The sequence below is a fragment of the Mobula birostris genome, chromosome 22 (assembly GCF_030028105.1).
Source record: "Mobula birostris isolate sMobBir1 chromosome 22, sMobBir1.hap1, whole genome shotgun sequence".
In the NCBI taxonomy this organism is placed as follows: Eukaryota; Metazoa; Chordata; class Chondrichthyes; order Myliobatiformes; family Myliobatidae; genus Mobula; species Mobula birostris.
In genome coordinates, this window is record NC_092391.1 from 1,203,045 (window position 1) to 1,491,402 (window position 288,358).

General features: G+C 44.6%; 2 protein-coding genes and 2 long non-coding RNA genes across 6 annotated transcripts; 2 read left to right on the forward strand and 2 right to left on the reverse strand.

The window, feature by feature from the left end:
• Positions 1 to 11,048: 11,048 nt before the first annotated feature.
• On the reverse strand, positions 11,049 to 204,117 carry whrna (whirlin a). 3 transcript variants are annotated; one of them, XM_072239953.1, is made up of 13 exons: positions 203,692 to 204,117; positions 180,506 to 180,817; positions 120,113 to 120,331; positions 98,915 to 99,040; positions 95,113 to 95,309; positions 68,322 to 68,358; positions 60,850 to 61,062; positions 47,150 to 47,356; positions 32,889 to 32,960; positions 31,174 to 31,714; positions 30,268 to 30,440; positions 28,460 to 28,582; positions 11,049 to 13,831 (listed from the first exon to the last, which is right to left on the reverse strand). In XM_072239953.1, exons 1-13 carry the CDS (start codon positions 204,040 to 204,042, stop codon positions 13,649 to 13,651), a joined length of 2,754 nt encoding a protein of 917 aa, XP_072096054.1. In that variant the 5' UTR covers positions 204,043 to 204,117; the 3' UTR covers positions 11,049 to 13,648. The 3 variants fall into 3 exon arrangements, with proteins under 3 accessions (XP_072096054.1, XP_072096053.1, XP_072096055.1); XM_072239952.1 differs by having other exon boundaries at positions 30,268 to 30,443; XM_072239954.1 differs by lacking the exon at positions 203,692 to 204,117 and adding an exon at positions 199,386 to 199,452 and having other exon boundaries at positions 30,268 to 30,443.
• On the forward strand, positions 203,704 to 206,436 carry LOC140186087 (uncharacterized). The gene is made up of 3 exons (XR_011882779.1): positions 203,704 to 203,865; positions 204,238 to 204,310; positions 205,279 to 206,436. It is a non-coding gene; the product is annotated as an uncharacterized lncRNA (long non-coding RNA).
• Positions 206,437 to 224,956: 18,520 nt separating this feature from the next.
• On the forward strand, positions 224,957 to 233,698 carry atp6v1g1 (ATPase H+ transporting V1 subunit G1). The gene is made up of 3 exons (XM_072240004.1): positions 224,957 to 225,073; positions 231,372 to 231,472; positions 233,408 to 233,698. The coding sequence occupies exons 1-3, from the start codon at positions 224,992 to 224,994 to the stop codon at positions 233,579 to 233,581; spliced, it is 357 nt and encodes a 118-aa protein (XP_072096105.1). The 5' UTR covers positions 224,957 to 224,991; the 3' UTR covers positions 233,582 to 233,698.
• Positions 233,699 to 252,487: 18,789 nt separating this feature from the next.
• Positions 252,488 to 262,529, reverse strand: LOC140186237 (uncharacterized). The gene is made up of 3 exons (XR_011882817.1): positions 262,454 to 262,529; positions 254,733 to 254,834; positions 252,488 to 252,846 (listed from the first exon to the last, which is right to left on the reverse strand). It is a non-coding gene; the product is annotated as an uncharacterized lncRNA (long non-coding RNA).
• Between the last annotated feature and the right edge of the window lie 25,829 nt (positions 262,530 to 288,358).

Genomic DNA, 288,358 nt, shown 5'->3' on the forward strand with positions numbered 1-288,358 from the left:
CATCTGCAGATTTCCTCGTGTCTCACGACAACTTGTATGGCAGGGGGAGGGGAAGGGAAAGAGAGCCGGCTGGCAGGAAGGGAAGAGAAGGGGGTGGGGGAGAAAGGGGAAGTGGGTGTGTCATGGGCATACAGGACTGTCAGTTCCAGAGGAGGGATGGGTCAGTCATAAAACAGAGGAGCAGAATTAGGTCACTCATCCTGTTGAGTCTGATCCACCATTCTATCATGGCTGACCTATTATCCCTCAACCCCATTCTCTGGCCTTTTCCCCGTAACCTTTAACGCCCTGACTAATCAACAACCAATCAACCTCTACTTTAAATATTCCCAATGGCTTGGTTTTCACAGCCATCTGTGACAATGAATTCCACAGATTCACCAGCCTCTAGCTAAAGAAAGTACCTCATATCTATCCTATCCCTGTATCCCTCTTATCCCTGTATTCTGAGGCTGTGCCCTCTGGTCCTAGATTCCCTCACTATCAGAAACATCCTGTCCACATCCACTCTGTCCAGACCTTTCAATATTCGATAGATTTCAATGAGATTCACCCCCCTCCTCATCCTCATTCTTCTAAATTCCGGTGAGTATCGCCCGGAACCATCAAACACTCCTTATACATTAACCCTTTCATTCCCAGAGTCATTCTCGTGAACCTCTTCTGAACCCTCTTTACTTAGATAAGGGGCTCAAAACAGCTCACAATACTTCAAATGTGGTCTGACTAAAGGCTTTTAAAGCCTTGGCATCACATGCTTGCTCTTGTCCTCTCAAAATGAATGCTAACATTTGCCTTCATCACCACCAACTCAGCCTCCAAGTTACCCTTTGGGGAATCTTGCACAAGGACTCCCATGACCCTTTATGCCTCTGGTTTTTGAATTTCCTCCTTGTTCGGAAAATAGTCTATTTCTTTATTCCTTCTACCAAAGACCATGACCAAACACTTCCCTACAATATCCCTACACCTGCCACTTCTTTGTGTGTTCTCCCCATCTGACAAAGCCCTTCTGCAGACTCTCCACTTTCTCAACATTACCTGCCCTTTGATCTATCTTTGTATTGTCTGCAAACATCAATTCCGGGAGTGGGTATGGGGAGTGATTGGAGGGTTTGTGCTGGTGGGAGTGGGTGTGGGGAGTGATTGGAGGGTTTGTGATGGTGGGGGTGGGTGTGGGGAGTGATTGGAGGGTTTGTGACGGTGGGAGTGGGTGTAGGGAGTGATTGGAGGGTTTGTGACGGTGGGAGTGGGTGTGGGGAGTGATTGGAGGGTTTGTGACAGTGGGGGTGGGTGTGGGGAGTGATTGGAGGGTTTGTGACAGTGGGGGTGGGTGTGGGGAGTGATTGGAGGGTTTGTAACGATGGGGGTGGGTGTGGAGAGTGATTGGAGGGTTTGTGACGGTGGGAGTGGGTGTAGGGAGTGATTGGAGGGTTTGTGACAGTGGGGGTGGGTGTGGGGAGTGATTGGAGGGTTTGTGACAGTGGGGGTGGGTGTGGGGAGTGATTGGAGGGTTTGTAACGATGGGGGTGGGTGTGGGGAGTGATTGGAGGGTTTGTGATGGTGGGAGTGGGTGTGGGGAGTGATTGGAGGGTTTGTGACGGTGGGGATGGGTGTGGGGAGTGATTGGAGGGTTTGTGATGGTGGGAGTGGGTGTGGGGAGTGATTGGAGGGTTTGTGATGGTGGGAGAGGGTGTGGGGAGTGATTGGAGTGTTTGTGACAGTGGGGGTGGGTGTGGGGAGTGATTGGAGGGTTTGTAACGATGGGGGTGGGTGTGGGGAGTGATTGGAGGGTTTGTGACGGTGGGGGTGGGTGTGGGGAGTGATTGGAGGGTTTGTGATGGTGGGAGTGGGTGTGGGGAGTGATTGGAGGGTTTGTGACAGTGGGGGTGGGTGTGGGGAGTGATTGGAGGGTTTGTGATGGTGGGAGTCGGTGTGGGGAGTGATTGGAGGGTTTGTGATGGTGGGAGAGGGTGTGGGGAGTGATTGGAGTGTTTGTGACAGTGGGGGTGGGTGTGGGGAGTGATTGGAGGGTTTGTGACGGTGGGGGTGGGTGTGGGGAGTGATTGGAGGGTTTGTGATGGTGGGAGTGGGTGTGGGGAGTCATTGGAGGGTTTGTGACAGTGGGGGTGGGTGTGGGGAGTGATTGGAGGGTTTGTGATGGTGGGAGTGGGTGTGGGGAGTGATTGGAGGGTTTGTAACGATGGGGGTGGGTGTGGGGAGTGATTGGAGGGTTTGTGATGGTGGGAGTGGGTGTGGGGAGTGATTGGAGGGTTTGTGACAGTGGGGATGGGTGTGGGGAGTGATTGGAGGGTTTGTGACGGTGGGGATGGGTGTGGGGAGTGATTGGAGGGTTTGTGATGGTGGGAGTGGGTGTGGGGAGTAATGTGGTGGGTTTGTGATGGTGGGGGTGGGTGTGGGGAGTGATTGGAGGGTTTGTGATGGTGGGAGAGGGTGTGGGGAGTGATTGGAGGGTTTGTAACGATGGGGGTGGGTGTGGGGAGTGATTGGAGGGTTTGTGACGGTGGGAGTGGGTGTAGGGAGTGATTGGAGGGTTTGTGACGGTGGGGATGGGTGTGGGGAGTGATTGGAGGGGTTGTGATGGTGGGGGTGGGTGTGTGGAGTGATGTGGTGGGTTTGGGATGGTGGGGGTGGGTGTGGGGAGTGATTGGAGAGTTTGTGATGGTGGGAGTGGGTGTGGGGAGTGATTGGAGGGTTTGTGATGGTGGGAGTCGGTGTGGGGAGTGATGTGGTGGGTTTGTGATGGTGGGGGTGGGTGTGGGGAGTGATTGGAGGGTTTGTGACAGTGGGGGTGGGTGTGGGGAGTGATTGGAGGGTTTGTGATGGTGGGAGTGGGTGTGGGGAGTGATTGGAGGGTTTGTGACAGTGGGGGTGGGTGTGGGGAGTGATTGGAGGGTTTGTGATGGTGGGAGTCGGTGTGGGGAGTGATTGGAGGGTTTGTGATGGTGGGAGTGGGTGTGGGGAGTGATTGGAGGGTTTGTGACGGTGGGGATGGGTGTGGGGAGTGATTGGAGGGTTTGTGATGGTGGGAGTGGGTGTGGGGAGTAATGTGGTGGGTTTGTGATGGTGGGGGTGGGGAGTGATTGGAGGGTTTGTGATGGTGGGGTTGGGTGTGGGGAGTGATTGGAGGGTTTGTGATGGTGGGAGAGGGTGTGGGGAGTGATTGGAGTGTTTGTGACAGTGGGGGTGGGTGTGGGGAGTGATTGGAGGGTTTGTAACGATGGGGGTGGGTGTGGGGAGTGATTGGAGGGTTTGTGACGGTGGGGGTGGGTGTGGGGAGTGATTGGAGGGTTTGTGATGGTGGGAGTGGGTGTGGGGAGTGATTGGAGGGTTTGTGACAGTGGGGGTGGGTGTGGGGAGTGATTGGAGGGTTTGTGATGGTGGGAGTGGGTGTGGGGAGTGATTGGAGGGTTTGTAACGATGGGGGTGGGTGTGGGGAGTGATTGGAGGGTTTGTGATGGTGGGAGTGGGTGTGGGGAGTGATTGGAGGGTTTGTGACAGTGGGGATGGGTGTGGGGAGTGATTGGAGGGTTTGTGACGGTGGGGATGGGTGTGGGGAGTGATGTGGTGGGTTTGGGTGTGGGGAGTGATTGGAGAGTTTGTGATGGTGGGAGTGGGTGTGGGGGAGTGATTGGAGGGTTTGTGACAGTGGGGGTGGGTGTGGGGAGTGATTGGAGGGTTTGTGATGGTGGGAGTCGGTGTGGGGAGTGATTGGAGGGTTTGTGACAGTGGGGGTGGGTGTGGGGAGTGATGTGGTGGGTTTGTGCTGGTGGGAGTGGGTGTGGGGAGTGATTGGAGGGTTTGTGCTGGTGGGAGTGGGTGTGGGGAGTGATTGGAGGGTTTGTGATGGTGGGAGTGGGTGTGGGGAGTGATGTAGTGGGTTTGTGATGGTGGGGGTGGGGGTGGGTGTGGGGAGTGATTGGAGGGTTTGTGATGGTGGGGGTGGGTGTGGGGAGTGATGTGGTGGGTTTGTGATGGTGGGGGTGGGTGTGGGGAGTGATTGGAGAGTTTGTGATGGTGGGAGTGGGTGTGGGGAGTGATTGGAGGGTTTGTGATGGTGGGAGTCGGTGTGGGGAGTGATGTGGTGGGTTTGTGATGGTGGGGGTGGGTGTGGGGAGTGATTGGAGGGTTTGTGACAGTGGGGGTGGGTGTGGGGAGTGATTGGAGGGTTTGTGGTGGTGGGAGTGGGTGTGGGGAGTGATTGGAGGGTTTGTGACAGTGGGGGTGGGTGTGGGGAGTGATTGGAGGGTTTGTGACAGTGGGGGTGGGTGTGGGGAGTGTGGAGGGTTTGTGGTGGTGGGAGTGGGTGTGGGGAGTGATTGGAGGGTTTGTGACGGTGGGGATGGGTGTGGGGAGTGATTGGAGGGCTTGTAATGGTGGGAGTGGGTGTGGGGAGTGATTGGAGGGTTTGTGATGGTGGGGCTGGGTGTGGGGAGTGATTGGAGGGTTTGTGATGGTGGGAGTGGGTGTGGGGAGTGATTGGAGGGTTTGTAGTGTGGGAGTGGGTGTGGGGAGTGTGGAGGGTTTGTGACGGTGGGAGTGGGTGTGGGGAGTGTGGAGGGTTTGTGACAGTGGGGTGGGTGTGGGGAGTGATTGGAGGGTTTGTGACCGTGGGAGTGGGTGTGGGGAGTGATTGGAGGGTTTGTGACGGTGGGGGTGGGTGTGGGGAGTGATTGGAGGGTTTGTGACGGTGGGGGTGGGTGTGGGGAGTGATTGGAGGGTTTGTGACGGTGGGAGTGGGTGTGGGGAGTGATTGGAGGGTTTGTGACAGTGGGGGAGGGTGTGGGGAGTGATTGGAGGGTTTGTGACGGTGGGGGTGGGTGTGGGGAGTGATTGGAGGGTTTGTGACAGTGGGGGTGGGTGTGGGGAGTGATTGGAGGGTTTGTGACGGTGGGGGTGGGTGTTGGGAGTGATCGGAGGGTTTGTGACAGTGGGGGTGGGTGTGGGGAGTGATCGGAGGGTTTGTGACAGTGGGGGTGGGTGTGGGGAGTGATTGGAGGGTTTGTGACGGTGGGAGTGGGTCTGGGGAGTGATTGGAGGGTTTGTGACAGTGGGGGTGGGTGTGGGGAGTGATTGGAGGGTTTGTGACATTGTGGGTGGGTGTGGGGAGTGATTGGAGGGTTTGTGATGGTGGGAGTGGGTGTGGGGAGTGATTGGAGTGTTTGTGGTGTGGGAGTGGGTGTGGGGAGTGATTGGAGGGTTTGTGGTGTGGGAGTGGGTGTGGGGAGTGATTGGAGGGTTTGTGATGGTGGGAGTGGGTGTGGGGAGTGATGTGGTGGGTTTGTGATGGTGGGAGTGGGTGTGGGGAGTGATTGGAGGGTTTGTGATGGTGGAGCTGGGTGTGGGGAGTTATGGTGGAGGGTGGGGAAGGATGTGATGGGTTTGTGATGGTGGGTAATGGTTTGGTTTTGTTGGGAGTGGGGGTGTGTGGAGGTTGATGTGTGGGGTTTGTGGGGTGGGTTACAGAATGGTGAGAGGGGTTTGTGCTGTTGGGAGTGAGACAACATAGAGGTAGACATTCAGATGATGAGAAGAGGATGCTGTAGATCAGTTGGTTCTCTTGGCTATTTCAGCTTCTCACTTACCTGCCATCATTGCCACCTATTGAGCAGGTGCACAGGAAGATCCTACTGGTGGAATCCTTGCTCTGTTGTAAATGAAACAAGTCTCAGTATCATACATTATGTCCAATTGCCAGTAGATTGTGTTTTCGCCACAGCCATTGCTTGTATTGCAGAATGGTGTGGTGTCAGGTACCAAACAGTTCCCGGATTGGCGGGGGTTAGTGCCGGTCAGCAACAGAAGGGTGGGATGGATAGGGGTGAAAGAGGTGACGGTGTTGCGTGCAGACACACCACACCCTGAGATGTCCACCGAGATCTGATCCAAAATGTCCATTTGGCCAGCAGACACAGCTAGAAAATGTGGCTAGGACTCAGAGAGCAGTCCTGTGTGTCTCTGATCTGAGCACTGCAGAGTGATCTGTCCTATGCGGGACCCACAACAAGGATTTGATCTATCAGTCACATTGAACTCTTGCAGGTCGTGGAGCAGGAGGTTGAGAGCAGTGATCACAGCCATTACACAGGGCTTGACTTTTGATTTCCAATTTTGGGTGAGAGAGACAAATATTTCTTTAAATTTGTGCTTATAAAACATTATTTAGCGACTGAACGCTTCCCCTTGTAATTTTCGTTTTCAGGGCTAAAGTGGCTGTTCAGCGTAATTATGACAGAAAAATTAGGCTCATAGATGTTATAAAAATGGAAGGCCATGTGGGAGGGAAGGGTTAGATTAGCTTTAGATTAGGTTAAAGGGTCAGCACAAATTCATGGGCCGAAGGGCCTGTACTGTGCTGTAATGTTCCACGTTGAATATTTTAAAAACACTTAGGTTCCTCACATAAAGAGCTTCCATCAAGTACAGAGTAAAACCATTCAGTATCAGACTACTGAACTCCCTTCCATCACCCAGGTCTCATCACGTTTGAAGGGCCAGCAGTGTTATACTGTTTATTTTTTAACTTGTGTCGTAAATGCACCTTATTATTTGTTAACTTATTTTGGTAGTACTACCTTATGCATTATGTGCGTGAGTGAAATGTACTGTGTTGTCCACCTTACTCTGGTGAAACATTGTTTCATTTGGCAGCATAGATCTGTCCGGTTGAATGAATATAAACTAAATTTAAATTTGAACTCTTCTCTGCGTTAGTACAGCCTCTGGAGGGTTACGGTGAGGGAGTCTTCGGGCAGCAGCTTTGAATTTCCAAGTTTAACCCCATATGTCCAGGTAGGAGAAGCCATGCTGGAGGAACTCAGCAGGTCAGGCAGCATCTATGGAAATTAATAAACAGTTGATGTTTTGGGCAGGGGCCTTTCATCGGGACTCATGACTCTTTAGCTGGGATGTACAGTGGCCAGTGTATTATCATTGACTGACTGGTACACTTCAGGTACACACACACTTGTGGCCAAACACATGATGGACAAGTGTTGAGGCTGTTGTCTGTGACATTTCTAGAGTAATTTGTACCAATGAGAAGAGAGCCAACCCCTGATCCAAATAAACACTCGTCAGTTAAGTTTCTGGGGATAGGTTTAATACTGACAGGAACAACAGCTGCAATTTAGGACTTTGTCTCACTAATACTGTATAATGGAGAATATAGTGGCTTCTGCCTGTACATTCATTATTCCTACCTCTGTACTCACCATGGCTTTCCATTCTGTGACCTGCTTTTAACCTGTGACCGTAGAAAGCATTCTTCTGGGGCGCATCACAACCTGGTATGGAAGTTGTCCTGTCCAAGATCAGAAGAAGCTGCAGAAGATCATGAACACGGCGCAGCACATCACACAAACCAATCTTCCGTCCTTGGACTCACTTTACACCGCACGCTGTCGGAGCAGTGCTGCCAGGATAATCAAGGACACGACCCACCCAGCCAACACACTTTTAGTCCCTCTTCCCTCCGGGAGAAGGCTCAGGAGCTTGAAGACTTGTACGGCCAGATTTGGGAACAGCTTCTTTCCAACTGTGATAAGACTGCTGAACGGATCCTGACCCGGATCTGGGCCGTACCCTCGAAATATCCGGACCTGCCTCTCGGTTTTTTTTGCACTACCTTACTTTCCCTTTTCTATTTTCTATTTATGATTTATAATTTAAATTTTTAATATTTACTATTGATTTGTACTCCAGGGAGCACGAAGAGCAGAATCAAATATCACTGTGATGATTGTATGCTTTAGTATCAATTGTTTGGCGACAATAAAGTATAAAGTAAAGTAAGTTGCATACCTTCTATTCCGTTTTCTGAAGCAAGAGATGTAAGCAGACCACATTGAATGATGAAGGATTTTGACTGTTTATTCCCCGTCATAGATTTTGACTGACTTGCTCAGTTCATTTAACATTTTAAGAGCATAAAACCATAAGATGTAGGAGCAGAATTAGGCCATTTGGCCCATCTCTGATCTGCTCTGCCATTTGACTAATTCATTATTCCTCTCAGCCCCAATTTCTTGCCTTCTCCCCATATCCTTCCATGCCCTGCCCAATCAAGAATGTATCAACCTCTGCCTTAAATATACATACAGACTTGGCCTCCACAGCTGCCTGTGGCAAAGAATTCCACAGAGTCACCACTCGCTGGCTAAAAAAATTCCTCCTCATCTCCATTTTAAAAGGAAGGCCTTCTGTTCTGTGGTCTTAGACTCTCGCACTATAGGAAACATCCTCTCCACATCCACTGCATCAAGGGCTTTCAACATTGGACAGATTTCAATCAGGTCACCCCTTATTCTTCTGAATTCTTGTCAATATTGGCCCAGAACCATCAGACGTTCTTCATATGACAAGCCATTCAATCCTGAAATCACTTTCGTGAATTTCATTTGAACTCTCCCCAGTTTCAGTGCATCCTTTGTCAGGGTAAGGGGATGCACACTGCTCACAATACTCCAAGTGAGGCCTCACCAGTGTTTTTTAAAGACTCAACATTACATCCATGCTTTTATATTCTAGTCCTCTTGAAATGACTGCTAACATTGCATTTGCCTTTCTCACCACAGACTCAACCTGCAAATTAACCTTCAGGGTCTCCTGCAGAGGGATTCCAAATTCCTTTTGCACCTCAGATTTTTGGATTTTCTCTCCTATCTCCTAATCTACCTAAGTCCTTCTGTAGCCTCTCTACTTCCTCAAAACTACCTGACTCTCCACCTACTGTATTGTCTACAAACTTTGCAACAAAGCTATCAATTCTATCATCCAAATCATTTACATATAAGGTAAAGAGAATCGGTCCCATCACAGACCCCTGTGGATCCAACTAGTGAGTTGCTGGATAGCAGTGGAGTTGGACTTGTTATGTACCGTTGTGTGGATGCAGTACATAATCCAAAAAAAATGCAAATGATGTTCTTGGATGATCTACTTGTGATCACAAGACACTGTTGGACATTGGTAATGTAAAATACTGTAAGTCCAGTTCACTGGTTCATTGGTGAGACCAACGGCGGGGAGCTGCATGGCCTCAGTTGTTGGTAGACTTGGCCCCTATGCCACGGTGTCGCCTGTTGCAGTCGCCACGGAGAAGAGATACCAGAGCTAGAATGAGAAAGAGGCTAAAGTCTATGCTGGGTTAGGGGTTAGGAGTTAGGAGTTAGCCCCAGCCACCATTCCTGCTCTCCTGACTTCGCTTGGCGGAAGACAAGTTGGACTGCGTTCATCTGTGGCTGAATTAGCGTGCGATGAGGAACTGCTATGGGCTTGTTCTTGCAGGAACATAGCTCTAAAACAACATCTCATGTATCATCAATCTATAGGCCATGCCACTCAGTGACTTGGCTATATATTTTGTTGTGATTGTATGTTTTTCTGCTGTCATAATTGTATGTGCGATGTGTTGAGTGTTATATGTGACTGTTGGTTCTGTGTTTTGTACCTTGGCCCCAAAGGAATGATTTCATTTGGCGGTATTCATGTACATAGTTGAATGATAATTAAACCTGATTTACTGTCCTCACTGGCAGATATGCAGTGCACCTCACAGCAAGCAGATAATCAAACCTTTTACTTAGTGAAATAGATAGCTGAAATGTAGACTGCTTACTGTTTTCCATAGATGCTGCCTGGCCTGCTGTGTTCCTCTAGCAGTTTGTGTGTGTGCTTAGATTTCCAGTATCAGCAGATTTTCTCTTGTTTGTGATTAAACTCCCCTGATCTTTGTCTCCAGACAGGTAGGAACGTTGGTTTGGGAATGGCCCATGTTGTTCATCCATCATTCAGCGCTAACTATCAAACAGTTTAACCTCAACTGGAGTCAGGTTGTAGCCAGTGTAAAGTCTACATTATTCATTAATATGTAACGACTGTACCCAAAACCTCCTCAGAAGGGGGCTACGGCTAACAGTCAGCTCATCAACTGCCGAAACAGACTGACATTGGCGATATGCTTAGAGCTGAGGCTGGGGAACCTGTGATGACCGTCCAGGGCCTTTCCACCTTTCACACACACAAGACAGGAGTGTAACAGGACAGAAGGCCTGTTCCACACGGAATCCCTCAATAAAGTAAATAGATAAATGCCCCACGGATCAGAGCAGTTCCAACTGCTTTCAGGAGCAGCCCTTGACACGGGCACACCATCCACCCCACCCCCCCAAACACTTCCTACCTCATCCAGCAGTGCACAGTGGCTGTAGTGCACACCATCTACAAAATGCACCCCAGTTACCTGCCCAGGTTACTCTGATAGACCCTCTCACCAAGGAGAACAAGTGCTTCAGGCACAGGGCAGCATCAGTACCTGTCGGTTCACCTCCACATCATGCATCACCCTGACTTGGAAATATATCAGTCTGTCTATTCACTGGATCTAAATGCTGGAACTCCCTCCCCAACAGCAGTGTAGGGCTTGTTCACAGGCAGGGCTGCAGTAGCCCCTATCTCGTTCAGTGCCTTGGGGAGGTATAATAGACATGGCCCTGCTCAGCGATGTACAGATCCAAACCAGTATTATTAAAGTGGACCCATCACAAACAAGGGAAAATATGCAGATGCCGGAAATCCAAGCAACACACACAAAATGCTGGACGAACTCAGCAGGCCAGGCAGCATCCATGGAAATGAATAAATAGTCGGTGTTTCAGGCTGAGACCCTTCATCAGGACTGAAGAGAAAAAGACGAAGAGTCAGTTAGGTTTAGGGAGGGGAAGAAGAAACACAAGGTAATAGGTGAAATCGGAGGCTGGGGGTTGGGGAGTGGTGAAGAAAAGAGCTGGGAAATTGATTGGTGAAAAAGGCTGGAATAGAGGGAATCTAATAGGAGTGCCTGACAGTTGTTGCTGGGCCTCTGCAAAGTAGAGGTCAGTCCACCTTCCTTATTAAAGTGGAGATTATTCCCTGACTGTGTGAATCCTCACCTCACTGGAACCTGCATTCTGACTGGACACTCTCAGGAGTCAAAGGATTTAGTCCTTCTGCCTGAACTAGACACAAAGATCCCCAGAGTCATCAGAATAAATGGTCAGTTCACTACCACTCTGTGGTCAGTCCACAACATTGGAACTTGAGGGTGTTTGTCAGATTTATTGGAAAATGTAAAGCACAAATCTGGTACAAATACTGTAATGAGGTTGAAAGCAATTTACAAGGTTAGGTAATAAACTGTACAGGTATCACGGACATAGACTCACGTTGTTCAGAAGCCATAAGAGATCATCAGACTCTAAACACAAGGATACCAGTGCTGCATTAGAGGCAATGATGACGGTCAGCCAACGGCAGAGAACTCACTGCACGATCCAGCTACCAAAACAATGGGGAGAAAAATAGAAGCAACAAGCAGAGAGCTCAGGCAGGGAAATGCTGGTTCACTTTCTCAGCCATGCGGAATTTGTTAAGCAGTCATCATTTGCCATTTTATTTCACAAGAGATAATTCCAGGACCCACTCCTCTAAAACCCCACCATAGTCCTCTCCCATCAGGAATTTGCGTGGAATGAAATAGCTGTTTGGACCGGGGTATGCTGAACTACTGTGGGATGGCACTGGAAACAGTATTCCTCGAATAGGACAAAGGGTGGAAATCTCAAGAATCTAGTGACCATTGTTGTAGTGAGACCACTGTGCTCAACAGCCTGTGGGCTTTGCACTGATGGGGAAGGAAGCTGTACAATTCCAGCCAGTCAGATCTCTGGGAGAAGCATCTCCAGCCCCAACCCAGGACAAATCAAAGAGTGCAGAGCCAAAGCCCAGGTAAATATCTAGGGAAACATTTGAACACGAGTCTACGAGTCTCATCATGGAACCAGGGCTATTCTGTGAGGAGTCATACAGAAGGTATTTATAAGGTCAAATCTCAACTCAAGAGGCAGCCTGTGTCACAACACTACTCTCCAGGTTAACAAAATAAAACACACAATAAATAAAGAGACAGAATTCATCACAACAGATTGCAAACTGGGGATTTTTTGTTATCACAACGGCATCCAATGAACTATCCCGGGTGATGTAACAACTACTTTTACGCTGTTACACCGGTTTGATTCTGAACAATATGTGGAACCGCTGTAAAACATGTTGGACTGGACCTGCTCATGAAGGGTTAACAAGGCATGGGGTCAGACCCAGCAGTCTGACACACTGAGGCTTCACAGATGGGCTGGGCAAGAGTCAGGTGCTGGTGTGTGCATTGCAGGCACGAGACAGAAGTTACCTGCCTCTGGGGAGAGGGCAGGGAACGGCCACTTATCCAGCTTTCCCATCGTGTTTACTCGATGGATTCAGCTGCCGACCCTTACTGACACCCTTATCCCCACTTAATAAAATAAACTGCAACTCATCCACCTGCCACTAGGTGGAAGCAGGTCTCCACATAAATACCTGGCACCACATGAACCGCTGAGGGAGTTCAGCAGGTCAGGCAACATCTGTTGGGGGAGATGGATAATTACATTGTGGATCAAAATGCTTCACCTGGACAGAATGACAGAGAGAAGATGGTGTCAAGCATTGGGGGAAGGACCTGGCAGAGGATGGGTGGATCCAGGTGAGGCAGAGGGAGAGTGCAAATGATGTAAGAAGCTGAGAGGTGATAGGTGGACATGTCAGGGGGCTGAAAAAGGTGGAATCCCATTGGAGAGGTGTGAAGGGGGAATGGAACCAATGGGAAAAGAGTGAGTGATGGGGGACAGTTGGATCAGAGGGGGAGAAAAAGAAAGAAGAGAGGGATTGGTTACGGATAGTTTGAGAATTCAGTGTTCACACTGCTAGGTTGAAGACGGCCCAGGCAGAGACAGACAAACAGGTCAGGGATAAGGGTGGATCAGAAACCATCTGCCTTCTACTTCCCAGAGAAACAACACACAGCCACTCTGCAGATACACACTGATGTGAGTGTGGGGAGGGTTAGCCTGAAACTTCCTCCCACCGTTCATAGCTATCAGCATCTTGAGACAATCAATCTGATCTTGGAGTGGTCCTCGCAATGATGGGGTAATCCCCAGCAATCTGGCCGTAGCTTGAACTATTCTCTTCTGCTGTGCTACTGATGCGAAGCTCAAGCTGTTATAGAATGCGGCAAGTTCTTCCAATGCTCCGACAACATTCGTACAGGAAATTCATCTTTAATTGCCAGCATTCCTGGTGTTTGGGTAAATCCTGTGGCAACAATAAATCTCTGATGGACAGCACACCCACTCTGACAATGACAGTGGTACAGCATAGCTACTCGTCAGCTCTCTGACACAGCATGGACGCATTCTCACAAATATTTGTCCCGTTCTGCCAGAAACCCCTCTCCCAGGCCAAATGGGAATTACTCTGGAACATTAACTCACTTAGGTTAATATGCAGAATTAGGTTACATCAGTGACCACAATACTTCTTCAATAAATAAAGATATTCAGCTGTTGTATCTGGACATCACTTTCAAAAGTGAGATCTAAGTGCCAAGCCATAAAGAGGATTTTGCTGACAGGCAGAGTTGGGATCATCTGTTAACTCTGGTGAGCAGACTGGATGGACTGGGGGACAGATGTTGTATTGTTGCTGACATTAGGTACTTTTTCACAGTTGTAGAACTTGGGGCCATAGTGAGGGGTAGCGGCAGGAGTTCCTAAAGGGCAACATTAAACTCAGTTACCAGGAGATCAATCCAGTTCCTGTCCTTGGTTTTAAATGCTTCTGCAATACGTCTTGCTGCTTCTTTATGTTCCTTTCCTTGAAGTGGCAGTCCGTTAACCTCCAAAATCACGTGGCCAACTTTCAGCTTTCCGCAGTTATGTGCTGATCCTCCCCTCTGAAAAAATGACAGAGGTCACATACAGACAACCCAGATGTAAAAGTCCTGTCTAATCTTAAAATACAAACTAACCCTGAACTGAGAAATGTCTCCTTAGAATACCGACAGAAGTAAACTCACAGGATGTTCACTTTAAAGTTGGTGAACGCAGCAGGCCAGGCAGCATCTCTAGGAAGAGGTACAGTCAATGCTTCGGGCCAAGACCCTTCGTCAGGACTAACTGAAAGAAGAGCTAGTAAGAGATTTGAAAGTGAGAGGGGGAGGGGGAGATCCGAAATGATAGGAGAAGACAGGAACGTCTCGACTTCACCACATCTTGTTCCCATCCCAACCTCACTCCTTCCGAACGCTCTGCTCTCCACTCCCTCCGCACTAATCCTAACCTTACTATAAAACCCATCGATAAGAGGGGTGCTGTTGTAGTCTGGCGTACTGACCTCTACCTTGCTGAGGTACAGCGACAACTCGCGGATACCTCTTCTTATTTACCCCTCGATCGTCACCCCACTAAGGAGCACCAGGCCATTGTCTCCTGCACCATCACCAACTTTATCCGCTCAGAGGATCTCCCATCCACTGCTACCAACCTTATAGTTCCCACACCCCACATTTCCCGTTTCTACCTCCTACCCAAGATCCACAAACCTGCCTGTCCTGGTAGACCTATTGTCTCAGCTTGCTCCTGCCCCACTGAACTCGTTTCTGCATACCTCAACACGGTCTTATCCTCCCTTCTTCAATCCCTTCCTACCTATGTTCGTGACACTTCTCACGCTCTGAAACTTTTTGATGATTTTAAGTTTCCTGGCCCCCACCGCTTTATTTTCACCATGGATGTCCAGTCCCTATATACTTCCATCCCCATCAGGAAGGTCTCAAATCTCTCCGCTTCTTTGTGGATTCCAGACCTGACCAGTTCCCTTCTACCACCACTCTGCTCCGTCTAGCGGAATTAATCCTTACTCTTAATAATTTCTCCTTTGCCTCCTCCCGCTTCCTCCAAACTAAAGGTGTAGCCATGGGCACCTGTATGGGTCCTGGCTATGCCTGCCTTTTTGTTGGCTTTGTGGAACAATCTATGTTCCAAACCTATTCTGGTATCTGTCCCCCACTTTTCCTTCGCTACATCGACGACTGCATTGGCGCTGCTTCCTGCACGCATGCTGAGCTCGTTGACTTCATTAACTTTGCCTCCAACTTTCACCCCGCCCTCGAGTTTACCTGGTCCATTTCCGACACCTCCCTTCCCTTTCTAGATCTTTCTGTTTCTGTCTCTGGAGACAGCTTATCCACTGATGTCTACTATAAGCCTACTGACTTTCACAGCTATCTGGAATATTCCTCTTCTCACTCTGTCTCTTGCAAAAATGCCATCCCCTTCTCGCAATTCTTCCGTCTCCACCACATCTGCTCTCAGGATGAGGCTTTTCATTCCAGGACGAAGGAGATGTCCTTCCTTTTTAAAGAAAAGGGCTTCCCTTCCTCCACCATCAACTCTGCTCTCAAACGCATCTCCCCCATTTCACGCACATCTGCTCTCACTCCATCCTCCCGCCACCCCACTAGGAATAGGGTTCCCCTGGTCCTCACCTACCACCCCACCAGCCTCCGGGTTCAACATATAATTCTCCGTAACTTCCGCCACCTCCAACAGGATCCCACCACTAAGCACATCTTTCCCTCCCCCCCCTCTGCTTTTTGCAGGGATCGCTCCCTACGCAACTCCCTTGTCCATTTGTTCCCCCCATCCCTCCCCACCAATCTCCCTCCTGGCACTTATCCTGTAAGTGGAACAAGTGCTACACATGCCCTTACACTTCCTCCCTCACTACCATTCAAGGCCCCAGACAGTCCTTCCAGGTGAGGCGACACTTCACCTGTGAGTCGGCTGGGGTGATGTACCGCGTCCGGTGCTCCCGATGTGGCCTTCTGTATATTGGCGAGACCTGATGCAGACTGGGAGATCGTTTCGCTGAACACCTACGCTCTGTCCGCCAGAGAAAGCAGGATCTCCCAGTGGCCACACATTTTAATTCCACATCCCATTCTGATATGTCAGTCCACGGCCTCCTGTACTGTAAAGATGAAGCCACACTCAGGTTGGAGGAACATCACCTTATATTCCGTCTGGGTATCCTCCAACCTGAAGGCATGAACATTGACTTCTCAAACTTCTGCTAATGCTCCACCTCCCCCTCGTACCCCATCCGTTATTTATTTATATACACACGTTCTTTTTCTCTCTCTCCTTTTCCCCCTCTGTCCCTCTGACTATACCCCTTGCCCATCCTCTGGTTTTCCCCCTCCCCCTTTTCTTTCTCTCTAGGCCTCCTGTCCCATGATCCTCTCATATCCCCTTTGCCAATCACCTGTCCAGCTCTTGGCTCCATCCCTCCCCCTCCTGTCTTCCCCTATCATTTCCGATCTCCCCCTCCCCCTTTCAGATCTCTCACTAGCTCTTCCTTCAGTTAGTCCTGATGAAGGGTCTCAGCCCGAAGTGTTGACTGTACCTCTTCCTAGAGATGCTACCTGGCCTGCTGCGTTCACCAGCAACTTTTATGTGTATTGCTTGAAATTCCAGCATCTGCAGGTTTCCTCGTGTTTGGATGTTCTCTTTGTAGAGTTACATACATCTGAGTTCCATCAGATTCATGTATTCTATAAACTTTCTATTAGGCCATAACATTGACAATGAGGTTCAGGACACTCCTATTCCCAAATGTGGTGAGAAGCAAATCACTTTATTTCCTCCTGACCTTTATGGTAAAAGGCCTGAAGGAATGGTATCTGTTCAATGCCTTAATCTCAAGCATTTGCAGGATAGGCAGATACTGGGCAGCATGGAGACTCAAGTGACTACAGACACTGAAATCTGCAGGAGGAACTCAGTGGGGTGGGGTCAGTAGGGTGAGGCAGGGATTGAGACCCTTGACATTGACCAATAGAGGACTGACCTGCTGTGTTCCTTACTTTTGTTTTAGAAACTGGGAAAAATTTCCTCCTGTCCATCCGAAACCAACCTCAGAACCACACCAGTTACAGAAATACTTGGCAAGTGCTATCTGGCACAGAAATAAGCAGCTGATATTTAAATGTCAACTAGCATGGGCTGTCAGCCAGCAGCACATGCATGACCAGAGGAGCTAGATGATGCTCGAAGCACCTTTTACACCCCAGAGGGTTATTTGATGGAACAATAGCAACAATACTTAATCTTGAAATGGCGAGACCCTTCCTGTGAGGTGATTGGTGTGTAAGGAATGAAGTTTGAGCTGACGTCCCTGAGATTAGCCCTTTTTCAGGAATCAATGTGATACCATAAGACCATGAAATATAGGAGCAGAATAACGTCATTTGACCCATATAGTCTGCTCCACCATTTCATCATGGCCGACCAAATTTTCCTCTCAGCCCCAATCTCCTGCATTCTCCCCATATCCCTTCATGCCCTGACCGATAAAGAATCTATCAACCTCTGCTTTAAATATAAAGGCTTGGCCTCCACAGCTGCCTGCAGCAAAGAATTCCATGGATTCACGACTCTCTGGCTAACAAAATTCCTCATCATCTCCATTCTAAAATGACGACCTGAGTTTTTTTTTGTACTTTCTCTGCATTTAGAGAACCATCAACCCTTTCATTTCTTCTACCAAAGTGCATTTTCCAATACAACTTCCCAACACTGTATTCCATATGCCATTTCTTTGCTCATTCTCCTAATCTAAGTCCTTCTGTAGTCTCTCTACTTCATCAAAACTACCTGTCCCTCCACCTATCTTCATATTGTCTGCAAACTTTACAACAAAGCCATCAATTCCATCATCCAAATCATTGACATATAATGTAAAAAGAATAGGTCCCAACACAGACCTCTGTGGAACACCACTAGTCACTGGCAGCCAACCAGAAAAGGCTCCCTTTATCCCACTCTTTGCTGCCCCAATCAGCTACTGCTTTATCCACACTATAACCTTTCCTGTAACACCATGGGCTTGTAGCTTGTTAAGCAGCCTCATTGGTGGCGCTTTGACAAATGACTTCTGCAAGTCTAAGTACACAACATCAACAGATTCTCCTTTATTTATCCTGCTTGTTATTTCTTCAAAGAATTCCAACATTCACTTCATGACCTTGACACCTGGAACTTCCACAATATTGCTAGAGTCTTCCACAGTGAAGACTGGTGCAAAATACTTATTCAGTTAATTCGCCATTTCCTTGTCAATTACAATCGCCAGCATCGCTTTCCAGCAGTCCGATATCCACTATTGCCTCTGTCATTCACTTTATGTGTCTGAAGGAAGATTTAGTATCCTCTTTAATATTATTGGCTCGCTTACTTTCATATTCCATCTTTACCTTCTTAATGGCTTTTTTAGTTGCTACCTGTTGATTTTTAAAAGCTTCCCAATCCTCTAACTTCCCACTATTTTTTGCTCTACTATATGCCCTCTCTTTGGCTTTTATGTTGGCTTTGACTTCTCCTGTTAGCTACAGTTGTATCATCTTTCCTTTTGAATACTTCTTTCTTTTTGGGATGTATATATCCTATGTCTTCTAAATTGCTTCCAGAAATTCCAGCCACTGCTGCTCTGCTGTCATCCCTGCCAGTGCTTTTTTTTCCAATCAATTCTAGCCAACTCCTCTCTCATGCCTCTGTAATTCCGCCTACTCCACAGTAATACTGATACATCTGGCTTTAGCTTCTCCTTCTGAAATTTCAGGGTGAATTCGGCCCACAATGACCACTTTTCCCTATGGGTTCTTTTACCTTAAGCTTGCTAATCAATTCTGGATCATTGCACAACACACAATGGGCTCTTCAACGATCTGCTTTGAAAAGACATCTTGTAGGCACTCTAGAAATTCTGCCTCCTGGTATCCAGCACCGACCTGATTTCCCCAATCTACCAGCATATTGAAATCCCCCATGACCATTGTAACATTGCACATTTGGCACGCATTTTCCATCTCCTGTTGTAATTTGTAGACCACATCCTTACTACTGTTTGGAGTCTGTATACAACTCCCATCAGGGTCTTTTTAACTTTGCAGTTTCTTAGCTCAATCTACAATGATTCAACACCTTCCAACCCTGTGACACTTTCTAAAGATTTGAGATCATGTTTTACCAACAGTCATGTTGCTCCTTCTGCCTTCCTGCCTGTCCTTTCGATACAATGTATATCCTTGGACATTAAGCTCCCTGTGGTAATCCTCTTTCAGCCATAATTCAGTGATGCCTACAACATCATACGTATCAATCTGCAACTATGTTGCAAGTTCATCTACCTTATTCCATACTGTATGCATACAACACTGTCATTCCTGTATTAATCTCTTTTGATTTTGTCCGTCTTTTATGTTGCAACTCATTTTGTGGACTGCAATGTTGCCCGATCATCAGCCTTTTCTCACTATGTATTGCCTCTGTTTGTAAACTACTTCACCTTCAGTACTATCATCTGCCTTTCCTACGATACTTCTTGCATTGAAATATACACAGCTCAGGACACTAGCCGCACCATGCTCAACCTTTTGATTCCTGACTTTGTCTGAGGTCTTACTAACACCTGCTTTCACAACCTCTCCACTAACTGTTCTGGCACTCTGGTTCCTATCCCCCTGCAACTTTAGTCTGAACCCCATCATGCAGCATTAACAAACCTCCACATTAAAATATTAGTCCCCCTCCAGTTCAAGTGCAAACTGTCCCTTCTGTACAGGTCCCACCTTCCCTGGAAGAGAGCCTAATGATCCAAAAATCTTAGGCCCTCCCTTCTACACCAACTCCTTAGCCATGTGTTAAACTGTATAATGATCATAGTTCTGACCTCACTAGCATGTGGCATGGATAGCAACCCTGAGATCACAACCCTGGCGGTCCTGCCCTTTAACTTAACACCTAACTCCATGAACTCCCTATGTAGAACCTCATCACTCATCCTACCCAGGTCATTAGTAACTATATGGCCCATGATTTCAAACAATTCACCCTTGCACTTAAGAATGCTGAGGTATCCCGGGCCCTGGCACCTGGGAGGCAACATACCATCCGGGAATCTTGTTCTCACCCATAGAACCCCTTGTCTGTTCACCTAATGAATACAGGGAGGTTGTCTCCTTGGGCTGGATTCTGGAACTGGGTGGACATTTTGATGTGGTGAATTATGAGCATCAGCCTTCATCAAACTGAATGGTTCAGCGTTTCACACCCTTACTGCTTCGAGTTCAATCAATTGTTTACGGGACAGCGTGTGCACTAGGCCAGTCATATCTTCCACCCGAGTTACTTGCTGGGCAGATTCAGGTCAATACACCAGCAACTAGCAGCTGTCATTTCCAGAATTCTTCCATGTGGTTCAAACGTGCGTCCCTGCATCAATAACCTGAACACCAGTTCTAAAACTTTGTGTTTTTGAACCCAATTGGACTTTTGTGCATTTATCAGTGTATGGCTCCTCGATGCGGACCCTACTTGTTACAAATAGTACCTACCCGTATGATGGGACAGAGTAGTACCAACCTGTAAGGTAATGATGCAGGAGGACCCTACACGTATATGGACCCTACCTATTAGAGATGTTTGTCAGGGGGATGGGGACCAGAGTGATAGTGCCGAGGATGAGGTAGTTGGATTACAAACAGAGGCAATGTGTACTGAGACTCCTAGCAAAGAGAAGCTGATGATAGGGCAAAATAACAGTCAACAGGAAGAGTTGCAATGTAAAAGGCAGACAAAATCAAAAAGGACTGGAGGTGTTATATTTGAATGTGCGCAATATATAGAATAAGGTAGATGAACTTGAAGCACAGTTACAGTTTGCCATGTATGATGTTGTAGGCATCACTGAATCAAGGCTGAAAGAAAATTATAGCTGGGAGCTTAATGTCCAAGGATACACATTGTATCAAAAGGACAGGCAGGTAAGCAGAGGGAGTAGTGTGGCTCTGTTGGTAAAAAATGAAATGAAATCATTAGAAAGAGGTGACATTGGGTTGGAAAATATTGAATCGTTGTGGGTAGAGCTAAAGGACCTCAAGGGTAAAAAGACACTGATGAGAGTTATATACAGACCCCCAAACAGTAGTAAGGATGTGGTCTATAAATGACAACATGAAATAGAAAAGGCATGTTAAAAGGGCATTAGGTGCTGGGTGTTGTGCAATAAACTGGAATTGATTAGAGAGCTTAAGGTAAAAGAGCCCTTAGGGAAAGTGATCATAATATGATCAAATTCACCCTGAAGTTTGAGAAGGAGAAGCTAAAGCAACAATATTATAGTGGAGTAAAGGGAATTACAGAGGCATGGAGAGAGGAGTTGGCCAGAATTGATTGAAAAAACACACCAGCAGGGACGACAGCAGAGCAGCAATGGCTGAGATTTCTGGAAGCAATTCAGAAGGTACAGGATATATACATCCAGAAAGGAAGAAGCATTCGAAAGGCAAAATGACACAACCAAGACTAACAAGGGAAGTCAAAGCCAACATAAAAGCCACAGAGAGGGCATATAATAGAGCAAAAATCAGTGGGAAGTTAGAGGATTGGCAAGCTTTTAAACACCAAGAGAAGGCAATGAAAAAGTCGTTAAGGTAATGATGGAATATAAATGTAATCTAACCAATAATATCAAACGGATACTAAAAGTTTCTTCAGATACATAAAGTGTAAAAGAGAGGCAAGAATGGGTATCAGACTACTGGAAAACGATTCTGGAGAGGTAGTAATGGGGGACAAGAAAATGGCGAATGAACTGAATAAGTATTTTGCGTCATTCTTCACTGTGGAAGACACTAGCAGTATGGTAGGGAAAAGGTTCCTGGGAAACTGAAAGGTCTGAAGGTAGATAAATCACCAAGACCAGATGGTGTACACTCTAGGGTTATGAAAGAGGTAGCTGAAGAGATTGTTGGGATATTAGTAATGATCTTTCAAGAATCAGTAGATTCTGGAATAGTTCCAGAAGACTGGAAAATTGCAAATGTCACTCCACTCTTCAAGAGGGAAGGGAGGCAGAAGAAAGGAAATTATAGGCCAGTTAGTCTGACCTCAGTGCTTGGCATGATGTTGGAAATGATTGTTAAGGATGTGGTTTCGGGGTACTTGGAGGAACACGATAAAACAGGCCAAGGAGAGCATGGTTTCCTCAAGGGAAAATCTTGCCTGACAAATCTGTTGGATTTCTTTGAATAAATTACAAGCAGGATACTCAAAGGAGAATTGGTTGATGTTGTGCACTTAGATTTTCAGAAGGCCTTTGACAAGGTGCCACACATGAGGCTGCTTAACAAGTTAAGAGCTCGTGGAATTGTAGGAAAGATTCTAGCATGGATAAAGCAGTGGCTAATTGGCAAGAGGCAAAGAGTGGGAATAAAGGGAGCCTTTTCTAGTTGGCTGCCAGTGACTAGTGGTGTTCCACAGGGCTCTGTGTTGGCACCGCTTCCTTTTTATGTTATATGTCAATGACTTGGATGATGGACTCCTTATTTTAGAAAGGATATACTGACATTGGAGAGGGTTCAGAGAAGATTCATGAGAATGACTCCAGGAATGAAAGGGTTACCATATGAAGATCGTCTGGCAGCTCTTGGGCTGTATTCCCTGGAGTTCAGGAAAATGAGGGGGGATCTCATAGCGGTTGTTCTCTGGCAAGGATGTGATTGGTAAGTGGGAAGCCTTCAAAGGAGAAATTTTGAGAGTGTAGAGTTTGCATGTTCCTGTCAGGATTAAAGGTAAAGTGAATAAGAATAAGGAACCTTGGTTCTCAAGGGATATTGGAACTCTGATAAAGAAGAAGAGAGAGATGTATGACATGTATAGGAAACAGGGAGCAAATAAGGTGCTTGAGGAGTATAAAAAGTGCAAAAAAAAACTTAAGAAATAAATCAGGAGGGCAAAAAGAAGACATGAGGTTGCTTTGGCAGTCAAGGTGACGGATAATCCAAAGAGCTTCTACAGGTATATTAAGAGCAAAAGGATAGTAAGGGATAAAATTGGTCCTCTTGAGGATCAGAGTGGTTGGCTATGTATGGAACCAAAAGAAATAGGGGAGATCTTAAATAGTTTTTTTTTGCGTCTGTATTTACTAAGGAAACTGGCATGGAGTCAATGGAAATAGGCAAACAAGTAGTGAGGTCATGGAACCAGATTGAAGAGGACGAGGTGCTTGCTATCTTGAGGCAAATCAGAGTAGATAAATCCCCAGGACCTGACAGGGTATTCTCTTAGACCTCGAAGGAGACTAGTGTTGAAATTGCAGGGGCCCTGGCAGATATACTTAAAATGTCGGTATCTACGGGTGAGCTGTCGGAGGACTGGAGGATAGTTCATGTTGTTCCATTGTTTAAAAAAGGCTCTAAAAGTAATCTGGAAAATTATAGGCCAGTAAATTTGACGTCGGTAGTAGGTAAATTATTGGAAGGAGTACTAAAAGATAGGATCTACAAGTATTTGGACAGACAGGGACTTATTAGGGAGAGTCATCATGGCTTTGTGCGTGGTAGGTCATGTTTAACAAATCTATTGGAGTTTTTCGAGGAGGTTACCAGGAAAGTGGATGAAGGGAAGGCAGTGGATGTTGTCTACATGGACCTCAGTAAGGCCTTTGACAAGGTCCCGCATGGGAGGTTTGTTAGGAAAATTCAGTCGCTAAGTATACATGGAGAGGTGGTAAATTGGATTAGACATTGGCTCAATGGAAGAAGCCAGAGAGTGGTAGGGGAGGATTGTTGGAATAAAATTTTCACTTGGTTAACCAACTCATCTAGTTGTGCCCGTCATTCCTTGATACAGTTCAAGGCAGTGCATCGGGCTCATATGTCAAAGGATAAACTAGCGCGTATTTTCTCCAATATTAATCCTATTTGTGACAGATGTAACACTGAGTTGGCCACTTTAACTCACATGAATTGGTCTTGTATAAAGCTAGATAACTTTTGGAGAGATGTTTTTAAAATACTATCAAAAGTTTTGGATCTCGATCTACAATCCCACTTGCTTATGGCAATTTTTGGGATTATCCCATTGGAAGCAGGAAACGTTCCTGTTTCCGCTCAACGTATAATAGCCTTTTCGACTTTACTAGCTAGGAGAACCATTTTATTGAAATGGAAGGAATCTAATCCACCTACGGTCTTTTATTGGCTCTCCTCCATCATGTCCTGTTTAAGTTTAGAGAAAATAAGAAGTCGGATATTTGATACATTCTTTAAAATTGAGCAAATCTGGCGACCTTTTATCCAATATTTTCATTTAATTTGATTTATTACTCTTTCAATCTTTTTTTTGAAGTTTTAGATATGATCAGAAAGTCTTTCTTTCTTTTTTTTTGGTCGTATCCTCAAAATGGACTGCCCAGTCCCTTTTTTTTGTTTTTTTATACAAAGTTTGTATATAGTGTCGTGGTTTTTTTTTTCTCTTCACTTAAAACTCAATATTTTTTCTTTTCTCTTCATAAACTGATAAGAGGAGAATTGCTATTTTCATTTTTGCTTATATATTTTAGACTAGTTTAACAATTTCTATGATTTTGATAATGTCTATCTTAATCTTGGTTTATATTGTTACTGATATATATATTTGAGATAATTCTCATCTTGATTGTATTTATGCTCCTTTTAAATCAATGAAAAGATTAATAAAGAAAGAAAGGTAGTACAGAATTGCTTCTCAGGATGGAGGCCTATGACTAGTGATATGCCACAGGGATCAGTGCTGGGTCCATTGTTATTTGTCATCTATATCAATGATCTGGATGATAATGTGGTAAATTGGATCAGCAAATTTGTTGATGAATACAAAGATTGGAGGTGTAGTGGACAGTGAGGGAGGTTTTCAAAGCTCGCAGAGGGCTTTTGACCAGCTGGAAAAATGGGGCTGAAAAATGGCAGATGGAGTTTAATACAGACAAGTGTGAGGTATTGCACTTTGGAAGGACAAACCAAGGTAGAACACACAAGGTAAATGGTAGGACACTGAGGAGCGCAGTAGAACAGAGGGATCTGGGAATACAGATACAAAATTCCCTAAAAGTAGCGTCACAGGTAGATAGGGTCATAAAGAGAGTTTTTGGTACATTGGCCTTTATAAATCAAAGTATTGAGTATAAGAGTTGGAATGTTATGGTGAGGTTGCATAAGGCATTGGTGAGGCTGAATTTGGAGAATTGTGTGCAGATTTGGTCACAAAATTACAGGAAGGATATTAATAAGGTTGAAAGAGTGCAGAGAAGGTTTACAAGGATGTTGCCGGGACTTGAGAAACTGAGTTACAGAGAAAGGTTGAATAGGTTAGGACTTTATTCCCTGGAGCGTAGAAGAATTTGGGGAGATTTGATAGAGGTATATAAAATTATGATGGGTATAGATAGAGTGAATGCAAGCAGGCTTTTTCCACTGAGGCTAGGGGAGAAAAGAACCAGAGGACATGGGTTAAGGGTGAGGGGGGAAAAGTTTAAAGGGAACATTAGAGGGGGCTTCTTCAAACAGAGAGTGGTGGGAGTATGGAATTAGCTAACAGACGAGGTGGTAAATGCAGGCTCACTTTTAACATTTAAGAAAAACTTGGACAGGTACATGGATGAGAGGCGTATGGAAGGATATGATCCAGGTGCAGGTCAGCGGGACTAGGCAGAAAAATAGTTCGGCACAGCCAAGAAGGGCCAAAAGGCCTGTTTCTGTGCTGTAATGTTCTATGGTTTTATGGTTCTAAACATTCTGAATGTTAAAAGGCCTGAACAGATTAGATATAGCAAAGTTATTTCACATGGTAGGCGAGTCTAAGACAAGAGGGCACAACTTCAGGATTGAAAGACGTCCATTTAGAACAGAGGTGCAGAGAAATTGCTTTAGTCAGAAGGTGGTAAATCCGTGGAATTTGGTGCCATGACAGGCTGTGGAGGCCAAGTCATTGGGTGTATTTAAGGTAGAGATAGATAGGTTCTTGATTAGCCAGGGTATCAAAGGGTATGAGGTAAAAGCAGGGGAGTGGGGATGACTGGAAGAATTGGATCAGCCCATGTTTGAATGGCATAGCAGACTTGATGGGCCGAATGGCCTACTTCTGTATTATATCTTATAGTCTTAATTGCAATTTTCACATTCATTTCAATTGGAAACAATATAAATGCAAGAATGTAATGTTGAGACTTTATAAAGCACTGGTGAGGCCTCATGGAGTATTGTGACCAATTTAGGATCCCTTATTCAAGAAAGGATATGTTGACATTGGGGAGGGTTCAAAGGAAGTTCATGAAGATGATTTCCGGATTGAATGGCTTGTCATATGAAGAGTGTTTGATGGCTCTGGGTTTGTATTCAAGTCAAAGTACATTTATTATCAAAGGATGTATACTTTATACAACCTTGAGATTTGTTTTCTTACAGGCAGCTACAAAACAAAGAAACCCAATAGAACCCATTGAAATAAAAGAAGACTGTCAAACTCCCAACATGCAGAGAAAAAAAGGAGAAAAAAGCCATGCAAACAATAAAAGTAAGGAAATAGTATTCAGAACTGAAGTTCACAAAAGTGAGTTCATACTGTGATAGTTGCAGGCCACAGCCACAGTTCGCTGCAGAGATGAGTAAACAACAGACAATAGACAATAGGTGCAGGAGTAGGCCATTCGGCCCTTCGAGCCAGCTCTGCCATTCACTGTGATCATGGCTGATCATCCATAATCAGTATCCAGTTCCTGCCTTATCCCCATAACCTTTGATTCCACTATCTTTAAGAGCTCTATCCATCTCTTTCTTGAAAGCATTCAGAGACTTGGCCTCCACTGCCTTCTGGGGCAGAGCATTCCACATATCCACCACTCTCTGGGTGAGAAAGTTTTTCCTCAGCTCCATTCTAAATGGCCTACCCCCTATTCTTAAACTGTGGCCTCTGGTTCTGGACTCACCCATCAGCGGGAGCATGCTTCCTGCCTCCAGCGTGTCCAATCCCTTAATAATCTTATATGTTTCAATAAGATCCTCTCTCATCCTTCTAAATTCCAGTGTATACAAGCCCAGTCGCTCCAATCTTTTGACATATGACAGTCCCGCCATCCCAGGAATTAACCTTGTGAACCTACGCTGCACTCCCTCAATAGCAAGAATGCCCTTCCTCAAATTTGGAGACCAAAACTGCACACAATACTCCAGGTATGGTCTCACCAGGGCCCTGTACAGCTGCAGAAGGACCCCTTTGCTCTTATATGCAATACCCCTTGTTATGAAGGCCAACATCTCATTAGCTTTCTTCACTGCCTGCTGTACCTGCATGTTTGCTTTCAGTGACTGATGTACAAGAACACCTAGATCTTGTTGTGCTTCCCCTTTTGCTAACTTGACTCCATTTAGATAATAATCTGCCTTCCTGTTCTTACCACCAAAGTGGATAACCTCACATTTATCCACATTAAACTGCATCTGCCATGCATCCGCCCACTCACCCAGCCTGTCCAAGTCACCTTGCATTCTCATAACATCCTCCTCACAACCTTGCTGTATAACGAGTTGAAGATCAGTGGGGGGAGTAGTAAATCTCGCAGAGCAGCAACTTGAACCGGCCCGTGCCTCGCCTCTGGCTCCAACCCCCTGTCCTTTTCTATCTGGCCCAACACTTAAATTGTCTTGACCTTGCTCCTGGACTTGGACCCTGCCGCTTTGATACACTCTCAAGCTGATGCCTCATCACCTCAGTTTAGTCCATACCCAACTTTTCCAATTCAGCTTGGCACTTAAATGTATCAAACCTCGGGTCATTCCTCACTCACAGGCCTGGGTCCGGGCCCCCCCCCCCCCCTTGACTCTGCATTGCCTCTGTTAGCCTTGCCTCAGTTCTGCCAAATCAAATTGCCTCCAAGTTTGTTCCAGGAATGGTCAAACATTGGCTCATTCCCCACTCTCCAGCCCGGACTCAATCTGCCTTTATTCAGCCCGTACACACCACACCACAGCTGTCCTGCACCTTCCACGCTTCAAAAATACCAGGTTGTACAGGTGGTTCAAAAGCTCAACTCCAAAAGGAAAGCTTTATTTGCAGTTTATTGTTTGCAGTGATCGTTTGGTGGAACAAGTGTAATTAATGAAGTATTTAGTTGTTTTCTTTGTTTTATTTGCCACCAACAAGCAGTTGCTGAGCTTCACTAGTGCCAACTTAAACTGGAAATTCACTAGAATTCAGAAGAATGAGGGGTGACCTCATTGAAATCTATCAAATGCTTGAAAGACCTTGATAGAGTGGATGTGGAGAGGATGTTCCCTATGGATGAAGAGGCTAAGACCAGAGGGCACAGCCTCAGAATAGAGGGGCACCCTTTTAGAATGGAGATGAGGAGGAATTTCTTTAGCCAGTGAGTGGTGAATCTGTGGAATTCTTTGCCACAGGCAGCTATGGCGGCCAAGTCTTTATGAATATTTAAGACAGAGGTTGATAGATTCTTGATTGGTCAAGGCATGAAGGGATATGGGGACACAGCAGGAGATAGGGGCTGACAGGAATAATGGATCAGCCATGATGAAATGGCAGAGCAGACTAGATTGGGCAAATGGCCTAATTCTGCTCCTATACCTTACAGTCTTATTATGAATAGTACCTACCTGATTGGTAATGATATGGCAAAGAGTACCCACCTGAATGGTAACAATGCGGGGCAGAGGCTGCCGTGTGTTTGCCCCTCCTTCAATGGCAATGCCCAGGGTGGGTGCACTCTTGGGGACCCTCACTAGGACCGAGGTTGGCTCTAGGAGGCCAGGCTGCAGGAGGAACAAATCTAACAGTTAGTTCAGGCACTGATCACAACTCCTGGTCATCTGCCTGTTACCACTGGGGACAGACCAGTATTTCTGAAAACACTTCTTATAAATGTCCTTCCCTTCTCTGCCATGGGTTCTGATTCCTATGTCCAGCACTTGTGGTAACAGGTCAGTCAGTTGGAGAGACAGCTCCAGTGAGAGATACACAACATCTCCACGTAGGGAACACAGACCAGTACAACACAGGAAAAGGCCCTTCGGCGCACAGTGTTGTGCCAAACTTAATCAAACAGCCAACTAAACTAATTCCCTCTGCCTACACAATAACCGTATCCTTCCATTTTTCTCATTCATGTGCCTATCTAATAATCTCTAGAGTATCTGCCTCTACCACCACCCCAGGCAGAGCATTCCAGACACCCACCATTCTGTGTGTAAAAACATTTGTCCCTCACATCTCGTAGAACATAGAACATAGAATAGTACAGCACAGTACAGGCCCATCGGCCCACAACGTTGTGCCGACCCTCAAACCCTGCCTCCCATATAAGTCCCCACCTTAAATTCCTCCATATACCTGTCTAGTAGTCTCTTAAACTTCACTAGTGTATCTGCCTCCACCACTGACTCAGGCAGTGCATTCCACGCACCAACCACTCTCTGAGTAAAAAACCTTCCTCTAATATCCCCCTTGAACTTCCCACCCCTTATCTTAAAGCCATGTCCTCTTGTATTGAGCAGTGGTGCCCTGGGGAAGAGGCGCTGGCTATCCACTCTATCTATTCCTCTTATTATCTTGTACAGCTCTATCATGTCTCCTCTCATCCTCCTTCTCTCCAAAGAGTAAAGCCCTAGCTCCCTTAATCTCTGATCATAATGCATACTCTCTAAACCAGGCAGCATTCTGGTAAATCTCCTCTGTACCCTTTCCAATGCTTCCACATCCTTCCTATAGTGAGGTGACCAGAACTGGATACAGTACTCCAAGTGTGGCCTAACCAGAGTTTTATAGAGCTGCATCATCACATCGCGACTCTTAAACTCTATCCCTCGACTTATGAAAGCTAACACCCCATAAGCTCTCTTAACTACCCTATCTACCTGTGAGGCAACTTTCAGGGATCTGTGGACATGTACCCCTAGATCCCTCTGCTCCTCCACACTACCAAGTATCCTGCCATTTACTTTGTACTCTGCCTTGGAGTTTGTCCTTCCAAAGTGTACCACCTCACACTTCTCCGGGTTGAACTCCATCAGCCACTTCTCAGCCCACTTCTGCATCCTACCAATGTCTCCCTGCAATCTTCGACAATCCTCTACACTATCTACAACACCACCAACCTTTGTGTCGTCTGCAAACTTGCCAATCCACCCTTCTACCCCCCTCCTTTGTACTTACCCCTTTTCACTTCAAATGGATTCCCTTTGGTATTAAAGATTTCAACCTTAGGAAAATGACATTGCCTGTCTGCTCTATCTATGTCTCTCATAATCTTATAAACCTCTATCAGATGTTCTCTCACCCTCCGGAGCTCCAGAGAAGATAACCCAAGTTTGTCCAATCTTTCATTACAGCACATGCCCTCTAATCCAGGCAGCATCTTGGTGAAGCTCTTCTGTACTCTCGTTAAGCTAATGTCATGCTTTTCCCAGGAAGGCACAGAGCAGTATCAGCCCTTACTTACTGGTTTGGAGAGGCCCTCTGCGTCGCTCCTGTTCCTCGCCAGGTCACTGGTGACTTTGCTGCTTGCAGCAACCAGACTTGCGTCTTTACCATTGCCTGTCACTTCAGCAACATCGACCCCACTGTCCTCGCTGAGGGTCTGTCCAGTGTCAGATAACTGGCACAAGGCAGCGGCTGCTGGGAACAGGGGCAAAGGCTGTCAGTAACGGAAATGAACTCTAAAAGGCCGAGTACCAGCAGCTACCTTCAAAAACAGCTGCCCCACCCCCCACGCTTTGCAATGCAGTGATTCTTGTACTGAGAATCTCGGACAACAGAATCATACAGCATGGAAACAGGCCCTTCAGCCCAACTACAGCATACCCCTGCTAGCGCACATTCACCCCATCACCCTCCAAGCCCCTCCCCCATGTACTTATCAGAGTTCCTCAAACGCAGCAAATGTACCCGCAGTGAGCACTTCCTCTGCAGCTGTACATTAACTAGAATAGCACAGAAAAGGGCCCTTCAGCTCATCTGTCCATGTGGAGTAACACACAAAATGCTAGAGAAACTCAGTGGACCAGGCAGCATCTAAGGAGAGGAAGAAACAGTTAATGTTTCAGGGTAAGACTCTAGCATTTTGGGTGTGTTACTCTGGATTTCCAGCATCTGCAGAATCTTTGTGTTGATGATAGTCCACATTGAACTGTTATTCTAGCTCGACTATCAATCTGCATCTGGACCATAGCCCTCTAAACCACTCCCATCTATGTACCTAGCCAAACTTCTCTTAAATGTTGCAATTGTAACCCCTCAACTACTTCTAGGTTCTATGGTTTAACTGGAATATCACATCTTGAAGAATAAGGGCTGAAAACCAGGACAGATAAAAGGAGAGCAGAAGGGGAGTGAAACCGGAGCCTACCTCGGGAGTGGGGTAACGTTCGAACTTCATTGACATCAGGTTCACTGTTGGCTTGATGCACCTCCACCATGACAAAGTGCTGATTGGTTGCTGCTAACTGTGATTCTGACTTGTCTGTTGAGCCGGGACGAGACATAGGAGGTGGCGATGCAGACCCTGAAAGTGATGGCAGCTGGGCCGGAGACCTGACTCTGGGGAAGGGCCCAATGAGGTGCTGGGTGACGTGAGCAAGTTGTGGCAGCATATCATTCCCCGGGCTCGGTGTTTTCACGTCTTTAGGTTGGGTCACACAAATAGACTCATCCAATGAAATGACAGAGGATGAGGTGAGGGATGTACGGTCACTTGTAGCATCGCTGTCAATATTTGTAGTGGTTAATGAAGGGCTTCGAGGAGCTACGAAGAAGAGGCCAGAATGCGACGACTCTGAGGAGCTCCAGTTTGCTGCGTCCCTGATCGTCTGTGGAAAGGCAGGGTTGGGAGACTCTGGTGGAGCAGATATCAAGTCAGATGAATTCTCAGTAAATAACTGCACATTGTCCTAAAAAGCAAACAGAGTTACAAATGTGACTTTATTCAGAATTGTGAAGCTACTCTTCTGTATAGGAGAAAGTAACTAATACCACAGTGGGGCAAATGGACTGATTATATTTGGCCTTGCTCACAGAGCAGAACAACCTGTAGAATCACCCTGCAACTGATAAAACTGGCATAAAAAGGATAATTTTACCATAGTTATATTTAATCGGCTGGAGGAACTCTTCGGGCTAGTCAGCAATTGTGGAGGAACTGCGATGTGTATGTTTTGGATCCAGACCCTGTCTCTATGTTTATTTGTTCTCAGTGGTGAATAATATTACAGGCTGGAATTTGTACACCAGCTATAAGTGACTTTAAATCATACAGCTTGGCTGTATCTGTTGAGAGTGCAACAACATGTTTGTTTTTGAATGAGATACAAGACATATTGGCCAAAGGGCAGCAGAGACAGTGAACCAATGGGTCTTTAACCACAATCCCATCGTGTGGTAGCATTACGCAGCCCCTTATCTCATCTCTTAAGAGCTGCTACAAACTTCTCACAACATTTGGCACAGAGCCTACTCACTGCCCCTCTCCTGCTCTGTACAGTTACCTGTGCAGGACCACCACAAACTGAGATCAAAGAATGAAGGTAAACTCTGAAGGGCTGAATCCGTACTGTGTGAGGGAGCCGATACTGAGTGAGGATTAACCTCTGTCCTTGCTTTCCCTTTACCTCTTGGTGTACAGCTACTACCTGTATTCTATACTAACAAAAAGCATACAAACCTCAGTGGGAGAGAACGATTAGATTGATCTCAAGGCAGATTAAAAGGTCAGAACATCATGGGCTGAAGGGCCTGAACTGTTCTCCAAATTTGTGGAATCTTTATAGAGTTTTATAGTTGAAAACAGAGTACGGAGCCAAATACTGAAGGGAGAGAGAGGTGATTAAACAGAGAAGTTCATTCTGAAGCTGAGTGAGTGATTTGCTAATGGGATAATATTTCACAGCATTCAATATTCTCTGTTGGTGCTGAATTATTTTTATACATATTTCCATCGAGCTGACAGAAACAAAAATGCAAAAATGAATAAATGTGTTTTCTGTTGCTGTAAAAGCAAACACCAAATCATGTTCGGAAAAGGAAATTATGCGGCAGGTGACAATGTGGTACAAGTGCAAGACTCACCAGAGAGATATCAGGCAAACTTCCAGCATCTCCCTGCAGCTGGGTGCCGGTCGCCATGAGATCTGTGTCATTCTGTGTGTGAGAACAGACAATTTACTAACAGGACAGATTCCTTTCATGAACAGTCTCTGGGGCTTGGTGCCTCAACTCTGTGCAGACAACTCTAACTCTGTGTGGAGTTGAAAAAGGAGGAATATTGATTGCACTGCTCATTATAAACCTCAGGGACTCCCATTCATTAAAGACAATGGAAGAGAGCCCTGGCCAAGCTGTGTATGGGACACCCCGACTATACCTACTCCAGAAGTTCACTCTGGTGAGTATTAGAATGACTGATGATGAGTGAAAAGTTGATGCACTGTAACCCAATCTGTAACCAGAATTATGTTCCTCACACTGATAACAACCCAGCTTGTATATTACAAGGGAAATACAGATGCTGCAATCTGGAACAACAAGCAATCTGCTGGAGGAACTCGGGATGCGGGGGTGGGGGGTGGGGAGAGGTAGGTCAAATAAAGATTAAAGATTAGCATTATTTGTCACATGTACATCGAAACAACCCGTGAAATGCGTCCTTTGCATGGAATCAAATTAGTGATGATTGTGCGGAGGGCAGCCCAGAAGTGCTGCCACACTTCTAGCACCAGCATGGCATGCCCACAAGGGACTTACCCTAACTGTATATTCTGACTCCTTTGTTTTCATGGGTGGTTACGAAGGAAAAGAATTTCAGGATGTATATTGTATACATTTCTCTGACATCACAAATACACTTGAAACCTTTGAAACCATGTCTCCTGGCTGCTCACCAGCAACGTTACATATTGGTACCAGTGACATATGTAGAAAAAGGGAGGAGATCCTTGAAACAGAATACAGGGAGTTAGGAAGGAAGCTGGGAAGCAGGACCTCAAGGGTAGTAATCTCAGGATTGCTGCCTGTGCCACATGACAGTGTAAATAAGAATAGAATGAGGTGGCAGATAGATGAGTGGCTGAAGAATCGGGACAGGGAGCAGGGTTTCAGATTTCTGGATCATTGGGACCTCTTCTGGGATAGATGTGACCTAAACAAAAGGGAGAGGTTGCAGTTGAATCCGAGGGGGGTCAATACTCTTGCAGGTTTACTAGAGCTGTTGGGTGTGGATTAAACTAATATGGCAAGGGGATGGGAACCGACGGAGCTGAGGATCAGCCAGCGGGTTTACAAGTAGATGATGGGAGTAACATGAATGTAAGGAAGGACAAGCCAATGATTGGGTACAAATGCAGACAGAGCAAAGAGTTAAATTGTATCACAGAGGCAAAATTCAAAAGGGCAAAGAATACAGAACTGAAACTGCTGTATGTAAATGCATGTAGCATTCGGAATAAGGTGGACAAGCTCATGGTGCAATTAAGAGACTGGTCGGTATGACATTGTGGGCATCACTGAGTTGTGGCTGAAAGGCCATATTTGGGAGCTTAACATCAAAGGATATACTTTGCAATGAAAGGATAGGCAGGAAGGCATAGGCGGTGGTGTGGCTCTGTTGGTACAAGATAAAATTACATCTTTAGAAAGAGGTGAGATAGGGTCAGAGAACGTTGATTCTTTGTGGGTGGAGTTAAGAAATTGCAAGGGTAAAGACACCATTATGGGAATCATATGTAGGCCTCCAAGTAGTAGCCAAGATGTGGGGTTGAGATTGCACCGAAAATGAAAAAGGCATGTAATAAGGATAATGTCACAATTATAATGGGAGACTTCAATGTGCAAGGGGATTGGGAAAATCAGGTTGGTGTCGGATGGCAAGAGAGGGAATTTGTTCAATGCCGACAAGGTAGCTTTTTACAGCAGCTTGTGCTTGAGCGCACTAGGGGCAAGGCTATTTTAGATTGAGTGTTATGTAATAACCCAGATATTATTAGTCAGCTTAATGTAAAGGAACCCTTTGGAGACAGTGATCATAATATGATTGAATTCACACTGCAATTTGAGAGGAAGAAGCATAACTCACATACGTCAGTATTGCAATTAAAAAGGCATAAGAGAGGAGCTTGCCCAGGTGGATTGGAGGAGGATGCTGGCAGGGATGACGGCAGAGCAGAGGTGGCTGAAGTCTTTTGGAATAGTTCACAAGGCACAGGATAGGTATGTCCCACAGAAGAAGTTCTCAAATGGCAGGGCTAGGCAACCACGGCTGACAAGGGAAGTTAAGGACTTTATAAACACCAAGGAAAGGGCATGTAAGGTAGCAAAAGTGAGTGGGAAGTTGGGTGATTGGGAAGCTTTTAAAATCCAACAAAAGGTAACTACAAAAGCTATAAGAAGGAAAAAGATGAAATATGGGGGAAAACGAGCTAATAATATAAAGCAGGATTCTAAAAGTTTTTTCAGTTATATAAAAAATAAAAGGGAGGTGAGAGTTGATATTGAATCACTGGAAAATGATGCTGGTGAGGTAGTAATAAGGGACAAAGAGATGGCACATGAACTTAGTGAGTTCTTTGCATCAGTCTTCACTGTGCCAGAGCTCCGTGAATGTCAAGGAGCAGGAGTGAGTGCCATTGCTATTACGAAGGAAAAAGTGTAAGGCAAGCTCAAAGGTCTTGAGGTGGTTACGTCACCTGGACCAGATGGACCACATCCCAGGGTCCTGAGAGAAGTCGCTGAAGAGATACCAGATGCATTGATCACGTTTTCAAGAATCACTGGAGGACTGGAAAATTGCAAATGTCACTCTACTCTTTAACAAGGGAGGAAGGCAAAAGAGAGGAAGTTATAGACCAGTTAGCCTAACCTCAGTGGTTGGGGAAGTGTTGCAGTCTATTATTAAGGATGAGGTTTCAGGGTATCAAGAGACTAATAATAAAATAAGTCAAAGTCAGTATGGTTTCTGCGAAGGGAAACCTTGGCTGACAAATCTGTTAGAGTTCTTTGAGGAAGTAGTCAGCAGGGTGGACAAAGGAGAGACAGTGGATGTCATTTACTTGGATTTTCAGAAGGCATTTGAGAAGGTGCCACACATGAGACTGCTTAACAAGATAAAATCCTTTGGTGTCACAGGAATGATACTGGCATGGATAGAGGAATGGCTGACAGGCAGGAGACAGTAAGTCGAAATAAAGAGGGCCTTTTCTGGTCAGCTGCCAGCAACTAATAGTGCTCCCCAGGGGTCAGTGTTGAGACTGCTTTTCACATTGTTTGTCAATGATTTGGATAATGGAATTGATGGCTTTGTGGCAAAGTTCGCGGATGATATCAAGATAGGTGGAGGGATAGGTAGTGCTGAGGAAGCAATGCGATTGCAGCAGGGCTTAGATAAATTGGAAGAATGGGCAGAAAAGTGGCAGATGGAATACAGTGTTGGGAAATGTATGATAATGCATTTTGGTAAAAGGAACGATAGTGCAGACGGTTGTCTAGTATCAGAGGTGCAGAGGGACTTAGGAGACATAGGTGCAAGACTCCCAGAAGGTTAATTTACAAGTTGAGTCTGTGGAAAAGAAGACAAATGCAATGTTGGCATTTATTTCAAGTGGAATAGAATATAAACGCAAAGAGATAATGCTGCGGCTTAATAAGACACTAGGCAGACTGCACTTGGAGTATTATCAACAGTTTTGGGCCCCATATCTAAGAAAGTATGTGTTGTCATTGGAGAGAGTCCAGAGGAGGTTCACGAGGATGATTCCTGGGATGAAGGTGTTAACATAAGATGTGTTTGGCAGATTTGGACCTGTACTCACTGGAATTTAGTAGAATACAGGGGGATCTCATTGAATCCTACCAAATGTCGAAAGGACTAGATAAAGTGAATGTGGAGAAAATGCTTCCAATGATGGGGGTGTCCAGAACTAGAGGGCACTGTCTCAATATTCACCAGGGGTAAAGAGGAATTTTTTTTAGCCAGAGAGTAGGGAATCTGTAGAATGCTCTGCCACAGATTGTGGTGGAGGCCAAGTCTGTGGGTATATTTAAAATGGATGTTGATAATTTCCTGATTGGTCAGGGCATCAAAGGATATGGCGAGAAGGCAGCTGTATGAGGTTGAGTGGGATCTGGGATCAGCCACAACGGAGCAGACTTGATGGGCTAAATGGCCTAATTTTGACACCAGCTAACCCAATGATCAGTCAACCGAAATAATCTTGATCAAGCCCAAAATATCAACTGTTTATTCCTCTGCATAGATGCTGCCTGACTTGTGGAGTTCCTCCAGCATTTTGTGTGTGTTGGTCTGGATTTCCAGTTTCTGCAGAATCTGTAGTGTGGCCATCCTGCTGTCCACAAGCCTGACCATGCAGTCTGTACGCATTCACTGAATCGAAGAGACTGTGAGTTCTGTGGCTGACTGATTGCCCTCAACGCTGGTGTAATGACTCAGGGATCATTTAATTAACTCATTAATTTAGGGATGACCTTCCTGCAACCAAAGCTGCATTGGATGCATTAGTGTCCCCTTATTTAATTGACTTTGGCCGCAGCCCTCCTAAACTTGCTGAACAGAGAGGATGGATTTCTTTATCTGATTTCCCAAGATTAGACTGACTTTACTCTGGCCTCAGTTGTTGATACATGTTGATATAGCCCTTGTGGCCGAGGGGTAACTGTACATTTCATAGGGCACTGGTCCCACATCGCTAGAATCTGATAGCCAATTTGATTCATCCACAAGTTACTCACTACCTTGGCCATTTCTTCTGGTTAGACTGTGAAATGGAGGATCTGAGGTAAGCACTTCAGCAGAGCTTGGTGTAAACTGGACATAGAGAGGGGTCACAGCTTGAGAGAGCCTGCCTTGATGATCTCAGATTGTTTGCTGGCAAATCTCATGGAGTGGATACGGCCCAGTACAGGTATTCTATGGCACTTCCTAGGGTTGGGAGATAGCAAGCTGACTTCCTGGCATAGTCCATGAATGTCCAAAGATGAAAAAGCACTGACTGAAAGACTGGAGTTCAATTGCTGTTGCTGTCTATAGAAGTTTGTACGTTCTCCCTGCGGCTGCGTGTGTTTCCTTCGGGCACTCCAGCTTCCTCCCACATCCCACAGATGTATGGATCAGGCTTAGTAAAGTTGTGGGCATGCTATGTTGGTGCTAGAAGCACAGCGACACTTGCACATCCGCAAACTGTGTAAGTAATTGACGCAAGCAACACATTTCACTGTATGTTTTGATGTACATGTGACAAATAAAACATCTTTATAAATGGGTGAATGATTGCTCAGAAACTTGCCCACAATATCTCTTCCCCACTGGTTAGGTGATAGATGTCTGTGGAATTGAGTTCCATCGTAAAGTGCCGGATCCCCACTCACTCCAAAATGGGAGTCTCAGCTCTTTCAGGAGCAGCTGTTTTTGAAGGTGCAGTGATGGTCAAAGCCGGGCAGTGTTTTGATTTGCGATTATGTCTTAATGACACATGCAAGGTGATTAGTGAGACAAATTAAACCGTGGGTTTAACGTGTAATTCGGAATCTGCTCCATGACTCTGCTGTCAGCATACTGCATATTCGCATTTAGACTGTTCTGAGAGGTCAGACCTCCAGTGCCTTTCCTCTGTACAAACTCAAAGAGATTCTGCACACACTGGAATTCTTGAGCAACGCCGAAAGACTATAGCTGGGAGTTTAATGTCCAGGAATACACATTGTATCGAAAGGACAGGCAGGAAGGCAGAGGAGGCAGCATGGCTCTGTTGGAAAAAATGAAATCATAGAAAGAGGTGATATAGGATCGGAAGGTGTTGAATCATTGTGGGCAGAGCTAAGGGAATGCAAGGGTAAAAAGACCCTGATGGGAGTTGTGTACAGATCCCCAAACAGTAGTAAGGATGTGGTCTACAAGTTACAATGGGAGATAAAAATGCATGCCAAAAGTGCAACAGTCATGGGGTTTTCAAAATGCAGGTTGCGAAAATCAGGTTGGTGTTGGATCCAAAGAGGGGGAGTTTCTAGAATGCCTACAAGATGGCTTTCTGGAACCCTGAGGGGCAAGTGATCATAATATAATTGAATTCACCCTGAAATTTGAGGAGTAGCAGCTAAAGTTACAGACATCCCACCCTGCAAAAACTCAAACTCATTTCAGGGAGGTAGCACGCCCGCGCCCCCCCCCCCCACAACCCCATATCCCTCTCCCCCCCGGGTTAACCTTCAAGGGTGCATGTATACAGCACATTTGATTATGAAAGAACACAACAATTTATTTGATCACATATTGAAACTATTTACACACACACATATATATCACATGTTTTACTTTGGACAGCTTCCCCCAAAACTCATCAACTGGCAAACATTTGTAGTTGGCACCAGTCCTTTAAGGTTAGCTGAGACATACTCCAGGACCTCCAAATGGAGCTGTTCTCTTGCATCTGCCTTGATCACATTTGGAAATCTCTCTGCCAAAGGCAATATCTGCTCTGGATTCACCTCATCTTGGCTCTCTGTATTGACCACTGACAGATTTTTCAAGATTTAGTCTCTCATTGGGAACTTCTCCAAGATTTTTTGAAAGCATCTGACATAGAATGCTCTGGCATCTTTGAAGAACTGATTTGTCTCATAAGGGGGAGATCTCTTGTGCTTCCTCGCTTAGCAACTGCCTCCTTGCCAGGTACCCAGTAAAAAGCTCTTCATCTGGGCGGTGAATTTCAGGGTTGCTCACATCTATCTGCTGAATGTTCTGTTCTCTCAATACCTTTGGCTCAATAAATCTGCTTACTATGTCATGCAGGAGGTCTTCTACACTCTAATCCAGCTCGAAGAGGATAGAGGCCTTGTTTTGGAAAGTCAAATTGAATTTGTCAAAACATTGTGTGACATTATGGAGAAAGCATGTGTATATTTTCATTTGGGGCTCTTTCAGCCTCTTCTGAATATGAGATGACTTCTGATTCTCACTCTTTGACTCAAAATATGAAATAAAGGCCGGCCATTGGTGGAGCAGATGGTCCAAACCTTTTCCTAAAGAAAGCCAGTGTGTAGGACAATGCTTTTGTACCCTCTGCTGGGCAACATTGCAGAACTCCTGAAACTGTTTTAGGTCTTCTCTTCGTTTGGAACTTTTCTCAAAATAATGGTAGATGTCAATGAGCAGTTCTTCAGGTGACATTGAGAGCTCCTTAGCAGCAGTTTTGGCACAAACGTTGACCAGGTGACTTGGACAGCCAACGCTGTAAATATGTTGGGCCTGTGCTTTCACTCTTGACAAGACAGAGTTGTTTTTGCCAATCATCACATTGCAGTTGTCACTGCTAACTCCTACACAATTAGACCATTCAAGGCCTTTGTCATGCATGGATGATGCAATGCAGTTGAATATGTTTTCAGCTTTGGCATCATTGCACACTGGCTTGTCTACAAATCCAACTGTTACCTAATCCTGTGTTTCATTCTAGTACCTGGCTAAAATAGCACATTCCTTCTCACACATGATATCGTTGCTTTCATCAACCAAAGTACTGTATGGCCTTCTTTCTGTCCGGATGAACCTGTACAGATCCTCTGAACATTCAGCTTCCAGTGCCATGCTCACAATTGCTGCTGTCTTGGTTGATGAGCAGGCATAGTTTTTTGCTATTTCTGTACTTATATTATATTATATTATATTATCAATAGACAATAGATGCAGGAGCAGGCCATTCAGCCCTTCGAGCCAGCACCGCCATTCACTGTGATCATGGCTGATCATCCACAATCAGTACCCCGTTCCTGCCTTCTCCCCATATCCCTTGACTGTGCTATCATTATCATGGAATCGTTTTTTTATTCTATTACAACTTTTAAGCACATCTACAGGGAGTTTGGCCTCATCACGTAGGACATCAATAGAGTAGTTCCTTAGCAGCTAGCCAGCTAGTTTAAATAACGTTAGCTATGCTAATGAACGAATGACACCTGTTAAACTCACCTCAACGTGTCTTTTACAGCAGTCTGGGCAATAGAAAAGTCACTGTTGCAAACAGTGCAGCGAGCAACACTGTCATTATTTTTGCCCCCTCTTAGGCAGGGGTACACTTTAGTGTAGTCTGGGGTGAAGTGAGTTTTATATATTTTTTTGAAACGCACTGCCACGGCGGTGCAGGACGCGAAACTGAACTGACGGAGAGACAGAGGTCGACTGTAAAGCCCGCCCGCAGAGAAAACTGATAAGTCTACTTAGCATAAAGAGAGACCAATCAGGATGCTCGCTCTTGATCCCGCTCCCGATCTCAAAAAAATCAATTTCCGGGATATTGTATATAATTTGCAGGTGTCAGGGAGCTGCCATCAATATGCGGGAGACTCCCAGAACTTCCGGGCGAGGTAGGATGTCTGAAGTTAGATGTACTGGTATTACAATGGAGTAAAGGGAATTACAGAGGCATGAGAGGCTTTAGGGAATCCTGCACAAAGTCCCTTTGTGTCTCTGTTTTTTGGATTTCCTCTCCATTTAGAAAATAGTCTACGCTTGCATTTTTTCTACCAAAATGCATGATCAAACACTTCCCTACATTGTATTCCATCTGCCACTTCTTTGCCCATTCTCCTAATCTGTCTAAGTCCTGGTGTAGACTATCTACTTCTTCAAAACTACCTGCTCCTCCCCCTATTTTCATATCGTCTGCAAACTTTGCATCAAAGTCATCAATTTTATTATCCAAATCATTGACATATAATGTAAAAAGAATCAGTCGCTACACAGACCCCTGCGGAACGCCACTAGTCACTGGCAGCCAACCAGAAAAGGCTCTCTTTATTCCCACTCTTTGCTGCCTACCAGTCAGCTACTGCTTTATCCATGCTAGAATCCTTCCTGTACTACCATGGGCTCATAGCCTCGTGTGGCACCTTGTCAAAGGCCCTCTGAAATCCAAGTACACTACATCAACCGATTCTCCTTTGTCTATCCTGCTTGTTGTTTCTTTCAAAGAATTACAACAGACTTGTCAAGCAAGATTTTCCCTTGAGGAAACCATGATCACTACCCCGGAGGTCCTGCCCCTTAACTCCCTGAATTCCCTATGCAGAACCTCGTCACTCATCCTACTCATGTCATTGGTGGCTACAAAGACCACGACCCCTGGCTGCTTGCCCTCCCAATTTATAATGCTGAGGACTCAATCCGAGATGTCCTGGTACCTGGGACCTGGGAGGCAACATACCATCCGGGAATCTCGTTCTTGCCCACAATACCTTCTGTTTGTTCCTCTAAGTAATAAGTCCCCCACCACCACAGTGTGCCTCCTCTGAGTCACAGAGGGAGACTCATCAGGGATCTGAGCACCGTGACTTTCCTCTGTTAGATCAACCCCTCCCCAAAGTGATAATCCTGTTGTTGAGGGGATGGGCACAGGGGCATCTCTGCACTGGCTCCTTAGCCCCTTTCTCCTTCCTAACTGTTATCCCATCTTCTGCGTCCTGCACCTTGGGTGTAACTACCTCTCTGTATGTCCTACCTTTCACCCCTTCAGCCTTCTGAACGATCCAGAGTTCATCCAGTTCCAGCTCTAATTCCTTAATGCAGATTGTTAGAGGCTGCAGATGTGGGGAGAAGGCAGGAGATTGAGGCTGAGAGGGAAAATGGATCAGCCATGATGAAATAGTGCAGCAGACTCGATGGGCCACATGCCTAATTTTTCTTTTATATCTTATGGTCTAAAATGCTGGAGGATCGCAGACAACATCCACCGAGCGGAAAAAGCAGTCAACATATCAGCCCGCTTGGACCCTTGATCAGGACTGGATACCGGTTTCAATATAAAAACCCTCATCTCCCATTCAATACTGCTACCAATCAACTTAAAGCTGTTGGTAGCTCATCGATTGCCTTGCCAGGGCACTTGATTATTTTATCAGATGGTTCTGTGAAGAGACTGGAGATGAAGGGAATATTTTCCTGAGAGCACAGAAAGCTCAGGGAGGAGCTCACAACAAGGGAGGTTTTGCACAGCATAATAAAGAACCCGTATTTTTATATAACATGGTAATTCCATGTGTTAAATCAATGGGAATTTAAAATAAAGGGGTCAACAGAATTTATGATGTGAGATTTAGGATTAGAATGAGTTATTTTCACCTTTATCAAAAGCAATAAAAACTGGGCAGTTTCTACAAGTGGTGAAGGATCAAATTGTGTCCAATCCAGTACAATACTATTAACATCACAAATGCAGAGTACAAGCATAGATTGTTGGAAAGAACGTGCCATTGCCATGGAGGCTGTGTAACACTACTTCATTATACACCAAGTATTGATGTTGATGTCGACTCTCCATGGTAATGGAGTATTACCCTCCATTAATAAATGCCATTTTTGCAGTTTCGTGGAGAGCTTTTGAAATCCCGAATCCTTTAACTTCCAGGTGTGCAGGCAGTTGGCACTGGGGAGACACCCACTTCTATTCTGCCTCCCAACTTTCCCCTGTTGCACAGAAATTATTCAAAATGTGTGGGGTCTTTTACAAGTATGGTCCCCTTATGAACAAACTTCTTCTGGTTACAAATGTCTGTTTCTACTTCTGGGTACTGTATCCAGGTGAGAGAAGACAAATCGATATAGTAGGCAAAGGAAAGTGAACGGCAAAGTGGAGAGAAACATAAATCTGATGTGTTGGTATTTCAGTGAAGTAAAAGAAATTACAGTGGCATGAGAGAGGAACTGGCCAAAGTTGACTGGAAAGAGACACTGGCAGGAAAGACAGCAGAGCAGCAGTGGCTGGAGTTTATGCGAGAAATGAGGAATGTGCAAGACAGGTATATTTCAAAAAAGAAGAAATTTTCAAGTGGAAAAAGGATGCAACCGTGGTTGACAAGAGAAGTCAAAGCCAAAGTTAAAGCAAAGGAGAGGGCATACAAGGAAGCAAAAATTAGTGGGAAGAGAGAGGATTGGGAAGTTTTTAAAACCTTACAAAAGGAAACCAAGAAGGTCACTAAGAGAGAAAAGATTAACTATGAAAGGAAGCTAGCAAATAATATCGAAGAGGATACTAAAAGCTTTTTCAAGTATATAAAGAGTAAAAGACAGGTGAGAGTAGATATAGGACCGATAGAAAATGATGCTGGAGAAATTGTAATGGGAGATGAGGAGATGGCAGAGGAACTGAACAAGTATTTTGCATCAGTCTTCACTGAGGAAGACAGCAGTATACCGGACACACAAGGGTGGCAGGGAAGAGAAGTGTGCGCAGTCACAATTACGACAGAGAAAGTACTCAGGAAGCTGAATAGGTAAAGGTAGATAAATCTCCTGGACCAGCTGAATAGGTAAAGGTAGATAAATCTCCTGGACCAGATGGAATGCACCCTCGTATTCTGAAGGAAGTAGCTGTGGAGATTGTGGAGGCGTTAGTGATGATCTTTCAAAAGTCGATAAATTCTGGCATGGTTCTGGAGGACTGGAAGATTGCAAATGTCACTCCGCTATTTAAGAAAGGGGCAAGGAAGCAAAAAGGAAATTATAGACATCGGTGGTTGGTAAGTTGTTGGAGTCGATTGTCAAGGATGAGGTTACAGAGTACCTGGAGGCATATGACAAGATAGGCAGAACTCAGCATGGATTTCTTAGAGGAAAATCCTGCCTGACAAACCTATTACAATTTTTTGAGGAAATTACCAGTAGGCTAGACAAGGGAGATGCAGTGGATGTTGTATATTTGGATTTTCAGAAGGCCTTTGACAAGGTGCCACACATGAGGCTACTTAACAAGAGAAGAGCCCATGGAATTACGGGAAAGTTACATACGTGGATAGAGCGTTGGCTGATTGGCAGGAAACAGAGAGTGGGAATAAAGGGATCCTATTCTGGTTGGCTGCCGGTTACCAGTGGTGTTCTGCAGGGAGCAGTGCTGGGGCCACTTCTTTTTACGTTGTACATCAACGATTTAGATTATGGAATAGATGGCTTTGTGGCTAAGTTTGCTGACGATACGAAGATAGGTGGAGGGGCCGGTAGTGCTGAGGAAATGGAGAGTCTGCAGAGAGACTTGGATAGATTGGAAGAATGGGCAGAGAAGTGGCAAATGAAGTACAATGTTGGAAAGTGTATGGTTATGCATTTTGGCAGAAAAAATAAACAGGCAGACTACTTTTTAAATGGGGAAAGAATTCAAAGTTCTGAGATGCAACGGGACTTGGGAGTCCTCATACAGGATACCCTTAAAGTTAACCTCCAGGTTGAGTTAGTAGTGAAGAAGGCGAATGCAATGTTGGCATTCATTTCTAGAGGAATAGAGTATAGGAGCAGGGATGTGATGTTGAGGCTCTATAAGGCACTGGTGAGACCTCACTTGGAGTACTGTGGGCAGTTTTGGTCTCCTTATTTAAGAAAGGATGTGCTGACGTTGGAGAGGGTACAGAGAAGATTCACTAGAATGATTCCGGGAATGAGAGCGTTAACATATGAGGAACGTTTGTCCGCTCTTGGACTGTATTCCTTGGCGTTTAGAAGAATGAGGGGAGACCTCATAGAAACATTTCGGATGTTAAAAGGCATGGACAGAGTGGATGTGGCAAAGTTGTTTCCCATAATGGGGAAGTCTAGTACGAGAGGGCATGACTTAAGGATTGAGGGCGCCCTTTCAGAACAGAAATGCGAAGAAATTTTTTTAGTCAGAGGGTGGTGAATCTATGGAATTTGTTGCCACAGGCGGCAGTGGAGGCCAAGTCATTGGGTGTATTTAAGGCAGAGATTGATAGGTATCTGAGTAGCCAGGGCATCAAAGGTTATGGTGAGAAGGCGGGGGAGTGGGACTAAATGGGAGAATGGATCAGCTCATGATAAATGGCGGAGCAGACTCGATGGGCCGAATGGCCTACTTCTGCTCCTTTGTCTTATGGTCTTATGATAAATGACTCTAAAGGTTACTGCACTGTGACAAGTATGGAAAGTTTGCCATTGATGTAGAGTGAAGCTGTGTCACTGTATTCAGTGGTTACCACTTCGGAAGTTGCCACATAGAGGCAACTTATTCTGAGAGAATAGTGTTAAAACTTAAAACATAACATAACACAAAGCATAGCACATACAAAATGCTGGAGAAACTCGGCAGTTCAGGTAGGAGACACAGTCCATGTTTCAGCTTGGAATGCACAGCCACAGTAACAAAATTCATGGGATTGCTTATCTGCTGCACCCTTTCAACCATGAACTTGTCTGATGGGCTAAGAGATCTAAGGAACTTGTTAAAAACTCAGGCCTGAGGAATGTCTAAGGCAGACATCGTACTACAGTGGAGAGGTTCTCTGAAATTATGATATGACTAAAATCATCAACAGTAGGTGCCACACAGAACCAAACTACAGGTATTCACTGTTCAAACACCAGTGAATCTGAACTTCTACAGCTAATGTTTCCTTCACTGAACCATTACTGTGCGTTTATAATCATGTGAAGCATTCTGACACAGAAAAAGTAAAAGAAGAACCAAGGAACATGCAGCATTCACAAAATACACGAGACAAACAGCATGCAGAGCCCATCAGAGGTGCACACACTGGGGAGACATGGCACTCGGCTGGCTGAACACTGGGGCAGCAAACATACTGAGCCCTGGTCACTCCGCAAACCACAGCACTCATATCACAGGGTGGAAAGCTGTACCTCCATAAGATCAATTAACCACAACAGACGTTCCTGCAAACATTTCGTATCAAAAGAATTAGCACAGAGATATGCGAGATGACCAACGGTAGCAAAGTTCACAATACTGCTGCAAGACCATGGTACTGAAGGGCTGCTGATTCACCACAGGGTGATACTCACATTTGTACACGACTGTGTGTGTGTGTGTGTGTGTGTGTGTGTGTGTGTAGGGAGGGGTATCTGACCATGCCTTCCCCACACTTTCTGCAGGATTGGTTTCAAACGAGGTGGGACCATCTAGTTTTCCATGGTGAATATTCTAATTTTCTGTGAAGCAAAATGTTTGTAGATTGAAAACATTATTAGCCAGATGGTTCTGGTAATAAGTGGAAAGGAGTTAAAACATAGTTGGGTGAGAGACAAGCATTGCAGTGACCATCCCATAATGTAGTGAGTGACCAGTAGTATCGGTGAAGTTGGAACAGAGCTCGGATTGAATAAACTGTTTCCACAACTCATTCACTATAGCTTGGTGGATTTTATTTGCTTTTTAAAGGCAAATTCCAAACTCTATTTTCCATTGTGCAGATTTCAGACAGTCCCAAACTGGACTGATTATGGCAGGGAATTACCCATAGGCTTGATAAAATGTTCATCTCTGGATCACAAGCAGATGGAGCATGAAACAGTAACTTCAAACACTTACCCTGGCAGAACTGAGGGTGGTAGATGTATAGTAACTGCTGGAAGATGAAGCTGTCTCTCCATAGGACATGGCAGAGTAGGAATCTGTTCCGATGCTGGAGTTCTGTCGAGTTTTCATCGACTCAATCTCACGCCTCAGTACCATGCTATCAAATCTATCCAAGTCCTGAGGAGTAATTATACTTCGGACTTCTGACAGCAGGGAGAACTAACAAACAATAAAGAACACAACAACATTACGGTGTTAAACACAGAAATTCTGAAGGTGCTGGAAATCTTGAGCAACACACACAAATGCTGTAGGAACTCAGTAGGTCAGACAGCACCTATGGAGGGAAATAAACAGTTCACATTTTGGGCCCAGACCCTTCATCAGGATGGGAAGGGAAGGAGGAAGAAGCCAGAATAAGAAGGTAGGGGGAGGGGGAGTGGAAGGAATACAAACTAGAAGGCGAGACCACGTGAGGGGGAAGGTGGGTGGGTAGTTGAGGGGAATGAAGTAAGAAGCTGGAAATAAAAGGGCTGAAGAAGGAGGAACTTGATAGGAGAGGACAAGAAACCATGGGAGAAAGGAAACCAGAGGGTAGTGATAGGCAGGTGAGGAGAAGAGAAGGGGTGAGAGAGGAAATGAGAATAGAAAAAGAGAGGAGGAAGGGGGATGAAATTTCTGGAAGTTAAAGAAATTGACTGACATTCATGCCATTGAATTGGAGACTACCCAGATGGACAGAAGGACCAATTTTACATGTGCCTTTGGTGTACCCACAAGGTGAAACCTACAACATTCAAATTCTCATTACCTGTGTTACATTTTATCTTGTGTAGCCCGAGACATTGAGATTGAATGGATGACCAGCCATTTTATCATTCTGGGACAAATCTCAGGATTGACACCCTTGACTTTGTTTCCCCCAACCCATCTCTGTGAATTTCCACAGCAACCCACCCACATGTGCTAATATCCATGTTTTTAGCAACTCTCTCCCAATGGCTTGGGTGGGTAGTTGGGTGTCCTGCCTTAACCATGGCCTCTAATAGTCTGATCCATCTGGAACCAAGCACAGAGCATCAAAATGCTGTGGCACAAATCTTCAAAGCAACAAATTCTTTACTTCGCCTCTTCAGACTTTTTATTGCAGTCATAAGATTTGCAACAACTACTTTTTTCTAATCAATACAGACCTTGGGCCAGGGGGAGGGTATGGTTCAGATATCCTGCCTGGTTTGCAGCTGTGTTCACCAGAAACGTGTGAATTTGCATCTGACAATTTACTGGAAATACTCAGTGCGTCAGGCAGCATCAGCAGGGAGAAGAGACTTTATATTTTTGGTCAATAGACTGTTAGTTTTCTAATGAAGGGTGTGGTGCTCTCTCCACCGACTGAGTATGTCACGTTCCACTTTCGTTCAGATTTCTCTCTTCACTGATGCAATCACCCGCTGAGTATGCCCATAAAAACATAAGACATAGTAGCAGAATTAGGCCATTCAGTTCACTGAGTCTGGTCTGCCATTCCCAGATCCCATTCAACTCCATACACCTGCCTTCTCGCCATATCCTCTGATTCCCTGACCGATCAGGAAATGATCAACATCCGCTTTAAATATATCCACAGAGAGGGCCTCCATTGCAGTCTATGGCAGATCATTCCACAGATTCACTACTCTCTGGCTAAAAAATTCCTCCTTACCTTTGTTCTGAAAGCTCACCCCTCAATTTTGAGGCTGTGCCCTCTAATTTAGATATCCCCATCATAGGAAACATCCTCTCCCCATCCACCTTATCTAGACCTTTCAATATTAGATAGGTCTCACATTCTTCTGTTCCAGTGAGTACAAGCCCAAGGCTGCCAAATGCTCATCATAGGTGAACCCCTTCCTTCCTGCAATCACAGCCTTTCTAGGATATGGGGCCAAAAACTGCTGACCATACTCCAAGTGTGGCTTGAATAGTGTATTATAAAGCCTCAGCAGTATGTCCTTGCTTTCATATCCTATTCCCCTTGAAATAAATGACAACATTGCATTTACCTTCTTTACCACAGACTCAACCTGTAAACTAACCTTTTGGGAGTCTTACACAACGACTCCCTGCACCTCTGATGTTTAAATTTTCTCCTAATTAGATAATAGTCTGCACTATTACTCCTTATAGCAAAATGCACCATACATTTCCCAACACTGTATTCCACCTGCCACTTTCTTGCCCATTCTTCCAATCTGTCGAAGTCCTGCTGCAATCACATTGTTTCCACAGCACTACCTACCCCTCCACATATCTTCGTATCATCCCCAAACTTTGCCACAAAGACATCAACTTCATTATCTAAATTATTGACAAACAATGTGAAAAGTATTGGTCCCAATACTGACCCCTGAGGAACACCACTAGTCACTGGCAGCCAACCAGAAAAGGCCCCTTTTTGCCTCCTGCCTGTCAGCCATTCCTCTATCCATGCCAGTATCTTATCTGTAATACCATAGAATTTTATCTTGTTAAGCAGCCTTATGTGTCGCACCTTATCAAATGCCTTTTGAAAATCCAAGTAAATGTCATCTACTGCCTCTCCTTTGTCCACCCTGCTTGTTACTTCCTTGAAGAAGTCTAACAGATTTGTCAGGCAAGATTTTCCTTCATAGGAACCACGCTGACTTTGACTTATTTTATCATCAGTCTTCAAGTACTCCAAAACCTCATCATTAATCATAGACTCCAACACTTTCCCAACCACTGAGGTTAGGCTAACTGGTCTATAATTTACTTTTGTTTGTCTTCCTCCCTTCTTAAAGAGTGGAGTGACATTTGCAATCTTCCATTCATGCCAGAATCAAGTGATTCTTGAAAAATTCATGACTAATGCCTCCGTTGTTTCTTTAGCAACCTCTCTCAGGACTCTGGGATGTAGTCCATCTGGTCCAGGTGACTTATTCACCTTAAGACCTTTGAGTTGCCTTGCACTTTTTCCTTTGTAATTGAAGCACCTTCAATTACTCCAAAAGACTGAGGTTTGGTAAAATACTGAAAGGCTTTTATTCGCTGTACGATACGACCTCCACAGTGAGTGTCTGCCCCCGGACTGAGGGGGAGGGGCAAGGCGAACACCTTTATACAGGACTCTGTGGGAGGAGCCACAGGGGCAGTCAGCAGAGGGGTGTGTCCAGACAGGAAACCCAGTTACAACATATATACATGGTTTACCACATTAACCCCTCCTTTTTTTTTTTAAAAAGAGTCCCGCGGGGTGAAGTGACTGACAATATTTACAAGAAGTATATTTACAGGTTAAGTCTATCAGGCGGTTGAGTCCGTCGCTGTGATCTACGTAGCACCGGCGGTGATTGCACCGGCGATGGCGGTTGCGCTGGCTCCAGCCTGACTTCAGGTGCCAGCACGTTAGGTGTCGGTAATCCCTCGTGCGTGTGCGTTGCGCCTGGTATGGGAGTGTCGTGTGGTGTCTGTATAGGGTTTGGGGTGCACGGTGTCTTGTAGGTACATACATTGGTGGGTTCGGGGTCAATAGTCACCACGGAGTGTTCAGGGTGGGGGCCTGGAGCTCCTGCGGGCGCCAGGTCGTGGATGGAGACCGTGTCCTCCTGCCCACCAGGTAAAACCACGTAGGCATACTGGGGGTTCGCATGAAGTAAGTGAACCCTCTCGACTATCGGGGAGTATTTATTGCTCCTCGCATGTTTCCGGAGCAGCACTGGCCCCGGGGACATCAGCCAAGATGGTAGGGTGGTTCCAGTGGTCGATTTTCTGGGAAAAGAGCCGCTCATGAGGGGTGGCGTTGGTGGCTGTGCATAACAGGGAGCGGATGGAGTGGAGTGCCTTGGGAAGGACCTCCTGCCAGCGGGAGACCGGCAGTCCCTTTGACCTGAGGGCTAAGAGTGTGGCTTTCCACACTGTGCCATTCTCCTTCTCTACCTGTCCATTCCCCCGGGGATTATAGCTTGTGGTCCTACTGGTTGCAATTCCCCTAGCCAGTAGATATTGGCGCAGCTCGTCACTCATAAACGAGGACCCTCTGTCACTGTGGATATAGCATGGGTATCCGAACAGAGTGCAGAGCTTGCGCAGGGCTTTTATAACTGACGTGGTAGTGGTGTCGGGGCAGGGAATGGCGAAGGGGAACCGCGAGTACTCGTCAAATACGTTAAGAAAGTACACATTGCGGTCGGTGGAGGGAAGGGGGCCCTTAAAGTCAACACTCAGTCGCTCAAAGGGGCGGGTGGCCTTGATGAGTGGTGCCTTTTCGGGTCGGTAGAAGTGCGGTTTGCACTCTGCGCAGACTTGGCAGTCCCTGGTCATCGTCCTGATCTCCTCAATGGAGTAAGGCAGGTTCCGGGCTTTCACGAAGTGGAAAAGCCGGGTGACTCCCGGGTGGCAAAGGTCTACATGTAGGGCGTATAGCCAGTCGATCTGCGCGCTGGCGCATGTTCCCCGGGATAGGGCATCGGAGAGCTCGTTGAGCTTCCCAGGCCTGTACATGATGTCATAGTTGTAGGTGGAGAGTTCAATTCTCCACCTCAGAATTTTATCATTTTTGATTTTGCTCCGCTGCTGATTATTAAATATGAATGCGACTGAGTGCTGTTCAGTTAGCAGGGTGAACCTTTTGCCGGCAAGATAGTGCCTCCAGTGCCTTATAGCTTCCACTATGGCCTGGGCCTCTTTCTCTACCGCAGAGTGCCGAATTTCAGGGCCTTGAAGGGTACGGGAGAAGAACACCACCGGTCTTCCCGCCTGGTTGAGGGTAGCAGCCAGCGCAAAGTCGGAGGCTTCACTCTCTACTTGGAAGGGAATGGCCTCATCCACCACATGCATTGCTGCTTTGGCAATGTCCCCTTTTATGCGGTAGAAGACCGCGTGGGCCTCGGCTGACAGGGGGAATGTGGTGGACTTGACCAGGGGTGGGCCTTGTCTGCATAGTTAGAGACCCATTGGGCGTAATATGAAAAGAAGCCCAGGCACCTTTTGAGGGCTCTGAGGGTATTGGGAAGAGGGAGTTCCAACAAGGGGCGCATACGGTCGGGGTCAGGGCCAATGACTCCATTCTCCACGACACACCCAAGGATAGCAAGTCGGGTGGTCCCAAATACACACTTGCCCTTGTTATAGGTGAGGTTGAAAGATTTGGCCGCTTGGAGAAATTTTTGGAGGTTGTTGTCGTGATCCTGCTGGTCGTGACCGCAGATGGTGATGTTATCCAGATATGGGAAAGTGGCCTTCAGTTGGCACTGGTCCACCATCTGGTCCATTGCCCTCTGGAAGACAGATACACCATTTGTGACACCAAAGGGGACGCGCAGGAATTGATAAAGCCTGCCGTCCGCCTCGAAGGCAGTGTAAGGGCGGTCCTCCCGGCGGATGGGGAGCTGATGGTAAGCGGATTTTAGGTCTATGGTCGAGTACACCTTGTACTGTGCTATCTGATTGACCATATCCGCGATGCGGGGTAGAGGGTACGCGTCGAGCTGCGTGAACCTATTGATGGTCTGGCTATAGTCCACGACCATCCTATTCTTCTCCCTGTTCCGAACAACCACCACCTGCGCCCTCCAAGGACTTGTGCTTGCCTCAATGACCCCCTCCCTAAGCAGCCGCTGCACCTCCGACTTAATGAAAGCTCTGTCCCCCGCGCTGTACCTCCTGCTTTTAGTTGCCACAGGTTTACAGTCAGGGGTCAGGTTGGCGAACAGCGGTGGGGGAGGGATCCTGAGGGTGGAGAGGCCGCAAGTGATGTCGGTAGTGTGGCAGTTGGCATGATGTTGGGTAGGATGCGCGGGTCGGTGTGTGTGTGTGGTCAGTAGCGGGGTACGTGACATATCTCTACCAAACAGGGGATTTATGACAGTAATTGGCGGGAGGGGCCCATCATACTTCATTGTCACGCTTTTCAGGTGGCTCTGGAAGTCCAACCCCAACAGCACAGGGGCACACAGTCGAGGCAAGACCAGTGACGTAAAGTCCCGATATTCTGTGCCCTGCACCACTAGTGTCACTACACAACCCCCCCAGATGTCTGTTGTATGCGACCTGGAGGCCATGGTGACCCTCTGACTTACCGGCCGTATCATGAGTCCACAATGCTGCACCGTGGCCGGGTGGATAAAACTCTCCGTGCTGCCTGTGTCAAACAGGCAGCTTGTCCTGTGCCCCTCCACCAGGATGTCCATCATTGACCTTGCGAGCTGGTGGGGAGCGCTTTGGTTGAGGGTCACGGAAGCCAGGGTGGGGTCGCTGTCTTGGTCCGGCGCAGTGGGGTGGCCCGTGAGCACCCGTCGGTCGTAGGCGGTGGGAGGTGGCGCCGACCAAGATGTCTCGCACGTGGTGGCGGCAGGGAAGATGGCGACCCCCACGTCTCGCACGCGGCGCTGCTTGATCCCGCTCGCGGTTTTGACTTACAGACCTTGGCGAAGTGGCCCTTCTTTCCGCAGCTGGAACAGGTAGCTTGTTGGGCCGCGCAGCATTTCCAGGGGTGCTTCTCCAGTCCGCAGAAGTAGCACTTCGCGGACTCATGACTGGCTGCAGCCGAGGTCGATTCGCTGGCAGGTTGCGGGGTCTGCGGCGCCCATGAGGCCATCGGGGGATCGCGTGCCTGGAGAGCCTCGGAGTTATGCAGAGCGGCCTCCAACGTATCAGCCAGCTCGATCGCTGAACTTAGGGTAAGATCGGCTTTTTCCAGCAGCCGCTGGTGCACATACACTGACCTGGTCCCCGTAACAAAGGCGTCTCTCACTAGGAGTTCTGCATGCTGCGCTGCCGTCAGCTCCTGGCAATTGCAGGCCCGCACGAGTGTCTGTAGGGCCCGGACAAACTCAGCATTCGATTTCCCGGACCGTTGTTGCCGTGTCGCTAAGCGATGCCAAGCATAGACGCTGTTTATCGGCCGCAGGTATTGACCTTTGAGTGCGTTCATCGCGCCGTCGTAGTTCGGCTGGTCTCTGATCAGCAAATAAACCCGTGGACTGACCCTGGAGAGTAGAACTCTGCGATTCGCTACGGGGTCAGTCGCTTTAATCTCCTCTAGATACGCTTCGAAGCAGGCCAGCCAGAGTTCGAAAGCATTTCCAGCGTCAGGCATTTGCGGATCGAGGTCTAATTTTTCTGGTCTCAGGGCCTGTTCCATGTTTTAAAACGTACAGCGAATAAAATTGAAGCACCTTCAATTACTCCAAAAGACTGAGGTTTGGTAAAATACTGAAAGGCTTTTATTCGCTGTACAATACGACCTCCACAGTGAGTGTCTGCCCCCGGACTGAGGGGGAGGGGCAAGGCGAACACCTTTATACAGGATTCTGTGGGAGGAGCCACAGGGGCAGTCAGCAGAGGGGTGTGTCTAGACAGGTAACCGAGTTACAACATATGTACATGGTTTACCACAGTAATAGCAATGGTACTCATGCCTGCTCCCTAACCTCGCGGACCCCTGGCACACTGCTAGTGTCTTCCACAGTGAAGACAGATACATAGTATTCATTAAGTTCATCTACCATTGATTTGTCCCCCATTACTATCTCACTAGCGTCATTTTCCAGTGGTCCAATATCATCCAATGTCATGTTCACTTCTTTCAAATTTTCCAGATTCTCAGCATGTGATTCGGAATTCTGGACCATAAGATCATAAGATTTAGGAACACAATTAGGCCATCTGGCCCATCGAATTTGCTCTGCCATTTCATATGGCTAATCCAATTTTCCTCTCAGCCCCAATCTCCTGCCTTCTCCCCATATCCCTTCACGCCCAGACCAATCAAGAACCCATCAACTTCTGCCTTAAATATACATACAGCCAGCCTCCACAGCTGCCTCTGACAAAGAATTCCACAGATTCACCACTCTCTGGCTGAAGAAATTCCACCTTATGTCTGTTCTAAAAGGATACCACTCTATTCTGAGGCTGTGTCCTCTGTTCTTAGACTCTCCATCATAGGAAGCATCCTCTCCACATCCATTTTATCAAGGCCTTTCACCATTCAATAGGTTTCAATGAGGTCACCACTCATTCTTCTGAATTCCAGTGAATATAGGCCCAGAGCCATCAAACACTCTTCATATGACAAGCCATCAATCCTGCAGTCATTTTCGTGAACCTCCTTTGAATAGTCTCCAGTTTCAGTACATCCTTTTGAATATAAGGGGCACAAATTGCTCACAATACTCCAAGGAAGCCTCACCAGTGCTTTATAAAGTCTCAACATTACATCCTTGCCTTTAAATTCTAACGCTCTTGAAATGAATGCTAACATTGCATTTGCTTTCCTCACCACAGACCCAAACTATAAATTAACATTTAGAAATCCTGCACAAGGAGTCCCAAGTCCTTTGCACCTCTGTCCATTTAGAAAATAGCCAATCCTTTCATTTTTCTACCAAAGTGCATGACCATTCACTTCCTGACACCGTATTCCATCTGCCATTGCTTTGCCCATTCTCCTAATCAGTCCAAGTCCTTCAGTAACTTTACCACTTCGTTAAAACCACCTGTCCGTCCACCTATCTTCATATCGTCTGCAAACTTTACAACAAGACCATCAATTCCATCATCCAAATCATTGACATATAATGTAAAAAGAATCAGTCATAACACAGACTCCTGTGGAACACCACTAGTCACCAGCAGCCAACCAGAAGATGCTCCCTTTGTTCCCACTCTTTGCCTCCTGGCATCAGCCACTGCTTTATCCATGCTAGAAACTATTATATACCTTTGCTTTGACTTTTACGCTGGCTTCTCTTGTTAGCCTCTTGTTTCTTCTGTTAACTTTAACACTGGAAAATTACAAGAAGCAAACATCTAATTTGCCAAACATGCTAATGAGGAGCATCAGTGCTGGGAACTTTGTAATAGGTTCATATAGAATTGATATCTTTACAGGGCTTAGCTGTTGATGTAGGATGGAGAGTAGCTGTGGGCGCAGATTGCTGTGGGATGGAGTGTAGTTGGGGGTGCAGATTGCTGTGGGATGGAGTAAGGCTGGGGGTGCAGATTGCTGTGAGATGGAGTGTAGCTGGGGTGCAGATTGCTGTGGGATGGAGAGTAACTGGGGGTGCAGATTGCTGTGAAATGGAGTGTAGCTGGGGGTGCAGATTGCTGTGGGATGGAGAGTAACTGGGGATGCAGATTGCTGTGAAGGAGTGTAGCTGGGGGTGCAGATTGCTGTGGGATGGAGTAAAGCTGGGGGTGCAGATTGCTGTGGGATGAAGTGTAACTGGGGGTGCAGATTGCTGTGGGATTGAGTAAAGCTGGGGGTGCAGATTGCTGTGAAATGGAGTGTAGCTGGGGGCGCAGATTGCTGTGGGATGGAGTAAAGCTGGGGGTACAGATTGCTGTGAAATGGAGTGTAGCTGGGGGCGCAGATTGCTGTGGGATGGAGTAAAGCTGGGGATGCAGATTGCTGTGGGATGGAGTAAAGCTGGGGGTGCAGATTGCTGTGAAATGGAGTGTAGCTGGGGGCGCAGATTGCTGTGGGATGGAGTAAAGCTGGGGGTACAGATTTCTGTGGGATGGAGTAAAGCTGGGTGTGCAGATTGCTGTGGGATGGAGTAAAGCTGGGGATGCAGATTGCTGTGGGATGGAGTAAAGCTGGGGGTGCAGATTGCTGTGAAATGGAGTGTAGCTGGGGGCGCAGATTGCTGTGGGATGGAGTAAAGCTGGGGGTACAGATTTCTGTGGGATGGAGTAAAGCTGGGTGTGCAGATTGCTGTGGGATGGAGTAAAGCTGGGGGTACGGATTGCTGTGGGATGGAGTAAAGCTGGGTGTGCAGATTGCTGTGAAATGGAGTGTAGCTAAGGGTGCAGATTTCTGTGGGATGGAGTAAAGCTGGGTGTGTAGATTGCTGTGAAATGGAGTGTAGCTGGGGGCGCAGATTGCTGTGGGATGGAGTAAAGCTGGGGGTGCAGATTGCTGTGAGATGGAGTGTAGCTGGGGGGCGCAGATTGCTGTGGGATGGAGTAAAGCTGGGGGTGCAGATTGCTGTGAATTGGAGTGTAGCTGGGGGTGCAGATTGCTGTGGAATGGAGAGTAGCTCGGGGTACAGATTGCTGTGGAATGGAGAGTAGCTCGGGGTACAGATTGCTGTGGGATGGAGTGTAGCTCGGGGTACAGATTGCTGTGGAATGGAGAGTAGCTCGGGGTACAGATTGCTGTGGGATGGAGTGTAGCTCGGGGTACAGATTGCTGTGGAATGGAGAGTAGCTCGGGGTACAGATTGCTGTGGGATGGAGTGTAGCTCGGGGTACAGATTGCTGTGGGATGGAGTGTAGCTGGGGTGCAGATTTCTGTAGGATGGAGAGTAACTGGGGGTGCAGATTTCTGTGGGATGGGGAGTAGTTGGGGGCATAGTTCCCTCTAAGCTGTGAGCGTGTGTGCGCGCACACGTTTTTCAACCAGCGCACAAAGGAAATTAATGTGCGCACAAAAAGTTAATTACCTAAAATAGTGTAATAGTTAATAATTATACATTGAAAATAATCTTTTAGCTGACTGTTTCTGTTAACTAGTTAGTCGGTTTTTCAAATACCACAATGCACGTCACTAATTTACATCACCTCACCTTTCCTTTCCTGTTCCGGTTTGTACAGCTGCATCAGGGCGGCACCCATCCTTGCCGGACGGTATTCATATTGTAAAGTTTACAAAGATCTGTTTCAAATCCTCTAGATAGCTTACTAAGTTTTTATTGGAGATGGAGTGTAGCTGGGGGTGCAGATTGCTGTGGGATGGAGTGTAGCTGGGGGTACAGATTGCTGTGGGATGGAGTGTAGCTGGGGGTACAGATTTCTGTGGGATGGAGAGTAACTGGGGCTACAGATTGCTGTGGGATGGAGTAAAGCTGGGGGTACAGATTGCTGTGGGATGGAGTGTAGCTGGGGGTACAGATTTCTGTGGGATGGAGTGTAGCTGGGGGTACAGATTTCTGTGGGATGGAGAGTAACTGGGGCTACAGATTGCTGTGGGATGGAGTAAAGCTGGGGGTACAGATTGCTGTGGGATGGAGTGTAGCTGGGGGTACAGATTGCTGTGGGATGGAGTGTAGCTGGGGGTACAGATTGCTGTGGGATGGAGTGTAGCTGGGGGTACAGATTTCTGTGGGGTGGAGAGTAACTGGGGCTACAGATTGCTGTGGGATGGAGTAAAGCTGGGGGTACAGATTGCTGTGGGATGGAGTGTAGCTGCGGGTACAGATTTCTGTGGGATGGAGAGTAACTGGGGCTACAGATTGCTGTGGGATGGAGTAAAGCTGGGGGTACAGATTGCTGTGGGATGGAGTGTAGCTGGGGGTACAGATTGCTGTGGGATGGAGGAAAGCTGGGGGTGCAGGTTTCTGTGGGATGGAGAGTAGTTGGGGGCATAGTTCCCTCTAAGCTGTGAGCGTGTGCGCGTGCACACGTTTTTCAACCAGCGCACAAAGGAAGTTAATGTGTGCACAAAAAGTTAATTACCTAAAATAATGAAGTAGTTAATAATTATACTTATTGAAAATAATCTTTTAGCTAACTGTTTCTGTTAACTAGTTAGTTGGTTTTTCAAATACCACAATGCATGTCACTAATTTACATCACCTCACCTTTCCTTTCCTGTTCCGGTTTGTACAGCTGCATCACGGCGGCAGCCATCTTTGCCGGACGGTATTCATATCGTAAAGTTTACAAAGATCTGTTTCAAATCCTCTAGATAGCTTACTAAGTTTTTATTGGAGATGGAGAGTAACTAGGGGTGCAAATTGCTGTGAAATGGAGTGTAGCTGGACGTGCAGATTGCTGTGGATGGAGAGTAGCTGGGGTTGGAGATTGTTGTAGGACGGAGAGTATATGGGGTGCAGTTTGCTGTGGGCTGGAGAGTAGCTGGGTTGAAGTTTATCTCAAAGGTACAAAAAGTTCAAAGATGCAATTATTATCAAAGCATATATCCATATAAAACTCTGAGATTTGTGTTCTCCAGATAGCCATGAAACAAAGAAGAACATGAAAGTCATTCAGAGAGAAACATCAAACCCACTCTGCACAATGAATGGAATCCCGTTCACCAACCTCCAAACCCCTCTCCTCCCATACAAAAACAGAACAAGAACATTGACTCCAAACATCTCTCCCCCACATAAAAATTAACTAACGGAATACAACAAGAACATCAAACCCCAAATCCCTTTTCCTTGCACAACTAAACAGAAAAGGAATGTGCAAAAAAACATAAAAAACATAAGTCTGAAAAAGTCTGTAGTCCATAAATGTAATAGTCCGATCCATAAATTCAGAATCACGATAGCATCTTCCAACATCACCGACAGTCATCGAAAAGATGGACACCACACGAGCCATAGGCCTACCCGCCTACACAGCTAGCCACACAGAGATAGGCCGCTCACAGACAAGACAGGCAGTCAGTGCTGAACCTTCGCTCGCCTTCCACACTCTTTTCAATATCTCAATCTTCCTCGACTGTTTAATCAGCAGTTAATGGATTGTTTTATCGGCGAAATGCAGTTGAACATTGGCTCGCATCCTGTCTCTAAGTTTCTTCCCATCGAGGCTATCTGAGTATACGCTCACTTCCCAGAATCTTCTTGGGAGACAGCAAAGTGCTGGATCACTCAACCAATCTCCAAACTGTAAATTGCAAGCTCTAACTGTCTCAGAAACACATTTAAGATGAAAACCAGACATAAAAGAAGTAAAATTAACATTTTTGTAGGCTATCTGGAAGACATCAACTGAGGGGGCATTGTACACTGGCGCCATCTTGATCGGAACTTTTACTTTGGCAGAGTATTCACATTTAGTGCATTCAGTGTTTGTGCGGATTGTATGATTCGGCACGGAGGGTGTATGATTCCTCGTGTTCCATTATCTCTGTACAAAGCCACTTCAACCCACACTGCACTGACTGAACTTTCAAGAGAATTAACTTTTTATTGCATTTTGGGTGATGCTAATCTGGGATTTGTTACTGAGTGCTCGCTCTGAGCTCCCACGGGAAAGTACGCCCCTAATCTGGTTCAGAGGCTGGCACTGACACACACTAGATGATAATTTTCACAGTGTACACGAGTTTCTCCACGTGAACATGGGAAAGCCCTTCTGATTAAAATTGTTAACATAACCCACTGTCTCCAGTGGATTCTCTCATTATATCCACTTCAAAAATCTTTCTGGAGTGAATAGAGATTATGTCAGCTGCACTGAAGAACCGTACCTTCTCTCACCTTCAGATAAGTCCAATGTAACTTGGCAAAGTACTTTAAAACATTTCTATTATAGAAAATAAGTGATGGTACATTTGATACTAAACCAGTCCCATGAAAGGTGTATTTAAAAAGCCATATGCCATCCTACTTTACTTAATAGCTGCCTCATCTGAAGACCTTGTCAATTCGCAAATATGACTGTTCAGATATCAATCATTATGTATTACAATTTTTCATGGTCTGTCATGAGGATTTGGCTTCAGTTATTATTTATTTGTTTGATATTAAAACCTGTAGAAGGCCATTTTAATATGTATGAGAAAACACTATCCAAACGTTGAAAATTCAGCCAATGATGCAGTAATAAATCTTCCAAATGAATGTCCATTTTGGTTGACCTCAAAGCTCTCAGTTGAAGCAGTAATTGGAGGGAATGATGAGAGAAAATAGGTGAGTCGTGTTTGGAATCTATTTCACAGGAGAGGGTGTGCTAAATAACAGAGCGGTTACCTTTGCGTGGGTATTCAGAAGCTCAAAGAGGGCCATTACCAATGCCTGTACACTTATGTTGCTCTCGGTGTATTCATTAAGATAATAGGCCATCGTGGCTTGCTCCTGCTCATTCAGTAGATGGCGAGCCTGTTCATCCAGCATGGCCCGGGCTTGGTTCACCAAGCTGCTCAGCATGACCTGCGACCCCGCCAAACTCTTGTAAAATATTGGCTGCCATCAAGGAGAAAAACAGCAATTTAGTTCAACAACGAAAATCACTTTCATTTGGCAATTCATCCCATCTGTCCCTTTGTGAAAAGCTCCCTTCAGTGCCACTCACTTTGATGCGCCAGGATTCAAGCAACTTTTTGAGACTTTAAGTATTTTTGAGACGTTGTGTTTTATGAAGTTCATTTGACACTTGCTCTTTAACACCTACAGCGGGAAGCTTACCAAACCATTCATTATACCACAGGTACTATACTTTACACTATAGAACAAATGGCTCTGTGAACTATGTGAAGACTACCAAAACATGGAAAATGCACGGTCATGCACTTTGGTAGTAGAAATAAATGTGTGGACTATTTTCTAAACGGGGAGAAAATCCAGGAATCTGAGATGCAGAGGGACTTGGGAGTCCTTGTGCAGAACACCCTGAAGGTTAACTTGCATGTTGAGTCGGTGGTGAGGAAGGCAAATGCAATGTTAGAATTCATTTCAAGAGGTTTAGAATACAGGAGCAAGGATGTGATGCTGAGGCTTTAAAAGGCACTGGTGAGGCCTCATCTTGAGTATTGTGAACAGTTTTGGGCCTCTCACCTTAGAAAAGATGTGCTGGCATTGGAGAGGGTCCAGAGGGGGTATGCAAGGATGATTCCAGGAATGAAAGGGTTATCGTATGAGGTACATTTGATGGCTCTGGGTTGCTGGAATTCAGAAGGATGAGGGGGATCTCATTGAAACCTTTTTAATGTTGAAAGGCCTAGACAGCATAAATGTGGAAAGGATGTTTCCCATGGTGGGAGAGTCTAGGACAAAGGGGCACTGCCTCAGAATAGAGGGGCGCCCTTTTAAAACAGAGATGTGGAGATTTTTTTTTAGCCAAAGGGTGGTGAATTTGTGAAAATTTTTGCCACATGCAGCTGTGGAGGCCAGGTTGTTGGGTGTATTTAAGGCAGAGATTGATAAGTTCTTGATTCGACATGGCATCAAAGGCTACGGGGAGAAGGCCAGTAACTGGGATTAAGAAGGAGATAAAAAAAAGGATCAGACATGACTGAATGGCGGAGCAGACATGATGGGGCAGATGTCCTAATTCTGCTCCTATGTCTTATGGTCTTATTGCCTGAAGCACTAAGAACTCTTGCAAATCTCTGCAGATGTTACAGCTATATAGGACCCTGGTCAGACCCCACTTGGAGTACTATGCTCAATTCTGGTCACCTCATTATAGGAAGGATGTGGAAACCATAGAAAGGGTGAAGAGGAGATTTACAAGGATATTGCCTGGATTGGTGAGCATGCCTTATGAGAATAGGTTGAGTGAACTCGGCCTTTTCTCCTTGGAGCAACGGAGGATGAAAAGTGACTTGATAGCGATGTACACGATAATGAGAGGCATTGATCGTGTGGATAGCCAGAGGCTTTTCCCCAGGGCTGAATTGGCTAGCACAAGAGGGCATAGTTTTAAGGTGCTTGGAAGTAGGTACAGAGGAGATGTCAGGGGTAAGTTTTTTACGCAGAGAGTAGTGAGTGCATGGAATGGGCTGCTGGCGGCGGTGGTGGAGGCGGAAACGATAGGGTCTTTTAAGAGACTTCTGGATGGCTACATGGAGCTTAGAAAGATGGAGGGCTATGGGTAAAGCCAAGGTAGTTCTAAGCAACACACATCAAAGTTGCTGGTGAACGCAGCAGGCCAGGCAGCATCTGTAGGAAGAGGTGCAGTCGACGTTTCAGGCCGAGACCCTTCGTCAGGACTAACTGAAGGAAGAGTGAAGGAAGGTAGTTCTAAGGTAGGGACATGTTCAGCACAGCTTTGTGGGCCGAAGGGCCTGTATTGTGCCGCATGTTTTCTATGTTTATATGTACCGTGGAGAGTATTCTAACAAGTTGCATCACTATCTGGTATGGAGGGGCCACTGCAAAGGACCAGAAAAAGCTGTAGAAGGTTGTAAACTCAGCCAGCTCCCAATATGGGAACCAGCCTCTCCAGCATTCCGAATATCTTCAAAAGGCAATGCCCCAGGAAGGTGGAATCTATTATTAAGGACCCCATCACTCAGGACATATCCCCTTGCTATCATTAAGGAGATGATACAGGAGCCTGAAGATACATACCCAATATTTTACTAACAGCTTCCGTGCCTCTGCCTTCATATTTCTGAATGATAAACCCATGTACACTACCTTACTGTCTCATTTTGCTCTCTTTTTGCATTACGTATTTAATTTTTTAATATATATTTCTTATTGTAATTTATAGTATTTTTTATTATAACTGCACTGTACTGCTGCCACAAAACAACAAATTTCACAACATATGCCAGTAATATTAAAGCTAATTTTGATTTGGATTCATATTAGGCCTGTAAAAACTGGAGTTTACAAGAATGGGAGATGATTTATTGCAACACAAGATTCTGAGATATGTAAGAGCTGGTCCAGAAGGTTCAATTGCTTGGCATAATCATTTAGATTCAATATTGACTTAGCGGGAGAAGTCAGAACGTGGTAATAGATGGTTGTCTCTCTCACTAGAGACTTGTGGCTAGTGGTGTACCACAGGGATCAGTACTGGTCCCCTTGTTGTTTAAAATCTATATTAATGAATTAGATATAATATGGTAAACTGGATCAGCAAATTTGTAGATGACACCATGATTGGGGGTGTAGTGGACAATGAGGAAGGCTATTAAAGCTTGCAAAGTGACCTTACACAACACTTAAACAATAAATGGTTGGACACTGAGGAATGTGGTAGAACAGAGGGATCTGGGAATACAGATCTATAATTCCTTGAAAGTGGCAATACAGGTAGATAGGGTCGTAAAGAGAGTTTTTGGAATATTGGCCTTCATAAATCAACGTATTGAGTACAGAAGATGTTGAAGTTGTATAAGATGTTAGTGAGGCCCAGCTTGGAGTATTGAGTGTATTTCTGGTCAGCAACCTACAGGAAGGATATTAATAAGCTTGAAAGAGTACAGAGAAAATTGACAAAGATGTTGCTGAGACTTGAGGATCTAATTTATAGGGAAAGGTTAAATAGGTTAGGACTTTATTCTCTAGAGCCCAGGAGAAAGGGAAGATTTGATAGAGGTATACAAAAATTATGAGGAGTATAAAAGGAAAGGTACCTCGCATCTGGAGTTTCTCCGGTTAGTGGACGATTTCCCTCCACGCCTCTCTGACGTAGTGGGGAACCGCATACGAGGCAAGTTACAGCAGTGGTTTGCCATTGCCTTCTGCCGGGTGAGTTTCCAAAGAGATCACCAGCTCGTAACCCAGCACGGATGGAAAGCATGCAGGAGAGCCAGCTGGCTGGATTCGAACCAGGGCCATTTTGAACCAAAGTCCGACGCTGATGCCACTATGCCACCAACCGGGTCATGAGGGGTATAGATAGGATAAATGCAAGCAGGCTTTTTCCACTAATGTTGGGAGAGACTAGAACTCAAGGTAATGGGTTAAGGATGAATATGAAATGTTTAAGGAGAACATGAGGGGGAACATCTTCACTCAGAGGGTGGTCAGAGTGTGGAGTGAGCTGCCAGCAGAAGAGGTAGATGCAAGTTCAATTGTAACTTTTAAGAGAAGTTTGCATGGGTACAGTACATGGGTAAGAGAGGTATGGAGGGCCATGGTCTCAGTGCGGGTAGTTGGGACTAGGCAAAAAACCGGGCTGGCATGGACTAGATGGGCCAAATGGCCTATTTCTGAGCTGTAGTGCTGTGTTTCTAGAAGGGGTTGGATGCTGAAAGGTTTGGAGGGATTAAATATCTAGAACTAGGGGGTCACAGTTTCAAAATAAGGGAGTAACCCTTTAAGACAGAGATGAGGAGAAATTTCTTCTCTCAGTGTAAGGTGAATCTTCCAAATTCTCCATCTAGGGACTGAGACGGAATCACTGAATATATTCAAGATTGTAAGACCAATAATATAGGGGAACAGACAAGAAAACAGAGCCAAACTGTAGGGGATTTTGCCAAATATATCTTCATTTTTAACTTTGTTAATTCTAATTTGTTTCATAGGTACCCTATTATCACATTCCAAATCATGGATTTAGGGATCTTGCTGACAACAGATGACAGGTGAACAGGTCTCTCAATCCCTATTTCTCTCGCCTCTCTTTGTTAAATGGTGGTATTATGCATGCTACTTTCTCTTCAGTAATGCTAATTATTGCCAATGTCATGAGACCCTCAGCTTCTCTCCATTTCTGCTGCATTTAATGCTTTGATTGTGATGACAGATATGCATGCATTTTTCATTTACTGACTCTCTCATGTCTTCATTCCTCATGATAATTCCTCCTCTGTACTGTGCAAGCCTGTGGACTTGGAAAGTAAGTAAAAGAAAGACCTTCATTTACCTAAAGCCTTTTACGATCACAATTTTATGAAGTCAGTTGTATTGTAAAGTTGGATCTACACAAATCCCTTCCAACCTGGAGCCTACATTAGCTTTAGGATTCAGGAGTAAGCCACTGAATTGTCTTAGCCAAAGGTGAACGCTGCCTTAATTTCAGATTTCCAGCAACAGGCATTTTTGTGCATATGCTGTTACAGATCATTCCTAAGTCATTAAAAGGAACAACTGCATGAATGAATAATTCAGTTGTAAAAGAGCCAGGTAAGTGGTGAGCAGTTTACGTCCCGTTTCAGTGGCACTTGGCATTCTGTGCACAAGGTTAACAGCCAGATGGTGTAACTATGTAGCGTTGGAGCTGGAGGCACGCAGTGGGACGGGGATACTAAATGCAAAAATATCAGTAATTCCTTCAATAACAAAGCTGTGGCCGTGCTCTCTGTAATTTGACCTGAAAGCTCAGAGGACATGTCTTCACCATTCTCAGAAGGCTGCCAGACAGAGGATCAGGAGATTGGATAATTTCCTCATCAATAAGTAACTAGCTTCGTGCTCCAAGTTTGTTTGCAATTACCCTCCACAAGCTGCAATTTTCAGGAAAAATTGCCTTTCTTTTCTAAGGAAAAGTGGCTGCAGTTTCTGTTTCCTCCACAGTTTCAGAGCAAGTGAGGGTGTTTCTCTTTAGAGAGAAGGAGGATGAGAGGTGACATGATAAGATGTGTACAAAATGATAAAAGGCATAGGTTGAGTGGACAGCCAGAGACTTTTTCCTAAGGTGGAAATGGCTAATACAAGAGGGCATAATTTTAAGGTGATTGGAGGAAAGTATAGTGGGATTGTTAGAGGCAGTTTTTCCATTTACATAGAGCGTGGTGGGAGCATCGAACATGCTGCCGGGGTGGCAGTAGAGGCAGATACATTAGGGGCATTTTATATACTCTTTAATAGGAACATGGATGAAAAAAAGTTATGTAGGAGGGAAGCATTAGATTGGTCTTGGAATGGGTTAAAAGGTGGCACAAGATTGTGGGCTGAAAGGCCTGTATTGTGCAGTGCTGTTCTACATTCTGTGCATAAATTTGTCCTATGAAAATGCTCTGTTACAAGTCATACGTCAGCCATCCACGGTTCATTGTAAGAACAAGCTAGCATGACCTCAGTCGAAATCTCTGTGCTCCTGTATTCCCATTGAATACCCTCAGTGATTGTAGTGATGAAATCAATAAATCACCCTGGTCTGGAAGGGCCACTGATTTAATTCCCACTGGAGAAAATGGGTAGAATAACTGAATATGGACTCCAGAAAGTAGCAAGAAATCCACAGCGAATGGAATTAATTTATGAGAACATGAATTAATTTATTCATGAACTGACATCAACTGTCAGAATATAAAGAGGTAGATTGTGGAAAGTGATCTCCGAAACAATGATAAACAAGAGAAAATCTGCAGATGCAGGAAATCCGAGCAACATGCACAAAATGCTGGAGGAATTCAGCAGGCCACGCAGCATCTATGGAAAAGAGTAAACATTCAACGTTTCAGGACGAGACCCTTTATCAGGACTCCTGATGAAGTGTCTCGGCCCAAAATGTCGACTGTATTCGTTTCCTAGATGCTGCCTGGCCTGCTGAGTTCCTCCAGCATTTTGTGTGTGTTGCTCGGATTTCCTGCATCTGCACATTTTCTCTTGTTTATCATGAATTTATTTTTAAACTCTTCCTACTTGAGAAGATATTACCCATTTACTGAAGCAAATATCCTCTTGCCAGATGTATAATTCAGCACAGAAGTAAGCCCAACTTGTGCATTCTGATGAAGTCACCTACCTGAGCTGGTCCCAACTTTCCTGCATTCCATATCCTTCTAAACCTGAGGGTTTTTATGCCATGGACCAATACCATTAAGCAAGGGCTCGATGGACCCAGACAGTAACCCTGCTCCAAAGCTTCCCTAATAATTGTACCTGTCCAAATGTTTGTTCAATTTTGTCTTACCACTTCCTGAGTGCTGCTTAGGTCAACTTTAAATCTTTTCTCTCTGACCTCTTTAGTTTTAGGCTCCCCTACCCTGATTAAAATATTGTGATCATTTACTTTATCTGTGACCCTCTTGATTTTATGCCTTTACAAGGTCACCCCCACATCCTTTTCAGACTCTATAACTCAGCCTTCCAGTCCTGGTAACATCCTTGATTTTTTTCTGCACCCTCTCCAGCTTAATGACATCCTTCCTATAGCTGGGCAACCAGAATTGCACAGAATACTTCAAGTGAAGTCTCACCAATGTCTTGCACAGCTGTAACATGACATCACATCTTCTGTAGCTAGTGACCTGACCAATGAAGGCAAGCATATCAAACATCAATGTCTCTCTGTTTTGTAGAAGCTACGTACTTGTATCCTATTCTACAGTAACTCTCCAGGGTCCTGTATTTCACAAAATGAGGAAAGGAAAGAAAGATTGCCTCAAACCTATTCACTTATCAATAAAAGATAACACATGCAAAATGCTGGTGGAACTCAGCAAGACAGGCAGCATCAATGGAGAGGAATAAAGATTCGAAGTTTCAGGTCAAGACCCTTCATCAGGACTGGAAAGGAAGATGGAAGAAGCCAGAACTCAGTTATGAATATAAGCATGATAAAACATTATCAGAACTCAAATTACATTTGATAACTTAATTCACAGAATTTCAAGTACCACAAGAGGAAACTTGGTTAAAGGGCCAGCACAACATCAAGTGCTGAAAGGCTTGTACTCTGCTGTATGTTGTTTTATATTGAACCATATCACATTAAGATCATCTTGTAACATGAAAAAATCTTCATTGTAACTATGTACAAATATTTATATTGCATTCCAGTGGCATTAAAATGAGAAAGTTTTCTGTCTTACCTTTACAGCAGCCTGCCCAGTGCCTTCTGTGGTAACCCTGGAAGAGAAACACAAAGCTATTGTAATTGTTCTGCCACGCATTGACATTGAGCAGTGTCTCCTGCTACATCACACTGCAAACCACCAGGGACTTTCTGACAATGTACACGGCAGGCCGTTGTGTGAATGCACAATACTTGTTCAATCTCCAGTCTTTGTGCTCTAGCCTCAATCTGCCAGAAAACTTGGGTTGTCGTTCCCTTTCTGACATTTATTTTAGAAACAAGACAGCCGGCAGAAAATCTGAGACCAAGGCATCAGTAACACTCACCCACCATCCCCACTGACCCACACCATCCGGTAGAACCCAGTAACACTCCAACAACTGTACATCAATGGCTTCAGCCCAATTGATCATTTTTTAAGGTAAATCTGTACATAAAAATTCCAAATACAATTCCACAGCAGATGAAGCAAAACATACTGTACATCAATTACTACATAGGTATCTTCAGCATCTACACATATCAGCTAACAAGCTCTTTGTGGCTACTATATCTTTCAAGCCCAGACTAATTTGTAATGCCATGGAAACTGTGGATCAGTTGTTTCTGCAGTAGATGCCACAAACTGAACCACTCGCATCCCTAGATTGCAGCCGAGAGATGCAGCACCTAAAGAGAGACATATTAAAAAGGAACCTCAGTTACAAGATAGAATGTACAGCATAGTATCAGGCTCTTCAGCCTGTCATGGTCTGCAATGACCACGCTTTCAATCTAACTAATCACATCAGCCTGCATACTGTCCACATCCACTTCTCAGCTGGATTGACAGCTTGATGTGCAATCATTTTAATCATTTCAAAGACAGCTTCAAACACTGTGAAATCACGGTAGAGCAATGCACCATTGTGAATCAGTTCTAGGTGTTCAGAAAGGTGAACAATGCCAGACTTGAGAAGCATTAATAAAATATAATTTCTGTGATGCACATTTTGGCACTGGTCCTCCCGTTGGCCATGCTTCAGCCTTAACAAAGCAATTAACAAATCCTACTCAATAATATCTGATTAACTCCAGTGACTGCCCCATAGCTCAAACTGAAGAGAAATAACAGGTAAATGCCAAGAGGATAGATTTCTGATAGAATCTATAAAAGGATACAAAAGAAGGATAGGGAGGAAATTGCTAGGGCTTTCAGAGATCTTTGTATCATCTTTAGCTGCATACAAGATCCTAGGGGACTAGAGAACAGCCATTGATGTCCCTTCGTTTAAGGGCAATGGGAACAGAGCAGGAAATTATAGGCAGGTACATCAGTGCCAAGAAAATTATTGGAGCAGATTCTTTTCTTTTTCAATCTTTTTATTAATTTCAAAATATAGAAACAAAACATAGCAATAATACAAATAGTAGGAGATATATTGTTACACTTAAAAAAGGTAATTGCAAAACCAAGTAGTGTAAATTAACAAAGCTCCCAAACATGTAGAACTAACCACGGATAATACAAAGCAAAAAAAAACTGGAAAAAAGAATCATGAAAAAGAAAAAAAAAACAAAACAAAAAAAAAAGCAAATCCCATCCCCAAAGAAAAACAAAATTAATCAACTAAACTGAAAGACTTGGGCAAAACTAACAACTTAAAAATGGAAAAGAAGAAAACCTTAGTGTCGACGACTCCATTCCCCTCCAACAACAGTACAGAGAAATAAAACAAGTTTGGAAATGATCAAATTACATCAAATGAAAATGCTGAATGAATGGCCTCCAAGTTTTTTCAAACTTAATGGAAGGGTCATAAACTGCACTTCTAATTTTCTCCAAATTCAAACACACCATAGTTTGTGAAAACCAATGAAATACAGTAGGAGGGTTAATCTCTTTCCAATTCAACAAAATGGACCTTCTAGCTATTAAAGTAAGAAATGCAATCATCCTTTGTGATGAAGAGGTTAAATTATTTAAGTCTATCATTGGTAGTCCAAAGATAGCAGTAATTGGATGAGGTTGTAAGTCTATATTTAGGACCGTTGAAATAACATCAAAAATATCTTTCCAATATTTCTCCAACAAGGGACATGACCAAAACATGTGGGTTAAAGAAGCTGTCTTGGAATGACATCTGTCACATATTGGGTTAATATAAGAGTAATAACGAGATAGTTTATCTTTGGACATATGAGCCCTGTGCACTACTTTAAACTGTATCAACCTATGCTTAGCACATACAGAGGATGAATTCACCAACTGAAGAATTTTTTCCCATTTTTCAGTTGGTATATTAATCTCAAGTTCTCTTTCCCAGTCAGCTTTAATTTTATTAGAAGCATCAGCACATAGATTCATATAATTATATTATATATAACTGCTACTACACTTTTCTGAGAGAGATTTAAATCTAAGATTTTTTCCAAAGTGTCCATTGGATATGGGTGTGGAAAATTAGGGGAGACAGTAATTAAAAAGTTTCTAATCTGTAGATATCTAAAAAAGTGAGATCTGGGTAAGTTATATTTATTAGAGAGTTGATCAAAAGACATAAAACAATTATCCAAAAATAAATCGCGAAAAGATATTATACCTTTGGTTTTCCAATCAAAGTAAGCTTGATCCATCGTGGAAGGTTGAAAAAGAAGATTTGATATAATGGGACTTGCTAGAATAAATCGATTAAACCCAAAAAATTTCCGGAATTGAAACCATATACGTAAAGTATGCTTAACTATTGGGTTGTTCATTTGTTTATATGATTTAAAAGAAGTGAAAGGAAGTAAAGTTCCTAAAACCAAACCCAAGGAAAACCCTTGTAATGAATTAGATTCAAGATTTACCCAATGAGGGTCTAAAGATGCGTCCAAATCTTGTAACCAAAATTTTAAATATCGAATATTAATTGCCCAATAATAGAATCTAAAATTCGGGAGGGCGAGCCCCCCCTCCTTTTTAGATTTCTGTAGATACTTTTTACCTAACCTAGGATTTTTATTCTGCCAAATATATGAGGAAATTTTTGAATCTACGTTATCAAAAAAAGATTTTGGGATAAAAATTGGAACCAATTGGAATATATACAAAAATTTGGGCAAAATGATCATCTTAATAGCATTAATCCGACCAATCAAAGACAAAGAGATTGGGGACCATTTGGTAAATAAAAGTTTAATCTGATCAATTAAAGGTAAAAAATTAGCTTTAAATAAATCTTTATATTTTTTCGTAATTGTTATCCCTAAATATATAAATGAATCAGTAACCAATTTAAATGGTAAATGTCCATAAATAGGTACATGCTTATTTAAAGGGAATAATTCACTCTTACTAAGATTCAATTTGTAACCAGAGAAGTTACTAAATTGAGCTAACAGATCTAGGATAGCAGGAATTGACTTCTCCGGGTTAGAGATGTATAACAACAAATCATCTGCATATAATGATAATTTACGTATTTCGTTTCCACAGGTAATACCAACAATATTTGGTGAGTCACGAATAGCAATTGCTAAAGGTTCAAGAGCAATATTAAATAGTAAAGGACTAAGAGGGCAACCTTGCCTAGTACCACGAAAAAGACGAAAAAAAGGAGATCTATAATTATTTGTACAAACCGAGGCTACTGGGGAGTAATATAACAATTTAATCCAAGATATAAATGTCAAATTAAAATTAAATTTCTCAAGAACATTAAATAAATAAGGCCATTCAACTCTGTCAAAGGCTATCTCAGCATCTAATGAGATAATACATTCCGGGGTAGTAAATGAGGGGGTGTAAACAATATTTATTAACGTCCTAATATTAAAGGATGAATAGCGATTTTTAATAAATCCGGTTTGATCCATGGAAATAATTTGAGGTAACACCTTCTCCAGTCTAGTTGCTAGAATTTTTGAAAAAATTTTAGAGTCTACATTCAGAAGAGATATCGGTCTGTATGATGCACAATCAGTAGGATCTTTATTCTTTTTAAGAATTAAGGAAATAGAGGCTTCATAAAACGATTGTGGTAATTTACCTAAACTGATTGCTTCCTTGAATATTCTAGACAACTTAGAAGAAAGAATGGAGGAAAAAAATTTTAAAAATTCCACTGTAAACCCATCCGGACCAGGTGCTTTACCGGAATTCAATGATGAGATTGCAGTTGTTATTTCTTCCTCCGAAATGGAAGTTTCTAATGATAGGCAATCTTTGGGTGATATTTTCGGAAAACTCAATTTACTTAAAAAATCATGCATGAAATTAGAATCATGAGGAAAATCAGAGTGATATAAAGAGGTATAAAATTCTTGAAAGGTTTGGTTTATCCCAACATGATCAACTGTGAAAGTATCATCCTGTTTGCGAATCTTAGTAATTTGATGTTTAACCGAATCAAATTTCAATTGGTTAGCCAGTAATTTACCCGATTTATCACTATGAATATAAAAATCACTTCTAGTTCTCATTAATTGATTTTCGATCGAGGATGTTAATAATAAGCTATGTTCCAATTGGAGTTCAACTCTGTGTTTGTACAGCTCCTTACTGGGAGAAATAGCATATTTTTTATCGACTTCTTTAATTTTATCAACCAACAGAAGTATTTCATTGTTAATACGTCTTTTCAAACCAGCCGAATAGGAAATAATCTGACCACGGATATAAGCTTTAAAGGCGTCCCAAACAGTTCCATTGGAAACTTCTTCCGTAGTATTAGTTGAAAAGAAGAAATCAATCTGCTCCTTTATAAATTTGACAAAGTCCTGATCTTGAAGCAAAATAGGGTTAAATCGCCATTGTCTGCTAGTACAAGAGGTGTCCATTAACTTGATGGAAAGTTTCATTGGAGCATGATCTGAAATAGCAATAATGTCATAATTACAATCAACTACATATGGAATCAAACGAGAGTCAATCAGGAAATAATCAATTCGGGAAAAAGAACGATGTACATGTGAAAAAAAGGAGAATTCCTTATCATTTGGATGTAGAAATCTCCAAATTTCTGAAATCCCAGAATCCAACATAAAAGAGTTAATAATAGTAGCCGACTTATTCGGTAAAGCCGGACTACCTATGGATCTGTCCAACATGGGATTCAAACATAAATTAAAATCACCGCCCATTATCAACATATACTCGTTTAAATTAGGAAAGGAAGTGAGTAAGTGTTTAAAAAATTCAGGATAATCCACATTCGGAGCATAAACATTAACCATAGCGACCTTTTTATTAAAAAGTACCCCAGTAATTAACAGAAATCTGCCATTAGGATCTGAAATAATGTCTTGATGAATAAGTGTAATTGAGGGATCAATAAAAATTGAAACGCCTTTAATTTTGGCTTGAGCATTTGAATGGTATTGTTGTTCTTTCCAAAACTTAAAGAAGCATTGATTGTCCTCTTTCCTTACATGAGTCTCTTGTGCAAAAATAATATGAGCATTCAGTCTTTGGAACACTTTGAAAATCTTTTTCCGTTTTATTGGATGGTTTAAACCATTTGTATTCCAAGAGACAAAACTAATAGTATGAGCCATAACTGAAAATTATCCCTTTGGTAAGTAAGGGGTTAACCACAATGTGAGCTCATGAAATCGGAAGAGGAATACATGATTAGAGAGGAACCGGAAATCTCGACACTGCGGACATCTTTATAGTTCTGAATCAGCCCAATAGAAAAAATTAGAAAAGAAAAAGACTACCCCTTCCCCCAACCCCAAGTAGAACCCCGAACTAAGCCAGAGAAGGCTGAAGAAAGCACTAACTAATACCAACTTTAACCCCATTTCTGCAGGGGGCAACTCCAAAAATATATGTTAAATAGGTGACCTCCCGAAGACCAATATATGTGAAAAATAAACAGTATAGTAAATTAGTCTACATAGTAAAAATTACTAAAATATATGAAATATAAAAACAGTATCAGTACATATAATTAGTTAATTATAAGCGAGTAAATAAAAAATCGCTTCCAAAAAAAGAAAAAAGAGTTATGGGAAGAAGAAGCATAAGAGCATGGCGTCCCAAAAAAAAACAAAGGAGATTATACAAAAAGAAAGACAAGTCGCCATTTTAATTATGCGAAAACCAAAAATAGGAAACATATAACTAAAAATGACCGTCGGATCAGATCATTAATAATAACGAAAAAGGAAAAGTTAAAACAAAAGGTTAACTAAGGGAAAATGATGTTATTCACAGGAGATAAATATTCTATAAAGTTATAGAATAACCACTATAGTAATAAACAAAGAACAAAAATCTTAGACTTATAAAAAACCTTCATCGCACGGTAGTAGAAGGTTTATTTTAAAGAAAAACACCAGAGAGAAAAAAAATTGGTGCTGGAAGCACCAGACACAGACTGAGAGAGGGTGTCTGTATCAGATGGGAAATTATCATCCAAAAAGCTCCGAGCAGCAGTTGTAGAATGGAAGACACGACCATTTCCATCGGGAAGAGAGATTCTGAGTCGTGCAGGGTACAGTAGTGCTGGTTTGAGATTTTTTTGATAGCATTCCGACATTAGAGGTTTAAAAGTCAGTCGTTCCTTCATCACTTCAGGACTGTAGTCTTGAACTATCCTGAAGGAATGCTGGCGATACTTGATCATCCCTTGTCGACGAGCAGTCTGGAGAAGCTGTTCTTTAACATTAACATAATGGAAACAAAGAATAACTGGTCTGGGTTTGGAAACAGCCGCTGCTGACTTTATCCACGGTATACGATGGGCGCGGTCAAGTAATGGAGGATCGTTGGGAAAAACTGAACCGAACGAATCCTTTAAAAGTTGAGCAAAGAATATTGCAGGATCTCCAACCTCAACGTCCTCCGGTAAGCCAATTAAACGTAAATTTTGTCTTCTCGATCGATTCTCAAGATCAATAACTTTGGATTTAAGTTGTTGGAGCTGTTTAGTAGTCGAAGCTAGATTCTTCTCTAAGATCTCAACTTTTGTATCCGTCTTCTGAGATTTAGTATCCAGCTCAGAAATTTTTGCATCGTGTTTTTGAACATCAGAATTCAGGGATTTCAAAGAATCCATGATTGATTTTAAACCTTCATTGAGGCTTTGACGATGTTGTTCAAATTGAGCAGTTAAACTTTCAGATAATTTTATCCGATGCTGCTCAAACATTTCCTCCAAACACTTCATCATAACTTCGTAAGTTAATTCCATTTGTTTAGAGTCACCTTTCTTCTTTCCTCCGTTCCCATCAGCGTCTTTCCCATCTTTGGTTTTAGATCTCGTACTCATTTCTTTAAGCTCAAAAGTTGCAATTGACAAAAGGAAATCAATTAATCAGTAAGTCAGGGAGATAAAGTAAGTCTTCTGGTGTACTTAAAGTTGATTAGATCAAGGAGATCATAGGTTACAAAGGATAACGGAAGTGGAGCGAAGCCAGAGAGACGACCTCACTCCATGAGCGATCCCTGCAGAATTGGAGCAGATTCTTACAGACAGGAAAAACATGAACTTATTAGGGATGTCAGCATGGCTTTGTGTGGGGAAGTACCATTGCAGAGAATTGATTGGGTTTTTTGAGGAAGCGATGAAGATGATTGATCACAGTAGGACAGTGGATAGAATGCATTTGCAAAGATGTTGTTCCTAGAGGTAAGTGGGACCAACATGACTTGGTAAATTTTTACAAAATTTGCCTTGCCATGGAAGACAGAGGTGTTCTTCTGACTGGAAGTCTGTGACCAGTGGTTTTCTGCCAGGTTCAGTGCCGGCACCTCTGCTATCCTTGATATAAATCTAGAAATTAAATCAGATAAAGGAAGGCAAGCATAATGTTAGCATTCATTTAGGGAGGACTAGAATATAAAAGCAAGGATAAAATGCTGAGGTTTTATAGGCATTGTTCAGACTGGACTTGGAGTATTGTGAGCAAATTTAGGCCCCTTATCTAAGAAAGGATGTGATAGCATACGACAGGATCCATAGGAGGTTCACGAGAAATATCCAGGGAATGATAAGGTTAATATATGATGAGTATTTGATGGGTCTAGGCCTGTACTCACTGGAGATTAGAAGAAGGAGGGTTATCTCAATGAAACCTATCAAAAATTGAAAGGCCTAGATAGAGTAGAAGTGGAGAGTATGTTTCCTATAGTGGGGAAGTCTGGGAGCAGATGGCACAGCCTCAGAATAGAGGGACGCCTGTTTAGAACAGTGGTGAGGAGAGAGGAATTCATTGTCAGATACCTGTGGAGGCCATTTCAGTGCAGGCTGATAGGATGTCAAAGCTTATAGGGAGAGAGCGGGAAATCTTATGATTTTATGCTCTACAATATTCATGGTCACATTAGTAAGTATGCATATGACATGAAAATTTGTTGCCAAAGCTCAGGGCAGTCGAGTTCAGAGTTCAATTCTGTGCCATTTTTCTATGTCCTGTGTATTTCCTGGCTTGTGTTTCCTCTTTAACTTGTGTTGCAGTGCTCTGGGACACTTGTAATTACCCTTCCATTGCTGGCTTCTGCTGAGGATGCTTTAAAACAAGGCCACTGCCACCCCCTTTCTCCCATTCTGCAGCCAGCACTACCATACCATATGTCACCCTTTTCCCCTTTACCTTAACAAATACCTTTGGTTTGTAATTCCTGTTGCGGCCTGACTCTTTCGTGTTACTCCCTGAGAGACGAGGTTGTAACGTAATGGGGGCTTGTCCAATTTTTTTTTCATTTTGAAAGAATGGGCCTAAGTTGTGTTTGCCCATTTATTTGTTTGTTACATTGTTTTGTGGTGTGGTGTGCTGTTGCTTTGCCATTTATCTCCCTTTTGGTACAACTGCTGCTGGGTGAGTACGGTAGTATGAGTGCTGTTAAGTTAACTAATGCATGAGCACCCTATTTAGTTAGGGGAGTGTTCCAGCTGGACTGAGAAATCAGTTCTTCCTATGGTTCACTTCTTTATTATTTTTTCCTTTATTGTTTTTGAGGTTATCCTGGATAGAGACTTGTTTTCTGGAAGGTGTAAGCGTTTCGGTACCGCATGACCATTAGCCTATGCTTCCTGAAGTTTTGCTTTTCAAGTCACCTCTTGCCTGGCACACCTCAGAAGATAAGATAGAGCAAAGTCTAGGCAGGTTATTAGGCCGTAAGACATTGGAGCAGAATTAGGCCATTCAGCTCATCGAGTACTGGGGGGCAGGGCTGCTCATTTTTGTGTTTGTTTAGATCTGCACTTATTGTCTATTGTTTAGATTAGCATTCAATGGCCATACTTTGAAGGGGGGAATGAGAGTGAAAGCAATGGTGAATTAGTTAAACGGTGGCTCCATGATTGGCTTCTATGTGAAGCTTTATCTTTAAACTTTGTAAACTAGTATCAAGTTTTGATATTTAGGATGACTGGCAGGCTCCTTTAGAGAATTGTGGTGCATGTCTGGGCTAGGTAATCCACCTTGACTGCCCTGGTTCTATTTCTGTAATTGTGGCCTTGATGGCTATTTTGTACAGAGAGCAAAATTTGCTGCATTCTGTGTATAGGTAGCTGTCTGCTGTACAGGATCCTCCTGCGTTGTGTACATATTCAATTAGTGTTGCTTTGTGTTAAGCAACCCATTCATATGTTTGTGCTGATCTCTGTACTCTGTCAGTACTTCAGTGTAGTGTAGGAAAACTTTTAAATATGGCATTTCTTGAAGAGTTCTGAGGAGCTTCTTGAGCTGTTTACAAAAGATCAACTTTTGTAGCTGGCTTCTCAGTACAAAATTGAGTTTACCAGCACTGAAAAATGATTAAAAGAGAGCGTAGAGAGAAGGTCCTTGGGAAACTGAAAGGCCTGAAGGGAAATAAGTCACCTGAACCAGATGGTGTATACCCCAAAGTTCTAAACCAGGTGGCTGAAGAGATTGTGGAGGCATTAGTAATGATCTTTCAATAATCACTAGATCCTGGAATGGTTCCGGAAGATGGAAAATTGCAAATGTCACTCCACTCTTCAAGAAGAGAGAAAGGCTGAAGAAAGGAAACTATAGGTCAGTTAGTCTAACTTCAGTGGTTACGAAGACATTGGAGTCTATTATTAAGGATGAGGTCTCAGGGTACTTGGAGACACATGATAAAATAGGCCATAGTCAGCATGGTTTCCTCAAGGGAAAATCTTGACTGATAAATCTGTTAGAATTCATTGAAGAAACAACAAGCACGATACATAAAAGAGAATCAGTTGATGTTGTGTACTTGGATTTTCAGAAGGCCTTTGTCAAGGTGCCACACATGAGGCTGCTTAACAAGCTACGATCTCATGGTATTACAGGAAATATTCTTGCATGGATAAAGCAGTGGCTCATTGGCAGGAGGCAGAGTGGTTGACTGCTGGTGACTCGTGGTGTTCCACAGGGGTCTGTGTTGGGACTGATTCTTTTTCCATCAAATTGGTCTAAGGAGGGCCAACTGAAAGTCTTGAATGACTACTGTCCGGTGGTTCTGACCTCACACATCATGAAGACCCTAGAGAGCCTGCTCCTGGCTCACCTCCAATCCCTGGTCAGTTCAGCCCTCAATCCCCTGCAGTTTGCCTACCAGGAGCACAATGGAGTCGACAATGCTGTCATCTACCTGTTGAACAAACAGAGCCTACTACCATTTGGATAAGCAGAGAAGCACTGTGAGGATTTTGTTTCTTGATTTCACAAGTGGCTTCAATACTGTACAACCCTCTTTGCTCAGGGGAAAGCTCCGTTCAATGCAGATTAGCACTTCTAGTGTATCCTGGATAATGGACTACCTGACTGGCAGACCATAGTTCATACGGCTTCAGAGCTGTGTGTCAGACATGGGTTTAAGCAGCACTGGAGCCCCACAGGGGACTGTACTGGCTCCCTTCCTGTTTATCCTGTACTGTATTCCTCAGATTTTAGATACAACATTGTCATATCATGGGATGAGTTGCAGTGCAATAAAGTTGCAGTGAAATCAAAGTGAAAAATACCAAATACTGGTCTTAAGGTGTTATACTTAAATGCACGCAGCATAAGGAACAAGGTGAATGATCTTGTCGTACAGCTATAGATTGGCAGGTATGATATTGTGGCCATCAATGAGACGTGGCTAAAGGATGCATGTCTCTGGGAGCTGAACGTCCAAGGATACACGGTGTATCGGAAGGATAGGAAGGTAGGCAGAGGGGGAGGCGTGGCTTTATTGGTAAGAAATGATATTAAGTCATTAGAAAGAGGTGGTATAGGATCGGAAGGTGCAGAATCTTTATGGGTTGAACTAATAAATCACAGGGGTAAGAGGACCCTGATGGCAGTTATTTATAGGCCTCCAAACAGCTGCAGTGATGTGGACTACAAATTACAACAGGAAATAGAAAAGGCTTGTCAGAAGGGCGGTGTTATGATAATTGTGGGGGATTTTAACAAGCGAGTGGATTGGGAAAATCAGGTCAGCACTGGATCTCAAGAGAGAGAATTTGTAGAATGTCTGCGAGATGGCTTTTTAGAACAGCTTGTTGTTGAGCCCACTAGGGGATCGGCTGTACTGGATTGGGTATTGTGTAATGAACTGGAGGTAATTAGAGAGATTGAGGTGAAGGAACCCTTAGGAGACAATGATCATAACATGATTGAGTTCACTGTGAAATTTGAAAAAGAGAAGCCGAAATCTGATGTGTCGGTATTTCAGTGGAGTAAAGGAAATTACAGTGGCATTATAGAGGAACTGGCCAAAGTTGACTGAAAAGGGACACTGCGGGAAAGACAGCAGAGCAGCAGTGGCTGGAATTTACGCGAGAAGTGAGGAAGGTGCAAGACAGGTATATTCCAAAAAAGAAGAAATTTTCGAGTGGAGAAAGGATGCAACCGTGCTTGACAAGAGAAGTCAAAGCCAAAGTTAAAGCAAAGGAGAGGGCATACAAGGAAGCAAAAATTAGTGGGAAGACAGAGGATTGGGAAGTTTTTAAAAGCTTACAAAAGAAAACTAAGAAGGTCATTAAGAGGGAAAAGATGAACTACGAAAGGAAGCTAGCAAATAATATCAAAGAGGATACCAAAAGCTTTTTCAAGTATATAAAGAGTAAAAGACAGGTGAGAGTAGATTATAGGACCGATAGAAAATAACGCTGGAGAAATTGTAATGGGAGATAAGGAGATAAGGAGTCGGTGGAGGAACAGAACCGAGTATTTTGCATCAGTCTTCACTGAGGAAGACATCAGCAATATACCGGACACTCAAGGGTGGCAGGGAAAAGAAGTGTGCGCAGTCACAATTACGACAGAGAAAGTACTCAGGAAGCTGAATAGTCTAAAGGTAGATAAATCTCCCGGACCAGATGGAATGCACCCTCATGTTCTGAAGGAAGTAGCTGTGGAGATTGCAGAGGCATTAGCGATGATCTTTCAAAAGTCGATAGTTTCTGGCATGGTTCTGGAGGACTGGAAGATTGCAAATGTCACTCCGCTATTTAAGGGGGCAAGGAAGCAAAAAGGAAACTATAGACCTGTTGGCTTGACATCGGTGGTTGGGAAGTTGTTGGAGTCGATTGTCAAGGATGAGGTTACAGAGTACCTGGAAGCATATGACAAGATTGGCAGAACTCAGCACGGTTTCCTTAAAGGAAAATCCTGCCTGACCAACCTATTATAATTTTTTGAGGAAATTACAAGTAGGCTAGACAAGGGAGATGCAGTGGATGATGCATATTTGGATTTTCAGAAGGCCTTTGACAAGGTGCCACATATGAGGCTACTTAACAAGATAAGAGCCCATGGAATTAAGGGAAAGTTACATACGTGGATAGAGCGTTGGTGATTGGCAGGAAACAGAGAGTGGGAATAAAGGGATCCTATTCTGGTTGGCTGCCGGTTACCAGTGGTGTTCCACAGGGGTCCGTGTTGGGGCCGCTTCTTTTTACGTTGTACATCAACGATTTGGATTATGGAATAGATGGCTTTGTGGCTAAGTTTGCTGATGATACACTGATAGGTGGAGTGGCCGGTAGAGCTGAGGAAACGGAGAGTCTGCAGAGAGACTTGGATAGATTGGAAGAATGGGCACAGAAGTGGCAAATGAAATACAATGTTGGAAAGTGTCTGGTTATGCACTTTGACAGAAGAAATAAACGGGCAGACTATTATTTAAATTGGGAGAGAATTCAAAGTTCTGAGATGCAACGGGACTTGGGAGTCCTCGTGCAGGATACCCTTAAGGTTAACCTCCACGTTGAGTCGGTGGTGAAGAAGGCGAAGGCAATGTTGGCATTCATTTCTACAGGAATAGAGTATAGGAGCAGGGATGTGATGTTGAGGCTCTATAAGGCACTGGTGAGACCTCACTTGGAGTACTGTGGGCAGTTTTGGTCTCCTTATTTAAGAAAAGATGTGCTGACGTTGGAGAAGGTACAGAGAAGATTCACTGGAATGATTCCAGGAATGAGAGGGTTAACATATGAGGAACGTTTGTCCGCTCTTGGACTGTATTCCTTGGAGTTTAGAAGAATGAGGGCGGACCTCATAGAAACATTTCGAATGTCGAAAGGCATGGACAGAGTGGATGTGGCAAAGTTGTTTCCCATGTTGGGGGAGTCTAGTACGAGAGGGCATGACTTAAGGATTGAAGGACGCCCATTCAGAACAGAGATGCGAAGAAATTTTTTTAGCCAGAGGGTGGTGAATCTATGGAATTTGTTGCCACAGGTGGCAGTGGAGGCCAAGTCATTGGGTGTATTTAAGGCAGAGATTGATAGGCATCTGAGTAGCCAAGGCATCAAAGGTTATGTTGAGAAGGCGGGGGAGTGGGACTAAATGGGAGAATGGATCAGCTTATGATAAATGGCGGAGCAGACTCGATGAGCCGAATGGCCGACTTCTGCTCCATTGTCTTATGGTCTTATGGTCATGTCATCTGCAGAAATTCACTGATGACTCAGCAATAGTTGGGTGTATAAAGGGAAGATGCAAGGATGTTAAGTGGTACAAGCTGAATCACCCGCAGCTCAACATTAGGAAGACTGAGCCTGCATTGCTCCCTGATACTATTGATGGTGAGGGTGTTGATGTGGTGAGGACCTACAGGTACTTAGGGCTACATCTGGATAACAGACTTAGACCACAAGAACATAGGAGCAGAATTTGGCCATTCAGCCCATCGAGTCTGCTCCACCATTCCATCATGGATGATCCCAGATCCCACCCAACCCCACACACTTGCCCCCTCCCCATGTCTTTTGATGTCCTTTGATCAACTTCCACCTTAAATATACACACAGAGTTGGCCTCCACCGCAGTCTGGGGCAGAGCATTCAATAGATTCTTTACTCTCTGGCTAAAAAAATTTCCTCCTTACGGCTGTGCCCTCTAGTTCTGGATACCCACACCATAAGAACCATCCTCTCCACATTCACCCTGTCTAGTCCTTTCAACATTCGGTAGTTATCAATGAGATTCCCCACACATTCTTCTAAATTCCACTGAGTACAGGCCCAAAGCTGTGAAATGCTTCTTGTACGTTAACCCCTTCATTCCCGGAATCAGCTTCGTGAACCTCCTCTGGACTCTTTCCCCAATAACAACACATTCTTTCTGAGATTTGGGGCCGAAAATTGTTGACAATACTCTAAGAGCAGCAATATTTCTTTGCTTTTACATTCTATTCCCCTTGAAATAAATGCCAACTTTGCATTTTCCTTCTTTACCACAGACTCAATCTGTAAATTAACCTTCTGGGAGTGGAGCATGAGGACTCCTAAGTCTGTCTGCACCTCTGATGTTTGGATATTCTCCCCATTCAGATAATAAGCCACACTATTATTCCTTTTACCAAAATGCATGATCATACATTTCCCAGCACTGTATTCCATCTCCCACTTTTTAATCCATTCTTCCAATTTGTCTCAGTCTTGCTGCAATCACATTGCTTCCTCAGCACTATCTACCCCTCCACCTATCTTTGTATCATCTGCAAACTTTGTCACAAAGCCATCAATTCCATTATCTAAATCATTGACAAGCAACGTGAAAAGTAGCGGTCCCAGTACTGACCCCTGAGGAACACCACTGGTCACCAGCAGCCAACCAGAAAAAGCCCCTTTTATTTCCACTCGCTGCCTCCTGCCTGTTAGCCATTCTGCTATCCAAGCCAGTATCTTTCCTGTAACACATAGGATTTTATCTTGTTAAGCAGCCTCATGTGTGGCACCTTATCAAACGCTTTCTTAAAATCCAAGTAAATAACATCCACTGCCTCTCCTTTGTCCATCCTGTTTGTTACTTCCTTGAAGAATTCCAACAGATTTGTCAGGCAAGATTTCCCTTTACAGAATCCATGCTGACTTTGACTTTTTTTTTTGATTATGAGAACACTCAGTCCTCCAGAAATGCACACATGCATTAAGAAATGATACAATGTTTCTCCAGAGTGATATCACAGAAAACAGGACAGACCAAAGACTAACACTGACAGAACCACATAATTATAACATATAGTTACAGCAGTGCAAAACAATACCATAATTTGATGAAGAACAAACCATGGGCACGGAAGTCCCGAGTCGATTGACTCCCGAGTTCCCGGTAGCAGGCGGCAAAAGGGAGAAACTCCCTGCTGTAAACCTCCAGGCACCGTCAACTTGCTGATACCTTGGAAGCAGCCGACCCCAACCGACACTAAGTCCATCCGTCGGAAAACTTCGAGCCTCCGACCAGCCTCTCCGATACAGCCTCTCAAGCGCCATCCTCTGCCGAGCGCCTTCGACCTCTCCCTGGCCGCTGAAACACGCAGGCCTTCAGGCCTTCAGCTCCAAAGATTCCGGTTACACACAGTAGCAGCGGGAGCGAAGCGGGCATTTCAGAAATTTTCCAGATGTTCCTCCGTGCTCTCACGTCTATCTCCATCAAATCAGAATTGTGCACGGTCCCTTACTTGACAGATAACAGATATTCATCACCGAAGTGGCCACGCGCGCTGCCGTCGCACCGCCGTCTTCTCCCCCATCTTCTCCCCCCTTATCATTAGTTTCCAAGAACCTTGAAACCTCATCCTTAATAATAGACTCCAGCACTTTCCCAACCATTGAGGCAAGGCTAACTGGCCTATAACTTCTTTTCTTTTGCCTTCCTCCCTTCTGAAAGAGTGGAGTGACATTTGCGGGACCATGCCAGAATCAAGTGATTCTTGAAAGACTTGATTGCAGCACCAACAGATTGTACAAGAAGGGCCAGAGTCACCTCTATTTCCTGAGGAGACTGAGATTCTTCGCAGTATGCAGGCCTCTCCTTCATGAGTTCTACCAGTCTGTTGTTGCCAGTACAATCTGTTGCGGTGGTGTGCTGGGGCAATGGCATCAACACGGGTGATGACAACAGGCTCAATAAACTGACGAGAAAGGCTGGCTCTGTTTTAGGAGTGAAACTAAACAGTGGAGGGTATGGTAGAACAAAGGGCTATACAGAAAATATTGGCAGTTCTGGACAATGTTTCACAACCTTTGCATGCCACCTTGGTTAAACAGTAATAAACTAAGACAACTGCGCTGCTCCAAAGAGTGCTACATGAGGTCATTCTTGCCCGCAGCCATTGGGCTCTATAATGTCAACCTACAGGCGGGGAAGTGATGACACCCTCCTGTTAGACTGTTTGTGGTAATTTATTTTTTTTTTAATTCTTTCTACTTCTCTTCTAATATTTATACTGTGACACAGTCATTTCCTCTGGGATCAAAATTATCTATCTATGAAATATGTCTACACTCTGCTTTTGCAGTGTTTTGAAAGGTAAGGCTCAGCAAGCCTACTCTGCTCTAAGCTTTGAAAAGAGCTCAGATTATGCAACACACACACAAAGTCTAAGAAGCTATCTTGAAGTCTTGCGAGTTGGTTCCTGAGTTTTAAAGCCAGCGCTTTAGGAGCTATAGTAAGCTTGACCAGTAAACGTATGTTCAGATTGCCAGAGACAAAAAGAGCAACACACATAAAAGTTGCTGGTGAACGCAGCAGGCCAGGCAGCATCTATTGAAAGAGGTACAGTCAACGCTTCGGGCTGAGACCCTTCGTCAGGACTAACTGAGAGAAGAGCTAGTAAGAGATTTGAAAGTGGGAGGGGGAGGGGGAGATCCGAAATGATAGGAGAAGACAGGAGGGGGAGGGATGGAGCCAAGAGTTGAAGAGCTGAAGAAATTACAGATGGGGAGCAGTGATAGATGGTTCCTCATGTTTGAGAGAGATAAAGAATCTGTTTGGCCTGTGGTGTTTAGCTCAACAAGTAGAAACTAAAGGACAACTTAGTCAACTCACCTTGCTTGAGGAATTTAAGAGCTGCTTGCTTGATCTTGTATCTGTTTATTTAAATGAGCAAAAGGCATCAACCTTTGAGCAAGCTGCATATTGGTAGATGAGTATGTCTTAGCTCACAAAGTCAATTTTGGCATTAAACAACGAGCTGAGTACAAGGGTAAAGGCCTATACCATCAGGCATTATCTTTAAAACCAGTACCCCCTGCCTCGCCCTTAACTAAGAATCTTAGCTGAGAATGCCACAGCTGACCAAGTATGTTTCTACTGCAAGAAGCAGAGTCATCTAATTGCTGAATGCTGAGTGCTTCATAAGAAGCAGAGATCTATGAAGCCTGTAGTTTTTATGAAAACTGTAGAAAGTTCCTCCCTCTCCAGATAGTGATGTCTCAAGCACGAGTTGGTTGGCTCTTCCTTCCTGATAGATGGTGGCCAAGTGTTTCCCTCTCGTGAACAGCTCGTGCTTTAACAGGAAAGAGACCCTTCTCAGTCTCCTCAGTTTAAAGAGGTGGTCTCAGAGGAAGAAATTGTAGGAGCCTTCTGTGCCTATTTCATTTACAATGGAGTGTTAGTGAGAAAGTGGACTCCTCCAAAAATGTCCATTCAGGATGATTGGAGCAGTATAAAAGGATCTAGTGTTTGGAGTAGTGTTTATAAAATTGTTGTTCCTAATGTTTACCAGCCTGTCATATTGCGTTTGGCTCATGATCTTTGCCTTGCTGGTCATATAGGCACTAGGAAAACTCTTGACCGTGTGTTTAGGCATTTCTTCTGGCCTGGTGTGAGGACTGATGTAGCATAGTACTGTAGGTCCTGTCAGGTTGTTGGGAAGCCTAATGTTGCTCCTATACACTCCATCCCTGCTATTGGGGTAGCTTTAGGTTGCCCTAGAGCAACCTTTTTAAGAGTGAGAGTGTTATGTCCCGAACATTTTTTGGCCTATATTTCCTCTTTAACCTGTTCCCTGGGACACCTGCAATTAGCTTTCCATTGCTGGCACCTGCTGGGGACTGCTTAAAAACAAAGCCACTCCACTCTCTCTCCCATTCTGCAGCTAGTACTACCACACCACACATCACCCTTTTCCCTTAATGTTAATAAATATCTTGTTACCTCATTAATAAACTCCTGTTGTGGCCTGACTCCTTTGCGTTACTTCCTGAGAGTTGAGGTTTTAACACTGTCTATAAGGAGTATGTATGTCCTCCCCATGGAATGTATGCGTTTTCCCCGGGTGCTCTGCTTTTCTCCCACAGTGCAAGGATGTACTAGGTACGTAAAATGGTCATCGTAAATGGTTCCATGATGAAGTTTGGGTGAATCAGATTTGTCGTAAGTTGCTGGGGCTGCATGGCTTGAAGGGTCAGAAGTGCCTACCTCTGCGCTATATTGCTAAATAAATAAATAAAACTAGCAGAGCTCTGGATAGTAAGGAAGGTTGTCAAGGTATTCAGCAGTATTCAGATCAGTTGGAAATTTGACAGAGAAGCGGTGCTTAATCTGGACAAGTGTGAGGTTTGCATTTTAGGAGGTCAAATACAAGGGGAAATGGCAGGACCCTAAGAAGCATTGATGTACAGAGGGGTCTTGTGTGTCCACAGATCTCTGAAAGAGGCAACACAAGTGGACAGATGACAAAGAGTTTCGGCCAGAAATATTGACTGTTTTTTTCCCTCCATAGATGCTGCCTGACCTGCTGAGTTCCTCCAGCGTTTTGTGTTGTATGGTATAGAAGGCATATGGCACGCCTGCCTTCATCGGTCTGGCAAGAAGAAGAGTTGTCAAATCATAGTACAGCTGTACAAAACTTAGTTGGCCCATATTCAGAGTACAGTATGTGGTTCTGGTTGCCACGTCATAGGATGGATGTGGAGGCTGTGGGGGGCTGCAGAATAGGTTCACCAGGATAGTGCCTCAATTGGAGAGTGTTATAAGGCGAGGTTGGACAAACTTGGGTTGTTTTCTCTGGAATGCCGGAGGCTGAGGGGATGACTTGATAAAAGTAGGCAACTGTAATACTACAGTATATTATGCATCCTGTTTTTGCTTTTCTCTTTGAACTACCTCAATGTACTTATGTTTTAAAATTATGTGTGCAGATGACATGGGCAACAGCTTTTCAATGTGTCTTGGTACTCGCAGCAATAACATACCAATTTCCAAATTATATAAAATTATGAGAACAATAGACAGGACAGACACTCGGAATCTATTTCCCAGGATATTATAGTGCATTGCTTTAACTTGAGAGGCGAAGTTTGTATGAGAAGAGTTTTTTTCAGCCAGGGTATCAAATGGTATGGGGAGAAGGCAAAGGAGTGGGGATGGCTGGAAGAATTGGATCAACCGATGATTGAAGGGCGGAACAGACTCGATGGGCCGAAAAGCCTACTTCTGCTCCTATATCTTACGGTCTAATGGTCTAATGTACTGCCAGGGGAAGTGATAGAAGCAGACATGGCTGCACAGTCAGCCTACACATGAACAGGCAGGGAATACCTGTTAGATAGAGCTCTTAATGATAGCGCAGTCAAGGGATATGAGGAGAAGGCAGGAACAGGGTACTGATTGTGGATGATCAGCCATGATCACAGTGAATGGCGATGTTGGCTCGAAGGGCCGAATGGCCTACCCCTGCACCTATTGTCTATTGTCTATTGAATGGAACGATATAGACCATGTGAAGGCAGATGGGATCAGCTAACTTGCAGTCCTAGTTTGTCCACACATGATGAGCTGAAAAGTCTTTGCACTGAACTGTTTTATATATTAATGATTAGTGAGGCCTCAAGTTCACAGTGACCAACCAGTGAATGGCGACCTCTCTGGTAATGTAAGTGTCGGTCAGTCAGATTACATTATTGTTACATAAATGGTGATTGTGCATCCTTCTGAAGATCCCTTATTAAGAAAAGATGCTAATGTATTGGCGGTTCAGAGCTGGTTTACTTGAGCTATAACTGGAATGGGCAAAATGCAGAGATAGTTGCTGGAGGAACTCAGTGGGTCAGACAGCATTTATGGGGGGAAATAGACAATCAACATTTCCGGTCAAGACCATTCATCTGGACTAGAAAGACAGAGTGATGATAAAAGGTGGGGGTAAAGAGCGATAGGTGGACGCAAATGAGGAGGCTGACAGACAGATGGGAGAGGAGCGAGTAGGAATGAAACATGCTGCAATTACCTGCAAATAGAAGCCCTCACTTTTTCTGGTCAAGAAGGCACCAGAGAACAGTGATTCCTTGGGCAAAATCATTTCAGTTTTTCTACATCTTCAGCCGGTTTGAGTCGCTGCTCTCGGAGGGGCCGCTGGTTTGAGTCGCTGCTCTCGGAGGGGCTGCTGGGTTTGAGTCACTGCTCTCGGAGGGGCTGAGCCACTGGGTTCAAGTCCTGCCCTCAGAGGGGCTGCTGGGTTCATCGCTGCCCTCAGAGGAGCTGCTGGGTTCGAGTTGCTGCCCTTGGAGGGGCTAGAAGGGCTAGAGCTGCTGGGTTCGTCCTGCCCTTAGAGGGGCCGCTGGGTTTGTGTTGTTCTCCTCAGTGGGGCTGGGGCCGCTGTACTCGAGTCCTTCCCTCAGAGGAGCTGCTGGGTTCAAGTTGCTGCCCTCGGAGGGGCTGGAGCCGCTGGGTTCAAGTCCTTCCCTCAGAGGGGCCGCTGGGTTTGAGTTGCTGCCCTTGGAGGGGCTGCTGGGTTCGTGTTGTTCCCCTCAGTGGGGCTGGGGCCGCTGGGTTCAAGTCCTTCCCTCAGAGGAGCTGCTGGGTTCAAGTTGCTGCCCTTGGTAACTTGCTTTTAAAATGTCTTTGAAAGAAAATGTCACAAGGACAAAGTGAAGAATGAAAAACAAAAATAGGTGCGTAAAATTATTGAATAAAATAAAAACTAAGTGAAGAGGATCTCTGCCCACTGCAATTGTTGATTTCAGGACAGTCACAGCAAGAAAATTGTTCCTTTCTTAAATCCCTTCTCTCAGCTGAATGAGAAATTGAGTTCCAGTTGGATTTTTATTCTCTTCAGCCCATCGCACCTGCTGGTGAATTGACTTCATACATCTACTAGACGAAGGTTCTCCCTGCTTCCAGGGATAAGGTCTTTGGAACTTATGTTGGTGTTTCTCTAGTTCTGGGTTTTCTGGGTTGAGGTTGCTAGCTCCATGTCCAACCCTCCTCTTTTCGCAGCCAGGCTTGGGACCAACCATAGTGGAGTTTAGTTTCCAGCTGGATGCCTCAGTTGAAATGATTAACAACATCAAAGGGACGATATTAGACGTGATTGGGCTTTGGCTCAATGTTGCCAAGAGCTCTGTCAGCTTGAAATCATCTTGTGGTTCCTCAGCACTGATGCTTTTCATTAACTTCTTGACCAATCAACACCAAGTTTTATTTACAAGCTTTCTAATTTTGTTTAAAGCCGAAATCCTGTTGTTTTTTTTAAAAATTGGCACAATATCTTTTCATTTCAATGAACATTAGTGATCAGACAGTTAACAACTCAAACATTTACAAGGATTCCTACGAAATAAAACCCATAGAATCTTCACCCTGAAATGTTCATTCTTTTCTCACATGCTGCCTGTCTTTAGAAATGATTTTTAAAGTCTTTGAGACTAGAATTTATTTGCTGCAACATTAGGGGAGGCCCTCTGATCCAGAAAAAAATCTGGAGATGATACAGAGCAGCCCACCCACTCTGCAACCATCCCATGTCATTCATTAAAATTACTGACTGTAGGGTAAGAACTCACTGACCGCATATTCATTATGCTATAGACTGTAAAGCATCTCTCACACACAGGATAATGGATGCAACCATCAAGAATCATCAACAAACACAAACTGCAAACCATAGTGTTGTGTATGTGGCCTGGTTACACAACAATGCTATTAATAAAAACACTGGAGATGGGAGCTAAGTTTCAAGGTTCTTTACTGGCAAAAACTGAACTCAGCACACACGTACAGATCAATACACGCCTAATAGTGCATGCAACGACGTGTTACTAAAACATAAAGTGGTCCCTTATTATAATGTAGGCTGTACTCCTCCCCTTTTATTTTAATAGTGTATGAACTGTTTGTTTTTTTTACTGGGGCACTATCCTGAACAAATATGTTCACCCGTAACATACAAACGCCTACCATTTGTTCACTTAGTAACTTAGTAATATCAAATTATAACAAGCCTTTTTTTTTACTTTTGGTCTAAGACCCATTTATAACTCAAGTCTCTGGGGGGGGGGGGGATCTCCTCTAGATTGTCTGGCACTGAAGCAAATAGGTCTTCACTCTATTGTCTGGAATATATTAAACAATCCACAAATTGGCAGGCTCCAGCCATAAAGAGTAGTGTTCTCCATCTTGCAAAGATGACAAAAGCAAAGTGAAATCCATGAAAAGGTGAATGTTATTCTTAAAAATATGTATAATCATCAAAACTGAGATGGCATTGGAAAGTGTCTTCAAATAGTGTATTCTTCAGTCTGTTAATAAACTTGTTTGTTTTAATACAGATTTCCATATAAAAGTCATGAAAAGTTGACATCTGAATTAAGAAGATGTGCGCCTCCCACTTGCTAAGAGTTCTAGGCAGCAGATAGCCTCCGTATAATGAAGACTCCTCTGTGCAGCTGTCCTAGATATATACGCAATTTGTGCTATCACTTGTCTTCCTTACCCATATCTCATTTTTTCCAACTGAGCTAATTACATAGACAATCTTCGTATTCTCCTTAGACTTCAAATAGGTAGCCTGACCTTTATGATACCATCTCTTATAGTAATATAACTTTCCATCTTCTATTCGTGCTTCATATCTTTGTGCTGGTGATTCAGAAGGAGTGCTGGGAAGATGCTCAGGAGAAGACGGAGATGCTGGTCTTTCCGGAGATTTAAGCTTATTGAGAGTTTGCAGATCTTCCATTATCTGTTCATGTGCAGTTTTTCGTCTTTTGTCTGTAACTGGAACAGGGTCATTAGGTCTCCTCCTTAGTTTCCTAGTCATTATTGGCTTTACCTCCGTAGAACCTTCTGTGAGTTCCATTGTTAGCCTTTCATTCTTAATCATCTTTTTCTTTTCTGCTAACTCAATCTTTTTATCTTCAAATTCCTTCAATGCTGCTTTCTTCTCTTTATTATAATTCCTTTCCACTTGTTCTGTCTCCAGTTGCAGAAAAAGCTCTGCATTTCGTATTCTTTCCTTGTACTGTTAATCTAGTTTCTTCATCTTTTTCTGATATTCCTGCAAAGTGCCTTCGTGTAACTGCTGTAGCTGTCTTTTGAGCGATGTCAATTTCTCCTGGTACATCTGCTCTTTTACTTCCAGGTAGTCTTCAACATCCTGCTTATTGGCAATATCTGTCTCACTTGCATCCTCTGTATCTTCATCCGAGTCGCAGCCACGGATACTGCGTTCGTCCTCATCATTGACGCTATCTAGCTCCTCCTCGTCACTGTAATAGTCGACAATGGGTGAGGGGAGAGCTGCAGACATCTTCCCTGCCGAGCTGTCCTCCTTTGTTGACACATCTAGTACCTTGATGGTGTGCCAATCCAGCTGGATTTTCCTGAGCCATTCATGTCCCAGCAACGATGGTCCTCCATTTTTCAGTACACAGAGGTTCAGCTGCTGTGTTTTGTCTCTGTAGGTCACTGTCACTTTAATTTTATCTTTAGGACACACTTCCTGTCCTGTGTAAGTCTTCAGCAGTAGTTTAGTTCGTTTCCGAGGTATGTGGGAAAACAGTTGTTCGTAGTTGTGTACAGAGATCAATGTTAAAGCTGAGCCTGTGTCCAACTCCATTTTCAGTCTCACACCTGCCACTTGTGGAGTGAACCATATTACTCTCTGGCCATCTGTCTCTTTCACGCTGTGAGGATGCAGACAAGACAATTCACTTTTGTCTGAGTTGTTTTCACAGAACTGCTTTTCTTTCATTTTGTGTACATTGTTGTGTTTTCCTTTCTGGGGTTTCTTGTTTCTCTGTATTTTGTCCTTTTTCTGCTGTTTACTAGCTTTGCATACTCTGCCAGTGTGGCCCTGTATGCCACAGTTTCTGCATTCTTTGTCTTTAAACCAACAGTCCTCAGGGTCATGTGACCTGCTCCCACAACGGTAACAGTTCTTTCCTCCATTTCTGTGCAGTGACATCTTATTGGTAGCATATTCCAGAGATTTCTTTTGTATCTTGGAAGCACCCAATGCTGCTATTTCCGTTGATATTGCAATGTTCAGCGCCTTCTCTAATGTAAGGTCTCTTTCACACAGGAGCTTCTTCTGTGTGGTTTCACAGTGCATGCCACACACTAACCTGTCCCTCAATGCGTCCGATAGACCAGTTCCAAATTGACAGTGTTCTGATAATTTATGCAATTCAGCACAATATTCAGAAATGCTTTCATTTTTGCTCTGATTCCGATTGTGAAATTTAAATCTTTCAGCAATGACCAGTGGTTTGGGGTTTAAATGCTGTTGGAGAGTGCCTATTATTTGCTTGAACGTTTTGTCAGCTGGCTTTTCAGGAGTTAACAAGTTCCAAGGCAGCCCGTATGTTTTTGCTCCCATAGTACTGAGTAAGACACTGGCTTTCTTTTCATCATTTTACACTGTTAGCCTCACAATATAACTCCACTCTCTCAATGTAAGTTGCCCAGTCTTCAATGCCACTATCAAATGCTGTAATGGTTCCAATCATCGCCACCTTTGTTATGTTAATTTAGCCCCGTTTTCCCCTTGTTTTCTTTTTGACTCACGAGACCTTTTTGCTAGCGCCACGAGTGCACTCCGTCTAGATGCGTGTGTCGCTCCTTTTTATCTCCCTTCTGGGGCAGGCAGACCCTCAGCCCCTGGGGGTCAGCGCCAGCTGTGGTCTCGCCTGGACGTGCTGTGGCTCCGACTGTGTCTCTTGTCTCCTGATGTTCCCGACCCCGGCTGTGCTTCTGTTTTCTTTCGGACTCACAGCCTCACTCTGCCGCCTTCTCCCGCTCCTTGGCTCATTCCTTGCGCTCTTCCTCCGAGTGTCGTTATTGACTGAAACCCGGCGTTCCATTAAGATGTAGGTTCATTAACCTCGTCGCCAATTTGTTGTGTATGTGGCCTGGTTACACAACAACGCTATTAATAAAAACGCTGGAGACGGGAGCTAAGTTTCATGGTCCTTTACTGGCAGAAACCGAACTCGGCACACACATACAAATCAATAAGCGCCTAATAGCGCATGCAACGACGTGTTATTAAAACGTAAAGTAGCCCTTTATTATAATGTAGGCTATACAGTACACATAGCTTTCTAGCGAACTAGCATTCCTCCAGCATCAGCACTCAAAGATCAATTACTTACAATCAGCCCATAAAGTAAATGAAAGTGGCATCACATGTAGATAAGGTCATTAAAAAAGCTTTCAGCACATTAGCCTTCATAACTCAAAGTATTGAATACAGGAGATAGGATGTTATGTTGAAGTTGTATAAGGCATTGGTGAGGCTTGATTTGGGGTATTGTGTGCAGTTTTGGTCACCTACCACAGGAAAGATATAAATAAGGTTGAATGAGTACAGACAAAATTTACAAGCCTGTTCCAGGGACTGGACCACCTGAGTTAAAGGGAAAAGTTGAACAGGTTAGGACTTCATTCCTTCGAATGTAGAAGATTGAGGGGCGATTTGATAGAGGTATACAAAATTATGAGGGATAAAGATAGGGAAATGCAAGTAGGCCTTTTCCACTGAAGTTGGGTGGGACTACAGCCTGTGGTCATAGGTTAAGGGTGAAAGGTGAAATACTTAAGGGGAACATGAGGGGAACTCTTCACTCAGCGAGTCATGAGAGTGTGGAATGAGCTGCCAGCACAAGTGGTTCAATGTTTGAGGAAGGTTTAGATAGGTGCATGGATGGTAGTGGTATTGAGGTCTATGGTCCTGGTGCAGGTCGATGGGGGTAGGTAGTTTAAATGATGGGCCAAAGGGCCTGTTTCTGTGCTGTACTTTTCTATGACTCCAATTACACTAAGTGGCCACTTTATAAGCTACACCTGCTTGTTAATGCAAATATCGAATTAGCCAATCATGTGGCAGCAACTCGATGCATAAAAGCAAGCAGATATGTCAAGAGGTTCAGTTCTTCTTCACGCCTAATATCAGAATGGGGAAGAAATGTGATCTAAGTGACTTTGACTGTGTAATGATTGTTGGTGCCAGATAGGATGGTTTGAGTATCTCAGAAAGTGTGGATTACTTGGTATCTTCACATACAACAGTCTCTAGAGTTTACAGAGAATGGTGTGAGAAACAAAACAAACGTCCAGTGAGCAGCAGTTCTGAGGGCAAAAATCCCTTGTTAACGAGAGAGGTCAGAGGAGAATGGCTAAATTGGTTCAAACTGGCAGGAAGGCCTCAGTAACTCAAATAACCATGCATTACAGCAGCGGTGTGTAGAAGAGCATCTCTAAGTAAACAATATGTTAAACCTTGAAGTGGATATGCTACAGCAGCAAAAGACCACAAACATATACTCAGTGGCCACTTTACTAAGTACAGAAGGCCACTGAATGTATATGGATGAACATAATGAAAGGAAGCTCTAGCCTACCCTTTTCCAGCAGTCTTATTCATTTCTGGGCCACTGATCCAGTTGGTCTCGTCCACCACAGTACGGGCATGGGGCAACCTCCCAACATCCTTTACCGTCAACATGAGGTGGTGAGATGACTTGAGGATTTTCACAGCTTCATCATGGGGAATATTGAGAAAACTCCTTCCATTCACCTCTATGATTTGGTCTCCAACCTAATGAAGAAAAGTCTCATGATGACTTAGACTGATATGACTTCCTGACTGCTGAAATTAATCACATAACAGATCCACTAGTGGGGAATATCAGTGCTCTACTCTAATTGCTGAAGGGAAAATTTAGGAATGGGGCTGCTGACGTTGTTCAGCATTCTGTTGAATAAGATTCTGTGCTGTGTGTCTGCAGCTCCCATCTCTCATGGACCTTTTATCCCTGCATGGTCACTGCAGGTTGACAGGAACTTAGTCCCACATGCCTCCAAGACCCACTCTGGGCACACTTAAGGTCGCTGCTATTGATAAAACCACCAAGAACAGGGCAGATTGACAGACATCACAAAACAAGCCAGTATTTAGATCAAACACACAAGGCCCGAATTGTGATGTGCAAAACAAATGGAACTGCAGACTTTATGTGAACAAAGATCATGTCTTAACCAACTTGGTGCAGAGCAGAGACACTCAATGGGCTATGGATTATGGTGGGAGGGGGATCAGGATAGCAGGGGTGAGAAGAATTGGACTTTGGATGACATTGATGGATGCTGATCAGGAGTAGCGGTGGTTGGATGTTTGGCTTTAGACCAGTATGATAGCAGTATTCAGTGAGGGGCTGGGGTGGCTAACATTGAATATAACCAGGATTGGATGCCTCTGATTCCAACTGCACGATGTTGGGACCTTCCAACCAACAACATCGCTGCATTTGCTTTTATGTACGTTACACACCATGAAGAGATTAGTTCCAGGACTTTGGTAGGATTTTGAAGACTAAGTACTTCTAAAGAGTTTAGAAAAGATGTACTTCGCTCTGTCTGCAATGGTGACACGGCCACATTTGTGTCAGATAAACCTCAATCACATATTGCACATAATCATTCCAGAAAATGTAATGAACTGCTGAAACCTTTATGTAAGAGGATTTCCAAATGTACTAATGGAATTTGAACAGTCATAACATCACTTAATATCAGGATCTGGAAGCCCTTTGAACAAGCCTAAAGATAAATTATTGAGCGGTTGAGATGCTGGGTCACAGCTGCTATTACACAGCCATGGAGATTCTAGTTTGTGATACAGTTCAGCTCCAGACACAGCCGAACTCTTCTATCCTCACCTCCGACACCAATTTACCCACCTTTTCCTGATCTTCTGAGTGCACAGTGTGAAGATACCAGATTCATTTAGCATAGATTCCAAGGGGAATTTCATACCTAACTTCTGGTGGTTGGGTTAGAGTTGCTGCCTGTCCACTTATCCACGCCAACATTAATCTGTGAAGATCAGGGCCTGGACACATGTTCAGCACAACATTGTGGGCCGAAGCACCTATAATGTGCTGTAGATTTCTATGTTCTAACACACACGAAATGTTGGAGGAATTCAGCAGGTCAGGCAGAAATAATGGAGGGGAGTAAACTGTTGACATTTTGGGCCAAATGAGGACTAGAAAGGAAGGGTGCAGAAGCCAGAATAAGAAGGGGAGGGGAAGGAGTGCAAGTTGCAGGTGATAGGTGAGACCAGGTGATGGGGAAGGTAGGAGGTTGAGGGAGGGGGGCAACAATCAAAACCTCGGTAAATGTCTAGTATGTATTTTGATTATTATGGTTTCATTGATGCATGTAGACTCATCTGCTGAAAACTGTGAAATCAAAATTCAATGCTTTGTTGAAAGAACCTGTTGCCACAATGCTGATGCGCCCTCGCTGGTCACTAAGAAAGCCATATTTCAAGTGTTTCCTAAAGAAAATGCTAGCAAATCACTCATAGTGATCTATAAATAATATAAAGACTACCTCTTTAGTTTTTAAGTGTAGAGAGGCTGATTAGTTTAAGATGGGAATAGGATAATGGCTTTATTCTCAAGTCAATCAAGTTTAAGTGAAGATGACTTAACATTCACGTCATCCCTCATGCTTGTACAGTACATGCTCTTTAAAGACCTGTGCTTTAAGTGATTTTTATCTGTAGCTTGTAGTGTTCCAGCCTCGGGATCTGTCCAATTCCATACAAATCACTCACACAACAGTAGATGAGTGAAAATCAAAGGGTCTCTAACCTAAAACATTAACTTGATTTCTCTTTCCACAGATACTGCCTGACCTACTGAGTGCTTCCAGCATTAGGTGTGTACTGTATGTCACAGAATAATGATGCGGTTTTACTTTATGTTGTGCCATCTGTAGCATGAAGAGAAACTTACTGGTGATAGGCCGATAGATCCCATAAATGGAATCACTCAGGAGAAAGAATGTGAAGTGGGGTGGTCAGCGCAGGAGGTTCAACCGCACTGAACACTGGAAGCGAGTATTTACCCTACACAGTAAATTGCAGCAAGGTATCTGGATCCTGAATGATTCTCTCCACCAGAAGCCTTTGGTGATCCCTGATTTTGTTTAGGAGATCAAAACAACAATGTGATGATCGCCAGTGAGGAAGTTCACCTACAGCTGGACATCCCAACTAGTCTGTGTATAGACAAATTGGGCAGCATGGTAGCAGAGAGGTTAGTGTAACATTTTAGAGCAAAACCTGTAAGATTGGGTTCAATTTGTGCCACTGTCTGTGAAGAGTTCGTATTGTTCTTCCTGTGACCTCATGAGCTTCCTCTGTGTGCTCCTTCCAAATTCCAAAGATGTATGAGTTAGGGTTAATAAGTTGTGGGCATGTTATGTTGGCACCAGAAGCATGGCAACACTTGTGGGCTGATACTCAGACTATCAGTTGTTGGCGCAAGTGATGCATTTCACTGTATGTTTCAATTTACATGTGTCAAATAAAGCTAATCTTCTTAAATCTTAAATTCCCAGAAGTCCCACTGTCAAAGTAAATCCAGGCAATTACTATGGGCATATTTACTCAGACATGATTAACCCCATTTCCTTATTTAATAAAAGAGACCATAGTTTCTATAAGGAGAAACACTGTTGACTAAATGGACTTCCCACCTGACTGGGTTGCCAGAAATATGATGCAAATGCCGGCACTGAACTAAAGTCACATTCCTCACTGAGCAGCAGAGATCCTTTATTGCCTGTCTTGCTTACTTTGAGATGGCTGGCCCCTCTGGCCTGGTCTGAACTGGTAGATCACTGTAGATGGACAGAATGCTGAACTCAGTCCTGGTAAAGGGTTTCAGCCTGAAACCCTTCACCACGGTTGACTCTTTATCCCTCTCTAAAGATGATGCCAGACCTGCTAATTTCCTCCAGGATTTTGAGGGTGTTGCTCTGGATTTCCAGTATTTGTAGAATCTCTTATGTTAATGTTGAAGTGTGGGAGGTGCTTAGTTCTAAATGAGATATTACTTTTGTAAACTCAGGTGCATGGAGTGATGTAACATGCCAAGGACAGCACCGATCACTGACTGCAGTAGAAAAGAAATACAGCCACTGGTGTCCTCCAAAGTGACCAGAAGAACGCCAATGTGGGAAACTCCAGGAATGACCTTACAATATCAAGACATGAAACCAAACTCCTAAAGGTATTCTGTGATGGGACAAAAGCTCAACATCCTCGATTGGGTGAGTCATTGAGATCAATACAGCTCGACATACATGGGCTCTTCCTCTCTGGAAAATTTGGTATGCAATGTAAAATACCTTCAAGCCAGAGGCTTCTGCTACAGATCCCTGGTCCACACCGGTAATGTAAATTCCCAGGGCATACTCTGCACCACCGCGCACCATCAAGCCCAGGGACCTGCCATCTTCCAGCACAAGGTTCACCTGGAAAATCACCAAAGGAAAAGAACAATGACCAGTGAGGCCAAACAGAAAGAACTGCCACTGTATCTGAAGAGAAAAGTGTGTGTGGCTAGATCCTTTGTGACCTGGAAAGTGACAGTTAATTTCAGCAAGATATTTTACTGTTTCTAAGAACTAATCAACAGGATTAGGGAGTTAACCATTAGGCTTTTGAACAAAAGGAGATAGCTATACTCATTTAAGGACTCACTGATAACTTAATAAAGTTCAAAGTTCAATTTATTATCAGAGTACATACAGAACAGGTCACCAGATATAACCCTAAGATTCTTTTTTTGTGGGCATACTTAGCAAATCTATAGAACAGTAACTGTAAACAGTAAACATCAGGAACTATAAGCCGTAAACAAACTGTGCAAATGCAGATATAAATAAATAGCAACAAATAACGAGCATGAAATAGCAATACAACAGAGTCCTTAAATGAGTGCAGCTATCTCTTTTTGTTTAAAAGCCTGATGGTTAACTCCCTATTCCTGTTGATTGGTGACTTTCCATATCCTTTGCAAAGTAAATACTGTATTTACCTGTCCTATTTCTGCCTTAAAAATGTTTTAAAAACTCCGTTTCAACCACCCTTCAAGGAAAAGTTCTAAAATCACAACTCTAAGAAAAAATATGCTTCATCTCTGTCTTAAATGGATGACCCTCAATCCAGACTCTCCCGCAAGAGGAAACAGCTCTCCACATCCTCCCTTATCAATACTGCATACATTTCTATCAAGTCCTGTTACCAATGCAATCTTCCTGCTGGAGTTCTCAACACCATCTGCCAAACTTCTGCTGTCAAGTGTCAGAATGAAATATATATTTTTAATCATCAGTCTCCAGTAGAGCTGCGTGCAATCCCCAGCATCCTCTGTGGGATCGAACCGTGCCACCGAAGATCCATTACTTTGCAGCTAACAACTATATGGTTTTATATTTTTGATTCATTATTCAATTGTTTTTCTAGAACTTTATTTATACAAAAAAGTAGTAAGTAACGTGAAATATAATTGTTTCATATTGAAGTGTCTCCAACGTCACATCTCTGCCGAGGGAAAGTTGTACTCATCATCCATCAGCATGATATTTCAGATCAGGAGCAGCCGCTTGATCCACACAAAAATTATGCCAGATAATTTTCATATTTTGTTTACAATTTACAGGAAAACCAGTTTGGGCACCTTTTCATGCCTCGAGGTTTGACACTCATCTCACTACCCATTAGTCACATTTCCTTTACCGATGCCATACATAGTCCATCCAGAAATGTGCATCTTAACCACCTCTTAAATCTCTGTGGGTTGTGCTTGTGTGGCAGGTTTAAGTGCTATACTCCATATCTTAGCAGTTGCTAAGGAACTGGTGCTGGAGGGAGGGCTTCATAATTTTGGACCATTGGGCTCTCTTCCATGGAAAGTGGTACCTATACAGAAGGGACTGTTTGCACCTGAACTGGAGGGAGACTAATATCGTAGGATGAAGGTTGGTTAGTGCTGCATGGGGTGGGGGGAGGGAAGGTTAAACTAGAGTTGCACGAGAGTGGGAACCAGATTGCCAGAACATATAGTGGAGTAGTTGTGGAGAAAGATGCTGTTATGCCTACATACAAAGTCAGGAATCAAAAGGTTGAGCATAGTGGGACTAATGTTCTCAGTTGTGTATATTTCAATGCAAGGAATAATGTAGGAAAGGCGGATGAGCTTAGGGCATGGAATTATGACATCGTAGCCGTTGGTGAGACTTGGATGTAGGAGGAGCAGGACCTGCAACTCAGTATTCTGGGATTCATTGTTTTAGTTGCGACAAGAGGGATTAAGGAGCGAAGGGTGGCATTATTAGTCAGAGAAAATGTCACGGTAATGCTCAGTCAGGAAAGACTGGAGAGCTCGTCTAGTGAGGCTTTGCGGGTAGGACTGAAGAATAAGAAAGAGATGACCATGCTAATGGGATTATATTATAGACCACTCTAAAGTCTGCAGGATTTAAAGGAGCAAATTTGTAAAGCGATTACAGACTTGCAAGAAACATAAGGTCATTATAGTAGGTGATTTTAACTTTCCACATATTGGCTGTGACTCCCAAACTGTAATAAGACTGTATGGGAAAGAGTTTGTTAAATGTATTCAGGTAAGTTTCCTTAATCAGTATATAAGTATAGAAGCAACACACATCAAAGTTGCTCGTAAACGCAGCAGGCCAGGCAGCTTCTCTAGGAAGAGGTACAGTCGATGTTTCAGTCCTGACGAAGGGTCTCGGCCTGAAACGTCGACTGGAAGCTTATAGAACCTTGGTTTTCAAGAAATATTGACGCCCTGGTTAAGAAAATGAAGGTGCATACAAGCTATAGGCAAGCAGTAACAAATGAGGTACTTGAGTATAAGAAATGCAAGAGAACACTTAAGGAAGAAATCATGAGGACTAAAAGAAGACATGAGATTGCTCCAGCAGACAAGGTGAAGGAAAATCCTAAGGGCTTCTACAGATATTTTAAGAGCAAAAAGGCAGCAAGGGACAAAATTGCTGGGTTGTCAGGATAACAAGGTTGTCGTGATGGGAGATTTTAATTTCCCCAATATTGATTGGCATCTCCGGAGAGTGAGAGGTTTAGATGGGGTGGAATTTGTTAGGTGTGTTCAAGAAGGTTTCCTGACACAATATGTCGATAAGCCTACAAGAGGAGAGAGGCTGTACTTGATCTGGTATTGGGAAATGAACCTGGTCATGTGTCAGGTCTCTCAGTGGGAGAGCAGTGTGGAGATAGTGATCACAATTCTCCTTTACCATAGCACTGGAGAGGGATAGGAACAAACAAGTTAGGAAAGCATTTAATTGGAGTAAAGGGAAATATGAAGCTATCAGGCAGGAACTTGGAAGCATAAATTGGGAACAAATGTTCTCAGGGAAATGTACAGAAGAAATGTGGCAAATGTTCAGCAGATATTTGCGTGACGTTCTGCACAGGTACGTTCCAATGAGATAGGGAAAGGATGGTAGTGTACAGGAACTGCAGTGTACAAAGGCTGTTGAAAATCAAGTCCAGAAGAAAAGAAGAGCTTACGAAAGGTTCAAAAGACTAGGTAATGATAGAGATCTAGAAAATTATAAGGCCAGCAGGACGGAACTTAAGAATGAAATTGGGAGAGCCAGAAGGGGCCATAAGAAGGCCTTGATGAGCAGGATTAAGGAAAAGCCCAAGGTATTCTAAAAGTATGTGAAGAGCAAGAGGATAAGACGTGAGAGAATAGGACCAATCAAGTGTGACAGTGGAAAAGTGTGTATGGAACCAGAGATAGCGGAGGTACTTAATGAGTACTTTTCTTTAGTATTCACTACGAGAAAGGATCTTGGTGATTGTAGGGATGACTTATAGTGGACTGAAAAGCTTGAGCATGTAGGTATTAAGGAAGAGGATGTGCTGGAACTTTTGGAAAGCATTAAGTCGGATAAGTCACCTGGATCGGACGAGATGTACCCCAAGCTACTGTGGGAGGCGAGGGAAGAGATTGCTGTGCCTCTGGCAATGATCTTTGCATCAGCAATGGGGACAGGAGAGGTTCCGGAGGATTGGAGGGTTGCAGATATTGTTCCCTTATTCAAGAAAGGGAGTAGAGATAGACCAGTGAGTCTTACTTCAGTGGTTCTTAAGTTGATGGAGAAGATCCTGAAAGGCAGGATTTATGAACATTTGGAGAGGCATAATATGATTAGGAATAGTCAGCATGGCTTTGTCAAAGGCAGGTCATGCCTTACGAGCCTGATTGAATTCTTTGAGGATGTGACTAAGCACATTGATGAAGGTGGAGCCGTAGATGTAGTGTATATGGATTTCAGCAAGGCATTTGCATACCCCATGCAAGGCTTATTGAGAAAGTAAGGAGGCAAGGGATCCAAGGAGACCTTGCTTTGTGGATCCAGAAATGGCTTGCTCACAGAAGGCAAAGAGTGGTTGCAGATGGGTCATATTCTGCATGGAGGTCAGTGACCAGTGGTGTGCCTCAGGGATCTGCTCTGGGATCCTTTCTCTTTGTGATTTTTATAAATGACCTGGATGAGGAAGTGGAGGGATGGGTTAGTAAATTTGCTGATGACACAAAAGTTGGGGGTGTTGTGGATAGTGTGGAAGGCTGTCAGAGGTTACAGCAGGACACTAATAGGATGCAAAAGTGGGCTGAGAAGTGGTAGAAGAAGTTCAACCCAGATAAGTATGAAGTGGTTCATTTTGGTAGGTCAAATATGATGGCAGAATATAGTATTAATAGTAAGACTCTTGGCAATGTGGAGGATCAGAGGGACCTTGGGGTCCAAGTCCACAGGACTCTCAAAGCTGCTGCGCAGGTTGACTCTGTGGTTAAGAAGGCAGGCATACTGTGCATTGGCCTTCATCAACCGTAGGATTGAGTTCAAAAGCCAAGAGGTACTGTTACAGCTATATAGGGCCCTGGTCAAAGACCCTACTTGGAGTACTGCACTCAGTTCTGGTTACCTCACTACAGGAAGGATGTGGAAACTATAGGAAGGGTGCAGAGGAGATTTACAAGGATGTTGCCTGGATTGGGGAGCATACCTTACAAGAATAGGTTGAATGAACTCGGCCTTTTTTCCTTGGAGCGGCAGAGAATAGGAGGTGACCTGATAGAGGTGTATAAGATGATGAGAGGCATTGATTGTGTGGATAGTCAGAGGTTTTTTCCCAGGGCTGAAATGGCTAACATGAGAGGGCACAGTTTTAAGGTGCTTGGAAGTAGGTACAGAGGAGACGTCAGATAAATTTTTTTACGCAGAGAGTGGTGAATGCGTGGAATGGGCTGTTGGTGAAGGTGGTGGAGGCGGATACAATAGGGTCTTTTAAGAGACTACTGGATAGGTATATGGAGCTTAGAAAAATAGATGGCTATGGGTAACCCTAGGAAATTTCTAAAGTAAGTACATATTCAGTACAGCACTGTGGGCTGAAGGGCCTGTATTGTGCTGTAGGTTTCCTATGTTTCTAAAATTGTGGAGGAATTTTCAAGCATCAAAGGGTTAAAATGGACTAAATGGAATAAATGTCTGAAGCTTGTGAAAGGTGAGAGTGGGGGGGAACCAAACGCACCAGTCTGTCCCTGTTTTTGTAATTCTTTATCACACATCAGCATATTTCTGCTAGAGATGCTTCCTTATCGTGATTAAAGTGCAACAGAATGTATTGTGTGTCTGCACAAAGGTCATGTATCAGAACTAACTGTGAATGTTGTCCTCCTCTTTTGATTTAAACCCCAAGGCCTGCATCCCACTGTCTCATCAGTGGAATGTGCTGTGACCTTGAGTGCGTGAACAGTTGATAACTAACCGATACCCCCTGCTTGCAGTGCTTACTGATATGTACTCAACTGTATAAATGAAGCTGTACTTGAAGCTGTTTTCGGAACTCTGATACCTCGCTCTTAGGGAAGAGTTCCCTACGGTATCATGAATAAAGGTGGGTTGAAGCGATCTCCTCCGTGTCTGAGTGCAGTTCCTAAAATTTCTCCGACAGGCAGATACAATAGGGTCTTTTAAGAGACTACTGGATAGGTACATGGAGCTTAGAAAAATAGATGGCTATGGGTAACCCTAGGAAATTTCTAAAGTAAGTACATGTTCGGCACAGCATTGTGGGCTGAAGGGCCTGTATTGTGCTGTAGGTTTTCTATGTTTCTAAAATTGGTCTTTGGAAGATCAGAGTGGTAATCTATGTGTGCAACTCAAAGTGATAGGATAGATCTTAAATTGATTTTTTTGCATTTATATTTACTCGGGAGATGGACAGAGTTGATAGATGTGAGGCAATGCAACAGTGAGGTCACGGACCCTGTACAGATTACAAAGGAGGAAGCATTTGCTGTATTGATGCAAATTAGGTGTATAAATCCCCAGGGCCTGACAATGTGTTCCCTCAGACCCTGTGAGAGGCTAGTGCAGAAATTGCAGGGGCCTAGCATCCTTAGCCACAGGTGAGGTGCCAAAGGATTGGAGAATAGCTAATGTTGTTTTGTTGTTTAAGAAGGCTCTAAGAATAAGCCAGGAAATTATAGGCCAGTGAGCCAGACATCAGTACAGTGGAAATTATTGGAAAGTACTCTAAGGGACCAGTATATAAGTATTTGGATAGACAGGGACTGATCAGGGACAGCCAAAATGGCTTTGTGTGTGGTAAATCACGTCTAATCAATCTTACAGAGTTTTTCAAGAAAGTTGATGAAGGCATGGCAGTGAATGTTGTCTAAATGGACTTCAGCAAGGCCTTTGACAAGGTCCCCCATGAGGTGTTGGTTAAGATGGTTCAGTGGCTTGGCATTCAAGACAAGATAGTAAATTAGACATTGGCTCTGCAGAAGAAGCCAGAGAGTAGTAGTAGATGGATATCTTTCTGACTGGAGGCCTGTGACTAGTGGAGTGCCACAGGGATTGTGCTGGGTCCTTTGTTGTTTGTCATCTACATTAATGATCTGGATTAGCTGGATCAGTAAGTTTGCAATGACACTAAGATTGAGGGTGTAGTGGACAGTAAGGAAGGGTATCAACGCTTACAATGGGATCTGGACCAGCTGGGAAAATGGATTAAAAATAGCAGATGAAATTTAATGCAGACAAGTATGAGGTGTTGCACTTTGGGAGGACCATCCAAGGTAGGTCTCACACGGAGATCAGCAGGCCACTGAGGAAGGCAGTAGAAAAGAGGGAACTGAGAATACTGATCTATAATCCCTTGAAAGTGGCATCACAGGTATATACAGTCTTAAAGAAAGCTTTTGGCACCAGCCTTCATAATTCAATATTTTGAGCACAGGAGTTGGGACATTATGTTGAAATTGTATAATATGTTGGTGAGGCCTAATTTGGAGTAGTGTGTGCAGTTTTGGTCACCTGCATACAGGAAAGATGTAAATAAGATTGAAAGAGTGCAAAGAAAATCTACAAGGATGCTGTTGGGACCTGAAGACCTGAGTTATAGGGAATGGTTGAATAGGTTCGGACTTCATTCCCTAGAGCATAAAAGGTTGAGGGGAGAATTGATAGATTATAATAAAATCTCATTATTATGAGAGGTACAGATAGGGTAATTGCAAGCAGGCTTTTTCCACTGAGGTTGGATGAGACTAGAACTAGAGGTTATGGGTTAAAGGTGAAAGGTGAAATGTTTAAGTGGAACATGAGGGGAAACTTCTTCACTCAGAGGGTGGTGAGAGTGCGGAATGAGCTGCCAGTGCACGTGGTGGATGTTGTAGATTTGAACATTTACTGAAATTTGGATAGGTACATGTGGGGGAAGGGTATGGAGGGCTACGGTCCAGTGCAGATCAGTGGGACCATGCAGGTTAATGGTTCAGCAGAGACTGGATATTCCGAAGGGCCTGTTTCTGTGCTACAGTGCTTTTTGACTCTATGACTAACATCCTTTTATAGAAGAGCTCTAAATCCCACTTAGTGATGTCATGGCCTTTAATTACAGTATCATTAACCCGAGCTCACTTCCCCTAATTAATCACCAAAAGTCGGATAATTATTGACAATGCTATCAGAGATGGTATTAAACAGGAAATTAGAAATGTGTGCAATAAAGGAACAGCAGTTATAATGGGTGACTTCAATCTACATGTAGATTGGGTGAACCAAATTGGTAAAGGTGCTGAGGAAGAGGATTTCTTGGAATATATGCGGGATGGTTTTTTGAACCAACATGTCGAGGAACCAACTAGAGAGCAGGCTATTCTGGACTGGGTTTTGAGCAATGAGGAAGGGTTAATTAGCGATCTTGTCATGAGAGGCCCCTTGGGTAAGAGTGACCATAACATGGTGGAATTCTTCATTAAGATGGAGAGTGACATAGTTAATTCAGAAACAAAGGTTCTGAACTTAAAGAGGGGTAACTTTGAAGGTATGAGACGTGAATTAGCTAAGATAGACTGGCAAATGACACTTAAAGGATTGACGGTGGATATGCAATGGCAAGCATTTAAAGGTTGCATGGATGAACTACAACAATTGTTCATCCCAGTTTGGCAAAAGAATAAATCAAGGAAGGTAGTGCACCCGTGGCTGACAAGAGAAATTAGGGATAGTATCAATTCCAAAGAAGAAGCATACAAATTAGCCAGAGAAAGTGGATCACCTGAGGACTGGGAGAAATTCAGAGTTCAGCAGAGGAGGACAAAGGGCTTAATTAGGAAGGGGAAAAAAGATTATGAGAGAAAACCAGGAAACATAAAAACGGACTGTAAAAGCTTTTATAGATATGTGAAAAGGAAAAGACTGGTAAAGACAAATGTAGGTCCCCTGCAGACAGAAACAGGTGAATTGATTATGGGGAGCAAGGACATGGCAGACCAATTGAATAATTACTTTGGTTCTGTCTTCACTAAGGAGGACATAAATAATCTTCCAGAAATAGTAGGGGACAGAGGGTCCAGTGAGATGGAGGAACTGAGCGAAATACATGTTAGTAGGGAAGTGGTGTTAGGTAAATTGAAGGGATTGAAGGCAGATAAATCCCCAGGGCCAGATGGTCTGCATCCCAGGGTGCTTAAGGAAGTAGCCCAAGAAATAGTGGATGCATTAGTGATAATTTTTCAAAACTCGTTAGATTCTGGACTAGTTCCTGAGGATTGGAGGGTGGCTAATGTAACTCCACTTTTTAAAAAAGGAGGGAGAGAGAAACCGGGGAATTATAGACCGGTTAGCCTAACGTCGGTGGTGGGGAAACTGCTGGAGTCAGATATCAAGGATGTGATAACAGCACATTTGGAAAGCGGTGAAATGATTGGACAAAGTCAGCATGGATTTGTGAAAGGAAAATCATGTCTGACGAATCTCATAGAATTTTTTGAGTATGTAACTAGTAGAGTGGATAGGGGAGAACCAGTGGATGTGGTATATTTGGATTTTCAGAAGGCTTTTGACAAGGTCCCATACAGGAAATTAGTGTGCAAACTTAAAGCACACGGTATTGCGGGTAAGGTATTGGTGTGGGTGGAGAGTTGGTTAGCAGACAGGAAGCAAAGAGTGGGAATAAACGGGACCTTTTCAGAATGGCAGGAGGTGACTAGTGGGGTACCGCAAGGCTCAGTGCTGGGACCCCAGTTGTTTACAATATATATTAATGACTTGGATGAGGGGATTAAATGCAGCATCTCCAAGTTTGCGGATGACACGAAGCTGGGTGGCAGTGTTAGCTGTGAGGAGGATGCTAAGAGGATGCAGGGTGACTTGGATAGGTTGGGTGAGTGGGCAAGTTCATGGCAGATGAAATTTAATGTGGATAAATGTGAAGTTATACACTTTGGTGGCAAAAATAGGAAAACAGATTATTATCTGAATGGTGGCCGATTAGGAAAAGGGGAGGTGCAACGAGACCTGGGTGTCATTATACACCAGTCATTGAAAGTGGGCATGCAGGCGGTGAAAAAGGCGAATGGTATGCTGGCATTTATAGCGAGAGGATTCGAGTACAGGAGCAGGGAGGTACTACTGCAGTTGTACAAGGCCTTGGTGAGACCACACCTGGAGTATTGTGTGCAGTTTTGGTCCCCTAATCTGAGGAAAGACATCCTTGCCATAGAGGGAGTACAAAGAAGGTTCACCAGATTGATTCCTGGGATGGCAGGACTTTCATATGAAGAAAGACTGGATGAACTGGGCTTGTACTCGTTGGAATTTAGAAGATTGAGGGGGGATCTGATTGAAACGTATAAGATCCTAAAGGGATTGGACAGGCTAGATGCAGGAAGATTGTTCCCGATGTTGGGGAAGTCCAGAACGAGGGGCCACAGTTTGAGGATAGAGGGGAAGCCTTTTAGGACCGAGATTAGGAAAAACTTCTTCACACAGAGAGTCGTGAATCTGTGGAATTCTCTGCCACAGGAAACAGTTGAGGCCAGTTCATTGGCTGTATTTAAGAGGGAGTTAGATATGGCCCTTGTGGCTACGAGGGGGTCAGGGGATATGGAGGGAAGGCTGGGGCGGGGTTCTGAGTTGGATGATCAGCCATGATCATAATAAATGGCGGAGCAGGAGGGCCGAATGGCCTACTCCTGCACCTATTTTCTATGTATGTTTCTGTGTATGTAACTCAATCACTTAACCTTGCTGATCATAGTGGATAGACCTTATGTAATGTCTGCTCATATTAAAACACTAAACTGTGTTTAATTATGTGACAGAGAAGATAGAGCAGTGCAGCACAGGAGCTGGCCCACAATGTCAATGCAAACCAATCCCATCTGCTGGTTCAAAGTTTCTGTCTGTTCATGAGATGATTCAGCACCTCAAACAGCATCATTGTATCTGCTTATCTTGGCAGTGTGTTCCATGTACTGCGTGCAGAACATTTCTCTGTAAACTACTTGCCTCTTGGACTTCAAGAAGGGGAAGTCAGGGGAACACACACCTGTCTTCATTGAAGGGCCACCAGTGGAAAAGGTGGCAGCTTGAAGTTCCTGATAATCAACAACTCATGGGATGTACAGTATCCTGAACCCAGCACCTTGATGTAATCACAAAGAGCAGCTCTACCTTATTGGAAGTTTGAGGAGATTTGGTATGTTACCAAAGATTTTCAGATTTCTACAGATATACGGTGGAGGGCATTCTGACTGGCTGCATCACAGCCTGGCATGGAGCCTCCAATCCAGAGGAACGCAGGAAGCTGCAGAGGCTGCTCCATCAGGGGCATAAGCAGGCACATCCTCAAGAGGAGGCCCCTCAAGGCGGCAGCATCCATCATTAAGGACCCTCACCTCACCACCAATCTACCTTTGCGACTTAGAAGCTTTATATCTCTACTTTCATCCAGGAATGGTCCTTCAGCTGAGATGATATTCTGGTTTTGTTCTCTGCTTTCACTGTCTGGACATAGAAGAGTACAGCACAGGAACAGGCCATTCAGCCCACAGTGTTGTGCTGAACCAGCTAAAAAGCAAATCAAAAATACCCAAACACTAATCCCTCCTACTTGCCATGTCCATATCCCTCCATCTTCCTTACATCCATGTGCCTATTCAAACGTTTCTTAAAAGCCTCTAATGCATTTGCCTCTACCAATATACCAGACAGTGCATTCCAGACATCCATGACTCTCTGAGTAAAAAACATACTCCTCACACCCCCCGTGAACCTACCCCCTCTCAACTTCAATGCATGCCCTCTGGTATTAGACACTTCAAACCTGGAAAACAGATAGTTTTCCAAGTATAGCCAGAAATACCTCTTCATAGAGCACTGTTGATGCTGCTGATAGGCTCCATAAAGCACTGGTGAGTCCTCATGTGGAGTATCCTGAGCAGTTTTGTGCCCCTTATCTTAGAAAGGATGTGCTGAAACTGGAGAACGTTCAAAGGAAGTTCAGAAAAATGATTCCAAAATTGAATCGCTTGTCATACGAAGAATGTTTGATGGCCCTGCGTCCGTTTTTGCTGGAATTCAGAAGAATAAGGGATGACCTCATCGAAATCTTTTGGATGGTGAAAGGCCTTGAGAAGTGGATGCGGCAATGATGTTTCCAAAAGCATCTAAGACTAGATGACACAGAAATACTCAATTTGGAGGAATAACACTTTATATTCTGTCTGGGTAGCCCCCAATTTGACAGCATGAACATCGATTTCTCAAACTTCAGGTAATGCCCACCTTCACCATTCCCCATTCTCTTTTCCCTCTTTTACCTTATCTGCTTACCTGCCCATCACCTTCCTCTGGTGCTCTTCCCCCTTTTCTTTCTTCCATGGCCTTCTATCCTTTCCTGTCAGATTCCCCTTTCTCGAGCCCTGTATGTCTTTCACTAATCAACTTCCCAGCTCTTTACTTTACCCTTCCTCCAATCCCAGTTTCAGCTATCACCCTCTGTTTCTTCCCTCCCTCCCCCACCTTCTAACTCTGACTCCTCATCCTTTTTGCTCCAGAACTGATGAAGGGTCTCAGCCCAAAACGTTGACTATACTCTGATCTAGCCTGATCTACTATAGCCTGATCTGCTGAGTTCCTCCAGCATTTTTCATGTGTTGCTCAGAATAGAGGGGTGTCCTTATAGAACAGAGGTGAGGAGGAAATAAGGGAAAATCTGCAGTTGATGCAAATCCAAGCAACACCCACAAAATTCTGAAGTGTCTTGGCCCGAAACATTGACTGTACTCTTTTCTGGAGATGAGGTGGAATTTCTTTAGCCAGAGAGTGGTGAATCTGGGAAAGTGACCAGTGAAGGAGTGGAGCTTTAAGGCTTCGACGAGAAGAGGCGGAGGACGAGCATGTTCCCAGTTGGTCTTTACAATGCCTCCTGAGACGATGATGTGCCTCTCATGTGAGATGTGGCAGTCTAGGGGGAACTCCCCTCTCCCAGAGTCACATATGCCAGAAGTGTATGCGGCTGGGCGATCTGGAAGACCATGTAAGGAATCTGGAGCAGCAGCTGGATGACCTTCGACGCAGTCATAAATGAGAGCTACAGGGAGGTAGTCACACCTAGGCTGTGGGAAGCAGGTCGTTGGGTGACAGTCAGAGGGGGGAAAGCGAAGGTGAGCAGACAGGTAGTGCAGAGCATCCCTGTAGCCATTCCCCTGAATAATAAGTTTATCGTCCTCGATACTGTTGGCGGGGACAACCGACCAGATGTGAGCCATGGTGGCAGGGCTTCTGGCACTGAGTTTGACCCTGTGGTGCAGAAAGGTGGGACGGAGAAGAGGAGAGCTGTCGTTATTGGAGACTCTGTAGTCAGAGGAGCAGGTAGGAGATTTTGTGGACGTGAGAAGGACACCCGCATGGTTTGTTACCTCCCGGGTGCCATGGTCCAGGATATCTCTGACCGGGTGCACGACATCCTGGTACGAGAGGGAAAGCAACCAGAAGTCGTGATATATGTTGGCACCAACGACATAGGCAGGAAGAGGGATGAGGTCCTGAAGTGTGAGTTTCGGGATCTAGGCAGAAGGCTGAAGAACAGGACCTCAAGGGTGGCGTTCTCAGGATTGCTGCCAGTGCTACGTGATAGTGATGGTAAGAATTGGAGGAGATGGCAGTTGAATGCGTGGCTGAGGAGTTGGTGCAGGGGGAAAGGTTTTCGATTTTTGGATCATTGGGATCTCTTCTGGGGAAGGTGGGACATGCACAGATTGGATGGGTTGCACCTGAACTCGAGGGGGAGCAGGTAGGTTTGCTAGCATGGTTCAGGAGGGTTTAAACTAATTTGCAAGGGGGATGGGACCTGGAGCGATACAGCTGTGAAAGAAGTGCATGGAGTAAACCCAGATCAAACAAATAGAGAGGCTTTGAGGAAAGAGAAGCAGAATAAAGAGTGTAAAGGTAGGAAGGTAGAAGGACTAAAGTGCGTGTACTTCAAAGCAAGAAGCATCAGCAACAAAGGTGATGAACTGAGAGCTTGGATACATACATGGAATTACAGAGACTTAGCTGGCACCACGGCAGGAATGGATTCTCAATATTCCTGGATTTCAGTGCTTTAAAACAGACAGAGAGGGGGGAAAAAGGGGAGGAGGGGTGGCATTACTGGTCAGGGATACTATTACAGCTACAGAAAGGGTGGGTAATGTAGCAGGATCCTCTTTTGAGTCAGTATGGGTGGAAGTCAGGAACAGGAAGGGAGCAGTTACTCTATTGGGTGTATTCTATAGGCCCCCTGGTAGCAGCAGAGATACAGAGGAGCAGATGGGGAGGCAGATTTTGGAAAGGTGCAAAAATAACAGGGTTGTTATCATGGGGGACTTTAACTTCCCTAATATTGATTGGCACCTGATTCGTTCCAAGGGTTTAGACGAGGCAGAGTTTGTTAAGTATGTCCAGGATGGATTCCTGTCACAGTATGTTGACAGGCCGACTAGGAGGAATGCCATACTAGATCTAGTATTAGGTAACAAACCAGGTCAGGTCACAGATCTTTCAGTGGGTGAGCATCTGGGGGACAGTGACCACCACTCCCTGGCCTTTAGCATTATCATGGAAAAGGATAGAATCAGAGAGGACAGGAAAATTTTTAATTGGGGAAGGGCAAATTATGAGGCTATAAGGCTAGAACTTGTGGGTGTGAGTTGGGATGATGTTTTTGCAGGGAAATGTACTATGGACATGTGGTCGATGTTTAGAGATCTCTTGCAGGATGTTAGGGATAAATTTGTCCCGGTGAGAAAGATAAAGCATGGTAGGGTGAAGGAACCATGGGTGACAAGTGAGGTGGAAAATCTAGTCAGGTGGAAGAAGGCAGCATACGTGAGGTTTAGGAAGCAAGGATCAGATGGGTCTATTGAGGAATATAGGGAAGCAAGAAAGGAGCTTAAGAAGGAACTGAGAAGAGCAAGAAGGGGGCATGAGAAGGCCTTGGCAAGTAGGGTAAAGGAAAACCCCAAGGCTTTCTTCAATAATGTGAAGAACAAAAGGATGACAGGAGTGAAAGTAGGACTGATTAGAGATAAAGGTGGGAAGATGTGCCTGGAGGCTATGGAAGTGAGCGAGGTCCTCAATGAATACTTCTCTTCCGTATTCACCAATGAGACGGAACTTGATGACAGTGAGGACAATATGAGTGAGGTTGATGTTCTGGAGCATGTTGATATTAAGGGAGAGGAAGTGTTGGAGTTATTAAAATACATTAGGATGGATAAGTCCCCGGGGCCTGACGGAATATTCCCCAGGCTGCTCCACAAGGCGAGGGAAGAGATTGCCGAGCCTCTGGCTAGGATCTTTATGTCCTCGTTGTCTACGGGAATGGTACCGGAGGACTGGAGGGAGGCGAATGTTGTCCCCTTGTTCAAAAAAGGGAGTAGGGATAGTCCAGGTAATTACTGACCAGTGAGCCTTACGTCTGTGGTGGGAAAGCTGTTGGAAATGATTCTTAGAGATAGGATCTATGGGCACTTAGAGAATTATGGTCTGATCAGGGACAGTCAGCATGGCTTTGTGAAGGGCAGATCATGTCTAACAAGCCTGATAGAGTTCTTTGAGGAGGTGACCAGGCATATAGATGAGGGTAGTGCAGTGGATGTGATCTATGTGGTTTTTAGTAAGGCATTTGACAAGGTTCCACATGGTAGGCTTATTCAGAAAGTCAGAAGGCATGGGATCCAGGGAAGTTTGGCCAGGTGGATTCAGAATTGGCTTGCCTGCAGAAGGCAGAGGGTCGTAATGGAGGGAGTACATTTGGATTGGAGGGTTGTGACTAGTGGTGTCCCAAAAGGATCAGTTCTGGGACCTATACTTTTCGTGATTTTTATTAACGACCTGGATGTGGGGTAGAAGGGTGGGTTGGCAAATTTGCAGATGACACAAAGGTTGGTAGTGTTGTAGATAGTGTAGAGGATTGTCGAAGATTGCAGAGAGACATTGATAGGTTGCAGAAGTGGGCTGAGAAGTGGCAGATGGAGCTCAACCCAGAGAAGTGTGAGATGGTATACTTTGGAAGGACAAACTCCAAGGCAGAGTACAAAGTAAATGGCAGGATACTTGGTAGTGTGGAGGAGCAGAGGGATCTGGGGGTACATGTCCACAGATCCCTAAAAGTTGCCTCATAGGTAGATAGGGTAGTTAAGAAAGCTTATGGGGTGTTAGCTTTCATAAGTCTAGGGATAGAGTTTAAGAGTTGCGAGGTAATGATGCAGCTCTATAAAACTCTGGTTAGGCCACACTTGGAGTACTGTGTCCAGTTCTGGTCGCCTCACTATAGGAAGGATGTGGAAGCATTGGAGAGGGTACAGAGGAGATTTACCAGGATGCTGCCTGGTTTCAAGAGCATGGATTATGATCAGAGATAAAGGGAGCTAGGGCTTTACTCTTTGGAGAGAAGGAGGATGAGAGGAGACATGATAGAAGTGTACAAGATAATAAGAGGAATAGATAGAGTGGATAGCCAGTGCCTCTTCCCCAGGGCACCACTGCTCAGTACAAGAGGACATGGCTTTAAGGTAAGGGGTGGGAAGTTCAAGGGAATATTAGAGGAAGGTTTTTTACTCAGACAGTGGTTGGTGCGTGGAATACACTGCCTGAGTCAGTGGTGGAGGCAGATACACTAGCGAAATTTAAGAGACTACTAGACAGGTATATGGAGGAATTTAAGGTGGTGGGTTATATGGGAGGCAGGGTTTGAGGGTCAGCACAACACTGTGGGCCGAAGGGCCTGTACTGTGCTGTACTATTCTATGTTCTATGTTCTATCTGCGGAATTCTTTTCCTATCTGGAGAAGAAGGATGCTTATGCGAGAAAACTGTCCTTGGACTACAGTTCAGCATTCAACACTATAATTCCCTCCAGGCTCGACAAGAAGCTCAGAGACCTCAGCCTTCACCTTGCCTTGCGCAGCTGGATCCTGGACTTCTTGTCAGATCGCCAGCAGGTGGTAAGAGTCAGCTCCCTCATCTCTGCCCCTCTGACCCTCAGCACCGGTGCCCCTCAGGGCTGTGTCAAAGCCCCCTCCTTTACTCTCTGTATACCCATGACTGTGTCGCCACCCACAGCTCCAAACTGTTAAATAAATTTGCTGATGACACTACGTTGATTGGTGTAATCTCAACTAATAACAAGGCAGCCTACAGAGAAGAAGTCATCACCCTGACACAGTGGTGTCAAGAAAACAACCTCTCCCTCAATGTCGCAAAAACAAAGGAGCTGGCTGTGGACTACAGGAGGAATGGAGACAGGCTAACCCCTACTGACATCAACGGATCTGGGTTTGAGAGGGTGAACAGCTTTAAGTTCCTTGGCATACACATCACCGAGGATCTCATGTGGTCTGTACATACCAGTTGTGTGGTTAAAAAGGCACAACAGTGCCTCTTTCACCTCAGACGGTTAAGGAAGTTTGGTATGGGCCCCCAAATCCTAAGAACCTCTACAGGGGCACAATTGAGAGCATCCTGACTGGCTGCATCACTGCCTGGTATGGGAACTGTACCTCCCTTAATCGCAGGATTCTGCAGAGAGTGGTGCAGACAGCACAGCGCATCTGTAGTTGTGAACTTCCCATGATTCAGGATATTTACAAAGACGGGTGTGAGAAAAGGATCACTGGGTCCCGAGTCACCCCAACCACAATCTATTCCAGCTGCTACTATTCCGGAAATGGTACAGCAGCATAAAAGCTAGAACCAACAGGCTCCGGGACAACTTCTTCCATCAGGCCATCAGATTGATTAATTCACACTGATACAACTGTATTTCTATGTTATACTGAGTGTCCTGTTGTACATACTATTTATTACAAATTACTATAAATTGCACATTGCACATTTAGACAGAGACGTAATGTAAAGATTTTTACTCCTCATGTATGTGAAGGATGTAGGTAATAAAGTCACACACATCAAAGTTGCTGCTGGACGCAGCAGGCCAGGCAGCATCCCTAGGAAGACACACATCAAAGTTGCTGCCTGGCCTGCTGCGTCCACCAGCAACTTTGACGTGTGTGGGTTGAATTTCCAGCATCTGCAGAATTCCTCGTGTTTAAGTAATAAAGTCAATTCAGTTCAATTCAATTCAATTCAATTCACAGTAACCCGTGAAGGTCAAATTTTTATGTTTATTTAAGGCAGAGGCTGATAGATTCTAGATTGGTCAGGGCCTGAAGGGATACGGGGAAAAGGCAGGAGATTGAGGCTGAAAGGAAAATTGGATCAGCCACGATGAAATGGTGGAGCAGACTTGATAGGCCAAATGGGCTAATTCTGCTCCTATATATTATGGTCTTAAAGACTTTGTCAAACGCCTTACTAAAATCAATGCAGACAACATCCACTGCCATACCCTCACCAATTTCTCTTGTCATCTTGTCAAAAACTCAGTTTGGTAAGGCACGACCTACCAGGCACAGTGCCATGATGCCTCTCCCTGATTAACCCATAGGTTTCCAAATGCTCATATATCCTACCCCTAAGCATTTTCTCCATAAAACTGACGTGAGACTCACCAGTCTATGGTTCCCAGGATTTTCATTGGTTCCCTTCTTAAATAGAGGTACAACATTAGCAATTTTCCGGTCCTCCGGGACCTTACCTGTAGCTAGAGAGGACATGAAGATGGAAAATGATTTAGTGCTTTCCCAGTGTATGTGATGAATAAACTCCTCTCGTGCTTGCAGCTGGGTATATAACTGATGTCTTGATGATAAATTCTGCCATCTTCATCAGAGATGATGCCTGATGAAGGTGGAAGAGTTTGTCATCGAAACGTCAGTTATAATCAACACCTGTACCCGGCTGGAAGCCTGAGAAGAGATTATAGGACACAAAGATACTGGTCAAGGGCCCAGCAATCTCGTCTCTTGCCTCTTTCAATAACCTGGGGCAAATCCCATCAGGCCCTGGGGACTTACCCACCTAATACTCTTCCTCCTCCTTGACTTCTACACGGCCTAACATATTTATACACTCAGCACTGATCACCCGAAGTGCTGAATATTTCCAGCATCTTCTGTTTGGTTTTAAGGTTGAATTTCTACGACTTACTGCAGCAGTTATAAAAGTGTGAAATTTGCTTTGCTACTATTTACATCCTATTACTGAGGACCACCTACTTCATACCTCTCTTCACTACAGACTTCAAACTGACCAATAACAATAACTATGATAGAACGCAAGAGAAAACATGACAAAAATCAAAGTTTTGTCTTTTATTCAATGATTCATTGGCATGGCAACCATGAACATTTTTTCAGTTTTGTAATGAATATTGCTTGCTGTTTGTCTTCACCTGTACTGAAAGAGAAAGAGAGACCATAAGACCATAAAACCATAAGACAAAGGAGCAAAAGTCGGCCAATCGGCCCATCGAGTCTGCTCCTCCATTTTATCATGAGCTGATCCATTCTCCCATTTAGTCCCACTCCCCCGCCTTCTCACCATAACCTTTGATGCCCTGGCTACTCAGATACCTATCAATCTCTGCCTTAAATACACCCAATGACTTGACCTCCACTGCTGTCCGTGGCAACAAATTCCATAGATTCACCATACAGCTTTTCCTTGCTGCCTTCAAATGTGCAGAAATGCTCGATTCATAAAAATGTACAGACCAAATCATATCAATGGCAATGTCCAGCTTTTTTATGAAGCTTGTAATAAATATTGACATTACTGCGTAAATATTCAGTGGTCGTGTTCACATCAGCTGAGAAGTCTGTCCAACAACTCAGTTTCACCTAAAGGAATAGCTACAAAGCTAAGCTATTAGTTCAGTTGTGGAAAGTATGAAACTTGGTACTCTACAAATCACAAAGCAATTTTCAAAGCTGTATAGCACAGACAGAGATGAAAAAGGCCTTGGGGATGACAAGGGTTTCAATCAGTCTGTTTGGTGCTCAACTTTCTCAAATATTTACCTCCATTCTTCAGAAACTCAGCTGCCAGTACATAACCCAGATCCCTTCCTTATCTACATGTTTGTGCATCTAAAGACCAATTGAATGCCATTATTATATCTACTTCTATACCACCCCGGCAGTACATTCCAGGCACCTACCACTTGCTGTGTAATTTACTGACCCTGCACATTTTTAAACTTCCCCCTCTCACCTTAAAGCTATGCCCTCTAGTATCTGACATTTCTACTCTGAATCAAAGATTCTTTGACTTAATGACATAATTTAATGAACTTCTGTCAGGTCTTACTTTGGTCTCTGATGCTCCAGAGAAAACAATCCAAGTTCATCCAACTTCTCCTTACAAATTCTCTTTATATAACTTGCCTAGATACATCATGACCCCTAATTACTTCCTTCAGGTCTACGTCCAACTCGCCAGTGGATGAAAAGGATTGGAGTGTGGGCCAGTGGACAGGAGGTTTTGGGACACTGAGATGCAGCACACTCCCTTTTCCCTCCGGCCCTACACTCTATGTCACAGCTGCTGCCTTGTCTAAAAAGCAACATAACACCACTGTTTTGACACGAGGAAATCTGCAGATGCTGGAAATTCAAGCAACACACACAAAAAGTGCTGGTGAACGCAGCAGGCCAGGCAGCATCTCTAGGAAGAGGTACAGTCGACGTTTCGGGCCGGGACCCTTCGTCAGGACTAACTGAAAGAAGAGATAGTAAGAGACTATTGTTGAAACGTCGACTGTACCTCTTCCTATAGATGCTGCCTGGCCTGCTTGCGTTCACCAGCATTTTTTGTGTGTGTTACCAGTGTTTTGAATACATTTTCGAGATTCAAGATTGTTTAATATCTAGTCCTGACGAAGGGTCTCGGCCTGAAACGTCGACTGTACCTCTTCCTAGAGATGCTGCCTGGCCTGCTGCGTTCACCAGCAACTTTGATGTGTGTTGCTTGAATTTCCAGCATCTGCAGAATTCCTGTTGTTTGTGTTTAATATCATTTCCAGTGCAGAAGTGTAAAGTTGAATTAAATAATTGTTACTCTGGATTCAATGCAGCACACGAAAAACACACACTCACACACACACACACACACACACACACACACACACACACACAATAAGATAAAGGACAGAAGACTAAAAACACAATAAATTTAAATATGATAGCGTATATACATAGATTGATTGAATGCCCATAACATGGCATTAAGCTGTACAAATGGTAACTGATGGGAAATCGAACACAGAACATAGAAATTTACAACACATTACAGGCTCTTTGGCCCACAATGTTGTACCGACCACATAACCTACTCTAGAGACTGCCCAGAATTTCCCTAGCACATAGCCCTCTATTTTTCTAAGCTCCATGAAATAGTAAAGTAGTAGTGGAGTAAGTGGGTGGAGGTGTTAATCAGACTTACTGCGTGGGGAAAGTAACTGCTTTTTTGTATCCTGGTGTGCATGTTACGTAGCTTCCATTCTGATGGGAGTGGGACAAACAGTGATACGAGGTATCTGGCAAAGTGTGGACCGTTGAGGATAATGGTGATAACACTGTTCCAGTGGAGAAGAAGGATGTTCCAACACATGCCTGTAATGAGAAATGTGGAGTGACTGCATTTTGACACTGCCGTCACTCCACATATCCATTTTTAATACAACCCCAGAAAAGGAAAATTACAGGGTCAACACCCCAGCAAAGCTCTCCTCCATCTTACCTTCTTCTCATCTCCATCTCGGAGCAACTGAAGATGGCTCCTCCTTTCACTTTCATTTTCCCAACTCAGATTACTCTTGTGTCCAAGAAGGGCGGGTGGAGGTGAAACACTTCGACCCAGGGGATCCACCCACGTGTACACATGATTGGTAACATAGCCTCCTGGGATACGGCCAACTGAACTCACACACACAATCAGCTTTTTGGCTCCTTTCAGCACCTGTGGAGCAATTGATATGAACATGAAGTTTAGATGCTTGTGTATAATAGATCATGTGAAATGCAGCATAATTAATGAATTATTCTCAGATCAGAAACAAGAAAAAGATGAAACAAATGTATTATCAGGCAAAATTACCCTGTCTCACTGAGGAAGCAGTGTAAATGCTTGTAAATATCAAGCTCGTAAGTCCATAACAAATAGGGGCAGAATTAGGCTATTCAGCCCATCAACATTTCGCCACCATTCCATCATGGCTGATTTATTATTCCTCCTGTAACATGCTGTAAGGTTTCACTGCTAATGTTTCACGAAGCCTGCCGAATAATCACGGGCACCCTGCGCCTCACACCCACTAACATCATTTACAGACTTGCAGGCATTGCTCCGCCAGAGATCCGAAGACACACTACAACAAAAATTGAAAAAGATAAACAGAACTCGGATCCACAGCACCCACTACATCATCAAGTGCCAGTTTCCAACCACCTAAAATCGAGGGAAAACTTTGCTACAGTATTGGAACTACCACATGGAACATCCCCCCAAACATATAGGATTGACCTCTGGCAACAAACAGAAGCCAGAACCCCACCAAACAATACAGTGCAAGACCCCACAGAAATGTTTCCAGACGGGGCACTGCTTGACAGACGGAAGTGGTGCACTCTCAACAGAGCGAGAGTGGGAGTTTGTAGGACGGGAGACAATATGATGAAGTGGGGTTTAAAGACCAGCAAATCCTGTGAGTGTGGTGAAAGGGTGCAGAACATTGAACACGTTCTGCGCAACTGCCCACTCTCACCTGCTCAACGTCAACCAAACAGCACTAGAGTGGCTGGCTGTCTGGTGTGACAAGCTATGATGATATGGTTTCTCTGTAGCAGCAATGTTTGGGTTATGACTAGAGATAACGGGGTTTGGAATGCTGGGGCTATCCAATGAGAGAAATGTTGTTCTTTCTTGTGAGTCTGGAAGCAATCTTTTGCTGGAGAGAGATGAGGAGAGAAGATGCAAATGGAGAGAGTTGGTAGACTGCTGGAGTGGACCTGGAGCGAGGGTCCAAAGGTCAGCAACGATTGGAGGAGGTTGATGGTGGACGACTGGCTTATCAGTGAGCTCCAACATTGTGCAATAGACCTTTTCATAAGAATGGGCCTTTTTTCTTTTTTTTTTTGTCTCTTTACTAACCATATAGTAAAGTAAGAATTATAAAGCTCAGTTGTTCCCTGGTATCTTGGGTTCTTGACTACCTGACTGGCAGACCACAGTACGTGTGCTTGCAACACTGTGTGTCCGACAGAGTGATCAGCAGCACTGGGGCTCCACAGAGGACTGTCTTGTCTCCCTTTCTCTTCACCATTTACACCTCGGACTTCAACTACTGCACAGAGTCTTGTCACCTTCAGAAGTTTTCGGATGACTTTGCCATAGTTGGATGCATCAGCAAGGGAGATGAGGCTGAGTACAGGGCTACAGCAGGAAACTTTGTCACATGGTGTGAGCAGAATTATCTGCAGCTTAATGTGAAAAAGACTAAGGAGCTGGTGGTAGACCTGAGGAGAGCTAAGGTACCGGTGACCCCTGTTTTCATCCAGGGGGTCAGTGTGGACATGGTGGAGGATTACAAATACCTGGGGATACGAATTGACAATGAACTGGACTGGTCAAAGAACACTGAGGTTGTCTACAAGAAGGGTCAGAGCCGTCTCTATTTCCTGAGGAGACTAAGGTCCTTTAGCATCTGCCGGACGATGCTGAGGATGTTTTACGAGTCTGTGGTGGCCAGTGCTATCATGTTTACTGTTGTGTGCTGGGGCAGCAGGCTGAGGGTAGCAGACACCAACAGAATCAACAAACTCATTCGTAAGGTCAGTGATGTTGTGGGGATGGAACTGGACTCTCTCATGGTGGTGTCTGAAAAGAGGATGCTGTCTAAGTTGCATGCCATCTTGGTCAATGTCTCCCATCCACTACATAATGTACTGGGTGGGCACAGGAGTATATTCAGCCAGAGACTCATTCTATCGAGATGCAGCATAGAACGTCATAGGAAGTCATTCCTGCCTGTGGCCATCAAACTTTACAACTCCTCCCTTGGAGGGTCAGACACCCTGAGCCAATAGGCTGGTCCTGGACTTATTTCATAATTTATTGGCATAATTTACATATTACTATTTAACTATTTATGGTTCTATTACTATCTATTATTTATGGTGCAACTGTAACAAAAACCAATTTCTCCCAGGATCAATAAAGTATGACTATGACTATGTTTAATCGCATATTGTGTACTGTTTGTTATTTCATGGTACTGACTTGTAACAGGGGACACATCACGCAGCATCCACCCAAACGGGATTTCTTAAGTTTGGCTGGGCCAGGGGCTATCACCCCCTATATTAAGCCGCTAGCCTAAGTGAGAGTTACACTCTCAATCCCATTCAAAGTTCAATATACATTTGCTGTCACCATATACAACCCTGAAATTAATTTTCTTCTTTCTCCTGCCTTCTCCCCATAACCTTTGGCATGCTGACTAATCAAGAACCTATCAAGCTCAGCTTTAAATGTCCCCAGTGACTTGGCCTCCACAGCCGTCTGTGGCAATGAATACCACAGATACACCCTCTCCGTCTTACAGAAATTCCTCATCCTTGTTCTAAAGGAATGTCCTTCTATTCTGAGGCTGTGCCTTCCATATTTTCCTCGAATCACCTTAAAATTATCAATTAGTCATTTCCCTCTTGGAGCAAAAGTCTCTGGCTTTTAAAATTATGAGGGGTGTAAAACAGTAACTTTAAGCAGGCTTTTTCCACTGAGATTTGGTGAGACAACAACTAGTGGTCATGGGTTGAAGGTGAAAGGTGAAGTGTTTAAGGTTGATTTATTATCCTTGTTAATACATCGGAACAGTAAATTATTTCATTGGAGCGAGAGAAACTACTTCACTCAAAGGGTGTTGCGAGTGTGGAACAAGCTACCAGCAGAGTTGGTGCATGCAGGTTCAATTTGGATAGTTACTTGGACGGGAGGGGTATGGAGGGCGATGGTGCAGGTGCATTTTGATTGGACTGGGTAGATTAATAGTTCAAACTTCAATGTAAGTTAAACTAAGCTTATTACCAAAGTACATAAATTTCACCGTATACAACCCTGAGATTCATTTGCTTGCGGGCACACTCAATAAACACAATAGAATCACTGAAGAACCACACCCAACTGGACAGACAACTGATGTGCAAAAGGCAACAAACTGTGTAAATACAAAAAAAGTAATGAATAAATAAACAACAAATATCGAGAATATAAGGTGAATAATCCTTGAAAGCAAGTCCAGAGGTTGTGGGAACATTTCAGTGATGGGGCAAGTAAAGTTGAGTGAAGTTATCCCCTTTAGTTCGAGACCCTGATGGTTGAGGGCTAATAATTGTTCCTGAGGCTCCTGTACATTCTTCCTGACAGCAGCAGCGAGAAGAGAGCATAACCTGTGTGGTGAGGTCCTTGATAATGGATGCAGCTTTCCTGTATCAACACGCAATATAGATGTGCTCAATGGTGGGGAGGGCTTTAACTGTGATGGACTGGACCATATCCACTACTTTTTATAGGATTTTCCATTCAAGGGTACAGATGTTTCCATACTAGGCCCTGATGCAACCTATCAATGTACTTTCCACCACATGTTAAGAGAGGTTTTCAAAGCTCTAGATGTCATGCCGAATCGTCACAAACTCCAAATGAAGTAGAGGTGCTGCTATGCTTTCTTAGTAATGGCACTTACATGATAAGCCCAGAATCCTCAAAACGGATAGCATTGAGGAATCTAAAGTTGCTGATCCCCCCCAAAAGAGGACTGGCTCATGGACCTCCGGTTTTCTCCTCCTGAAGTCAATAATCAGCTCCTTGGTCATGCTGACATTAAGTAAGTAAGAGGTTGTTATGGCCATCACTGAATCGTGGCTGAAGGATGGTTGAAGTTAGGAGCTGAATGTCCAAGGTTACACATTGTATTGGAGGGGTAGGAAGATAGGCAGATGGGGTGGCGTGGCTCTGCTGGTAAAGAATGGCATCAAATCAGTAGAAAGATGTGTCACAGGATTGGAAGATGTTGAATCCTTGTGGGCTGAAGTTGAGTAACTGCAAGGATACAGGGACCCTGATGGCAGTTATATACAGGCCTCCCAACAGTAGCTGGGATGTGGATCACAGATTCCAACAGGAAATAGAAAAGGCGTGTGAAAAGAACAATGTTAGGATAGTCATGGGACATTTCAACATGCAGGTTGATTGGGAAAATCAGGTTGGTAATGGATCTCAATCTGAGTTTGTTGAATGCCCACGAGATGGCTTTTTAGAGCAGTTTGTCGTTGAGCCTACTAGGGGATCAGCTATACTGGATTGGGCGATATGTAATGACCCAGGGGTGATTAGGGAGCTGAAGGTAAAAGAACCTTTAGGAGACAGTGATCACAATATGATTGAGTTCAACAAAATTTGATAGGGAGAAAATAAAGTCTGATGTAGCATTTCAGTAGAGTAAAGGAAATTACAGTGGTATGAGAGAGAAACTGGCTAAAGTAAATTGGAAGGAGACGATGGTAGAGATGACGGCAAAGCAGCCATGGTGTGAGTTTCTGGGAAAAATGAGGAAGGTGCAGGATAGATGCATTCCATTAACAAAGAAATACTCAAATAGCAAAATAGTACAACTATGACTGACAAAGGAAGCCAAAGCTAATGTTATAAAACAGATGGCATACAACAATGTAAAACTTACTGGGAAGAGGATTACAAAGCTTTTAAAACCTTACAGAAAGCAACTAAAGAATCATTAGGAGGGAAAGATGAAATATGAAAGCAGCTAGCAAACAATATCAAAGTGGATACAAAAGCTTTTTTTCAGGTATGTTAAAAATAAAAGAAAGACGAGAGGATATAGGACTGCTAATAAATGAGGCCGGCCGGAGCAATAATAACTGGGGCCATGGAGATGGCAGATGAACTAAATAATTATTTTGCATACCTTCACTGTGGAAGGCAGGAGCAGTGTGCCAGATGTTGAAGGGTGTGAGGAAAGAGTGTTACTTTTACAAGGCAGAGGGTGCTCAAAAAGCTGAAAGATCTACATAAGTCATCCGGACCAGATGAACTGCACCCTTAGGGTTCTGAAAGAGGCAATGGGAGAGCTTGTGGAGGCATTAGAAATGATCCTTCAAAAATCATTAGACTCTCGCATGGTGTGAGAGGACTGGAAATTTGCGAATGTCACTCCACTCTTTCAGAAAGGAGGAAGGCAGCAGAAAGGAAATTATAGATCAGTTAGCCCTGTCCTCCGTGGTTGGAAATATGATGGAATCAATTGTTAAGGATGGGGTTATGGAGTATTTGGTAACACAGGACATGATAGGACAAAGTCAGCATGGTTTCCTTAAGGGAAAATCTAGTCTGATGAACCTGTTGGAATTCTTTGAGGGTATTACATGTAGGACAGATAAAGAGGATGTAGCGGATGTTGTATATTTGGACTTTCAGAAGGCCTTTGACAAGGTGCAACACATGAGGCTATAAGTGCAGACTATAATCTAACCCCCTCATCTCTGGAATCAATCTGGTGAACCTTCCCTGCACGGCCTCCAAAGCCAGTATATCCTTCCTAGAGTAAGGAGACCAGAACTGCACGCAGTATTCCAGGTGCGGCCTCTGGAGTTTTTACCCTGTACAGATGCAGCATAACCTCCCTGCAGAAGTCCATGAGCCAGTAGTCATCGGAGGATCAGAGGTAGAGAAGGTCAGTAACTTTAAATTCCTGGGTGGTACTATCTCAGAGGACCTGTCCTGGACCCGTCATATAAATATTATTACGAAGAAAGCACAAAAGAGTCTTACTTTCTCAGGGGTCTGCGGAGGTTCAGCATATCATCGAAAACCTTGGCAAACTTCTGGATATCTGTGGTGGTAAGTGTGCTGACTGGCTGCATTATGGCCTGGTATGGGAACACCAGTGCCTTTGAGCAAAAAATCCAACAAAAGGTAGTGGATTCAGCCCAGTACATCATGGGTAAAACTCACCCATTCATTGGACAGATATACATAAAACTTTGCCGTAGAAAAGCAGCATCCATCATCAAGATCCTCACCACCCAGGCCATGCTCTTTTCTCACTGCTGCCATCAGGTAGAAGGTACAGGTGCCTCAGGACTTGCAGGTTCAGGAACGGTTACTAACCGTCAACCATCAGGCTCTTGAATAAAAGAGGACAGCTACACACATTTAAGGACTCTGTTATATTGTTATTTCATGCTTGTTATTTATTGCTATTTAGTGATACCTGCATTTCCAGTTTACAGTAAACAGTTCCTGATGTTTACAGTTCAGAATCAGAATCAGGTTTATTATCACCAATATGTGTCGTGAAATTTGTTAACTTGGCAGCAGCAGTTCAATGCAATACAAAATACAGAAGAAGAAAAAAAATCAAAGAAAATAAATAATAATAATAATAAATAAGTAAATCAATTGAATTGATTAAAAATTGTGCAAAAAACAGAAATAATATTTATTTAAAAAGTGAGGTAGTATTCAAGGGTTCAATGTCCATTTAGGAATCAGCTGGCAGAGGGGAAGAAGCTGTTCCTGAATCGCTGAGTGTGTGCCTTCAGGCTTCTGTACCTCGCAACTGAGGGTAGCAGTGGCTGCTGGAGGTCCTTAATATGGATGCTGTCTTTCTGAGACACCGCTCCTTCAAGATGTAAGCTGGTACCCAAGATGGAACCGACTAAATATACAAACCTCTGCAGCTTCTTTCGGTCCTGTGTAGAAGGCCCCCCACCCCATACCAGACAGTGATGCAGCCTGTCAGAATGCTCTCCAGGGCACATCTATAAAAGCTTTTGAGTGTATTTGTTAACATACCAAATCTCTTCAAACTGCTAATGAAGCATAGTTGCCATCGTGCCTTCTTTATAACTGCATCAATGTGTTGGGACTCAGATCTTGACACCCAGGATTTGAAACTGCTCACTCTCTCCACTTCTGATCCCTCTAAGAGGACTGGTACATGTTCCTTCATCTTACCGTTCCAGAAGTCCACAATCAGCTCTTTTGTCTTACTGACGTTAAGTGCCAGGTTGTTGCTGCGACACCACTCCACAAGTTGGCAATTCTCGCTCCTGTACGCCCTCTCACCACCACCTGAGATTCTACCAGATTGTGGTCTTCCAGTTTGGAAGTTGAGGATCCAATTGCAGAGGGAGGTACAGATGCCCAGGTTCTGTAACTTCTCATGTAAACGCACGGAATTCTGCAATGCTGTAAGTTCAAGCAACACACATCAAAGTTGCTGGTGAATGCAGCAGGCCAGGCGGCATCTCTAGGAAGAGGTACAGTCGACGTTTCAGGCCGAGACCCTTCGTCAGGACTAACTGAAAGAAGAACTAGTAAGAGAAGGGTCTCGGCCCGAAACGTCGACTGTACCTCTTCCTAGAGATGCTGCCCGGCCTGCTGCGATCATCAGCAACTTTGATGTGTGTTGTCTGTAACTTCTCAATCAGGATTGTGGGAATGATGGCATTAAATACTGAGCTATAGTCAATGATCAGCATCCTGACATAGGTGTTTGTGTTGTCCAGGTGGTCTAAAGCCATGTGGAGAGCCGTTGAGACTGCATCTGCCGTTGACTTATTGTGGTGATAGGCGAATTGCAATGGGTCCAGGTCCTTGCTGAGGCAGGAGTTCAGTCTAGTCATGACCAACCTCTCAAAGCATTTCATCACTGTAGATGTGAGTGCTACCAGGCGATAGTCATTAAGGCAGCTCACATTATTCTTCTTAGGCACTGGTATAATTGTTTCTTTTGAAGTGGGAAATTCCGCCTATAGCAGTAAGAGGTTGAAAATATCCTTGAATACTCCCGCCAGTTGGTTGGCACAGGTTTTCAGAGCCTTACCTCGTACTCTATAGGGACTTTCCGCCTTGCGAGGGTTCACTCTCTTTAAAGACAACCTAACATTGACCTTTAAGACAGAGATCACAGGGTCATCAGTTGCAGCAGGGATCTTCACAGCTGTAGTTATATTCTCCCTTTCAAAATAGGCATAGAAGGCATTGAGTTCATCTGGTAGTGAAACATCGTTGCTATTCGTACTATTGGGTTTTGCTTTGTAGGAAGTAATGTCTTGTAAACCCTGCCAGAGTTGTCGTACATGCGATGTCACCTCCAATCTTGTTCGAAATTGTCTCTTTGCCCTTGAAATAGCCCTCATACCTGGTTTTCCGGTACAGGCCTGGGTCACCAGACTTGAAAGCCACAGATCTAGCCTTCAGCAGATGATGTACTTCCTGGTTCATCCACAGCTTTTGGTTTGGGAATGTACAGTAAGTCTTTGTAGGCACACACTCATCCACACAGGTTTCGGTAACAACTGCAGCATATTCATCCCGGTTTGAAGATGAATCCCTGAATATAGTCCAGTCCACTGATTCAAAGCAGTCCTGTAGGCGCTCCTGTGCTTCCCTTGTCCATACCTTCTTGGTCCTCACTACTGGTGCTGCAGTCTTCAGTCTTTGCCTATACTCAGGGATTAGGAGTACAGCCAGGTGATCAGACTTCAGAGAAGTGTGGGCGTGGAATAGCAAAGTAGGCATTCTCGATGGTGTTGTAACAATGGTCCAGTGTGTTGTTTCCTCTGGTATCGCAAGTGATCTGTTGATGGTAATTGCTTAGTGATTTTTTTCACGGTGGCCTGGTTAAAATCTCCCAAAATAATGGTGAAGGCGTTTAGGGTGTGCTGTTTCGTGCATGTTGTTCTCATTGCTCAGATCATCTAAAGCCTGCTTGACATTGGTCTGAGCTGGAATGTAGACTGCTACCAAATACATTTGTACTGCACACCTGCAGCCACATTTCCTGTGTGGAATCCTGCGAGGACGAATTTGTCCATAATCGGCATTGTTTCCATCAGTTTTAAGCAGCAGGTAGGAGAAGGACAGTCAAGTCATCAGATTTCCTGAAATGCAGTCTATCCATTGGATGGTGGGCATTCCTAACCATAGCATAGCGATGGTCAAGTGTGATGGGATCCCTGGTGCTGCAGGTTATATGCGAATAATAATTAAGCAGGGATTTCTTCAAGAAAAAAAGAAGAGCTTACGAAGTCAGGAAGAAAAGAAGAGCTTACAAAAGGTTCAAAAAACAAGGTAATGATAGAGATCTAGAAGATTATAAGGCTAGCAGGAAGGAGCTTAAGAATGAAATTGGGAGAGCCAGAAGCGGCCATGAGAAGGCATTGGTGGACAGGATTCAGGAAAACTCCAAGGCATTCTACAAGTATGTGAAGAGCAAGAGGATAAGATGTGAGAGAATAGGACCAATCAAGAGTGACAGCGGAAAAGTGTGTATGGAACCGGAGGAGATAGCAGAGGTACTTAATGAATACTTAGCTTCAGTATTCACTACGGAAAAGGATCTTGGCGATTGTAGGGATGACTTACAGTGGATTGAAAAGCTTGAGCATGTAAGCTATTGAGGAAGAGGATACGTGAGAGCTTTTGGAAAGCATCAAGTTGGATATATCACCAGGACTGGACGAGATGTACCCCAGACTGCTGTGGGAGGCAAGGGAAGAGATTACTGAGCCTCTGGCGATGATCTTTGCATCATCAACAGGAACAGGAGAGGTTCAGGAGGATTGGAGGGTTGTGGATGTTGTTCCCTTATTCTAGAAAGGGAGTAGAGATAGACCAGGAAATTATAGACCAGTGAGTCTTACTTTAGTGGTTGGTAAGTTGATGGAGAAGATCCTGAGAGGCAGGATTTATGAACATTTGGAGAGGCACAATATGATTAGAAATAGTCAGCATGGTGTTGTCAAAGGCACGTCGTGCCTTAAGAGCCTGATTGAATTTTTAGAGGATATAACTAAACACATTGATGAAGGTGGAGCAGTAGATGTAGTGCATATGGATTTCAGCAAGGCATTTGATAAGGTACTCCATGCAAGGCTTATTGAGAAAGTAAAGAGGCATGGGATCCAAAGGGACATTGCTTTGTGGATCTGGAACTGGCTTGTCCACAGAAGGCAAAGAGTGGTTGTAGACAGGTCATATTCTGCATGGAGGTTGGTAACCAGTGGTGTGCCTCAGGGATCTGTTCTGGGACCCCTACTCTTTGTGATTTTTACAAATGACCTGGATGAGGAAGTAGAGGGATGGATTAGTAAATTTGCTGATGACACAAAGGTTGGGGGTGTTGTGGATAGTGTGGAGGGCTGTCAGAGATTACAGCGGGACATCAATAGGATGCAAAACTGGGCTGAGAAGTGGCAGACGGAGTTCAACCCAGACAGGTGTGAGGCGGTTCATTTTGGTAGGTCAAATATGATGGCAGAATAAAATATTAATGGCAAGACTCTTGGCAGTGTAGAGGATCAGAGGGACCTTGAGGTCCGAGACCATAGGACACTCAAATCTGCTGGGCAGGTTGACTCTGTGGTTAAGAAGGTATAAGGTGTATTGGCCTTCATCAATCGTGGGATTGAGTTTAGGAGCCAAGAGATAATGTTGCAGCTATATAGGACCCTGGTCAGACCCCACTTGAGTACTGTGCTCAGTTCTGGTCACCTCACTACAGGAAGGATATGGAAACCACAGAAAGGGCGCAGAGGAGATTTATAAGGATGTTGCCTGGATTGGGAAGCATGCCTTATGAGAATAGGTTGAGTGAACTTGGCCTTTTTTCCTTGGAGCGATGTAGGACGAGAGGTGACCTGATAGAGATGTATAAGATGATGAAGGCATTGATCATGAGGATAATCAGAGGCTTTTTCCCAGGGCTGAAGTGGCTAGCATGACAGAGCACAGTTTTAAGGTGCTTGGAAGTAGGTACGGAGGATATGTCAGGGGTAAGTTTTTTTTATACAGAGTGGTGAGTATGTGTAATGGGCTGCCGGCAGCTGTGGTGGAGGCAGACATGATCGGGTCTTTTAAGAGACTCCTGGATAGGTACATGGAGCTTAGAAAAATAGAGGGCTATAGGTAACCCGAGGTAATTTCTACGGTAAGGACATGTTTGGCACAGCTTTGTTGGCCGAAGGGCCTGTATTGTGCTGTAGGTTTTCTATGTTTGTATGTTTCTAAACCTGATTGAAATCCCTGACTATGATTTGAAATGCATCAGGATGGGTTGTTTTTTGTTTGATGTTGGAAGTATTAAATACCTCTAGGGCCTGATTAATGTTAGCTTTTGGTGGTAAGTAATCTGCAGTCAGGAGAACTCTCTTGGTAAGCAGAATGGTTGGCAATTAATCCTTCCATGCTCCAGGTTGGGGGAACAAATGTCCTTTTCCTTTCTTTTCAACAAGGTTTTAAAAGCATTACTGTCTCATCAAGAAGGACAATAAACTTCAGTTACACAAATGGTTCGTTACTTCACTGTATTCCAGTCACAAGAAAGAAATCTCCACTGAGATTGAACTGCTTTGTGTAAAACCTCATCAAACCACATCAGTAGCCATCGACTACTCGGGGACTGCCCCAGCAGGTACCAACCGTACAGGGATTGCCCCAGCAGGTATCGACCGTGCGGGGACTGCCCCAGCAGCTACTGACCGTGCGGGGACTACCTCAGCAGCTACCGACCGTGCGGGGACTACCCCAGCAGCTACCGACCGTGCGGGGATTGCCCCAGTAGCTACCGACCGTGCGGGGACTGCCCCAGCAGCTACCGACCGTGCGGGGACTGCCCCAGCAGCTACCGACCGTGCGGGGATTGCCCCAGCAGGTACTGACTGTGTGGGGACTGTCCCAGCACAGCAGCTACCAACCCTGCGGGGATTGCCCCAGCAGCTACCCGACCGTGTGGGGATTGCCCCAGCACTAGACAGCACAGCTTCAACATTGAAGGATAACCTCTTAGAACAAAGGTAAAGAGGAATTTTTTAGCCAGAGAGTGGTGAATCTGTGGAACGCTCTGCCAAATACTGCGGTGGAGGCCAAGTCCGAGGGTATACTTAAAGCAAAAGCAGATCATTTCCTGATTGGTCAGGGCAATAAAGGATATGGCGGGAAGGCAGGTGTATGGGGTTGAGTGGATCCAGGATCAGCCATGATGGAATGGCGGAGCAGACTCAATGGGCCGAATGGCCTAATTCTGCTCCTATGTCTTATGGTCTTGTGTCTTATGGGAGTAGGTAAGGAAGGGCGAGGAGTGTTTCTGTTGGAGGTGATCAATGGGCCAGCAAGCTTCTGTGGAGAAGAAAGTAGAGTTAATGTTTCAGGTCAGTGTCCTTTCATCAGAACCTTCAGCCGAGATTCACTGACAGAACCATGGATCAGTTACACCAGAGGTTCAGCAGCTTCCTTTACGTTCCTGCTGTCCTTTCCACCAAGACCACTTGGTTCTCGGTGCTCCTAGTGATGAAGGATATTAGGTCTCCAAATCCATTACAGCATCGCAGTGTATTCCAGCCATTCTGTCTGCAATTACTCCAGAAAACCTGCCAGAAACGCATCAATAATGTTTAAGCTAACAGTTATTTTTCTAATTAAACCCAATTCTACAAAAAGGTCATTAACTAAATGCATTCTGGAAAGCCAATAGAAGCAAGATTTTGAGATTAGCATGATATAATGTAAATCTAAATTTAGACAGTACATACCAACAGCATCTCATTAATTCCAGGATTAATCACTGAAAATGGGTTTCGCATGACAATATGAAAAGTGCATGTTGACCACAAACATGAGGAAATCTGCAGATACTGGAAATCCAGAGCAACACCCAGAAAATGCCGCAGGAATTTAGCAGTTCAGGCAACATCTATGGAAAAGAGTATACAGTCAAAGTTTTGGGCCGAGGCACTTCATCAGGACTGGAAAGGAAGCGGAAATGTTAGAGTAAAAAGGCGGGGGAGAGGGGAGAAAGAAGTACAAGGTAGGTGATAGATGAAACCAGGAAAGGGGAAGGGGGAGGGGGTGCTGGGAAGTTGAGTGGTGAAAGAGATAATGGGCTGGAGAAGAGGGAATCTGATAGGAGAGGACAGAGACCATGGAAGGAAGATTAAGGGAGCAGAACCACAGTGAGGTGATGGGCAGGTAAAAAAGGAAGATATGAGAGGGAAACAAGAATGGTGAAGTGGGGGGGGGGGAAATTCCCAGAAGTTTAAGGGAAGGGAGAACATCAGATAGTGGAGAGCACCCATGATCCTCAACAATTACTCTATTTTGAGTACCGTTGCGGGGGGATGACCTATCTAGGGGAAGCAATGTTGGTCGTGCCACTGACTCTGGCCCAGTGGCTCAGAAGGGAAGGGAACTAAAGGGGATGGCAGTAGTAATAAGGGACTCTATAATCAGGGAGACAGGTGATTCTGTTGACGTGAAAAGGATCACAGATGGCGGTTTACTTCCCAGGTGCCAGTTTCTCAACACATTCACAATATCCTAAAAGGGGAGGGTGAGCAGCCAGAAGTCATGGTAAGTATTGGTACCAACAACATAGGTAGAAAAAGGAAGGAGATCCTGAAAAAAGAATACAGGGAGTTAGGAAGGAAGCTGAGAAGCAGGATCTCATAGGTAGTAATCTTGGTATTGCTGCCTCTGCCACACGACAGCGAGACTAATAGTAGAATAAGAACAGAAGAAATAGGAGCAGGAGTGGGCTATCTGGCCTGTCAAGCCTGCTCCACCATTCAATGAGATCAATGCTGATCTGGCCATGGACTCATCTCTAACTACCTGCCTTTTCCCCACAACCCTCAATTTTCCTACTATGCAAAAATCTATCCAACCTTGTCTTAAATATATTTACTAAGGTAGCCTCCACTGCTTCATTGGGCAGAGAATTTCACAGATCCACCACTCTCTGGCAAAAGCAGTTCCTCCTCATCTCCGTCCTAAATCTACTCCTCCGAAACTTGAGGCTTTGTCCCCTGTTTCGAGTCTCACCAAACAGTGGAAACAACTTTCCTGCCTCTATCTTATCTATCCTTTTCATAATTTTTATATGTTTCTATAAGATCTCTCCTCATTCTTCTGAATTCCAGTGAGTACAGTCCTAGCCGATTCAATCTCTCCTTATAGTCTAATCCCCCTCATCTCTGGAATCAACCTGGTGAACCTCCTCTGCGCTGCCTCCAAAGCCAGAATAATCTTCCTCAAGAAAGGAGACCAGAACTGCACACAGTACTCCTGGCATGACCTCACCGGTACCCTCTACAGTTGCAGCATAACCTCCCTGCTCTTAAATTCAATCCCTCTAGCAATAAAGACCAACATTCCATTTTGCTTCTCGATAGCCTGCTGCACCTGCAGACCAATGAGGTGGCAGGTAAATGCATGGCTGTAGAAGTGGGGCAGCTGGCAGGGATTCAGATTTCTGGATAATTGGGACCTCTCCTGGGGCAGGTGGGACCTGTTCAAAAGGGATGGATTGGACTTGAATCCGAGGGGGACCAAAATTCTTGCAGGCAGGTTTACGAGAGCTGTTGGGAGTGGTTTAAACTAATATGGCAGGGGGAGGGGGACCAGTATGATAGAGTTGAGGATGAGCCAGCAGGTTTACAAGTAGATGATGGATGTAACATGAATGAAAGGAAGGACAAGCCAATGAATGGGTACAAATGAAGGCACTGCAAAGAGTTAAATTGTACCACAGAGGCAAAATTCAAAAGAGCAAAGAATGCAGGACTTAAGAAGCTGTATTTAAGTGTGCGTAGCATTCGGAATAAGGTGGACGAACTCGTGTAATTAGAGATTGGTCAGTACGACATTGTGGGCATCACTTGAGGCTGAAAGAAGGCCGTAAGTGGGAGCTTAACATCAAAGGACATACTTTGTATCGAAAGGACAGGCAGGAAGGCATAAGTGGTGGTGAGGCTCTGTTGGTAAGAGATGGAATTACATCTTTAGAAAGAGGTGACACAGGGTCAGAGAATGTCGGATCTTTATGAGTGGAGTTAAGAAACTGCAAGGGTAAAAACACCATTATGGGAATCATAGATAGGCCTTCAAATATAGCCAAGATGTGGAGTTGAGATTACAAAGGGGACTGGAAAAGGCATGTAATAAGGGTAATGACATAATTGTAATGGTGGACTTCGATATGCAAGAGGATTGGGAAAATCAGGTTGGTGTTGGATGTCTACGAGATGGCTTTTTAGAGCAACTTGTACTTGAGCTACTCAGGGTAAGGCTATCTTAAATTGGGCATTGTGTAATAACTCATATCTAAATAGGGTACTTAATGTAAAGAAAGTCTTAGGATCATAATATGTGTACGGGGTCTTTCTTTTGTTACATTTAAAATGGCGATTTTGTTATGTTAATCTGTGGAATGCGGCTTTGTTGTGTTTTAACGCTGCAGAGAGTTTGCGCTAGCAGCTTATTGTGGTTTAGAGGGTGATAAGAGGGTGCTATTAGCCAATGGGTGGTTATGTATCGTTTTGTTTTCAGATGCCATGCTGTATGATATGACTGTGAACTGAGTTTTGGCGGGGAGTCGGGAGGAGAGACGAGGAGGACGGCGGACGTGCGGAGAGGCTCCGGTCGATCACTTCGGGTGGTCCCGAGCCGTGGGTCGACGGAATTCGGGTGGTCGTCTGACGTCGAACTTGAGCTCCAACGGTAGCGCGTGAAGAACTTGGACTTTGATAAGTGTTGGCGCCTTTTTTTTTCCCATTACTTTCCTCTCTGTATCAAATGTATATTAATGCCCTAGAATTAGTAATGTCTATAAAGTGTATGTGTTAAAATTTACTGGGTGTGCTGGCTGATGATTGATGTTTGTGATTGATTCGGGTGACGATTGACCCTGAGGGGACTGTTGAAGCAGGTGCTGGGCGGGATTTCCCCTAGACATTCACGAGCCAATATAACGGAACGTTACATATGATTGAATTCATACTGTCTTATGGTCTAATTTAAGAGGGAGCAGCATTAGTCACATGTAACAGTATCGCAATGGAATAAAGGAAATTACAGAGGCATGAGAAAGGAGTATTGGAGGAGGATAGTGGTGGGATGACAGCAGAGCACAGATGGCTGAAATTTCTTGGAATAGTTCACAATGCACAGGATAGATACGTCCAACAGAGGAAAAAGATCTCAAATGGCAGTGGTAGTTAAGGTCTGTATAAAAGCCAAGGAAAGAGCATATGAGTAGCAAAAGTGAGTGGGAAGTTCGATGATTGGGAAGCATTTAAAATCCAACAAAAGTCAACTAAAAAGCTAAAAGAAGGGAAAAGATGAAATATGGGGGCAGACTAGCCAATGATATAAAGCAGGATACCAAAAGTTTTTTCAGTTATATAAAGAGTAAAAGAGAGGTAAAGTTGATATTGGACCACCGAAAAATGATGCTGGTGAGGTAGTAATGGGAGACAAAGAAATGGCATATGAATTTAATGTGTACTTTGTATCTGACTTCACTGTGGAAAACACTAGCAGTGTGCCAGAGGTCCATGACTGTCAAGGGGCTGGAGTGAGCACCATTGCTATTACAAAGAAAAAAGTGATAAGCAAACTCAAAGGTCTTCTTTTTCTTCTCCGTCTTGTTTTACGGTGGTTGGCACCCAGCTTAATGGTGCATTACCGCCACCTTCTGCTCCGGAGTGTGCAATAGATTTACATTCTAAATCCCTTCACCCAATCTCTCACACACACGCACACACACCCTAACCTACACTTTATCCTCCCATCTTTGGCCATCCTAGTACCCTATTCCGGCTTATCCATCATATCCTATAAAAGCCCCTGTATCTCTTAAGAAAGCTAAAAATACCCTGACCTGTGCACTCTCACCCATGCCCAGCAACCCTTTTAATGTGAATTCCTGCACCCCCAATTCCCTTAGATTAATTCTCATCATCTCTCTCTGTACCCCACACTTCCTGCAACTCAGAACTACATGTTCTACTGACTCCTCTTCCTGACATTCCTCACACAATCCTGTCTGGTGTTTCCCTATCATTTTCAATGTTTTGCTTAATGCACAGTGCCCCAGCCTTAACCTAGTCCACACGGTTTCTTCTCTTCTGTATCCACCACCTACCCTAGTACCTGCAACACTTTTTTGTATTTGATATAAATGCCTCCCTTTCCCCTTCCTGTCCCATCTTTCTTGCCACATTTGCTTGATTTTTTTCCCCAGATTACACACTTAACCTTTGCTTTACTGATACTAATGTGCATTTCTATATTTTCTTTCTTTAACGCCCTCTTTGCCAACTCATCCACCCTCTCGTTCCCCTTCACCCCTACATGTGCTGGAACCCAAAGAAATTTTACCTGACCCCTCTGATTTGCAATTCTTTTGACTGACTGAAGGTCTTCATAAAGTACATCTTGCTGACTGTTTGAGTGAAAATAGATAGATAGATAGATATAGATGGATATACTTTATTAATCCCGAGGGAAATTTGGTTTCGTTACAGCCGCACCAACTAAGAATAGAGCGTAAATATAGCAATACAAGACCTTAAACTTGCTAGAACTGAGGATGAATTTGAGCATATCAACACTTTGACTTGTCTAGCTTTCTCCACCCATCGCAACGCAACCAACACCGCCAGCATCTCCACTGTATACACCCCTAACTTATTAGATGTTCTTCTGCTGATTCTAATTTCTTTTGCTGGTATAGCTACCCCAAACCCTGTCACTCCTGTTTCAGGTTCCTTAGAACCATCCGTATAAATCTGAGTATGATCACTATACTTTTCCATCACATGACAGTTAAATGCACTTACCAAATCAGTTTTATATTTGAACTCAAAGGTCTTAAGCATGTGTTGTCATTAAAGAAGAGTCCAGAGGAGATTCACAAGGATGGTTCCGGGAATGAAGGGGTTAATATATGAGGAGATTTTGGCAGCAGGGAGGATCTCTTTGAAACCTACCAAACATTGAAAGGACCGGATAAGGTGGATGTGGAGAGAATGTTTCCTTTGGTGGAGGTATCCAGAACTAGAGGCTTCAGTTCAAAATTGAGGGGTGACCTTTTAGAACAAGGGTAAAGAGGAATTTTTTTTAGCCAGATAGTAATGAATCTGTGGAATGCTCTGCCACAGACTGCGGTGCAGACCAAATCCATGAGTATACTAAAGGAAGAAGTTGATTGTTTCCTGATTGGTCAGGCATCAAAGGATATGGCGAGAAGGAAGGTGTATGGGGTTGAATGGGATCCGGGATCAGCCATGATGGAATGGCGGAGCAGTATCGATGGGCTAAATGGCCTAATTCTGCTCTTATGTTTTATGCTGTAATGGTCTAAATCGATACTCATGCCATCAGGTTGGAGGCTACCCAGGCGGAATATGAGTTGTTGTTCCTTCCAGCTGAGTGTGGCCTCATCCTGGCAGTAGAGGAGGTCATGGCCTGAGATGTTGGAAAAGGAACGGGAAGTAGAATTGAAATGATTGGCCACTGAGAAGTCCTGCTTTTTGTGGCAGACAGAGCGAAGGTGCTCGACAAAGCTGTCTCCCAATCTATTTCAGGTCTCACTGATATCCAGGAGGCCACACAGGGAGCACTGGATACAGTTGATGACCTCACCTGGAAGGGTTGTTTGGGGCCCTGAATGGTAGGGAGGCTGGAGATGTAGGAACAGCTGTGGCACTTAGACCATAAGACGTAAGAGCAGAATTAGGCCATTCAGCCCATTGAGTTTTTATATTCTATTCCCCTTAAAATGAATGCCATTTGCCTTCTTTACGATAGACTCAATCTGTAAATTAACCTTCTGGGAGTCTTGCACGAGGACTCCTAAGTCCCGTTGCACCTCTGATGTGTGAATTTTCTCCCCATTTAGATAATAGTCTACACTTTTGTTCCTTTTTTCAAAATACATTATCATACATTTCCCAATACTGTATTCCATCTGCCACTTTTTTTTTGCCCACTCTTCCAATTTATCTAAGTCCTTCTGCAATCGCATTGCTTTCTCCGCACTACCAATCCCTCTACCCATCTTCGTATCATCCACAAACTTTGCCACAAGCCATGAATTCCATTATCTAACTCACTGACCAGCAGTGCAAAAAGTAGTGCTCCAAATGCCGACACCTGAGAAACACCACTACTCACTGGCAGCCAACCTGAAAAGGACCCCTTTATTTCCACTAGCTGCCTCATGCCTGTCAGCCAGTCCTCTATCCATGCCAGTATCTTTCCTCTCACACCATAGGATTTTAACTTGTTAAGCCGCCTCATTTGTGGCACCTTATCAAATGCCATCTGAAAATCCAAGTAAATGACATCCACTGCCTCTCCTTTCTCCACCTTGCTTGTTACTTCCTCGAAGAACTCTAACAGATATGTCAAGTAAGATTTCCCTTCACAGAAACATAGAAATCTACAGCACATTACAGGCCTTTTAGCCCACAATATTGTGTTGACCACGTAACCTACTCTAGAAACTGTAAGAATTTCCTTAGTGTATTGCCGTTTATTTTTCTAAGCTCCATGTACCTATTTAAGAGGCTTTTAAAAAACCCTGTTGTATCCGCTCCCACCACCACCACTGGCAATGCATTCCATGAACCCACCACTCTCAGTGAAGAACTTACCTCTGACATGCCCTTGGTATCTATTTCCAAGCACCTTAATAACTATGCCCAACCGTGTTAGCCATTTCAGCCCTGGGGAAAAGCCTCTGGCTATTCTCAGGAGCAATGCTCCTCATCATTTTATAGCTCTATCAGATCACCTCTCATCCTCTGTCGCTCCAAGAAGAAAAGGCCAAGTTCACCCAACCATTCTTATTTTATCACTTTTATGACTTATTTTATCATTAGCCTCTAAGTACCCTGAAACCTCATCCTTAATAATGGACTCCAACACTTTCCCGACCACTGAGGACAGGCTAACTGGTCTATAATTTCCTTTTTTTACCTTCCTCTCTCTTTAAAGAGTGGAGTGTTCCACTTGCAAGGATAAGTGCCAGGAGGGAGATCAGTGGAGAGGGACGAGTGGACAATGGAGTTGCGTAGGGAGTGAGCCCTGCGGAAAGTGAGGGAGAAGATAAGATTCGCTTGGTGGTGGGCTCCTGTTGAAGATGGCGAAAGTTACAGAGAATTATGTGCTGGATGCAAAGGCTTATGGGGTGAACCCTACCCCAGGTGTGGCGGAGGGAGGACAGATGTGCGTCAAATGAAAGAAATGCGTGAGAGGGCAGCACTAATGGTGGAGGAAGGGAAGCCCCTTTCTTTGAAGGAGAGGATATCTCTGTTGTTCTGGAATGAAAAGCCTCATACTGAGAACAGATGTGATAGAGATGGAGGAACTGTGAAAAGGGGATACAAGTGACAGGGTGGGAAGAGATATAGTCCAGATACAGTAGCTGTAGGAGTTGGTGGGTTTATAAAAGACATCAGTAGATAGACTGTCTACAGAGATGGAGACAGAGATCGAGAAAGAGGAGAGAGGTGTCAGAAATGGACCAAGTAAATTTGAGGGCATGGTAGAAGTTGGAGGCAAAGTTGATGAAATTGACAAACTCAGCATGGGTGCAAGAAGCAGCACTAATGCAGTCGTCAGCGTAGCATAGGAAGAGTTGGGGAGTGATGCCAGTGTACGCTTGGAACATAGACTGTTCCACATAGCCAACAAAAAAGCAGGCATAGCTGGGACCCATCCACGTGTCTATGGGTTTGAAGGAAATGGGAGGAGCTGAAGCAGAAATTGATCAGGATGAGGAGCAGTTCCACCAGACAGAGCAGAGGGGTGCACAAGGGGAACTGTTAGGTCTGTTGTCCAGAGGGAAGCTGAGAGCTTTATGGTCCTTCTGATGAGGGAAAGAAGTGTAGAGGGACTGGGCATTCAGAGCTTCTGATGAGGGAGAGAAGTGTACAGGGAATGGGCATTCATAGTGAAAATGAGACAATCGGGGCAAGGAAATTTAAAGGCATTGAAAAGATCAAGAGCATGAAAAGTGTCATGGGTCATGGATGTAGGTAGGATTGGACTGAACCAAGGGGAATAAAAGAGTCTTGGTATGCAGACACGAGTTCAGTGGAACCAGGGCAGGCAGAAAAAATGGGTGTTCCTGGACAGTCAGGTTTGACAGCCAGAATTGATAGTATTGGAAACATAAAGTTTCAGCTTCTTACAATACACAGAATCCTTCTAGTCAGCCAAATCTCAGTTGGTGGTGAAAATACAAAACTACTCCCACCAGCACTGTCTCAGGATTAAAATTACCATGGCAACATTATTTCCTGGTGTGCTCTCTTTCAAAAGACAGATTCTAGAAAGGTGTAATAATAACAGGGTTGTGATTCTGGAAAGGTGTAATAATAACAGGGTTGTCGTGGTGGGAGATTTTAATTTCCCAAATATCAATTGGCGAGGGGATTAGATGGGGTGGATTTGTTAGGTGTGTTCAAAAACGTTTCTTGACACAACATGTAGATAAGACTACAACTGGAGAGCATGTACTTGATCTGGTATTGGGAAACGAACCTGGTCGGGTGTCAGATCTCTCAGTGGAAGTGCATTAGAGAGATATTCATCACAATTCTATCCTTTCCCATAGCATTGGAGAAGGATAGAAACACACAAGTTATGAAAATGTTCAATTGGAGAAAGGGGAAATAAGAGGCTATCAGGCAGGAACTGGAAGCATAAATTGGGAACAGATGTCCTCAGGTAAATGTATGGAAGAAATGCAGCAAACGTTCAGGGGATATTTGCGTGGAGTTCTGCATAGGTACGTTCCAATGAGACGGAAAGGATGGTAGGGTACAGGAACTGTGGTGTACAAAGGCCGTTGTAAATCTAGTCAAGAAGAAAAGAAGAGCCTATGAAAGATTCAAAAAACTAGGTAATGATAGAGATGTAGAAGATTATAAGGCTAGCAGAAAGAAGCTTAAGAATGAAATTAGGAGAGCCAGAAGGGGCCATGAGAAGGCCTTAGCGGACAGGATTAAGGAAAACCCCAAGGCATTCTACAAGTATGTGAAGAGCAAGAGGATAAGATGTGAGAGAATAGTGTCACAATGGAAAAGTGTGTATGGAACCAGAGCAGCTAACAGAGGCACTGAATGAGTACTTTGCTTCAGTATTCACTATGGAAAAGGATCTTAGTGATTGTAGGGATGATTTACAGTGGACTGAAAAGCTTGAGCATGTAGATATTAAGAAAGAGGATGTGCTGGAGCTTTAAAAAGCGTCAAGTTGGATATATCACCAGGACTGGACGAGATGTACCCCAGGCTACTGTGGGAGGCGAGGGCGGAGATTGCTGAGCCTCTGGCGATAATCTTTGCGTCATCAATGGGGAGGGGAGAGGTTCTGGAGGATTGGAGGGTTGTGGATGTTGCTCCATTATTCAAGAAAGGGAATAGAGATAGCCCAGGAAATTATACACCAGTGAGTCTACTTCAGTGGTTGGTAAGTTGACAGAGAAGATCCTGAGAGGCAGGATTTATGAACATTTGGAGAGGTATAATATGATTAGGTCTAGTCAACATGGCTTTGTGAAAGGCAGGTCATGCCTTACGAGCCTGACTGAATTTTTTGAGGATGTGACTAAACACATTGATGAAGGTAGAGCAGTTGATGTAGCGTATATGGATTTCAACATGGCATTTGACATGGTAGCCCATGCAAGGCTTATTGAGAAAGAAAGAAGGCATGGGATCCAAGGGGACATTACTTTGTGGATCAAGAACTGGTTTGCCCACAGAAGGCAAAGAGTGGTTGTAGATGGGTCATATTCTGCATGGAGGTCGGTGACCAGTGGTGTGCCTCAGGGATCTGTTCTGGGACCTCTGCTCTTCATGATTTTTATAAATGACCTGGATGAAGAAGTGGAGAGATGGGTTAGCAAATTTGCTGATGACATAAAGGTTGGAAGTGTTATGGATAGTGTGGAAGGCTGTCAAGAGGATACAGTGGGACATTGATAGGATGCAAAACTGGGCTGAGGAGTAGCAGATGGAGTTCAACCCAGATAAGTGTGAGGTGGTTCATTCTGGTAGGTCAAATATGATGGCAGAATATAGTATTAATGGTAAGACTCTTGGCAGTGTGGAGGATCAGAGGGATCTTGGGGTCTGAGTCCATAGGACACTCAAAGCTGCTGCGAGGTTTACTCTGTGGTTAAGAAGGCATATAGTGCATTGGCCTTCATCAAGCGTGGGATTGAGCTTAAGAGCCGAGAGGTAATGTTGCAGCTGTATAGGACCCTGGTCAGACCCCACTTGGAGTACTATGCTCAGTTCTGGTCACCTCACTACAGGAAGGATGTGGAAACCATAGAAAGGGTGGTGAGGAGATTTTCAAGGATGTTACCTGGATTGGGGAACATGCCTTATGAGAATAGGTTGAGTTTTTCCTTGGAGTGACAGAGGATGAGAGGTGTATAAGATGATGAAAAGCATTGATCGTGTGGATAGTCAGAGGCTTTTTCCCAGGGCTGGAATGGCTAGCACGGGAGGGCACAGTTTTAAGGTGCTTGGAAATAGGTACAGAGGAGATATCAGGGGTAAGTTTTTTTACGCAGAGAGTGGTGAGTGTGTGGAATGGGCTGCCGGCGACGGTGGTGGAGGTGGATACTATAGTGTCTTTTAAGAGACTCCTGGACAGATACATGGAGCTCAGAAAAATAGAGGGTTATGGGTAACCCTAGGTAATTTCTAAGGTAAGGCCATGTTTGGCACAGCTTTGTGGGCTGAAGGGCCTGTACTGAGCAGAAGGTTTTCTATGTTTCTATGTTAATCCCTTGCATGTACTGACTTGCAGTAAACTACAGCCTTGTTTCTGGTGAAGCCTCAGTCTGCAGTCATGCGTTTCTCTCCAGACAATAGAATGTTTCATGGAAAAAGTGATATATTTTCAACAAGGTGAGGTCAATAGAAGTGAATACTTGAAGGGTTAATCATGAAAGAGGCCACTAACAGGAGTTGAAGGTGAAGGTTCTTGAGGGAGAGCTGCAGGTCAATAACGAGGCACTGATGGTAGAGTGGAGGGAGCTCACAGTCGATAGCACACTCAACACTAAAACAAGTGGAGGTCTGAGACATACAACTCCACCCCAAACTCCCTCAAGGTTTGCTGAAACACTGCAGCCTCAATTTACTATCTCAACTTGCCTCAATATCACACATTTGACCAAGTGACCACATTAGTTACATGTGCAATGTTTAAAATTATCAGACTTTCTCCTCCCTGGAGCAGTCCAAGTACAAATGAGAGGAAGTAATAAACATACCGATGTGAGGAGAGAATGAGGCCAGACATTGTGAGTGAAACTGTGGCTCTGCGATCTGGTACCTGAAACCCAAGTCTCGGTGATCTCTCTTCACCCTCCTATCCCTGATTATTTGCTCATTCATGCATAATATTTCCATTTACTCCTGATATCTGCTCTGATGCTACTGGTTCTTCCATATAAAATCGGTCACCATCAGAAAATGCTAGAAAAGCACAAAACTTCAAAACGTGAGAGATATTTTAGATACTGAAATGCAAATCCAAGATCTCTATAATCATACAGTGGATTAACATTACCACATTAACCTGCAATGAAGCACCTTCTCTTGATTTGCACTAGTTTGGAATAAGTACAGTAACTCGAGGCAGAAATGGAAAGTGATACTGAAATTAAGAAACCTCTTTCTGACTGGCAACTGAAAGTCGATCCTGGCAAGCAAATAAAGTTCCCTGACTTTATCACCTCATCATCCTGAGACCTTTCATGGCCATTCTGTCAGAAACCTTGAAGCAGGTGGTCATGGTAGAACTTCAGTTCCTTGGGAAGATTGGTTTGAGGAGGAATTTGAACCTAAGAAAGCCATGTATTAGGAGCTGGTAGAGCAGTGCCAGGAACAGGGGTGGAGGGCACAATTCAGTCTATAAAGGTGTGGTGTAGAGGTTTTGCTGGCTGTTCGCTCTGCAGCACCTACTCTCTCTTTGGCATTATAAGGCCTGCAAAGAAAAGAGCCATCAAGACAGTCACAAAGGCTGCTGAGCGAGACTCCAGATGGGTATAGGGTCAAGAGGTGTGAACTGTGGGCTAGTGCTGCTGAGACACAAGTCAGGGCCTGATCAACCCTGGACGGGTTGCCTGGGAGAGAGAGCCTGATGTTGAAAGAACCAAAACACTCAATGACCCCAGGTTACATCACTGATGATATGTCTCAGCACATCCTAGGATGCATCTCAGCATCATAGAAAGGTTCTGTGCTGCTAATAATTGGCTTAAACAGGCAGAGAACAATTCTGGGTGTTGGGAATTTGGACCCCACCCCCCTCCGACTTTTCACCTCTCTTTAGTTAAGGCTCTTGTGACTCATGTCAGTAGCAGTGAAACACTCAATTTCATCAGCAAGGAGATGTTCAACCATTCTTGCTTCCTCGGAGAACTACCAGGTGTCACTTGTCTCTTAAACTCCTTATGAACATACAAATTGCTTTCAGTCCTCAGTTTGGTGACCTGCTGCTTCACACCAATATCTGGGCTGCCCTACCTGTGGAGGTCAGGTTCACAGGCACTCTGTTTCTAAGCCCCAGGACTCGTCTAACCTGCTGCCGATTTCAGGCACATGGCCAAGCTGCACTATCGCCAGAGTTCAGGAATTCATGTCCTCACAGAGACTGCCCTGATGTCCTCCAGCCATGGTCCAGTGTGGAGGGTCTCTATAATTCCCTGCACACAGGAGTTGTCTCCTCTGATACTGTTCTTCATCAGCCTATCCAGGTATCTCTGAACTCAAATTGCACTTTCACAGAGCAACAGAAAGACCTCTACTGACCTCTACCTTGCCAAGGCACAGCGACAACTCGTGGATACCTCCTTTTATTTACCCCTCAATCGTGACCCCACTAAGGAGCACCAGGCCATTGTCTCCCACACCATCACCGACTTTACCCGCGCAGGGGATCTCCCATCCACTGCTACCAACCTTATAGTTCCCACACCTCGCATTTCCCGTTTCTACCTCCTACCCAAGATCCACAAACCTGCCTGTCCTGGTAGACCTATTGTCTCAGCTTGCTCCTGCCCCACCGAACTTGTTTCTGCATATCTCGACACGGTTTTATCCCCCCTTGTTCAATCCCTTCCTACCTATGTTCGTGACACTTCTCACGCTCTTAAACTTTTCGATGATTTTAAGTTCCCTGGCCCCGACAACTTTATTTTCACCATGAATGTCCAATCCCTATATACTTCCATCCTCCATCAGGAAGGTCTCAAAGCTCTCTGCTTCTTTTTGGATTCTAGACCTAATCAGTTCTCCTCTACCACCACTCTGCTCCGTCTAGCGGAATTAGTCCTTACTCTTAATAATTTCTCCTTTGGCTCCTCCCACTTCCTCCAAACTAAAGGTGTAGCTATGGACACCCATATGGGTCCTAGCTATGCTTGCCTTTTTGTTGGTTTTGTGGAACAATCTATGTTCCGTGCCTATTCTGGTATCTGTCCCCCACTTTTCCTTCGCTACATCGACAACTGCATTGGCGCTGCTTCCTGCACGCATGCTGAGCTCGTTGACTTTATTAACTTTGCCTCCAACTTTCACCCTGCCCTCAAGTTTACCTGGTCCATTTCCGACACCTCCCTCCCCTTTCTAGATCTTTCTGTCTCTGTCTCTGGAGACAGCTTATCGACTGATGTCTACTATAAGCCTACTGACTATCACAGCTATCTGGACTATTACTCTTCTCACCCTGTCTCTTGCAAAAATGCCATCCCCTTCTCGCAATTCCTCCGTCTCCGCCGCATCTGCTCTCAGGATGAGGTTTTTCATTCCAGGACGAGGGAGATGTCCTCCTTTTTTAAAGAAAGGGGCTTCCCTTCCTCCACTATCAACTCTGCTCTCAAACGCATCTCTCCCATTTCACGTACATCTGCTCTCACGCCATCCTCCCGCCACCCCACTAGGAACAAGGTTCCCCTGGTCCTCACCTACCACCCCACCAGCCTCCGGGTCCAACATATTATTCTCCGTAACTTCCGCCACCTCCAACAGGATCCCACCACTAAGCACATCTTTCCCTCCCCCCCCACTGCTTTCCGCAGGGATCGCTCCCTACGCGACTCCCTTGTCTATTCGTCCCCCCCATCCCTCCCCACTGATCTCCCTCCTGGCACTTATCCTTGTAAGCGGAACAAATGCTACACATGCCCTTACACTCCCTCCCTTACCACCATTCAGGGCCCCAGACGGTCCTTCCAGGTGAGGCGACACTTCACCTGTGAGTCGGCTGGGGTGATATACTGCGTCCGGTGCTCCCCTGTGGCCTTCTATATATTGGCGAGACCCGACACAGACTGGGAGACCGCTTTGCTGAACACCTACGCTCTGTCCGCCAGAGAAAGCAGGATCTCCCAGTGGCCACACATTTTAATTCCACATCCCATTCCCATTCTGACATGTCTATCCACGGCCTCCTCTACTGTAAAGATGAAGCCACACTCAGGTTGGAGGAACAACACCTTATATTCCGTCTGGGTAGCCTCCAACCTGATGGCACGAACAGCGACTTCTCTAACTTCCGCTAATGCCCCACCTCCCCCTCGTACCCCATCCATTATTTATTTTTATACACACGTTCTTTCTCTCACTCTCCTTTTTCTCCCTCTGTCCCTCTGACTATACCCCTTGCCCATCCTCTGATCCCCCCCCCGTCTTTCTCCCCAAACCTCCTGTCCCATGATCCTCTCATATCCCCTTTGCCAATCACCTGTCCAGCTCTTGGCTCCATCCCTCCCCCTCCTGTCTTCTCCTATCATTTTCGATCTCCCCCTCCCCCTCTCAAATCTCTTACTAACTCTTCCTTCAGTTAGTCCTGACGAAGGGTCTCGACCTGAAACGTCGACTGCACCTCTTCCTAGAGATGCTGCCTGGCCTGCTGCGTTCACCAGCAACTTTTATGTGTGTTGCTTGAATTTCCAGCATCTGCAGAATTTCTGTTGTTTTAGATGTAGAAAGGATGTTTCCCATGGTGGGGGAGTCTAGGACAAGAGGGCACAGCCTATGATAGAGGGGTATCCATTTAAAAAACAGATGCGGAGAAATTTCTTGAGCCAGAGGGTGGTGAATTTGTGCAGCTGTGGAGGCCAGGTCGTCGGGTGTATTTAAGGCAGAGATTGATAGATTCTTGATTGGCCACGACATGAAAGGTTACAGGGAGAAGGCCGGGTAGTGGGGCTGAGGTGGGGGTTAAAAAAGGATCAGCCATGATTGAATGGTGGAGCAGACTCAAAGGGCCAAATAGCCTAATTCTGCTCCTATGTCTTATGATCTTAACTAAATAAGTTTTTTACTCAAAATCGCTACGCAGGCTATCCAAATATACAAGCTCAGAATCAGAATCAGGTTTATTATCACCGGCACGTAACGTGAAATTTGTTAATTTAGCAGCAGCAGCTCAACGCAATACATAATCTAGCAGAAAAAAATAATAATAAGTAAAATAAAAATGATAACAATAAATAAACAAGTAAATCAATTACATAGATTGAATAGTTTAAAAAAATGTGCAAAAACAGAAATACTGTAATTTTTTAAAAAGTGAGGTAGTGTCCAAAGATTCAATGTCCATTTAGGAATCAGATGGCAGAAAGGAAGAAGCTGTTCTTGAATCGCTGAGTGTGTGCCTTCAGGCTTCTGTACCTCCTACCTGATGGTAACAGTAACAGCTTATACTTCTTTTCCAGGAATTTAAAATCTAGTACACACCAAAAAAAAACATACAATTTTCTTTAATGAGGAAAAATATCTCAGTTGCAATATTGAGATATATTGACATAAGAGGCTACAGCACAGGAAAAATTTAAGTACAAATACAAGGATAACAAATCCAGGCTGAATAATGAGAAGAACAGATAGCTCACATGCCTGAGGATGCAAAAGGAAACAACAGGACAAATCAGTTGTAGATATACTGTAGGTGGAGAAATGGCAGAATGGGTTTCATTTGGTCAAGTGTGAAGAGAACAACTGTAAAGGGACACTACACTGTTAATGGCAGCACTATGAATAGTGTTAGTGTACAGAGGGATCTTGGGGCCAAGTCCACAGTTCTGTGAAAGTGGCTACCCATGTTGATAGGGTGCAAGGAAAGTGTATGGCATGCTTCTCTTTATTAGTCAAGGCACTAAGTTCAAGAGACAGGAAGTTACACTACAGCTTTATCAAACTCTAGTTAGGCAGCATCTGGGGTATTGAATATAGTTCTGGTTGCCCCATTATAGGAAGGACGTTGAGGCTTTGGAGAGGGTGCAGGAGATCTTTATCAGGATGCTGCCTAGATTAGAGAGCATGTTCTATAAGGACAGGTTGTAGAAACTTGGGTTGTTTTCTCTAGAATGCTGGAGGCCTACAAGAGATCTGAGAAGTTTATTCAATTTTGAGGGGCATAAATTGTGTAGACAGCTGGTATTTTTCTTCCCCAGGGTCAAACTGTCTAATACCAGAGGGCATGCTTTTAAGGTGAAATGGGGCAAGTTCAAAGGAGACAGGTGGAGCAAGTATTTTTGTATTTTTAAACACTGTAATGGGTGCCTAGAATGTACTGCTGGGGTTGGTGGTAGAAGCAAATATAATACGAGACGTTTAACAGGCTCTTAGAAAGGCACATGAATGTGCAGCAAATGGAAGGGGGAAGGTATAAGGACATTGTGTAGACCGAAAGGATTATTCATTTGGGCATTTAATTGTGGGCCAAAGGACTAGTTCGCACGCTGTTCTATGTAACAGTACGAGTATAAAATATTGCCTCTTAAGAGGTGACATGCACGGAAAACATGTATTGAATTCAGGAGAGGAATCGAGTTGTTTCTGGAAAACTTCCTTACTTTATGGATATTGATACTTCTTTCAGATACAGCCCATATTCACATGCAGCTGCCACCGATGATCAGCCCCAGACACCTTTCACAATGCTATGAACCCCAGCCGCCTCCAGGCTTCCATCTACAGACATTCCAAAGGCCAGGCAGCCCACAGATGGCCAGAGGTCCAGCACTTCCCAATTGCTTCAATATTCATACTAAGACCAGTTCACTGCTCTTAAATATCAGGAGCATTTCATATGTGTCCATCCACCCTGTCTAGCATTCTCAAATTCTTAAATGTTTCAGTAAAATCATGCCTTATTCTTCTAAACACCAATGGCAGGATCCTGTCCTAAAAGAGAACCAAAACCTGCCTTCCAGGTTTGACCTCACCAATACCCTGCAGAACTACAGTCACACTTCCTTAGTTTTAAGTACTAACCTTTCAGTGTAAATGCTCATAAGCCATTTCCCTTCCTAACCACTTGCTGCCTCCTAGCTTTTGTGATTTTCACTGGGTTTGTTCTCATTGGAACACAGGGGAGTATCACCTTATTGAGATTCATAAAAACAGGAAAAGAGTCGAGTCTTTCATCCTGGCATACAGGATTCTAAAACAAGTAAGGAGGTCAATGTGAGGGGCACATTGCTCACATAGGTGGGTGCAGATAAATGTTGTAAGCAACCAGAGGAGGTGATAGAGGCAGCTACAACTACAGTATTCAGAAAGCGTTTGGATGGGTACATGACAGGAACAGAATAGAGGGATGAGGGGCCAAGTGCAGCAAAATGGGAAGAGTGCAGATAATCACCATAATCAGTGCAGATGTTGGGCAGAGGGGCCCACACAACTCCATGACTTCAGGTCAGAGACCCTCTGTCAGAATAAGCCTTGTTGCTTTTAATGTGCGGAGTCCATTCAGTTATCTTCAAGGGTTACGACTGGAGAGAAAAGAAAACTCAGAGGCAACTTACTGAAGTGACACCAGAAAAATTACAGAACTGCAGAGGTTGGAGATCTGAAAGACAATGAAAGTGCTGGAAACACTCAGAACATCAGCTGGCATCAGAGGAAAGAAGTGTTAATGGTTCAGGTTTAAAACCACACACCACCACTCATTTTTATTGAAGTAAAACCTTTTCCATCTGCATGGAAATATGATGTGCAACTTGTGTTGCTTACTTTTGTTTTTACAGAATAGCAAAGCGAGCTGCTAATGTATCTCTTGTAATTCACCTCATTAGAATCAGAATCAGGTTTATTATCACCAGCATGTAACATGAAATTTGTTAACTTAGCAGCAGCAGTTCAATGCAATACATAATATAGAAAAAAAATAAGCAAATCAATTACAGTATACATATTGAATAGGTTAAACATCATGCAAAAAACAGAAATATGTTAAGAAAGTGAGGTAGTATCCAAAGATTCAATGTCCATTTAGGAATCGAATTGCAGAGGGGAAGAAGCTGTTCCTGAATCGCTGAGTGTGTGCCTTCAGGCTTCTGTACCTCCTCCCTGATGGTAACAGTGAGAAAAGGGCATGCCCTGCATGCTGGAGGTCCTTAATAATGGACACTGCCTTTCTGGGAAACCGCTCCTTGAAATGTCCTGGGTACTTTGTCGGCTAGTACCCAAGATGGAGCTGACTAGATTTTCAACCCTCTGCAGCTTCTTTTGGTCCTGTGCAGTAGCACCCCCCGCCCCATACCAGACAGTGATGCAGCCTGTCAGAATGCTCTCCACGGTACATCTATATACGTTTTTGAGTATATTTGTTGACATACCAAACCTTATCACACTCCTAATGAAGTACAGTCGCTGTCTTGCCTTCTTTATAACTGCATCGATGTATTGGAATCAGGTTAGATCCTCAGAGATCTTGACACGCAGGAACTTGAAACTACTCACTCTCTCCACTTCTGATCCCTCTATGAGGATTGATATGTGTTCCTTCGTCTTACCCTTCCTGAAGTCCACAATCAGCTCTTTTGTCTTACTGACGTTGAGTGCCAGGTTGTTGCTGCGACACCACTCCACTAGTTGGCATATCTTGCTCCTGTACTCCCTCTCACCACCATCTGAGTTTCTACCAACAATGGTAGTATCATCAGCAAATTTATAAGTGATATTTGAGCTATGCCTAGCTACACAGTCACGGGTATATAGAGAGTAGATCAGTGGGCTAAGCACATAGGCCTGAGGTGCACCAGTTTTTTATTGTTGACCATCAGCAAGGAGGATATGTTATTACCAATCCGCACAGATTGTAGTCTTCCAGTTAGGAAGTCGAGGATCCAATTGCAGAGGGAGGTACAGACACCCAGGATCTGTAGCTTCTCAATCAGGATTGTGGGAACGATGGTATTAAATGCTGAGCTATAGTTGATGAACAGCATCCTGACATAGGTGTTTGTGTTGTCCAGGTGGTCTAAAGCTGTGTGAAAAACCATTGAGATTGCATCTGCCATTGACCTATTGTGGCGATAGGCAAATTGCAATGGGTCCAGATCCTTGCTGAGGCAGGAGCTCAGTCTAGTCATGACCAACCTCTCAAAGCATTTCATCACTGTCGATGTGAGTGCTACCAGGCAATAGTCATTAAAGCAGCTCACATTATTCTTCTTAGGCACTTGCATAATTGTTGTCTTTTTGAAGCAAGTGGGAACTTCTGCTTGTAGCAATGAGGGGTTGAAAATGTCGTTGAATACTCCAGCCAGTTGATTGGCACAGGTTTTCAGAGCCTTACCAGGTACCCTATAGGGACTTTCCGCCTTGTGAGGGTTCACTCTCTTTAAAGACAGCCTAACATTGGCCTTTAAGACAGAGATCACAGGGTCATCAGGTGCAGCAAGGATCTTCATAGCTGTAGTTATATTCTCCCTTTCAAAATGGGCATAGAAGGCATTGAGTTCATCTGGTGGTAAAACACTGAATACTTAATCATATCAATTGAGAGTTCTGCTGCTACACGAGTTGCTCCTAGGCACTTTGGAAGTAATTACCTAAAAATATTAATCATTTCACCTGTTTATTTATGCTTTGGATTTAAAAGAACCAATCACCTAGTTCAATACCTATTCTTCAAATGCCAGGTGGTTGTATGGCCCCTGGCATTTGAAGAATATGTATCAAACTAGGTGATTGGATCTTTTATGTATACTGGAGGTAACACATAACAATGTCAGGTAAGAAAGCGTTTGGCATATTGGCCTTCATAAATCAAAGTACTGAGTACAGAAGATGGGATGTTATATTGAAATTACATAAGACATTGGTGAAGTCTAATTTGGAGTATAGTGTGCAGTTTTGGTCACCTACCTACAGGAAACATAAGACTATAAAACATATGAGCACAACTAGGCCATTCAGCCCATCGAGTCCACTCTGCCATTTCATCATGGCTGATCCCAGATCCCACTCAACCCCATACATCCCTGCCTTCTAGTCATATCCTTTGATGTCCCAGCCAATCAGGAATCTATCATCTTCCACTCTGAATACACCCAAGGACTTGGCCTCCACCACAGTCTGTGGCAGACCATTCCATAGATTCACCATTCTTTGGCGAAAAAAATTCTCCTTACTTCTGTTCTAAAAAGTCATCCCTCAATTTTGAGGCTGTGCCCTCTAGCTCTGCATACCTCCACCAGAGGAAACATCCTCTCCACATCCACCCTATCTAGTTAGAACCATAGAAACATAGAAACTACAGCAAAGAAACAGGCCTTTTGGCCCTTCCTGGCTGTGCCAAACCATTTTCTGCCTAGTCCCACTGACCTGCACACGGACCATAATCCCTCCATACACCTCCCATCCATGTATCTGTCCAATTTATTCTTAAATGTTAAAAAAGAACCCGCATTTACCAGCTCGTCTGGCAGCTCATTCCATACTCCCACCACTCTCTGTGTGAAGAAGCCCCCCCAATGTTCCCTTTAAACTTTCCCCCCCTCACCCTTAACCCATGTCCTCTAGTTTTTTTTTTCTCCCCTTGCCTCAGTGGAAAAAGCCTGCTTGCATTCACTCTATCAAAACCCATCATAATTTTTATACCTCTATCAAATCTCCCCTCATTCTTCTACGCTCCAGGGAATAAAGTCCTAACCTATTCAACCTTTCTCTGTAACTGAGTTTCTCAAGTCCTGGCAACATCCTTGTAAACCTTCTCTGCACTCTTTCCAGAAGACCATAAGACAAAGGAGCAGAAGTAGGCCATTCGGCCCATTGAATCTGCTCCACCATTTTATCATGAGCTGATCCATTCTCCTACTTAGTCCCACTCCCCCGCCTTCTCACCATAACCTTTGATGCCCTGTCTACTCAGATACCTATCAATCTCTGCCTTAAATACACCCAGTTACTTAGCCTCCACTGCTGTCCGTGGCAACAAATTCCATAGATTCACCATCCTCTGACTAAAAAAATTTCTTCGCATTTCTGTTCTGAATGGGTGCCCTTAAATCCTTAAGTCATGCCCTCTCGTACTAGACTCCCCCATCATGGGAAACAACTTTGCCACATCCACTCTGTCCATGCCTTTTAACATTCGAAATGTTTCTATGAGGTCCCCCTTCATTCTTCTAAACTCCAAGGAATACAGTCCAAGAGCGGACAAACGTTCCTCATATGTTAACCCTCTCATTCCCAGAATCATTCTAGTGAATCTTCTCTGTACCCTCTCCAACATCAGCACATTCTTTCTTAAATAAGGAGACCAAAACTGCCCACAGTACTCCAAGTGAGGTCTCACCAGCACCTTATAGAGCCTCAACATCACATCCCTGCTCCTATACTCTATTCCTCTAGAAATGAATGCCAACATTGCATTCGCCTTCTTCACTACTGACTCAACCTGGAGGTTAACTTTAAGGGTATCCTGTACGAGGACTCCCAAGTCCCGTTGCATCTCAGAACTTTGAATTCTTTCCCCATTTAAATAATAGTCTGCCCGTTTATTTTTTCTGCCAAAGTGCATAACCATACACTTTCCAACATTGTACTTCATTTGCCACTTCTCTGCCCATTCTTCCAATCTATCCAAGTCTCTCTGCAGACTCTCCGTTTCCTCAGCACTACCGGCCCCTCCACCTATCTTCGTATCATCAGCAAGCATAGCCACAAAGCCATCTATTCCATAATCCAAATCGTTGATGTACAATGTAAAAAGAAGGGGCCCCAACACTGATCCCTGTGGAACACCACTGGTAACCGGTAGCCAACCAGAATAGGATCCCTTTATTCCCACTCTCTGTTTCCTGCCAATCAGCCAACGCTCTATCCACGTATGTAACTTTCCCATAATTTCATGGGCTCTTATCTTGTTAAGTAGCCTCATGTGTGGCACCTTGTCAAAGGCCTTCTGAAAATCCAAATATACAACATCCACTACATCTCCCTTGTCTAGCCTACCGGTAATTTCCTCAAAAAATTGTAATAGGTTTGTCAGGCAGGATTTTCCTTTAAGGAATCCATGCTGAGTTCTGCCAATCTTGTCATATGCTTCCAGGTACTCTGTAACCTCATCCTTGACAATCGACTCCAACAACTTCCCAACCACCGATGTCAAGCTAACAGGTCTATAATTTCCTTTTTGCTTCCTTGCCCCCTTCTTAAATAGCGGAGTGACATTTGCAATCTTCCAGTCTTCCGGAACCATGCCAGAATCTATTGACTTTTGAAAGATCATCGCTAATGCCTCCGCAATCTCCATAGCTACTTCCTTCAGAACACGAGGGTGCATTCCATCTGTTCCAGGAGATTTATCTACCTTTAGCCTATTCAGCTTCCTGAGTACTTTCTCTGTCGTAATTGTGACTGCGCACACTTCTCTTCCCTGCCACCCTTGAGTGTCCGGTATACTGCTGATGTCTTCCTCAGTAAAGACTGATGCAAAATATTCGTTCAGTTCCTCTGCCATCTCCTTATCTCCCATTACAATTTCTCCAGCATCATTTTCTATTGGTCCTATATCTACTCTCACCTGTCTTTAACTCTTTATATACTTGAAAAAGCTTTTAGTATCCTCTTTGATATTATTTGCTAGCTTCCTTTCATAGTTAATCTTTTCTCTCTTAATGACCTTCTTGGTTTCCTTTTGTAAGGTTTTAAAAACTTCCCAATCCTCTGTCTTCCCACTAATTTTTGCTTCCTTGTATGCCCTCTCCTTTGCTTTAACTTTGGCTTTGACTTCTCTTGTCAACCATGGTTGCATCCTTTTTCCACTGGAAAATTTCTTCTTCTTTGGAATATACCTGTCTTGCACATTCCTCATTTCTCGCATAAACTCCAGCCACTGCTGCTCTGCTGTCTTTCCCGCCAGTGTCCCTTTCCAGTCAACTTTGGCCAGTTCCTCTCTCATGCCACTGTAATTTCCTTTACTCCACTGAAATACCGACACATCAGATTTCGGCTTCTCTTTTTCTAATTTCACAGTGAACTCAATCATATTATGATCACTGCCTCCTAAGGATTCCTTCACCTCAATCTCTCTAATCACCTCCGGTTCATTACACAATACCCAATCCAGTACAGCTGATCCCCTAGTGGGCTCAACAACAAGCTGTTCTAAAAAGCCATCTCGCAGACATTCTACAAATTCTCTCTCTTGAGATCCACTGCTGATCTGATTTTCCCAATCTACTCGCATGTTAAAATCCCCCAAAATTATCATTACACAGCCCTTCTGACAAGCCTTTTCTATTTCCAGTTGTAATTTGTAGTCCACATCCCTGCAGCTGTTTGGAGGCCTATCAGGGTCCTTTTACCCCTGCTATTTCTTAGCTCAACCCATAAAGATTCTGCACCTTCCGATCCGATATCACCTCTTTCTAATGATTTAATATCATTTCTTACCAATAAAGCCACGCCTCCCCCTCTGCCTACCTTCCTATCCTTCCGATACACCATGTATCCTTGGACGTTCAGCTCCCAGAGACATGCATCCTTTAGCCAGGTCTCAGTGATGGCCACAATATCATACCTGCCAATCTGTAGCTGTACAACAAGATCATCCACCTTATTCCTTATGCTGCGTGCATTTAAGTACAACACCTTAAGACCAGTATTTGATACTTTTTGTTTTGATTTCACTGCAATTTTATTGCACTGCAACTCATCCCAATGGCTACAAATTTGCCCCAACACCTGCCTGTCTTTCCTGACATCTTTACTGCTCACTATCTTAGATTTATTTCTGTTTTCCCCTTCCTCCACTCTATCATTCTGGTTCCCATCCCCCTGTCAAATTAGTTTAAACCCTCCCTAACAGCTCTATTAAACTTCCCTGCCAGGATATTGGTCCCCTTCGGGTTCAGGTGTAACCTGTCCTTTTTGAACAGGTCATACTTCCCCCAGAAGAGATCCCAATTATCCAAGAATCTGAAGCCCTGCTCCCTACACCAGTCTCTGAGCCACGCATTCATCTGTCTGATCCGACTATTCTTGCCCTTGCTAGCACGTGGCACAGGTAGCAATCCCGAGATTACTACCCTGGAGGTCCTGCTTCTCAGCTTCCTTCCGAACTCCTGGAAATCTCTCTTCAGGGCCTCCTCCTTTGTCCTATCTATGTCATTGGTACCAACATGTACCAAGACAACTGGCGGCTCACCCTCCCCCTTTAGAATATTCAGGACCCGATCCGAGACATCCCGTACCCTGGCACCTGGGAGGCAACACACCATGAGGGTATCTCTGTCAGGCTCACAGAATCTCCTGTCTGTTCCCCTGACTATGGAATCCCCTATGACTACCGCATTTCTCTTCTCCCTCCTTCTCTCCTGCACAACAGCGCCAGGCTCAGTGCCAGAGAGCCGGTCACCGTGGGCGATCCCTGTCAGGTCATCCCCCTCAACAGCATCCAGAACAAGATATTTGTTGCTGAGGGGGACAGCCCAGGTGTGCTCTCCACTATCCGGGCATTTCCCTTCCCTCTCTTGACAGTGACCCGGTTTTCTGACTCCTGTAGCCTAGGGATGACTACCTCCCTGTAGCTCCTGTCTATCACCTCTTCACTTTCTCTGATAAGCAGTAGGTCATCAAGCTGCAGCTCCAGATCCCTAACACGGTCTCTGAGGAGCTGCATCTCGGTGCACCTGGCGCAGATGTGGCCATCAGGGATGCTGGAGGTCTCCCAGGATTCCCACATCTGACACCCTGAACAAAGCACCTAATTCTACAGGAATGAAACGAGGAGAAATAAGTCATGCTACCTAATTCTACAGGAATGAAACGAGGAATTAGGCAGGCATGCTACCTAATTCTACAGGAATGAAATGAGGAGAAATAAGTCTACTCACCCACTTACCTCACCAAACAGACGAACTTTTTGAACCGTTAGCCCGTACTGTTAGCTGTGAGAGCCCTGCTGTCCCAGTCTGTCCGGGCCGATTCGCGAAAGGGGTTGGGGGGGGGGGGGGGGGAGAAAAAAGAGTTGGTGCCTCGCTCTCGCCTCTTCCCGTTTACCGCCGAAGCCCGTTGAAGCCAAAGCCCTACACTCTACCGCTCACTCCGCTGCCCGCTCCGACAGCTGCCCGCTGTATAGGGTGGTCTCCTTTTTAAACTCTCCGCGTGGTCCTGTTGACGTCACGCGCCTGCGCAGCCTCGCCCTTCTTGCACTCAAAGAAGTTTTTTTAAAAAAACTGCCTTCTTTCAGAATTCAGCTCCCACAACGCTCTGTAGTCCCGATTCTTTCAACATTCGGTAGGTTTCAATGAGATCCCCCACATTCTTCTAAATTTCAGTGAGTACAGGCCTAAAGTTGCCAAACGCTCCTCATATGTTAACCTCTTCATTCCCACAATCATCCTTGTAAACCTCCTCTGCACTCTCTCCAATGACAATACATCCTTTCTGAGATATGGGGCCCAAAACTGTTGACAATACTCCAAGTGCGGCCTGACCAGTGTGTTATAAAGGCTCAGCATTATCTCCTTGTTCTTATATTCTACTCCCCTTGAAATAAATGCCAATATTGCATTTGCCTTCTTTACCACAGATTCAATCTGTGAATTAACCTCCTGGGAGTCTTGCGCCAGGACTCCTAAGTCCCTCTGCACCTCTGATATTTGAATTTTGTCACCATTTAGATAATTGTCTGCTCCATTGTTCCTTTTACCAAAATGTATTGTCAAACATTTCCCAACACTGTATTCTATCTGCCACGTTTTTCCTCATTCTTCCAATTCATCTGAGTCCTGCTACAATCACATTGTTTCCTCAGCACTACCTAGCACTCTACCTATCTTTGTATCATCTACTAGAAAGCCATCAATTCCACTACCTAGATCACTGACAAACAATGTGATAAGCAGCAGTCCCAATTAACTCCCATAGAATACGTCTAGTCAATGGTAGCCAACCAGAAGAGCCCCTTTATTCCCAATCAATGTAAGGTGAAAGAGTAAAGAAAAGAATTAAGGCTGTTACTAGGTCTGGGGGATCGGAATCATAAGGAAAAATCGAATGGGTTCGGACTTTATTCCTTGGAACATAGAAGATTGAGAGGGACACAAAATTATGAGGGATATAGATAAGGTAAATACAAACAGGCTTTTTCCACTAACGTTGGGTGGGACTACAACTAGAGATCACGGATTAAGAATGACAGGTGAATACTTTAAGGGGAATGCGAGGGGAAACTTCACTCACAGGGTCATGAGAGTGTGCAATGAGCTGCCAGGACAAGCAAGCTCCATTTCAAAGCTTAACATAGGTTTGGATAGGTACATTGATGGTAAGGAAATGGAGGGTTACAGTCCTGGTGTAGATCGAAGGGAGTAGGCGGTTTAATTGGTTCAGCATTGACCAGATGGTCCAAATGGCCTGTTTCTGTGCTGTACTTTTCTATGATTTTACTGCTTGTAGCAAACTCCAATTTTCAATATTGCTGAACAGGTCATTACAACTCTTTAAACATGAGTATGCAAGTGGATAATTCAGTCAGAGTGACATTGATAGCTGCAAAATGGGAAAATGTTAATGAAAGAATATTTATAAAGATCAGTGATAGCTTTTGTAATAAAGGAAACCAGCTGTGACTGTATTTAGTAAAAAATTGGAGTTTAATCTAAAGAATTTTGCCTTTTTTCTCCAATTGTAATATACAAACTGCTACATAGTCTAATCCAGTGCTGGTGGGTCATTTTTACCAGAACTTCAAAATGCTGATTAAAGGAACATACTTTGTGAGAACAAACCATAGGAAAATAAAGCCCATCAGGATACCCCACTGCTAAGCAGAGATAAACAAGAGCTAGCTAGAGTAGATTTAACAACAGTAATAAAACATATTGTTACTGGGAATAAATCGTAGTGCACTATGGCTGTGCCATCAAAAGCAAACATCTGGAATTACTCATGATGGAATGGTAAAGCAGACTCAATGGGCTGAATGGATCTCTGTGTTATGTTTTATGGTCTTAACAGGAGAATGGGATTGAGAGGGATAATAAATCAGCCATGGTGATAAATCATGTTTTTGAGGCCAAGAGGAAGTGAATTATTGCAACAGTTTAAAATGTCTGTTCACACTTTTCAATAAACTGATTAAGAAAGTCCAGTCATTTCCACACAAGATGCTGGAGGAACTCAACAGGCCAGGTGGCACCTATGTAAAAGTGGAGTCGCTGTTTGGGCCGAGACCCTTCAGCAGGACTGGACAAAAAAGATGAGGTCAGAGTTGGGTGGGGCAGTGGAGGAAGAAACACAAGGTGAAACCAGGAGAGGGGAAATAATGAAGTAACGAGCTGGGAAGTTGATTGGTGAAAGAGATACACGGCTAGAGAAGGGGGAATTTGATAGGAGAGGACCAAAGGCCATGGAAGCAAGAAAAGGGGGAGGAGCACCAGAGGGAGGTGATGAGCAGGCATGGAGATGAGGTGAGACAGTGAAAAGGGAATGGAAAATGTTGATGGGCAGGAGGCATTACTGGAAGTTTGAGAAATCAATGTTCATGCCATCAAGATGGAGGCTAACCAAACAGAGTATAAGGTATTGCTCCCCCAACCTGAGCGTGGCTTCATTGTGACAGTCGAGGCGGCCATGGACTGACTTATTGGAATGGGATTAGGAATGGGAAATGAAATTAAAATGGGTGGCCACTGGGAGATTCTGCTTTTTCTGGCGGACAGAGCGTAGGTGCTTGGCAACATTCGGTGAAGTGGTCTTCCTTTGATTGTACAGTGGCATAGATGCAGTAGAAGCATTCCCACACAGTTCCGGAGTGAAGCTTGAAAAAGCAGCCAGTTTTCAGCGGAAGTCTTTGATTGAACAGTAGTGCAGATAAAGTAGAATCGTTCCTGCGCAGGTCCAGAGTGGAGCTTGAAAATCCCAGTCTCCATAGAAGACAGGTACTGTCTAGCAAAGCGGTCATCATTGGTGTGGTCTGAATCAGAGTGGTAAGGCTTTGGCTCAGCAGGCTTCGGCAAGAACAGGCGGAGGCGAGGCAAGTAGGTAAGTTTGTTTCTTATTTTCTTATTAAACTCTTGATAGAATAGGGCATATGTCTGTTCTGTTGTGGGTATCAGATGTGAGAATTCCAGTCTCCCCAGTGGCCACATTTGCACCAGCTGCATTGAGATGCAGTCTCCTTAGAGACCACGTTAGGGAACTGGAGCTGCAGCTCGCTGATCTTCGGCTTGTTAGGGAAAATGAGGAGGTGATAGACAGGAGCTACAGGGAAGTATTAACTCCAAGGCTACAGAAGACAGATAAAAGGGTGACTGTCAAAAGAGAGAAGGGAAAATGTCAGATAGTGGAGAGCACTGCTGTGGCCATCCTCCTCAAACAATAAGTACTCCATTTTGAGAACTGTTGGAGGGGAGAAAATGACCTACCTGGGGGAAGCAACAGTGGCCGTGCCTCTGACACTGAGTCTGGCCCTGTGGCACAGAAGGGTAGGAAACTGAAGAGGATGGGAGCACTCATAGGGCACTCTATAGTCAGGAGGACAGATAGGATACTGTAGACGTGAACAAGAAACACCTCCCAGTTTGCCTCCCAGGTGCCAGGGTCTGCAATCTTCTGAACGCATTTACAATATCCTGAAAAAAGGGAGGGCGAGTAGCCAGATAAAGGAATGGCTGACAGGCAGGAGGCAGCAAGTGGGAATAAAGGAGGCCTTTTCTGATTAGCTGAGAGTGTCGAGTGGTGTTCCTCAGGGGTCAATATTGGGATTGCTACTTTTCATATTGTTTGTCAATAACTTAGATAATGGAATTCATGGCTTTGTGGCACAGTTTGCCAATGATAGTGTGGAATGCTTTTCCACAGACAGATGTGGAGGCCAAGACCATGGGTATATTTAAAGCAAAGATTGATAGTTTCCTGATTGGTCAGGGCGTCAAAGGTTATGACGAGAAGACAAGTGTATGGGGTTGAGTGGGATCCGGGATCAGCCATGATGGAATGTCGGAGAAGACTCAATGGGCTGAATGGCCTAATTCTGCTGTGTCTTATTGGCTTTTCCCTCTCTCACCTTATCTGCTTCCCAGCCCATCACCTCCCTCTAGTGCTCTTTCCCCTTTTCTTTCTTCCATGACCTTCTGTCCTCTATCAGAGTCCCCTTCTCCAGCCCTACATCTCTTTCACCAATCCCAGCTCCTTACTTCACTAATTCCCCTCTCACAGTTTCACCTATCACCTTGTGTTCCTTCCTCCCATGCCCCAACCTTCTAACTCTGACTCTTCTTTTAAAATGTCGACTACACTCTTTTCCATAGATGCTGCCTGGACCGTTGAGTTCCTCCAGCATTATGTGTGTGTGTTGCTTGGATTTCCAGTATCTGTGGATCTTCTCTTGCCAGTCATTTCCACCACACCTTCCATAAAGTGCTTTCTAATATAGAAACATAGAAAACCTACAGCACAATACAGGCCCTTCGGCCCACAAAGTTGTGCCGAACATGTCCCTTGGGATTATGACAGAATCAGAATCTGATTCTGTCATATTACTAGTTTTTTTATATTTCAAAATATACTTTATTCAAAAATAAAATTATATACAATAAACCATTCAATGACTCTCAATCCTTTACATACGTTTCCCTTATTGACCCTACATATCCATACTTTTGGCCACCCACATGGCAATCTGCTGGTTCGCCTTCTACCAGTGAAGTATTTATTTGTTTAGCGATACCGATTGGAATAGACCTCTTGGCCCATCGAGTCATGCCCCAACAAACCTGATTCACCCTAAACCAGTCATAGGACAATTTACAATCACCAATTAGCCTACCTAGTACTTCTTTGGACTGGGAGGAAACCAGAGCACAAAGGGGAAACTCATGTATTCCACAGGGAAGACATACAGACTCCAATCAGAGTGACACCAGAATTGAACTCCAGAATGCCCCGAGCTGTTGATCACCAACTCTGCTAATTGGAAAGCTTAGTTATGCTAATTACACTATTATACTGCTAATTAGACCGTTAAATCACATTGTTTGATGGAAGGTGAATACATATTCACTTGATACAGCAGCATGGCCTTCACTGGAACATGCTTAGTTCAACCATCATTTCGTATCCTCTATTAATACACTGCAAAAGTGATCAATTTTTGAAAAACAGGTTCTGTTTTCTTGTTCTGCCTTGGAAAGTAAGGAGATTAGCATGTGATGTTGCTTAGCAACAGCTTCACAGAGATTAGTCAAATCCTCAAAACAAGATTGCACTTGTAATGCATTTCCTAAAATTGATGGTGTTAATTCCGATTGTCCAATCAACAACAGCAGCATGCCGCAGAGACAAGGTTTCTCGCAGGGTTGGTGACGCTTGTTTAAAAGGAGAGCTTCGTAGGCATTCGGGCTTATTCCAACAGTTCAATCAGCAGCAGGAGCAGGCCACAGCAATGAGGTTTCTTGCAGGTTGGCAACGCTTGTTAAAACTTCAGAAGGGACAAGCCATTGTTGGGAGTAGGTTAGTGGTGACAGCATTGATAGGTGACTCAATAGTCAGGGGAACAGACAGGAGATTCTGTGTACGTGAACAGGAGACACAGATAGTATGTTGCCTCTGCTATGCACCAGTGAGGGTGGAAACAGAAAGATTTGGCAAATTAATGTATGGCTGAGAAGCCGATGCAGGGGACAGGGCTTCAGGTTCTTGGATCATTGGTATCTCTTATGAGGAAGGTATGCCCTGTACAAAAATGATGGGTTGCACCTGAACCCGAGGTGAGCCAATATTCTCATGGGCAGGTTTGATAGAGCTGTTAGAAAGGGTTTACGCCAATTTGGCAGGGGGATGCGAATCAGCGTGAAGGGACTCAGAATAGGATGGATGGCAAAGATAGCGTGCAGTCAGACTATCAGGAAGGGCAGCCAGGAGGGTGAGTACTAGTGCATCAGGGATGCAGAATCAGAAAGGGTAGCAAATGCAGTACTCAAAGTGTTACATCTCAAAGCTCGGAGTATAAGAAATAAGGTGGATGATTTTGTTGCACTTTTACAGATTGTCAGGTATGATATTGTGGCCATCACTGAATCGTGGCTGAAGAATGGTTGTAGTTGGGAGTTGAATGTCCAAGGTTATAAGTTGTATTGGAGGGATAGGAAGGTTAGCAGAGGGAGAGGTATGGCTCTACTGGTAAAGAATGGCATCAAACCAGGAGAAAGATGTGACATAGGATCGGAAGATATTGAATTCTTGTGGGTCGAGTTAAGAAACTGAAAGGGTAAAAGGACCCTGATAGTAGTTATATACAGGCCTCCCAACAGTAGCTGGGATATGGACCACAGATTACAACAGGAAATAGAAAAGATACTGGAATGGGAGTTATGTAATGAACCGGAGGTGATTATGGAGCTTAAGGTAAAAGGAGCCTTTGGAGCCAGTGATCAAGTGATCACAAAATTATTTGAGTTCAACTTGAAATTTGATAGGGAGGAAGTGAAGCCTGACATAGCAGTATTTCAGTGGAGTAAAGGAAATTACAGTGGTTTGAGAGAAGAGTTGGCTAAAGTAAAATGGAAGGAGATGCTGGCAGGGCTGACAGCACAGCAGCAATGGCGTGAGTTTCTAGGAAAGGTGAGGAAGGTACAGGATAGATGTACTGTATTCCAAAAACAAAGAAATACTCAAATGGCAAAATAGTACAACTGTGGCTGACAAGGGAAGTCAAAGTTAGTGTAAAAGAAAAGAGGGCATACAACAAAGCAAATAACAAATAAAAGAGAGATTAGAGTAGATATAGGACCACTGGAAAATGAGGCCGGAGAAATAATAATGGGGGACAAGGAGATGGCAGATGAAATAAATGAGTATTTTGCATGTCTTCTCTGTGGAAGACACTGGCAATGTGCCAGATGTTGAGGGTGTAACTTGCTTACCGAGTTAAGAGCCCACGGCATTACAGGAAAGATACTGGCATGGTGAGAGCATTGGCTGATTGGCAGGAAGCAGCGAGTGGGAATAAAAGGATCCTTTCCTGGTTGACTGCCAGTGACTAGTGGTGTTCTGCAGGTGTTGGTGTTGGGACCGCTTCTTTTTATGCTGTATATCAATAATTTGGATGATGGAATAGATGACTGTGTTGCTAAGTTTGCAGATGATTTGAAGATTGGTGGAGGGGCACATATGCTGAGGAAACAGTTAAGCTACAGAAGGACTTAGACAGATTAGAAGAATGGGCAAGAAAGAGGCAAATGAAATACAATGTTGGAAAATGCACAGACATGCACTTTGGTAGTAGAAATAAATGTGCAAACTATTTTCTAAGCAGGGAGAAAATCCAAAATCCTGAGATGCAAAGGATCTAGGGAGCCCTTGTGCAGAACACCCTAAAGGTTAACTTGCAGGTAGAGTCAGTGGTGAGGAAGGCAAAGCAATGTTAGCATTCATTTCAAGAGGTCTAGAATACAAGAACAGAGATGTGATGCTGAGGCTTTATAAGGCACTGGTAAGGCCTCATCTTGAGTATTGTGCACAGTTCCGGGCTACTCATCTGAGAAAAGATGTACTGACATTAAAGAGGGTTCTGAGGAGGTTGACGAGGATGATTCTAGCAACGAAAGGGCTATCATACAAGGAACATTTGATGGCTGTGGGTCTGTACTCGCTGGAATTTAGAAGGACGGGGTGGGGGGGATCTCATTAAAACCTTCTGAGTGTTGAAAGACCTAGACACAATAAATGTGGATAGGATCTTTCCCATGGTAGGGGTCTCTAGGACAAGAGGGCACAGCCTCAGGATAGAGAAGCGTCTGTTTAAATCAGAGATGCAGAGAAATTTCTTTAGCCAGGTGGTGGTGAATTTGTGGAATTTATTACCACAGGCAGCTGCGGAGACCAGGTCATTGGGTATATTTAAGGCAGAGCTTGCTCAGTTCTTGAATGGACACGGCGTCAAAGGTTGGGGAGTGGGAAAAAAGAATCAACCATGAACGAATGGTGGAGTAGACCCGATGGGCCAAATGGTCTAATTTCTGCCATGTATTATGGTCAAATAGTCTAAATCTTTAATTTTGTTCATATTTGTTTCATATTCCTTTAGACTTTTGATTAGATTCACCTTAGCTTTAACTTTTCTTTTGCAAACCTCAACTCTAGGGTCATTGGTGCCAGTTCTATCCATTCTACGATACACTCATGTTACTTTTTCCAATTGTGCAACTTGCAGTTAATTCTGTTCAGTAACAGCACCAGTGATATTCGATTCAATAAACAGAGGCACAAACAAATTGCGCACCTACAGTGCTAAACCAGACCAAGTAAGAAGTATTCTATTAAAATGGAGGCAAAATGAATATTTCAGCAGTTTAACAAAACAAAGCGACAAACCCTCAGGCAAATACCACACAATAGAGCAACAGTCCCTAATGGATAGGCATTGCATGTTTTGACTACGCATATAGCAAAGGATCCACAAGACGATGTGAAACTGAATGATAGTGTGTCAAATGTCAGTGCTCGAACTTCTGTTGCAGGAAGAAAATCTTCTGTATCTAGTACCTCCTCTGCATGCATTAAAGCAGAAGCTAATTTAGCTGTTTTAATTTCACGCAAGCAATTATTGAACGACAAACATGGAAAAGCATGGAAACACTTGTTTCAGTTGATAGATATCACAATAGTATTATTGATGTTATGAAGAAGCAAAATGAAACAACCTTATTAGCACAACAATAATACATTTCATCTTTGCCTAAAAGAGAGATTAAAATATTTGATGAAGATCCATTGCAGTATCATGCATTCATGAAGGTCTTAGAAAACAGTGTCGAAGGGAAGACTGACAGCTGTACAGACTGTCTCCATTTCTTTGAACAGTACACTAGGGGTTACCCTAAAGAACTTGTCAGAAATTGCCAGCATGTTGACTTACCTAAAAAGCTAAGACTTTACTGCAGGAACGTTTTGGTAATGAACAGGAAACTGCATCCACTTACACGCAAAAGCTCTTTTTTGAGTACCTATCAAATCTGAAGATATGAAAGCTCTTCAAGACTACAGTCTTTTTCTTAAAGGCTGTTGTAATGTCATGGAAGAAGTGCAGTACACGCATGAGTGGACATGCTTGCCAATATGTCGATTGTCATAAAGAAATTGCCCAGTATGCTTAAAGATAAATGGAGAACAGTAGTCTGTGAACTGCAAGAAAAGCACGACTATAAGATTAATTTCATTGTCATGGTTGATTTTATTGAAAGGCAAGAAAAGATTGCTTCACACACAATGTTTGGGAATATACAAGATGTTACATCACCTGCAATAAGCAAAGATGTGAACAGAACTAAGTCACAATTTCATTCTAAGGCTAAAGGAAGCAGCTTTACCACTACGGTGGCCACTGTAAGAGAAGTAACACTAAAACTGAACCTGGATCTAATGGAAGAGAAATGGTCTCGTCAGCCAGACGGTTTGCTTGTTCTGAGAGGGTGAACATGCATTGGAATTGTGCCCTCAGCTGGAGAAAAGGGCAGACAATGGGAAGGTTGCCTTCCTAAAGGAAAATGGTGCCTGCTATGGTTATTTGTGTACAGTACACTGCAGCAAGATTGCAGGAAGTGTCTTTCATGCAAGATACGCAATGGCAAGTATCCCAGCACACTTCATATTCACCTGACAAAAAGGATGGCAAAATCAAAATAAGCCAAGAAAGAATTCAAAACAGCAGTGAATAGTGCCCTGGTATCCAATGGTCTTACAGGAACTGGTGATCATGATTATAAATGTCCCATAGTTTCAGTACAAGTGAAGTCTAAGAAGAATAACAAGACAGTGGTTACTTAAGCTTTACTAGATCAACAAAGTACAGCAGTGTTCTGCACGGTGGGCCTCATGAACAATCTCAACCTCAGAGGAAAAAGGGCATTCATTCTCTTATGCATCATGGGTCAGAAGATCATGAGTAGTATCATTGCTTCAGGACTGAAAATAGCTGACTTAGATGGTGAAAGCTATTGTAAACTACCTAATATCTATACATAGGAAAGTATGCCTGTCCAGAAATGGAATATTCCCCATCAGAGGGATTTCCTGGGCTGGCCTCACCTGAAACGTATCCAATTGCCAGAGATTGATTCGGAAATTGAGCTGCTGACAGGCCCAAATGTGCCTAAAGCGTGGAGCCATTGCAAGTGATTTGCAGGTTTAATGATGGACTCTATCCAATCAGAACAATGTTGTATTCGACTGTGAATGGACCACTGGAGGAGACCATGGTGATTGAAGAGACTAGGCATAGCCAGAGCTAACAGTTAACAAGATCTCAGATGTGGCCAGGATGAGCTTTGGGAGCAACAACTTAAGGCAGATTTTCCTGAATGTAGTCAGGATAAACAACCTGGTTTGTCAAGCGAAGACCATAAGTTCATGGAGCTGGTTGAAAATTTTGCAAAACTGGTGGATGACAGTGTTGACGATGAGGTAGCTGGTTTATAGAGTCAATGTGTAGTGAAGAAAGGCTATTGATAGGGGAAAACTGCAGTCATCAGGATGATTTGCAACATAAAAGGCAGAGAAAAGTGAATAGGGTGAATATAGGACTGAAGGTGTGTATCTGAATGTGCACAGTGTACAGAATAAGGTAGATGAACATGTAGCAAAGTTGCAGGTTGGCAGGTACGATATTGTAGCTATCACTGAATCACAGCTGAAAGATTATAGCTGGGTGCTTAATGTCCAAGGGTACACATTGCATCAAGAGGACAGGCAGGAAGGCAGAAGGGGCAGCATTGCCCTGTTGATTAAAAATGAAATCAAATCATTAGAAAGAGGTGACAGAGGGTAAGAGGGTTTTGAGTCATTCTGGAAAGAGCTAAGGAATTGCAAGGGTTAAAAGATCCTGATGGGAGTTTTATATAGACCTCCAAACAGCAGTAAGAATGTGGTCTACAAATTACAACGGGAGATAGAAAATACATGCCAAAAGGCAATATTACAATAGTCAAGGGGGATTTCAATATGCAGGTAGATTGGGAAAATCATGTTGGTGCTGGATTCCAGAAGGAAGAATTTCCGGAATGCCAACAAGATGGCTTTTTAGAGCAGGTCATGGTTGAGTCCACTAATGAATCAGCTGTACTGGATTGGGTGTTGTGCAACGAAATGGAATTGATTAGAGACCTTAAGGTGAAAGTACCCTTAGGAGCAAGTGATCATAATATGATCAAATTCACCCTGAAATTTGAGAAGGAGAAGGAAAGGTCAGATGTATTAGCATTATAGTGGAGTAAAGGGAATTACAGAGGCATGAGAGAGGAGTTGGCCAGAAGTGGTTGGAAAAAAAAAACGCTGGCAAGGATGATGGTAGAGCATCAATTTCTGGAAGCAATTTGGAAGGCACAGGATATATACATCCCAAAGAGGAAGAAGTATTCTAAAGGAAAGATGACACAACTGTGGCAAACAAGAGAAGTCAAAGCTAGCATAAAAGCCAAAGAGAGGGCATATAGTAGAGCAAAAATTAGTGGGAAATTGGAGGATTGGGAAGCTTTTAAAAAGCAAAGGGTAACTAGAAAGGTCATTAAGGTAAAGATGGAATATGAAAATAAGTTAGCCAATGATATTTAAAGAAGATACCAAAAGTTTCTTCAGAAACATAAAGTGTAAAAGACAGGTGGGAGTTGATATTGGACAGCTAGAAAATGAAGCTGGAGAGATAGTAATGGGGGAACAATGAAATGGCGGATGAACTGAATAAGGATTTTGCATCAATTTTCACTGTGGAAGACACTAGTAGTATGGTGGAAGTTCCAGGTGTCAAGGATCATGAAGTATGTGAAATTACCTTTACTAGAGAGAAGTTTCTTGGGAAACTGAAAGGTCTGAAGGTAGATAAGTCACTTGGAACAGATGGTGTACACCTCATGATTCTGAAACAGGTAGCTGAAGAGATTGAGGAGGCATTGGAAATGATCTTTCAAGAACCACTAGATTCTGGAATGGTTCCGGAAGAATGGACAATTGTAAATGTCATTCCAGTTTTTCAAGAAGGGAGAGGCAGAAGAAACAAAACTATGGGGCAATTAGTCTGAGTTCGGTGCTTGGGAAGATGTTAGAATCAATTATCAGGGATGAGGACTCAGGGTACTTGGAGGCACATGGTAAAATAGGCTGTAGTCAGTATGGTCTCCTCAAGGGAATATCTTGCTTGACAAATCTGTTCGAATTCTTTGAAGCAACAACAAGCAAGATAGACAAAGGAGAATCAATTGATATTGCATACTTGGATTTTCAGAAGGCCTTTGACAAGGTACCACACATGAGGCTGTTTAACAAGCTACAAGCCTATGGTATTACGGGAAAGATTCCAGCATGGATAAAGTAGTGGTTGATTGCCTGAAGCAAACAGTGGGAATAAAGGAAGCCTTTTCTGACTGGCTGCCAGTGACTAGTAGTGTTCTGCAGGGGTCTCTGTTGGGACCAGTTCCTTTTAGGTTATATGTCAATGATTTGGATGATGAAATTGATGGCTTTGTTGCAAAGTTAGCAGACGATATGAAGATAGGTGGAAGGGCAAGTAGTTTTGAGGAAGTAGAGAGACTACAGAGGGACTTAGACAGATTAGGAGAATGGGCAAAGAAATGGCAGATAGAATACAGTATCAGGAAATGTATGGTCAAGCACTTTGGTAGAAGAAATGAAAAGGTTGACTATTTCCTATATGGAGTGAAAATACAAAAAACTGAGGCGCAAAAGGACTTGGGAGTCCTTGTGCAGGATTCCCTAAAGGGTAATTTGCAGGTTGAGTCTGTGGTAAGGAAGGCAAATGCAATGTTAGCATTCATTTGAAGAGGACGAGAAAATAAAAGCAAGGATGTAATATTGAGATTTTATTAAGCACTGATGAGGCCTGACTTGGAGTATTGTGAGCAGTTTCCGGCCCCTTATTTTAGAAAGGATGTGCTCGAGCTGGAGAGGGTTTAAAGGAGGTTCATGAAAATGACTCCAGGATTGAATGGCTTGTCATTTGAAGAGCATTTGATGGCTCTGGGCCTGTATCCATGAGAATTCAGAAGAATGAGGGGTGAACGCATGGAAACCTATCAAGTGGTGAAAGGTCTTGATAGATGGATGTTTCCTATGGGGGGAGAGTCTAAGACTAGAGGACACATTCTCCGAATAGAACAGAGATGAGGAGGAATTTCTTTAACCAGAGTAGTAAATTTGTGGAATTCTTTTCCATAGGCAACTGTGGCAGCCAAGTCTTGATGTATATTTAAGGAAGAGTTTGATAGATTGATTGGTCAGGGTATAAAGGGATATGGGGAGAAGACGGGAGATTGGGGCTGACAGGAAATGGATCAGCCCTGATGAGATGGTAGAGCAGACTTGATGGGCCAAATGGCCTAATTCTGCTCCTATGTCTTATGGTCTTATAATAGGAAGATTGCTGAACAGTGTGCTCTAAGTCTAAGGAAGAGGATAAGAATGGTTTGTTATTTTACACTGACTACATAGCTTTCATGATGGATGTCATCCCCAGAAGTTATGTCAAAAGACTGCCAGCAGAGGATCTGGAATGCAGTGATGGGAAAGTCTGGTATATTTCACATCATGGTGTTTATCACCCCAGAAAAGGGAAACTTCCTGTTGTGTTTAACTGTGGAGCGACTTTTCAGAGAATATCACTTAATGCTCAGCTTTTACAGGGACCAGATCCTACTTGCTCACTGATCGGAGTTATAACCAGATTCAGAAAAGAACCAGTGGTGTTCATGGCTGATACTGAATCAATGTTTCATTAGGTTAAATTACTAGTGGAAGATGCACATCTGCTGAGGGTTCTCTGTTGACCTGATGGTGACCCCAGCCAATATATGCTGGACTTTAGAATGGTGGTACCTCTCTTTGGAGCAAACTTCATCACCAAGCTAATGCATTGAAGACAATGAAGAAAAGTTCAGCCATGAGACGATGGATAAAGTTTTGCATTGCTTCTGTATTGATGACTGCCTTGTTTCAATGTCCTCTGAGAAAGAAGCAGTTTCTCTTTATCATAACCTTATATCCATTTGTACTAAAGGCAGCTTTTGATTCACAAAGTGGATAAGCAACAGACATAGTGTGCTATCTGTGATACCAGAAGAGCAAAGAGTGAAAGACATGAAGGATTTGCATTTGAATCAAGATACTCCTTCAGTGGAGAGAGTGCTGGTGTGAAATTCACACCAGTACTTTTCAAAAGACATTTGATAAGGTGCCACACATATGGCTGCTGAACAAGATAAAATCCTGTGGTGTTACAGGAAAGATACTGGCATGGATAGAGGACTGGCTGACAGGCAGGAGGCAGTGAGTGGGAATAAAAGGGGCCTTTTTCTGGTTGGCTACCAGTGACTAGTGGTGTTCCTCAGGTCAGTATTGAGACTGCTACTTTTCCACATAGTTTGTCAATGATTTGGATAATGGAATTGATTACTTTGTGGCAAAGTTTGCGGAAGATATGAAGATAGGTGAAGGGGCAGGTAGTGCTGAGGAAACAATGTGACTGCAGCAGGACTTAGACAAATTGGAAGAATGGGCAAAAAAGTGGCAGATGAAATACAGTGTTAGGAAATGTACGATAATGCATTTTGGTAAAAGGAATAATAGTGTGGACTATTATCTAAACGGGGAGAAGGTTCAAACATCAGAGGTGCAGAGGGACTCAGGAGTTCTCGTGCAAGACTCCCAGAAGGTTAATTTACAGGTTCAGTCTGTGGTAAAGAAGGCAAATGCAACGTTGGCATTTATTTCAAGGGGAATAGAATATAGAAGCAAGGAGATAATGCTGAGCGTTTATAAGGTTCTAATCAGGCCGTTCTTGGCATATTACCAACAGTTTTGGGCCCATATCTGAGAAAGGATGTGTTGGCATTGTAGAGAGTCCAGAGGTTCACATGGATGATTCTGGGAATGAATGGGTTAACATGAGGAGCATTTGGCAGCTTTGGACCTGTATTCACGGGAATTTAAAAGAATATGGGAGGATCTCATTGAAACCTACTGAATGTTGAAAGGACTAGAGAGAGTGGATGTGGAGAGGATGTTTTCTATGTTGGGAGTATTCAGAACTAGAGGGCACAGCCTCAAATTTGAGGGGTGACCTTTGCGAACACAGGTAAGAAGGAATTTTTTTAGCCAGAGAGTAGTGAATCTATGGAATGCTCTGCCACAAACTGTGGTGGAGGCTAAGTCCATGGGTACATTTAAGGCTGAAGTTGATCATTTCCTGATCGGTCAGGGCATCAAAGGATATGACCAGAAGGCAGGTGTATGGGGTTGAGTGGGATCCAGGATCAGACATGATGGAATGATGGAGCAGACTCAATGGGCTGAATGGCCTAATTTTGTTCCTACATTTTATGGAAATTGTGCATTGTCTGATACTTTCAAGTTGAAGATCTCAGTCCAAGATAGACCACTCTCTGGAAGGGGGGGGAGATCCTCTCCTCAGTTAGTTCCATCTATAATCCTTCAGGAATCTTGAGTCTGATGATGCTATCTGCTAAGAAACATAGAAAACCTACAGCACAATACGGGGTCTTCAGCCCACAAAGTTGTGCCAAACATGTCCCTACCTTAGAAGTTACTAGGGTTACCCATAGCCCTTTATTTTTTCTAAGCTCCATGTACCTATCCAAAAGTCTCTTAAAAGACCCTATCGTATCCACCTCCACCACCATTGCCGGCAGCCCATTCCATGCACTCACCACTCTCTGCGTAAAAAACTGACCCCTGACCTATTCCCAAGCACCTTAAACCTGTGCCCTCTTGTGACAGCCATTTCAGCCCTGGGAAAAAGCTTCTGACTATCCACATTATCAATGCCTCATCCCACAAGATCTATGTAAAAAAAAAAGGGCTGGGCTGGGATGACATTATACCAACATTAGTTGCTCATAAGTGGAAACGCTGGCTGGAAAAACTCTGCCAGATGGAAGATTGAGGTAGATAGATGCTTGAAACCCCTGGATTTTGGAACAGTTACTGCTGCACAGTTACACCACTTTATTGGCATAAGCAAGGATGGCTATGGAGTATTGTGGATCTATTGTTGCACAATATACACTGTTAGGTGCACAGTATTTTTATCATAGGAAAATTAGAGTAGTTCCATTGAAGTCAGCTTCATCCCTTGTATGGAGCTCACTGTAGCTACAATGGCAAGCTGTATGGAGAGATTGTGGATGAAGGAGTTGCACATACACCTTCATGACTTGGTTTTTCAGACTGATAGCACTTCTGTGAAGTACATCAAGAATTAAACTTCCAGGTTCCGAACATTTATTGCTGAGTTTCAGAAATTCTTAAGGTCTTACAAGCAAAGCAGTGGAGGTATGTAAACACTCAAAGCAACCAGGTAGATGTGGCCTCTAGAGGGTTGAAGGTAAAAGCATTCCTAAAGAAAGAGACACAGGTGTCAGGGCGTCAGTGTCTTTTTCAGCCTGAAAGGGAACGACATATTGTTTCAGATGTTTCTAGATAACTCCTCCAAGATGATTCCGAAGTCAAGAGGAGTGTTTCAATGTAGAGTGGAAGGGAGGAGGACGTATTACCACATATAATCTATCACTTCTCATCTTGGATACCTTTGAGGCCTGCATTCTTACATTTAAGAACCTGCCCTTGTTTCTTAGGCTACATCCATACTAGACCGGAAAATTTTGAAAACGCCAGTTTCGAGTAAAAACGACAGGCGTCCACACTAGGCGTTTTTCAAAATATCTCTGTCCACATTAAAATGGATATTTGGGCGAATCTATGACAATGTGGAAAAATCTCCTGCTCTCTATCAATGCAGTACTGAGAGCTCTGTCTTGATACAGCAGGTACAACTGAGTTAATTGGATAATCTAAATAACAACATGTCCAATAGTGCAGCATTCCCTCAGTGCTGCACCAGGCTGTCAGCCAAGCTTTTATCCCCAGGTTTCTGAAGTGAGACTTGAACCTATTGTTAGGCCTAACAACATGGGAGATAGGGGGAAGTTCTAAAGAGGAGCTCAAGTCTAGCCCCTGATTGAAATTGAAATTGTTAGGTAAACTGTGGTGCCTAACAACATGGGAATAGGATGAGGTTACAAAGAGATACTCTAGTCCCACTTCATAGAACTCCAACTTAAACACGGTGCCACGCTAAAGCCCATCTGCTATTGCCTTCCCCTTCTCAAAGTTCCTCCAGATCCACGAGATCCTTTCCCCAGTCCCTCAATTTTCAATTCTTCTTTAATGCTGATGTTCACACTGCTGGTTATCGCTTTAATTCTCAAGTATAAAAAAACTGAACAGAATCCACCCAGCCGAATCACTATAGAAATATTATAGTGAATTTGTTTGTGTGCAGTTGGCTCCAATGAACATATGGAGTATTTTTCTTAAAGATTACATTTCTCTAGTTCAGATTTGATAGAACATTTTGTGTGGTCCATATCTTTGCAACAAGGTATCATTTAATTGGCCTGAGTAATGCTGGATTGGGAATCAGAAATTCCATTGAGTTCGTAGTCTTAATCACCACACAAAGTGGTTGCAAGAGAGGTAGAAGGAACTGCACTTTTGAATAACAGGAACTTGGGACAGCCGGATCTAGGACATCTGGGTCCTGGTTAACAACTTCAAGAGGGGAGTGCGGAGTGAAAGTCAAGGAACAGTTTGTACAACACACATAAAAATTGCTGGTGAATGCAGCAGGCCAGGCAGCATCTATAGGAAGAGGTAGAGTCGACGTTTTGGGCCTAGACCCTTCGTCAGGACCAACTGAAAGAAGAGATAGTAAGAGATTTGAAAGTGGGAGGGGGAGGGGAAGATCCAAAATTATAGGAAAAGACAGGAGGGGGAGGGATGGAGCCAAGAACTGGAAAGTTGATTGGCAAAAGGGATATGAGAGGATCATGGGACTGGAGGCTTAGGGAGAAAGAAAGAGGGGAGGGAGGAAGACCAGAGGATGGGCAAGGAGTATAGTGAGAGGGACAGAGGGAGAAAAAGGAGATAGAGAAAAAAAAATAATAATAATAATAAATGAATAAATAATGGATGGGGTACGAAGGGAAGGTGGGGCATTAACGGAAGTTTGAGAAGCCAATGTTCATGCCATCAGGTTGGAGGCTACCCAGCCGGAATATAAGGTGTTGTTCCTCCAACCTGAGTGTGGCTTCATCTTGACAGTAGAGGAGGCCGTGGATAGACATATCAGAATGGGAATGGGACGTGGAATTAAAATGTGTGGCCACTGGGAGACCCTGCTTTCTCTGGTGGACAGAGCATGGGTGTTCAGAGAAGCGGTCTTCCAGCCTGCGTCGGGTCTCGCTAATATATATAAGGCCGCATCAGGAGCACCGGATGCAGTATTTCACCCCAGCCAACTCACAAGTGAAGTGTGAGTCTCCCTCCCGGCACTTATTCTTGCAAGTGGAACAAGTGCTACACATGCCCTTACACTTCCTCCCTCACCACTATTCAAGGCCCCAGACAGTCCTTCCAGGTGAGGCGACACTTCACCTCTGAGTCGGCTGGGGTGATATACTGCATCAGGTGTTTCAGAAAGGACAGGGAGGGAGGTAGGTAAAATAGGTGGGGGAGTGGCACTGTTGATCAGCGATAGCGTCACGGCCATAGAAAAGGAGGAGGACATGGAGGGATTGTCTACGGAGTCTATGTGGGTGGAAGTTAGGAACAATGGGTGTTTTTTTTATAGACCACTCAACAGTAATAGGGACATCGAGGAGCAGACAGGGAGACAGTTCTGGAAAGGTGTAATAATAACAGGGTTGTCGTAGTGGGAGGTCTTAATTTCTGGAATATCGATCGGCATGTCCCCAAAGTGAGGGGTTAGGATGGGGTGGAGTTTGTTAGGTGTATTCAAGAAGGTTTCTTGAGACAATATGTAGATAAGTCTACAAGAGGAGAAGCTGTACTTGATCTGGTATTGGGAAATGAACCTGGTCAGGTGTCAGATCTCTCAGTGGGAGAGCATTTTGGAGATAGCGATCACAACTCTATCTCCTTTACCATAGCATTGGAGAGGGATAGGAACAGACAAGTTAGGAAAGCGTTAAATTGGAGTAAGGGGAAATACAAGGCTATCAGGCAGGAACTTGGGAGCATAAATTGGAAACAGATATTCTCAGGGAAACGTACGGAAGAAATGTGGCAAATGTTCAGGAAATATTTGTGTGGAGTTCTGCATAGGTACATTCCAATGAGACAGGGAAAGGATGGTAGGGTTCAGGAACTATGGTGTACAAAGGCTGTTGTAAATCTAGTCAAGAAGAAAAGAAGAGCTTAGGAAAGGTTCAAAAAACAAGGTAATGATAGAGATCCAGAAGATTATAAGGCTAGCAGGAAGGAATTTAAGAATGAAATTAGGAGAGCCAGAAGGGGCCATGAGAAGGCCTTGGCGGACAGGATTAAGGAAAACCCCAAGGCATTCCACAAGTATGTGAAGAGCAAGAGGTTAAGACGTGAGAGAATAGCACCAATCAAGTGTGACAGTGGAAAAGTGTGTATGGAACCGGTGGAGATAGAGGTATAGTACTTAATGAATACTTTGCTTCAGTATTGACTACGGAAAAGGACTTTGGCAATTGTAGGGAAGACTTAAGGTGGACAGAAAAGCTTGAGTATGTAGGTATTAAGAAAGAGGATGTGCTAGAGCTTTTGGAAAGCATCACGTTGGATAAGTCACCAGGACCAAATGAGATGTACCTCAGGCTACCGTGGGAGGTAAGGGAAGAGATTGTTGAGTCTCTGGCGATAATCTTTGCATCATCAATGGGGACGGGAGAGGTTCGGGAGGATTGGAGGGTTGCAGATGGTGTTCCATTATTCAAGAAAGGGAGTAGAGATAGCCTAGGAAATTATAGACCAGTGAGTCTAACTTCAGTGGTTGGTAAGTTGATGGAGAAGATCCTGAGAAGCAGGACTTCTGACATTAGGAGAGGCATAGTATGATTAGGAATAGTCAGCATGGCTTTGTGAAAGGCAGTTCATGCCTTATGAGCCTGATTGAAATTTTTGAAGATGTGACTAAAGACATTGATGATGGTAGAGCAGTAGATGTAGTGTATATGGATTTCAGCAAGGCATTTGACAAAGAAACCCATGTAAGGATTATTGAGAAAGTAAGGAGGCATGGATCCAAGGGGACATTGCTTTGTGGATCCAGAACTGGTTTGCCCACAGAAGGCAAAGAGTGGTTGTAGATGGGTCATATTCTGCATGGAGGTCGGTGACCAGAGGTGTGCCTCAGGGATCTGTTCTGGGACCCCTACTCTTCGTGATTTTTATAAATGACCTGGATGAAGAAGTGGAGGGATGGGTTAGTAAATTTGATGATGACACAAAGGTTGGAGGTGTTGTGGATAGTGTGGAGGGCTGTCAGAGGCTACAACGGGACATTGATAGGATGCAAAAATGGGCTGAGAAGTGGCAGATGGAGTTCAACACAGATAAGTGTGAGGTGGTTCATTTTGGTTGGTCAAATACGATGACAGAATACAGCATTTATGGTAATACTATTGGCAGTGTGGAGGATCAGAGGGATCTTGAGGTCAGAGTCCATAGGACACTCAAGGCTGCTGCGCAGGTTTACGCTGTGTTTATGAAAGCATACGATGCATTGGCCTTCATCAATCATGGGATTGAGTTTAGGAGCCGAGAGGTAATGCTGCAGCTATATAGGACCCAGGTCAGACCCAACTTGGGGTACTGTGCTCAGTTCTGGTCGCCTCACTACAGGAAGGATGTGGAAACCATAGAAAGGGTGCAGAGGAGATTTACAAGGATGTTGCCTGGACTGGGGGGGCATGCCTTATGAGAATAGGTTGAGTGAACTCAGCTTTTCTTCCTTAGAGCGACGGAAGATGAGAGCTGACCTGATCAAGGTGTATAAGATTATCAGAGGCATTGATCGTGTGGATAGTCAGAGGCTTTTTCCCAGGGTTGAAATAGCTAGCACAAGAGGGCACAGTTTTAAGGTGCTTAGAAGTAGGTACGGAGGAGATATCAAGTTGTTGTTTGTTTTATTTTTTACGCAGAGTGGTGAGTGTATGGAATGGGCTGCCGGCGACAGTGGTGGAGGCAAATATGATAGGGTCTTTTAAGAGACTCCTGGACAGGTACATGGAGCTCAGAAAAATAGAGGGTTATGGGTAACTCTAGGTAATTTGTCAGGTAAGGACATGTTTGGCACAGCTTTGTGGGCCGAAGGGCCAGTATTGTGCTGTCGATTTTCTGTGTTTCTATATAATGCCATTAAGATGATTCACACTTTAATCCCAAGTGATTCTGATTACATTGTCTAAAATCTAAAGTTTTTGAACAATTATTTTCAATGAGTAAAGTGCATTTGCACTCAGAATATGTCACTATATGATTTTGCAATCTATGAATGAAACCCAGAAATCATGACCTCTAACCATTAACTACACAGAAACTAATTTAGGGAAGCAGAAGTGGTATTGAGGCTGATTTTACTTTGAATTTCAGTGTATAAGTGATGGCTTCACACTGGACCATTTGTTCTGATTAACAGTTCAAAAAAACAAACCATTAAATGCTCATGATCACAGGATGTGTACACATCCTGTATTGAAGAAACTGTCCTCTTGTAATTTTCCTGTCATTTAATCTTTTTCCTTGTTATCGCTCATTCTTTCGATGCAAATGCGACCAGCAAGGCCACCAGTTATTACCCAACTCTAACTCTGGTTGGGATTCAGTTGTTGTTGGTTCAATCCCTGCCTGAAGATCAGCTTCCGCAAGATTAGGTACTGTATCTACCAACATGGAATGAATTTAAGACTAAATCAAGGCACAATTCCGATGGTCATGTGTATGAACTTGTTCAAATTTCATATATAACAAGTACCTTTTTAGCAAAGATCCAATGTTATAAAAAGTGGAAAAGGCTGATGGAGAATTATCATGGAATTTCAGACATTGCTGTTTCAATTGAAAGACATACCTTCACAGCTTCTGCATGAGTAACTTTATCAAACACCTTGTCGTTCACTCGGAGAATCTGATCGCCTACCCGAAGTCCTTCTTTTTCGGCCAAGGAGCCTTGTTCAACAAGAGACACATAGATCCCGACCCCATGTTCTGAGCCACCTCGGATACTGAAGCCCAAACCCTCGTGAGTTTTATTTCTTTTCAGTGTCACCTGCCTGATTTCTCCACAGTTTTCCTTCGTCGCCCAGGTTTGATAGAGAGGAGCTATCCATTGATCAGTGCTGAAGTTGACATGTCCTGGGCCACAAACTGGAGAATCCACTGGCTATGGAGGGTGGGAAGGTGGGGAAAAAAGAATGGTGTTATAAAGAGACATTCTGATGCAGGTAGAAGGCATTGCCCTCACTTCATCTCAAACTAGTCATACGCAATCAAGTACTTTTTAAAGAGTTGTCCAGTTACATTGTAAAGCTGTACATTTATGTTCGATAAGATAACAACCAGTTAACCACTTTTGGTGATGCTAATTCAGGGATGAACATTAGTTCCATGTAATGCGCCTGTACTTGATCCAAATAAACCATCAGCACCATTACATTCATCTCAGAGAGCATATCAGCCTTCAGTTTGACACCTGAGATCAAAGGTGACATGATTTTGTGAAATGCAACTCACATTTGTCAGACTAATTAGAGTTCTTTAAATGACATGAGCTATGAATACAGCAGAATCAGTAATATTCAGACAGGAAACAAAGAGTAGGGATTAATGGGTCCTTTTCAGAACGGCAGGCAGTGACTAGTGGGGTACCGCAAGGCTCGGTGCTGGGACCACAGCTATTTACAAGATACATTAATGATTTAGGTGAAGGGATTAAAAGTAACATTAGCAAATTTGCAGATGACACAAAACTGGGTGGCAGTGTGAAATGTGAGGAGGATGTTATGAGAATGCAGGGTGACTTGGACAGGTTGGGTGAGTGGGCAGATGCATGGCAGATGCAGTTTAATGTGGATAAATGTGAGGTTATCCACTTTGGTGGCAAGAGCAGGAAGGGAGATTACTATCTGAATGGTGTCAAGTTAGCAAAAGGGGAAGCACAACAAGATCTAGGTGTTCTTGTACATCAGTCACTGAAAGTAAGCATGCAGGTACAGCAGGCAGTGAAGAAAGCTAATGGCATGCTGGCCTTCATAACTAGGGGAATTGAGTATAGGAGCAAAGAGGTCCTCCTGCAGTTGTACAGGGCCCTGGTGAGACCACACCTGGAGTATTGTGTACAGTTTTGGTCTCCAAATTTGAGGAATGACATTCTAGCTATTGAGGGAGTGCAGCGTAGGTTCACGAGGTTAATTCCCGGGATGGCAGGACTGTCATATGTTGAAAGATTGGAGCGACTGGGCTTGTATACACTGGAATTTAGAAGGATGAGAGGGGATCTGATTGAAATATAAAAGATTATTAAGGGATTGGACACGCTAGAGGCAGGAAACAGGTTCCTGATGTTGGGGGAGTCCAGAACCAGAGGCCACAATTTGGGAATAAGGGTAGGCCATTTAGAACGGAGTTGCGGAAAAACTTTTTCACACAGAGGGTTGTGGTTCTGTGGAATGCTCTGCCTCAGAAGGCACTGGAGGCCAATTCTCTGGACTCTTTCAAGAAAGAGTTAGATAGAGCTCTTAAAGATAGCGGAGTGAAGGGATATGGGGAGAAGGCAGGAAAAGGGTACTGATTGTGGATGATCAGCCATGATCACAGTGAATGGTGGTGCTGGCTGAAAGGGCTGAATGGCCTACTCCTGCACCTATTGTCTATAATATACCATTATTACTTTACTTTATTGTCACCAAACAATTGATACTAGAGTGTACAATCATCACAGCGATATTTGATTCTGTGCTTCGCACTCCCTGGAGTACAAATAGATAGTAAGTAGTAAAAATTTAAATTATAAATCATCAATAGAAAATAGAAAAGAGAAAGTAACGTAGTGCAAAAAAAACCGAGAGGCAGGTCCGGCTATTTGGAGGGTACGGCCCAGATCCGGGTCAGGATCCATTCAGCAGTCTTATCACAGTTGGAAAGAAGCTGTTCCCAATCTGATATTCAAGTATTCAGAAGGCATTTGATAAGATGAGTATGATAGATCAATAGCGCTTTGACCAGTGACCAATCTATGCTTGGGATTAATTAGTAAGAGCAGATTAAAGGAAGGCAGGGTCAAGCGCAGAGACCATCGTCTGAATGGATAGGGTGGTGAAGAAAGCTTTTGGTATGCTGGCCTTTATAGATCAGAGCATTGAGTATAGGAGTTGGGATGTAACGTTGAAATTGTATAAGGCATTGGTAAGGCCAAATTTGGAGTATTGTGTATAGTTCTGGTCACCAAATTATAGGAAAGATGTCAATAAAATTGAGAGAGTACAGAGGAGGTTTAGTAAAATGTTGCCTGGGTTTCATCTCCTAAGTTACAGAAAAAGGTTGAAGTTAGGGCTTTATTCTTTGGAGCGTAGAAGGTTGAGAGGGGACTTGACAGAGGTGTTTAAAATTATGAGGGGGATTGATAGAGTTGAGGTGGATAGGCTTTTTCCATTGAGAGTGGGGGAGATTCAAACAAGAGGACATGAGTTGAGAGTTAAAGAGCAAAAGTTTAGGGGTAACATGAGGGGGAACTTCTTTACTCAGAGAGTGGTAGCTGTGTGTAACAAGCTTCTAGCAGAAGTGGTTGAGGCAGGTTCGATGTTGTCATTTAAAGTTAAATTGGATAGATATATGGACAGGAAGGGAATGGAGGGTTATGGACTGAGTGCAGGTCGGTGGGACAAGGGGAGAGTAGGAGTTCGGCACGGACTAGAAGGGCCGAGATGGCCTGTTTCCGTGCTGTAGTTGTTATATAGTTATATATAGTCAAAGTGGTGATCTTAAGGCTTCATCTCTTTGATGCTTCAGTGAAGAGAGGTTTCACTCAGAAAGAAAAGGAAAGTAAAGTTCTTTTTTCATTCTCATCTCTGCTAAGACAGTAGGGATGACAGACAGGATAGTGAAATGCTCTTCTTGCGGGATATGGGGTGACAGGGAGATCTCCAGTGTCCCTGATGACTACAATTGTGAGAAGTGCACAGCTGGAGCCTCTAACAAACTGCATTAAGGAGTTGGAGCTGGAACTGGATGAACTCCCAATCATTCGGGAGGCTGCAGGGTTGATAGGGAGGTGGTTACACCCAAGATGCAGGACACAGGAAACTAGGTAATAGTAAGGAAGAGGAAAGTGGTTAAGGAGCCAGTGCAGAGCACGCCTGTGGCCATTCTCCTTAACAACAGGTGTATCACTTTGGATACTGTGGGGGTGGATGGCCTAACAGAGGAAAGTCGCAACGAGCGAGCCTCTGGCACTATCTGCCTCTGTGACTCAGAAGGGAAGGCAGGAGAAGAGACACACTGTGGTGATAGGGGATTCATTAGTTATGGGAATGGACAGGATGTTCTGTGGGCAAGAACAAGATTCCCAGATGGTATGTTGCCTCCCGGGTGTCAGGGTCTAGGGTCCAGGATATCTTGGATTGAGTCCTCAGTATTCTTAAGTAGAAGGGTAAACAGCAAGAAGTCAAGGTCAAAATGAGTTGGCGTAGGAGGGAGGGCATAAGAATTTTGGATCATTGGGCTCTCTTCCAAGGAATGTGGGCCATGTAGAGAAGAGAAGGTTTGCAGTTGAGCTGAAGGGGAACTAGTACCCTAGCAGGAAGGTTTGTTAATGCTGGAAAGTGGGGTTTAAACTAGAGTTGCAAGCAAATGGGAACCAGAGTGCCAGAACAGTCAGTGGAGAGGTCGTGGAGTAAGATGCTGGTAGGACCACAGACAAAGTTGGGAATCAAAAGGCTGAGCATGGTGTGACTACTGTCCTGAGCTGCCTATATTTCAATACAAGAAATATCACAGGAAAGGTGGATTTCAGTGCTGAAGATGAGGTAGCTGGCTTCAAACAGAAGCAACGTGCAGTGAGGAGAGGCTGTTGATAGGGCAAAATTGCAGTCAACAAGATAAGTTGCAATGCAAGAGGCGGATAAATCGAAAAGATTGAATATAGGACTGAAGATATTGTATTGGAATGCGTGCAGTTTACAGAACAAGGTAGATGAACTTGCAGCACAGTTGCAGGCTGGCAGGTATGATGATGTAGGTGTCACTGAATAATGGCTAAAAGAAGATTACTACTGGGGGCTTAATGACCAAGGATAGACATTGAATCAAAAAGATAGGCAGGAAGGCAGACAGGCAGCATTGCTCTGTTGGTAACAAAAGTGAAATCAAATCATTAGAAAGAGGTGGCATAGGGGTCGGAAGGTGTTGAATCATTGTAGACAGAGCTAAGAAACTGCAAGGGTATAAAGACCCTTATGGGAGTTGTATACTTGTATACAGACCCTCAAACAATAGTAAGGATGTAGCTGACAAACTACAACAGGAGGTATAAATTGCATGCCAAAAGGACAATGTTGTTATTGTCATGGGGGACTTCAATATGCAGGTAGATTGGAAAAATCAAGTTGGTACTGAATTCCAGGAAGGGGAATCTCTAAAGTGCCTTGAGATGGCACTTTTTAGAGGAGGTCGTAGTTGAGCCCATTGGAGGATCATCTATTCTATTGGATGCGTGCAATGTACCAGAATTGGTTAGAGAGCTTATGGGGAAAGAACCCTGAGGGAAAGTGATCATAATATGATTGAATTCACTCTGAAATTTGAGAAGTACTTTATACTTTGTTGTCGCCAAACAATTAATACTAGAACATACAATCGTCACAGTGATATTTGATTCTGCGCTTCCCGCTCCCTGGATTACAAATATTAAATATTAAACATATTAAAAATAGTCAAAATTAGTAAATACAAAAATTTAAATTATAAATCATAAATAGAAAATAGAAAAATAGAAAGTAAGGTAGTGCAAAAAAACCGAGAGGCAGGTCCGGATATTTGGAGGGTACGGCCCAGATCCCGGTCAGGATCCGTTCAGCTATCACAGTTGGAAAGAAGTTGTTCCCAAATCTGGCCGTACGAGTCTTCAAGCTCCTGAGCCTTCTCCCGGAGGGAAGAGGGACGAAAAGTGTGTTGGTGGGTGGGTCGCGTCCTTGATTATCCTGGCAGCACTGCTTTGACAGCATGTGGTGTAAAGTGAGTCCAAGGACGGAAGATTGGTTTGTGTGATGTGCTGTGCCGTGTTCATGATCTTCTGCAGCTTCTTCTGGTCTTGGACAGGACAACTTCCATACCAGGTTGTGATGCACCCTAGAAGAATGCTTTCTACGGTGTATCTATAAAAATTAGTGAGGATTTTAGGGGATAGGCCAAATTTCTTTAGTTTTCTCAGGAAGTAAAGGTGCTGGAGGGCCTTCTTGGCAGTGAACTCTGCTTGGTTGGACCAAGTCAGGTCATTTGTGATACTGACCTCAAGGAACTTAAAGCTTTTGACCTGTTCCACTTGCACACCACCGATGTAAATTGGGTCGTGCGGTCTGCTACTCCTTCTGAAGTTAACAACCAATTCCTGACGTTAAGGGATAGGTTACTGTCTTCGCACCATGCCACCAGGTTCTTAATTTCCTCTCTGTACTCAAACTCATCATTACCCGAGATACGGCCTACAATTGTTATGTCATCAGCAAACTTATATATTGAGTTTGATGGAAACTTGGCTACACAATCATGGGTGTACAGTGAGTACAGCAGGGGGCTGAGTACACAGCTTTGTGGGGCACCGGTGCTCAGGGTGATTGTAGAGGAGAGCTTGTCCCCTATTTTTACAGCCTGGGTCCTGTCTGTGAGGAAGTTGAAGATCCAGCTGCAGATCTGAGTGCTAAGGAGCAGGTTCTGGAGCTTAGAAATCAGTTTATTTGGAATGATGGTATTAAAGGCAGAGCTGTAGTCAAAGAAAAGGAGCCTTATGTATGTGTCTTTATTCTCCAGGTGTTCTAAGGAGGAATGTAGGGCCAGAGAGATGGCATCTGCCATTGACCTGTTGCTCCGGTAGGTGAATTGCAAAGCATCGAGGTTGACCGGTAGGCTGTGGTTGATGTGTGCCATAACCAATCTCTCAAAGCACCTCATAGCAATTGATGTCAGAGCCACAGGTCGATAGTCATTCAGGCATGCCACCTTGCTCTTCTTCGGCACTGGGATTATCATTGCCTTCTTAAAACACGAGGGGATCTTAGACTGAAGCAAGGAGCAGTTGAAGATGTCAGCAAACACGCCAGCTAGCTCGCTTGTACAGGCCCGAAGAACCCGTCCCGGGACACTATTTGGGCCCGTTGCCTTCCTTGGATTTATCTTCAGGAAGGTCCTTCTAACGTCCTCCTCGGTGACGATGAATCTCGATGCCACCAGGTCCGGTTCATCCGGAGAGAGCGGGACGCTCCTCTTCTGTTCGAATCTTGTGTAGATTACGTCAAGTTCATCAAGAAGAGAAACGCCACAGTTATTGATATTCCCAGCCTTTGCTTTGCGTCCAGTGATCTCATTTAGACCCTGCCACAGTCTACTGGCATCCCTCTGGTTAGCCTGGGCTTCCAACTTGGCTTGATATTGCCTCTTGCCGCCCTTAATGGCTTTCCGGAGTTCATGCCTGGATTCCGTGTAGCGACTGGTATCCCCGGACCTAAAACCCGCATTTCCAGCCTTCTAAAGGGACTTGACCTCATAATTCATCCAAGGTTTCTGGTTAGGGAATACCTGGATCGTCTTGCGAGACACACAGTCCTCCATGCATTTCCAAATAAAGTCCGTGACAGCTGAGGCATACTCATCGAGGTTAGCTGCTGAGTCCTTGAATACTAACCAGTCCACCGATTCAAAGCAGTCACGGAGGACCTCATCCGTCCAACGCGACACTACTTTTGACACCGTGACCTCCTGCTTCAGTTTCTGTTTGTAAGCCGGGAGAAGGAGTATGGCCTGATGGTCCGATTTTCCAAAGTGAGGTCGCAGGACGGAACGGTAGGCATCCTTGACTGCTGTGTAGCAGTGGTCAAGTATATTCGGGCCTCTAGTGGGGCAGGAGACATGTTGGTATAACTTTGGCAGCGCCTTTCTGAGGTTGGCCTGGTTAAAGTCCCCGGATGTAATGAGCAAAGCCTCCGGATACCTGGTCTCAAGTTCACTGATGTTGGCATATAGTATGTTCAGAGCACACTCCACATCCGCCAGGGAGAGAATGTAGACTGCTGTCAGTATGACTGAGGTGAATTCCCGTGGCAAATAGTAGGGACGACACTTCATCGACAGGTGTTCCAGGTCCAGGCTGAAGGAGCTTGTCAGTGCTACTGTGTCCGAGCACCACGCGGTGTTGATCAGTAGGCAGACAGCACCTCCCCTCGTCTTGACCGAAGACGCTGTGCGGTCTATCCGATGGATCGAAAATCCCTCCGGTCGGATGGCACAATCGGGGGTGGCAGCGGAGAGCCAGGTCTCAGTGAAACAGAATACACAGCAGTTCTGCATCTCCCTGCAGTAGGTGGGTCTCTCTTTAAGATCATCCACCTTGTTCTCTATGGCTTGTACATTAGCTAGTAGGATGGTGGGCATAGGGACCCTGAAGCCCCTCAGCTTCATTCTGACCAACAGCCCAGCTCTTTTCCCACGCTTCCTCGGCAGGTAGTGCATCTTTCCAGGTTTCCATCGATACAGTGTGTAGGAGATTGGGGCTAAGAAGAAAATTGTATCAACCATAATGAAATGGTGGAGCTGACTCAATGGGCTAAATGGCCTAATTCTGCTCTGATATCTTATAGTCGTAAGCTATGACCACTAGTTGTAGTCCCACCCCACTTCAGTGGAAAAAAGCCTGCTTGTATTTATCCATCTATACCACTCACAATTCAATCAAATCTCCCCTCAATCTTCTTCTTTCCAAGGAATAAAGACGCTTTCCATATTACTCAGTTCCCCAGACCCAGCACATTCCTTGTAAATTTTCTCTGTAGTCTTTCAACCTTATTTACATCTTTCTTGTAGGTAGGCAACCAAAACTGTACACAATACTCCAAATTATGCCTCACCAATCTCTTATTTTGAAGTTGTCTAACATCCCATCTCCCATAAGATGAATTTAAGAGCATGGATCAATACATGGAACTGTGACATTGTGGCCATTACAGAGACTTGGATGCCTCAGGAGCAAGAATGGCTGCTGAGTGTGTCAGGCTTTAGACATTTCAAAGAGAACAGAGAAGGAAGCAAAAGAGATGGAGGCATGGCATTGCTAATTTTGGATAGTGCCACAGCCGCAGAAAAGGGAGAAGTCATGGAGGGATGGTTTACTGAGTCAGTGTGGGTGGAAGTCAGAAACAGGAAAGGGGCAATAACCCTACTGAGTGTTTTTTATAGACCCCCCAATAGTAACAGGGATATCGAGGAGCAGATAGGGACGCAGATTCTGTAACAGTGCAAAAATAATAGGGTTATTTTGATGGGCGGTTTTAAATTTTCTAATATTGATTGGCATCTCCCTAGCACAAGGGGTTTAGATGGGGTGGAGTTTGTTAGGTGTGTTCACGAAGGTTTCCTGACGCAATATGTAGATAAGCCAACTAGACAAGAGGCTGTAGTTGATCTGCAATTGGGAAATGAACCTGGTCAGGTGTTAGATCTCTCAGTGGGAAAACATTTTGGAGGTAGTGACCACAACTCTATCTCCTTCGCCATAGCATTGGAGAGGGATAGGAGCAGACAATTTGTGAAAACGTTTAATTGGGGTAGGGTAAAATATAATGATATTGGGCAGGAACTTGGGAGCATAAACTGGGGGCAGATGCTCTCAGAGAAATACACGGCACAAATGTGGCAAATGTTCATAGAACACTTGCATGGAGTTCTTCAGAGGCATGTTCTATTGAGGAAGGGAAAGGATGATTGAAATAAAGTACCATGGTGTACAAAGAATGTAGAAAATCTAGTTAAGAAAAGCTTACGAAAGGTTCAAGAAACTAGGTACTGTTACAGCTCTAGAAAGTTACAAGGATGATAGGAAGGAGCTTAAGAATGGAATTAGGAGAGCCAGAAGGGGCCATGAGAAGGCCTTGGTGAGCAGGATTAAGGAAAACCAAAAGGCATTCTAGAAGGATTTGAAGAGCAAGATCATAAGACCATAAGACAAAGGAGCAGAAGTTGGCCATTCGGCCCATCGAGTCTGTTCCGCCATTTTATCATGAGCTGATTCATTCTCCCATTTAGTCCCACTCCCCTGCCTTCTCACCATAACCTTTGATGCCCTGGCTACTCAGATACCTATCAATCTCTGCCTTAAATACACCCAATGACTTGGCCTCCACTGCCGCCCATGGCAACAAATTCCACAGATTCACCACCCTCTGGCTAAAAAAATTTCTTCACATCTCTGTTCTGAATGGGCGCCCTTCAATCCTTAACTCATGCCCTCTCGTACTAGACTCGTCCACCATGGGAAACAATTTTGCCACATCCACTCTGTCCATGCCTTTCAACATTTGAAATGTTTCTATGAGGTCCCCCCTCATTCTTCTAAACTCCAAGGAGTACAGTCCAAGAGCGGACAAACGTTCCTCATATGTTAACCCTCTCATTCCCAGCATTATTCTAGTGAATCTTCTCTGTACCCTCTCCAACGTCAGCACATCGCTTCGTAATACTCCTGGAGTATTGTGTGCAGTTTTGGTCCCCTAATCTGAGGAAAGACATCCTTGCCATAGAGGGAGTACAAAGAAGGTTCACCAGATTGATTCCTGGGATGGCAGGACTTTCATATGAAAAAAGACTGGATGAACTGGGCTCGTACTCGTTGGAATTTAGAAGATTGAGGGGGGATCTGATTGAAACGTATAAAATCCTAAAGGGATTGGACAGGCTAGATGCAGGAAGATTGTTCCCGATGTTGGGGAAGTCCAGAACGAGGGGTCACAGTTTGAGGATAAAGGGGAAGCCTTTTAGGACCGAGATTAGGAAAAACTTCTTCACACAGAGAGTGGTGAATCTGTGGAATTCTCTGCCACAGGAAACAGTTGAGGCCAGTTCATTGACTATATTTAAGAGGGAGTTAGATATGGCCCTTGTGGTTATGGGGATCAGGGGGTATGGAGGGAAGGCTGGTGCAGGGTTCTGAGTTGGATGATCAGCCATGATCATAATAAATGGTGGTGCAGGCTCGAAGGGCCAAATGGCCTACTCCTGCACCTATTTTCTATGTTTCTATGTAAATAAGGAGCCCAAAACTGCCCACAGTACTCCAAGTGAGATCTTACCAGTGCCTTGTAGAGCCTCAACATCACATCCCTGCTCCTATACTCTATTCCTCTAGAAATGAATGCCAACATTGCATTCGCCCTCTTCACTACCAACTCAACCTGGAGGTTAACCTTAACGGTATCCGGCACGAGGACTCCCAAGTCCCGTTGCATCTCAGAACTTTGCATTCTCTCCTCATTTAAATAATAGTCTGCCTGTTTATTTCTTCTACCAAAGTGCATAACCATACACTTTCCAACCTTGTATTTCATTTGCTACTTCTCTGCCCATTCTCCCAATCTATCCAAGTCTCTCTGCAGACTGTTTCCTCAGCACCACCGGCCCCTCCACCTATCTTCATATCATCAGCAAACTGAGCCACAAAGCCATCTATTCCATAATCCAAATCGTTGATGTACAACGTAAAAAGAAGCGGCCCCAACACGGACCCCTGTGGAACACCACTGGTAACTGGCAGCCAACCAGAATAGGATCCCTTTATTCCCACTCTCTGTTTCCTGCCAATCAGCCAATGCTCTATCCACGTATGTAACTTTCCCATAATTCCATGGGCTCTTATCTTGTTTAGCAGCTTCATGTGTGGCACCTTGTCAAAGGTCTTCTGAAAATCCAAATATAAAACATCCATTGCATCTCCCTCGTCTAGCCTACTTGTAATTTCCTCAAAAAATTGTAATAGGTTTGTCAGGCAGGATTTTCCTTTAAGGAAACCATGCTGAGTTCTGCCTATCTTGTCATATGCTTCCAGGTACTCTGTAACTTCAGCCTTGACAGTCGACTCCACCAACCTCCCAACCACCGATGTCAAGCTAACAGGTCTATAATTTCCTTTTTGTTTCCTTGCCCCCTTCTTAAATAGCGGAGTGACATTTGCAATCTTCTAGTCCTCCGGAACCGTGCCAGAATCTATTGACTTTTGAAAGATCATCGCTAATGCCTCCGCAATCTCCACAGCTACTTCCTTCAGAACACGCGGGTGCATTCCATCTGGTCTGGAAGATTTATCTACCTTTAGCCTATTCAGCTTCCTGAGTACTTTCTCTGTCGTAATTGTGACTGCGCACACTTCTCTTCCCTGCCACCCTTGAGTGTCCGGTATACAGCTGATGTCTTCCTCAGTGAAGACTGATGCAAAATACTCATTTGTTCCTCCGCCATCTCCTTATCTCCCATTACAATTTCTCCAGCATCATTTTCTATCAGTCCTATATCTACTCTCACCTGTCTTTTACTCTTTATATACTTGAAAGAGCTTTTAGTATCCTCTTTGATATTATTTGCTAGCTTCCTTTCATAGTTCATCTTTTCCCTCTTAATGACCTTCTTAGTTTCCTTTTATAAGCTTTTAAAACCTTCCCAATCCTCTGTCTTCCCACTAATTTTTGCTTCCTTGTATACCCTCTCCTTTGCTGTAACTTTGGCTTTGACTTCTCATCAGCCATGGTTGCATCCTTTTTCCATTCGAAAATTTCTTCTTTTTTGGAATATATCCGTCTTGCCCCATCCTCACTTCTCGCATAAACTCCAGCCACTGCTGCTCTGCCGTCCTTCCCGCCAGTGTCCCTTTCCAGTCAACTTTGGCCAGTTCCTCTCTCATGCCATCAAGAGGATGAGACGTGTGAGAATAGGACCAATCTGGTGTGATAATGGAAACACATGCATGAAGTTGGAGGAGGTAGCGGAGGTACTTAACGAATACTTTGCTTCAGTATATTCACCAGGGAAAAAGACCTTGGTAATTGTGGGGATGACTAACAGTGTACTGAAATGCTTGAGCATATAGACATATTAAGAAAGAGGATGTGCTGGAGCTTTTGAAAAGCATTGAGTTAGATAAGTCACCGGGACTGGATGAGATATACCCCAGGCTACTGTGGGAAGTGAGGGTGGAGATTGCTGAGCCTCTGGCGATAATCCTTGCGTCATCAATAAGGACAGGAGAAGTACTGGAGGATTGGAGGATTGCAATTGTTGTACCCTCGTTCAAGAAAGGGAGTAGAGATAACCCAGGAAATTATAGACCAGTGAGTCTGATTTTAGTGGTTGGCAAGTTGTTGGAGAAGATCCAGAGAGGCAGGATTTATGAGCATTTGGAAAGACACAATCTGATTAGGGATAGGCAATGTGGCTTTGTCAAGGGCCGGTTGTGCCTTATGAGCCTGATTGAATTCTTTGAGGATGTAACAAAACACATTGATGAAGGTAGAGCAGTGGATGTAGTGTATATGGATTTCAGTAAGGCATTTGATAAGGTTCCCCATGCAAGGCTCCTTCAGAAAGTAGAGGCATGGGATCCAAGGACACCTTGCTTTGTAGATCCAGAATTGGCTTGCCCAGAGAAGGTAAAGGGTGGTTGTAGATGGTTTGTATTCTGCATGGAGGTCGATGACCAGCGGTGATCCACAGGGATCTGTTCTGGGACCCCTCCTCTTTGTGATTTTTATAAATGACCTAGATGAAGTAGTAGAAGGGTGGGTTAGTATGTTTGCTGATGACACAAAGATTGGGGGTGTTGTGGATAGTCTGGAGGGTTGTCAGAGGTTACAAGACATTGATAGGATGCAGAACTGGGCTGAGAAGTGGCAGATGGATTTCAACCCAGGTAAATGTAAAGTGGTTCATTTTAGTAGGTCCAATTTGAAGACAAAATATAATATAAATGGTAAGACTCTTGGCAGTGTGGAAGATCTGAGAGGTTTTGGGGTCCGTGTCAATAGGACACTCAAAGCTGCTGTGCAGGTTGGCAGGGTTGTTAAGAAAGCGTATGGTGTGCTGGCATTCACCAATCATGGGATTGAGTTCAAGAGCCGTGAGTTCAGCTACAGTTGAAGTCAGAAGTTTACATACGCCTTAGCCAAATACATTTAAACTCAGTTTTTCACAATTCCTGACATTTAACCCTAGAAAATATTCCCTGTCTTAAGTCAGTTAGGATCACTACTTTATTTTAAGAGTGTAAAATGTCAGAATAATAGTAGAGAGAATGATTTATTTCAGCTTTTATTTCTTTCATCGCTTTCCCAGTGGGTCAGAAGTTTACATACACTTTGTTAGTATTTGGTGGCATTGCCTTTAAATTGTTTAACTTGGGTCAAACATTTTGGGTAGCCTTCCACAAGCTTCTCACAGTAAGTTGCTGGAATTTTGTTCCATTCCTCCAGACAGAACTGGTGTAACTGAGTCAGGTTTGTAGGCCTCCTTGCTCGCACACGCTTTTTCAGTTCTGCCCACAAATTTTCTATTGGATTGAGGTCAGAAAATGATGTCAAGTCTGGTTCATCCTTGGGAGTAATTTCCAACCGCCTGAAGGTACCACGTTCATCTGTACAAACAATGGTACGCAAGTATAAACACCATGGGATCACGCAGCCGTCATACCGCTCAGGAAGGAGACACAGTCTGTCTCCTAGAGATGAACGTACTTTGGCGCGAAAAGTGCAAATCAGTCCCAGAACAACAGCAAAGGACCTTATGAAGATGCTGGAGGAAACAGGTAGACAAGTATCTATATCCCCAGTAAAATGAGTCCTATATCAACATAACCTGAAAGGCTGCTCAGCAAGGAGGAAGCCACTGCTCCAAAACTGCCATAAAAAAGGCAGACTACAGTTTGCAAGTTCACATGGGGACAAAGATATTACTTTTTGGAGAAATGTCCTCTGGTCTGATGAAACAAAACTTGAACTGTTTGGCCATAATGACCATTGTTATGTTTGGAGGAAAAAGGGTGAAGCTTGCAAGCCGAAGAACACGATCCCAACCATGAAGCATGGGGATGGCAGCATCATGTTGTGGGGATGCTTTGCTGCAGGAGGGACTGGTGCACTTCACAAAATAGATGGCATCATGAGGAAGGAAAATTATGTGATATATTGAAGCAACATCTCAAGACATCAGCCAGGAAGTTAAATCTCGCACGCAACTGGGGCTTCCAAATGGACAATGACCCCAAGCATACCTCCAAAGTTGTGCCAAAATTGCTTAAGGACAACAAAGTCAAGGTATTTGAGTGGCCATCACAAAGCCCTAACCTCTATTCGATAGAAAATTTGTGGGCAGAACTGAAGAAGCGTGTGCGAGCAAGGAGGCCTACAAACCTGACTCAGTTACACCAGTTCTGTCTGGAGGAATGGAACAAAATTCCAGCAACTTACTGTGAGAAGCTTGTGGAAGGCTACCCAAAATGTTTGACCCAAGTTAAACAATTTAAAGGCAATGCTACCAAATACTAACAAAGTGTATGTAAACTTTTGACCCACTGGGAAAGTGATGAAAGAAATAAAAGCTGAAATAAATCATTCTCTCTACTATTATTCTGATATTTCACACTCTTAAAATAAAGTAGTGATCCTAACTGACCTAAGACAGGGAATGTTTTCTAGGATTAAATGTCAGGAATTGTGAAAAACTGAGTTTAAATGTATTTGGCTAAGGTGTATGTATACTTCTGACTTCAACCATATATAAGGCCTTGGTCAGGCCCCACTTGGAGTACTGTGTTCAGTTCTGGTCACCTCACTACAGAAAGGATGTGGATACTATAGAGAGAGTGCAGAGGAGATTCACAAGGATGTTGCCTGGTTGGAGGGCGTACCTTATGTGAATAGATTGAGTGTACTTGGCCTTTTCTCCTTGGATCAACGGAGGATGAGAGATCACCTGATAGAGGTGTGTAAGATGATGAGAGGCATTGATTGTATGAATAGCCAGAGGCTTTTTCCCAGGGCTGAAATAGCTAACAGGAAGGGGCATCATTTTAAGGTGTTTGGAAATAGATACCAAGGGGATGTCAGGGGTATGTTTTTCACTCAGAGAGTGGTGGATACATGGAATGCACAGCTGGCAGCGGTGGATGAAGCAGATACAATTGGGTCTTTTAAGAGCCTCATAGATAGGAACATGGAACTTAGAAAAATAGAGGGCTCTGTGCTAGGGAAATTCTAGGCAGTTTCTAGAGTAGGTTATATGGTCGGCATATTATGGGCCAAAGGTCTTGTAATATGCTGTAAATTCCTCTGTTCTATGTAATCAATACTTTGATTTATGAAGGCCGATATGCCAACAGCTTTCTTTACAACCCAATCAAGCAGTGACACCAATCTCAATGAATTATGGACCTGTATTCCTAGATCCCTTTGCTCTACCACACTCTTCAGTGCCCTTCCATTCACTCTCTAAGATGTACCCTGGTTCGTCTTACAAAGTGCAACACCTCGCAGTTGTCTGCATTAAATTCCATCTGCCAGTTTTCAGCACACTTTTCCAGCTGATCCAGATTCCGCTGTAAGCTCCAACAGCCTTCCTTGCAGTCCACTGCACTCCCAATTTGATGTCAACTGCAAATTTGCTGATCCAGTTAACCATATTATCGTCCAGATCTTTGAAAACAAACAACAACGGCCCCAACACTTATCTCTGCGAAACTCTACTAATCACAGGCCTCCAGTCAGGGACACAACCATCCACTACCGTTCTCTGGCTTTTCCCACAAAGTCAATGTTTAATTCAATTTACTACCTCAGTTTGAATGCCGAGCGACTGAATCTTCGTGACAAATCCCCCATGCGGGACCTTGTCAAATGCTCTGCTAAAGTACATGTAGATAACATCCACTGCCTTGCCTTCTGGTTTGTCACCTTTCATCAGTGCTGTATTACATATGTCCAGCAAGACGTCGTCCAGGTCGCAGTTTTTCAGGACATCTGGTGGTATCCCATCTGGTCCAGGGCTCCTGCCCTGTTTGAGTGCATATTTGGCCTTCTTCAGTTCCTCAATGGTGAGTGGGCCGTCATCAATGGCGACTTGCATTAGTATCATGGGTATGTCCTCTTCTTCTTCCGTGATCGTTGGAGGACTTCCCAGCAGGTTCTTAAAGTGGGTAAACCATGTCTGGACACGGTCCTCTGCTGTTCTACCACCTATTTGACCTGATGGGGACTTCTTCCGTCTGCTGATCTCGTTGACTAGGCGCCATACTTCTCCATGCTGCTTGTCTTCATTAGCAGCCTCTACCTCTCTAATCCTCTCAGCTAGTTCCTCTTCCTTCAGTCAGTCGTAGGTGGCAAAGAGATTCTTCTTTGCTGTCTTGAACTTGTCTCTTAGCTCTTCTGTTTCACTCCTTCTAAGTTCGGCATGACAAGCATTGACCACACTTCTTGCTGCAACGACATCAGGATGTTTCGAGATCCGGCTCTTCTTGATTCACTTAACAGATTCGCTTATCCCAGTCCCCAAATATGGATCCCTCACGAAGACAGATAACTACCGTGGTACCAGCTTGACCTGCATCTTAGCAAAGCTATACAATCGGATGATCTTGAACAGGATTTGCACCGCCATTGACCCTAAGCTAAGATTCAATCAGAATGGTTTTCGGCAGAAGTGCACAACAGTAATGCAAATACTTGCTCTCCGTAGAATCATTCAGGAAGTCAAGAAGAACAACCTAACAGCCCTGCTTACTTACATCAATTTTTACAAAGCTTTTGACTCCATTCACCGAGGTAAAATGCTGAAGATCCTGAAAGCTTACGGAGTGCCAGACCATCTACTGAGAGCAACAGAGTCCAGCTATACCAAAACCATGGCGAAAGTTGTATCACCAGATGGAGAAACAGCAGAGTTCGAGCTCCTAGCTGGTGTGCTGCAAGGAGACATTCTGGCACCCTACATCTTTATAATCGTAAACACAAAATACTCTGCGAATGCTGAGGTCAAAACAACACTCACAACACGCTGGAGGAACTCAGCAGGTCGGGCAGCATTCGTGGAAACAATCAGTCAACATTTCAGGCCGACCTGCTGAGTTCCTCCAGTGTGTTGTGAGTGTATCTTTATAATCGTCCTTGATTACGCTCTATGTCAAACTACCAAAGATCATGACACGCTTGGTTTTACCATAAAACCAGGATGAACCAAAAGGGTCAGACCAGTTAAGCTCACAGATCTCAATTTTGCAGATGATATAGTCCTGCTCTCTGACCAGATGGAGGAAGCACAGCAGCTACTGACAAAAGTGGAAATTGAGTGCAATAAAGTTGGACTTCACCTAAACGCTAAAAAGACAGAGTACATGGCTTTTAACTGCGACGAAGGTACTCTCAATACCGTAAAGAATGATACCATTAAGAAAGTCTTTGACTACAAGTGCCTCGGGTCAAGAGTGATGAGTTCGGAGAAGGACATAAAGATACGGAAGGCGCTGGCGGGGAGGGCTATGAACGATATGAAGGAAATCTGGAAGCCGAACCTGACCAGAGGGCTTAAAAAGCGGATTCTCATAGCAGTCATAGAGTCCATTCTCACATATGGATGCGAGACGTGGACACTCACCAAGACTATGCGGAAGTCTCTAGATAATTGCTATACACGAATGCTCTGGATGGCTCTTGACGTGAATTGGCAACAGCACGTGACAAACGCTGAGCTCTATAACGACCTTCCGATGCTCACCACTAAAATCGAGGCGAGAAGACTGCAACTAGCGGAGCACTGTCTTTGCCACACCGAGCTACCTGCCAGCCTAGTCATCATATGGGAGCCCAAGCATGGGAGGATGAACCCTGGGCGCCCTCCCAAGACTATGGTCAACACGCTCCTAGAAGACAGCGGTGCGGCTAATGTAGATGAACTGAACACATTGATGAGGGAGAGGGAGTAGTGGAGAGTCCGCCATCGTGCCCGACGCCGGCCCCCTAGGCCTGAGTCGAGATAGTAGTAGCAGCTTTGCCTTCATCTCATTTCCTGGTAATTTCCTCGAAAAACTCTAAGATTGGTTATACAACCTATCATGCATAAAGCCATGTTGACCATCCTTAATCAGTTCATGTCTATCCAAATACTCTTATATCCAGTCCTTTAGAATATTTTCCAGTAAGTTTCCCACTACTAATGTCAGGCTCACAGTCCTATAATCTTCTGGTTTATTTTTAGAGCCTTTTTTAAACAGCAGAAAAAGATTGGCTATCCTCCAATCCTCCAGCCTCTCACCTGTAGCTAAGGATGATGTAAATGTTTCTGCTAGGGCCCGGCAACTTCCGCACTTGACCCCCCTCACCCCCACCCCGCAGGTCTTAGGGAACAACTTGTCAAACCCTGGGGATTTATGCACCCTAATTTGCCTCAAGACAACAACACCTCCCCCTCTGTAATGTGCAGAGGGATCATGAAGATGATGCTGTTTTGCCTTATTTCTATAGACTCAGAATCCGTCTCCTGAGTAAATACAGATGCAAAAAGATTATTTAAGAGCTCCCTCATCTCTTTTCGCTCTTTGCATGGATTACCATTCTGATCTTCCAGAGGACTAATTTTGTCCCCTGCAATCCTTTTGCTCTTAACATATCTGTAGAGTCCCTTAGTATTCTCCTTTAGCTTGCCTGCTAGCCCTCCTGATTTCTTTCTTAAACATTCTCTTGCATTTCTTAAACCCGATAAGCACCTCATTTGTTCCTACATGCCTATACCTGCTATGCACCTCCTTTTTTTTTGCTTAACTAGAGCCTCAATATCTCTTGAAAACCAAGGTTCCTTACACCTGTTGTCTGTATCTTTTATTCTGACAAGGACAGACAAGCTTTGTACTCTCAAAATTTCATTTTTGAAGGCCTCCCACTTACCAAGTACACCTTTGCCAGAAAACATCCTGTCCCAATCCACACTACCAGATCCTTAGACATAGAGGAGTACAGCATAAGACCATTCCTGCTAAAAAGCAAATAAAAAACACCCAAACATTAATCCCTCCCACCGACACCTTGTCCACATCCTTCCATTTTCCGTACATCCACATGCCTATCCAAACGTCTCTTTAATGCATTTGCCTCTACCATCATACCAGGCAGTGCATTTCAGGCATCCATGACTCTGATTAAAAAACTTACCCCTCACATTCCCCTTGAGCCTTCTGCCTCTCACTTTCAAGGCATGCCCTCATTTCAACTCTGGGAAGCAGGTAGTCTTTGTCCACTCTAACTATGACTTTTAAACTCAATGCTTCAACTAATCAAAGCAAGCATTCCATAAGCCTTCATAACCACCTTATTGACCTGTGTTGCCACTTTCGAGGGGCTACGAACTTTGATCCCAAGGTCTCTCTACTCAGCAACACTGTTCAGGACCTTGCACTAACAGTGTACTGTCTCCTTGCATTTACCCTACTGAGGTGCAACACCTCACATTTATCTGAATTAAAATCCATCTGCCATTTCTCTGCCCATATCTGCAACTGATCTGTATTGCGCTGTATTCTTTGCCCGTCTCCTACACTATCCACAATTCTACCAATCTTGGCATCATCCACAAACTTACTAACTTACTAAAGGTGGAGAAGCAATAATCTGAGGGAGGGAAAACACTACCTACAGCTTTTCTTGCCTTGAAGCCCATCCTTGCTGAAGCCTCGAAGAGCCAAAATCTCCACTCTAACTCCATGCATTCCAACAATGGCTGCTCTGCTTGCCCCTGCCTTACCCTAATTTGTTTTTGTCAATCAATCCCAAGTGTCAATCCAGCACTGCTCAAAGCTTCAAACTACTGCAAGTCACTGCCTTTTCAACTAAATTGGCAAACCTGAGTGAACCATGTCTTCTCAGGCTTCCAATCTCCAATTGACCTTACTCCTAGCTCATGTGAGTGTAAGGGGGTTTCGTCTTTTATGTTACTGCGTAGGCTAATTAAAATGGCTTCTTTGTTATGTTATACTTGGGAATGCTTCTTTGTTATGTTAAGCACTGAGAAAGTTCTTGCGCTAGCAGCTTGTTTTGGGTTACAGTGTGTTAAGGATATGTTACGAAACAATTGGGATAGTTATATTTTTGGTGTATTTGAAGATACTGTATGTGTGGGGTTTTACAGCAGAAGGCGGGAGAGAGAGACAGAGGATGGACCAGGTGCTGTGAGTCCGCTAACAGAAAACCGAGCGCCCGGGAAGGGGAGTTTGACTACATTCCCGAGAAGGTGAAGAAACAGAGGACAAATCTCGGAAAAGGGAGGCGGACACTTGAAAGGAACCTGAAGGTGACTATCAACAGTTTAAATGAAGTGGAAAAACTGAAAGTTGACCTGGAAGATGTCATCAGGAAGAAAAATCTGGAGGCTGAACATCCTTTAACTGCTGCTTTTTAGGTCAGGGTGGGAGAAGCCGGTGGGGTAACTGCGTCCCAGATTGAGATGGCCAAGAACCCTGAGTCAGAGCTGCGGAGGCTGTGGCGACAGTTGAAGGAGTCCCCGAAGAAGCTGATGTATCAACTGCAGGAGGCTGAAGGGGTAGCCCCAGCTAAATGTTTCAGTTTGGAGAAACCTAAACAGCAGCTACCGATCGAGGGAATGAGGAAGAATACGTATTTGAAGGATGATGTGCTGGACATGTGGTACATGTTGCCTTTCGCTAACTTCTCCGTGATTGAGGAAGAGATCTTTGGCCCTTCTCCCACTGAGTCAGGTGTAGTGGGGAGGGCTAGCCGTGGGCAGTCTGAGTTGCGGCAGGACCAGGAAGGAAAAGAAGCGGGGCCCTGGACACGGGACATGGGGGCTCCGAGTTGTAATGGTGGCCTGGGTGAGAGAGGAGTTGGCAGGCAGGCCCGAGGTATCCCTAGTAGTGTCTGAGCCTTTAGGGTTTAGGTGAGGGGGTACAGAGGTCTCGGAGGATTAGGAAGTTCCCAGATAGGTTGGCCTATGTAGCGCCCGTGGGACGGGTGTACGGTCCACTGTTTGGGGAGCACTGAAACTGCGTGTATCTGTGTATGTGTGTGTTGTGTGTCTGCAGGACTGGTTGGCGAGTTATTTAGAAGTCATGAGGACATGACTTTGTTTGGCGGGGGAGAGTGTAAGGGGGTTTCGTCTTTTATGTTACTGCGTAGGCTAATTAAAATGGCTTCTTTGTTATGTTATACTTGGGAATGCTTCTTTGTTATGTTAAACGCTGAGAAAGTTCTTGCGCTAGCAGCTTGTTTTGGGTTAGAGTGTGATAAGAATATATTATGAACCAATTGGGATAGTTGTTATGTTTTTGGTGTATTTGAAGATACTGTATGCGCGGGGTTTTGGGGCAGAAGGCGGGAGAGAGAGAGAGGCAGAGGATGGACCAGGTGCTGTGAGTCTGCTAATGAGGTCGGACCCTGAGCGGGGCATTCGGCGAGGAGAGGAGACGGAGACAGACTCGTGTGGAGCATCTGGTCGACCACCGTTGTTGGTCCCAGGCGGCCAGTCGAGGTGGTCCGAGGGGTTGCAGGGTGAAGAAGAAGGGTCCTGAGCTCCAACTGTTTGTGCACGAAGAGACTGAACTTTGATAAGTGTGGTGCCTTTTATTTTCCTTTTATATTTTATTCTCTATTAATTACATAGTTCCAGTAATATCTATAAACTGTAAATCATTTAATCATATCTGGTATATTGTCTGTTATTTGGGCGGGGTGGGGTACATCACACAGCATCCACACAAACTAATTATCGCAGCAGGTCAGGCAGCATCTCTAGGAAGAGGTACAGTCGACTGTACCTCTTCCTAGAGATGCTGCCTGGCCTGCTGCGTTCACCAGCAACTTTGATGTGTGTTGCTTGAACTTCCAGCATCTGCAGAATTCCTCGTGTTTGCAAACTAATTACCCAGTTTGGCGTGGCCGAAGGCTGTTTCCCTAGACGACAGCGAGCCGAGCGACCCTGAGGCTGACCGGGGGGCTACGTCTGATAAGATGAATGTATGGCTCATCAGGCAGCGGTTAGCGTCCTCCACCCACCTTCAACCCAGTCAGAACCTCATGGACCAATATATAAGCGCTACATTCTGGCCTGTTACTCGGTGCAGAGGGAGAGAGGCTGCACGTCAGGAATGCAACTCAATCTGACATTCATCCTAATCTCTTAGTTGGGTAGAGAAGATTCTCAACACAATTTCTCTGTGTTTGGGCAGATATTTACCTCTCCAGCAATATCAGTGGGAGAGATTATATGCTCATCACAAGAGTGTACAGCTAAAACGACTTATCACAGAACAATAGCAGTCCACAAGACTGTTCAGTCCACAATCGCCCAAGTAGGGCTCCCAATTTAATCACACCCTCTGTACCTTTCTCTCAAGTGCTCTCCTCCTGATTTCCTGCTCCCCTCACCTCACTGACCATCTCTCTCTGTATCTCACCTTTTTATATCCCTCATTCACAGTCTCCTTGCCCCTTCACTGCCCTTTAACCTTCACCCTACCCTCCCTCTCATACACCGCCGTCCTCCCTGGTCTCAGTCACATATCTCACCCTCTTTTCCCCTACAAGCACTTTTCTCCCTCATCCTACCACTTTCCCTTCATCGTTCACCTCCCCTACCAACACTTTAACATCACCCCAAATCCTCCGCACCCTCTTCCCCACTCAACACTTTCCTCTCTCCCACCCATACCCTAATTCCCTCCATAGCACTACCCTCTAACCACCGCACTCTCTTCTGCAACACTCTCCCCAACGCAAACACTTCACTGGCCCCTTCGCCACCGCAACCTCTTCTACTCCCCCAGCCTTGCTCTCCTACCCTCTACCCACCACAACCTCTTCTATACCCTCTACTCCAACCCTTTCCCAATGCAACCTACTTTCCTCCCCTCTCCACTCCAACCCCCCTGCAATTGGCAAACTCCTCCCCCCTCTGCAAACTCCTCTACCCCGTCCCCCATCCCTCTTCTCCCCACTGCTCCCTTCTGCACCCTCTTCTCCCCCCAAATCCCCTCCGCAGCCTCCTCTCCTCTCCCTAGTGCAACATCTTCTTCACCCCTTCCCACCATCGCCTCCCCTCTACACCCTCTTCTCTTCCCCTTTCCCACTCACTTCTGCATTCTATTCTCTCTATCTCCAAACAACTCTCTTCCCCTCCCTTCTCCCCCATCCTCTTCCCTCGTCCCTCCATCACACTACGTCTCCTCTCCCCGCTCACACTCACGGGCGTGCCGGCCGGCCAGATGGGATGGGCTCCCTCAGCGGTGTACTGGTCGAAGAGGAGCTGGTCAGAGCGGGGAATGACGAGGCGGAGAAGAGGCAGCAGCTGCCGCTTGCGGGGGGTGTCGAGCAGCCGGCCGAGGCCGAGCACCAGCTCGTACACGTTGCGGCGGCGCCGGTAACCGTTCAGGCAGCAGATGAAGCGCTCGCGTTCCCTCTCGCTCAACAGCGCGTTCAGCGCGCGGTGCAGGCGGCGTGCCGTGCCCGACAGCGGCCGCGCGCTCGGTAATCCTGGGACCGCGCCTCCCGACCCCGGTGCCCCCGGGACCGTGTCCGCTGCCGCCGCCGCTGCCATGGCCCCGGCCACACAGAACCCCCCTCCGCCACCGACGCCGCGGCGGTGACGCAGCGACGCCGTTGCCTGGAAACGGGGAACCGGGACCGCGGGAGATGCAGGGAGGTGGGGTTTGGCGGGAAGTGCGGTTCCGGCGGGGACGGGGGAGTGAGGTCAGAGGTTATCCAAACGTCGACTGTTTACTGTCTCCCACAGATGCTGCCTGGCCTGCTGAGTTCCTCCAGCATGTTGTGTGTGTTGTCAAGGGTAATGACATCAGCAGACTGGGGTAAGGTATTGGGGTCAAGAGTTATGAGATCAGTGGACTGGCATAAGGTATTGGGGTCGAGGGTTATGAGTTCAGCGGACTGGGGTATCGTATTGGGGTTGAGGGTTATGAGATCAGCGGACTGGGGTAAGGTATTGGGGTCAAGAGTTATGAGATCAGTGGACTGGCGTAAGGTATTGGGGTCGAGGGTTATGAGTTCAGCGGACTGGGGTAAGGTATTGGGGTCGAGGGTTATGAGATCAGCGGACTGGGGTAAGGTATTGGGGTTGAGGGTTATGAGATCAGTGGACTGGGATCGAGGGAGGTTAGGAGTGACAGGACCTCCCCCCACCTTTCTGGGTGAGTGCAGCTCTGGAAACTATTGAGAAGATACTCGATAGCATAGAGCAGCCACTCGATCAGCACCTTGTCTCTCCCCCCACCACCAGCAACCATGCCTGCAGTGTGCACCTGTCCAATCACTGCTTACTCACCCAAGGTGCTCCTATTACACCTCTCAGACGCACTCCTCCACCACTGAGAAGGATAAGGGCAGGAGAGCTGCAGCCCACCCCTCACGTCCTGCACCAGCCTAATGTGGAAACAGATATTGATCAGTTTAATAATGTTAGTGTCAGTAGTGGTGAATATGTCAGTAATCTGTCTCTAACTATAATTCTCGCTCTTTCTCAAATGCATTAGGGTGTACTTAGCTGTGGCAAATTTAAACCAATCTTAGGATGGATTGAAAAGCCCAAAGAGGCTTTAATTTTAAATAACAAACCATTCTGATAATGTCCGTTTCATCCACTTAACCATATTTCACACATGAAAATGTATACCTCATTGAAACAGTAACACTGATTACAAACTTTAATCAATGTAGTGTTTTGAGCCTGGCCATGTCAGGCAGTGAACTACTGTTCTGGTTTGCTGTTCCATGTCGTTAAGTTGAATCATACAAGTTCCATTCCATGTTTGTACTGCAGGGACAGGGGAATGGGAAGATTCTAAACATCCCCAGAAACAGCCACCACAAAGCCCAGTCCATCATGGGAAAAACCCTCCCCACCATTGAGCACTTCTACACGGAGCATCGTTGCAGAAAAACAGCATCCATCATTAAGGACCCCAATCATCCAGGCCATGCTCTCTTCTCACTTCTGCCATCAGGAAGGAGGTACAGGAGTCTCAGGAGCCATATCATCACATTCAGGAACAGTTATTAACCCTTAACCATCAGGATCTTCAACCAGAGGGGATAACTTCACTTACCCTATCACTGAACTGGTCCCACAACCTATGGACTCACTTTCAAGGACATTTGATCTCATGCTCTTGATAGTTTTTGCTTATTTATTTATTATTATTGTTGTTTTTGTTTCTTTGTATTTACTATGAATGCCCACAAGAAAATAAATCTCAGGCTTGTATATGGTGACATATCTGTCCGTCTGTCTCGGTACCATATCCGATGCGGACTTTGGTGACCGTGGTTTTCCATATAGATCTATCCTTCGTTTTTTGGATGACTTCCATTTCCTCGATGTGTAGCCACCTGGCTAGGCTTTTGATGTCCATAAGCCGAGGTCTTCCTCTTGGTTTGCTCCCCTCAATCTTTCCAGAGAGTATGAGTTTTTCTAGTTCATCTTTCCGCATGATGTGTCCTAGGAATCTGAGTTGTCTTTCTCTTATTGTTGGTATGAGTGATCGAACTGCTTGGGCTCCTCTGAGAACTTCTTCATTTGATGTGTGTGTGGTCCATGATATTTTTAACATTCTCCTGTAGAACCATAATTCAGCTGCTTCTAGTCTCTTTTCCATTGCTGAGGAAATGGTCCAGCATTCACTTCCATAAGTCAAGATAGAATAAATATAGCACTGCAGTATTCTGTTTTTAGTGTACGTGCTCATCTTTCTGTCTGTTAATATGGTCTTCATTTTTTGGAAAGCTTCTTTCGTCATTGCTATTCTGTATTTGATATCTGTGTCGCACCTACCATTACTTGTTATTAGGCTGCCAAGATATTTGAATTTGTTGACTTGTTTGATGTTTGTATTTCTGATCTTGATCACACATTGTGGGATGTTTGTCATTCTGGAGATGACCATGCTTTCTGTCTTCTTGGTGTTGATTGAGACATATATGTACTTTGATAATAAATTTACATTGAACTTTGAACAAAGGCCTTGCTTCTGTCTTGTAGTACTCTATGATCTAACTCAAGAAATGCGGATGATGCAATCTAAACAAAAACTAAAAATGTTGGAAATACTCAACGGGTCAGGCAGCATCTTTGGAAAACAAACGGTTCAGATCCATAACCTCTAATCAGGCATTTCATCAATGATCTGAGATGTACATCACATGATGCCACTGATAGAGGTAGCTCCTCAATGCCCCTGTAGTCTGGGTCCAGTCATAACCTCCACTGTTGTCCTTGTGGAGTCTCCATGCTCTCCTTGTGACTGTGGATTTCCTCTGGTCTCCTCCCGTATCCTAATGACCTGCAGACCGCTAGGTTAGTTAGGGTATCCTGGGATTGTAGGTGAGTGCTAGAAGCTGGGGAGAACTGATTTGACTGTGGATGAAGTTCTGGATCAGATAGTGGGCAGCTTATTACAGGTGAGGCTGGCCTAGCAGGAGGGAGAGTCAGTCCGGATTCTCACCGGGGCAGGGGGGGACACACAACTGATTCAGGGCTAGAAGGAGATGTTCCTCTTGTGAACTAACTCCATGTCTGTACAATACATCAGCACCAGCCGCAATGTTGTGTTTTCCCTGTGCACATTGTGAGAGATAAGCTATTATAGTTTGCCTGAAAATGATATTCCTATGCCGTTTTGGCCTGCTTTCGGTCTGGGGAATAAGTTCAAGAGGCACAAGGTAACGTTACAGCTCAAGAAACTCTGGTTAGACCACACTTGGAATATAGTGTTCAGTTCTGGTCACTCACCTAACCATAGGAAGGATGTGGAAGTATTAGAGAGGGTGCAGAGGAGATTTACCAGGATGCTGCCTGGATTAGAGAGAATGTTTTATTTTGATAGGTTGGAGCAAGCTAAGGATTTTCTCTTTAGAGTGAAGGAGGATGAGAGATGACTTCATAGAGGTGCATAAGATGATAAGAGGCATAGATCGAGTGGACAGCCAGAGAATTTTTCCCAGGGTGGAAATGGCTTATATGAGGGGGCATAATTTTAAGATGATTAGTGGAAACTTTAGGGAAGAGGGAATTTCAGAGGTAGGCTTTTTATTTTTACACAGAGAGTGGTGAGTGCCTGGAACACACCACCAGGGTGATGGTAGAGGCAGACACATTAGGGACATTTAAGAGACTTAGATAGGTACATGGATGTAAGAAAAATAAACGGTTGAGGGCTGTGTAGGAGTGAAGGGTTAGATTGATTGTGGTGTAGATTTATATAAGTCACCACATCATACTGTTCCATGTTCTGTGATTAACTTTGCCACATGTCCTTGCTGAAATACATGCCTGAATGAGTTAATTCTGCTTGTAATAATATTGCAACCCTGGAAGGTGTGAAGGGAATCTGAAGTTCGCCTGGTACTCTGTGGACCTCAGTCTGTGTCAGCTCTCACTGGAAGGATCTGCTGAACCCGGCTGTCCTTTCCAGTGATCAGAAGTAACATCTGGTGTAGGTATCAAGACCTTCCACACCCAGGTGAGGATATTCCTCTTTGCAATTTTCTTACATGTGTGCATTAGGTCAGAAACCGCCCACCATAGAATGTGTCTAGTGTTCACTGATCCTGCTACCCCCTCAGTTCTTCAAGTATTCACCACGTTCAGTTATGAAAACATTAAACATCTGAGTGATCTTTTAAAATTATTTAAGGAAAACATTCACTTTTTGTTAGCATTCCAGGAGATGGTAAAGTTAACATTAGATGGTAGTCCAGCCTCCCTTTGTTCCTTGTTGAGAGACTGCATTTCCCTCTGCTGGGAAATGTGTATAATTACAGGTTGATTGTTTCATTTTCACGAAAGATAGTTGACTGTAGGCACAGATCCTGCAGATGCTGGAAATCTTAGGTAATACACACAAAATGCTGGAAGAACTCAGTGGGTCAGGCAGAGGCTATGGAGAAAAATGGACAGTCAGCGTTTTGGGTCCAGACCCTTCACCTCCAGATATTCCCCCTCCCTACATGTTATTTTATTTATTTATTGAGGTACAGCATGCTACAGGCCCTTCCGGCCCATCAGACCACACCGCCCGGCAATTCCCCAATTTAATCCTAGCCTAATCACAGCACAATTTACAATGACCAATTAAGTTACCAACCGGTCAGTCTTTGGACTGTGGGAGGAAACTGGAGCACTTGGAGGAAACCCCATGCGGTCACGGGGAGAACGTATAAGCTCCTTACAAGCAGCATTGGGAAATGAACCCTGGTCGCTGGTACTGTAAAGCTTTGTGCTAACTACAACATACCTTGCCCTCTGGTCCTGACTCCGCCACCAAAGAAAACATTCTCTTCACATCCATTCTATCTAGGCCTTTCAACATTTGATAGGTTTCAATAAGATCCCCCTACCCCTCGATTCTTCTAAATTCCTGCGAGTATATGTCCACAGCCTTCGACTGCTGCTCATATGCTAACCCTTTCATTCCCAGAATCATTCTTATGAACCTCCTCTGAACCTTCACTAATGTTAGCACATCCGTTCTTAAATAAGCCCAAAAGTGCTCACAATACCCCAGTAAGGCTTCACCATCCCTGTCAGCCTCAGCATTACATCCTTGCTTTTATATTCTAGTGCTCTTGAAATGATTGCTAACATTGCATTCTCCTTCCTCACCACAGACTCAACCTGCAAATTTACCTTGAAAGAATAAGGTAACTGAACCAAACTGAAGAGACGGAGAGAGGGGCGGTTGGCTCACAAATCAAGAAAGCTTGTAGACAGTGTGAGAGGGAGGATAGACAGGTGATAGAAAGGGATACGCTCAGACTAATGGTTTGAGATGTGTCTATTTTAATGCAAGGAGTACCATGAACAAAGTGGAAGAGCTTAAGAGTGTGGATCAGTACTTGGAGCTATGATGTTGTGGCTGTTACAGAGACTTGGATGGCTCAGGGGCAGGAATGGTTACTTCGAGTGCCAGGCTTTAGGTGTTTCAGAAACGACAGAGACGGAGGCAAAAGAGGTGGGGGTGTGGCACTGTTGATCAGGGCTAGTGTCACGGCTGCAGAAAAGGAGGAAGTCATGGAGGGATTGTCTACTGAGTCTCTGTGGGTGGAAGTTAGGAAAGAGAAAGGGTCAATAACTGGTGAGTGTTTTTTATAGACCACTCAATAGTAACAGGGACATCGAGAAGCAAATAGGGAGACAGGTTCTGGAAAGATGCAATAACAACAGGGTTGCCATGGTGGGAGATTTTAATTTCCCCAATATTGATTGGCATCTCCCTAAAGCAAGGGGTTTAGATGGGGTGGAGTCTGTTAGGTGTGTTCAGGAAGGTTTCCTGACACAATATGTAGATAAGCCTACAAGAGGAGAGGCTGTACTTGATCTGTTATTGAGAAATGAACCTGGTCCGGTGTCAGGTTTCTCAGTGGGAGAGCATTTTGGAGGTAGTGATCACAATTCTATCTCCTTGACCATAGCATTTGGAGAGTGATAGGAACAGACAAGTTAGGAAAACGTTTAATTGGAGTATGGGGAAATATGAAGCTATCAGGCAGGAACTTGGAAGCATAAATTGGAAACAAATGTTCTCAGAAACGTATGGCAGAAATGTGACAAATGTTCAGGGGATATTTGCGTGGTGTTCTGCGTAGGTACATTCCAATGAGACGGAAAGGATGGTAGGGTACAGGAACCATTGTGTACAAAGGCTGTTGAAATCTAGTCAAGAAAAAAAGCTTACAAAAGGTTCAAAAAACTAGGCAATGATAGAGATCTAGATTATATGGCTAGCAGGAAGGAGCTTAAGAATGAAATTAGAAGAGCCTGAAAGGACCATGAGAAGGCCCTGGCGAGCAGAATTAAGGAAAAGCCCAAGGCATTTTACAAGTGTGTGAAGAACAAGAGGATAAGATGTGAGCGAATAGGACTAATCAAGTGTGACAGTGGAAAAGTGTGTACGGAACCAGAGGAGATAGCGGAGGTACTGAATGAATACTTTCCTTCAGTATTCACTATGGAAAATGACCTTGGCGATTGGAGGGGTGACTTACAGAGGACTGAAAAGCTTGAGTATGTTGACTTTAAGAAAGAAGATGTGCTGGAGCTTTTGGAAAGCATCAAGTTGGATAAATCACCGGGACCAGACGAGATATACCCCAGTCTACTGTGGGAGATGAGGGAGGAGATTACTGAGCCTCGGGCAATGATCGTTGCATCATCAATAGGAATGGGAGAGGTTCCAGAATATTGGAGGGTTGCAGATGTTGTTCTCTTATTCAAGAAATGGAGAAGAGATAGCCCGGGCAATTATAGACCAGTGAGTCTTACTTCAGTGGTGGATAAGTTGATGGAGAAAACCCTGAGAGGTGGGATTTATGAACATTTGGAGAAGCATAATATGTTTGGGAATAGTCAGCATGGCTTTGTCAAAAGCTCATGCTTATAAGCCTGGTTGAAATTTTTGAGGATGTGACTAAACACATTGATGAAGATAGAGCAGTAGATGTAATGTATATGGATTTCAGCAAGGCACTTGACAAGATACCCCATGCAAGGCTTATTGAGAAAGTAAGGAAGCATAGGATCAAAGGGGACCTTGCTTTGTGGATCCAGAATTGGCTTGCCCACAGAAGGCAAGGTGTGCCTCAGGGATTTGTTCTGGGACTTCTTCTCTTCGTGATTTTTATAAATGACCTGGATGAGGAAGTGGCGGGATGGGTTAGTAAATTTGTTGATGACACAAAGATTGGGGGTTTTGTGAATAGTGTGAGGACTGTCAGAGGTTACAGCGGGGCATCAATGGGATACAAAACTGGGCTGAGAAGTGGCAGATGGAGTTCAACCCAGGTAAGTGTGAGATGGTTCATTTTGGTAGGTCAAATATGATGGTAGAATATAGTATTAATGGCAAGACTCTTGGCATTGTGGAAGATCAGAGGGATCTTGGGGTCTATATCCATAGGACACTCAAAGCTGCTGCGCAGGTTGACTATGTGGTTAAGAAGGTATATGGTGCATTGGCCTTCATCAACCGTGGGATTGAGTTTAAGAGCTGAGAGGTATTGGTACAGCTATATAGGACCCTGGTCAGACCCCACTTGGAGTACTGTGCTCAGTTCAGGAAGGATGTAGAAACTATAGAAAGGGTGCAGAGGAGATTTCTTCAGCTACCTCTTTAAAATCCTGGGGTGTAATCCATCAGGTGCAGATGACTTATCTACCTTCAGACCTTTCACTTTCCCAAGCACCATCTCCCGAGTAATAGCAACTGCACTCACTTCTGCCTCTTAACACTCTCGAACTTCAAGCATACTACTAGTGTCTTCCATAGTGAAGACTTGTGCAAAACACTGTATTTATTCAGTTCATCAGCCATTTTCTTGTCCCCATTACTATCTCTCCAGTGTCATTTTTCAACAGTCCAATATCTACTCCCGCCTCTCTTTTACTCTTTCAATGTCTGAAAAGCTTTTGGTATCATTTTTGATATTATTGGCTAGCTTACATTCATATTTCATCGTTTCACCTCCTTCATTTTTCAGTTGCCTCCTGTTTTTTTTTAATTTCCCAATCCTCTAACTTCCCACTAATTTATACTGTTATATGCCTTCTCTCTTTCTTTTATGTTGGCTTTGGCAGGAAATCGATGTGCCGTGGTACATGGAAGAGCTCTGGCTGTGTGCCCAGAGACACGAGATCTTTGGGCACAGAGACATGAGATTTTTGGGCACAGAGCTCGGAAAAAGCGATGCGATGGACTTTTAACATTGTAAATCAGCGAGTTGTTTGTTTTGTCTCCCCTTTCGCTGTGAAACGGAGATACCTCTTTCTCCCTTCTTAGGGAGAGAGAGAGCCTGTGGTATGGCAAATACCGGGTGAACATGTAGCCTTATTCATTCTCTGGGGGAACCTCTCTGTTTACATGTATGGTTGCGAAGAAAAAGCATTTCAGGATGTATATTGCATACATTTCTCCGACATTAAATGTACCTTTGAAACGTTTGACTTCCCTTGTCAGCAACTGTTGCATCATCCTGCCATCTGGCCTCTCGAGTGCTCCACCATTCAATAAGATCATGGCTGATCTGACCATGGACTCATCTCCACCTACCTGCCTTTTCCCCATAACCCTTAATTTGAAATTGTATTCCTTGGAGTTTAGAAGAATGAAGGAAGACCTTATTCGAACCTACACGATCCTAAGGAGTTGGCAGGTTAGATGTTGGGATATTTTCACATTGTGGGAGAATCTTCAACAAGGGTACATAAGTAAAAGGTGAGGGGCCAGTCATTTCAAACTGAGAAACAGAGAACTTCCTTCTCACAGAGGGTGGTGAATCTCTTGAATTCTCTGCCCAAGAGGTAACTTAGAACATTTGATCAATGCTAACAGATTACCCGGAGTTTACAGGAACATAATGCAAGCAAAGCTGAAATTCCCAAAATTCACATATCTTCGTTGCAAATTGTTATCCTTCCCCAGCGGAGTGGAATGGTGGCCAAATGGATCAATTGAGTTTGAGTTGTTAGTAGTGATGCTTGCTGACCTTCATAACACTCTGTATGCTGCTGTGATAGTAACTGGAGCCAACAGTTACTCAATACACATAGTAAATGAAGGGGAACTGACAGAAATCTAATTCCCTGCATTGAGTTGTAGACTAGAATTCATTAATGATGTTTATACAGTTTTACATGCTTCAGAAAGGTAATAACGCCAAAGGAAAAATGTTTTTAATTGGTGATGAGCAAAGCAGCTAGATGTCCAAAATACGTCTTGGCTGTTGACAGCTTTCTGGTCATGATTCACAAGATTAATGCCACTGAAGCAATAGGTTGGCAGCTGTAGGGATTGGTGCAACAGATAATGAAGTAAGTACACAAGTTGCTAGTAGCCAACTCACAGGGGAACAGTTTTCTACACTCAGTAATTGGGAATAAAATCAGACCTCAACAATCTGTAACAAGCATTATTGAGCACATCCTACTGTTCTGAAATGTGCCTACTCCATAACGTCAGCTGCTCTGAACACTGTACACTACATATGATCAGCTGTTCTGAACAGCTGAACACCCCATAATATCGGGGGCAGAGTCAATAAAATATGAGTACCTGGGATCCTCAGAAGGACCAAATTGAGAGGCTCAAAAACGAATCCTGAAACCAACTGGAGTAAGTTGGCAGTGGAGGCACGTTCCAAGGAAGGATAGATGGCTGTAGTATCGAGTCTGGGTTAAAATGTGGTTGAAAAGTTGAAGGGCTGAAGAAATTATAGATGGGGAGCAGTGAGAGATGGTTTCACTAAACTCCCATCGAAGAGAAGATTTAAACTTCTTCAGTGTAGGCATCTGCAGATTTCCTTGTGTTTGCGTTTTTAAATTCACCATAACATCTGCTGTTCTTTTTTCTTTTCCAATATTTGTTTTATTTCTCTACTGGCTGTTGATGGAGTAGCAGCGCTTTTATAGGCGCTCCTATTCTTTTTAATTTACTGCTTCCAACTTGTTTTGAAAACTTACTTTTAAACGCAATATTACTTTATGATGAGTCATGCTAAAGTTACAAAAAGAGAAGAGGACCCTCCTGTAACTTTGGAATCAATTATGGCGACACTTCAGAAGCATAAAAATGAACTTTTGGAGGAGTTCCAGCAACTCAGTGCTGAATTTAAACGGATGGATGGAAAACTGGATTCTATTCAAAAAACTTTAATTGAACATGATAAATGGATAAAAAAGAACAAAGACACTCTGATGATGTTCGATGCAAAGATTGACGAACTGGAACAGATCTGTGATAAACAGTTAAAGGTTAACGAAACATTAAGACAGAAGATTATCGACTTAGAAAATAGAAATAGAAGAAATAATCTATGTATTCTGGGTTTTAAAGAGTCATTGGAAGGTAATCAGCCTTCAGAAATTTTTGCAAACCTTTTGGCTAAATTATTTCCAAATATTTTAAAATCTTCACCTAAGATAGACCGAGCTCACAGGTTGCCTTTACCAAGACCTCCTCCAGGAGGACGCCCTCGTTCAGTGATAATTTGTCTTATAGACAATACACAATAGGTGCAGGAGTAGGCCATTCAGCCCTTTGAGCCAGCACTGCCATTCACTGTGATCATGGCTGATCATCCACAATCAGTACCCTGTTCCTGCCTTCTCCCCACATCCCTTCACTCTGCTATCTTTAAGAGCTCTATCTAACTCTTTCTTGAAAGAGTCCAGAGAATTGGCCTCCACTGCCTTCTGAGGCAGAGCATTCCACAGAACCATAACCCTCTGTGTGAAAAAGTTTTTCCTCAACTCCTTTCTAAATTGTCTACCCCTTATTCTTAAACTGTGGCCTCTGGTTCTGGATTCCCCCAACATCGGGAACATGTTTCCTGCCTCTAGCATGTCCAATCCCTTAATAATCTTATATGTTTCAATAAGATCCCCTCTCATCCTTCTACATTCCAGTGTATACAACCCCAGTCGCTCCAATCTTTCATCATACGACAGTCCTGCCATCCCGGGAATTAACCTCGTGAACCTACGCTGCATTCCTTCAATAGCTAGAATGTCCTTCCTCAAACTTGGAGACCAAAACTGTACACAATACTCCAGGTGTGGTCTCACCAGGGCCCTGTACAGCTGCAGAAGGACCTCTTTGCTCCTATACTCAACTCCCCTTGTTATGACGGCCAACATGCCATTAGCTTTCTTCACTGCCTGCTGTACCTGCATGCTAACTTTCAGTGACTGATGAACAAGGACACCTAGATCTCGTTGTACTTCCCATTTTCCTAACTTGACACCATTCAGATAGTAATCTGCCTTCCTGTTCTTGCCACCAAAGTGGATAACCTCACATTTATCCACATTAAACTGCATCTGCCATGCATCTGCCCACTCACCCAACCTGTCCAAGTCACCCTGCATTCTCATAACATCCTCCTCACATTTCACACTGCCACCCAGCTTTGTGTCATCTGCAAATTTGCTAATGTTACTTTTAACCCCTTCATCTAAATCATTAATATATATTGTAAATAGATGCGGTCCCAGCACCGAGCCTTGCGATACCCCACTAGTCACTGCCTGCCTTTCTGAAAAGGACCCATTAATCCCGACTCTTTGTTTCCTGTCTGCCAACCAATTTTCTATCTATGTCAGTACCCTACCCCCAATACCATTTGCTGTAATTTTACACACTAACCTCCTATGTGGGACCTTATCAAAGGCTTTCTGAAAGTCCAGGCACACTACATCCACTGGCTTTCCATGTCCATTTTAATAGTTACATTCTCAAAAATTCTAGAAGATTAGTCAAGCATGATTTCCCCTTCGTAAATCCATGCTGACTTGGAACTATCCTGCCACTGCTATCCAAATATGCTGCTATTTCATCTTTTATAATTGATTCCAGCATCTTCCCCACCACTGATGTCAGACTAACTGGTCTATAATTGCCTGTTTTCTCTCTCCCTCCTTTCGTAAAAAGTGGGATAACATTAGCTACCCTCCAATCTGCAGGAACTGATCCTGAATCTACAGAACATTGGAAAATGATTACCAATGTGTCCACAATTTCTAGAGCCACCTCCTTAAGTACGCTGGGATGCAGACCATCAGGCCCTGGGGATTTATCAGCCTTCAGTCCCATCAGTTTACCCAACACCATTTTCTGCCTGATGTGAATTTCCTTCAGTTCTTCTGTTACCCTAGGTCCTCTGACCACTATTACATCTGGGAGATTGTTTGTGTCTTCCCTAGTGGAGACAGATCCAAAGTACCTGTTCAGCTTGTCTGCTATTTCCTTGTTCCCCATAATAATTTCACCCGTTTCTGTCTTCAAGGGCCCAACTTTGGTCTTAACTAATTTTTTCCTCTTCACATACCTAAAGAAGCTTTTACTATCTTCCTTCATACTCTTGGCTAGCTTACCTTCATACCTTATCTTTTCCCCCCATATTGCCTTTTTAGTTATCTTCTGTTGCTCCTTAAAAGTTTCCCAATCCTCTGGCTTCCCACTCATCCTTGCTATGTTATACTTCCTCTCCTTTATTTTTATACTATCCTTGACTTCCCTTGTCATTCACGGTCGCCCCTTACTCCTCTTCACGACTTTCAAACAAAGGAACCTTTAAGTTGTGAATCTCGTCGAAAGGTATGATTGATTATGAAGACCATAAGTTCAGAATTGTGTTAGATTTTTCACCCGAGGTGTTGAATGAGCACTTCAAAATTTAAAAAGTCATGTCTGAGCTGTATAATAAAGGTTTTAAACCCCCTCCTCAATACCCCACACGTCTTAGAATCATTTTGAAAAATGGCTCTCACATATGGTTTCGTTCGACCGAAGAAGTGCGGGATTAATTGAGTGCCGAATCGATTTCAGAAGTTTAACTGTTCAATAACTCTTTACACAAATTTATGTTGTGTCTGCCTGATGGATCCTTTTTTAAAAATCAGCAGTTTAACTGCTCATTACTTTCTTTTATGAACAATTGTTTTATTTTACTCTTCGGTATACCTTTGTATCTAATTTTTTTGTATTTTTATCTCTTTGTTTAGAAAATTAAGGATTTAATATTAGTAAGTTTTCTTTGTGTTAATACTTTCTAAGTTAATATGTTTTAAACTTTCATATTTCTTTCTAATATTTTATACTATAATTCTTTATGAGGTTTTGTTTAATATGTTTAATTTTGCTCTGTTTTTAGTTATGTCTTGTTGGAAGAAGTTTTGCCTTGAAATTTTTTTTTTGGAGTGCAGCCAGTAGATTGTTTTGGGAGGGATGATAGGTTTCGTTGTCGACTACCCTTTGGTCAATTTTCTCTCTTTGGGTGGGGGTGGGGAGAGGTTTCTTTTTCTCTATCAGCTGTTTGGCTCTCTTAGCTTCATTTGTTGCTTGGTTACTTTCTCTTAAAGCTCATTGTTTGGATTTAATATAATTTAATTTAATAATTTAACAGTAGTTTTTATTCAAACATCTCCTTTAAGCAATATTTAAAATGGACCATATTTCTAATTTATTTAGTTTTAATGTGAAAGGATTAAACCATCCTGTGAAACGTAATAAGATATTTAATTATATTAAGAAATTGAATGTCTCAATTTTTTTAACAAGAAACACATGTTCATAAATGTGATAATTTATGTTTTTTCAGCCTTTAGAAGGGTTTATCTTTCCATTCCTCCTTTCAGGCTAAGGCAAGAGGAGTTTCGATTTTTATAGACAATTCGGTTTCTTTTGTTCAACATAATGTAGTGTCTGATACCAACGGGCATTTTGTTATAGTCTCAGGGAAATTAGATAATAAATTAATAGTTTTGGCTAATTTGTATGCCCTGAATATAGGTGATCCAGGCTTCTTTGAACGTTTTTATTTTTCATTTTTACCAGATTTAAGTGTATATTCTTTGACTTTAGGAGGAGACTTCAACTGTTGTTTAGATCCTGTTTTAGATCGTTCTTCTTCTAAACAATTGACTTGTAGTAGATCTGCCTCCTTTATCCAATCTTTTCTAATGAAATGTGATATTGTTGATGTTTGGCATTTTTTTATATCCAAAAGATAAAGAGTACTCATTTTTTTCTCATGTTCATCATACGTATTCCAGGGTTGATTATTTTTTTGTTGATAGCCAATTGATTCCATTAGTTCAATCCTGTGAATATAAAGAAATTGCTGTTCAGATCTCTTGTGTTTTTATCTTTAAATATTCCGGGTATCTCCCAAATAAATAGATTCTGGCATTTTAATTGAAACCTGTTATCAGATAAAGATTTTTTTAAAATTTTGGAGAGACACATTATTTTTTTTTGAAGAGAATGCGCTAGAAGAGACTTCTAGTCTTATTTTATGGGATGCTTTTAAGACTTATATTAGAGGTCAAATTATTTATTTTACCGCTAGTGTTAAGAAAAAAGCTAATAAGGAGAGAATTGATTTAGCCAATCAGTTGAAACAATTAGACCAAAAATATGCTTTGGCTCCAGATCCTGTTTTATATAAAAGACATGTTGAAATTAAAACTAAATATGACCTGCTCTTATCTTATCCAATTGAAATGCAACTTTTAAAAGATAAATTTGTAAAGCTAATGGTGATAAAACATCTGATCACTTAGAAATAAATGATGCTTTTAGAGAATTCTACTCTAAACTTTATAGTTCTGATCCTCCTAAAGATAACACTCCGGTGAATAATTTTTTTTAGATTGATTAAACATTCCTACACTTTCTGATGATATTCGAAAAATTGTTGGATCAACCTATTTCCTATGAGGAAATTGCCGAGGTTGTTCATTCTTTGAACTCCGGGAAGGCTCCGGGTCCTGATGGATTTTCTAGAGAGTTTTATAAGGCTTTCTCCTCTTTGCTTATACTGTAGCAGTGTGCTACACACAGCGCTAGAATAACCACACGGAGTCGGTGAGTTAGAGTTGCGATGAAAGAGGTTTATTCAGACTTCGCGGCCTGCTTTAAAGCCTTCCTGTTCCCGCCCGCCCTGGGGCGGGACTGCTGTGGGGAATTGTGGGTAACTGCTAAGTTGTGAATGGACTCGAAAACCCGCCGGCGCCGCCAGGCTGCTGGGACGACGGGGCGGGGTTGGCCGGTAGCTATGTCACATAGTAGGGTCCTCTCACCTGGGCCTACGGGGAGGTCTTGGAGCTGCAAACTGGAGACTGCAGTCCTGTAACTGGGGATCTAAGCGTCTGCCTGCTGTGCCTCTGCCAGTGCTGCATAGTCCACCCCCTGGGGCAGGGCCTGTATGGTCGGTCTGGAAAGTGCGTCCGCCACGACGTTGTTCTTTCCCGAGACATGCCGGATGTCCGTCGTGTACTTGGAGATGTAGGACAGATGTCGCTGCTGGCGGGACGACCAGGGGTCGGAACCTTCATGAACGCAAAGGTAAGTGGTTTGTGGTCTGTGAACGTGGTGAAGGGCCTACCTTCTAAGAGGTACCTGAAATGCCGGATTGCCAGGTATAGTGCCAATAGCTCCTGGTCAAAAGCACTTGAGTTCAGGTTTTTTGAGTTCAGGTGGTCGTAGGTGCTTGCTGAAGAACGCCAGGGGTTGCCAGCGACCCTTGATGAGTTGTTCCAGCACTCCACCGACCGCTGTGTTGGATGCGTCCACCGTGAGGGCAGTAGCAACGTCCGTTCTGGGGTGCACTAGCATCGCGGCATTTGCCAAGGCTTCTTTGGTTTCACCGAAAGCGGTTGCGGCCTCTTCGTCCCAGGTAATGTCCTTGCCCTTACCCGACATTAGAGTGAACAGGGGTCGCATGATTCAGGCTGCTGAGGGAAGGAAACGGTGGTAGAAATTCACCATACCCACGAATTCCTGCAGGCCTTTGATTGTGTTGGGTCGGGGGAAATTGCGGACCACGTCTACCTTGGTGGGCAGCGGGGTTGCCCCATCTTTAGTAATCCTGTGGCCCAGGAAGTCGATGGTGTTGAGTCCAAACTGGCATTTGGCTGGATTGATTGTAAGGCCGAATTCGCTCAGGCGGGAGTAGAGCTGGCAGAGGTGGGACAGATGCTCCTGCCGACTACTGCTGGCTATGAGGATGTCATCCAAATAGATGAATGCAAAGTCTAGGTCTCGTCCCACCGCATCCATTAGCCGCTGGAAAGTCTGTGCGGCATTCTTTAGACCAAACGGCATTCGGAGGAATTCGAAAAGTCCGAACGGGGTGATAAGTGCTGTTTTGGGGATGTCGTCCGGATGTACAGGGATTTGATGGTATCCCCGGACGAGGTCTACCTTGGAAAAGATCCTTGCGCCGTGTAGGTTTGCTGCGAAGTCTTGAATGTGCGGCACAGGGTAGCGGTCTGGCATTGTAGCCTAATTCAGTCTGCGGTAGTCACTGCATGGTCTCCAGCCCCCCGTTGCCTTGGGCACCATGTGAAGGGGGGAGGCCCATGGGCTGTCGGACCATCGTATGATCCCCAATTCCTCCATCTTCTTGAACTCCTCCTTCGCCAGTCGGAGCTTGTCTGGGGGAAGCCTTCGAGCACGGGCGTGGAGGGGTGGTCCCTGGGTCGGGATGTGGTGCTGTACTCCGTGTCTGGGCATGGCTGCCGTGAACTGCGGTGTCAGTACTGATGGGAAATCCGCCAGGACCCTGGTGAATTCGTCGTCGGACAGCGTGATGGAGTCCAGGTGTGGGGCTAGCAACTGTGCTTCACCCAGGGAGAACGTTTGAAAAGTCTTGGCATGGACTAATCACTTCCCTTGCAGGTCGACCAGCAGGCTGTGGGCTCGCAGAAAATCCGCCCCCAGGAGTGGTTGGGCCACGGCAGCCAGTGTGAAGTCCCACGTGAACTGGCTGGAGCTGAACTATAGCCGCACCGTGCGGGTGCCGTAGGTTCGTATTGTGCTGCCATTTGCGGCCCTCAGGGTGGGTCCCGGTTCTCTGTTGCGGGTGTCGTAACTCGTTGGAGGTAAGACGCTGATCTCCGCTCCGGTGTTGACCAAAAAGCGGCGTCCCGATTGCTTGTCCCAGACGTACAGAAGGCTGTCCTGATGGCCAGCCGCCGTAACCATCAGCGGCGGCTGGCCCTGGCGTTTCCTGGGAATTTGCAGGGTGGTCTGCAGCGGCGGGCCTCTGTGCCCCACCGCTGGTGGTAGAAACATCATTGTTCATTGGGCTTCTCACTCCCGTCGCCGGGTTTTGTAGGCTCTGCTGCTGGGCCTGGTCTGGTCTGTCGTTGGGCACGCGGCTTGGTGATCTGTGCGACGGATGCCCCTCTCTCTAAAAATAGTAAAAATTAGTAAATATTAAAAATTTAAATTATAAATCATAAATAGAAAATAGACAAATGGGAAGTAAGGTAGTGCAAAAAAACTGAGAGGCAGGTCCGGATATTTGGAGGGTATGGCCCAGATCCGGATCTGCCAAATCATCTTGTTTCTACCCTCATTGGTGCGTGGCACAGGCAGCAATCCAGAAATTACTACCCGGGAAGTCCTGCTTCTCAGCTTTCTACCTAGCTTTCTAAATTCTCTTTTCAGGACCTCTTTGCTTTTCCTTCCAATGTTATTAGCACCAATATATACCAAGACATCTGGCTGCTCCCCCTCCCTCTCCAAAATGTTGTGGACTCAATCTGAGACATCCCTGACCCTGGCACCTGATCCGGGTGTCCCATTCATGTCCACAGAATCTCCTCACTATTGAGTCCTCTATCACTACCGCTCCCTTCTTCGCTCTGTTTCCCTTCTGCACCACGGACCCATGCTCAGTGCCTGTAACCCATTCGCCGTGGCATTCTCACAGGAGTTCATCCCCCACAAAAGTATCCAAAGCGGTATTCTTGTTTTTGAGGGGAATGGCCACAGGTGTGCTCTGCTCTAAATGCCTATTTCCATTTCTCCTGATGGTTACCCAGCTACTTACCTCCTGCAACTTCGGGGTGACTACTTCCCTGTATTTTTGATCAATTATCTCCTCCCTCTCCTGTACAAACCGAAGGTTATCCAGTTGCTGCTCCAGATCCCTAACACAGTCTTCAAGGAGCTGCAGCCAGATGCACTTTACGCATATGTAGTTCCCTGGGAGACTCTGGGTCTCCCAGTTCTCCAATATACAGCACGAAGAACACACCACAGCCATTTAAGTGGTACAGTAAGAGAAAAAAAAGCAAAAAGGAAACCTTAACAGACGCTTTACACAGAGCTGACGCCTCTTCCGAGCCAAAGCCTCTTTTGAGCCAAAGCCTGTGGCTTCTACTCTCGCCACTGGCCGACTCCCAACAATGGCCACTCCACTTATCCCTTCTGTATTTTTATTTAGTTCGTAGAGTTCTGCTGATGCTGCTGATAGGCCCCATACAATGGACAAATGCCTGTGAAGACCTCTTTTTAAATAATTGCCGTCAACCTGCGAGAAGCAGCTCTTCGTAGAGCTCTGTTGACGCCACTGATAGACTCTGTACAATGGATAAACACCCGCAAAGATCTGTTTTTAAATAATCACTGTCAATCTGAGAGAAACAGCTCTTTGTAGAGCTCTGTTGACGGTGCTGATAGACCCTGTACAACATTAAGAAGTCAACACTTGTGGCCAAGACACTTCATCATGACTGCACAGAAACCAGAATAGAAGGTGAGATGAGAACCAGAATGGGAAATGGAAAAAGACAACAGAAGGGAGGGAGGGTGGATAAATGACCAGAAATTGTTATTTAACAGGTTGGAGACCCTGCTCCAGTAACACCATTCCACTGACATCCGCCCCTCTCCTTCACACCTTTCCATTAACACTTGTTCCTCTCCCTCACACACCTGTCCCATTCCCTCACACCTTTCCACTGATACCCAACCCCCACCCTCACACCTTTCCACCGCCACACACCCTTCTCCCCCACTCCTTTCCACCAACACCCGCGCATCTCCTTCACACCTATCCGCCCAAAACCCGTCCCTCTCCCTCACACCTTTCCACCAACACCCATCCCTCTCCCTCACACTTATCCACCGACATCCGTCCCCTCTCACACCTTTCCACTGACACCAGCCTTTCCCTCACACCTCTCCACTGACACGGACACCCACCCCTCACCCTCACACCTGTCCACTAACACCCGTTCCCCTCTCTCACACCCTACCTCACTCCCTTCCACATTCTCCCTTACAGCCTTTCACTGAAAACCACCCTTCTCCCTCACACCTGTTCACCGACACCCATCCCTCACTCTCTCGTGTCTACCAACACCTGCACTTCATCCTCATACCTTTCCAACAACACACACCCCCCCTTACACACTTCCACACCCTTCCTCACACCCCTCCACTAACATCCACCACTCTCCCTCACACCTTTCCATCAACACCCATCTCTCACCCTCACACCTATCTACCGATACCCGCCCCTCTCCCTCACACCTGTCCACTGAACACCACCCCTCTCCCTCACACCTGTCCACCGACACACGCCCCTCTCCCTCACACCTGTCCACTGACACACACCCCTCTCCCTCACACCTGTCCACCAACACCCACCCTCTCTCACACCTGTGCACCGACACCCGCCCTTCTTCATCCCTCCCATGCACTGACACCCACCCCTCTCCCTCGTACCTGTCCACTGACACATGCCCCTCTCCCTCACACCTGTCCACCGACACACGCCCCTCTCCCTCACACCTGTCCACCGACACACGCCCCTCTCCCTCACACCTGTCCACCGACACATGCCCCTCTCACTCACACCTGTCCACTGACACCCACCCCTCTCCCTCACACCTATTCCCTGACACCCAACCCTCTCCCTCATACCTATTCCCTGACACCCACCCCTCTCCCTCACACCTGTCCACTGACACACACCCCTCTCCCTCACACGTGTCCGACACACGCCCCTCTCACTCACACCTGTCCCTCTCCCTCACACCTGTCCACCGACACACGCCCCTCTCACTCACACCTGTCCACCGACACACGCCCCTCTCACTCACACCTGTCCACTGACACACGCCCCTCTCCCTCACACCTGTCCACCGACACCTACCCCTCTCCCTCATACCTGTCCACCGACACACACCCCTCTCCCTCACACGTGTCCGACACACGCCCCTCTCACTCACACCTGGCCCTCTCCCTCACACCTGTCCACCGACACACACCCCTCTCCCTCACACGTGTCCGACACACGCCCCTCTCACTCACACCTGTCCACCGACACACGCCCCTCTCCCTCACACGTGTCCGCCACATGCCCCTCTCACTCACACCTGTCCCTCTCCCTCACACCTGTCCACCGACACCTACCCCTCTCCCTCACACCTGTCCCTCTCCCTCACACCTGTCCACCGACACCTACCCCTCTCCCTCACACCTGTCCACTGATACACACCCCTCTCCCTCACACCTGTCCACTGATACACACCCCTCTCCCTCACACCTGTCCATTGACACACACCCCTCTCCCTCACACCTGTCCATTGACACACGCCCCTCTCACTCACACCTGTCCATTGACACACGCCCCTCTCCCTCACACCTGTCCACCGACACACGCCCCTCTCACTCACACCTGTCCACTGACACCCGCCCCTCTCCCTCACACCTGTCCACCGACACACGCCCCTCTCCCTCACACCTGTCCACCGACACACGCCCCTCTCACTCACACCTGTCCACCGACACACGCCCCTCTCACTCACACCTGTCCACCGACACACGCCCCTCTTCACTCACACCTGTCCGACACCCGCCCCTCTCCCTCACACCTGTCCACCGACACACGCCCCTCTCACTCACACCTGTCCACCGACACCTACCCCTCTCCCACACACCTATTCCCTGACACCCACCCCTCTCCCTACCTCTCATGCACCAACACCCGCCCCTCTCTCTTCCTCCCTCCCTCCCGTGCCCTAACACCAGTTCCCGCTTCCCTGTGACGTTCTCCTGCGCGCGGGCTCATGTACCGATAGCGCCGCGCCTGCAGGGGGAGCGAGTGAGCAATCGGCCGTGCAGTCCACGCATGCGCGGTGCCGTGTAGCTGTCACGTGAGGAGTGAGTCAGCTGATGGTGGAATGGCGAGTCAGTCGCAGGGGATCCAGCAGCTCCTGCAGGCGGAGAAACGGGCGGCGGAGCGGGTGGCAGAGGCGCGCAAACGTGAGTATGGGGCTGAGCATCGATCGGGGAGGGTTCAGAAACTGGGGGAGGTGTGGTATCCTGACACCCCTATTCCCCATTCCCCCATCCTCCTCTTCTCCCCGGCCCTCCCCCCTCTCTCTCCCCCCTCTCTCTCCCCCCTCTCTCTCCCCCCGCCCTCTCCCCCCGCCCTCCCCCCCCGCCCTCCCCCCTCGCCCTCCCCCCTCGCCCTCCCCCCTCGCCCTCCCCCCTCGCCCTCCCCCCTCGCCCTCCCCCCTCGCCCTCCCCCCTCGCCCTCCCCCCTCGCCCTCCCCCCTCGCCCTCCCCCCTCGCCCTCCCCCCTCGCCCTCCCCCCTCGCCCTCCCCCCTCGCCCTCCCCCCTCGCCCTCCCCCCTCTCTCTCCCCTCGCCCTCCCCCTTTCTTTCTCCCCTCGTCCTTCTTTCTTTCTTTCCCTCTCTCCCTCTCTCCCTCCCTCCCTCTCTCCCTCCCTCCCTCTCTCCCCCCCTCACTCTCTCTGGCCCCCTCCCCTCCCTCTATCTCTCTTCCCCCTCCCTCTTCCCCCCTCCCTCTCCCCTCTGTCCCTTTTTTGCCCCCCCCGTAGTGGTGTGATTTGCTGAGAATTTCCAGTATTTTATGTTTTTACTTTAGTCAATCAGTAAGTTTCGAAATTAGGCAATCTGTGTTCTGCTTTTTCTGCATGGTTCCACAATCTGGGCACTTTATCTGTTTAAAGGTTGAAGTTATTATGCAATGATTCTTGAATTTACTTATACCTGTTTGAAATTTGCTGATATTTGTGAAACTGTGGTTAGGTGGTTTTTGGATATTCTTCGTAAAGATTAAAATATCTGCAGAGTATTTTGTCTTGAAGTTATTTAACAATCAACATCAACAAAATAACCTGCTTCTTATTTCACTGGGGTAGAACCCTTCCAATGAATAATGATAAGCAGGTCCAAAATTGCGGACAATCAGCGATTGAAAGTGTGCAGAGACGTAGCTCACTCAGGTTCACCAGTTGAGTACATAAGGCATCGATTCACAACTGTTTGTTAATTTGAGCAATGGCCAATCAATGATCAGGATTGATTGGCAAAACAGTAAAATTGGACAAGCAGAGTGGCCATTGTTGGGGCGGTTTCTTGAGGTTTTTATGCTCTTTCGAAGCTTCAATGTGGAAAGGCTTGAGTGAGAGAAGGTTAAAAGCTGCAGATGGATTCTCCCCAGTTTATTTTTTTGTTTTCATCATTTATATTCGCTCAGTAAGGGCAGTAGAGATGCCAGATGGGATAGTGGAATGCTCCTCTTGCGGGATGTAGGAATACAGGGAGACACCTGTGAGAAGTTCATCCAGCTGCAGCTTCTAACAATTCACCTTAAGGAGTTGGAGCTGGAACTAGATGAACTCCGGATCATTCAGGAATCTGAGGGGAGATAGATACGACATATAGAGAGGTAGTTACTTTTGATGTTGTGTTTGTCGAGCTTGGCAGTTAGCTTGCTAGCAAGTTGGGTGAATACTGCAATATAAACTCCTCAACCTGAGCTACCAATATTCAGGTAGTTGCGCTCAAGGCTCATGACACAGGAAACTGTGACAGTCAGGAGTGGAAAGGGGTTAAACAGCCAGGCTATCCCCCTAACAACACTGGTGGGTGTGGAATGACCAAGCCGAGGAAAGTCACAGCAGTCAGCTCTCTGGCACTGTGTCTGACTCTGTGACTCAAAAGGGAAGGGGAAGAAGAAGAAGAGGCGAGCTGTGGTGATGGAAATTCGTTAGTTGGGCGAACAGAAAGGAGGCTCTGTGGATAAGAACAAGATTCCCGGATAGTATGTCGCCTCCTGAGTGCTAGGGTCTGGGACATCTTGGATCAAGTCCTCAGCATTCTTAAGTGGGCGGGTGAACTGCCAGAGATGGCGGTCGATGTAATACGTATGAAAGTGTGCTGAGGGAGTTGGGTGTTAAGTTAAAGGGCATGACCTCCGGGGTTGTGATTTCAGGATTTCATGCCACGTGCCAGTGAGGCCAGAACCAGGAAGAGTACACAGTTTAACTCATGATTTTTGGATCATCGTGCTTTTACAGGGAAGTTAGGACCTGTACAGAAGGAATGGTTTGCACCTGAACTGGAGGGGGACAGGAAGGTTCATTAATGCTGCATGGTGGGGTTTAAACTGGAGTTGCAGGGGGATGGCAGCCAGAGTTCCAGAACAGATAGTGGAGAGGGTGTGGAGTCAGGAATCAAAAGGCTGAGCATGGTGTGACTAATATTCTAATATTACGTATATTTCAGTGCAAGAAGTATTGTAGGAAAGGCAGATGAACTCAGGGCATGGATCAACACATACAATTATGACATTGTAGCCATTAGTGAGACTTGTTTGCAGGAGGGGCAGAACTGGCAGCTCAGTATTCCAGGGTTCTGGTTCAGACGTGACAGAGCAGGTGGGATTAAGGGGCGGGGGGGGGTGGTGATATTAGGGAAAATGTTACGGCAGTGCTCAGTCAGGACAGACTGGAGAACTCGTCTAGTGAGGCTTTATGGGTGGAACTGAGGAATAAGAAAGGTAAGACCACATAAATAAGGCCATATAACAGACCACCCAACAGTCCGTGGGATTTAGAGGATTAAATTTGTAGAGAGATCACAAACTGTTTCAAGGAACATAAGGTTGTTGTAGGTGATTTTAACTCTGCACATTTTCACTGGAACCTCCCATAATGTAAAACATAAACATAGAAAACCTACAGTACAATACAGGCCCTTCGGCCCACAAAGTTGTGCCGAACATATCCCTACCTTAGAAGTTACTAGACTTCCCCATAGCCCTCTATTTTTCTAAGCTCCATGTACCTATCCAAAAGTCTCTTAAAAGACCCTATCGTTGCCGGCAGCCCATTCCATGCACCCACCACTCTGAGTAAAGAAAACTTACCCTAGACATCTCCTCTGTACCTACTCCCCAGCACCTTAAATCTGTGTCCTCTTGTGGCAACCATTTCAGCCCTGGGAAATAGCCTCTGACTATCCACATGATCAATGCCTCTCATCAAAAGGACTAGACGGTATAGAATTCAGGAAAATTTCCTTAATCAGTACATAGAAGTACTAGCGAGGGAGACTTCGATACTGAACTGCTATTTGGGAATGATACAGGGCAGGTGACAGAAATTTGTGTAGTGGAACTTTGCATCAGAGAAAGGCTAATTTTGATGGCATCAGAAAGAATATGGTAAGTGTGGATTGGGGCAGGCTGTTTGTTTGCAAAGGTGTGCAGAAATTTCAGGGGCCTGAGCAGAGATATTTAAATCATCCTTGGCGACAGGTGAAGTATGAGGATTGGTGGATAGCTAATGCTGTTCTGCTGATTAAGAGGGGCACTAAAAATAAACCAGGAAACTATAGACTGAACCTGACATCAGTAAACATCTGTAAACAACTTGTTTACAGTTTACAACTATTGTTCTATAGCTCGACTTGTTAAGTATACCTGCAGAAAAAGAATCTCGGTTGTATGTGGTGGCATGTATGTACTCTGATAAATTTTACTTTGAACTTTAAGTGGTGGGAAAGTAATTGGAAGACATTCTAAGGCACTGGATATATGAATATTTTGATAGACATGGACTGATTAGGGATAGTCAGCATGGCTTTGTGCATGATAGGCTGTGTCTAACCGATCTTAGAGTATTTCGAGGAAGCTACCAGGAAAGTTGATGAAGGCCAGGCAGTGGGTGTTGCCTCTATGAACTTCAGCAAGGCTTTTGACAAGGTTCCGCTCGGGAGGTTGGTAAAGGATCAGTTGCTTGGTATTCAAGATGAGGTAGTAAAATCAATTTGTGGGAGAAGCCGGAGAGCAGTCGTAGATGGTTTCCTCTCTGACTGGAGGCCTGTGACTGGTGGAATACTGTAGGGATCGGTGATGGGTCTGTTGTAGTTTGTCATCAGTATCAATGATCTGGATCAGTTAATTTGCAGATGGCACCAATATTGGGGGTGTAGTGGACGGTGAGGAAGGCTATTGTGGCTTGCAGCAGGATCTGGACCAGCTAGAGAAATGGACTGAAAAGTTGGAGATGGTATTTAATGCAGGCAAGTGTGAGATGTTGCACTTTGGTAGGAGCAACCAGAGTAGATCTTACAGAGTAAATGGTAGGGCACTGAAGAGTGCAGTGGAACAAAGGGATCTGGTAATGTGGGCCCATAATTAATCGAAAGTGGTTTTACAGGTAGATAGGGTTGTAAAGGGTGGAGGGGATTCAGAGAAGATTCACAAGAATGATTCCAGGAATGAAAGGGTTACCATATGAGGAACGTCTGGTAGCTCTTGGGCTGTATTCCCTGGGGTTCAAGAGAATGAGGGAGGATCTCATAGGATGTGGAAACCATAGAAAGGGTGCAGAGGAGATTTACAAAGATGTTGCCTGGATTGGGGAGCATGCCTTATGAAAACAGGTTGAGTGAACTCGGCTTTTTCTCCTTGGAGCGATGGAGGTTCAGAGGTGACCTGATAGAGGTGTATAAGATGATGAGAGGCATTGATCGTGTGGATAGTCAGAAGCTTTTTCCCAGGGCTGAAGTGGTTGCCACAAGAGGACATAGGTTTAAGGTGCTGGGGAGTAGGTACAGAGGAGATGTCAGGGGTAAGTATTTTACGCAGAAAGTGTTAAGTGCATGGAATGGGCTGCCAGCAACAGTGGTGGAGGCGGATACGACAGGGTCTTTTAAGAGACTTTTGGATAGGTACATGGAGCTTAGAAATGGAGGGCTGTGGGGAAATCTAGTAAATTCCTAAGGCAGGGACATGTTCGGCACAACTTTGTGGACCGAAGGGCCTGTATTGTGCTGTGGGTTTTCTATGTTTCTGTGAAATATTCTGAATGTTAAAAGGCCTGAACAGATTAGATATGGCAAGGTTATTTCCCATGGTAGGGGAGTTTAGGACAAGAGGGCATGACTTCAGGATTTAAGGATGTCCATTTGGAACAGAGATGCGGAGAAATTACTTTAGTCAGAAGGTAGTAAATCTGTGGAATTTGTTGCCACGCGTGGCGGTGGAGCCAAGTCATTGGGTGCATTTAAGACAGAGATAGGTCCTTGATTAGTCAGGGCATCAAAGGGTATGGGGAGAAGGCAGGGGAGTAGGGATGACTGGAAGAATTGGATCAGCCCATGATTGAATGGCGGAGCAGACTCAATGGGCCAAATGGCCAACTTCTGCTCCTATATCTCGTGGTCTTAAGGCTTTAGGCACTTGTGGGTTCATAAATCAAAGTATTGAGTACAGGTGATGCGATATTATGTTGAAGTTGTATAAGACATGGGCAAGGCTTAATTAAGAGTATTCTGTGCAGTTTTGGACAGCTGCCTGCAGGAAAGATGTAAATAAGGTTTAAAGGTACAGAGAAAATTTACAAGGATGTTGCTGGACGAGAGGACCTGAGTCATAAGGAAAGATTGAATAGGTTAGGACTTATTCCTCGGAATGTAGAAGATTGTGGGGAGATGTGATAGAGGTTTACTAAATTGAGGGGTATAGATAGGGTAAGTGCAAGCAGGCTTTTTCCACTGAGATTGGGTGAGACTACAACTAGAGGTCTTGGGTTAAGGGTGAAAAGTAAAATGTTTAAGGGGAACATGACGGGGAACCTCTTCAGTTAGAGGGTTGTGCATGTGTGGAACGAGTCATCGGTGCAGGAGGTGCATGCGAGCTTGAAATCAAGAGAAGATTGGAGGGTCCGTGGATGGTAAAAGTACAGTCAATGGATGTAGGCAGTTTAAATGGTTCTGCATGGACTAGATGGGCCAAAGGGACTGTTTCTTTGCTGTACCTTTCCATATTGCCGTTCACTTTTGAACTTGATAAATGCACTGAGTGGAGCAGCTTCTGATACTGGATTAAATAAAGCAGGCATTTGGTAATAAATGCAGTGATATGGTAGATTACAAATTCTGCTTAAAGGTTTTTAAAGATGAAAATTAGTTTGATTTGTCACATGTACTTTGAAGCATACAATGAAATGCATCGTTTGCCTCAAATCAAATCATGGAAGGCTGTGCCTGGCTGCCTGCAAATGTTCCCATGCTTCTGGTGCCAATGTGGCATGCCGAAACTCACCAAACTTAACCCATATGTCTTTGGAATGCAGAAGGAAACTAGAGCACCTGGAGAGAACCCACACGTTCAGGGGGAGAATGTATCAAACTCCTTACAACGGCCAGAATCATCGTAAAGTGATTGTGCTAACCACTGCACTACCATACCATGCTTTAACCTAACCGTGCTGAAAGTCTCCTTAACTTTTCTCTTTTTGCAGGAAAGAATCGCAGGTTGAAACAAGCAAAGGAGGAGGCCCAGGCTGAGATTGAGCAGTACCGGCTCCAGCGAGAAAAGGAATTCAAGAATAAGGAAGATGCTGTATGTGGTAAAACAGCACTGTGTACTTCAGTGCAACCTATCTGGCTTTAAGTTTCACACCCTAACTCTCTCTGGAGAGCTGAGTTCCTTGTGATTGTGGGTTTTAGTGTGGGAACTCCATTATTTTTTTCAGAAAGTCAGATGCTTGCTTAAGTGCTGATGATCTCTCTGGAGTTGTAAATCCTTGCTTCAGTTAATGATTGTTTTTAACAGTTACCTTTTGTAAACCCTCTGAGTTAATTTAGTTTGGACCTTAAAATCTTAGTTGTAAACTCTTTTCACAAGATGGGAGAAATTGGAGAAAATACTAAAGTAGCATTTCTGAAAGTTTTCCTGTGTGACATGGGATGCAATGTCCGTGCTTACTGAGGGAGTGTTTGACAAGGTTTACTTAATCTACATCCATTACCTTCCAGTGGTGCCATGTGTACTTCACTGTGAAGTGACTTGATGACCTTCACTGAAGTTCGACTAGCTTTGGGGTATACGCTCCAATCCATCCAAATAAAGTCCCAGAAGATTAATAAATCACTTCTGCACACTCTTAGACCATAGGCCAAAAGACATAGCAAAATTAGGCCATTCCACCCATTGAGTCTGCTCTGCTATTCCATAATGGTTGATTTATTATCCCTCTCAACCCCATTCTCCTGCCTTCTCGCTGTAACCTTTGGCATCTCAACTAAATCAAGAACCTGTCAACTTCTGCTTTAAATATACCCAGTGACTTGGTCTCCACAGCTTTTTGTGGCAATGAATTCCACAGATTCACCACCCTCTCGCTAAAGAAATTCCTCCTCACCTCTATTTTAAATGGATGTCCTTCTAGTCTGAGGCTGTGCTTTCTGGTCCTAAACTCGCCCACTGGGAACAACCTCCCTATATCCACTCTATCCAGATCGAGGATATACCTGTGATCTGACTGTTATACTGAAGATATACCCCATCTATGACCTGACTATTTCTAGTACAACTAGCATTTCTGATATCCCCTCTTGTCAGTTTTAGTGTGTCCAGGACCTCAACAATGCTTTCCTTTGAGTCTGTATCTGCAGCATTCTTGGTTCAGCAGCTTATAGAGGCTTATAAAAAGATTTTTTTTTCTTGTTATAGGTGACATTATCATAGATTGGAAGTGCTGTTCCCTTCATTAAGGGATACTCTGCTAACTGTGAGGTGGTGGCGATTCAGTGGAGGGGAAGGGGCAGTGGCATCATGAAGGGTGGGAACTTGAAACTGATTAGGGTTGGATGACTGAATTTGAGAACACAAAGCTGTGAAGAGGAAGTGTATTCAATATGAAATAGGAGGGGAGGTTCTTGAATGCAAGGGTTCAGAATAAGACAAGGGATTTTGAGGCCTTCATCTTTGAAATTAGTAGCTCAAGCCTGAAGAACAAGTCATGTTTGCAACAGACTTCTGTCAAATGACAGTAATTGAATGACCAAATTAAACAAACTGGGAATAATTTTGCCGCAAGTTTATATCTGTGTCTTCCCTCAACTCTCGTTTGTGTGGGCACAGAGGTTGCTGTTGGGTATGTAAAAGCACAGAACTGGTTTCAGTGGTCTTTGAAAAGAAAATATGATCCATTAACCTGAATTCTGAAAGAAACTGGGAATCTTGACAGGTCCACTGACAATTGAATTAGAATTTAATACTATGTGGAACAACGGTAGAAAAGACTATCTGAATTCTCATTGGTTTCAGGCAGATGGAACTGTTTTGCAGGGAACTAAATGTGACCCACTGTGAGTTTGAGATTCTTTGTTGGGATTTTTAGTTGCCGTGATGCATGCAAGGAATTTGGACCAACACTGGGTGACTGGTTTAATATTTAATGAAGTGTACTGCTACATGAATTTTTAAAACTGGTGTTTTGTGTAAAGGGTTTGTAGAACTGATGGACACTGACAGTTTCACATTGCTTTTCAGGCCCTTGGTTCACATGGTGATTCAGCAACTGAAGTTGACAAAGACACTCAAGAGAAAATTAAAATAATCAGGGCAAACTATGAGCAGCACAAGGAAATAGTCCTGAATAACCTCCTTAATTTGATCCGTGACATAAAACCAGAAATTCATGTCAACTTTCGCATTAATGGTTAGAACTGGATTGTTGTTTTGTGTTGAGCAAATACCAAAGCGCATTGAGATAGCAATATTTTGTGTATTACAATAGTTATGCAACAGTTTTACATACAAATAAAATATGTATCAAATGAATTTGGGAGAAAAGGTTTGAGTTTCTCCTGTGAAGTGTTATATAACTCTGAAACTCTTTAAATATTCCTGTTTTTCACTAGATTTCTCCAGGCAAACCTGAAGATGCTTCAACAATGGTTTTCTATTTAACAATTGGTGATGTCATATTAAAATGAATGATAATTGCTATATATAAAAGTTTAGATTATATTTTGAATTAGGGTGCTTATTAAACAGTGGAAGTTAGAAGTTTAATAAAGTTCAAAATACAGTTATTTTCAAAGCATGCATACGTTATACAACCTTGAGACTCGTCGCCTTACAAGCAGCCACATTTAAGCAATGAAACACGAAAGAACCCGTTTAAAAAAAAATAGACCATCAGACTCCCAGTGTGCAGAGAAAAGTAATGAATTGTGCGAACAATTAAAGCAAGTGAATAGCATTTTGAACTGAGGTCCATGAAAGAGAGTCTGTCCACAGACATGAAGCCACAGCCTCATTCGGCGCAGAACTGAGTAAGTGTCGTGGAGCAGCAAGCTGAACCGACCTGTCCCTGACACCATGGCCTTCTCAAACTGACCGGACGCTAAAATCGTCGAGACATTGGGTTCTGTCACTTCGATACACTCTGGGACCTGGACTCTGCTGTCACAATTTGGCATGGCGCTTAAATCGATAAAACCTTGAGTATTTCCTCACTCTCGGGGATAGACCCGGAATCTGCCTTGACTCCACTCGCGTTGCCTCGACTCTGCCTCACCTCGCCCCTGCCCCACTACATCAAATCACCTCTAAGCCCAAAAGGAAGGTGCAGGATATTGTTTGCAGAGATCAAAGGTATTTAATACAAAGCATTAGAGCGTATGGTATTATTCACTATTAATCTTCCTTTTACAAAATGATGTCAGAGTGACCAATCTTGTAAATGTTAGCGTATGATCTAACATGTTTTAACCATATAACCTTATAACAACTACAGCATGGAAGCAGGCCATCTCGGCCCTTCTAGTCCGTGCCGAACTCCTACTCTCACTTAGTCCCACTGACCTGCACTCGGTCCATAGCCCTCCATTCCTTTCCTGTCCATATACCTATCCAATTTAACTTTAAACGACAACATTGAACCTGCCTCAACCACTTCTGCTGGAAGCTGGTTCCACACAGCCACCACTCTCTGAGTAAAGAAATTCCCCCTCATGTTACCCCTAAACTTTTGCCCTTTAACTCTCAACTCATGTCTTCTTGTTTGAATCTCCCCCACTCTCAATGGAAAAAGCCTATCCACGTCAACTCTATCAATCCCCCTCATAATTTTAAACACCTCTATCAAGTCCCCCCTCAACATTCTACGCTCCAAAGAATAAAGACCTAACTTGTTCAACCTTTCTCTGTAACTTGGGAGATGAAACCCAGGCAACATTTTAGTAAACCTCCTCTGTATTTTCTCAATTTTATTGACATCTTTCCTATAATTCGATGACCAGAACTGCACACAATACTCCAAATTTGGCCTTACAATGCCTTATACAATTTCAACGTTACATCCCAACTCCTATACTCAATGCTCTGATTTATAAAGGCCAGCATACCAAAAGCTTTTTTCACCACCCTATCCACATGAGATTCCACCTTCAGGGAACTATGCACCATTATTCCTAGATCCCTCTGTTCTACAGCATTCTTCAATGCCCTACTGTTTACCATGTATGTCCTATTTTGATTAGTCCTACCAAAATGTAGCACCTCACATTTTTCAGCATTAAACTCCATCTGCCATCTTTCAGCCCACTCTTCTAACTGGCCTAAATCTCTGCAAGCTTTGAAAACCTACTTCATTATCCACACCACCACCTATCTTAGTATTATCTGCATACTTACTAATCCAATTTACCACCCCATCATCCAGATCATTAATATATATGACAAACAACATTGGACCCAGTACAGATCCCTGAGCACACCGCTACACACCGTCCTCCAATCTGACACACAGTTATCCACCACTACTCTCTGGCGTCTCCCATCCAGCCCCTGCTGAATCCATTTTACTACTTCCATATTAATGCCTAACAATTGAAACTTCCTAACCTTGTGGAACCTTGTCAAAGGCCTTACTGAAGTCCATATAGACAACATCCACCACTTTACCCTTGTCAACTTTCCTAGTAACCTCATTGAAAAATTCAATAAGATTAGTTAAACATGGCCTTCCATAGACAAATCCATGTTGACTTCCTAATCAGCCCCTGTCTATCCAGATAATTATATATACCATCTCTAAGAATACTTCACATCAATTTACCCACCACTGATGTCAAACTCACAGGCTGATAATTGCTAGGTTTACTCTTAGAACCCTTGTTATACAATGGAACCAGATGAGCAATACGCCAATCCTCCGGCACCATTCCCATTTCTAATGACATTTGAAATATTTCTGTCAGAGCCCCTGCTATTTTCACACTAACTTCCCTCAAGGTCCTAGGGAATATATTGTCCGGACATCCACTTTTATATTCCTTAAAAGTGCCAGTACTTACTCTTCTTTAATCATCATACTTTCCATAACTACCCTTCATGTTTCCTTTACCTTACACAATTCAATATCCTTCTCCTCAGTGAATACCGAAGAAAAGAAATTGCTCAAAATCTCCCCCATCTCTTTTGGCTCTGCACATAGCCATCCACTCTGATTCTCTAAGGGACCAATTTTATCCCTCACTATCCTTTTGCTATTTATATAACTGTAGAAACCCTTTGGATTTATTTTCACCTTACTTGCTAAAGCTGCCTCGTATCTTCTTTTAGCTTTTCTAATTTCTTTCTTAAGATTCTTTATACTCCTCGAGCACTCAGTTTCTCATTTTTATCATTCTGAAGCATCGGGAGACCAAAGAAATGCACCTAACTCCATCCATGTGAAATATTTTGGACTGTAAGTGGCAATGTTAATGTTTTAAAATGAGATACAGGACATTTATTGTTGATTAGATGGAATTTCGATTCCATTGTAAAAGTTTGAAATGGCTTTATGCAACTATGAAGAGTTTATACTCTGATTAGTATAAGCAGGTGTGTTTGAGTGTCATTAAAATCTATTTTTAAATATTAGCTAGCTAAGTGATTATTTCCAGAATCCAACCCGTTTAGTAGCTGATTGTTGCAATGAGTTTTGAGCTTGGCTTGAATTTGAGCAGTGGCAAATCAAAGATCGGAAGCCTGAGAAGACTTAGAAACTTAGAAAACCTACATCATAATACAGGCCCTTTGGCCCACAAAGCTGTGCGGAACCTGTCCTTACCTTAGAAATTACCTAGGGTTACCAATAGCCCTCTATTTTTCTGAGCTCCATGTACCTGTCGAGGAGTCTCTTAAAAGACCCTGTCGTGTCTGCACTGTTAGCTCTCTCAGGTTCGCCGATTGAGCAGAAAAGGCAGCTACTCACGGCAGTTTGGTGCTTTGAACAGCAGCCAATCATTGTACAGGATTGATAAGCAAAAACAAGTGAAAGTAAGGCAGGGACAAGCGGAGCACCCATTTTTGAAGCAGCCATTGTTGTCAGAGTTAGAGTGGAGATTTTTAGGCTTTAACTCTGGATCTTCAGTGAGGAAAGGCTTTAGTCAGAGAAAGCAAGAAGCTGTAGATAAGAGTCTGCACTCCACCCTCCCCCCCCCCCCCCCCACACACACACACAATTTATTCTAACTCTTTTTGTATTTGCTCAGAATAGTAGAAATGCCAGGTAGGATTGTGAAATGCTCCTCTTGTGGGATGTGGGAAGGCAGGGAGACCTCCAGTGTCCCTGATGACTACAACTGTGAGAAGTGCATCCAGATGCAGCTTCCAACACTCCACGTTAAGGAGTTGGAGCTGAAACTGGATGAACTCTGGATCATTCGGGAGTCTGACAGGGTGATAGATTGGACATATAGAAAGGTAATTACACTCAAGGTGCAGGACACAGGAAACTGGTGACGGCCAGTTCAGAGTACCCCTGTGGCCAACCCCCTCAACAACACGTTGGATGACTTGGCAGAGAAAAGTCACAGCAGTCGGGTTTCCGGCCCCGAATCTGGCTCGGACTCAAAAGAGCCGTGTGGATTGGAACAGGCTGCTATCTGGCGAAGGTGTACGTGGTAAATGGGAGGCCTTCAAAAGTGAAACTTCCAGAGTACAATATGTGCCTGTCAGAGTAAAAGGCAAAGATAACAAGTGCAGGGGATTCTAGTTTTCAAGAGATATGGAGGCCTTGGGTAAGAAGGAAAAAGGTGCACAGCAGTTATAGGCAGTTAGGAACAAATATGGTACTTATGGAGTTTAAGAAATGTAACAGAACACTTAAATCAAGAAAACAAAAAGAAGGCATAAGGTTGCCCAATCAAACATGGTGAAGGAGGACCCTAAGGGATTCTACAGATATGTCAGAAACATAGAAAACCTGCAGCTCAATACAGGTCCTTCCGAACATGTCCTTACCTTAGAACTAACTGGGCTTACCCATAGCCCTCTATTTTTCTAAGCTCCATGTCTCTTAAAAGACCCTATCATATCCGCCTCCACTACCATTGCCGGCAGCCCATTCCACATACCACTCTCTGCGTAAAAAAAAAACTTACCCCTGACATCTCCTCTGTACCTACTCCCCAGCACCTTAAACCTGTGTCCTCTTGTGGCAACCATTTCAGCCCTGGGAAAAAGCCTCTGACTATCCACACGATCAATGCCTCTCATCATCTTATACACCTCTATCAGGTCACCTCTCATCCTCCGTTGCTCCAAGGAGAAAAGGCCGAGTTCATTCAACTTGTTTTCATAAGGCATGCTCCCCAATTCAGGCAACATCCTTGTAAATCTCCTCTGCACCCTTTGTATGTTTTCCAAGTCCTTCCTGTAGTGAGACAACCAGAATTGAGCACAGTCCTCCCAGTGGGCTCTGACCAGTGTCCTATATAGCTGCAACATTACCTCTTGGCTCTTAAACTCAATCCTACGATTGATGAAGGCCAATGCACTGTACGCCTTTTTAACCACAGAGTCAACCTGCGTAGCAGCTTTGACTGTTATGGACTCAGACCCCAAGACCCCTCCAATCCTCCGCACTGCCAAGAGTCTTGCCATTAATGCTATATTCTGCCATCATATTTGACCTATCAAAATGAACCACCTCACATTTATCTGTGTTGTACTCCATCTGCCACTTCTCAGCCCAGTTTTGCGACCTATCAATGTCCCGCTGTAACCTCTGACAGCCCTCCACACTATCCACAACACCCCCAACCTTTGTGTCATCAACAAATTTACTAACCCATCCCTCCACTTTCTCATCCAGGTCATTTATAAAAATCACAAACAGTAGGGATCCCAGAACAGATCCCTGAGGCACACCACTGGTCACGGGCTTCCATGCAGAATATGACCCGTCCTAAACCACTTTTTGCCTTCTGGGGGCAAGCCTGTTCTGGATCCACAAAGCAGCGTCCCCTTGGATCCCATGCCTTCTTACTTTCTCAGTAAGCCTGGCATGGGGTTCCTTATCAAATGCCTTGCTGAAATCCATATACACTACATCTACTGCTCTACCTTCATCAATGTGTTCAGTCACATCCTCAAAAAATTCAATCAGGCTCGTAAGGCACAACCTGCCTTTGCAAAGCCATGCTGACTATTCTTAATCATATTATACCTCTCCAAATGTTCATAAATCCTGCCTCTCAGGATCTTCTCCATCAACTTACCAACCACTAAAGTAACACTCACTGGTCTGTAATTATCTAACTTAATGCTTTCCAAAAGCTCCAGCACATCCTCTTCCTTGATATTTACATGCTGAAGCTTTTCAGTCCACTGCAAGTCATCCCTACAATCGCCAAGATCCTTTTCCGTAGTGAATACTGAAACAAAGTATTCATTAAGTACCTCTGCTATCTCTTCTGTTTCCATACACACTTTTCCACTGTCACACTTGATTGGTCCTACTCTGTCACATCTTTTCCTCTTGTTCTTCACACACTTGTAGAATGACTTGGGGTTTTCCTTAATCCTGGTCGCCAAGGCCTTCTCTTGGCCCTTTCTGGCTCTCCTAATTTCATTCTTAAGCTCCTTCCTGCTAGCTGTATAATCTTCTAGATCTCTATCATTACCTAGTTTTTTGAAACTTTTGTAAGCTCTTCTCTTCTTCTTGACTAGACTTACAGCAGCCTTTGTATACCATGGTTCCTCTACCCTACCATCCTTTCCCTGTCTCATTGGAATGTATGTACGCAGAACCCCACACAAATATGCTCTGAATATTTGCCACATTTCTTCTGTACGTTTCCCTGAGAACATCTGTTTCCAATTTATGCTTCCGAGTTCCTGCCTGATAGCCTCATATTTCCCCTTACTCCAATTAAACGTTTCCCTAATTTGTCTGTTCCTATCCCTCTTCAATGCTATGGTAAAGGAGATAGAATTGTGATCACTATCTCCAAAATGCTCTCCCACTGAGAGACCTGACACCTGACCAGGTTCATTTCCCAATACCAGATCAAGTACAGCTTCTCCTCTTGTAGGATTATCTACATATTCTGACAAGAAACCTTCCTGAACACACTTAACAAACTCCACCCCATCTAAACCCCTCACTCTAGGGAGATGCCAATCAATATTTGGGAAATTAAAATCTCCCACCACAACAACCCTGTTATTACTCCTTTCCAGAATCTGTCTCCCTATCTGCTCCTTGATGTCCCTGTTACTATTGGGTGGTCTATAAAAAAACACCCAGTAGAGTTATTGACCCCTTCCTATTCCTAACTTGCACCCACAGGGACTCCATAGACAACCCCTCTGTGATTCCTCCTTTTCTGTAGCCATGACACTATCTCTGATCAATAGTGCCACACCCCCACCTCTTTTGCCTCTCTCCCTGTCCATTCTGAAACATCTAAAGCCTGACACTTGAAGTAGCCATTCATGCCCCTGCACCATCCAAGTCTCTGTAATGGCCACAACATCATACCTCCAAGTGCTGGTCCATGCTCTAAGTGCATCCGCTTTGTTCATAATACTCCTTGCATTAAAATAGACACATCTCAAACCATCGGTCTGAGTGCAAACCTTCTCTCTCACCTGCCTATCCTCCCTTTCGCACTGTCTCCAAGCTTTCTCTATTTGTGAGCTAACCTCCCCATCCTCTGCCACTTCAGTTCGGTTCCCACCCCCCCAGACTTCTTTCTCCCTTTACCTCTCTCGGGTGTTCACCCATCTACACCATGAATTCTGCACTCTGTGTGTAACTACCTGCTCAAATGTCATATCTATCAGCTGCTCTGCCTCTCAGATGATCCCAGGTTCATCCAACTCCAGCTCCAGCTCCCTAATGCGGTCTTTCATGAGCTGGAGTTGGCTGCACTTCCCACAGGTGTAGTCCTCAGGAAGACAATTGGGTTCCATCAGTTCCCACATCCCACTGGAGGAGCATTCTACTGCCATATCTGCCATCCTGCCTGCACTGTACACTGGGCAACCAAGACCAAATCTTCTAAGCTGTTTCTTTGGTCTCAGCCTCTTCTCATTGAAGCCCCTTGAGTCAAACCCTAATGCTCTGACTTTCACCGCCGGCTTACTCCCAACAATGACCGCCCCACGTGCCCCTTCTATACTTTCATTTACTTTGGAGTGCACTGTTCCTGCTGCTGATTGGGCCCCCGGAATGTCCAAATGCCCACAAAGCTCTCCTCTTATACAGGCTATGCTGACCTGCGAGTAACCTCGTCAAAGTACTCGATTCCGGCTGCAGATTGGGCCTCCAGAATGTGTGAACACCAGCGAAGCTCTCCTTTTAGGCAAGCTTCGCTGACCTGTGAGCATCCTCCTCAAAGCGCTCTGTTCCCGCCACTCATTGGGCCTCTGGATTAGAAGTCAATGAGTTTTTGAGGCTCCCACATCTGAGCCAGGAGTGTATGGTCATGCACTTTGGGGAAAGATATGAAAGGGTTGACTATATTTTAAATGGAGAGAAAATACAAAAAACTGAGTGCAAAGGGACTTGGGAGTCCTTGTGTAGGTAAAGGTTAATTTGCAGGTTGAGTCTGCGGTGAGGAAGGCAAGTGCAATGTTAACATTCATTTCAAGAGGACTAGAATAGAAAAGCAAGGAAGTAATTTTGTGACTTTATAAAGCACTGGTGAGACCTCACAGAGTATTGTGAACAGTTTTGGGCTCTTTATCTTAGAAAGGATGTGCTGAAATTGAGAAGGTTCAAAGAAGGTACAGGAAAATGATTCCAGGATTAAATGGCTTGTCACATGATGCATCTGATGGTTCTGGGTCTATAATCACTGAAATTCAGAAGAATGAGAGGTAACCTCATTGAAACCTATCGAATGGTGAATGGCCTTGATAGAGTGGATGTGGAGAGGATTTTCCTATGGTGAGAGAGTCTAAGACTCTTGAACGGGCAGCTGTGGAGGCCAAGTCTTTACGGATATACGAGAGGGCATACAAGGAAGCCAGAACTGGTGGGAAGATAGAGTATAGGTGAGTTTTTAAAAACTTGCAGAAGGAAACTGAGAAGGTCATTCAGAAGGAAAAGATGAATTATGAGAGGAACTTCCCTTTCCTCCATCACATCAGTTTGGTTCCCATCCCCCCAGCAATTCTAGTTTAAACTCTCCCCAATATCCTTAGCAAATCTCCCCGCCAGGATATTGATCCCCCTCAGATTGAAGTACAGCCTGTCCTTTTTGTATAGATCACACCTGCCCCAGAAGAGATCCCAATGATCCAGAAATCTGAATCCCTGCCCCCTGCTCCAATCCCTCAGTCACACATTTATCCTCCATCTCATTCTATTCCTATACTCACTGTCACATGGCACAGGCAGTAATCCAGAGATTACTGCCTTTGACGTCCTACTTCTCAACTTCCTTCCTAACTCCCTGTAGTCTGCTTTCAGGACCTCCTCCCCTTTCCTGCCTAAGCCATTGGTATCAATATGTATCACGACCTCTGGCCGTTCTCCTTCCCACTTCAAGATATCGTGGACACGATCAGAAACATCCTGGACCCTGGCACCATGTTAAGAGCAAAAGGATTGTAAGGGAAAAAAGTGGTCCTCTGAAAGATCGGAATAGTAAAGCATGTAGAGCCAAAAGAGATGGGGAAGATCTTAAATGGATTTTTTGCCTCTGTATTAGGAGACAGACACAGAGTCTATAGAAATGAGGCAAAATGGCACCAGCTACATGGACCCTATACGAATTACAGCGGAAGAGGTGTTTGCTGTTCTGAGGCAAATTGGGGTGGATAAATTGCCAGGGCCTGACAAGATGTTCCTTTAGACCCTGCGGGAGGCGAGTGCAGAAATTCCTGGGGACCTAGCAGAGATATTTAAATCCTTAATGATGGAAAAGTACCAGAGGATTAGGGGATAGCTAATGTTGTTCTGCTACTTAAAAAAAGGCTCTGAACATAAAGCAGGAAATTGCAGGCCGGTGAATCTGACATCAGTAGTGGGAAGTTATTGCAGGGTATTCTAATGGACCTCATATATGAGTATTTGGATAGGCATGGACAGATTAAGGATAGTCAGCAGGGCTTTGTGTGTGGTAGGTCATGTCTAACCGATCTTAATTTTTTGAGGAAGTTACCAGAAAAATGCATGAAGCCAGACAATGGATGCTGTCTACATAGACTTTAAGCAAGGCATTTGACACGATCCCGCATGGGAGATTTGTCAAGAAGGTTCAGTCACTCAACATTCAAGATGAGGTGGTAAATTGGACTTGGCATAGGCTTTGTGGAAGAAACCAGAGGGTGGTAGCAGATGGTTGCCTCTCTGACTGGTGGACACAGGGATCGGTGCTGGGTCTGTTGTAGTTTGTCATCAATATCAATGATCTGAATGATATATGTGTCTAACTGGATCAGCTAGTTTGCAGATGACACTAAGATTGGAGGTGTAGTGGACAGTGAGGAAGCCTATCATGGCTTTCTGCAAGATCTGGACTAGCTGGAAAAATGGGCTGTAAAATAGCAGATGAATTTAATGTAGACATGTGCGAGGTGTTGCACTTTGGTAGGACCAACCAGGCTAGGTCTTACAGAGTGAATAGTAGGGCAATGAGGAGTGCAGCAGAACAAAGGGATACAGGTCCATGATTCATTGAAGATAGGGTTATAAAGAAAGGTTTGGCACATTGGTCTTCATAAATCAAGGTGCTGAATACAGGAGATGGGATGGTATGTTGAAGTTGTATAAGACATTGGTGAGGCTTAATTTGGAGTATTGTGTGCAGTTTTGGTCACCTACCAGGGAAGATATAAATAAGGTTGAAAGTGTACAGAGGAAATATGCAAGGATGTTGCTGGGTCTGAAGGACCTGAGTTATAAAGAAAGATTAAGTAGGTTAGGGCTTTATTCCTTGGAATGTAGAAGATTGAGAGGAGATGTGATAGAGGTATACAAAATTATGAGGTGTGTTGCTATGGTATCTGCAAGCAGGATTTTTCCACTGAGGTTGTGTGGGACTAAAACCAGAGGTCATGGATTAAGGGTGAAAGATGAAAAGTTTCAGGAGAACATGAGGAGAAACCTCGTCACTCAGAGGGTGGTGAGAGTGTGGAATGAGCTGCCAGCACAACGGGTGCATGCAAGCTTGATTTCAACACCTGAGAAGTTTTGATAGGTAAATGGATGGTTGGTCTATGTTGGGCTATGGTCTGTGCAGGTCAATAGGAGTAGGCAGTTTAAATGGTTCAGCATGGACTAGATGGGCTAAAGGGCATGTTTCTATGTTGTACTTTTCTTTGACTCTAATTAGTGCTGCACAGAACCATACAGTGTGTATGCAGTGTTCAGCAGACCTGAAACTTCACAGTTTCTTTCCTCCCAGAGGTGCTGCTGGACATGCTGAATTCCTCCAATGATCGTAGCTTCAGATTCTAGCATCAATCTCATTTGAAACTGCTTTTTCAAAATATATATCTCTGCTTTTTTCCAAAATAACATTTTTCATAATAATACTTCGATCCAAATCTGGTAATGTCACTACCCTCACATGTTACACATGCCTACTCAATAACCGGCTGTATCTGTTGAGAGTCAACTGGATATGATCAGGCATTCTGAGTTCTGATCTGGTTCTTATAAATTGTCTGCACCAGATGCTCTGCTTTCTTTATAATTGGTGAGAAAGGAGTTGAAGCTGGACCTTAGCAGATGACAGCTCTTGGATATCTCTTACCAACCCTAGACCATAACCCTACCAGTAAACACCAGACCACCATCTCTGACACCATCACAGATCTCCTTCATGGTGGAAGGCCCCAATGCAGTACCGGGTAAGGCTCTGAAAACTTGTGCCAACTAACTCATGGGAGTATTCAAGGACATTTTCAACCTCTCTGTGCTACGGTTGGAAGTTCCCACCTTCAAAAAGGCAACAATTATACCAGTGCCTAAGAAGAGAAGTGTGAGCTGCTTTAATGACTGTCGTCCAGCAGGACTCACATCTATGGTGATGAAATGCTTTGAGAGGTTTGTCATGGCTAGAATGAACTCCCTCCGCAAGGATGTGGACCCACTACTATTTGCCTATTGCCACAATAGTTCTATGGCGCAATCTCAGTGGCTCTTCACACGGCCTTGGATACCCTGGACAATGTAAATACCTATGTCAGGATGCTGTTCATCAACTAGAGCTCAGCATTTAACACCATCATTCCCACAGTTCAGACTGATAAGCTACAGACCTGGGCCTCTGTACCTTCCTCTGCTATAGGACCTCAACCGGAAGACCCCAATTTGTGTGGATTGGTGATAACATCTCCTCTTTGCTGATGATCAACACTGGTGCACCTCAGGGGTGTGTGCTTAGCCCACTGCTCTACTCTCTATATACCTATGACTGTGTGGCTAGGCATAGCTCAAATACCATCTATAAATTTGCTGATGATATAATCATTGTTGGTAGAATCTCAGATGGAGTTGAGAGGGCATGCAGGAGCAAATATACCAGTTAGTTGAGTGGTGTGGCTGCAACAACCTTGCACTCAGTGTTAAAGAGATGAAAGAGCTGAGTGTGGACTTCAGGAAGGGTAAGACGAGGGAACACAAACCAATCATCAGAGAGATCAGAAGTGGAGAGAGTGAGCAATTTCAAGATGCTGGGTGTCAAGAACTCTGAGGACCTAACCTGGTCCCAACATATCGATGCAGCTCGAAGGAAGGCAAGACAGTGACTATATTTCGTTAAGAGTTTGAGGAGATTGCGTTTGTCACCTAAAACACTCAATAACTTCTATAGATGTACCGTGGAGAGCATTCTGACAGGCTGGGGGGGCGGGGGTGGGTGCGGGTGGCTACTGCACAGGACCAAAAGAAGCTGCAAAAAGTTGTTGTAAAATGAGTCAGCTCCATCTTGGGTACCAGTCTCCATAGTCAAGATATCTTCAAGGAGCAGTGCCTCAGAAAGGTGGTGTCCATTATCAAGGACCCCCACCACCCAGACCATACCCTCTTCTCACTGTTACCATCAGAAAGGAGGTACAGAAGCCTGAAGGCACACACTCAGCGATTCAGGAACAGCTTCTTCCCCTCTGCCATCCGATTCCTAAATGGACATTGAAGCCTTGAACGCTACCTCACTGTTTAAATATGTATTATTTCTGTTTTGCACTACTTTTAATCTAACTATTTAATATATATATGCATGCTTACAGTAATTGACTTACTTGTCTTTTAAAATTCTGTATTATCATGTATTGCCTTGACCCACTGCGGCTACGTTAACAAATTTAGTGATATATGCTGGTGATAATAAAACTGACTCTGATTCATTACATTAGTATATCTCCTTTCCACAGCTTCAAACTTGATAGTGCTCCAACCCTGCACTGTCCAAGCCAAGACCCACAAACAGGACTATCATAAGATTTTGGAACAGAATTAAATGATTTGTCCCATCGAGTCTTGCTTCATCATTTCATCATGGCTGATTCATTTTCCCTCACAGCCCCAATCTCCTTCCTTCTCCCCATATCCCTCATGCCCTGACTAATCAGCAATCTATCAACCTTTGCCTTAAATATACTTAGTGACTTGGCCTCCACAGCCGCAACACTGTAGTTCAACTTTTCCCATTCTGTTTGTATAGTTGACTTCATGGCCCATCCCATGGTAACAATACATTTCAGAGGTGAGTTGCATAATGGCTTTGTAACTGTCTGTGTTAACTCTTTTGTTCTTGCCCTCACTGTTCTACTAACGCCCCCCCTCGTCTCCTTGTTTTACTCACCTTCCCAGTTTTGATGAAGATTCCTGGATGTGAAATCGCCATTTCTCTTTCCACAGATGCTGCCTGACCTGAATGTTTCCAGCATTTTCTGTTTTTATTTCAGATTCCCAGCATCTGCAACTTTTGGGTTTTTAGCCAGTGATCCTTCGGCAGTGCTTGAACAAAAAGGAGCATGGAAACAAATCATCCCTTTTCCAGCCATCGAGTGGGTCTCCTCCATCGGCAAGGGACTACTCAAGTTAAATTGAGGACATCTGTTGTTGTCTGCTGCAAACATTGGTAATTCCTCAACTGGAGTGAAGTCAACATCCCCAGCAAGGAAACTATCTGTTTAATGAATGTGCAAATCATATTAAGATTTGTTCTGAATGTGCTCCTTTGAGTTCTTTGTCAATGACTCCAAGAAATGTAACTGAAACGAGGAATGTTGGACTTATTTTTGGAATATGACATCAGCCCTTTGTCAGGCCTTGCATCCACTACATCAATGAGGGTATACTGGATGTTATCCACACAGCAACAGGCCTTCAACTCACCAAGTCAGCCACCCATTTACACAATACCTATATTTATCCCACACTTCCATCCACCGCTTACCACACTCTAGCTGCAGTTAACCTTTGGAATGTGGTGGTGGTGGTGGCAGCCCGTGAGCAGGGTGTGTGGGATCCTTCATAATGTTACTGGCTCTCTTCCAGCTTCTTTCTGATAACAGCTTCAGTAACTGGATGGAGAAAGGGGGAATAGACAGAGCACAGAGCATGTATCCAGTAGGGGTCGCTGGCACACTAGTTTTCTGAGTCACATGGCCCACTAATGCTCTGATAATCTGCTGTCCCGTTCTTCAGAAATCCTGATGGTTTGGCGTCTGACTTACTGGTTCAGTTCCCTACGCTTCCTTTAAACCAAAGGAATTTTATTATCAAAGTATATAGTATATGTTACGATATGCTACCCTGAGATTCAGTTTCTTACAGGCACTTACAGAAAAATAACGTAGTAGGATGTATGAAAAATTATACATAAATACATATGCATATGTATACATTTATAGATTGTTTGTTGAACCCCATTTTCTATGCTCACTTTAAGGGCACTGGCTCCTTTTATACTTGCCTCAAATAGTAAACTTTGAAACATTACATAACAAAAACTAAAAGTTGAACATGTTGGTGTGATATGTAACATCTAAAAAAATGTGAATTAAAAGTGTAACGCGCAGTAAGATTTCACTGCTAATGTAATGGCCTCTCTGTAATGTTTCGCTGCTAAGGTAATGGTTTCTCTGTAGCAGCAATGTTTGGGTTGTGACTAGAGATAACGGGGCCTTTGGAATATGTGCCATCCAATGAGAGGCATGTTGTTCTTTCTTGTGGGGCTGAGAGAAGGTATACGCGGTCTTTTGTTGGTGAGAGATGAAGAGAGGAGATGCGAGTGGAGAGAGTTGGTAGATCGCAGGATGGAGTGGACTTAGAGTGAGGGTCTTGGATCGAAGACGCTCGGAGGATGTCGATGGGGAACAAATGGACGGAAAACCATGTGCTCCAACGCGCACTTTAAACTGTTTCATTAAAATGGACCTTTTTTCTTTTTATTTTCTTTACTAACCCCATAGTCAAATTAAGAATTATAAAGCTCAATTGTTTAAATGTATATGGTGTACTGCCCGATATTTTGTGGTACGGATTTGTAACCGGCCAACACAACACGCAGCATCCACACAAACAAGATTTCTCAAGTTTGTCTGGGCCAGAGGCTGTCTTCCCCTAGACAGGCAAGCTAGCCAAACCTGAGGGTTATGAAAGTGTTATACATGAAAAGCTGATGGAACTCAGCAGGTCTGGATTTTCAGCCTCTTGTCATCAATAGGGACAGGAGAAGTACCAGAGGACTGGAAGTTTGCAAGCGTTGTTCCCTTGTTCAAGAAAGGGAGTCAAGAGAACCCAGGAAATTATAGACCAGTGAGTCTTACTTCAGTATTGGGCAAGTTGTTGGAGAAGATCCTGACAGGCAGGATTTATGAGCATTTGAAAAGACATAATCTGATTAGGAATTGTCAGCATGGCTTTGTCAAGGGCAGGTCATGCCTTATGAGCCTGATTGAATTCTTTGAGGATGTAACAAAACACATTGGTGAAGATAGAGCAGTGGATGTAGTGTATATGGATTTCAGTAAGGTGTTTGATAAGGTTCCCCATGCAAGGCTCATTCAGAAAGTAAAGAGGCATGGGATACAAGGAGACCTTGTTTTGTGGATCCAGAATTGGCTTGCCCACAGAAGGCAAAGGGTGGTTGTAGATGGGTCATATTCTGCATGGAGGTTGTTGACCAGTGGATCTTCAGGGATCTGTTCAGGGACTCCTCCTCTTTGTGAGTTTTATAAGTGACCTGGATGAGGAAGTAGAAGGGTGGGTTAGTAAGTTTGTTGATGAGACAAAAGTTGGGGGTGCTATGGATAGTCTGGAGGGTTGTCAGAGGTTACAGCAGGTCACTGATAGAATGCAGAACTGTGCTGAGAAATGACAAATGGAGTTCAACCCAGGTAAGTATACAGTGGTTCATTTTGGTAGGTCAAATTTGAAGACAGAATATAATACTAATGGTAAGACTTTTGGCAGTGTGGAGGATCAGAGAGATCTTGGGGTCCATGTCCATAGGACACTTAAAGCTGCTGTGCAGGTTGACAATGTTGTTAAGAAGGCCTATGGTGTGATGACCTTCATCAACCGTGGGATTGAGTTCAAGAGCCATGAGGTAATGTTACAGCTACATAGGACCTTGGTCAAGTCCCACTTGGAGTACTGTGCTCAGTTCTGGTCACCTCACTACAGGAAGGATGTGGATACTATAGAGAGAGTGCAGAGAAGATTTACAAGGATGTTGCCTGGATTGGGGAGCATGCCTTATGAGAAATGGTTGTGTGAATTTGGCCTTTTCTCGTTGGAGTAATGGAGGGTGAGAAGTGACCTGACAGAGGTGTATAAGATGATGAGAGGCATTGATTGTGTGGATAACCAGAGGCTTTTTCCCAGGGCTGAAATGGCTAACATGAGGGAGCATGGTTTTAAGGTGCTTGGAAGTAGGTATAGGGGGAATGTCAGATGTACATTTTTCACACAGAGTGATGGGTGCATGGAATGGGCTGCCAGCAATTGTGGTGGAGGCTGATCCAATAGGGTCTTTTCAGAGCCTCTTAGATAGGTACATTGAGCTTAGAAAAATAGAGGGCTATGCACTAGGGAAATTCTCGGCAGTTTCTAGAGTAGGTTACATGTTCAGCACAAGACTGTGGGCCGAAGAGCCTGTAATGTGCTGTAGATTTCTATGTTCTATGTTCTAGTCCAGACCCTTCAGCCAAGGATGCTGTGTTAACTTTTTAACCTACTCAAGGTCAATCTAATGCTTCCCTCTACATACTCCTCCGTTTTTCTATCATCTATGTGCCTATACAAGAGTCCTATCTTTAATGGTTTTACTGTCTAATATTCTATCACCTGCAGTGAACAGCCATTTCTTTGATATGGTTAAACAGAAGTCTGCTTTATGAACACTGATTTCCATTGAGACAATGCCACTCATCTACAATCAACTGCTAATGTTGATAGTCTAATCACAAACAAGAGAAAATCTGCAGATCAACACACATAAAGTGCTGGAGGAACTCAGCAGGCCAGGCAGCATGTATGGAAACGAGTACAGTTGATGTTTTGAGACGAAACCCTTTGGCAGGACACAAAATCTGCAGATGCTGAAAACACAAGTAACACATATGAAACTCTAACTCTGACTCCTCATCTTTTCACTCCAGTCCCAATGAAGGGTCTCGGCCTGAAACATCAACTCTACTCTTTTCCATAGACGCTGCCTGGCCTGCTGAGTTCCTCCAGCATTTTGTGTGTGTTAAAATGGATAACCTGAATTGTAGTGTCATAGTAGACTAACTTCAGACGACTCAGTCTCCAGCAACGGTTCAGTTTCTTTGAATTGCCAGATTAATTTCCTGCCTGGTGTCATTATTGTCCTCAGAATTTGGAAGATAAATTAGAAATAAATCAGACTCCTGGGAAACCTGATGCACAGCTGTCCCAGGCCTAGGACACGAGCTCAGCCTCTTCTGAGGAGTGTTGTGGAGTCCAGTGGGGTATCATACAGAGAGGAATAGGACAGTGTTTTTGGGAATCCAGTGGGGTATCACACAGAGGGGAATAGGACAGTGTTTTTGGGAATCCAGTGGGGTATCATACAGAGAGGAATAGGACGTGTTTTTGGGAGTCCAGTGGGGAATCATACAGAGAGGAATAGGACAGTGTTTTTGGGAATCCAGTGGGGTATCATACAGAGAGGAATAGGACAGTGTTTTTGGGAGCTCAGTGGGGTTCACACGGAGGAGAATAGGACAGTGTTTTTGGGAGCCCATTGGGGGGTTATACAGAGGAAATATGACAGTGTTTTTGGGAGCTCAGTGGGGGTCACACAGAGGGGAATAGGATGGTGTTTTTGGGAGCCCAGTGGGGGGTTTATACAGGGGGGTAGGGCAGTGTACACCTGCCATCAGGCTTTGGGTAAAAGAGACCTGCATTTCCATGGCATCCTTTGCATTCTTGTCAGGCGGACTGAAAATGCAACCTAGGTCATTGGGTATATTTGGTACAAAATTTGGTAGGTTCTTGATTAATCAGGGAATCAAAGGTTTTGGGGAGAAGGTACGAGAATGAGTTTAAGAGTGAATAAATCAGCTATGATCAAATGGCAGAGCTGACTTGATGAACTGAATGACTTAATTCTGCTCTCACATTTTATGGTTTATGGTCTAACAGACAGAAGATGGAATAGTATTGCCAAGTACAGACCCTTCAAGCCCATGATGTTCTGTCAACCTTTTAACCTACTCAAGATCAATCTAATGGTTCCCTCCCACACACACCTCCATTTTTTTATTATCCATATGCCTATCCAAGAGTCCTATGTTCCCTGCTTTTACGGTCTAATGTTCTATCATCTGCAGTGAATGTCCATTTCATTAATGGATTTGATATGGTTAAACAGAGGTCTGCTTTATGAACTGATTTCCATCGAGATAATGACAATCAACGGTTAACCTATTTCGTGATGCCAAAATGGATTACCTTCAACCTGAACAGTCTCCGCAGTGATTGTGCTTTTCTTTGTAATAACCTGCTATCTAATTGTTTGTAAAAGGACACAGTGATGCTTGCAGAACCCTGAGAGAGCCGCGACCACTCTTACCGTACAGGCAACACACAATCTGCTGGAGGATCTCAGTGGGTCAACCAGCATCTGTGAGGGGTAAGGGGACTGTCTGTGTTTCAGGTCAAAACCTTGTCCTTTCCCCCACAGATGCTGCACAGTGGAGGTTCTGGGGTGATTGATGAGGAGTAGGGGATCTCTGGGGATTGCCGGAGGGTTTGGTGTGGATAGGAATCAGGAACCACTGATCCCCACCTATCACTTTCCGCGTTGTTCAGGGCAGGGCAATGATTAAGCAGGAACAAAGTTATGAGCCAGTGGAAGGAATTTAAACCAGTTTATTGCTGTCACTAATGACGACGTTCAGGATACAGGCATCTGTTTAATTTATGATATAACTTTCTTTTTTTGTTTCTGTAGTCCAGGCAAAGTATTTTCAGACAAGTTCATTTCTATGTTGAGAGGTTGTGAACGAGTCATCATCGATCCTGATCCATAAACAAAGGTGGTTCATTGTTGGGCAGAGAGATGATTTTCTGGGTGCACTGAGGAAGAGGCAGAAAAGAAGCCCTTCACTCTCAATGCCCCCTTACCCTCTAGGTCCACACTGCAAGTCCTGCTGTGGAGTGTCAGTGTGTGGTGACTTGCTTACAGCTTTCCCATTGTTAACATTTGTACCTGGAAAGAACAAAAAGTCAAAGTGAAGCCTTTCCCAATGCGGTCACATCTCATTCTTTCGTTTCGTGTGTCACAGGGACAGGGGGAACTTTACATTCTTGAGGACTGTATGGTTCTGAAGTTTCCTGTTGCATTGGGCTTTGAGGAGATAGGCATGAAAAAGCAAACTGGACCAGCTGGGAGAGAAGAGGGGAGAGGATGTGGAGTGAAGTAGCCAATGTGCGTTTGTTGTCCACAGCCCCAGTCATTGCCCTGAAAGAAAGGGCTGTTCTCCCGCCCTGACCCATTCCTGGGTAAAACCTTCATTTGATCCCAGCACCGCATTGTTACTGTGATTGGAAGTTTCCCACCTTGACTGTGTCCTTGAGTCTGGGGAATCCCACACTATTAACTCGTCAATGACCATCAAAGGAGGAGTACCATGGCTGCAGTCCAACTACAAACAAAGGGAGGTGAGTGTAGGTCCTGGAGATCAGACATCTCAGCCTCGGCAGGCAGTATCCTGGGCCCAGCCACTTCCTGCTGCCTCATCAGTGACTGCCTTCCCCTCAGACTGCAGTGTTCAGACCCACGCTCAGCTCCTCAGTTCTCAGTGTTATTTATATATTTTATTTATGTTAATAATTGTTTTCTTGTATCCACACAGTTTATCTTCTTTTGCACAATAGTTGCTTGTGAGTCTTTGTATGTATTTTTTCATCGATTCGATTGAGGTCCTTTGTTCTACTCTGAATTCCTTCAAGGAAATGAATCTCAAGGTTGCATATGGTAACAATATACTGTATTTTACTTTAAACCGAACTTCCTCAGTAAGTGATACAGCCTATGCCTGTATTCAGTTATTCACTAATTTTGCAATAGTAACAGACTGATCTTTCCAAGATGAGGTGGTGCCTGGCCTGCATCCAGTGTTATAGCTGCACCCCACGCCTTCAGCCCTCCGTGATGGGAGAGGTCAGACACTCCCATCAGCAGACTGGCCAGGCTGAGCAACTATGGTGCACTGGGACCCTGAGTGCTGCTGGTGGGGTAGGTCACTGTAGAGTGAGTCAGTCCCGAGTAAAGTCGAGCTCCTTCACAGTGCTGGAGCCTCACTCACCCAGGCAGATGGAAGGATTGCCTTTATGTTTCTGAATTGGGTCCCGTAGATGATGGAAAGATAAGGGGCTGTCACTCACTGTAGGATTGGCCTGCACCAGCTGCAATAAATTGGAGTATCCGTTTCAGCTGAATATTTGGTCAATAATATCCAGCAAGACATAATGTTAATAATGTTCTCCTTCCCTGACACTCTTCCTCAGACATGGAGATCAAAACTCCAGGGCTTCCCTCCCCAACACCTGGGGATGTTGGTGGTACAAGGTGATAGACACCCCCTCCACCTTCTCATGGTCAGTTTGGGAAGGACAGTGAATGCTGGTCCTGGTTGTAACGCCGTGACTTTAAACAGTGATTGTGTCAAATGTTTGTACTGGACTTTCTGATAACCCAGACTGATTGACTGAACATTGAAAGGATGCCTATAAGTCTCACCTCAGTTTCTGTTCTGCTTCTCTGGGGCCGGACTGTAGCTGTTCCTGGCACCAGGATAACCTAGTTACCGGTGCAAGCTTCCAATCTATTTCAGTAACATGATCCAACCTCCCCCAAGCTGCAGCTTGTCAACAGTGTGAGAACCTGTAAAGTCATGCTGATGGCAGCATTGCCAAACAGGTTCCACCATGGTATGATTTCTGGTTCAAAAATGTTTCTGTGAGAGCCTGTTCAGAGGTTTCTGGGGAGCCCTGAATTTGGTACTTGGCTGCATGTCCCTGACATTCAGAGGGGAGAGGGAAAGATCAGATATGTCCAGGGTTACCGGAGCAGCAGGATTTCAGCATACGTACACTTTGTCCGACTGACCGAAACCACGGATTTTGTAGGTGGCTCTCCATCATTTCCCTTTCCCCCACACAGGGCGGCGACCTTCTGTCCCATAGACTGGCCAGCTTGAGGGCAAAGAAGGAGAGGTCCATATGTTATTTTAGAAGCTGGAATAATACGAGTTCATGAACTGCTCTGGCAGATATTGTACTTATTTTAGATACACACAGTTCTGGAGGAACTCCAATGTCAGGCAGCAGCTATGGAGAGGAGTAAGCAGTTGATGTTTCTGGCTTAGACCTTTTATCAGGACTGGGTTTTGGCCCGAAATATCAACTGTTCATTCCTCTCTGTAGATGCAGATTGATTTGCTGAGCTCCTGCAACATTTTGTGTGTGTTGTTTAAGATTCCCAGCATCTGCAGAATCTCTTGTGTTTATGAGGAATATGTTGTGATTGGATTTGTTCCGAAAACAAAACTGTTAAATGACAAGGCGCTGCTAGGGAAAGGCTGAAGAAGACTGAGCTGCTGACCATGGGAGAGCGGTGGGAGAGGAAAGGAGAGATAATCAACAGCAATCCAGTGTCACACATTGTACCAACTTCAGCTAGTCAAATGTTCATTACTAGGTGCAAAACAGAGCCTGAAAGGTCGGGTCAAACAGAGCTGTGTGGTCACACTTCCTCAGAGCATGAGGCAAATTCAGCATGGCTGTCAACCTTTACCAATATCGACACACCCTAGAAAGTATGCTAACTGGATGCGTAACAGCTCAGTACAGCACCTGCTCTGTATGCGACCACAGGAGACTGCAGAGGGCTCAGCATGTCATGGAAAGCAGATTCCCCCGTCTACACTTCCCAATTTTCCAGTAAAGCAGCCAGCATAATCAAAGACCCCATCCACCCCAGGCATTCTCGCTTCTCCCCTTTCCTATCATGCAGAAGATACAGAAGCTTGAAAGCCTGTACCACCAGGCTCATGCTCCTACCCTGCTGTTTGTCAGACTCTTGTACGATAGGATTAAGTCTTGGACTCAGAACCTACCTCGTTATGATCTTTCACTATTATTTACCTGCACTGCACTTTTCAGTAGCGTTATATTTTATTCTGGATCGTTGTTGTTTGACCTTATTCTAGCTCAATGCACTGTGTAGTGATTTGATCTGTATTCAGAGATTAAGGGAGCTAGGCTCAGAGATGAAGGGAGCTAGGGCTTTACTCTTTGGAGAGAAGGAGGAGGAGAGGAGACATGATAGAGGTATACAAGATAATAAGAGGAATAGATAGAGTAGATAGCCAGCGCCTCTTCCCCAGGGCACCACTGCTCAATACAAGAGGACATGGCTTTAAGGTAAGGGGTGGGAATTTCAAGGGGGAAGACTTTTTAGAGGAAGGCTTTTTACTCAGAGACTGATTGGTGCGTGGAATACACTGCCTGAGTCAGTGGTGGAGGCTGATACACTAGTGAAGTTTCAGAGACTACTAGACAGGTATATGGAGGAATTTAAGGTGGTGGGTTATATGGGAGGCAGGGTTTGAGGGTCGGCACAACATTGTGGGCTGAAGGGCCTGTACTGTGCTGTACTATTCTATGTTCTATGTATGAACAGCTTGCAAGACAAGCTTTTAACTGTATCTCGGTGCATACGACAATAATGAACCAATACCAATACGAATGAAAATCATCCTTTCTGGATCTATGACAGCTTGGAAAGCAACTGCTCTGCCTAAGACCTCAAAGTACAGAGAATTGTCCATTGGCTCTGTCTACACTTCCTGCTCCCCCAGTAAAGCAGCCTGCATAATCTAGGAGCCCTACCCAGCCCAGTCAGTTTCCTGTCTCCTCCCTTCCCAATGGACAAGAGTTACAAAAGCCAGATAACCTCAACAACTAGGCTCAAAGTCAGCTTCTAACCCATGTTATACTCTTGAATGGACCTCTTATACACTAAAGATGAACTGTTGATCTCCCATTCTATCTCATTGTTGCTCTTGCACTCTGTCTATCTATACTGCACTTTCTCTGTCGATACAATGCAAGATTCTGGTTTTCACTTACTTCTCGATGGACTTATTATAGCCAGATCTATCTAGGTGGCACACAAGCAGAATCTTTTCATTGTATCCCAGTACATGTGAGAATGAAAATAACCACTGTGCCCAAAAGCCGATCATATGGGTTGTCAATTGGCTCCAGTGTGGAGAACCTCACACTGAGAGCTGTTGTCCCTGAACTCCTGTTACTGTGGAGTTGGGCAGTCAGGGACCAGTCCTGCCCAGCCGCGGTGATGTTTGAAGCTAGGGTGGGCGGAGGGAACACTAAGACGACATTAAGATTAGGATGCCACAGAAGCGTAGCAATTAGTGTGACGCTCAGGACATCAGATTTCAGAATTTAATTGCTATGGTATCTGCAAGGAGTTTGTATGTTCTCTCTGTGAGTGCCTGGGTTTCCTCCCACATCGCAAAGGCGTACCGAATAGTTGGTTAATTAGTTCATTGTCGATTAGGCTAGTGGGAGTGCTGGGTGGTGCAGCTCATTCAGCTGGAAGGGCCTGTACCGTGCTGAGACTGGGACTATACTTACTTTGTGTGACTACTTCTCTTCTATCTGACAAGTACCGTATGTGCCTTGTGCTGTGTGGACGGCAGGAGAGCTGCATGGCCTTGGTCTTCGTGAGGACGGTCCTCAAGCCACAGTGTTGCTTGTTTACAGCCATTCAGGAAAGAGGCAATGGTCCTACTCTCCAGAGTTTGCTCAACACTGCAGACTGCTGCACTATTCACAGAGTTAGGAAATTGGACTACGTTTTTGTGGAATTGGAATTAAGGGAAACAAGTAGTGAGATCATGGAAACTGTACCTATTGAAAAGGAGGAGGTGCTTGCTGTCTTGAGGAAAATTAATGTGGATAAATCCCCGGGACCTGACAGGGTGTTCCCTCGGACCTTGAAGGAGACTAGTGTTGAAATTGCAGGGGCCCTGGCAGAAATATTTAAAATGTTGGTGTCTACGGGTGAAGTGCCGGAGGATTGGAGAGTGGCTCATGTTGTTCCGTTGTTTAAAAAAGGATCAAAAAGTAATTCGGGAAATTATAGGCCACTAAGTTTAATGTTGGTAGTAGGTAAGTTATTGGAGGGAGCACTAAGAGACAGAATCTACAAGCATTTGGATAGACAGGGGCTTATTAGGGAGAGTCAACATGGCTTTGTGCATGGTAGGTTATGTTTGACCAATCTATTGGAGTTTTTCGAGGAGGTTACCAGGAAAGTGGATGACGGGAAGGCAGTGGATATTGTCTACATGGACTTCAGTAAGCCATTTGACAAGGTCTCGCATGGGAGGTTAGTTAGGAAAATTGAGTCGCTAGGTATACATGGAGAGGTGGTAAATTGGATTACATATTGGCTCAATGGAAGAAGCCAAAGAGTGGAAGTAGAGAATTGTTTCTCTGAGTGGAGGCCTGTGACTAGTGGTGTGCCACAGGGATCAGTGCTGGGTCCATTGTTATTTGTCATCTATATCAATGATCTGGATGATAATGTGGTAAACTGGATCAGCAAATTTGCCAATGATACAAAGATTGGAGGTGCAGTAGACAGTGAGGAAGGTTTTCAGAGCCTGCAGAGGGACTTGGACCAGCTGGAAAAATGGGCTGAAAAATGGCAGATGGAGCTTAATACAGACAAGTGTAAGGTATTGCACATTGGAAGGAGAAACCAAGGTAGAATGTACAGAGTTAATGGTAAGGCACTGAGGAGTGCAGTAGAACAGAGGGATCTGGGAATACAGATACAAAATTCCCCAAAAGTGGCGTCACAGGTAGATAGGGCCGTAAAGAGAGCTTTTGGTACGTTGGACTTTATTAATCAAAGTATTGAGTATAAGAGCTGGAATGTTATGATGAGGTTGTATAAGGCATTGGTGAGGCCAAATCTGGAGTATTGTGTTCAGTTTTGGTCACCAAATTACAGGAAGGATATAAATAAGGTTTACAAGGATGTTGCCGGGACTTGAGAAACTCAGTTACAGAGAAAGGTTGATTAGATTAGGACTTTATTCCCTGGAGCGTAGGAGAATGAGGGGAGATTTAATAGAGGTATATAAAACTATGATGGGTATAGATAGAGTGAATGCAAGCAGGCTTTTTCCACTGAGGCAAGGGGAGAAAAAAAACAGAGGACATGGGTTAAGAGTGAGGGGGGAAAAGTTTAAAGGGAACATTAGAGGGGGCTTCTTCACACAGAGAGTGGTGGGAGTATGGAATGAGCTGCCAGACGAGGTGGTAAATGCGGGTTCTTTTTTAACATTTACGAATAAATTGGACAGATACATGGATGGGAGGTGTATGGAGGGATATGGTCCATGTGCAGGTCAGTGGGACTAGGCAGAAAATGGTTTGGCACAGCCAAGAAGGGCCAAAAGGTCTGTTTCTGTGCTGTAGTTTTTCTATGGTTTCTATGCTCTTGACTTATCTCTTATATGTGCATTATGTATATTCACCTTGTGCTGTGTATAACTGTTGGTACTGTGTTTTGCACCTTGGCCCCAGAGTAACACTAACAAGGGAAAATCTGTAGATGCTGGAAATTGAAGTAACACACACATAAAATGCTGGAGGAATTCAGTACGGTTGGCAGCATCTATGGAAAAGAGTGTAAAGAGTCGACATTTCAGGCCGTCACCCTTCATTAGGACTGGAAAAATGACATGAAAAGTCAGAATAAGAAGGTGGGTGGAGGGGAGGAAGAAGTATAAGGTAGTAGGTGATAGGTGAAAGCAGGAGAGGGGAAGGGGTGAAGTAAAGAGCTGGGAAGTCGATTGGTGAGAGACTAAAGGCTGAAAGAGGGGGAATCTGATAGGAGAGAACAGAAGGCCCTGGAAGAAAGAGAGGGGTAGGAACAGAGTGAGGTGATGAGCAGGTAAGGAGCTAAGGTGAGAGAGGGAAATGGGAATGGGGAATGGTGAAGGAGAAGGGAGGAGCAATTACTGGAAGTTTGAGAAATCGATGTTCATTCCATCAGGTTGGAGCTACCCAGATGGAATATAAGGTGTTGCTCCTACAACCTGAGTGTGGCCTCCCTTTATCTTTTTCACCAATTGACTCCTCAGCTCTTAACCCGCCCCCCCCCCCGGCCCCGGGTTTCACCTATCACCTACTACCTTATTCTTCTTCATCCCCTTCCCCCACCTTCTTACTGTGACTTCTCATGTCTTTTTTCCAGTCCTGAGATGAAGGGTCTAGCCCTGAAACACTGACTGTTTACTCTTTACCATAGATGCTGCCTGGCCTGCTTGGTTCCTCCAACATTTTGTTTGTATTACCTGGAATATCATTGTTTGTTTGGCGGTGTTCAATGGTATTCATATGATTGAATGACAATTAAACTTGAACTTAACTCTCACCGCGCCCTCAGGACACAGCTGTGTCCCAGAGGCTGTTGTTCGGAAGGACAATGTGTATGATGGCCATGGTCACCTGTGGTAATCATACCCATGGGTCACCTTCTTGGTCACCCAAGCAAGTCAGTGTATCAACACAATGTTTCAGACCAAACTGATCACATCATCAACAACTCGTTACAGTCCATGTAAACCTATCAACAACACAACTGTAACTTTTTATTAGAAGGAGCAGAAAGTGTAACTCTTCAGAAAGATGTTTTCTTGGTATGACTCAGCACTGGACTGGTTAACACCTGAACAGGTGCGCTCTGACTACAGTACCCTGCCACCCTGCCACAGACCAGTGAAAGCGTTAGGATGCAGAGCTTACCACCAACAACTGATGGTGGGTCACTGTGGAGTCTGTAGTGTTGTCGACAATCCTCATGGGCTTGCAGAGCCTGTGAGACCGGGAACAGAAGCTGGGAGTGTGTCAGTCCTGCAGACCTTCTCTGCCATTCACTAAGTTCACAGTTCATCCACTCTCCCTGCCTGTTTTTCTGACTCCCATCTGTTTTAGAACATAGAACATAAAAATCTACAGTGCATTACAAGGCCTTCAGCCCACAATGTTGTGCCGACCATGTAACCTACTCTAGAAACTGCCTAGAATTTCCCTACCGCATAGTCCTCTATTTTTCTAAGCTTCATGTACCTACCTAAGAGTGCCTTAAAAGACCCTATTGTATCCGTCTCTACCTCCGTCACCGGCAGTGCATTCCACGAACTCACCAGAGTGAAAAACTTACTCCGACATCCCCTCTGTACCTACCCCCTAGCACCTTAAAACTATGCCCCTTCATGTCAGCTACTTCAGTCCTGAGAAAAAACCTCCGGCTATCCCATGATCAAAATACCTCTCATCATCTTATACACCTAAATGTCCATCTCTACCTGTCTCTATCTCCACAGAATGGGAAAGAATTCCAAAGGTGTCTTGAGTCTCAGGGAGAGGAAATTCTTCCTCACCTCCATTTGAAAATGTGTGACTCGATGCCCGTGAGGTCCAGATACCACCACTCAGAGAAATGTCCACTCAACACCACCCACTCAGAAGCTTAGACAAAAACAGAAATGGAGGGAAAACTCAGTCGGCCCAACAACCTCGGTATAAAGACAAAGAGTTATACATGGGTTGTACATGTTTCAGCTAGATCACCCTTAACACATCTAAACGCCGAAGAATATTTTTGATATACATCAGCACAGCATGGGGACAAGTCTTTTAACTCACAATGTCTGCACTCTACACAATGCCATATTAAACAAAATCCCTTCTGACAGTGCATGATCCACATCCCTCCATTCCCTCCATTCTCCTGTATCTATCCAACAGCTTCAACAATGTCACCTTCATCTCTGTTTCCACCACCCCAAACAGTGTATCCCAGATATCCTCTGTGAAAAACTTGCCCCATACATCAGCTTTGAATTAACTCCCTCTCACCTTAAACCTAGATCATCTCATACTTCAAAGGTTCAAAGGTTTATTTTTATTGCCGAAGTATGCTTGCACAATACAACTCTGATATTTGTCTTCTCCAGATAGCCAGGAAATACAAAAAGACTATGGGAATTGGTGAAAGAAAAGACATCAACTCAAACCCCTCCGCCCCCCACTGCCCAGCATGAAAAAGACAAAGAAACAAAATTTGCAAACATTTCTACCTTGGGAGAAAGATTCTGTCTATCCTGTCTATACCCCTCATAATCTTCTAAACTTCTATCAGGTCTCCCCTCAGCCTCCGCTGCTCCAGAGAAGACATGTTGGTGTAAACTCTCGGCATAGAGAAGTGTGTTCAACACAGGAAGTCAGCTAGGGTAGCTTCTCTGGTTCCAGACTGGCCTCCTATTCCCTCATTATGGAGAGCAGGCTGTCCACAGTTCTCCATTTGCTGCCTTCCAAACTTATAAACTTAATCAGAACCTTTACACTATACCACTCCAATCCCCTGACAATAACCATTCCATTCATCTCCTCGCTGTCTGCAGTGTCTGTATTACAACTGTTTCTCCTGTCCGGACAGCTCCTGGTCTCATCGTACCACAACAACTGATACAGTAATTTTACTCAGACGACAGAGATGAGCTTCTGCAACTGTCCAGCAGGAAGCTGCAGGACAAAAGTTTTATGTTACACAAGAGCTGAGGTAAAGCAGCCAGCCTGACTGCACACACCTCCTGACACAACAGGATTCTGTCACAAGTGTAGAACTTGGTTCAGGCTAGAACTAGAATCTATGAGCTGAAGCGTCCCCACAACCCAGTTATGAATCCAGAGATGCTGTTACCTACCCCTGGGCAAACGTGCTGGACTCACTCCAGACCTTCCTGTTTGTGGGATTTTATTTGAAGAAAGTAACTCCTCCTTCGTTACCAGAGTAACCATGTACATGAGAGAAAATGCCAGCTAACCAATGGAAACACAGGGAGTTCTAGCCCCTCCTCTGCTACAGGTCACCTGTTTTAACCTGTCAGGGTACTGTAAGGTTGTTTGCAACACTGATGAGTTAAGTGAGAATCATGAACTCTGATCTGACTCTGGGCTGTTTGTGAATACCTCAATGTCCCTGTTAGGTCATTCAGCTCACTCAAATTTCAAACCATGTATTTGGTAATTCACATTACAAACATCCACAGAGCATTACCCATTGTCCTTCCACTGAGACTGGGTAAAGAAGGCACAGCTTGGTTGTTTGATGTTGACAGAAAATCACAACTTTGGGAAAAATAGCAGTCCAGATGTTTGAAGGAGGCAGCAGACCAGATATTTGGGGGATTCAGCAGTCCAGGTGTTTGAGGGAGGTGTCAGCCCAGATGTTTGGGGGGAACAGCGGTGCAGGCATTTGAGGGAGGTGTCAATCCAGATGTTTGGGGGGAACAGTGGTTCAGGTGTTTGAGGGAGATGTCAATCCAGATGTTTGGGGGGAACAGTGGTCCAGGTGTTTGAGGGAGATGTCAATCCAGATGTTTGGGGGGAACAGTGGTCCAGGTGTTTGAGGGAGGTGTCAGCCCAGATGTTTGGGGGGAACAGTGGTCCAGGTGTTTGAAGGAGGTGTCAATCCAGATGTTTAGAGGAAACAGTAGTTCATGTGTTTGAGGGATATGGCAGTCCAGATGTTTGGGGACATGGCGGTCAGATGTTTGGGGGAGACAGCAGTCCAGGTGTTTGATGGGGCTTCTTGTCCCCATGTTATGCCTGAGTTTCCTGCTGGCTCAGACTGCCTCAGTGGAGAGGGTGGGACATAGGAGAGAAATGGGACAATTTAAATCTGAGTGAATTATTGAGACTCAGGTGTCTGAGCCAGGAGTTGCAGATACTATAAACTGCGATAGCCCTGATTATTGGGACACACTGACTCTAATCTCATAACCACAAGAGATGAAAATGCTGAGAATGCTGAGTAACACACACAAAATGTTGGAGGAACTCAGCAGGTCAGGCAGCATCCATCAGTCCCGTTGAAGGGTCTCAGCCTGAAATATCAACTGTTTACTCTCCTCTGTTGATGCTACCTGACCTGCTGACTCCAGTCTCAGTGTGTGTGGAAATGGAGCAGATAGACATACACAGTTCCCTCCGTGTCTATAAGCAAAGTCAGGGATCCTGACTTGTCATAGGAAACAGGGACAGCAGCTAGATATTCGGGCCTTTAGCACCTTCTGTGTTCAATAAGATCAGCGTATTTCACTCCCCTGTTGTTCTCACTCCTCTAGGTGCTTTTGCCAGACTATTTCTTGGACCAAACATTTACCACCCCCACCCCCCAGACCTTGTATGCCTCCGGTGGCTGGGGGCCAGATTTTGTTTGGTGCCTCTGGTATGAAGCCTTTCAGGACGGGAGATGCTATATAATAAAAAAGTGGAAGCATTCTGGTGTTGGTTGAGCAAACCAATTCTCTGTTTTCTGGGCAAGATAACTCCATATTTGTTACTGTCAGTGTGTAATGAAAGAGTCACTGCAGGATTGTTGTCGTTGACCTTTGGAGTTGAGATGTGAGTGAAAATTAGAATATGGATCAGTTCTCTGATGGGACCCTGATCCAAACCAGTCACCTTTTTGCCAACTACCTTCTTGGTTCTCTCTGACTAATTATTAGTTGAATGAAAGCTCATTAAAGTAACGGTTTTACTTCCATGCATTCTCTGCAGTTGCTGATTGTGTTCATTTCTGGTTGCCTCTTCATAGGAAGCAAGTGGAAGATTTAGAGAGGGTGCAGAGGAAGTTTACCAGGATGCTGCCTAATGAAGCATGCCATACAAAGGTAGGATGAGCAAGCTAGGCTTTTCTCTTTGGAGTGAAGGAAGATGAGAGGTGATTTGATAGTGGAGGAGGTTATGAGAGGCTCCATTCCCTCTGGAGTGGAGGAGGTTAAAAGAGGACAGGACTAAGGTGGGTAAAATTATATATTATGTGGACTGTAGTTTAAGTTGACTGAGGGAAACGTTTCCCCTTATCAGTAGAGACAAAGCTAGCGGACATAGTTTTACGATGATGGGGATGGAATTTAAGAGATGATCTGCGGGAGATTGTTCTTACCCAGAGGGTGGTGATTACCTGGACACACTGTTGGGGAAAACAGTGGAACAGAGGTACTTAAGAGATATCATGATTGTCGATTTCAGACATCTCAGCCTGAGCACACACCCTTCAGCATCAGCGGCTCCACAGTGGAGAGAGTGGAAAACATCAAGCTCCTTGGGGTGCAGATCTTGGACAATCTCACCTGGTCCAGGAACACCACTGGGATTGTGAAACGGGCCCAGCAGAGATTGCACTTTCTGAGGAAGCTTAAACAAGCATCACTCCCCACTAACATCTTAACTACATTCTACAGAGGTGTGGTTGAGAGTGTGCTGACCTTTTGCATCACAACCTGGTACTCCAGCTGCAGTGCTGTTGACAAAAAAGCCTTGCAGAGGGTGGTTAGGGGAGCAGAGAAGGTTATTGGGGTCTCACTACCTTCTGTCCAAGACCTCTTTCAGAGTCGATGCCTCCAGAAGACACGGTACATCATTAAAGACCCCTCACATCCTCTCCATGAACTGTTTGTTCTTCTGCCATCAGGCAAACGTTACAGGAGCATCAAAACTAAAACCACAAGGCTACTAAACAGCTTCCTCCCACAGGCAGTCAGACTGCTAAATAGCTGCTCCACCTGACTCTGCTTTGGACACCTTTAACTTGCACTGGACACTTATAACTTGATTTTAACTGACATGTGGCTGTTGTGTTTTACTATTTATTGTTATGTTTATTATTTAATGTTGTGTTTGTTATGTTATGATTGCACTGCCCCTGAGAAACGCTGTCTCATTCTGCCCTGCAGAGCTGATGTACGGTTAGAATGACAATAATGTCTTTTGAATCTTTTGAATCTTTTGAATCAGACTCAGACTCACAATCAGAATCGGGTTTAATATCACCAGCATATGCCGTGAAATTTGTTAATTTAGCAGCAGCAATACAATACAAACCATGATAATATAGAAATAAATCAATCAATCAATCAACTACAGTAAGGATATATAAGTATATTAAATAGTTCAATTAAAAATAGTGCAAAAACAGAAGTAATTTTAAAAAGTGAGTTCTGTAACCTTCTCACCAGGCTCATATACAAACTTGGTTCGTTACCTAGCTCTGCTTACAGCTTTGTGATTTAGCGGTGAGAAAGCCACACAATGTACATCTGGGGTCAGTATGATTTGGAGTTTAACCAAACAGGAACATCATAATGTTCCAATCAAAGAAACCTCAATTTGAGCCAATGCTGTGTAAATACTGCCCATACACAATTATCGGTCGGCAAGGAATAACAGATCGCATACTGCATAAAATTATAAAGAAAGTTTATTTACAAATTTCACCTTTATCAAATAGCTAATAGGAAAAAGGAAATAAAAGGGCCCATTACAGCTAAACAAGTCTAATAGGCACAGTGACTGTCAGAGCTCATACTGGAGTTGCCTTTTACTCACACGCTGAAAGCACGATTTGCATGAAAACACCCGCCTTATTCCAAACTTCCCTCAAAGACCATCTCGAACAAACTGTTTACACAGCATTGGCCCTTCCTCCTTGGAGCCATTCATCTGCACAAAGCACTTCGTGCAACGGGGACTCTCTTTCCAATGGCATTCTGCGGCACCTTCCCTTCTGCACCCTCCACAGCTCCTGCCAAAAGACTACTGTCCATCACTAAACTCTCCGTGCTCCGTTCTTTCTCAACTTTCTCCCTATCCCACCATCCTGATTAGCTGACACAACATTCCTAAGTTAAACAACATGATGTCTTATCTCTAGCCGAAACCAAAGCATTCTACCAGCTGGACACATTGCTTTTGCAGAAAATTGTTGAAATGAAATACTTACAGCATAGCAGTAGAAATCTTAACCAGAGCATTACATAACTCTTCATGGGTTCAATGCTCATTTAGCAATCAGATGACAGAGGGGAAGAAGCTGTTTCTGAATTGCTGAGTGTGTGCCTTCAAGCTTCTGTACCTCCTACCTGATGGTAACGATAAGAAGAGGGCATGTCCTGGCTGACGGGGGTCCTTAATAACAGATACCGCCTTTTTGAGGCATCACTACTTGGAGATATCTTGACTACAGAGGCTAGTATCCAAGATGGAGCTGGTTAATTTTACAACTTTCTGTAGCTTCTTTCGGTCTTGTGCAATAGCATCTTCTGCTCCCGTCCCCCGCCCCCATACCAGACAGTGATGTATCCTGTCAGAACACTCTCCACGGTACATCTATAGAAGTTTTTGAGTGTCTTAGGTGACAAACCAAATCTCCTCAAACCCTAACGAAATATAGCTCCTGTTTTGCCTTCTTAATAACTGCACTTCAATTGCCCAGACATGAAAGGTGTTGGGCCAAGTGCTGAAGAATGAGACTAATACATAGTGCTGCTCTCTGGTCAATGTGAATGTGTTGAGCCAAATGACCTAACCCCATGCATTGGTATCTCACACCCATGCTGACGAGGAAGGCAGAGCATGGAATCTCAGACTGACGGTGGAAACTGTCAGAAGAGGCAGGCCAACATTTAGAGACGGTGCAGTAAGTGCTGGAGTTGATGGAGCTGTTGAGAGGTTAGAGATAACCAGATTCACATTTCCTAATTCAAAATTTTTGATGTCAAGAGCTTTAATACCACAAGAAAATAGTCAAATTAAAAACAAGGTTATTCAAATTAAAACAAGGTTACTCAAATTAACACAAAGGGAACTACAGGCCAATGAGTTTGACATCAGTGATGGGTGATTAGCTGCAGGGGTTCATGAGGGATAAGTTTGATCAAAGTCTGATTCGGGATAGTTATCACTTAGTGTGTGGGAAGTTATGTCTCCGAAGTCAGAGATTTTTGATGAGGTAACAAAGAGGATTGATGAGGCGGAAGCTGTCTATACAGACCTGGAAGACTAATTTGGAGATTGCATAGAATTCAGGGAGAGGCAGCTTAGTGGATAAGCAATTGGCTCGATGGTGGGAAGCAGACAGTCTTGGTAAGATGTTGTTTCTTGGACTGGAAGCCTCTGATCAGTTGTGTTTCTAAGGGGTTGGTGCTGGGACCATTGTTGGTGTTGGGATCATGTCATCAATTTGGATAACAAAGTACGAGACATAATTAGTAAGTTGGCAGATGACACTGAAGTCAGTGAAACTGTAGACAGTGAAGAGGTTGTGGAAAAATGACAGGGGGATCTTTTTCAGCTGGGCAAGTGGGCTGAGGAGTGGTAAATGACTTTCAATCCGGATGAGTGTGAGGTGCTGCATTTTGCGAAGTCAAGCCACTTAGGACTTTCCCAGTGAATAGGAGCACCCTGGGAATACTGTGGAACAGAATTACCAAGGAGTACAAGGACATGGCTCCCTAAAAGTGGACTCACAGGTAGACAGACTGTTGGAGAAGGCTATTAGTACACTGGCAATCAGTCAGGGCACTGAGTATTGGAGTTGGGACATTGTGTTGCAGTTGTACAAGATGTTGGTGAGTCTGCACTTTGAGTTCTCTGTACAGTTTTGGTCACCCTACTATAGGAAAGATGGCATTAAACTAGAAAGAATGCAGAAAAGATTTACCAGGATGTTGTCTGGACTTGAAGGCCTGAGTTGCAAAGAGAGGGTGTACAGGCCAGGACTTTATTCCCTGGAACGTAGGAGGTTGAGGGGTGACCGATAGTGTTTTCAGATCATGGGGGCCAAAGACATGGTGAAAGCTTGGTGGGAGGGTCCAGGACAAGAGGACACAGCCTCAGGATAGAGGGGCGTCCATTCAAAACAGAGATGCGGAGACACTTCTTTAGCCAAAGGGTGGTGAATCTGTGGAATTTGTTGTCATGTGCAGCTGTGGAGGCCAGGTCGTTCGGTGTATTTAAGGCGGAGATTGATCTGTTCTTGATTGGTCATGGCATTAAAGGTTACGGGGAGAAGCCCGGGAAAGGGGGTTGAGGAGGAAAAAAAAAAGACCAGCCGTGATGAAATGGCGGAGCAGACTCAGTGGGTGACCTAATTCTGCTCCTGTGTCTTATGGTCTTATGGTATAAAGAAGTGGAGAGGTAATCTGTTCTAGTTAAGGAACACTTGCCACTTGGATGCGACTGACTGGAAAACAGGGCGACAAGTAGAAAACCAACACTTCAAATCTAAATCAGTCAACAGCTTCATTCCTAGACTGTGGTGAAGTTCTGCAGACTGGATGGCAAAACCAAGTATAGCGGGTTAGAGCGTGGCACCTAGACTGGCTACACTGACTGGCATCAGCCTTTGGGTATTGTGCCCAAGATATGTGTTAAAGTAATATTCACTGGCTAGTAAACATGCCTTCTCTCAAGTCAGGGCTTCATCTGGGACATGGCTCAGACTTTCATAGGCAGATACAGACTTGTGCACCCCCGCTTATCATCTCAATTTGTCCCAGATCTTTAAGAACCAATTAGGTGATTTTAAACAGAAGAACAAATATTTCTTCAGTGGTTCGATTGGGGACCAACTGCGTAAGCGGGTAGACGTCAGCCAGTGAGAACAACGAGGTGAGTTTAAAAGTGAGAAGGCTTTACAGAGCAGGCAGCAGAGGAGCGGGTGACAGAGAGAGACAGAGTAGAAAGGCTTTGGCTCAACGGGGCTTAGGTGATAACGGGTTGAGGCAAAGTAGGTTGCCTGTGCAGAATTAGAGACAGGAAGTGTGTGTGTGAGGCCGGTGTCCTATACTGGCTGTCAGATGTGGGAGGTCCTGGGGTCTCCCAGCCTCCCGGACAGCCACATCTGCACCAGGTGTGTCGAGCTGCAGCTCCTTAGGGACTGGGTTAGGGAACTGGAGATGCAGCTCAATGACCTTCGTCTGGTCAGGGAGAGTGAAGAGGTGATAGAGAGGAGCTATAGGCAAGTAGTCACTCCGGGCCTGGGGAGATGGATAAGTGGGTAAAACTCAGGAGAGGAAAGGGCAGGAGTCAGATACTAGAGAGTATCCCAGTGGCTGTACCCCTTAACAATAAGTACTCCTGTTTGAGTACTATTAGTGGGGATGGCTTACCTGGGGGAAACGACAGTGGTCGTGCCTCTGGCACAGAGTCTGGCCCTGTGGCTCGGAAGGGTAGGGAAAGGAAGAGAATGGCAGCAGTGATAGGGGACTCTATAGTTAGGGGGTCAGACAGGCGATTCTGTGGATGCAGAAAAGAAACATGGATGGTAGTTTGCCTCCCAGGTGCCAGGGTTCAGGATGTTTCTGATGGCGTCCACGATATCCTGAAGTGGAAAGGAGAACAGCTAGAGGTCGTGGTACATATTGGTACCAACAACATAGATAGGAAAAGGGAAGAGGTCCTGAAAGCAGACTACATGGAGTTAGGAAGGAAGTTGAGAAGCAGGACCTCAAAGGTAGTAATCGCAGGATTACTGCCTGTGCCACGTGACAGTGAGTATAGGAATAGAGTGAGGTGGAGGATAAATGCGTGGCTGAGGGATTGGAGCAGAGGGCAGGGATTCAGATTTCTATATCATTGGGACCTCTTTTGGGGCAGGTGTGACCTGTACAAAAAGGACGGGTTGCACTTGAATCCCAGGGGGACCAATATCCTGGCGGGGAGGTTTGCTAAGGCTATTGGGGAGAGCTTAAACCAGAATGGCTGGGGGGTGGGAACCGAACTGAAGTGATGGAGGTAATGGAGGTTGGCTCACAAATAGGGAGAGCTTGGAGACAGTGCGAAAGGGAGGATAGGCAGGTGATTGAGAAGGGGTGCGCTCAGACCGATGGTTTGAGATGCGTCTATGTTAATGCAAGGAGTATTATGAACAAAGCGGATGAGCTTAGAGCGTGGATCAGTACTTGGAGCTATGATGTTGTGGCCATTACAGAGACTTGGATGGCACAGGGACAGAAATGGTTACTTCAAGTGCCAGGTTTTAGATGTTTCAGAAAGGACAGGGAGGGAGGCAAAAGAGGTGGGGGTGTGGCACTGTTGATCAGAGATGGTGTCACGGCTGCGGAAAAGGTGGAAGCCATGGAGGGATTGTCTACGGAGTCTCTGTAGGTGGAAGTTAGGAACAGGACGGGGTCAATGACTCCACTAGGCATTTTTTATAGACCACCCAACAGTAACAGGGACATCGAGGAGCAGATAGGGAGACAGGTTCTGGAAAGGTGTAATAATAACAGGGTTGTCATGATGGGAGATTTTAATTTCCAAAATATTGATTGGCATCTCCCTAGAGCAAGGGGTTTAGATGGCAAGAAGTTTTTAGGTGTGTTCAGGAAGGTTACATGACACAATATGTAGATAAGTCTACAAGAGGAGAAGCTGTACTTGATCTGGTATTGGGAAATGAACCTGGTCAGGTGTCAGGTCTCTCAGTGGGAGAGCATTTTGTAGATAGTGATCACAATTCTATCTCCTTTACCACAGCATTGGAGAGGGATAGGAACAGACAAGTTAGGAAAGCATTTAATTGGAGTAAGGGGAAATATGAGGATATCAGGTAGGAACTTGGAAGCAGAAATTGGGAACAGATGTTCTCCGGGAAATGCACGGCAGAAACGTGGCAAATGTTTCAGGGATATTTGCGTTGAATTCTGCATATGTACATTCCAATGAGACAGGGAAAGGATGGTAGGGCACAGGGACCATGCTGTGCAAAGGAAGTCATGGAGGGATTATCTACGGAGTCTCTGTGGGTGGAAGTTAGGAACAGGAAGGGGGTCAATGATGGAGAGAGAGGGAAAAGCTTACCAGCGGTTCAAAAAATTAGGTTGTGATAGAGATCTAGAAGGTTATAAGGCTAGTAGAAAGGAGCTTAAGAATGAAATTAGGAGAGGCAGAAGGGACCATGAGAAGGCCTTGGCAGGCAGGATTAAGGAAAACCCCAAGGCATTCTACAAGTATGTGAAGAGCAAGAGGATAGGACAAGAGAGAATAGGATCAATCAAGTGTGACAGTAGAAAGGTGAGCATGGAACCGGAGGAGATAGCAGAGGTACTTAATGAATACTTTGCTTCAGTATTCACTACAGAGAAGGATCTTGGTGATTGTAGGGATGACTTGCTTCAGACAGAAAAGCTTGAGCATATAGATATTAAGAAAGAGGATGTGCTGGAGCTTTTGGAAAGCGTCAAGTTGGATAAGTCACCGGGACCGGATGAGATGTACCCCAGGCTACTGTGGGAGGCGAAGGTAAAGGTTGCTGAGCCTCTGGCGATGATCTTTGCATCATCAATGAGGGTGGGAGAGGTTCCGGAGGATTGAAGGGTTACGGATGTTGTTCCCTTATTCAAGAAAGGGAGTAGAGATAGCCCAGGACATTATAGACTAGTGAGTCTTAATTCAGCGCTTGGCAAGCTGATGGAAAAGATCCTGAGAGGCAGGATTTATGAACATTTGGAGAGGTGTAATATGATTAGGAATAGTCAGCATGGCTTTGTCAAAGGCAGGTCGTGCCTTACAAACCAGATTAAATTTTTAGAGGATATGACTAAACATGTTGATGAAGGTAGAGTAGTAGATGTAGTGTATATGGATTTCAGCAAGGCATTTGATAAGGTACCCCATGCAAGGCTTATTGAGATAGTAAGGAGACATGGGATCCAAAGGGACATTGCTTTGTGGATCCAGAACTGGCTTGCCCACAGAAAGCAAAGAGTGGTGTAGATGGGTCCTATTCTGCATGGAGGCCAGTGACCAGAGGTGTGCCCTAGGAATCTGCTCTGGGACCCCTACTCTTCGTGATTTTTATAAATGACCTGGATGAGGAAGTGGAGGGTTGGATTCGTAAATTTGCTGATGACACAAAGGTTGGTGGTGTTGTGGATAGTGTGGAGGGCTGTCAGAGGTTACAGTGGGACATTGATAGGATGCAAAACTGGGCTGAAAAATGGCAGATGGAGCTCAAACCAGATAAGTGTGAGGTGGTTCATTTTGGTAGGTCAAATATAATGACAGAATATACTGTTAATGATAAGACTCTTGGCAGTGTGGAAGATCAGAGGGATCTTGGGGCTCGAGTCCATAGGACACTCAAAGCTGCTGCACAGGTTGACCCTGTGGTTAAGAAGGCATACGATGCATTGGCCTTCATCAATCGTGGGATTGAGTTTAAGAGCCGGGAAGTATTGTTGCAGCTACATAGGACCTTGGTCAAACCCCGCTTGGATTACTGTGTTCAGTTCTGGTCACCTCACTACAGGAAGGACGTGGAACCCATAGAAAGGGTGCAGAGGAGATTTACAAGGATATTACCTGGTTTGGAGGGCATGTCTTATGAGAATAGGTTGAATGAACTCGGCCTTTTCTCCTTGGAATGACGTAGGATGAGAGGAGACCTGATAGAGGTGTGTAAGGTGATGAGAGGCATTGATCATGTGGATAGTCAGAGGCTTTTTCCCAGGGCTGAAATGGCTAACATGAGAGGGCATAGTTTTAAGGTGCTTGAAAGTAGGTACGGAGGAGATGTCAGGGGTAAGTTTTTTTACGCAGAGACTGGTGAATGCATGGGTTGGGCTGCCAGCGACGGTGGTGGAGGCGGATACGATAGGGTCGTTTAAGAGACTCCTGGATAGGTACAAGGAGCTTAGAAAAATAGAGAGCTATAGAAACATAGAAAGTAGGTGCAGGAGTAGGCCATTCGGCCCTTCGAGCCTGCACCGCCATTTATTATGATCATGGCTGATCATCCAACTCAGAACCCCGCCCCAGCCTTCCCTCCATACCCCCTGACCCCCGTAGCCACAAGGGCCATATCTAACTCCCTCTTAAATATAGCCAATGTACTGGCCTCAACTGCTTCCTGTGGCAGAGAATTCCACAGATTCACCACTCTCTGTGTGAAGAAGTTTTTCCTAATCTCGGTCCTAAAAGGCTTCCCCTCTATCCTCAAACTGTGGCCCCTTGTTCTGGACTTCCCCAACATCGGGAACAATCTTCCTGCATCTAGCCTGTCCAATCCCTTTAGGATTTTATACGTTTCAATCAGATCCCCCCTCAATCTTCTAAATTCCAACGAATACAAGCCCAGTTCATTCAGTCTTTCTTCATATGAAAGTCCTGCCATCCCAGGAATCAATCTGGTGAACCTTCTTTGTATTCCCTCTATGGCAAGGATGTCTTTCCTCAGATTAGGGGACCAAAACTGCACACAATACTCCAGGTGTGATCTCACCAAGGCCTTGTACAACTGCAGTAGTACCTCCCTGCTCCTGTACTCGAATCCTCTCACTATAAATGCCAGCATACCATTCGCCTTTTTCACCGCCTGCTGTACCTGCATGCCCACTTTCAATGACTGGTGTATAATGACACCCAGGTCTCGTTGCACCTCCCCCTTTCCTAATTGGCCACCATTCAGATAATAATCTGTTTTCCTATTTTTGCCACCAAAGTGGATAACCTCAATTTATCCACATTAAATTGCATCTGCCATGAATTTGCCCACTCACCCAACCTATCCAAGTCACTCTGCATCCTCTTAGCATCCTCCTCACAGCTAACACTGCCATCCAGCTTCGTGTCATCTGCAAACTTGGAGATTTTGCATTTAATTCCCTCATCCAAGTCATTAATATATATTGTAAACAACTGGGGTCCCAGCACTGAGCCTTGCGGTACCCCACTAGTCACCGCCTGCCATTCTGAAAAGGTCCCGTTTATTCCCACTCTTTGCTTCCTGTCTGCTAACCAATTCTCTATCCACATCAATACCTTACCCCCAATACCGTGTGCTTTAAGTTTGCACACTAATCTCCTGTGTGGGACCTTGTCAAAAGCCTTTTGAAAATCCAAATATACCACATCCACTGGTTCTCCCCTATCCACTCTACTAGTTACATCCTCAAAAAATTCTATGAGATTTGTCAGACATGATTTTCCTTTCACAAATCCATGCTGACTTTGTCCGATCATTTCACCGCTTTCCAAATGTGCTGTTATCACATCCTTGATAACTGACTCCAGCAGTTTCCCCACCACCGACGTTAGGCTAACCAGTCTATAATTCCCCGGTAACCCTTGGTAAATTCTAAGGTAAGGACATGTGTGACACGGCTTTATGGGCTGAAGGGCCTGTATTGTGCTGTAGGTTTTCTACGTTTCTATGTCACACAGCAGTCAATTGCTGAATAGAAACAATAACATGTTTATAACTTGTACCAAAGAGATCGTACAAGGGACAGGACACCAAAGAACTCCTTTGCTGCTTTTCCAAAATGTCAGATAGGATGTCCACTAAATGACTGCACACCCTCCTCAGTGTCACCCTGAATATTTGTGACACCGTTGGAATTCCAAATAAAGGGTGGAGTGTTTCCCTGAACAACTTTGAAATGTTTATTGTGATGAAGAGGACATTGCTATTCACCAACCCATATGTTCTTCTGCGTGAGAATCACAGAGTTTAACTCACTGTATTGTTTATGTACTGCTGCTGCAAAACAAATTTCCAAACTTACATATATCAGTAATAATTAAGGCAAGACTAATTTGCATTCACTTTTGTTATGTCAGTTCAGATTGAGTGAGAAATGAGGTGGGGTGGGGAAGAGAGGGAGGGAGAGAGACACACACACGAAGAGACGGAGGGAGAAGGGGAAGAGAGAGAGAAAAAAGTTCAAAGTAAATTTATTATCGAAGTACATATAGGTCACCATGCACAACCCTGAGATTCATTTCCTTGCGGGTTTTCACAGTAAATACAAAGAAGCACAATAGGATCAATGAAAAACACACACAAGATGGATAAAGAGCCAATGTGCAAAAGACAACAAACTGTACAAATATAAAAAGAAAAATAAATAAACAATAAATATTGAGAACATGAGATGAGGAGTCCTTAAAAGTGAGTCTATGAGTAGTGGGAACAGTTCAGTATTGGGATGAGGGAAGTGAAGTTAAAGACAGACAGACAAACAAAGAACCAGATTGAGAGGAGAGATTCCTTCAGTGTAACTGATAATTAAAATGTAGTTTGAACAATGATATTTTCAGATAAATGTAATCAGAGAATGAGAATTTTATATTCGCCAGTTTCCTGATGAACCAGAAGGAACCAGGTCTGCTTTGCCAAACATTATGCAATCACATTGTCAGTCCTCCCACAAAACAATTCCTCTAAATTTTTGTGTGCATGATAAAAAATCCTGTTACCTACAGAATCCCCTGTGTCATCATCCACATTTAGGTGAGTTATTCACCACTCACCATGAGTGAGTGAGTGGGCCAGTGAAGGAGTGGAGCTTTGAGGCTTCGACCAGAAGAGGCAGAGGACGAGCTTGTTCCCAGTTAGTTTTTACAATGTCTCCTGAGACGGTGATGTGCCTCTCATGTGAGATGTGACAGCCTTGGGGGAACGTCCCTCTCCCGCAGAGTCACATCTGCCAGAAGTGCATACGGCTGGGCGATCTGGAAGACCGTGTAAGGAATCAGGAGCAGCAGCTGGATGACCTTCGACTCATAAGGGAGAATGAGGCAGTCATAGATGAGAGCTACAGGGAAGTAGTCACACCTAGGCTGTCGGAAGCAGGTCGTTGGGTGACAGTCAGAGGGGGGAAAGCGAAGGTGAGCAGACAGGTAGTGCAGAGCACCCCTGTAGCCATTCCCCGAATAATAAGTATACTGTCCTGGATACTGTTGGCGGGGACGACCGACCAGGTGTGAGCCACGGTGGCAGGGCCTCCAGCACTGAGTCTAACCCTGTGGTGCAGAAGGGTGGGACGGAGAAAAGGAGAGCTGTCGTCATTGGAGACTCTATAGTCAGGGGAGCAGACAGGAGATTTTGTGGACGTGAGAAGGACACCCGCATGGTTTGTTGCCTCCCGGGTGCCAGGGTCCGGGATGTCTCTGACCGGGTGGACAACATCCTGGTACGAGAGGGAAAGCAACCAGAAGTCGTGATACATGTTGGCACCAACGACATAGGCAGGAAGAGGGATGAGGTCCTGAAGTGTGAGTTTCGGGAATTAGGCAGAAGGCTGAAGAGCAGGACCTCAAGGGTGACGTTCTCAGGGTTGCTGCCAGTGCTACGTGACAATGATGGTAAGAATTGGAGGAGATGGCAGTTGAATGCGTGGCTGAGGAGTTGGTGCAGGGAGCAGGGTTTTAGATTTTTAGATCATTAGGATCTCTTCTGGGGAAGGTGGGACCTGTACAGATTGGATGGGTTGCACCTGAACTCGAGGGGGAGCAATAGCCTTGCAGGTAGGTTTGCTAGCATGGTTCAGGAAAGTTTCAACTAATTTGCAAGGGGGATGGGACTCGGAGATCTTGGGGTCCGTATCGATAGGACACTCAAAGCTGTTGTGCAGGTTGACAGTGTTGTTGAGAAGGCCTATGGCGTGATGGCATTCATCAACCATGGGACTGAGTTCAAGAGCTGTGAGGTAATATTACATCTATAGAAGACCTTAGTTAGACTCCACTGAGACTACTGTGCTCAGTTCTGGTCACCTCACTACAGAAAGGATGTGGATACTATAGAGAGAGTGCAAAGGAGATTTACAAGGATGTTGCCTGGATTGGAGAGTGTGCCTTATGAGAACAAGTTCAGTGATCTTGGTCTTTTCTCCTTGAAGCCACAGAGGATGAGAAGTGACCTGATAGAGGTGTATAAGATGATGAGAGGCATTGATCATGTGGATAGCCAGAGGCTTTCTCCCAGGGCTCAAATGGTTAACATGAGGGGGCATAGTTTTAAGGTTATTGGAAAAAGGTACTGAGGGGGTGTCAGGGGTAAGTTTTTCGCACAGAGAGTGGTGGGTGCATGGAATGCATTGTCGACAGTGGTGGTAGAGGCGGATACAATAATATCTTTTAAGAGACTCTTAGGTAGGTACATGGAGCTTAGAAAAATAGAGGGCTAGACGGTAGGGAAATTCTAGGCAACTTCTAGAGTAGGTTACATGGTCAGCTCCACACTGTGGGTTGAAGGGCCTGTAATGTGCTGTAGATTTCTATGTTCTGTGTAACAGGGAACCCAGGGAGAGGTGATACACAGGTAAGAAGACGTAAGAGGTCAGATTGGGGAATAGAAGAAGAAGGGACGGGAGGACAATTTTTTTATATCGGAAGGAGAAATCGATGTTCATACCATCAGATTGGAAGCTACCCTGACAAAATATAAGGTGCTGCTACTCCACCCTGAGGGCGGCCTCATCATGGCACACGAGGAGGCCATGGACCAACTTGTCTGTTACAAACCCACTGAATCTCACAGCTACCTGGACTATACGTCTTCCCACTCTGTTATTTGTAAAAGTTCCATCCCTTTCTCTCAATTCCTCTGTATCTGCCACATCTGCTCTCAGGATGAGGCTTTTCATTTCAGAACAAAGGAGATATCCCCCTTCTTCAAAGAAAGGGGCTTCCCCTCCTCCACCACCAACGCTGCCCTCAACTGCATCTCTTCCACTTCACACATGTCTGCACTCACCCCATCCTCCTGCCACCCCGACAGGGATAGAGTTCCTCTTGTCCTTATCTACCACCCCACCAGCCTCTGCATCCAGCACATAATTCTCCATAATTTCTGCCACCTCCAATGGGATCCCACCACCAAACACGTCTTTTCCTCCCCCCCCACTTTCTGCATTCTACAGGGATCACTCCCTACACGACTCCCTCGTCCATTCATCGCTCCCCACTAATCTCCCTCCTGGCACTTGTCCTTGCAAGCAGAACAAGTGCTACACCTGCCCCTACACCTCTTCCCTCACTACCATTCAGGGTCCCAAGCAATCCTTCAAGGTGAGGTGACACCTCATCTGTCAGTCTGTTGAGATCATCTATTCTATCCAGTGCTCTCATTGTTGCTTCTTGTATATCAGTGAGACCCGACATGGTTTGGGAGATCGCTTCGCCAAGCACCTACACTCTGTCAGCCAGAAAAGGCTGGATCCCCCAGAAGCCATTCATTTTAATTCCACTTCCCATTCCCATTCCAACATGTCCATCCATGGCCTCCTCTACTGTCATGATGAAGCCACACTCAGGCTGGAGGGGAAACATTCCATCTGGGTAGCTTTCAACTTGATAGCATGAACATCGATTTCTTGAACTTTTGGTTATGCCCCCCCCCCCCACTTCTCTATTCGTCATCCCCTTTTCCCTCTCTTACCTTATCTCCTTGCCTGCCCATCACCTCCTGCTGGTGCTCCTCCCTCTTTTCCTTTCTTCCATCGTATTTGGCTTCTGTCTTCTCCGATTAGATTCCCCTTCTCCAGCCCCGTATCTCTTTCACCATTCAACTTCCCAGCTCTTTACTTCACTCTTCCTAGTTTCAGCTATCACCTTTTGTTTCTTCCTCCCCTCCCTCTACCTTCTAACTCTGTCATCTCATCATCTTTTCTCTGGTCCTGTTGAAGGGCCTCAGCCCGAAACGTTCACTGTACTCTTTTCCATAGATGCTGCCAGACCTCCAGCACTTCGTGTGTATTACTTGGACTTCCAGCATCTGCAGATTTTCTCTTGATAGCCAAGATAACTGTGGGAATCGGTAGGTTTATAAAAGATGGAGAAAGAGAGCTCGAGAAGGGAAGGGAAGAGTCAGAAATGGACCAGGTGAATTTAAGGGCAGAGCGGAAGTTATAGGCAAAGTTGATGTAATTGGTGAGCTCAGCAACACCAGTACAGTCACTAATGTGGTAGAGAAAGAGTTGGGGAGCAGGACGTGGACTGTTGCAGGTAACTAACAAAGAGGCAGGCATAGCTGGGCCCATGCAGGTGCCCATGAAAGAGGGAGGAGCCCAAAGAAAAATTGTTAAGGGTGAGGACCAGTTCTGCCAGATGGATGAAGATGGCAGAGGAGGGAACTGGTTGGTTCTTTTATTGAGAAAGAAACAGAGAGCTTCAAGGTCTTCTTAATGGGTGATAGAAGTGTACAGGGACTGGACATCCATGGTGAAAACGAGGAAATTGAAAGTTACTGAGGAGATCGAGAGCATAAGGAGTGTTTCTCTGCCTCGAGGAAGTAGTTGAGAGGTAGCCAGTGTGTGAATTGCAATTTACCAATGTTCCCTGGATTCTGGAGAGTTTCCATGAGATTTAAAAGGTGTTTGAAAATCGTAATTCCAGAAAGGCAGAAAACAGAAGGCCAACAGTAATGCGAAATTTGCAAATGTGCTGGAATCCATCTCTGAGGATGTTATAGCAGGAGATGTAGAAAACTTTAAACCGGTCAAACAGAATCAATGTGGCATTCAAAAGGAAATCTATGTGCTGGAGGATTTTGGGAAAGGAACAGGACAGGTACAGGGAGACAGCAAACATTACACCACAGTGTACATTTCCATTAGTCATATGATAAGGTGCCACATACTGCCTGGGTTACGTTGTTGGGGAGATGTGGTGGCATAGATAAGGATGGGTTAACTTTCAGGAAACAGAGAGTAAGAATATATGGCTCATTTTCAGATTAGAACAGAGAATATAAAAACATTACAGCAGAATACAGGTCCATCAGCCATGTTGTGCTGACCCTTTAATCTACTCTAAGGTCAGTCTGACTCTTCCTTCATACGTAACCCTCGGTTTTGCCTTCATGCAATCACTTACCTAAGAGTATCTTAAATGTCCCTAACATATCTGCCTTTATCACCACACCAGGCAATATGGACCATGCTCTTACAACTCTCTACATTAAAAAAACTACCTCTGACATCCCCCCTATATTTATTTCCACCTACCCTAAAACTATTTCCTTGATTAGTCAGGGTGTCAAATGTTATGGGGAGAAGACAGGAGAATGACATTGAGAGGGTTAATAACTTTCAGTACAAATCTGAGCCTTGTCACTTGCAGAAGTTCTCTGATGACTCTGCGGTGGTTGGGTGTATCAGAGATGGGCAGGAGTCGGAGCACAGAGGGCTGGTGGACGAGTTTGCGGAGTGGTGCGGAAGGAATCACCTACTCCTGAATGTGGCCAAAACCAGGGAGAAGGTGATTGATCTTAGGAGGAAGAGGACTGTGATAAATCCTGTGTACCTTCTGGGAGAAGAAGTGGCAGTGGTGGTGAAGTACAAAAACCATCACCAAGGCTACTTACAAGAAAGGGATGAGCAGACTCTATTTTCTAAGGAAGCTAAGGTCCTTCAATACGTGCTGCAGGATGTTGGAGATCTTTTACCAGTCAGTCTTCTTTGCAGCTTTATGTTGGGGGAGCATCGGTGCTGGTGATGCAAAACGTGTCACAAGGATCATTACAGAAAATCTTTCCTACCGAATGCAATAAGCATACACAACAGTTCTCTAACTTCTCTAACTTCCGCTAATGCCCCACCTCCCCCTCGTACCCCATCTGTTACTTATTTTTATACACACATTCTTTCTCTCACTCTCCTTTTTCTCCCTCTGTCCCTCTGAATATATCCCTTGCCCATCCTCTGGGTCACCCCCCCCCCCGTCTTTCTTCCCAGACCTCCTGTCCCATGATCCTCTCGTATCCCTTTTGCCTATCACCTGTCCAGCTCTTGGCTCCATCCCTCCCCCTCCTGTCTTCTCCTATCATTTTGGATCTCCCCCTCCCCCTCCAACTTTCAAATCCCTTACTCACTCTTCCTTCAGTTAGTCCTGACGAAGGGTCTCGGCCTGAAACGTCGACTGCACCTCTTCCTAGAGATGCTGCCTGGCCTGTTGCGTTCACCAGCAACTTTTGTGTGTGTTACAACAGTTCATCTCTGTGTGACAGGAGAACACACATCATAGCACAATCGTCTCTGTTTTATTATTTTGCACATTATTATTGCACATTGTTGTACATTGGTAAATTATTATTGTGTATGTTATTATTCTGTACTTTATTATTAGTTAAGTCAGGTCACTCGTCTTCTGGTCAGGTCACTGGTCCGAGTGCTACTGGTACCATGTAACCCAGTACTACCTGTCGCACGGTCGGGTGGTCGGTGACTAAACCGGCTCCCCCACCAGGCTTGCCTGGTGACGAGGGTGGCTAGACACCCTGCAGGACGAAAAACAAGACCTGTCAAAGGGTGGATGAACCCTCTTGTAGGTTCAACGGCCATCTAGCAAACACGTGCCGTGAAGCGCGGAAAGGGCATCCCTTGCATCGAAGCTTGGTCTGGCCATTCACTGCAACAGAACTTCCCCCGGCCGTTTTGGACCCCACCATGCTGCTGGATCCGGGAGGGGATGTCGAGAGGGTGGGTCTGGACCCGTGCAACCCCCTACTCACCTAAAATCCACTCACGCACACGCTGTTCCTTTCTGAGGAGTGGGGTATCCTCAAATCTCACCAACTGACTGAAAGGAACCATCATCATCCTATGGGATGGATAGCCAGAGAGAGAGGGACATTAGTTATGTTTGCACACTGCAAAGTGTGTTTTTAAATGTTGCTGCTGTAACAAAAGAATTTCCCACTCAGGATCAATAAAGCATTATTATTATTGTTATTATTATTATTAATTCAGCTATGATAGAAGACTTGATGGGTTGAATGGCCTAATTCTATACTTATGTCTTATGGTATCATGGTTTTATGGTCTCATATTAGCCATTCCTATCCTCGGGAAAAAATCTCTGGCTGTCCATTCAATCTATGCCTCTTATCATCTGGAGCACCTCTATCAAATCACCTCTCATCTTCCTTCACTCCGGAGGGAATGGAGCCTTTCTTAACCTCCTCCACTCCAGGGTGAATGGAGCCTCTCTTAACCTTCTCCACTCCAAGGAGAATGGAGCCAGCCTCTGTCCTTTCTCCTTGTAACTGAACTGCTCCATCCTTGCCAACTTCCTGATGGATTTCCTCTTCATAATCTAGGAAGAAGGCCTGTCCTGGCATTAGGGGACTGTGTATGTGTGTGGGTGGGATGGAGGAAGAACGGGGCTTGTCTGTTGTTGTCTTGTTGCTTGTTGTGTTCTGTGTTGTTCTGCCGAGCATGCAACGTTGGTGCTGGAATGTGTGGTAATACTTGTGGGCTGCCTCCAGCACGTCCTTAGATTGTGCTGTTAGTTAATGCAACAACACGTTTCACTGTATGTTTTGAAGTATATGTGATAAAGAAATCTGAATCTGAATCTCTGCCCCACCATTCAGCACATTGACAGTGTCCACATCACCCACTGCCCAGATACCCTGCCACCAAGAATCTTTCCCATACTCCATATCAGTCAACATTGGTCCTGTCAGAGGGTTTTGGCCCGAAATTTCGACTCTATTTTTTTCCATAGATGCTGCCTGGCCTGCTGAGTTCCTCCAGCATTTTGTGTGTGTTGGTGATGTTCCTGCTGGGTTCCTCTTCTGACCAGGTCTGTCCTATGCCCAGTACCCTCCCCAGGGTAAACCCCCTCATTGGGGGCAAAGTGCCTCCTCCGACTATGTCCGTCCTATGCCCAATACCCTCCCCAGGGCAAACTCCCTCATTGGGGGCAAAGTGCCTCCTCCGACTATGTCCGTTCTATGCCCAGTACCCTCCCCAGGGCAAACCCCCTCATTGGGAGCAAAGCACCTCAAAGTACCTGCTCCTACTATGTCCCTCCTATTGCCAGTACCCTCCCCAGGGCCCAAGCTGTTCAATTGGGAGCAGAAGATAAAAACAGAAAGGTTCTGCAGGTGCTGGAAACTCAGAGCAATACACACACACAATGCTGGAGGAGACAGCAGGTCAGGCAGCATCTATGGAGGGGAATAAACCATCAACATTTTGATCTGAGACACCTCATCAGGACTCAATAAACAAATGCTGCAGATGCTGGAAGTCCAAAGATGTATAGGTTAGGGTTATTGAGTTATGGGAATGCTACGTTGGTGCCAGAAGCATGGCAACACTCTCGGCCTGTGTTGGTCATTGACGCAAGTGATGTGTTTCACTGTGTATTTCGATGTGGCTGTAATGAATACATGAGAATGGCCTGATTTTCATTGGTGGAGCAATGGTTCACATTCACAGGGAGAGAAGGGCAACTTGGAGAATTGGTCTCCTTGAGTCAGGGGGTATTTCCTTTTTGAAACACAGAGATTCTGCATATGCTGGAGTCCTGAGGAAGGGTCTCGGCACAAAGCATTAACTGTTTATACCTCTCTTATATTCTGATGTTCTCTATAGATGTGGCCTGACCTGCTGAGTTCATCCAGCATTTTGTATGTCTCTCTTTTTTTTTGATAGCAGAAAATGCTGAAAACACTCAGGAAGTTAGGCAGCATCTGCAGGGAGAGAAACAGAGTTGACTGTTTATTCTCTCCATAGATGTTGCCTGACGTGCTGAATGTTGTTTAATGCTTCAGGTCAATGGAAGGTTAATGAAATATTGATCAGTAATGTTGAATTCCTTTCCCTCTGCGCAGATGCTGCCTGATATACTGAGTGTTTCTGGAATTTCCTGTGTCCACCTTACCCACTGCATTAACCTGGCACAACCTCTTACAACTTCTGAATCTCTCTCCCTTCACACATTGGTTTCCTATCATAGACCCCTCTTCCTCTCCACAGCTTCATCCCTTCTTTAAACACTTCTGTTACCTCAATCTGTGCCTCACTATCCACATTTTTATATATAGTACATTATTACTTGACTTTATACTTGCATGTGGCACTTTGTGCTCCTGTACTGAAAATTGTGTACATACGATTGGTGTTTTTGCTGAAATTATTTTTCCCACAGCAGAGGGCAGTGTAGTCTGACAATTCCCCAGCTCACCCTAAATATTTCATGATTCATGACTTGTTTAGCACCCTGAAATTCCCAAATGACAATTTTCAGCTGGAACCCAGGACTTCCCAGTTCTCTGACCACATGACTCTGTGTGATTGGCCTGATCTTCACTGGTGGACCCATGGTCAGGCTGTAGAACTGATCTTTACAAGCCAGGCAGCATTTCCTTTTTGAAACAAAAGATTCTGCAGTACTGAGGAAGGGTCTTGGCCTGAAACATCAACTGTTTATTCCTCTCCATAGATGCTGCCTGTCCTGCTGAGTTCCTCCAACATTTTGTGTGTCTCTCATTTTTTGGATAGATATCTTAATTCATAACATTCACATCTAATTGTTCAGTGAAATGTGTTGTCTGTGTCAATGGCCAACACAAACCGAGGATGTACCAGAGGCACTTCACAGGTTTGCCATGCATCTGACACCAACATAGTATTCACATAACTCACTAACCCTAACCTATATGTCTTTGAAATGTGGGAGGAAATCAGAGCACCCAGAGGAATCCCACATGGTCACGAGGAGAATGTACAAATTCCTTCTAGACAGCAGTGGGAATTGAACCTGAGTCACTGTAATACTGTTACACTAACCGCTACACTACCATACCGCCCCTTCACACAGCGCCAGCCCTGTTGGCAGGCTCGATACTGGTCCTTGGTGAGCAGAGAGCTGAAATCTCATGAGCAGGTTAGACTGATGTCCAGTAAACAGTTAGCAGAGAAAGGGCCTGACAAAGGTTCCAGGTGGATAAGGAATTCTGGAGGAGGATCTGCAGACTTGGTTGGGAATTTCTAGCTGAAGAAATAGGCTCAGACAAGGGGGAAGAAGAAGTGTTCATCACGATATTGGCTCGAAACTCATTCTGCTAGGGATGCAGGGCTCAAAGCTGAGATATCTACTGAGGACTGATCACTTGGGTTCAGAGAAAGATCGGGGGATAGCAGTGGAATGTAAATCCAATTTTCTTAGAAAAGATAATATCTCAGATATCCTGGAATGGAAAGTCTCATCCTGAGAATAGATGTGGCAGAGGCGGAGGAACTGAGAGAAGGAAATAACATCCTTGCAAGTGGCAGTTTGGAGCTTTGAGCAGTAACTAATTGGAGATCTAAAGCCTGAGAAGATGTAGTTCACTCAGGTTTGCTGATTGAGTAGAAAAGGCATCGACTCAGTTGACCAGCAGCCAACCAGTGTTTGGGATTGATTGACAAGAACAAATTAAAATAAGGCTGGGGCAAGCAGTGTGGTTATTGTTGGAGAGGACAGTGTTAGAGTAGGGCTTTTGAGGCTTCAACTCTTCAAGGCTTCAGTGAGGAGAGGCTTGAGTGAGAGAAAGCAAAAAGCTATAGATAGATTTTTTTCCTGACAGTTTATTTATTGTTTTTGCTTCTTTATATTTACTCAGTGAAAACAGTAGGGATGCCAGGTAGGATAGTTGACTGCTCCTCTTGCAGGATGCGGGAAGGCAAGGAGACCTCCAGAGAAGTGTATCCAGTTGAAGTTTCTAACAATCTGCTTTAAGGAGTTGGAGCTGGAACTGGAACTGGATGAACTCTGGATCATTCGGGAAGCTGGGGGAGTGGTAGATAGGACATATAGAGAGGTTGTTACACCCAAGGTGCAGGACACAGGAAACTGAGTGTCAGTCAGGAAGGGGAAAGGGGTTAAACAGCCAGTGCTGAGAACCCTTGTGGCCATCCATCTTAACAACAGGTATATCAGTTTGGATACGGTTGGGGGGGGGGGCGAGGTGAAGTCACAGTGATCAGATCTCTAGCGCTGTGACTCAGAAGGGAAGCCGGGGGTGGGGGTGGGGGAGGCAAGCTGTGATAATGGGGGATTCATTAGTTAGGGGAACAGAAAGGAGGCTGCTTGGCCGAGAAAAGATTCCCGGGTGGTATGGTACCTCCTGTGTACCAGGGTCTGGAATATCACAGATTGAGTCCTCAGCGTTCTTAAGTGGAAAGGAGAACAGCCAGAAGTTGTGGTCCATGTAGGTGCCAATGACATAGGTGGGAAGAGAGGCAGGTTCTGCAAAATGAGGTCAGAGAGTTAGGTGTTAAGTAAGAGGGCAGGAACTCTGGAGTTGTGATCTCAGGATTGCCATGTGCTAGTGAGGCCAGAAATAGGAAGACTATATAGCTTAACATGTGGCTAAGCAGTTGGTGTAGGAGGGAGGGCAAAGGATTTTTGGGTCATTGGACTCTCTTCCAGGGAATGTGGGACCGTACAGAAGAGACGGTTTGTACTAAACTGGAAGGGGACTAATATCCAAGTGGGAAGGTTTGCTAGTGCTGCACGAGGGTAGGGTGTGGGGTTTTCAAACTAAGGCTGCAGGGGGATAGATACCAAAGTGCTGGAACAGATAGTAGAAAGGTTGTGGAGACAAGGAGCTCAGACAAAGTCAGGAATCAAAAGGTTGAGCATAGTGCTACTAATATTCTGAGCTGTGTATATTTCAATGCAAGAAGTACTGTAGGAATGACAAATGATCTCAGGTATGGATCAATACATGATATTATGATGTTGTAGCTATAAGTGAGACTTGGTTGCAGGGCTGGCAGCTCAATATTCCAGGGTTCTGTTTTTTTCACATGTGACAGAGGGGGAGGGATTAAAGGAGGAGGGGTGATGTTATGAGTCAGGGAAAATGTTACAGCAGTGCTCAGTCAGGACAGACTGGAGAACTCGTCTAGTGAGGCTTTATGGGTGGAACTGAGGAATTAGAAAGGTATGACCATGTTAATGGGGCCATATTACAGAGCACCCAAAAGTCCGTGGGATTTAGAGAAATCACAGATGGTTGCAAGAAGCAAAAGGTGATTTTTACTTTCCACATATTGAAGGGGACTCCTGTACTGTAAAATAATTGGATGGGATAGAGCTTTATCAAGTCCCAATGAGAGAGAGAGAGAGCGATACTTGATCTGCCATTAGAAAGTGAGACAGGACAGGTGACAGACATTTGTGTAGGGGATCACTTTGCTTCTGGTGATCATAAGGCCATTCATTTCAATTAAATATGCAAAAAGATAGTTCTGGTCCACAGATTGAGATTCTAAATTGGAGAAAGGTCAATTTTGATGACATCAGAAAGGATCTGGGAACCATGGATGTTTTCTGGAAAAGGTACTTGGTAAGTGGAAGGCCTTGGTATGTGCCTGTCAGAATAAAAGGTAAAGATAACGGGTGTAGGGTACCTCAGTTTTCAAGAGCTATTAAGGCCCTGGTTAAGAGAAAAAAGAATGCATAACAAATATAGGCAGGTAGGAGCAAATGAGGTGGTCATTGAATATACGAAATGCAAGAGAATGCTTAAGAACAAAACACCCTCAGGAGGTCTAAAAGAAGGCATGAGGTTGCCCTAGCAGACAATGTGAAGGAGAACCCTAAGGGAGATTCTACAGGTAAGTTAAGAGCAAAAGGATTGGCCCTCTGGAAGGTCAGAATGGTAATCCGTGCATGGAGCCAAAAGTGTTGGGAGAGATCTTAAATGAATTTTTTGCATCTGTATTTACTCAGGGAGATGACATTGAGTCTATAGAAGCAAGGCAAAGCAGCATTGACTTCATGGACCCTATACAGATCACAGAGGAAGAGGGTTTGCACTCTTGAGACAGATTAGGGTGGATAAATCCCCAGAACCTGACAACATGTTCCGTCGGACCCTGCATGAGGCAAGTGTAGAAATTGTCAAGGCCCTAGCAGGGAAACTTAATCATCCTTAGCAACAGGTGAGGAACTGGAGGATTGGAGGATAGCCAATGTTCAAGAAAGGTGCTAAAATAAACTAAGAAATTATATGCCAGCGAGTTTTGGAGAAAGTGGGAGGGGCCTAAGGAGAAATTGTTGAGTGTGAGGACCAGTTCCACCAGACGGCGGAAGGTGGTGATGGACGAGAACTGGTTAGCTGTTATCCAGAACAAGGCAGAGAGCCTTGAGGCCTTCCTGATGGGGTTTGAAGGATATACATTCTGAACATCCATGGTGAAAATGATGTAATCAGGGTTAGGGAACTGAAAGTTGTTGAAGACATCAACAGT

Excerpts from the sequence above, each read along its gene's own strand:
- whrna (XM_072239952.1), bottom strand. The coding sequence starts at position 204,042 with ATGGCAGCGGCGGCGGCAGCGGACACGGTCCCGGGGGCACCGGGGTCG. Across the intron at positions 68,359-95,112 it reads AATAAGACTGCTGGAAAAGG|GGTTACCACAGAAGGCACTG; the intron begins GTAGGCTAGAGC and ends TTTCTCTTCCAG. Across the intron at positions 47,357-60,849 it reads TTCTGAATACCCACGCAAAG|TTCTCCCTGCTGTCAGAAGT; the intron begins GTAACCGCTCTG and ends ATTGTTTGTTAG.
- atp6v1g1 (XM_072240004.1), top strand. The coding sequence starts at position 224,992 with ATGGCGAGTCAGTCGCAGGGGATCCAGCAGCTCCTGCAGGCGGAGAAA. Across the intron at positions 225,074-231,371 it reads GGTGGCAGAGGCGCGCAAAC|GAAAGAATCGCAGGTTGAAA; the intron begins GTGAGTATGGGG and ends CTCTTTTTGCAG. Across the intron at positions 231,473-233,407 it reads TCAAGAATAAGGAAGATGCT|GCCCTTGGTTCACATGGTGA; the intron begins GTATGTGGTAAA and ends ATTGCTTTTCAG.